At 46.7% G+C, this 209,857-nt stretch overlaps 3 protein-coding genes and 1 long non-coding RNA gene across 6 annotated transcripts; 3 read left to right on the forward strand and 1 right to left on the reverse strand.

Annotated features, from left to right (window-relative positions):
* Positions 1-840: 840 nt before the first annotated feature.
* Positions 841-5,707, reverse strand: LOC122922830 (G2/mitotic-specific cyclin-B1-like). Its single transcript, XM_044273582.1, has 9 exons — positions 5,577-5,707; positions 5,155-5,289; positions 4,985-5,080; positions 4,399-4,566; positions 3,871-4,029; positions 3,557-3,793; positions 3,297-3,437; positions 3,109-3,219; positions 841-1,003 (listed from the first exon to the last, which is right to left on the reverse strand). The coding sequence occupies exons 1-9, from the start codon at positions 5,595-5,597 to the stop codon at positions 899-901; spliced, it is 1,173 nt and encodes a 390-aa protein (XP_044129517.1). The 5' UTR covers positions 5,598-5,707; the 3' UTR covers positions 841-898.
* Positions 5,708-5,945: 238 nt separating this feature from the next.
* LOC122922831 (ATP synthase mitochondrial F1 complex assembly factor 1-like) lies at positions 5,946-31,727 on the forward strand. The gene is made up of 9 exons (XM_044273583.1): positions 5,946-6,300; positions 7,636-7,729; positions 7,828-7,869; positions 8,081-8,143; positions 8,265-8,315; positions 29,183-29,230; positions 29,348-29,443; positions 30,731-30,838; positions 31,224-31,727. Exons 1-9 carry the CDS (start codon positions 6,086-6,088, stop codon positions 31,374-31,376), a joined length of 870 nt encoding a protein of 289 aa, XP_044129518.1. The 5' UTR covers positions 5,946-6,085; the 3' UTR covers positions 31,377-31,727.
* A 37,874-nt stretch (positions 31,728-69,601) lies between these two features.
* Positions 69,602-198,138, forward strand: LOC122922834 (MOB kinase activator 3C). 3 transcript variants are annotated; one of them, XR_006387195.1, is made up of 5 exons: positions 69,602-69,713; positions 71,119-71,589; positions 145,410-145,617; positions 197,176-197,238; positions 197,338-198,138. XR_006387195.1 is itself a non-coding variant. In XM_044273585.1 (5 exons), exons 2-4 carry the CDS (start codon positions 71,172-71,174, stop codon positions 197,203-197,205), a joined length of 651 nt encoding a protein of 216 aa, XP_044129520.1. In that variant the 5' UTR covers positions 69,602-69,713; positions 71,119-71,171; the 3' UTR covers positions 197,206-197,238; positions 197,338-198,138. The 3 variants fall into 3 exon arrangements, 2 of the variants coding, with proteins under 2 accessions (XP_044129520.1, XP_044129521.1); XM_044273585.1 differs by having other exon boundaries at positions 145,410-145,612; XM_044273586.1 differs by having other exon boundaries at positions 69,674-69,788; positions 145,410-145,612.
* LOC122922835 lies at positions 150,480-151,034 on the forward strand. The gene is made up of 4 exons (XR_006387196.1): positions 150,480-150,537; positions 150,644-150,712; positions 150,787-150,903; positions 150,980-151,034. It is a non-coding gene; the product is annotated as an uncharacterized LOC122922835 (long non-coding RNA).
* Positions 198,139-209,857: the final 11,719 nt, after the last annotated feature.

The following is a 209,857-nucleotide window of genomic DNA, read 5'->3' on the forward strand; positions in this document are numbered from 1 at the left end:
AGGTACTGCCTGGCATGTGTGTGGGTGACTGGGGGCATGAGATTTGTCACTGGATAGTAGTGCAGGATGCTTCTCAGGGGGGTCTAGGCCTGACAGGCCTAGGGGTCTGTCACAAAGGTGAAGATGCAGAAGATCCACACAAATGTATGCATTTCTGCACCAACAGCCACAGTATTGTTAATTTCTAACAATAATTTGTTTTCCCTTAGTCCTAACAGCAGCACAGATGGGGTTAAGGGACATAAGGGAACCTGCTGGTAGGACATAAGGGAACCTGTGGTTTTGCCACAGAGGTCAACTTTGTATTGAAAAATGTGAAATCCCAGCAGGTCAAGTGTACATGGGATTTATGAAGCCATGCATTGCATTACCCTAACTAGAACCTGTAATGTGTGAAGACCACCTTAGGTTTCTCCTGGAATGTAGATGCACAAAACATTCAATCTCAAATTACCTGTTGAGATTTACACAAAATTGGAGTACTTGAAACCTGTATCCTAACTGCCCCCCCACCCCCCCCCCCCCCCCCCCCACAACTGATGCCATGGAATTTTTTTTTTCTAAAGACCCCCCTGTATTTTGGCACCTTATATTATAATGAGCCAATGAAAGGTCCTCTTTAAATACCCAAATCCCATTTCAGCAGGGGCATCTGGTACAAATGCAGTGATGCACGGGGAGCAGCCATGCTTCTGTGGACAGAGCTGCTCCTGGAGGGGCCTGCACAGCCAAATGCAGCACCCGACACTGCATCTACAGGCCAGCTGGGTGGGACAGATACTTTACCACTGACTTCATGATAGAGACAACCATTATAGCTAAAAACAAGACTTTATTAAAAGCAAAAACTATTTACAATAAGCACATAGTGCCAACGAGTAGAGACTTCTGTACAAGGTTAAGACACGAGCGGGTGCGCCAGCTGCACCAGCACCTCCGACCTCAGCTGCGGGACACTGCTGATCTTCATCTGCTTGCTGCTTGCATATTTATTCTTCACAGTCTGGTGGAAAACACATTCAGAAATAAGAAGCTACCGTTTCTATTAAGTCCTCCATTGTGCCGTCCTGACCCTGGACCATAGGACACTGAGGAACTTCACTGCCTCATTCCTTCTACACCCCTTGTGTAGAGACCACACTATGGCCGCCCCCAGAAGGGTCTAGGTAAAGGGGTTCTCCAGGAATTAAGAAAATGAAAGTTACTTTATGATAAGTTTTCCCAAATACCTTTCATTAGGGTTCCGTCCTGTTAGTACACACAAAATGTGCCCCAAATCATTCTGGAAGAGAAGTTACTTCACAACACTGAGGTAAACACGTGCCTCATCCTCATCGCTACTTGTCAGGGATTAGGATCCTGAATACAGGCGAATCCCTGGGAGAATGGAGGAGGATAATGAGAAGCAGCCTTCTGCCCTGTCCAGCCTCTGACTAAATGGCCCAGAGATTCGGCTAAAGTTCTTATCCACTGTATTCAGGATCATAATCCCTGACCAGTAGAGAGGAGGATGAGGCAGCTCTTTACCTCAGTGCTGAGAAGCAATTTGTCCTGTGTGGACAGGGTCTGTGTACTAATGGGACGGCAGCCATTTTGTTCCCCCCGATGGCTCATTTTGTCTGGGGAGCAATTATAAATAATGAAAGTTATTTGGAATATGCAGAATGTATTTTCTTAATTCCCGGCAACCCCCTTTAAGATAAGGGGGAAATTCTAGCACAAGGTCCATCAAGACCAGCAGATGCCAGTCTGGATAAACCAGGGCCCACATTTCTATAGACTCAAATATAATTAGTCCACACAAGGGCATTTTTAGATCACAACCCCCATCATCTCATACACTAGGTTGGAATCTGATAACCGCATGCCATGCTCACATATGCAGCTAAACTCAACCAGACATGGGAAAGCCTTACACACCTGCCAGAGTGTTACAGGGTTACCCAGGTCGTACCACAATCCTGAGCATTACCCACTTCCAGGATCACATGCCATACATGGGGCACGGCCTAGCCTGGCTTTAGAACCTCCAGTGCATGCCAAGTCTGAATCCCACTAGCGCTGTGGCAAGATATTAAAGGGGTTCTCCAGGCATTTAACATTGATAACCTATATCAGATTGGCAGGAAGCTGACACCCAGCACCCCACCGATCAGCTGTAGGAAGGGAAGCCACACGTGCCATCTCCCTCCCTGCTACTATGGCAAGCACAAAGATTAAAAGCCCGGAGAAGCCCTTTAAGACTGATGCAGATTCTAACCCCAGGCTACATCACATGGTCCTAGAAGTGGCTGCCAAACAGGACCCCATAACTGTTACCTCTTTATAGAGCATCTGTCAGCATGATCAACCCTACTAAACTAAGGGGGGGGGGGGGGGAAATACCCTCATCTCCACCAACAAATGAGTTGTTTGTTCCCAATACTCGCTTGGCACAATGTGTAAGGAAACCTTTACATCTGGTCTGAGTAAGGGTACATTCACACAGTGTGCTGTCCGCATTTGCGGAGCGCAGCCCCGATCTTTGGCTCTGCAAAAGATACAACATGTCCTATTCTTGTCCGCAGCTTGTGGACAATAGGCATTTCTATAGGGGTGCCGGGCAGGTGTGTTGCGGATCCGCAATGCACCACAGTTGTGTGAATGTACCCTTAAAAGGGTTGAGTAGAGGGTTAGGGTTAACCCTGACTGGTACTGCAGACAATTTTAACAGGATGGTCCAACCAGTGATGGGCAGTGCTCCTGGTGAAGAAAACACTTACCTGTTCCTGGACACACTTCAACTTGGGCCTCATGCACATGACCACAAGGAATAGAGCCACCAAGCACAATACCAGCTGCATCACTGCAACATACAGACCCACTGAAGTCCATGGGTCCACAGCTGCCATCTGTGGTTTGCAGACTGCAAAACATTCATGGTCATTTGCATGAGGCCTTAGTCTAGAAAGATAAGAAAAGATTTCATGCAACTGAATTTTCACAGAACAGAATGTACCAGAAACCCAGATGACCAGGGGAAATATCTCTAAAACTGAGGCGACAGGACAGAGCTCTGCTCTTCCACAAGCCTTTCAAGGTTTGGCTTCTCATGGCAGTGGAACTTACCATATGCTTGGTGAGGCCTCTGTTGACCTTTACTACGTTCTTGGCCATATGCTGCATGACAGGAAGCAGAGCTTCCTCGGAATACGCTGTGTAGTGCTGTAGTGTCGGGGTCTGAGGAGGAGAACAAGTCACATCTTAGAACAGTAGTCAGGTGTTCCGCTGCAAACTTCAAATCTCAAATTACTTACCCATTCTCCAGCATTGAAGACTTTAAGGGACAGACAGGAGGCTGCCGCAGCCATCTGTGAGGGTGGGTAGTGCACCATCTCATAGTCAACCATAACCAGCTCCATCAAATACTTAGCTAAACTGTGCTGCTCAGCAGTGACCTGGAGGGGGCAAGGAACCTATCAGAAAGTACAGAAGGACATGGACTCCCTCAGCCCGTCCAGCAACTAGAACAGGACCTGGCAGTCAATCTGCCCACAACATGGCCAGCATGTCTTACCTCTCCTATCTTAGAGGTTCTCCTGAGGAAATGAAGGGGAAGGGGTCTCCCAATAGCAAACTTCAGCGTGCGGAGAATGTTCATTTCCATCTCCCTGATCTGAGCCTTTGTGTAAGTGTGGTCTGTTACAAAAGTGAAGTCTCCAATCTCCGGAGGGTACATCTCTTCATACTTGGCAGCAAGAAACATAGCCGTCACCCCAACAAGCTGCAGCTGATTTTTGGGAACTGGATTCTCCTGCAGAAATTGTTTAAGATGTGAAACCCTTTACAGACTCAATTGGTGTTTAGGGTTAGGGTTCTACAATAAGGCACCTGCAAGAATCTGTCGATTATCCCAACAGTCATGAATATAGTTTCCTGCAGCAGACGGAACTTCATCTGGACCTGGACCAGCCAGTCAACCAGTATTGCACGCATGTTACCAGTCACCTCCTGTCCTTGGAGAAATTTCGGCCTCACCGATTGAGCATCCTACAGAAGAAACCAGACACTGAACATCTAGGAAATCCAGGTACCTCCAGGTACCTACCAACCCAAGATGAAGGCAGTGAATCTGCTCCCAGAACATTCATGTAGAAGGTAGCAGCCATGTTAAACCTGCCCCATGATTAAGGAGAATCATGTGAACCCATGTACACATTCTAGCTAAAGGGACACAAGTTCATGTAGCTGTGATCTGTTACTCCTCTATAGATATCCCTTTTCTGTACATCCATGTATTCCGTTCTCAAACTGTACTAAACTAAGGACACCCTGCTTCACATAGCTTAAGGGGTGAAGCTTCCAGTTCTCTGCTGATAGTGTAGGATTTGTTCCAGAACAGATGAGTCCAGTCCTTACCTCCAGGCTCCGGAGATAAGAGTAGATGTCCTTCACATATTCACTGCACAGCATGGGGTTCCCATCATCATCTGCATCCACGTCCTTCACTTGTATAAGGACGTCAGAGAAGGCCTGGCACAGCTCGTCTGGGAGGCACCCCGATGTCTCCATGGGACTGGGCTCCATCTACATGACAGATTTAGCAGAAGTAAAGTAACCCATGTCCCAGCATTGAAGCTGCAGTGTCTGAATATGGCAACAGAATGTGGCTCCTCTCCTCCACCATATAAGATGGTGTCAGGGGCTATCCATAGTATATTGGGCAGACTAGATGGGCCAAATGGTTCTTATCTGCCGACACATTCTATGTTACTATATACATCCCAGATCAAGCCCCCCCCCCATATATAACATGGCTCCTCTCCTCCACCATATATATATCCCAGACCAGACCCCCATATATAACATGACTCTTCCATATATCCCAAGATCAAGCCACCCCATATATACCATGGCTCATCACCATATAACCCTATAAATCCCATATTGAAGAGGCAGTCTGCTCAGGGGCCCGACCATTGTGGGGTCAGGCTGGGGCCCTTACCTCTGGGACTGGGGGGCAGACATGTTCCACCTTCTGCTCCGTCTCCTTCTCCACGGCCTTGCTTTTCTTCAACACTTTGACGACTGGTTTCAGATCCTGAGAATCAGGAGAGACGTATTAGCCGAGCGTCCCAGGGCGCGGTCCACACAGGCTGCAGCTGCGGCTCTTACCTTCTTTGCTGGGGCCTTTGTTTCGGCCCTGTTCCCGATGTCCCCAAGGGCGGTGCGGGGTCGGAGGCCGGGTTTTACAGCCCGCTTTCCCACCACAGCGCCCTTCACGTTGTTCTCAGCATTAGACAGCATGTTCTGGAAGAGAAGAGTCAGGACTGAGCGAGAGGCCACCCCACAATGTGCAGGGCAGGGCGATCCGAGGCTCCCACATCTACCAGGCGACGGGCCCCACAATATGGAGGGCAGGGAGATCCGAGGGAGGGTGGAGGCTCCCACATCTACCAGGCGACGGGCCCCACAATAGGGAGGGCAGGCAGATCCGATCGGGAGACACCTACTACCACTGTTCTCTGCGCCGGTACCAGATAAGCGGAGCTCTTCCACTACACGCACGGTGACGGCGCTGTGTACCGGACACTCACCCGTGTGATCCGCAGAGACATGGCGCACGGCTCTCGGTAGGCTCTGCTTAGCGTCTGGATCTCTCGGGAACCTTCCACCACCGCTCGCTTCAGGCTTGTAAGGAGGCAGCTGCCTAACACCAGTTTAAATCCCCCACTCGCCGCTTGTTATTGGGCAGTTGAAAAATGTTCTGCCTTCTGATTGGATAACGGTTTTCCTATCGAATGCGTTGCCAAGGAAACAGGCGGCGGGGAGGAGACCATGCGTCCTGACAACGGAGCGCTGCGTGCATAGAGCGTGAGGCGGTTGGGAGGAGGAAAGGGCAGAGGAGTGGGCGGGGGAAAGGGCGGGGTTATCGTTATGTGAATTATATTATGTTATAATTAGACGAGTATTTTCTGAGGACTGTATTTATAGGTAAAGACTAAACTCCGTTCTCGGGAAGGACTTACTGACGTCACGTTATCACGTGACATTCTTAGGTCATGTGAGTCGGAAGCGCCACAGGCCAGATAACGAGTGTACCCGGATGTGTCCGGAAGGTGACGGGGTGATGGCGGCAGCTGTGGTGCAGATGAGGCTGGGATACCGAGGTCTGCTGGCGGTGCGTAGCCGGGTGGCTGGCCCTGTGGCCCTAGGACTTGTGTCCTCTCAGCTCCGCACGTTCTCGGTTAGGAAGGAGCGGGAAATGGAGGAGAATCCGTTCTATGGAAAGTACAAGGAGAAGATTGAAGAACTGCGCCGGTGCGACCCCTAGTGGTGGCTTGCGGCACAGCAGGCTGGATTCTCCGGCTGCTCCCGCATATGAATGGGGTATTGGGGTTCACTGGACCTCAGCCGTGTTAGCCCCCCCATATCAAATGTTTTGAACAAAACATATGCAGTTGGTTAGATCTTTGTTAGATCAATTGTTGTTTGCGTTAGATCTCACACAGAAGTAGAGATATTAACAGTTATTTGCAGGGGGGGCTAACCCGTCATCAGCCCCCCCTTATCAAAAAATTGACCAAATTAGCTATTTTGGAAGATATTTGTTAGATCAGGTATGATCAACTAGTTGTTTTGTTAGATCTCACATAATTACAGACTTATTAAGTGATTAATGAGGGGGGGCTAGCCCCCCCCACATGCAATTTTCTGGTAAAATTTGATGCAGACTAATAGGCCTTCGTTAGATCCGGTAAGATCAAGTGGTGTCAACGTTAGATCTCATTTAATTACAGAGATATTACGGATATTTGGTATTACATAAGGGTGGGGGCTAGCCCCTCCACATGCAATTTTCTGGTAAAATTAGATTCAGACTAATAGATCTGCATTAGATCCGGTAAGATCAAGTGGTTTCAACGTTAGATCTCATAATTGCAGAGATTTTTCAAATGAAAACACAGATATTAGGTAGTATTAAATAGGGGGGCTAGCTCCCCCTTATGTAATTCCTAATATCCATAATATCTCTGTAATTATATGAGATCTAACATTAAAACCACTTGATCTTGCCGGATCTAACGAAGGCCTATTAGCCTGAATCAAATTTTACCAGAAAATTGCATGTGGGGGGGCTAGCCCCCCTATTTAATACTACCTAATATCTGTATTTTTATGTGAAATATCTCTGTAATTAAATGAGATCTAACGTTGAAACCACTTGATCTTACCGGATCTAACGAAGGCCTATTACTCTGCATCAAATTTTACCTGAAAATTGCATGTGGGGGGCGGGGGGCGGGGGGGGGCTAGCCCCCCCTCATTAATCACTTAAGTCTGCAATTATGTGAGATCTAACAAAACAACTAGTTGATCATACCTGATCTAACAAATATCTTCCAAAATAGCTAATTGTTTGGTCAATTTTTTGATAAGGGGGGGCTGATGACGGGTTAGCCCCCCCTGCAAATAACTGTTAATATCTCTACTTCTGTATGAGATCTAACGCAAACAACAATTGATCTAACAAAGATCTAACCAACTGCATATGTTTTGTTCAAAAATTTTGATATAGGGGGGGCTAACGCGGCTGAGGTTTCACTGGTCCCCTGTGGGCGGCCTGGGCCTTCACGTCTCACGTTTCCCCTGCAGGTCGGACCCTGGAGCGTTTGACGCTCGGATGGAAAAGAGGAAGGAGGTGAGAAAACAGCCGCTGGGATCCAGTGATCGGCCGGCAGGGGCTGAGGTAAGTAATGGGGGGCATACAGCACCCCACAATCCAGTCCATGAGGGGCATCAGCTTGTGGAAGTGCCGGCTCTGTCCTGATTTTCATTCTCTTCCAGGTGAATTGGGGTTCAGTGAAGGAAGGTCCCCCAAAGAACAAGGTGAGGCCTGAACGTACTGCCCCCCAGTCCCAGAGGGGGCGCCGCGCCTGCAGAAACCATTTATCCCTTTAGGCAGAGTTCACACTTCAGTTACTGGCAGCAGTGAAGCGGCCGAGAGATGAGGTGTAATGGAGGCACCGCTCCCTGAAGTGTGAACTCGGCCTTATGTAGTGACGGTGTGGTAAATGTGGACGCTCGATTTTCTCTTCAGACCTTGAACTCTCTGCTGAACATGGAGATGGTGAAGGACAAGAGCGCTGAAGACATTGCCCAGGTGCGTGATGTGAAGGGCTGCGCAACCCTAACCCGGCTGCGCACTGTGGGGATGGCCTCTGCGCGCCCCCGCCCCTCTGTCAGGAGGCGTCTAACCTGTTGTCTGCTTCATGTTCTTCTAGATATGGACGCAGTACTTTGCCAAGCAAGATACCGTGTTTGCAGTTATACCGGTGAGTGGCAGGACATCAGATATAATGTATGAGCGGAGCCGCCTGTACCATTCCTAACAATCTATGGGGGGTGGAGCATAATGGGTGTGCCCAGCACCTCTTCACTCCCTTCAGTGGTACAGCGGTTCCGGTGGGTTGGACTGGTCGGCAACCCTCTGGACCTGTCTTGTGGGCCCAATCACCGGAGTAGCTCTGCTCCATCCACACCACAGGCAGCAGCTACTTCTTGATGCCAGTGTGAGCACAGCATAAGGTGTTTCAGCCAAGGGCTAAATTCTTATGACACTGATGATGGAACAGCTTGGCTTGAATGAGTGTTTGTGAGTTGTCACGAGATCGGAGGTAAGGGCTACAAATGCAGCCATTGGAGCAGCAACCTTAAAAGCTATGTACATCTCTGGGGACTTTTTCTTTTTTCATTGCATTGATTTTTGAGCTAGAAATAATTTTTTTAATTAGTCTTTATTAAAAATGTTGAGCCCTTTTCCCTTCACAGCCTTGAGTTTCTCTGCAGGATCTGTGGTTTCACTCTGTTCCGTCAGGCAGCTCAGCTGATGGCTCCTTGTCTCTGACCTTATAAACACTGTTAAGACTGTGGTAAATAAGTGTTTATGAGAAGGGTTATTAGTGAAAGTACCAGTCGGCTAGAAAAACAGTTAACCCTTTGACAGAGCAGCTCAATATGTTTAATAAAGACTAACTTAAAAACATATTTTTAGTCCAAAATAAGTAAAATGCAATCACCCAAAAATTTGATACTGAAAGTGCCCATAGCCTTTAACCCTGCAGGACAAAAACTGTTGACAATCTTTCTTTTTTTTTATTTAGTCTCCTCTCACACTGGCGTTTTGGTTTCAGTTTGTGAGATCCGTTCAGGGCTCAGCGGGCCAAAACGGATCAGTTTTGCCCTAATGCATTCTGAATGGAAAATGTTCCGTCTCCATTCCGCTCTGGAGGCGGCCTGCAGTGTTTTGGTGTCCGTCTGACGAAACTGAGCCAAACGGATCCTTCCTGGCACACAATGTAAGTCAATGGGGACGGATCCGTTTTCTATGACACAATCTGGCACAGACAATGGTGTTCAAGACCGATCCGTTTTGGCTGTTACAGATAATAGAAACGGATCTGTTCTGAACGGATGCATGCGGTTGTATTATCTGAACGGATCCGTTTTCTATGACACAATATGGCACAGACAATGGTGTTCAAGACCGATCCGTTTTGGCTGTTACAGATAATAGAAACGGATCTGTTCTGAACGGATGCATGCGGTTGTATTATCTGAACGGATGCGTTTGTGCAGATCCATGACGGATCCGCCCCAAACGTGAGTGTGAAAGTAGCCTAATTTATTCATTTTCAAATACAACATAAAAACATCTCCACAGTATATTAGATATTTTTCCAACCCATAGCCCATGGAGAGAGAGGGAGGAGGTACAAAGACCCCACTTATGTTATTGAGCCACTGATTCCATATTTGTATGGTACAATCCTTCATCCACCTGTTATCAGATTATCATTTTTATCAGATATATATTATTTTCAATCCATTTTTTCAGAATAAACAATCTTGCCTGGAACAGCAGCTTAAAAAGTACTTGTTTCACAGCCTTCCGCTAGCTGAAATGAATTGTACCCCCCAATATACAAGCTGCAGGACCCTCATGTCTGTTCTCCCAGAGCTTTATCAATAATAGCTGCTATTTCAAACCAGTCCCTAAACTGTTTGGGGCATCTCCAGATGACATGCACTAGACCTGCTTCACAACATCTCGGACATTCATCTGTGGCTCTTAAAGGGAACCTGTCACCGGGATTTAGTGTATAGAGCTGAGGACATGGGTTGCTAGATGGCCGCTAGCACATCCGCAATACCCCGTCCCCATAGCTCTGTGTGCTTTTATTGTGTAAAAAAACTATTTGATACATATGCAAATTAACATAAGAGTCATATCATACTTGTGTGACCAGAGAAGAGTCATATTTTCAAGCTCTGACTCATCTCAGGGTAATTTGCATATGTATCAAATCATTCTGTTTACACAATAAAAGCACACAGAGCTATGGGGACGGGGTATTGCGGATGTGCTAGCGGCCATCTAGCAACCCATGTCCTCAGCTCTATACCCAAAGTCCGGTGACAGGTTCCCTTTAAACCTATTGTTTTAATATTAGGGGTGTACGATGGAGACCACGTGTGGGGCACTCAGTGAGACCAGAGGCCTAGTACTCAAAGCATCTTCCCATTTCTCATCTGACAAACCTACAATATCTTTTTTTCCATTTCTCTTTAACAAATATTTTAATCTTTATTTGTGATTGCTTCATTAACCCCTTAGTGACCAGTGACCACTAATACGCCTTTTTACTGACGTAAACATAGGGGGTTTTAGCTAAACAGCTGGCTTTAATCAATCATTACAGGTACCCAAAATGGGGCATTAAAAACTAGAACTTGTCCTGCAAAAAATAAGACCTCATACAAGTACATTGATGAAAAAATAAAAAAGTTATAGCTCTTGGAATGCAATAAAAAAGAAAGTGCGTGGTCACTACAGGGTTAATATTTTATCTCCTTGAAATATTCCTTTTAACCTTTCCATCCCTGAGAAATTGATTAATATTTTCCGAGGAGGCTTTTTTTTTATATATCTCTGAATCAGCTGATGACCTAATTGCATCCCTTATTTGTAATAGATTTAAAGAGGCCCCAGGGATCTCCCTGCACTTACTATTATCCCTGGGCGCCTCTCCGTTCTCCCGGTATCTTCAGATTTTTGGCTCAACTGGGAGGAGCCTGCTCCATTTTAAATAACCCTTTATACCCATTTTTTTTTTTTTTTTTTATTCCTCTCAAAGTGTGATCTATTAAATGTAACATTTGATTAGAAGTGCTTGTGTTCCCCAATATACAGTTGCAAGAAAAAGTAAGTGAACCCTTTGGAATGATATGGATTTCTGCACAAATTGGTCATAAAATGTGATCTGATCTTCATCTCAGTCACAACAATAGACAATCACAGTCGGCTTAACTAATAACACACAAAGAGTTAAATGTCACCATGTTTTTATTGGACACACCATGTAACCATTCACAGTGCAGGTGGAGAAAGTATGTGAACCCTTGGATGTAATAACTGGTTGAACCTCCTTTGGCAGCAATAACTTCCACCAAACGTTCCCTGTAGTTGCAGATCAGACGTGCACAACGGTCAGGAGTAATTCTTCACCATTCCTCTTTACAGAACTGTCTCAGTTCAGCGATATTCTTGGGATGTCTGGTGGGAATCGCTTTCTTGAGGTCCTGCCACAGCATCTCCATCGGGTTGAGGTCAGGACTCTGACTGGGCCGCTCCAGAAGGCAGATTTTCTTCTGTTTAGGCCATTCTGTTGTTGATTTACTTCTATGCTTTGGGTCGTTGTCCTGTTGCAGCACCCATCTTCTGTTGAGCTTCAGATGGTGGACAGATGGCCTTAAGTTCTCCTGCAAAATGTCTTGATAAACTTGGGAATTCATTTCTCCTTCGATGATGGTAATCCGTCCAGGCCCTGACGCAGCAAAGCAGCCCCAAACCATGATGCCCCCGCCACCATACCTCACAGTTGGGATGAGGTTTTGAGGTTGGTGTGCTGTGCCTCTTTTTCTCCACACATAGTGTTGTGTGTTTCTTCCAAACAACTCCACTTTGGTCTCATCTGTCCACAGAATATTTTGCCAGTGCTGCTGTGGAACATCCAGGTTCTTGTGCAAACTGTAGACGTGCAGCAATGTTTTTTGGACAGCAGTGGCTTCCTCTGTGGTGTCCTCCCATGAAATCCATTCTTGTTTAGTGTTTTACGTATCGTAGATTCGCTAACAGGGATGTCAGCATATGCCAGAGACTTCTGTAAGTCTTTAGCTGACACTCTAGGACTCTTCTTCACCTCATTGAGCAGTCTGCGCTGTGCTCTTACAGTCATCTTTACTGCACGGACACTCCTTAGGGAGAGTAGCAGCAGTGCTGAACCTTCTCCATTTATAGACAATTTGTCTTACCGTGGACTGATGAACAGCAAGGCTTTTGGAGATACATTTATAACCCTTTCCAGCTTTATGCAAGTCAACAATTCTTAATCGTAGGTCTTCTGAGAGCTCTTTGTGCGAGGCATCATTCACATCAGGCAATGCTTCTTGTGAAAAGCAAACCCAGAACTGGTGTGTGTTTATTATAGGGCAGGGCAGCTGTAACCAACACCTCCAATCTCATCTCATTGACTGGACTCCAATTGGCCGACACCTCACTCCAATTAGCTCTTGGAGATGTCAATAGTCTAGGAGTTCACATACTTTTTCCACCTGCCCTGTGAATGGTTACATGGTGTGTTCAATAAAAACATGGTAACATTTAACTCTTTGTGTGTTATTAGGTTAAGCAGACGGTGATTGTCTATTGTTGTGACTTAGATGAAGATCAGATCACATTTTATGACCAATTTGTGCAGAAATCCAGATCATTCCAAAGGGTTCACATACTTTTTCTTGCAGCTGTACCTGATTCTAAAACCTCCATTAATCTAAACTGCTTAATCTTAAATCCCGTTTTCACTAAATTCCATCTCAACGATGGACTCTCTCCTTCATTCGTCCAAATTATGCCACCCAAAAATATAGATACCAATTCGGAAGAGGCAACCCGTTCAATCTTTAACGGGTAACTGAAGTATTATTATTATTTTTTTACCTAGATGTTCCTCCTTTCCAGATAAACGCTCCCATTAACCTATCTTTCCTCCTAAAAGCATTATTTGGCAACCAAACTGGAGCATTTGGCAACATTAACAATACCTTAGGGAGAAAAACCATCTTTATCAAATTAATTCAACCCATTGTTGATAATGGTAATCTCTTCCAAATATGGGTTCCCTTTAGTGTTGGGCGAGCATGCTCGGCCGAACACAAATTTAACTCGAGCATCTCGATACTCGGTACATCACTGTGTTCGGCTGAATACCGTGTGCGCTCGAGCGCAATGCTCCAGTATCCTCCCTGCCACGTTTGTTGGCTGCCACACAGCCAATAAACGTGCAGGTAAGTACTGCCCTCACTGTAATGCCGTAGCTATGTTGGTTACTGGCACTACAGTGATTGGCTGGCCGGAACGCATCATCGGGTTCTATATAGCACCCGATGACGCGTGTTCGGCTAAGTTTTATGTGAGGAAGAGCTGGAGAACAAAAGGGAGAGAGTTTAGGGAGTGAAATAGGAATATTTTAGGGTTAGGGTCTCTGCTTTATGATTCAGAGTTTCCCTACTTGTAAGCACATCATCCTGGGTCAGAACAGCAGACCTCTCATCAATACCCAGCAGCGGCCACACATCCCCCTCTGAACTAACACAGGTAGGAGTGTGGATAGGATAAGACGGGAGCGCTGGTGTCGCTGCATTAGAGTTTTATAACCACGCAGCACACCGTTTATATTCATCTATTGCTGGCTTTTCAGCATTTGAATTACATCCACGCCATACAATCATCAGCCTCCACAATGAGTACACTATGGCAGGGGTGGCCAACCTCACAGACACAAAGTGTGACTACAAGGAGCCACAAGCTATACATTTACTCTCGAGTCACCGTATTTTTCGCCCTACAAGATGCACCTAGGTTTTAACAAAAAAAAATTAGAGAAAAAAAAGATTTTTCATCTGATCTGAGGTCTGATAAAAAAAAAAAATCTTATTTTTCATTAGCAGAGAAAAAGGAAAAAAAATATTTTTCATCAGACCTCAGATCAGACTTCTAAATCAGATACCCAATCCTCATCTGACCTAAAATAAGATTCCTAAATCTCAGACCCCCAATGCTGGGATCGGGCAACTCAAATCAGACTCCCAGTGTCAGACCCAGACTAACTGCACCTTAGATAACATCTCTGTATCTGAGGAAAGTGTAAACGAAGGGATAATGGAAGGGTACTAAGAGACGATACTCGCCATATCCCATTATTACCAGAAATACAAATACAGAAAAATACTATATATAATCCCAGAAAAAATGGCTCTGTACTAATAACAAAAAAAGGTGTGACATGTTAGAACAAGCAACGGAGGAGGAATCTATGGGAGATTCTATTCACCATAAAAACACATGACTAGTACTACCAATAGCGATATCGCCCAACAGACTCGTTACAGTGCGGCAGTAAGAAGAACTCCAAAGAAACATAAAGGGATCTGTGGCTGGTACTATTATGGGGGATCTGTGAAGGACACTGTTACAGGGGGGATCTGTGGATGACGCACTGTTACAGGGGGGATCTGTGGATGACGCACTGTTACAGGGGGGATCTGTGGATGACGCACTGTTACAGGGGGGATCTGTGGATGACGCACTGTTACAGGGGGGATCTGTGGATGACGCACTGTTACAGGGGGGATCTGTGGAGGACGCACTGTTACAGGGGGGATCTGTGGAGGACGCACTGTTACATAGGGGGGGATCTGTGGAGGACGCACTGTTACATAGGGGGGGATCTGTGGAGGACGCACTGTTACATAGGGGGGGATCTGTGGAGGACGCACTGTTACATAGGGGGGGATCTGTGGAGGACGCACTGTTACATAGGGGGGGATCTGTGGAGGACGCACTGTTACATAGGGGGGGATCTGTGGAGGACGCACTGTTACATAGGGGGGGATCTGTGGAGGACGCACTGTTACATAGGGGGGGATCTGTGGAGGACGCACTGTTACATAGGGGGGGATCTGTGGAGGACGCACTGTTACATAGGGGGGGATCTGTGGAGGACGCACTGTTACATAGGGGGGGATCTGTGGAGGACGCACTGTTACATAGGGGGGGATCTGTGGAGGACGCACTGTTACATAGGGGGGGATCTGTGGAGGACGCACTGTTACATAGGGGGGGATCTGTGGAGGACGCACTGTTACATAGGGGGGGATCTGTGGAGGACGCACTGTTACATAGGGGGGGATCTGTGGAGGACGCACTGTTACATAGGGGGGGATCTGTGGAGGACGCACTGTTACATAGGGGGGGATCTGTGGAGGACGCACTGTTACATAGGGGGGGATCTGTGGAGGACGCACTGTTACATAGGGGGGGATCTGTGGAGGACGCACTGTTACATAGGGGGGGATCTGTGGAGGACGCACTGTTACATAGGGGGGGATCTGTGGAGGACGCACTGTTACATAGGGGGGGATCTGTGGAGGACGCACTGTTACATAGGGGGGGATCTGTGGAGGACGCACTGTTACATAGGGGGGGATCTGTGGAGGACGCACTGTTACATAGGGGGGGATCTGTGGAGGACGCACTGTTACATAGGGGGGGATCTGTGGAGGACGCACTGTTACATAGGGGGGGATCTGTGGAGGACGCACTGTTACATAGGGGGGATCTGTGGAGGACGCACTGTTACATAGGGGGGGATCTGTGGAGGACGCACTGTTACATAGGGGGGGATCTGTGGAGGACGCACTGTTACATAGGGGGGGATCTGTGGAGGACGCACTGTTACATAGGGGGGGATCTGTGGAGGACGCACTGTTACATAGGGGGGGATCCGTGGAGGACGCACTGTTACATAGGGGGGGATCCGTGGAGGACGCACTGTTACATAGGGGGGGGATCCGTGGAGGACGCACTGTTACATAGGGGGGGATCCGTGGAGGACGCACTGTTACATAGGGGGGGGATCCGTGGAGGACGCACTGTTACATAGGGGGGGATCCGTGGAGGACGCACTGTTACATAGGGGGGGATCCGTGGAGGACGCACTGTTACATAGGGGGGGATCCGTGGAGGACGCACTGTTACATAGGGGGGGATCCGTGGAGGACGCACTGTTACATAACAGTGCCATACACAGATTCCCCCCATCCCCCGCTCCAGTGCTGCAGTATACAGATATAAAATGTCTCATTCAATTGAAAGTGATTAAACATCCCCCTCACTCCTAATATTACCGTACACCCTAACAGCTTCTGTACAAGGCAGGCTGGGTGGCCGGCGCGTCACTCACTGACGTCATGTGCCTGCACTGCCTGCTTCATTCATAAAGTAGGCGGCGCAGGCACGTGACATCAGGGAGTTACGCTGCCGCCCGCCCTGCCTGCCTGCATTTTACAGAAGCTGTTAGGGTGTACGGTAATATTAAAAGTGGGGGGGGGGGGGCATGTTTAATCACTTTTGATTGAATGAGACCTTTTATATTTGTATATTGCAGCACTGGCGCGGGGGGGCCGGAGTGCAGTGACCGCCCCGCTGCTATTGCCGGCCCCCAGCTCGCTCATACATCGCAGCCTGCGATGTGAAAAATGTCAGCAATCGCCCCATAAGACGCAGGGGCATTTCCCCCCCATTTTAGAGGGGGGGGGGGGGAAAGAGTACGTCCTATGGGGCAAAAAATATGGTAGGCTGCAAGAAATACTTTATGAAAAAGCACAGGGTAAATAAACCTGAACAACTAGCCACTAAATTAAAAGAAAATTGCCCCAACATTGAGACTAGTGACCCTACTAATAGAACAAGGGAAACCACCAAGACACCAAAACAAGAAGATGTCACCTCTCTCCATACCGGACTGAAGCGAAAATCTAACTTCAAGAAAATGGCAATAAAAAATTTGCAGGATAACAACAATATTGTTCTCAGACCAGCGGAGAAGGGAGGGGGGATTGTGATCCTAGATAAGGAAGCATATCCCACAGAATCCTGACGGCTTCTCATGGATCATAAAACATACAGGAAACTCCCCGCCAACCCTACTACACTGAACAAAAAGAAACTCAATAGCTTGGTCAAAAAAGGGAAAGGGATGGGGATCCTTTCAACAGAAGAAGCTTCATACATGGACAACCAAAACCCTAAAATACCTGTTTTATTACTTACCAAAGGTCCATAAAAACAAAACCAATCCTCCAGGGGGACCTATAATTTCAGCAATAGACGGTCTTACAGAAACATGTACAAGACTTGCCAGCATACACTGGGGATACTAAACACGTTTTATCAATACTGAAGGAGGTAGAATGGCAGGACGGATATATACTGGGAACCTCGGACGTAACCTCCCTCTATACCATCATCGAAAACAAAAAAGGGAGATACGCTACGGAACATTTTATAAGGAAAGATACAAAGATGTCGGAAGAAAAAAATCTTGTTTGTATCACTTTAATTCTGACAACTATTTTAAATACAGAAATGACTTTTTCCTACAGACGGGGGGGGACCACGATGGGGACCAGATTCGCAACGAGCTTCGCTAACCTCTATATGGGCCTGTGGGAGGAGCTAATCATACACCCGCGGCTAGGGATCGGTGCGAGTCTGGCCCTCTGGAAGCGTTTTATTGATGACATTGTTTTTACATGGAAAGGAGGGGAAACATTGGTTGGGATAAACAACAAATGAATTTCCTGGATCTAACCATATTTATAGAAATGGACAGATGCAGACAAAAAAATTCCATAAACTCCAGCAGTTTCATCCCTCTGGACAGTTGCCACCTATCAACATGGCTGACAAACATTCCGCGGAGCCAGTACATCAGAGCCCGCAGAAACTGCACCCACGTAACACATTTTAATGAAGAAACGGATCTGCTAAACCAAAGATTTACCGAGAAAGGATATCGGAGGATATCACACTCCTAATAGACAGAAAGTAGCATGTACAAACAGGGCAGCTGACATGGGGAACTCTGACACCATTATAGATACAGTGAGGGTTCCCCTACCTTTAAAGGGAATATAAAGAAACATTGGGATATCCTAAAGCAGGATAAAACGATTGGTGACCAAATTCCCACATACCCCACCTTTATATTCAAGCGGGCCCCTAATTTATCAAACCTCATAGCCCCTACAGTAAAACCTAATAATAAGACAATCATTAAGGATGTCTTCAAGAAAGGCTTCTTCCCATGTAAAATGTGTGTAAATTGTCAACAAAACGGACAGCATACCAAAAACCCAGTATTGGAAATAAAGGCGAACCACTGCACGTATAAAATCAATCGGCATATTACATGAAACACAAAGGGAGTCATATACCGCATTATCTGCCCCTGCCAAAAAATGTATGTAGGAAGGACAAAGCGGGGGCTGAAAACCAGAATTAAGGAACACATCCAAAATATAAATAAAAAATTTGACGGCCACCCACTGTCACGCCACTACTTACAACATCACGCAGGAAAATTTCCAGGATCCTGTTTTGAAGGGCTAGAGAAAGTGGTCATGAACAAAAGGGGGGCGACTATCGAACAAATGGATCTTCAGACTCCATAGCCTTGCACCAAATGGTCTAAACCAGGAAATGTAACTCTTTGCTTTTCAGGATTAATATATGAAAAAGCAGCAATGAGGCACATAATATTTCCAAATGAATACATGAAAAAGGTTGACCAAGCGTGCTTGACAAACTGCATACCAGTATGCTCATTAAGCTTAATTGAAATAACTTCATCCCCTTCATTAGGAACCTGACATGCAGGGGTTAAAATCCAAAAGATCACACAAAGTAGATTGACCTAACAAACAGGCGTTGCCGTAGAAACCGGATGCCTATAAATACCTAAAGTTAGTGAGGAGACACTATCCCGGACGAAGGATCCCGCTAGGCTCAGAAACGCATTGGAGACTCTTTGTCCCTCTACAGCAGGGGTGCACAACGTTTCCTGGTTGGGGGCCACATTGCCAGACTGAACCAATGACGAGGGACGAAATAAAAATTTTAAGGTGCATTAACAACTGAAATATTGTACTTATGGCATATTGAACACACTTTATATATCATTAATGTCTAGTTACACTTCCAGGACTCCCATCTAATGGAAGAAATACATGAAAAATACATGTGAGCAGCCACAAGACATAGGCATACATGTCTGTTACCAGATGGTTGGGGGCCGCACAGAATAGTATCAAGGGCCGCATGTGGCCCCCGGGCCGCAGGTTGTGCACCCCTGCTCTACAGCATCAGTAGCAAGGGCTGTGACGTCACTAGCTGAAGTTACCTAGCACAAGAGCTGTAGCTCCCTCGCACAAGCGTCTGCTGCCGGCCGGAGCGACTCCACGCTTGAAGGTTAGAGCAAGAAGTAATTTGCACCCCGGACCTGCACTGCAGCCAAGCAGAGGAGGAAAGAAGATCTTTCCACCTACTGCCCCCTGTCCGGACAGGTAAATAAAGAAAACAACTATTGACCATTTATGAGCACCACAAAACGGACTGACTGACATCTTTTATTGACACTTTTTTTTACTGACCATTCCTATTATCTCACCAGTGCGGGTATTCCCTCTCTCTGATTTATGATTCATTGTAGTAAGGAATATTTTAGTTTTTATACTTGTTATAGACCCAAAAGTCCTTTTAAGGACTATGGTTGTGTCTGGTAGCAATAAACATTTTTAGCGCAGCCTGCACTGAATAGCTTGCAATTCCTTGGCCGCTGCAGACAGCGACATTACCTGCGCTACATCTCCTGTATAACGTTAGCCGCTGGTGACAGTGACATTACCTGCGCTACATCTCCTGTATAACGTTAGCCGCTGGTGACAGTGACATTACATGCGCTACATCTCCTGTATAACGTTAGCCGCTGGTGACAGTGACATTACCTGCGCTACATCTCCTGTATAACGTTAGCCGCTGGTGACAGTGATATTACATGCGCTACATCTCCTGTATAACGTTAGCCGCTGGTGACAGCGACATTACCTGCGCTACATCTCCTGTATAACGTTAGCCGCTGGTGACAGTGACATTACCTGCGCTACATCTCCTGTATAACGTTAGCCGCTGGTGACAGTGACATTACCTGCGCTACATCTCCTGTATAATGTTAGCCGCTGGTGACAGTGACATTACCTGCGCTACATCTCCTGTATAACGTTAGCCGCTGGTGACAGTGACATTACCTGCGCTACATCTCCTGTATAACGTTAGCTGCTGGTGACAGTGACATTACCTGCGCTACATCTCCTGTATAACGTTAGCCGCTGGTGACAGTGACATTACCTGTGCTACATCTCCTGTATAACGTTAGCCGCTGGTGACAGTGACATTACCTGCGCTACATCTCCTGTATAACGTTAGCCGCTGGTGACAGTGACATTACCTGCGCTACATCTCCTGTATAACGTTAGCCGCTGGTGACAGCGACATTACCTGCGCTACATCTCCTGTATAACGTTAGCCGCTGGTGACAGCGACATTACCTGCGCTACATCTCCTGTATAACGTTAGCCGCTGGTGACAGTGACATTACCTGCGCTACATTTCCTGTATAACGTTAGCCGCTGGTGACAGCGACATTACCTGCGCTACATCTCCTGTATAACGTTAGCCGCTGGTGACATCGACATTACCTGCGCTACATCTCCTGTATAACGTTAGCCGCTGGTGACAGTGACATTACCTGCGCTACATCTCCTGTATAACGTTAGCCGCTGGTGACAGTGACATTACATGCGCTACATCTCCTGTATAACGTTAGCCGCTGGTGACATTACCTGCGCTACATCTCCTGTATAACGTTAGCTGCTGGTGACAGTGACATTACCTGTGCTACATCTCCTGTATAACGTTAGCCGCTGGTGACAGTGACATTACCTGCGCTACATCTCCTGTATAACGTTAGCCGCTGGTGACAGTGACATTACCTGCGCTACATCTCCTGTATAACGTTAGCCGCTGGTGACAGTGACATTACCTGCGCTACATCTCCTGTATAACGTTAGCCGCTGGTGACAGTGACATTACCTGCGCTACATCTCCTGTATAACGTTAGCCGCTGGTGACAGTGACATTACCTGCGCTACATCTCCTGTATAACGTTAGCCGCTGGTGACAGCGACATTACCTGCGCTACATCTCCTGTATAACGTTAGCCGGTGGTGACAGTGACATTACCTGCGCTACATCTCCTGTATAACGTTAGCCGCTGGTGACAGTGACATTACCTGCGCTACATCTCCTGTATAACGTTAGCCGCTGGTGACAGTGACATTACCTGCGCTACATCTCCTGTATAACGTTAGCCGCTGGTGACAGCGACATTACCTGCGCTACATCTCCTGTATAACGTTAGCCGCTGGTGACAGTGACATTACCTGCGCTACATCTCCTGTATAACGTTAGCCGCTGGTGACAGCGACATTACCTGCGCTGCATCTCCTGTATAACGTTAGCCGCTGGTGACAGTGACATTACCTGCACTTCATCTCCTGTATAACGTTAGCCGCTGGTGACATCGACATTACCTGCGCTACCTCTCCTGTATAACCTTAGCCGCTGGTGACAGCGACATTACCTGCGCTACATCTCCTGTATAACGTGTGCGCATCCTAAATATCAGTGACATTCTGTGTACGTTATTTGTGCATACACTTACAAAACCTGTGCTACTGTACGTGTGACATACTTGCAAGCATATATACCATTTAATATGCAGAAGGCGAGCAGTAAGAGACGGGGAAGTGGCTGTGATGCTGATGGTGCACGCAGAGGCCGTGGCCCTGGGCGCGGTGAAACTGCCTGCTGCCAGACCACAAGAAACGCACTCATCACGATACCGAGCTTCATGTCTGTTTGCAGGGCGGCGCAGGACACCACTCTCAAAGTCAGACCAGTGCGACCAGGTGGACGGTTGGACTGCAGCAGATAATGCTTCCAGTTGGTTAAGCCGAGTGAGGACAGCAGCACAGAGGGGGAGGGATCCGCAGCACCGCAACAGGCTGGAAGAGGCAGTGGGGTGGCAAAAGGGAGAAGGCGGGCCACACCAAACAGGCCCGCAACTGTTATCCGACACATTCCCTTGCCAAGGGGTAGGTGTTCCGCAGCCTGGTACTTTTTTGAGGAAAGTGCAGGCAATAAAAGAATTGTGATTTGCAACCTGTGCCATACCAAAATGTGCCAGAACACTAGCAACCTCACCACCAGCATGATCCCCCACATGGCATCAAAGCACCCTAATATGTGGGCCAAACACCTGGGTCCACAACCAGTGTCTGCGGGTCACACCACTGCCTCCTCTTCTCCTGTGTTACTTGCTGGCCAATCCCCTGTCCGAGAAGCAGGCCCAGATGCCTCCCGCCCTGCACCTGGACCTTCGCAAGCACCATCAGCGACCACATCCACTTCTGTGTCCCAGCGCAGCGTGCAGATGTCCATGATGTCCATACCCTAGGCCTTTGAACGAAAGCCAAAATACCCAGCCACCAACCCACAGGCCATAGCACTAAATGCGCAACTTTCCAAATTACTGGCCCTAATGTTGCCATTTAGGCTTGTGGACACAGAGGCCTTCTACAGCCTGATGGCGGCGGCTATCCCGTGGTAGTCTGTCGCCAGCCACCAATATTTTTCACGGTGTGCAGTCCCAGCCTTACACCAGCATGTCTCCCATAACATCACCCGTGCCCTGACCAATGCAGTTACTGGGAAGGTCCACTTAACCACTGACACATGGGCAAGTGCATTTGGCCAGGAATGCTACATTTCACTGATGGCACACTGGGTGAACGTTGTGGAGGCCGGGAGCGAGTCGTACCCTGGGATGGCACAGGTGCTACCCACTGCCAGGATTGCGGGCCCTGCTTCCATCAGGGTTTCTACGTTAGTGGCTGCAGCCTCCACTTCTCCACCTCTGAATTATAATCTTGCAGCACCAGTCAGCCGGTAGCTGGAAGCAGTGTAGCACTGCAGTGGGGAAGCGTCAAACAGCACACCACTGCAGAGCTCCGGCAGGGGCTAAGGGACCAGACGGAGCTGTGGCTCTCGCCACTCAACCTAGAACCAGGCATGGCTGTGTCTGATAATGGCTGTAATTTGGTGGCTGCTTTGGAGCTTCGCAAGCTCACACACCTCATGCCTAGCCCACGTGTTCAACCTAGTGGTTCAGCGGTTTCTCAAAACCTACCCCAATTTGCCTGAACTACTGCTGAAGGTGCGCCGCGTGTGCATATTTCCACAAGTCATTGACAGCTTCAGACGCTCTATCAACGCTGCAGCAGCGCTTGAAATTGCCAGCTCACTGGCTGTTGTGCGACATAAGCACGCGCTGGAACTGTATGTTTCACGTGTTGGCCAGGCTTTGTGAGCAGCAGAGGGCAGTAGTGGAATAGCAGCTGCAACATGGTCGTCGCCTTTCCAGTCAGCTTCCTCTCTTCACAAGTGAGGAGTGGGCATGGATGTCTGACCTCTGTGAGGTTTTAGGAAACTGAGGAATCAACACAGATGGTGAGCGGCGATAACACTATTATGAGCGGCACCATCCCACTGCTGTGTCTACTCAAACGATCACTGCTCACAATTAAGGCGGACGCTTTGTATTTGGAAGAGGTGGAAATGGGGCAAGAAAGTACACAGGGTGATAGCCAGACCACCCTCCGTTTGTCTTCTCAGTGCGAATTTGAGGAGGAGCAGAAGACTGTATACAGGAAAATCATGACGATTAACAAGGTTGCCCAAACTTTTGCATCCCACTGTATATGCAGTGATATCCACCCTCTATCCATATTTTCTCCACCCACCTCACAGGATCCCTATCCAAATGTGTTTCTTGCAGGCAGGTGACGGCTGGCATGTATCCCCTCATGCAGTAAAAAATAGCAAACCTTTAGGCCTCTTTTACACGGGCGTCGCGTGTGAGGGCCGGATAGGATGCGGGTGCATCGCGGGAAAATCGTGCGATTTTTGCCTGCGAGTGGGGTGAGTTTTGTTTGCGATTTGCGTTGCGTTCTCCCGTTTTTTCCACGCGAGTGCAATGCATTTTGCATACGCGTGAGAAAAAAAACTAAATGTGATACCCAAATCGGGACTTCTTCACTGAAGTTCGGGTTTGGGTTAGGTGTTATGTAGATTTTAATATTTTCCCTTAGGAATGCTATTATTTTCCCTTATAACCATGTTATAATACAGAATGCTTAGTAAATTAGGGATGGAGGGGTTACATTTTTTTTAAAATTAAACTCCCCTCATGCACTTGTTCGCGCAGCCCGGCTTCTCTTCTTTCTTTTTTTTTGAGGACCTGGGAGAAAAGGACCTTTAGTGACGTCACTGAGCTCATCAAGTCCATAGCCGGCCTGTTCACCTTTAGAGGGGCCCGAAAACATAAACAGTAAGTCACCTTTTCCCCAGGGTGTTAATTCACACCCTGTTAGAAGCTCAGCCTCATCAAGTCCATCGGCGGCCTGTTCGCCTTGAGAGGGGCCTGAGTCCTCAAGCCCGGCTCAAACCTCAAATCCCAGCACAGCCCTCAGTTCACAGCACATAGACTCCTGAGCTCCACTGTCAGAGGGAGGCAAATCCACCAAACCTGGCAGTGTTGGCTGGTTTTTATGCCTGGCAAAACCTGGCCTGGAACATGGGGAGTAGTCACACAACCAGCACTTTGACTATTCCCAGTAAGAGCCGTCCCAGATCAGCTATGACAGCCATGCTAAATCTCAAGGTGTCAATTAGCAATAACTGCTGCTGACACATAAAATACCGGCTCTTACTTCACCGAGGCCAGGAACCTCTGTGACACATACCTTCCATCCACGATGATTCCAGGGACCCTCTTACAATCCATATATGTTTTCCTGCACTCGTTAGTAACCGCTGAATAATCCTAGAATAGTCTTATTCTTGTCCCCTCAATCTGAAATTTATCAGAGTTTAGACTCTTGCAAAGTAGCATCCCGATCTTTAGAGAGAAGAAACTTAACCAGAATTGTTCTTGGATACTCCCCTGGTACTCTCTTTTTCTAGGTACCCTATGGGCTCTCTCTATAGCAAAAAAGTTAGAACGCATTCCAGGCTTACAGTTCTCGAGGAATTATTTCTCCATAAATTCAACACAATTGGATCCCTTTGTGCCCTCTGGTATTCCCACACATCTCAGATTTGTTTTAGAGACGCTACATCCTTCTCCAATTTATGTATAAAATCTTCCACTACCGATGTTCTATTCTCCATCTCTCATCTTTACTAAATCCTCTCTAATCAAGCTCACGTCTGCTTGTACCGTCCCAATCTGGGTTACTAATTTCCCCCATCACATTTTCAAGTCTAATCACGATATAAAGAGTCTTTTTAACCATTTTAACATTAATTTCATTTGTTTCATCATTCATTTCCTGTCCCCCTGAATCATCTAGCGTTTCTTTCAACTGAGGATCTAATTCCTCTATGGACTCTTTCCCAGAATCAGCGGACCTCAATGTGGGGGTTGTAGGGATCAAATACTTTTGTTTCTGCGGTTAATGATAGCAAACAAAAGTCTATAGAACCCTTTTTCTCAATCATTTGTGGGGGAGACCCCTTTGGGAAGAAAGTTAGTATACTTATGAGGGGGGGGGAGGCTCATGCTATTATAAAGAACACAGTCCATAACCCCCTTTTCCCTTAATCAATTATGGGGAGGACCCCTTTAATCTCCATCAACGACAAAGCTGCTTCTCCTCCTCCTTCCAAAGCCTAAGCACACGCCTCCACCGCCAGCCAACCACACTGACCTGCTCTCCGCAATCCGTTATCTCTCTCACCGCCCCCTCTACAGCCCCCTGTAAATTCGGCTCCCTGCCGCTTTGCTTCCAGACGCTCTGCTCAGGGTGTGATTTGAATCAGCTGAGCAACACTGGTCACCCTCACTCCCAGTCCTCACTGCATCCAGGCACCCGGCGTCTCCAACATCACTGCATGGCCTGCTAGCTCCACAACAGTTCTCAAGGGTGGAGCTTAGCATCTCGTGTCAGACACACCCATGCTCTCACTGTTGACAATCTTTAATAAAGACCAATTAAAAAAAAAAAGCCTTTACGGCACCTTCCCCAGTGGGAGGGTGCCTGAGCAATAGATTCTAGTATTGTAGTGTCCTGCAAAAGGTGCCATATAACTTGTCTTCTCATGTACCGACATCTGCTAGTTTACAGATTTTGAACCTTAAGTATCTGACCTGCCCGCCCTGACCTCTGCCTGTTTCTCTGTAATCATCCTGAGCTGCCCGTCCTGACCTCTGCCTGTTCTCCAGAATCAGCCTGACACTAAACTCTGCCAGATCCCTCAGTGTTCTGTGCCAGTGTCTCTTGACTCCTCCTTTGGGTCAGTACTCTACTGAACAGAGACTACTCCAAGAAGTGGTCTGGTGGCTCCCCTGCAGTAGAATGAAGATCCCTGTACAGGGGTGGGGCATAGTGTGTATGGAGGGCACTGTGTGTGGGGTGCAGTGTAGTGTGTGTGGGGGGTGGAGGGCACTGTGTGGGGTGGGGCGCGTAGTGCATGTGGAAGGCACTGTGTGTGGGGTGGTGTGTGGAGGGCACTGTGTGTGGGGTGCAGTGTAGTGTGTGTGGGGGGTGGAGGGCACTGTGTGGGGTGGGGCTCGTAGTGCATGTGGAAGGCACTGTGTGTGGGGTGGGGCGTAGTGTGTGTGGAGGGCACTGTGTGTGGGGTGCAGTGTAGTGTGTGGGGGGGGTGGAGGGCACTGTGTGGGGTGGGGCGCGTAGTGCATGTGGAAGGCACTGTGTGTGGGGTGGGGCGTAGTGTGTGTGGAGGGCACTGTGTGGGGGGTGGAGCATAGTGTATCTGGAGGGCACTGTGTGTGGCGAGGAGCGGTGTATCTGGAGTGCACTGTGTGTGGGGGGTGGAGGGCGCTGGGTGGGGCATAGTGTGTGTGGAGGGCACTGTGTGTGGTGTGCAGCGTAGTGTATCTGGAGGGCACTGTGTGGGGTGGAGCGTAGTGTATCTGGAGGGCACTGTGTGGGGGGGGGCACTGGGTGGGGTATAGTGTATATGGAGGGAACTGTGTGTGGGGTGGAGCGTAGTGTATATGGAGGGCACTGGGTGGGGGGGCACTGGGTGGGGTATAGTGTATATGGAGGGCACTGTGTGTGGGGTGTAGTGTATCTGGAGGGCACTGGGTGGAGTGTAGTGTATCTGGAGGGCACTGTGTGTGGGGGGCACTGGGTGGGGTATAGTGTATATGGAGGGCACTGTGTGTGGGGTGTAGTGTATCTGGAGGGCACTGGGTGGAGTGTAGTGTATATGGAGGGCACTGTGGGGGGGGGGGGGCGTAGTGTATGTGGAGGGCACTGTGTGTGGGGTGGAGTGTATGTGGAGGGCACTGTGTGTGGGGTGGAGTGTATATGGAGGGCACTGTGTGGGGGGGCGTAGTGTATGTGGAGGGCACTGTGTGTGGGGTGCAGTGTAGTGTGTGTGGGGGGTGGAGGGCACTGTGTGGGGTGGGGCGCGTAGTGCATGTGGAAGGCACTGTGTGTGGGGTGGGGCATAGTGTGTGTGGAGGGCACTGTGTGTGGGGGGTGGAGCATAGTGTATCTGGAGGGCACTGTGTGTGGCGAGGAGCGGTGTATCTGGAGTGCACTGTGTGTGGGGGGTGGAGGGCACTGGGTGGGGCATAGTGTGTGTGGAGGGCACTGTGTGTGGTGTGCAGCGTAGTGTATCTGGAGGGCACTGTGTGTGGGGTGGAGCGTAGTGTATCTGGAGGGCACTGTGTGTGGGGGGGGGCACTGGGTGGGGTATAGTGTATATGGAGGGAACTGTGTGTGGGGTGGAGCGTAGTGTATATGGAGGGCACTGGGTGGGGGGCACTGGGTGGGGTATAGTGTATATGGAGGGCACTGTGTGTGGGTGTAGTGTATCTGGAGGGCACTGGGTGGAGTGTAGTGTATCTGGAGGGCACTGTGTGTGGGGGGCACTGGGTGGGGTATAGTGTATATGGAGGGCACTGTGTGGGGGGGGGCGTAGTGTATGTGGAGGGCACTGTGTGTGGGGTGGAGTGTATATGGAGGGCACTGTGTGGGGGGGCGTAGTGTATGTGGAGGGCACTGTGTGTGGGGGGGGCACTGGGTGGGGTATAGTGTATATGGAGGGAACTGTGTGTGGGGTGGAGCGTAGTGTATATGGAGGGCACTGGGTGGGGTATAGTGTATATGGAGGGCACTGTGTGTGGGGTGTAGTGTATCTGGAGGGCACTGGGTGGAGTGTAGTGTATCTGGAGTGCACTGTGTGTGGGGGGGCACTGTGTGGGGTATAGTGTATATGGAGGGCACTGGGTGGGGTATAGTGTATATGGAGGGCACTGTGTGTGGGGTGTAGTGTATCTGGAGGGCACTGGGTGGAGTGTAGTGTATCTGGAGTGCACTGTGTGTGGGGTGGAGTGTATATGGAGGGCACTGTGTGTGGGGTGTAGTGTATGTGGAGGGCACTGTGTGTGGGGGGGGCACTGGGTGGGGTATAGTGTATATGGAGGGAACTGTGTGTGGGGTGGAGCGTAGTGTATATGGAGGGCACTGGGTGGGGTATAGTGTATATGGAGGGCACTGTGTGTGGGGTGTAGTGTATCTGGAGGGCACTGGGTGGAGTGTAGTGTATCTGGAGTGCACTGTGTGTGGGGGGGCACTGTCTGGGGTATAGTGTATATGGAGGGCACTGTGTGGGGGGGCGTAGTGTATGTGGAGGGCACTGTGTGTGGGGTGGAGTGTAGTGTATGTGGAGGGCACTGTGTGTGGGGTGGAGTGTATATGGAGGGCACTGGGTGGGGTATAGTGTATATGGAGGGCACTGGGTGGGGTATAGTGTATATGGAGGGCACTTTGTGAGAGGGGGGGGGGGCGTAGTGTGTGGAGTCACTGCCTGTTTTGTGGTTAACATTGCCCACTAACCTTTTTTATTTTTTTATTCCATTTGTCACCCAGGAGGCTGGAGTAGAATTTCCGGGAGGTGCGAGGACTACCAAATAGGCGCCTGTTTTCTGACTAGACGCACCCCCCCCCCCCCCTTTTCCCTTCTCAACCATAAATTAGGCTCCTTAATAAATGATCCCCGCTGAGTCTTCCTTTGTCTTCTTTTCAGGGAGAAGCCTTTGACCTGATCTGCAGACGTTCTCAGTGCTGCCCCTCTGTGAGTAGAGTCGCCATCCTGCGGGTGCAGCTGCTGTGTCATTGGGGGCATGTCCTTGTGCAGAGGCCTTGGTTATTTCCGCATCTCTCGCGTCTCATTCATTCACTTTTCTTGCAGTTTCTTTATGCGCTGCCCAGGAAGGAGGGATACGAGTTTTATGTCGGACAGTGGTCAGGGGCAGAGCTTCACTTCACTACACTGATAAACATCCAGGTAAGGTCACAGTGCGGCATTATATTGGGGCCGCTGCTCTGTATTTTAGGATCCGGGGGGGGGGGCACACCATTATATCGGGTCACCGCTCTGTATTTCAGGATCTGGGGTGGGGGGGCACACCATTATATCAGGTCACCGCTCTGTATTTCAGGATCTGGGGGTGCCATTATATCAGGTCAACTCTCTGTATTTCAGGATCTGGGGGGGGGGCACACCATTATATCAGGTCAACTCTCTGTATTTCAGGATCTGGGGGGGGCACACCATTATATTGGGTCACCTCTCTGTATTTCAGGATCTGGGGGGTGGAGGGCACACCATTATATCGGGTCACCGTTCTGTATTTCAGGATCTGGGTGAAGGGCACACCATTATATCAGGACACCGTTCTGTATTTTCGGGATCTGGGGGGAGGGCGGCACCATTATATCAGGACACCGCTATATTTAAGGATCTGGGGGCACCATTATATCAGGACACCGCTCTGTATTTCAGGATCTGAGGGGAGGGCACACCATTATATCAGGACACCGCTCTGTATTTTAGGATCTGAGGGGAGGGCACACCATTATATCAGGACACCGCTCTATTTCAGGATCTGGGGGGGGGGGGGGGGGGGCACACCATTATTTTAGGTCACCAGTCTATTTCAGGATCTGGGGGGGGGCACACCATTATATCAGGACACCGCTCTGTATTTCAGGATCTGGGGGGGGGCACACCATTATATCAGGACACCGCTCTGTATTTCAGGATCTGGGGGGTGGAGGGCACACCATTATATCAGGTCACCGGTTTGTATTTCAGGGTCTGGGGGGGACATACCATTATATCGGGTCACCGTACTGGTTTTCAGGATCTGGGGGGGGGGGGGGGGCACCATTATATCAGGACACCGCTCTGTATTTCAGGATCTGGGGGGAGGGCACACCATTTTATCAGGTCACCACTCTGTATTTCATGATCTGGGGGCGCCATTATATCAGGTCACCGTTCTGTATTTCAGGATCTGGAGGCACCATTATATCAGTACACCGCTCTGTATTTTAGGATCTGGGGGGTGGAGGGCACACCATTATATCAGGACACCGCTCTGTATTTCAGGATCTAGGGAGGGCACACCATAATATTGGGTCACCGCTCTGCATTTCAGGATCTGGAGGCGCCATTATATCAGGGCTGTATGTAACGATGGGCACTACTGCGTGTTTGTAGAGACTGATCATGTGACCAGATGCCCCTTTCCCAGGTAAACTATTTATTTTTAGGGGGTTTGTCTTGCAGACAAAGGGCGACTCTGCACCAAGTCATCTGATCCTGCATCACTACAGCGAGCTTCGAGCCGACAAAGGAATCGTATTAATGACGGCTGAGCGTGACCCCAAATACCTGGTAAAAACTCGACGCTACTGGCTGACAGAACACCTCCTATCGTCCCACCACTACTGGCTGACAGAATGCCCCCTCACCCCCTGCCACCTCCTACACCTGGCTGGGAAGAACAACCCTAACACCCCTCCATCTCCTACCTGTGGCTGTCAACGCCCTTGACAACCCTCGCTAGCTGACAGCATGCCCCCTAATATACCCTCCACTGGCTGACAGAAAGCCCCCTGACACCCGCTGGGCAACCCCTCTATTTCTAGGCAGCATGCCTGACTAACCCTAGGCTGAGGCTATTGGATCCTGAACAGGGACCCCCACATATCCTGTTTCAGGAGCCCTCTGCTGCATTCTCTCATTGGCAGAAGATGATGGGAGTTGTTTGTTCTTGCAGAATGTCCAAGAAACGCAGTGTCTGGCCAATCAGGTTCAACTTTTCTACGCCGGGGATCAGTTTCATCTGGTGGAGCTCTTCAACCACAGTCCCAGTGACTTCAAGTACATGGCAGTGGTGTCTGCCCTGGAGCAGAGCAGAGTGGACTTATAGCCGAGCAGACTGCCCACTTGGGGCGCCACTTTTTGTATGTAACTTGTCCCATGATGGCGTCTCTTCTCGGAGCTGCTGACCATGGTGGTTATTACATGGCTGATAGTAAGGTTATTACATGGTGTGTGTGATGTTCTTGTGCGCACAGCCTTCTCTCAGTGAGTAATAATCGCATTACACAACCCTCCCACCCATATAGGTGTAGCATTATACAACTCCTCAGGGTACATATGTGGCATGAGGAGGGGCAGCACCGATCATCGAATATACAAAATCTGGTGGGTTAACCATGGAGAAAGCTGCAATTTGTAATTTTTCTGTCTATCAAATTGAAATAAAATTAGTTTAAAACAAAAAGCAATATACAGAAGTACAAGTTATCTAACCCTAACTTAGGAATTGTCACGGATGAAGTTGCAGATTGCTGGAACGTATAAATAAACGACCGACTGGCTTGATCCCAAACTAAGGAGCATATAGTCGAGCTCTGTAAAACCCTAACCCTGGGTTCACACCTGAGCGTTCCTCAAACGCGCGTTTTAGTCGCGCGTTTTTATGCGCGTTTTTTGTAATAGTAAACGCGCGTTTGACGCGCGTTTGTGTCATTGACTGCAGTGTCCTATGGCCACAAACGCGCGTCAAAACGCCCCAAAGAAGCTCAAGTACTTGTTTGAGCGTCGGGCGTTTTACAGCGCGTTCGTGCGCGCTGTAAAACGCCCAGGTGTGAACCCTTCCCATAGGGAAGCATTGGTTTTCATGTCTTAAGCGTTTTACAGCGCGTTTGAACGCGCTGTAAAACGCTCAGGTGTGAACCCAGGGTAAGAGCTCTCCCTGACTGCTATGCACATGCAAGGGTCTCAATGGTAGACTATTGCATGCCCACGTACCTAAGATTGTGTGACACCTGAAAACCCTATAATAGTCTAAATAAGTGACACCTGGCAGAAGGAAAGGAGATGACAAAGTGAAACCAAAACAAAGAACGTCATACAAGAGGCAGAGAAGAACGTCTGCCAGACCTTCTCACAGAACTGGCGGTGACAGGAATGTCCTCATCCGGGCACCTCAAGAAACATGAGCACACGGTGTATAAACTTGTCCCATGCATGACAAGACACTGCCGCAAAGGGAGAGTGGAGGCTCTGGGGGGCCTAGAGGCCGAGGAAAGGTAGAGAGGAGGCTCTGAGCCCCTAGAGGCTGGGGAAAGGGAGAGGGGAGGCTCTGGGGGCCTAGAGGCCGAGGAAAGGTAGAGGGGAGGCTCTAGGGGCTGAGGAGAGGGAGACTAGAGCAGTGATGGCGAACCTTTTAGAGACCGAGTGCCCAAACTGCAACCTAAACCCACTTATTTATCACAAAGTGCTAACACAGCAATTTAACCTGAATACCAATATAGTGTATCTTTCATGTACTTTATCATTTAGCTATAATAACTGCCTACAACACTCTGAAAGAATAATCCTAAAACATAACATTTAATAGTTTATGCTAATAAATCCTAAATAATATGTGCGAAAAATATATATTGGGATGAACACGGTATCAAACCACTAATGGCAGTGGCCCATGGTCATTCCAGTATAATAAAGATAAATATTTAAAGTGCACGGCGGCACTGAGTGGGTAACCAGTGTGTCCTACCGGTACCAAGGGAAGGTCGTCGGGTGCTTCATCACACGATATTGTAGTAGTTGTTCGTCCTGTATGGATAGTCGGATGAATCACAGGGGAGATAACAACCAGCTGACAGTCAAACACATGTGTGCAGGGTCCCTAAGGAAATCCCTATAACTATCTATCCGGTAACCCTGAAACTAAGAGTATGGTAGCAGCCTGACCACAGGGCAGTCGTCCTTGAAAGGACGACCCTGTCTGGAACCTATCCCTGACTCTAAGATGCTGTATGTCCCTAAATATGCATGAGCAAAGTCCCTACACGCATGTTTCGCTGCCAGGACATTGGGCAGTTCATCAGGGGAGATGATGTAAAATCAAGCAAGTCGATCCTGGATGAAGAGGTCAAGCCTGCAGACCAAAAATGACACGATCAGTCATATGGTCGGAAGGTGCACGAAGATGGTCGGCTCCTGTGTGGGCCACCTCATAGGTGAGAGGTTAAGGATGATGCAGTGTGCAGATGAATGTAACTGCATATGGGACGCCAACTAACCTGGTGTTCCCTCCTTGTTTAAATATGCCTGGTTCCCGCTGCTGCTGCCGTCAGTAACAGAGGCCAATGAGCGCACCGCCTGCCCGCACGTAAGCGTGGCGCATGCGCCCATCACAGAGTAGGAACGAGGCCTGGGGCGCAGGAAAAGTGCCTGATACAGAACGCGCTCCTGCGCATGCGCGAACTCGCATCAGATATCGCGAGATCGCGAAAGCTATTCAAAACAGCAAGAGAAGTGGGAAGCAACTAAGGTATCGAATGCTTCACAATATACGGTGATGTACAGACGATCGGACATTCGAAAGTACAGCCGAACATATTGAACCTCAATCGGTTCTAATTTGAGGATATTTGGGGCTATTCATCCTGTGTTGGATAAATACAGCTAATGAATAATGATACAGGCAGAAGAACAGGTCATAAAGGGTGGTCATGAGAGATAAAATAATATCTCACACAAGGTCTTGGTCAGTGTTAGTAACTGACCTGCAAACTAATAGTGCAGAATTATGATACTATAAGATAATATCAGATAGATGTTCATACTACACATAGGTGTTCAAGGTAGGTTTCTCATAGGTGTTCAAAGCAACCTACTGGTGGCAAGTAAGTAAGTGATGGCTAGTACAAAACAGCTACTGCCAAAAGGCCGGTGATAACGGTGACAAAAACCTACAAAATGTCAGTCTACAAGAAACAGCTGTAATTCAGCTGTTCATTGAGACCATTAGGTGTGACTGTTTTTAAAAGAAATATCCACCGTGACTCGCGTTGCAAAAGGATCTTGTCCCAATCACCGCCTCTTTTCGGGGGACTAACGGCCTCAATGCCCATGACCTTGGGGTTGCCTTGATGTAGATCACAGACATGGCGTGCCACTGGAGTATCACGACGCTTATCGATATCCAGGAGATGCTCCCCTATGCGTCTGCGCAACTCACGCTTTGTTTTGCCGATATATTCCTTTTGGCAAATACATGTGATTTTATATATCACCCCCACAGTTCTGCATGAAATGAAATCTTTAATGTCAAAGCTGCGTTTGAGATTAGTGCTGTAGAAGGTTTTTCCTGGGTTAATATTGCCACAGGCCACACAGCCACTACATCTGAAGCAGCCCACAGGACGACGGCTAAGCCACGTATTAGGTTTGTCCGGCGGTGCAAGATGACTATGTACCAATAGGTCCTTGAGACTTTGTCCTCTTCTGAACGTCACCTGTGGGTATTCATGCAGGACTTCTCGGACATCTGGATCCATAAGTAAAATAGGCCAGTGTCGTGTCAAAATCTCTCTGGATTCTTTGGCAGAGCCGTCAAAAGTAGTAATAAACCTCACCTTCCTGTCACCCTCCTGTCTGGTCTTTGGAGTAAGTAGTGTCTCTCTAGGGGTGTTTTTTGCTCTCTGAAAAGCTCCTCTCAATACCTTATCGGGGTAACCCCTGGCCCTAAATCTTTGTCGAAGGTCGGCTGCCTGATGTAGGAACTCTTGTTCATCAGAGCAATTCCTGCGCAAGCGCAGGTACTGTCCGTAGGGTATACCTCTCTTTAATGGCAGGGGATGGCTACTCTGCCAATGCAGGATTGAGTTTGTGGCCGTTGTCTTACGGAAAACAGTTGTAGAGAGCTCACCACCAGGGTCTTTGGGGAGGGTGAACCGATGACCGGGCCCATCACCTTATGACATCCTCATTGTTTGGAATGCGGGCACCCAGGATTTCAAAAAGTTTGTGGACTTTCTTAATGTAAATAGTATTGGCCTCCGTTTTACCTATGAGGTTAACGATAGTTCCCTTCCTTTTCTGGATGTCCGCATCTCCAAGAATCCTGGTGGGGAGCTCTCTACAACTGTTTTCCGTAAGACAACGGCCACAAACTCAATCCTGCATTGGCAGAGTAGCCATCCCCTGCCATTAAAGAGAGGTATACCCTACGGACAGTACCTGCGCTTGCGCAGGAATTGCTCTGATGAACAAGAGTTCCTACATCAGGCAGCCGACCTTCGACAAAGATTTAGGGCCAGGGGTTACCCCGATAAGGTATTGAGAGGAGCTTTTCAGAGAGCAAAAAACACCCCTAGAGAGACACTACTTACTCCAAAGACCAGACAGGAGGGTGACAGGAAGGTGAGGTTTATTACTACTTTTGACGGCTCTGCCAAAGAATCCAGAGAGATTTTGACACGACACTGGCCTATTTTACTTATGGATCCAGATGTCCGAGAAGTCCTGCATGAATACCCACAGGTGACGTTCAGAAGAGGACAAAGTCTCAAGGACCTATTGGTACATAGTCATCTTGCACCGCCGGACAAACCTAATACGTGGCTTAGCCGTCGTCCTGTGGGCTGCTTCAGATGTAGTGGCTGTGTGGCCTGTGGCAATATTAACCCAGGAAAAACCTTCTACAGCACTAATCTCAAACGCAGCTTTGACATTAAAGATTTCATTTCATGCAGAACTGTGGGGGTGATATATAAAATCACATGTATTTGCCAAAAGGAATATATCGGCAAAACAAAGCGTGAGTTGCGCAGACGCATAGGGGAGCATCTCCTGGATATCGATAAGCGTCGTGATACTCCAGTGGCACGCCATGTCTGTGATCTACATCAAGGCAACCCCAAGGTCATGGGCATTGAGGCCGTTAGTCCCCCGAAAAGAGGCGGTGATTGGGACAAGATCCTTTTGCAACGCGAGTCACGGTGGATATTTCTTTTAAAAACAGTCACACCTAATGGTCTCAATGAACAGCTGAATTACAGCTGTTTCTTGTAGACTGACATTTTGTAGGTTTTTGTCACCGTTATCACCGGCCTTTTGGCAGTAGCTGTTTTGTACTAGCCATCACTTACTTACTTGCCACCAGTAGGTTGCTTTGAACACCTATGAGAAACCTACCTTGAACACCTATGTGTAGTATGAACATCTATCTGATATTATCTTATAGTATCATAATTCTGCACTATTAGTTTGCAGGTCAGTTACTAACACTGACCAAGACCTTGTGTGAGATATTATTTTATCTCTCATGACCACCCTTTATGACCTGTTCTTCTGCCTGTATCATTATTCATTAGCTGTATTTATCCAACACAGGATGAATAGCCCCAAATATCCTCAAATTAGAACCGATTGAGGTTCAATATGTTCGGCTGTACTTTCGAATGTCCGATCGTCTGTACATCACCGTATATTGTGAAGCATTCGATACCTTAGTTGCTTCCCACTTCTCTTGCTGTTTTGAATAGCTTTCGCGATCTCGCGATATCTGATGCGAGTTCGCGCATGCGCAGGAGCGCGTTCTGTATCAGGCACTTTTCCTGCGCCCCAGGCCTCGTTCCTACTCTGTGATGGGCGCATGCGCCACGCTTACGTGCGGGCAGGCGGTGCGCTCATTGGCCTCTGTTACTGACGGCAGCAGCAGCGGAAACCAGGCATATTTAAACAAGGAGGGAACACCAGGTTAGTTGGCGTCCCATATGCAGTTACATTCATCTGCACACTGCATCATCCTTAACCTCTCACCTATGAGGTGGCCCACACAGGAGCCGACCATCTTCGTGCACCTTCCGACCATATGACTGATCGTGTCATTTTTGGTCTGCAGGCTTGACCTCTTCATCCAGGATCGACTTGCTTGATTTTACATCATCTCCCCTGATGAACTGCCCAATGTCCTGGCAGCGAAACATGCGTGTAGGGACTTTGCTCATGCATATTTAGGGACATACAGCATCTTAGAGTCAGGGATAGGTTCCAGACAGGGTCGTCCTTTCAAGGACGACTGCCCTGTGGTCAGGCTGCTACCATACTCTTAGTTTCAGGGTTACCGGATAGATAGTTATAGGGATTTCCTTAGGGACCCTGCACACATGTGTTTGACTGTCAGCTGGTTGTTATCTCCCCTGTGATTCATCCGACTATCCATACAGGACGAACAACTACTACAATATCGTGTGATGAAGCACCCGACGACCTTCCCTTGGTACCGGTAGGACACACTGGTTACCCACTCAGTGCCGCCGTGCACTTTAAATATTTATCTTTATTATACTGGAATGACCATGGGCCACTGCCATTAGTGGTTTGATACCATGTTCATCCCAATATATATTTTTCGCACATATTATTTAGGATTTATTAGCATAAACTATTAAATGTTATGTTTTAGGATTATTCTTTCAGAGTGTTGCATGTATTCCGGATAATCTAGAGCGCAGATATACCCTGATCTGACCTCTTTGTTCCTCTCTATGATTTTGGACAATATAATAACTGCCTACATTCAGTGCGCTGCCTGTGCCGTTCATAGCGTGCCCTTCGCTGATGAATGGCAGGAAAAGTCTAATGCTTATTGGTACACCATAGACTTTTTCCAGAATGCCGGTGCCCACAGAGAGGGCTCCGAGTGCCGCCTTTGCACCCATGCCATAGGTTCACCATGAGCGGTGTGGTATGAGGTTCAGGGTCCTGTTACACCGAGACGCGTTTCGGGGCTTAAGGTTGCCCCTTCCTCAGTAGCAGCTGAGGACCAACAGATAGTGCCGGAACCTCGTACCACACCGCTCAACACCACAATAAGGTTAAAGTATAAGGAATCCGTGATGGCCTACAGCAGAGACCGGGCTGCACATGCCAAACTTTTACCTACGTGGGATTTCAACAACCTGACCGCTCAAAGAAGTCTGGAGGTAATTTATAAAACGCGACCCAGCAGAGCGACGGTGTGCAGCGAAGTGGTGAGGAGAACTTTTCCGGTAAGACTATCTTTTTCATCGAATATTTGCTGACAGGAGACTTAACAAGACTTGAATGCTATTCGCCCAGCGAGACGCTACTGGTTGAATCTATACCTGTTTGTTGTGGGACTATCACGCCACGGTGCCTTTAATGATTGTTACTTTGGAGCTTCAGAACTTTATCAGTGAGTTTGGGAATAACTCGCAACAGTGACATTTGGAGTTTTACCGATCGACTGTACCATTTTATTGCCATTTTATTTCAGGAATATGCCATACAAAGTTATTAGTACTTATCTAGATTCAGAGTGCTAGTAAGGCCTCATGCACACAACCATTGTGTGCATCCGTGGCCGTTTTCAGTTTTTTTTTCGTGGACCCATTGACTTTCAATGGGTCCGTGGAAAAATCTGAAAATGCACCGTTTTCCAGCCGAGACCATGATCCGTGTTTCCTGTCTGTCAAAAAAATAAGACCTGTCCTATTTTTTTGACGGACAACGGTTCACGGTACCATTCAAGTCAATGGGTCCGTGAAAGAACACGGATGCACACAAGATTGGCATCCGTGTCCGTGATCCGTGGCCGTAGGGTTAGGGCAGACCCCCCCCCCCTGTTTTTAACTCATTGGTGGCCAGTGCGGCCGCCCCCCCTCCCTTGTAGTTAACTCATTGGTGTCCAGTGGGCCCCCCTCCCTCCCCTGTATAGTTAACTGTGACGAAACCAACCTCGCCACAGTGTTTTGGAGGGGGCTGGTTGCTAGCCTCTTGCCTCAGGATTATGGCCCATACTAACTTTAAAGAAGACAGGCCGGCCGCACAGCTTAAATCTGTCTTTGGAATTGTCTTTTGTTATGTGAGGGTACCCAGATGGCTAGTTTAATTGTATTCGTGTGGTCTGAGTGCCATTCACCTAATGATATGCACTCAGACTTGAGCTATCTGGGAATATGTTAAATGTCTGTGGTTGCTGGGAGGGTGTGACATTGTGTGTTTGGGTGGTGATTTCTATCCTGTTGTCCCCACATGTGTATTGGCGATCTCCCCTTTGTCCTGAGAGATAATTGGATTATTCCTCGGTTGTCTGTGGGGCAGAGGAGGAAACCATGATGCATTGTGGGGATGTGTTATATCTGTTCGGTGTGTCGCAGTCTCCATTCTGGTCCCCTGGGGGTGTGGCCACCAGATGGGGTCCTGCATAAATACGGGCGGGTAGCCCTCAATAAAGTGTTCCTGTTTTATCCTTCATCATGTTGAGACTGGTGTTTGGATAACTGATCAAAACTGGGGGATTGCTATACGCTGACGATTTGCTATACTCCCCTGGCATAACTACTAGCTCTTGTAAGAGCTGTTCCTGCTCTCTGGCTGTAGGAGAGGTTCACCCACTGGAGCCTGGAGCCTTGTCGTAGGTCCAGCGTGGGTGGAGGACGGTGAGACCCCAACCAAGCTGCGGCGGTTCGTGGGGTCTGCAGGGCGTACAGTGTCAAGTGGAGTGCTTGGAGTCCTCGGAAAGCACTAGGAGCATCTATCGACGGAGGTACCCGGTCGGGGTGTTAGGCGTTCCGTTACATTAACTCATTGGTGTCCAGTGGGCCCCCCCTCCCTTCCCTTGTAGTTAACTCATTGGTGTCCAGTGGGCCCCCCTCCCTCCGCTGTAGATAACTCATTGGTGTCCAGTGGGCCCCACCTCCCTCCGCTGTAGATAACTCATTGTTGGCCAGTGGGCCCTCTCCCCTCCCTCCCCCTCCTAATTAAAATCGCCCCCCCTTTCATTGGTGGCAGTGGAGAGTACCGATTGGAGTCCCAGTGTAATCGCTGGGGCTCCGATCGGTAACCATGGCAACCGGGACGCTACTGCAGTCCCGGTTGCCATGGTTACTTAGCAATTTGTAGAAGCTTCATACTTACCTGCGAGCAGCGATGTCTGTGACCGTCCGGGAGCTCCTCCTACTGGTAAGTGACAGGTCTGTGCTATAGGCAATGCGCCGCACAGACCTGTCACTTACCAGTAGGAGGAGCTCCCGGCCGGTCACAGACATCGCTGCTCGCAGGTAAGTATGAAGCTTCTACAAATTGCTAAGCAACCATGGCAACCGGGACTGCAGTAGCGTCCCGGTTGCCATGGTTACCGATCGGAGCCCCAGCGATTACACTGGGACTCCGATCGGTACTCTCTACTGCCACCAATGAAAGGGGGGGCGATTTTAATTAGGAGGGGAGAGGGCCACTGGCCACCAACGAGTTATCTACAGCAGAGGGAGGGGGGGCCACTGGACACCAATGAGTTAACTACAGGGGAGGGAGGGGGGGCGGTCGCACTGGCCACCAATGAGTAAACTACAGGGGAGGGATGGGGGGGCGGCCGCACTGGCCACCAATGAGTTAAAAACAGGGGGGGGGGTCTGCCTCCTGCTGGGGGCAGCAAGGGGCAGTCATGTACACAGTTTTTCAGTATATTCTAACCTGAAGCGTCCCCATCACCATGGGAACGCCTCTGTGTTAGAATATACTGTCGGATCTGAGTCGCTTCAAGTTAAAATGTTCGGGTGTCCGCCTGTGTCATCTTCAATGGGGACGGATCCGTTTGAAGATGACACACTGTGGCTCAATTTTCAAACGGATCCGTCCCCCATTGACTTTCAATGTAAAGTCTGGACGGATCCGTCTGAGGCTACTTTCACACTTAGAAATGTTTTAACAATATAATGCAGACGGATCCGTTCTGAACAGAGCCACCGTCTGCATTATATGAACGCAAGTGTGAAAGTAAAGGGACTCCTGACTTTACATTGAAAGTCAATGGGGACGGATCCGTTTGCAATTGCACCATATTGTGTCAACGTCAAACGGATCCGTCCCCATTGACTTGCATTGTAATTCAGGACGGATCCGTTTGGCTCCGCACGGCCAGGCGGACACCAAAACGACTTTTTTTCATGTCCGTGGATCCTCCAAAAATCAAAGAAGACCCACGGACGAAAAAACGGTCACGGACCTACGGACCCCGATTTTGTGGACCGTGAAAAAAAACTGTCGTGTGCATGAGGCCTTATAGTGAGGAAGTGCTGTTTAGTATAATAGGAGGGCCATATTCTCTCTTTTTATTGTCTTATACATAATAAATATCTGTATGATCCCTATATCCTGAGAGTGCCCAGTTCATTTATCACAAGTTTTACTTCATTTTAGTGGACTGGGTGAGTCCACTTTACTGAGTGCACCTCTGGTTGGTCCTTGTATGTTCCTGTGCGCCTCATTTACTATTTTTATATAATAATATAAAGTTATATATACCGTACAGACCAAAAGTTTGGACACACCTAATTCAAAGAGTTTTCTTTATTTTCATGACTATGAAAATTGTAGATTCACACTGAAAGCATCAAAACTATGAATTATCACATGTGGAATTATATACATAACAAAAAAGTGTGAAACAGTTGAAAATATGTCATATTCTAGGTTCTTCAAAGTAGCCACCTTTTGCTTTGATTACTGCTTTGCACACTCTTGGCATTCTCTTGATGAGCTCCAAGAGGTAGTCACCTGAAATGGTCTTCACTTCACAGGTGTGCCCTGTCAGGTGTAATAAGTGGGATTTCTTGCCTTATAAATGGGGTTGGGACCATCATTTGCGTTGTTGAGAAGTCAGGTGGATACACAGCTGATAGTCCTACTGAATAGACTGGTAGAATTTGTATTATGGCAAGAAAAAAGCAGCTAAGTAAAGAAAAACGAGCGGCCATCATTATTTTAAGAAATGAAGGTCAGTCAGTCCGAAAAATTGGGAAAACTTTGAAAGTGTCCCCAAGTGCAGTCACAAAAACCATCAAGCGCTACAAAGAAACTGGTTCACATGCGGACCGCCCCAGGAAAGGAAGACCAAGAGTGACCTCTGCTGCGGAGGAGAAGTTCATCCGAGTCACCAGCCTCAGAAATCGCAGGTTAACAGCAGCTCAGATTAGAGACCAGGTCAATGCCACCCAGAGTTCTAGCAGCAGACACATCTCTAGAACAACTGTTAGGAGGAGACTGTGTGAATCAGGCCTTCATGGTAGAAGATCTGCTAGGAAACCACTGCTAAGGACAGGCAACAAGCAGAAGAGACTTGTTTGGGCTAAAGAACACAAGGAATGGACATTAGACCAGTGGAAATCTGTGCTTTGGTCTGATGAGTCCAAATTTGAGATCTTTGGTTCCAACCACCGTGTCTTTGTGCGACGCAGAAAAGGTGGACGGATGGACTCTACATGCCTGGTTCCCACCGTGAAGCATAGAGGAGGAGGTGTGATGGTGTGGGGGGGGCTTTGCTGGTGACACTGTTGGGGATTTATTCAAAATTGAAGGCATACTGAACCAGCATGGCTACCACAGCATCTTGCAGCGGCATGCTATTCCATCCGGTTTGCGTTTAGTTGGACCATCATTTATTTTTCAACAGGACAATGACCCCAAACACACCTCCAGGCTGTGTAAGGGCTATTTGACCATGAAGGAGAGTGATGGGGTGCTGTGCCAGATTACCTGGCCTCCACAGTCACCAGACCTGAACCCAATCGAGATGGGGCTTCAAGACTGTTGGAAGACCATTTCAGGTGACTACCTCTTGAAGCTCATCAAGAGAATGCCAAGAGTGTGCAAAGCAGTAATCAAAGCAAAAGGTGGCTACTTTGAAGAACTTAGGCCTCTTTCACACTTGCGTTGTCCGGATCCGGCGTGTACTCCACTTGCCGGAATTACACGCCGGATCCGGAAAAACGCAAGTGTACTGAAAGCATTTGAAGACGGATCCGTCTTCAAAATGCTTTCAGTGTTACTATGGCACCCAGGACGCTATTAAAGTCCTGGTTGCCATAGTAGTAGTGGGGAGCGGGGGAGCGGTATACTTACCATCCGTGCGGCTCCCGGGGCGCTCCAGAATGACGTCAGAGCGCCCCATGCGCATGGATGACGTGCCATGCGATCACGTCATCCATGTGCGTGGGGCGCCCTGACCTCACTCTGGAGCGCCCCGGGAGCCGCACGGATGGTAAGTATGCTGCTCCCCGCTCTCCACTACACTTTACCATGGCTGCCAGGACTTTAGCGTCCCGGCAGCCATGGTAACCATTGAGAAAAAGCTAAACGTCGCATCCGGCAATGCGCCGAAACGACGTTTAGCTTCAGGCCGGATCCGGATCAATGCCTTTCAATGGGCATTCATTCCGGATCTGGCCTTGCGGCAAGTGTTCCGGATTTTTGGCCGGAGCAAAAAGCGCAGCATGCTGCGCTATTTGCTGCGGCCAAAAAACGTTCCGTTCCGGAATGGAAGACATCCTGATGCATCCTGAAGGACGGACTGTCCATTCAGAATGCATTAGGATAATCCTGATCAGTATTCTTCCGGCATAGAGCCCCGACGACGGAACTCAGTGCCGGAAGACCATAACGCAGGTGTGAAAGAGCCCTTAGAATATGACATATTTTCAGTTGTTTCACACTTTTTTGTTATGTATATAATTCCACATGTGTTAATTCATAGTTTTGATGCCTTCAGTGCGAATCTACAATTGTCATAGTCATGAAAATAAAGAAAACTCTTTGAATGAGAAGGTGCGTCCAAACTTTGTGGTCTGTACTGTGTGTATATATATATAGATATATATGTCCTACTGCTTGTCATATGCTAAGGACTAAGGCTCATTAAATGAATACATGAATATTATATATTTTGCTTCATTAATAAACAGCTAATTGTATAGGTAATTATCACCAGCTGCATAGAGCTTATCTTTATCTCCCGTCATAAATGTATTTGTAGACAAGGAGAGGCCTCTTCTCAGACTGGTACATTAGGAAGGATAACACTGAGGAGTAGAAACCTTTGTGTGACCTTACTTCGGCCTACTCAAGACAGACAAAATTGTAACTATAGTCCAGCATGGCTCTTAAAGGCAATGAACATCCATCTTGACTAGAATAATTGGATATCAGTGCATTTACCTATGAAAAGGCACAACAGTATTAAATGTACAGATTATTCCTGTTATGTTCTTAGCGCACAGCCTGATCATATTGTGTGTACTGACATGCAGAATATAAAAACCGCCTAGCAAAATAATGCCTAACCCTAACTAAACAAATAACCGCAGCTGCTATCCAAAACCAGCAAACACTAACAATCCAAAAATTGGCACACTCAATCTCCCCTGAAGAAGCTGACCCGAAAGTTGTGTTGGGGTGTCCTGTTTAGGTGTTGTTTGCCTGGATCTGTTCCATGTCTTTCATCAGCGTGGGTTTACCACATTGTGGCTTTTCTTTTTTTTATTTGCACTCTTTATGTTCTGCTTTATTTATTTTTTACATGACCATGGCTTTGCATTTTCATGTGGTTTTGGGTGTCAATACCTTATATCTGTTGTTTTTATTATACGATGAATAATAATGTTTCTTTTCACAACGACCCTCCATGACAACACCACTGGAGGATGTCCTTATTGATCGCCAGTGTTCTTCATGTCCCTACAGGGATATCGAAGCAGAGAGAGTCCCTGCTTGGGATGAAGAATAAAAACCTAAAAGTACCCCATGGTGGGAAAAAGGGTTAGGGCCCGGGGGGGTCAGTACCTCAACTCTCAGCTCCCTAAATGGCCTAGCTAGCACCCCTCTGGGAAGTAGTCCCCTAGCTTTCCCCCGATACCTGGAGCTGGCGCTTCTTCTGGAGTAGGCCGCGGTATCGGGGAAGTCGATGCCACTTCTCCTGAGTGAGCTTTGGGCTTGACTGCGTCTGCTGTGCGGTGTGCTGGCACTTCAGGCGAGTCACATGGGACCGGAAGTGCGGGTTTGTGTGCCAGAAGAAGATGGCGGCACCCAGCAGTGCAATGCTGGAGGCCTTTGTTTGGAAGAGGCCTCGCATCGGTGGTCGACTCTTCCTTAGGGAATTGAGGAGGAGGAGCTGTGCGGTGACAGGGGGTGGACCCAGCTGGGTAAGTCCAATTTAAATGGCAGCAGCTGATGGGTGCAGGTACTCGGCAAGATGGAGGTCCAGGTGTGTAGTAAATACCCCATTGCCCAGGCCTATGTAAGTTTTTCTATATCCCTGTTCTGTCAGTCCTGGTAACAGTTTAGACTATAGGAGTCTCTCTCTCTCTCTCACCTATTTAGGTGGAGAAAGAGACAGGACATAAGTCCCTTTATGGAGACAAAAAGAAGGCCAAAAAATGTGCGACCTGTTAGAAAAGATTACTGGAATCTTAGAAAAACAGATATGCCCTGACTGAATTGCTTACGATAAAAACAGAAAAAATTCTGACCATTCTTGGTGGCGCTGGTGCAGGAAAAAGCTCAATACTCCAATGTTACCATTAAAGGTAATCTTTTATTCAAAAAGTCTACGCGTTTCAGGGGCACACAGCCCCCTTTATCAGGACAATAAAATTATTACATTCAAAACATACTTTTTCCATTGTTTTATGCACTCAGTTTGAGCGCAATGTGTGTGAGTCACATGGGCGGGAAGGGGGGGGCGTGGAGGCTTGAGCGGTTACGAGGATACAGTAACTCCCCTCAAGTTGAAACAGCCAGTTGCTACAAATTGTGGGAGGTGTAGATGCCCTATGCCGCTCCTCCCGGTGACGTGTTGTAGGCGGTGCTCTCTCTTGTTGGTCGGGCCTCTGGGTGACATCAGTGGGGCGGTCCCAAGATGACGTATTGTGGGCGGTGCTCTTTTCTCTATTCGCCTGGCCTCTGGATGACGTCTGTGGGGCGGTCACATGTTAATGGGGGCGTGTCTCGGATTGTGATGCAATGTGATCACATGATTTCGTTCTTGGTCAGGTGACCGACGTCACCTGATCTGTGTCTGGCTGTCACCCAGGGGAAAAACAAGAATGGTATGTATCATGCGTTCTCTATATGCTGACTGGGGAAGATAATTTTATTTATATCATGTGTTAGATAATAAGGGAGATGTAGAGGATGGATCATGATTTTTTTTTAAAAAGATCATGCATCCCTCATTCCAGTATCACCTGCATCGGGTTAAAGCGGAGGGGACAACATGTCATGTTTAGAGTGCCGCACTCTAGTGTAGTAGGTGGTACCCGGTATTAATAGAATCAGTAATGCACCCTAAGATATCAAATCTACTAAAACTAATAAAAGATGCACAAGAGGTCGATAAATAAATAAATGGATAAATGAATAATTAAAAGTTACGGGAAATTTAAAAAGTGGGGGGGGGGGGGGGGATGGAGGGAAGAAGAGTCTTATATGGGTCTCATGTTCAATCTAACCCACAATCAGTGTTTACGGTGTCATAGGTTATAGTACGGTCTCACTCATCTCATTGAGTCCGTGGGGGGTCAGAGTATCCAATTGATAGATCCAGTATACCTCTCTTCTCTGGAGGCTACTGAATCTATTATATGAATTGTCTGGTATGTAGTCAATAGGTGTAATTTTTTGTATATGTTTTTTTTTTTCTGGTGTAGTGGCACAGTGTCGTGAAATGCTATGTTTTGGGCATAGTTTCTGTATGTTGTGTCTATGTTGATTGACTCTACAGTGTAACTCTTGTGTCGTGCGGCCTACATACTGGAGCCCGCTTTCACACTCTATTAGATATATTACGTAGCTGCTTTTGCAGTTTAGGTGGTGTTTTATGGTAACGTGGCACAGTTTTTTGTTGAACTAAACGTCTTTCTGTTGTGTACAATCATATTGCAGCAAAGGCAGCGCTTTGCCCTACATTTAAAACTGCCTGCTGGCTCTTTTGTGGTTTCTTTCGGGGTTTTTGTGTTCTTCTTCAGCTTGCTGGGCGCTAAGGTGTTTCTTATTGTTGGTGCTCTTCTATATATAATCACGGGTTTCCCTGGCAGATATTTTTCAAGATAGGGTCACGTCTTACAATGTGCCAATGTTTTGCCAAAATATCGCGTATAGCTTTATTTGAAGTGTTATATTGTGTAATTAAGCTTAGATGTCTTTGGTATTTTTCTGTTAAATGTCTTGTCTTCTTTGGTTCTGCTTGTTAGGCATTCTCTTTGTGACTTTTTTTGGTCTTTTGGTATGCGCTTTTTATTAGTCCCTTTGGATAACCTTTGTCAGTGACCCTTTTTTGTATAATTTTTGCTTGTTCAACAAAGTCTATGTTCTCTGTGCAGTTCCGCCTTATACGTTTATATTGACTGTATGGGATATTTTTAAGCCATTTTTTATAATGAAAACTTTTATAATGTATGCAACTATTAGTGTCTACCTGTTTGAAATATGTTTTAGTTACGAGGGTATTGTTTTTGGTGGTGATGGAGATATCTAAGAAGTCTATTTGGGTTTTGTTGTAATTAGGGGTGAAAGTGATCCCCCAGTTTTTTTTTATTCAGTTCCTCACAGAATTTTAATGCTGAATGCTCATCCCCATCCCAAATAATGAAGATATTGTCTATATATCTCTTGTAGTAGACAATATGTTTATATGTATATGTGTTCCTATTGATATGCACATTTTCGAAGTGGCCCATAAAGGTATTTACATAGGCTGGTGCCACTTTCGTACCCATCATGGTCCCCCGGCATTGGTGATATGTAGTGCCGTTACAAATTAAAAAATTATTCTCTAGGACGAAGCGTAGGCTATCCACTAGGAATTGGATCTGAGGAGGTTTTAAAGTGGTGTCATTCTGTAGTGTGGTTTCTACGCACTTGATGCCTAAACTGTGTTGGATGCTTGAATACAAGGCAGTCACATCCATGGTCAATAATGCATATGTATATTTCCATGTTATTATCAATTTCCTGAATTAGTTGTCTGGAGTCGTACAGATAGCTTGGTAATTTTTGGACATATGGTTGGAGAAATAGATCAAGGTAGTGTGATAAATTACTTGTAGCTGAGTTTGTGTTTGACACGATGTGCCTTCCTGGTGGTTTATCTGTGTTTTTATGTATTTTTGGTAGGTGGTAGAAATACGGGTTAGATGGAGCTTTTGGTATGAGGAATTTTTTTTATTTTTTTATTTATGGAATGTTTTTCATAGGCATATTTTATTAGGTTTTTTAGCCTCTTGACTATATCTGGAAAAGGGTTCTCTGGTATTGCACGATAATATTCGGTGTTACTGAGAATATTTTGGGATTCGCTTTCATAGTCTTCCAAATTTAGTACTACTATACCCCCTCCCTTATCTGCTGGATGTATTATTATGTTCTCATTGTTTTTGAGACTTTTCATGGCACATACTTCGCGGTCAGTTAGGTTTCCACTGCTAGGGGATCTTTTTTGGTTATCTTTTTGGTTGATTTTTTTTCTTCAAATCTACTGCTATCAGATCAAAAAAGGTATGTATAAAGTGTCCTTCGCTATGTACCAGAATGGATTTTGGGTGCACTTCCTGATGTTTATATATTTGTGTTTCTTCCGTGCCTGTGTTTATAGTATTATCTTTTTTCTTTGTATTTTCGTGTTCGAAAAATCTTTTTATGGTCAGATTCTTTCTGAATTTCTGTATATCTAGATATAGTTGAAAAGGGTCGATGTTATTGTGTGGACAGAAGGACAATCCCTTTTGTAAAAGGTTATCCTCTTGTTGAGTGAGTTTGTATGATGACAAATTGAAGATTTTGACTGTTGGTATTAGATCTATATTATCTCTTTTTTTTTTTTTTTTTTTTTTTTTTTATACTGGTTTTATTTTTCTGGTGTTGTCCTCCCCTACACCCTCGGGTTCGAATTTTCTTTTCCCAGGGGTGGGTTTGAAAAATGCCGTTATGTGTGGGGTACTCATTCTGCAATGTACTGACTGCATTTTTAAAATTCTTAAAGAGGAACAGCCTTCTTTTTTTTGTCAGACTTGAGTAAAAATCTCCATCTTCCTCTTCACCACCCACCAAAAGACCAGAATTCAGATGGTTTCAGATTCTGAAGAAGATGGGAAGACAAAGAAGAACCTTTATTTACCACGTGAACTTAAAAGCAGACTCTAATTTAATCCGGAGGAAACAAAATTATGGGAGGAGATCCCTAAGGTATACATACAAGTGGCCAAGGTAGCAAAGAAACACACAATCTCCTTTGGAAGACTCATCTCAGATGAAAGATTGGAAAATAGATGGATTATTTGGGAATCCTCGGCGGTATCCATAAACACAAAAATCGCTGCCATGTCAGTAGCCAGAGCAATGAGTCTAGGCTAGATCAGTTAGAAGAAGAGATAATGGAATCATTACCGCTGTTGAAGATGGTCACGGCGTTAATGGCAGACGCTTCTGCTGAGTCTATACACTTTTCAGCAAGAATCGAGACACTAACAAATACGGCAAGGCGTGCTCTTCCGCTAAAATCCTGGTCCGGGGACATTGCATCCAAGAATAAACTATGTGTAATTCCCTTTTCTGGATATTATCTGTTTGGACCAGTTCTAGACTATTCTAGATAGAGCAGCGGACAAGGAAAAGGGTTTTCCGGAAGAGAGGCCTAGGAAGCCACAACCATTTCGGAAGCCCTCTAGACAATTTCAGAACACAGCACCCAGAGGTAAAGGAAAGACGGGGAGATGGAGTTACCCAAAGGAAGGAAGAGGGAGATGCTTCCTCCTCAATCCAAATTCCAATAGTAATCCAGGAAAACAATGACGTCAGACCGGTGGGGGGAAGACTTTGGTTCTTCTGGCAGAGGTGAATGCAGATTACACACAATCAATGGATTCTAGATACGATCCGCAAAGAGTTTAGACTAGAATTTCAATCCTCTCCCCCTCACAGATTTCAGATAAGTGTTTCAATCTACTATGCTACAGGAACAACTTTTAAGGGATATACAGAAATAATCCTGTTTCTTTCATCCCCAAGAATCCAGGGGTCGTTACGGGTGATCATAAACTTAAAATTCCTGAACAGATGGATCACATACCACAAATTCAAGATGGAGTCTATAAGATCAGCGACTCCTCTCATAACTTCGGGAGCATTCATCTGTACCATAGATCTAAAGAATGCATACTATCACATCTCCATTCATCAACAGTAGCAGCAATAGCTGAGATTTGCAATAAAGATAGGAGGGAAAATCTACCAGTTCTAATGCATTACGTTTGGAATATCTTCTACCCCTCGAATATTTACAAAATTAATTGCAGAAAAATGGCCTGAGACAGAATGACATAATGCTATTTCCTTATCTGGATGACTTTTTACTCACAGCAATATCAAAGGAGCTCCTGGAGAATCATCTTCAGCAGACCTTATCTCAACTAAAAGAATTGGGGTAGATAATACTTTTCAAAAAGTCAGATCTACAACCAGACACCAAGAAGGTTTTTCTACGGACTCTACTAGATTCATGGAAACAGAGATCCTACCTTCCTCTATTAAAAGAAGAAAAAAATAAGAAAACAAAATAGGATTTCCCCCTTTAGAAGAAGGGGAAGATGTATCTTAAGAGAATCCATGCAGGTGCTGGTTATAATGACATCTTGCATTCCATTTGTTCCATGGGCACAGTTTCACTCGAGGACTCTACAGGAGACCGTTTTATCAAGATGGGACAGAAACCACCACTCACTAAACTACAATATAATCCTTCCAAAAAGAGTGAGGAACTCCCTAACCTGGTGGATGAATCCAGAAAACCTTCATGGAATATTCCCTGGAATATGACTCCAGCTTCAGTGATCACCACAGACGCCAGTCAAAAATGTTGGGGTGCTCATTTACAGGATTCCTTTTTTCATGGAACATGGTCGTTCCAGGACAGTCTAAGATCATCAGATTTCAGGGAGCTGAAAGCAGTCCTGGAAACCTTGAGGGCAGCAGGACATTTATTGACGGGCCAGCACCTGAAGATTCTTTACATGGGCAGAGCAGAATGTGCGATCCTTATTGGCCAAGTGGAAAAGGTTCTGAGAGAGAACCGAAACGTTGCTGTATGACATGTGTGAATAAATAGCAAATTTTTTCACTTTTAAGGAGTGCCGTGGATTTTTACTACTTGTTCATCACCCTGAATCAAGGGGTCACCGCTGGCACCCATTTTTCAGTTGGCAAAGGAGTGCTGCCCTGCTTTTTATGTATGTGTGTGTGTGTGTGTGTGTATATATATATATATATATATATATACACTCACCTAAAGAATTATTAGGAACACCATACTAATACAGTGTTGGACCCCCTTTTGCCTTCAGAACTGCCTTAATTCTACATGGCATTGATTCCACAAGGTGCTGATAGCATTCTTTGGAAATGTTGGCCCATATTGATAGGATAGCATCTTGCAGTTGATGGAGATTTGAGGGATGCACAATCAGGGCACGAAGCTCCCATTCCACCACATCCCAAAGATGCTCTATTGGGTTGAGATCTGGTGACTGTGGGGGCCATTTTGGTACAGTGACCTCATTGTCATGTTCAAGAAACCAATTAGAAATGATTGGAGCTTTTTGACATGGTGCATTATCCTGCTGGAAGTAGCCATCAGAGGATGGGTACATAGTGGTCATGAAGGGATGGACATGGTCAGAAACAATGCTCAGGTAGCCCGTGGCATTTAAACGATGGCCAATTGGCACTAAGGGGCCTAAAGTGTGCCCAGAAAACATCCCCCACACCATTACACCAACACCACCAGCCTGCACAGTGGTAACAAGGCATGATGAATACATGTTCTCATTCTGTTTATGCCAAATTCGGACTCTACTATTTGAATGTCTCAACAGAAATCGAGACTCATCAGATCAGGCAACATTTTTCCAGCCTTCAACAGTCCAATTTTGGTGGAGCTCGTGCAAATTGTAGCCTCTTTTTCCTATTTGTAGTGGAGATGAGTGGTACCCGGTGGGGTCTTCTGCTGTTGTGTCCCATCCGCCTCAAGGTTGTGCGTGTTGTGGCTTTGCTGCAGACCTCGGTTGTAACGAGTGGTTATTTCAGTCAACGTTGCTCTTCTATCAGCTGGAATCAGTCGGCCCATTCTCCTCTGACCTCCAGCATCAACAAGGCATTCTCGCCCACAGGACGGCCGCATACTGGATGTTTTTCCCTTTTCACACCATTCTTTGTAAACCCTAGAAATGGTTGTGCGTGAAAATCCCAGTAACTGAGCAGACTGTGAAATACTCAGACCGGCCCGTCTGGCACCAACAACCATGCCACGCTCAAAATTGCTTAAATCACCTTTCTTTCCCATTCTGACATTCAGTTTGGAGTTCAGGAGATTGTCTTGACCAGGACCCCAACCCTACATGCATCGAAGCCACTGCCATGTGATTGGTTGACTAGATAATCGCACTAATGAGAAATAGAACAGGTGTTCCTAATAATTCTTTAGGTGAGTGTATGTATATATATAAATATATATATATATATATATATAATAGAAAAAATCGGACAGCACTCCAGACGGTTTCTTCGGTAAAACAAGTAAATTTAATCACCCATGTGGTGGCAGCAAAAAAGCAACGTTTCGGCTCTACATGAGCCTTTCTTAAGCAATGACAAAAAGTGCAGAGCAAACATATATCTGTGAACCAATTAAATCAATTGTACAATTGTATAATCGATACTTAATAGATAACAGTGCGATTGGTTCCGGATCTTGGAAAAGTGGGGACCCTCCCCTTGGCTGCGATTAGGTGGAATTTATCCACTGTGACCAATTATGGAACTCAGTGAATGGCCAGCAGCAAATATAGCAAATAAGATATATACTGGCTGCATTCCCTGAAGTAACATGGTGGCTAGAGACAATAAGATGGCACTGCGCATGCGCTCCCTCATCCTAGCGGCGGAACACATGACGCGGTGGAAGCTACTGCTATGCGCTTGTGACGCCACTTTAGAGCGACATCTCCAGCTGATGTGGTGCCGCTCTGACGTTACATATGCGACTGGGACATGCACACCGACACCAAGGAGACGCGCTGAACGGCGCGATAGTATATGTGGGCTGCATCACTTTTCTAGGTAATTTTTCATTAACACACCCCTGCTACATATGTGCACAATCAATGTTGTATGAATAAATTACGGACTAATTATGAACAGCGGACAATATTTATGGTTTTTCGACTGTAACATATGATTGCCAGCTCTATCATGCACTGTATACACTGTTAGCACTTGTCACTTTAATAATGATTACCATGATGTTCATTTTGTAATACTATTTTCAATTTTTTACACTGTTATCTATTAAGTATCGATTATACAATTGTACAATTGATTTAATTGGTTCACAGATATATGTTTGCTCTGCACTTTTTGTCATTGCTTGAGAAAGGCTCATGTAGAGCCGAAACGTTGCTTTTTTGCTGCCACCACATGGGTGATTAAATTTACTTGTTTTACCGAAGAAACCGTCTGGAGTGCTGTCCGATTTTTTCTATTGTCTATTGGTGGGTAAGCTCCAGTTACCGTACTCGGACCTTGCACCTGTTTTTATTTCAGTTGTGGTGCTGCCGGTAGATTTTTTTTGCTCTATATATATATATATACAGACGTGGACAAAATTGTTGGTACCCTTTGGTCAATGAAAGAAAAAGTCACAATGGTCACAGAAATAACTTTAATCTGACAAAAGTAATAATAAATTAAAATTCTATAAATGTTAACCAATGAAAGTCAGACATTGTTTTTCAACCATGCTTCAACAGAATTATGTAAAAAAATAAACTCATGAAACAGGCATGGACAAAAATGATGGTACCCCTAGAAAACACAGAACATAATGTGACCAAAGGGACATGTTAATTCAAGGTGTGTCCACTAATTAGCATCACAGGTGTCTACAACCTTGTAATCAGCCATTGGGCCTATATATATGGCTCCAGGTAATCACTGTGTTGTTTGGTGATATGGTGTGTACCACACTCGACATGGACCAGAGGAAGCAAAGGAAAGAGCTGTCTCAAGAGATCAGAAAGAAAATTATAGACAAGCATGTTAAAGGTAAAGGCTATAAGACCATCTCCAAGCAACTAGATGTTCCTGTGAGTACAGTTGCACATATTATTCATAAGTTTAAGATCCATGGGACTGTAGCCAACCTCCCTGGACGTGGCCGCAGGAGGAAAATTGATGACAAATCTAAGAGACGGATAATCCGAATGGTAACAAAAGAGCCTAGAAAGACTTCTAAAGAGATTCAAGGTGAACTTCATGCTCAAGGAACATCAGTGTCAGATCGCACCATCCGTCGTTGTTTGAGCCAAAGTGGACTACATGGGAGACGACCAAGGAGGACACCATTGTTGAAAACGAATCATAAAAAAGCAAGACTGGAATATGCCAAACTACATGTTGACAAGCCACAAAGCTTCTGGGAGAATGTCCTGTGGACAGATGAGACAAAAATCGAAGTTTTTGCCAAGGCACATCAGCTGTATGTTCACAGACGAAAAAATGAAGCATATCAAGAAAAGAACACTGTCCCTACTGTGAAACATGGAGGAGGCTCTGTTATGTTCTGGGGCTGCTTTGCTGCGTCTGGCACAGGGTGTCTTGAATCTGTGCAGGGTACAATGAAATCTCAAGACTATCAAGGAATTCTAGAGAGAAATGTACTAGCCAGTGTCAGAAAGCTTGGTCTCAGTCGCAGGTCATGGGTCTTGCAACAGGACAATGACCCAAAACACACCGCTAAAAACACCCAAGAATGGCTAAGAGGAAAAAATTGGACTATTCTAAAGTGGCCTTCTATGAGCCCTGACCTCAATCCTATTGAGCATCTTTGGAAGGAGCTGAAACATGCAGTCTGGAAAAGGCACCCTTCAAACCGGACACAACTGGAGCAGTTTGCTCATGAGGAGTGGGCCAAAATACCTGCTGAGAGGTGCAGATGTCTCATTGACAGTTACAGGAAGCGTTTGATTGCAGTGATTGCCTCAAAAGGTTGCGCAACAAAATATTAAGTTAGGGGTACCATCATTTTTGTCCATGCCTGTTTCATGAGTTTATTTTTTTACATAATTCTGTTGAAGCATGGTTGAAAAACAATGTCTGACTTTCATTGGTTAACATTTATAGAATTTTAATTTATTATTACTTTTGTCAGATTAAAGTTATTTCTGTGACCATTGTGACTTTTTCTTTCATTGACCAAAGGGTACCAACAATTTTGTCCACGTCTGTATATATATATATATATATATATATACACACGGTGGATATAAATAGTTTTTACTGTAAGAGCAGTGAAACTATTGACTCTACTGTAAGAGCAGCGAGACGATTGACTCTACTGTAAGAGCAGTGAGACTATGGACTCTTTACTGTAAGAGCAGTGAGACTATGGACTCTATACTGTAAGAGCAGTGAGACTATGGACTCTACTGTAAGAGCAGTGATACTATGGACTCTTTACTGTAAGAGCGGTGAGACTATGGACTCTTTACTGTAAGAGCGGTGAGACTATGGACTCTATACTGTAAGAGCAGTGAGACTATGGACTCTATACTGTAAGAGCAGTGAGACTATGGACTATTTACTGTAGGAGCAGTGAGACTATGGACTATTTACTGTAAGAGCAGTGAGACTATGGACTCTATACTGTAAGAGCAGTGAAACTATGGACTCTATACTGTAAGAGCAGTGAGACTATAGACTCTGTACTGTAAGAGCAGTGAGACTATAGACTCTGTACTGTAAGAGCAGTGAGACTATGGACTCTATACTGTAAGAGCAGTGAGACTATGGACTCTACTGTAAGAGCAGTGATACTATGGACTCTTTACTGTAAGAGCGGTGAGACTATGGACTCTATACAGTAAGAGCAGTGAGACTATGGACTCTATACTGTAAGAGCAGTGAGACTATAGACTCTGTACTGTAAGAGCAGTGAGACTATGGACTCTGTACTGTAAGAGCAGTGAGCTATGGACTCTATACTGTAAGAGCAGTGAGACTATGGACTCTATACTGTAAGTGCAGTGAGACTATGGACTCTATAACGGTAAGAGCAGTGAGACTATAGACTCTTTACTGTAGAGAGCAGTGAGACTATGGACTTTGTACTGTAAGAGCATGAGACTATGGACTCTGTACGTAAGAGCAGTGAAACTATAAGACTCTGTACTGTAAGAAGCAGTGAGACTATGGACTCTGTACTGTAAGAGCAGTGAGACTATGAGACTCTGTACTGTAAGAGCAGTGAGACTATGGACTCTATACTGTAAGAGCAGTGAGACTATAGGACTCTGTACTGTAAGAGCAGTGAGACTATGACTCTGTACTGTAAGAGCAGTGAGACTATAGGACTCTGTACTGTAAGAGCAGTGAGACTATAGACTCTATACTGTAAGAGCAGTGAAACTATGGACTCTATACTGTAAGAGCAGTGAGACTATGGACTCTATACTGTAAGAGCAGTGAGACTATGGACTCTGTACTGTAAGAGCAGTGAGACTATGGACTCTATACTGTAAGAGCGGTGAGACTATAGACTCTGTACTGTAAGAGCAGTGAGACTATGGACTCTGTACTGTAAGAGCAGTGAGACTATAGACTCTGTACTGTAAGAGCAGTGAGACTATGGACTCTGTACTGTAAGAGCAGTGAGACTATGGACTCTATACTGTAAGAGCAGTGAGACTATGGACTCTATACTGTAAGAGCAGTGAGACTATGGACTCTATACTGTAAGAGCAGTGAGACTATGGACTCTTTACTGTAAGAGCAGTGAGACTAATGGACTCTGTACTGTAAGAGCAGTGAGACTATAGACTCTATACTGTAAGAGCAGTGAGACTATGGACTCTGATACTGTAAGAGCAGTGAGACTATGGACTCTATACTGTAAGGAGCAGTGAGACTATGGACTTGTATCTGTAAGAGCAGTGAGACTATGGACTCTGTACTGTAAGAGCAGTGAGACTATAGGACTCTGTACTGTAAGAGCAGTGAGACTATGGACTCGTTACTGTAAGAGCAGTGAGACTATTAGACTCTATGGACTCTTACTGTAAGAGCAGTGAGACTATGGGACTCTATACGGTAAGAGCAGTGAGACTATGGACTCTATACTGTAAGAGCAGGTGAGACTAGGGACTCTATACTGTAAGAGCAGTGAGACTATGGACTCTATACTGTAAGTGCAGTGAGACTATGGACTCTATACTGTAAGAGCAGTGAGACTATGGACTCTATACTGTAAGAGCAGTGAGACTATGGACTCTATACTGTAAGAGCAGTGAGACTATGGACTCTATACTGTAAGAGCAGTGAGACTATGGACTCTATACTGTAAGAGCAGTGAGACTATGGACTCTTTACTGTAAGAGCAGTGAGACTATGGACTCTTTACTGTAAGAGCAGTGAGACTATGGACTCTTTACTGTAAGAGCAGTGAGACTATAGACTCTTTACTGTAAGAGCAGTGAGACTATGGACTCTTTACTGTAAGAGCAGTGAGACTATAGACTCTTTACTGTAAGAGCAGTGAGACTATGGACTCTGTACTGTAAGAGCAGAGAGACTATGGACTCTATACTGTAAGAGCAGTGAGACTATGGACTCTTTACTGTAAGAGCAGTGAGACTATGGACTCTATACTGTAAGAGCAGTGAGACTATGGACTCTATACTGTAAGAGCAGTGAGACTATGGACTCTTTACTGTAAGAGCAGTGAGACTATAGACTCTTTACTGTAAGAGCAGTGAGACTATGGACTCTGTACTGTAAGAGCAGTGAGACTATGGACTCTGTACTGTAAGAGCAGTGAGACTATGGACTCTATACTGTAAGAGCAGTGAGACTATGGACTCTTTACTGTAAGAGCAGTGAGACGATGGATTCTTTACTGTAAGAGCAGCGAGATGATGGATTCTTTACTGTAAGACCAGTGAGACTATGGAGCTCTCTGTCTGAGGAGGTGGTGATGGTGAATTTGTTAAAAAGAGTTCAAGAAGGGCCTGGATGTATTTCTGTAGGGTAATAATATTTATAGTTACTAGAGAGGGGTCGTTGATCCAGGGAGTTATTCTGATTGGAGTCGGAAAGGAATTTTAACCCCCTAAAATACTGAAAATTGGCTTCTACACACTTTTTTTTTTTTTTTTGCCTTCCTCTGGATAACAGGCTGAACTGGATGGATAGATGTATCTTGTCAGCCTTACAAACAATGTTACTATGCTTGCTCTTGTTCCCTGTTTTTCATACTTTAATCCCTATACAGGGATATGGCTACTACCTGTTGGTGTAGTCTGTGTGTTGGTTGGTTGTTGGCCCATGGGGATCAGAGACACCAGTGTGCAGCACCAAGTCAGTCAAAATCACAGGCAGACAGACCGAACAGCACATTCTACACTGGGACTAGTGAGCTAGAAACATCTGTTGATCAGGCACCCTTCCATAAAGGACGGTGTCTTAAGTATCACAGGGCAACCAGCCATTGTATGGTGATGGTTAGGGTGCATGCACACTGTCTCTTTAAGAGTCAGGATGCGGATGCCCTATGGGCAGAGTGGAGAGGACAGATTGGGAAGTGCAGGCTATATCCTTCAGAAGATGGTAGTTGGGACTCCAGCAGCTGGCATGCCAAAGGAGGGGCATCAGGGCTGGAGTGCCAGACCAGCGTCAGGGTTTAGAAGTACCCATGCCCGCCTGGAGAAGCTGGACAGCAGCAGGTACAAGCTGCCAACGTAACAGAGACTGTATACTGTGATTTGTGCCTTGTAATCATTGATTTCTAATATCAATCTGTTTTCCCATAGCAGTTGAGCCTATATGAAGCATCCAGGCCGCAGGGACATATGAGTGGGGCTAATGTTGTGGATATGGACCGAGGAAAAGTCTCTACTCACGGTTAGCAGCTTCCTGGGCCTATGTGCAGTTAGTGGAAGGATAGCACTGGATTTATTCAGGGCACTGTCAGGGTTACAAGGAATCTCCTACCAGATGGTGGGTAAGGTGCCCTTGATGGTCTGGGTTTTAGGTGCAGGGAAGGCAGGGTTAGGGTTAGGGGTTTGTGACGCCAGCACCCTTGGGTGCAAGTAGGTGATTAGTTTGCATAATAAGTAGACCAGTTCTTTTAACAAATTCCCAGCGCTTTACTGAAGCTGATCCAAAGGTCATCAATGTCCACAAAAGTCGTTTACAGCAAGGCAGCTTCTACAATGGCTCAGGTTAGTTCCCAGAAGTTGCATACGGGGTTGTTTTGCTATATAGCTATCAATCTTTCTGGTTTCTCCAGGCTGGAGCGATGGACTATCTCTGCTGTACTGTATAGTCACATACTTCTCTTCACAATAGCTGTGGTATACTCTCTAGGAATACTATCTCCTGATAGGTGGCCTTTCTGTCTCTGGTTATGGTAAGCAGCTGCTGGCAGCTTGTAATCTCTCCACCAAATGCAGAGGAGGCTAGAGCCTGATAAACGACAATTACCTTCCTTGCCAATATTCTTCCCCCTTCTCTAGGCTGCCTGGATCTTCTGTAATCTATCCCTTCTAGGGGCTGGTCCATGGAACTAGCTCTGGAGTTCAGATAACTCTCCACAATGGCTGCGGAGATGTTTCTTCTACCTCAGACAACACACTGCACTATATTGCACTGACTACCTTCCTCTTAGAGACAGCAGTGGGGTCCTACCAAACTTTGTGGGTACTCAGGCACAAGCACATCTTCATGAAACACAATTACAGCTTCTACCCGTGCGTTTCAGGACACTGCATACTGTATATAATAATACTCAGCCCCTGTGATGCTTCACAATCTCGGCAATACGAAGAAATCACGAATGCATCCGGTTTTAAAATCACAAGAGCCCTCTCCTACACACAAAGAGTTAAAATCTTTTTTCAACCTAGAAGTAATTCACCTTGCTACCACAGCTCAGAGATCAGAGTAAATTTACCACATCCGTGCCAAAAGAATCTTCCTGTCCCCATGCCAGGATTCATCCATCAATCAGATATCATCATGACAAAACCTCATAAAACGTGCATCTTCCCAGTCTGTGTGGCTCTGGCATCGCAGGAGGTCTCACACCTTTAGCCTGGGCAGTGAGCTTTAGAAGAAAAGGACAGATCCTTATCACATAGCTGGTTGGTACAGGAAGGAAGACTTCATATTTCATATTTTTCCCATATTTCCCTAATATTTCATGGGTTAGGGAAATATGAAAGGAACCATCTCTTCAGAGATTGTTTCGGTTCTTCTAACACACCTTCCTGGAAATCCGCAAACAAATCAGAAATACCCTCCCTGGGATATTGAGGTTCTCAGGCACTTTGTATTGCCTTCCAGTCATATTTGGTATCAGATGATGCGTAACATTTTCCTTATTATAAATATGGACTCTATTAATTTGAGATACGGGTACGGAGAAACTGGCAAAGCAAAGATTCTGCTAGATTTTCTCCCTCTCAGGGCGAGAACTGTCCCTCTTTCCAATTACACAAGGCTGGACTTGTACGTGTCACAGCCACTCCCAGCTCCAGAGTGGGTAAAACACAGTGACCCACTCAGTTCCTGGTCTTCTAACATCTGACGTCGACTAACATCAGGAGCGCCTGCTGGACATGGGCACCCGCCATCTTGGATTATTCCTTACAAAGACTTTATCTTTTACTTGACTCTACCACAGTAATTCTGAACTTACAGACATTCTATTCCCTTCCACCTCTTACCTATTTCTATCCAACCAATCTGTTCGACTGGCCGGTATATTTATCTGTCAGTTTTAATGTACAGTATATATTTTTTGTGTGTAGTTTTTAGAATAAAATAACAATTTAATCGTTCCAGTTTTGCCCTTGTTACCTGATTATCTTGTCTATGCTAAGAACTCTGTCCTCAGAAGAGACATACGCATTGTCTTATTTCTATAAATTGTTTATTGGTTAGCTGGCTTGCAAATAACCGTTTCTTCCCTTTAGAATTAGCTATCCCGGGTTAGGGTAACCCTCTTCGCCCGATTCAATACGAATAGTGGTGGCAGCAAATAATTAATTTTATTTTCAGCACAAAATCAATCATTTTATTTTATCAATTGTACATACAATCGCGATTGTATCCTGTATGGGCCCACCAACCAATCTTAAGTGTCTACTGTGCTCACAGTGGATTCGCCTCCAGAAGTTTCTAGGGGACGAGACCTGTATGGCAACTGTGGCATAGTAAGACAGGATTGGCGGGTGGTTGTCATAGCCCCTTTTACCCTGTGTTTATTAAAGTTGTAAATAAATAGAGAATGAAGATTCCCTTACGTCCTACCAGCAGCACAGATGGGGTTAACCACCCCCGTGGACTGATAGGACTGGCGGAATTTTAATAAGCCCAAGTAATAATTAAATACTTAAACCTCCCCTATAAAGGAGGGAATCACCTCCAGCCCATTGTGGTTTTTTTCTGTCCTCTGGACAGGTGGACTAGGCGGTGATTCCCCCTCTCTTAGTGGGGAATCTTTTTTTCATCTTATCTGCGGGCTTTGCCTCCGCTTTTACTAGATGGTTTGTCCGGCAGCTTACCTGCTGCCGGCGCTGCACAGCGGTGCTTCGCTGCGGTGCGTTTTTCGGCGTCCTCGGTCCTCTTCCTTGCGGCCGCTGTGAGCCGCCATCTTCCGGAAGAGATGTTGGAATCTCTGACGTCACTTCCGGAATTTTTCCTTGCGACACGATTTTTTTTTTAAATATATAATTTCGCGATTTTTCCCTCGGTTGGAGGATTTATTGTATTCCTTCCTTCACTTTCCGCCGGTCTGCCTTTCTTTTACCTTTCTCCTGAAAAATTTATTGGTTGTTTACTAATGTTTTACTTGTCCTTTTTTTCCCGCAGTGATGTCGTCTCCACGATTCGAATAACAGATGTGGGTTTCAGGCAGAAACATTTATTGTGCTATCGTGTAGCGTGTTTTTGGAGGATAGCTGTCCCTACTCCAAGTGTGACGGCTGCCGTCCGAGGGTCCAACCTTCCACTTAACCTATGATGCAGGATATGTATCAGTGGGTGAAGACCTATGTTGATGGATCCATCAAAGGGGTTATAAGCCTGCTGGATGAGAGGCTTCCTACTCAGACTCCTATGGAGTCTTCGGCTCCAATAGAGATACCTTCCGTAGTCTCCTTGGGTTCCTCCTTCGGATGAGGAGGAGCTTACTTCATGCTTCTTTCCTCCTGATAAGACGCAAAAGTTACTTAAGTCCATCAGGTCGGGGGACCTGGATGTTGATCTGGGGAGTCCTCTGATCCCGCTAGTCGGGCACTTCGTGTCTTTAAAGCGGATGAGACCCTCCTCTATGTCATGCGCACAGAGTGGTGAAAACCCGAAAAAGGTCAGATGCTAACTATAAAAGATTCAGAACCATGTTTCCGCGTCTAAACCCTTGGGGGAATCGTGGGGTTCCATTCCCAAGGTTGACATGGCTATTGCCAAACTGTCCAAGCGCATTCTGGTTCCTGCGGACGATGGATTGAGTCTGCAGGATCCCCTTGACAGGAGAGCAGAGAGCACACTCAGGAGAGGTTATATGGCAGATGCAGCTTCCGTGTCTATGGCTATCGCTGCTACAGAAGTTTCTACCTTCCTCCGGTCTCGATTAAACCAGATCCAGATGGATGTGGATCAGAAGGTGCCTCAGGACGACATTCTGGCGGCTTTCAGGGCTGTCAGCCTGGCGATAGATTTCCTGTCTGATACAGCGCAACAACAACTGAAGTTGGCGGCCAAAACCATGGCCCTGGTGTCAGCGGCTTGCAGGCCTTTGTGGCTTAAGCCTTGGGTCGCTGACAATTCCTCTAAATATAATTTATGTAGCCTTCCTTTTGAGCCCAACCGTTTGTTCGGCTCAGAGTTGGATAAGATTATGGAAGGCCTGTCAGATAAAAAGGGCAAGAGTCTTCCCCAATAGTCCTTTCGGGGGCGGGGCAGACAAAACCGTGGTGGTAGGTCTGACCGGCAGTCAAGAGCCCGGAGGGACTGGGGAGCGCAGCGAAGAGGTTCGAGGCGCTCTCGAGAAGGAACCAAGGAAAAAAAATCCACCTCCTGACTACGGGCCTCCTCGAGGCTCTTGGATGACTCCCGTTAATCCTGCCGTCCTGCCAGAAGACTTCCCCACTCCCCTGCCTCATCTTCCCGTCGGAGGTCGTCTTTCCCACTTCAAGGACCTCTGGATCCGAGAGATTTCGGATCCCTGGGTCCTGAATGTCATCTCAGAGGGGTACTCAATCAATCTTCTTTCTCTGCCTCCGGACAGGTTCATCAGAACCAAACTTCTACAGGCCGCAAGGCAGTCGGTTCTGGAGGCTTACATTCAGGATTACATCCACAAGGGGGCTCTGGAGGAGGTTCTGGCAGGGGAACGGGGCTTAGGGATTTACTCACCAGTGTTTCTGGTTCCCAAGGCGTCAGGGGATCTCCGGATGATTATCGATTTGAGATTCTTCAATCGATATGTAAGGAAAGTAAGGTTCCATATGGAAACCATCAGGTCAGTGGTTCACGTTCTCAATCCTGGAGATGTGATGGCAACCCTGGACCTCAAGGATGCATATTTGCATATCCCGATTCATCCTGCTTTCAGAAAATATCTCAGAATCGCAGTCCAGGTGTCGGGTGTCACCAGACACCTTCAGTTCATTGCCCTTCCCTTTGGCATTTCTTCTGCCCCTCACACTTTCACCAAGGTGGTAGTTTATGTGGTGGCGGCTCTAAGACTCCAAGGACTGACCATCATTCCTTATCTGGCTTATTGGCTTTTAAAAGCCTCTTCCTTTTGTGGTTCCTTTGAACGTGAGCCCGTCGACTTCAGTAAGATATTTAGGCTTCATAATCGACTCTGTTGGGATGTCTCTCCGGTTGACTCCAGAAAGAAGATCCCGAATACAGAACACAGCAGAATTCCTATCCGTGCCTCGGCGAGTTCCAATTCGGACTCTCATGAAGATGTTGGGGCTTATGTTAGCGTCTGCGGAAGCAGTCCCTTGGGCTTTATGGCACCTCCGGCCGCTGCAGTCGGAGGTCCTCTCTAAATGGAATAGCAGCCCCGCCGGGCTGAACTCCCTGTGTTCCCTGTCTTGGCAAACTCTGCATTCCCCCAGATGGTGGAGCCATCTTTTAGACGGAAAGTCTATGACCCAGCCAACCTGGGTCATATTGACAACAGATGCGTCCCAAGTAGGCTGGGGCGCTTATCTAGACGATTCTCCAGTTCACGGATCCTGGTCTCCTCAGGAGCGGCTCCTCTCATCCAATCTCCATGAGATTCAAGCTATCCGGCTAGCCCTCCTTCACTTCACCCCTCAGATCCGGGGCAAAGCGGTGAAAGTCCAGTCAGATAATATGACTGCGGTACTTTACATCAACAAGCAGGGAGGCACAAGATCACTTCCCCTCTTATCAGAGATCGGGGTGATTCTGGATTGGGCAGAGTTGAATCTTTCACACTTATCTGCGATCCATATTTGAGTCTCCCTCAATATGATAGAGGATCTGTTGAGCCGCGGTCTTCCAACAGTGGAGTGGTATTTATATCCGGAGATATTCAAGCAGATAGTCCTAAAGTGGGGAATGCCAGAGGTGGATCTTATGGCAACAAGGTTCAACGCAAAGGTGGAGAGGTTTTGCTCCCTTTACAGGGAGGACAACCCCCTGGCGATAGATGCTCTGTCAATATCATGGAGGTTCTGACTGGCTTACATCTTCCCTCCATTTTCCATTATTCCGAGGGGATTGATGAAAATCCGTCAGGATCAGGCCTCGGTGATAGCCATCATACCGTTTTGGCCGAAGAGAGCCTCGTTTACCCAGCTCACCCAAATGAGTCAAGGGCAATTTTGGAGACTCCCCCCTCAGCAGACCCTGGTGTCGTGGGACACTCACCTCTGATCAGATCTGCAAAGGTTCAACCTGACAGCCTGGAGGTTGATCAGTCCCTTCCCAAAATAGAAGGGCTTTCAGAGTCGGTCCTGAGAACGCTGTCTCATTCAAGAGCAGACTCTACTAAGAGAGCCTACTCACGGATTAAGAGGTTATTCTCTTCTTGGTGTTCCTCAAAGGAGGTGGCATCTGCAGATCCGCCCCTCCCCATCATCCTTCAGTTTCTGCAAGATGGCCTTGATAAAGGCCTTGCTCCATCTACCTTGAGGGTTCAAGTTTCAGCTTGTCTCAACAAGTCTTTTCCTCAGGACCCGCTCATAAAACGATTCCTTAAAGGAGCTGATAGATTAAAGCCTACAGTACTGAAACCCATTCCTCAGTGGGATTTATCAGTAGTTCTTAAGGGGTCAGCATCTCCCCCCTTTGAGCCTTTGGAGGAGGTAGATTTCAAGTTTGTCACATGGAAACTTATCTTTCTCCTTGCTGTGACTTCGGCCAAGAGGGTCTCTGAGCTTCAAGCTCTATCAGCGCACGAGCCCTATACAATTTTTTTGCAAAACCGGGTCCTTTTAAGATATCTCCCGTATTTTAGGCCTAAGGTTCCTTCTTTCCAGAATATCAACCAGGTGATATCCCTGGTTCTTTATAGACCTTCTACCTTCTCCGAGGAACCTGCTATACACCCTTTGGATGTCTTGAGATGCCTTCGGATCTATGTGGATAGAGCAAAGGAAAGGAAAGATGAAAATCTTCTAATCCTGTTTGCCGGTAAGTTTAAAGGCCATAAGGTGTCTAAACCATCCATCAGTCGATGGATTAAGGAGGCTATTAGGGAATCCTTTGTTTTTCAATCTCTAGACCCTCCAGGGTTTATAAAAGCCCATTCTACAAGGGCTGTAGCTACTTCTTTTGCAGAGAGGAGTCTTTTTCCGCTCGACATGATTTGCAAATCTGCCTCCTGGAGCTCTGAATCAACATTCATCTCCCATTATAGACTAGATACCAGATTAGCTGAGTACTCGGCCTTTCGGAAGACTATACTTAGTACAAAGTATTTGGTCAATAAAAAAAGTTAATCTCAATACTTTGTTATATACCCTTTGTTGGCAATGACAGAGGTCAAAAGTTTTCTGTTAGTCTTCACAAGGTTTTCACACATTGTTACTGGTATTTTGGCCCATTCCTTCATGCAGATCTATTCTAGAGAAGTGATGTTTTGGGGCTGTCGCTGGGCGACACAGACTTTCAACTCCCTCCAAAGGTTTTCTATGGGGTTGAGATCTGGAGACTCCAGGACCTTGAAATGCTTCTTACAAACCATTCCTTCGTTGCCCAGGAGGTGTGTTTGGGATCATTGTCATGCTGAAAGACCCAGCCACGTTTCATCTTCAATGCCATTGCTGATGGAAGGAGGTTTTCACAAAAAATCTCACGATACATGGCCCCATTCATTCTTTCCTTTACATGGATCATTCGTCCTGGTTCCTTTGCAGAAAAACAGCCCCAAAGCATGATCTTTCCACCCCCATGCTTCACAGTAGGTATGGTGTTCTTTGGATGCAACTTGGCATTCTTTCTCTTCCAAACACGGCTGTACTCATGGCTTTTCTGTCCAAAACCGGTTCTACACAGTCTTTAGTCCTGGAGACAATTGAGAAGTGATCCATTTATCTCCCAAGGACAGAGGCAAGACTCCATTAGCCACATAGTAGCAAAAGACAGCAAAATACATGAACTTATATATCTATGCAGCTATTGCATAAAACCGGTGCATTCAACATGGGACCGTAATCACATGGTAAGAGGCTGGAAAGTAGTCCTCTCCAAGTACTCGTGGCAAACTCAAAAGAGGGGAGTTTGTCACAACGACAAGTTGAGTTTTTACCAAAAAAAGCTCTTTGGCCATAATGGAGTTTGGAGTGTGACTGTTTGAGGTTGTGGACAGGTGTCTTTTATACTGATAAGTTCAAACTGGTGCCATTAATACAGGTAACGAGTGGAAGACAGAGGAGCCTTTTAAAGAAGCTACAGCTCTGTGAGAGCCAGAAATCTTGCTTGTTTGTAGGTGGCCAAATACTTATTTTACCGGGGAATTTACCAATTAATTCATTAGTAATCCTACAATGTGATTTCCTGTATTCTCCTCCGCCCCCCCCCCCCCCCCCATTCTGTCTCTCATAGTTGAAGTTTACCTATGATGAAAATTACAGGCCTCTCTCATTTTTTTTAAGTGGGAGAACTTGCACATTTGATGGCTGACTAAATACTTTTTTGCCCCACTGTATACACACCCCGAAACACTTCACCCACTGCATAGACTGTGACCACAACACACTAAACACTGCACCCACCGCATACAGTGTGACCACAACACGCATCAAACATAATATATCCCCCCTAAACACTGCACCCACTACATGCACTGTGACCACAGCACACACTAAACACAATACATCCCCCTAAACACTGCATACACTGTGACCACAGCACAGACTAAACACAATACATCCCCCTAAACACTGCATACACTGTGACCACAGCACACACTAAACACAATACATCCCCCTAAACACCACATACACTGTGACCACAGCACACACTAAACACAATACATTCCCCTAAACACTGCATACACTGTGACCACAGCACACACTAAACACAGTACATCCCCCTAAACACTGCATACACTGTGACCACAATACATCGCCTAAACACTGCATACACTGTGACCATAACACACACATCCCCCTAAACACTGGATACAGTGTGACCACAACACACATCAAACATAATACATTCCCCCTAAACACTGCACCCACTACATACACTGTGACCACAGCACACACTAAACACAATACATCCCCCTAAACACTGCATACACTGTGAACACAACACACACTAAATACAATACATCCCCCTAAACACTGCATACACTGTGAGCACAACACACACTAAATACAATACATCCTCCTAAACACTGCATACACTGTGAACACAACACACACTAAATACAATACATCCCCCTAAACACTGCATACACTGTGAACACAACACACATTAAACACAATACATCCCCCTAAACACTGCACCCACTACATACACTGTGACCACAGCACACACTAAACACAATACATCCCCCTAAACACTGCATACACTGTGACCACAATACATCCCCTAAACACTGCATACACTGTGACCATAACACACACATCCCCCTAAACACTGGATACAGTGTGACCACAACACACATCAAACATAATACATTCCCCCTAAACACTGCACCCACTACATACACTGTGACCACAGCACACACTAAACACAATACATCCCCCTAAACACTGCATACACTGTGACCACAGCACACACACAACACAATACATCCCCCTAAACACTGCATACACTGTGACCACAACACACACATCCCCCCTAAACACTGCATACAGTGTGACCACAACACACATCAAACATAATACATCCCCCCTAAACACTGCACCCACTACATACACTGTGACCACAGCACACACTAAACACAATACATCCCCCTAAACACTGCATACACTGTGACCACAACACACACATCCCCTAAACACTGCATACACTGTGACCACAACACACACTAAATACAATATATCCCCCTAAACACTGCATACACTGTGAACACAACACACACTAAATACAATACATCCCCCTAAACACTGCATACACTGTGACCACAACACACACATCCCTCTAAACAGAATACATCCCCCTAAACACTGCATACACTGTGACCACAGCACACACTAAACACAATACATCCCCTTAAACACTGCATACACTGTGACCACAGCACACACTAAACACAATACATCCCCTTAAACACTGCATACAGTGTGACCACAACACACACTAAACACAATACATCCCCTTAAACACTGCATACACTGTGACCACAACACACACTAAACACAATACATCCCCCTAAACACTGCATACACTGTGACCACAACACACACTAAACACAATACATCCCCTTAAACACTGCATACACTGTGACCACAACACACACTAAACACAGTACATCCCCTAAACACTGCATACACTGTGACCACAACACACACATCCCCCTAAACACTGGATACACTGTGACCACAACACACACATCCCCCTAAACACTGGATACAGTGTGACCACAACACACACATCCCCCTAAACACAGAATACACTGTGACCACAACACACAGTTGCGTACACCTTGTTATTATTTAGGTGCAGCCCCTGGTATTGCGCAGGGTCGCCATCTAAGATAAATTGGGGCCATAGTGTAGAACAGGGTTCAGCAACTTTTGGTTCTCTGGCTGTGAGAATACTGTACAACTCCCAGCATTCCAAGCAGCCTATATGCATGCTGAAAGATGTCGTTTCTGCTGTGCTGGAGGTTGCAGACCACAGGGGTAGAGTATGTGGTGGGTGCAGGGTGTTTGCAGTGCATTGTGTGTGCAGAGCGGATACGACTGAGTCACGCACACAAGTTATTACAAGAACAGTTGTGCTTTTGGACACAGAGTCAGGATGTGACATCACTGGAGGAGCTATGTCTACAGAACTCTCCAAACTGTTTGCTGACTAGAGCTGAAAGGATTCAGGAGCCATCACATTATCTGCCTACTAGGTACTCGGGCTGGGCGAGGGGAGACAGGCCACTGAAGGTCATAAGGGTCTGATCATTCACAGGAGGCTCTTGGAGGTAATGGTGACACATAGGTAACACTGGCTGAAGGGACTCCTCCTGTGATGTCACCTGCCCAGTCCACAGAGGCTGTTGTGTAATATCTGGGGGTAATGGTGACACAGGAGGGTAACACTGGCTGAAGGTACTCCTCCTGTGATGTCACCTGTCCAGTCCACAGAGGCTGTTGTGTAATATCTGGGGGTATCGGTGACACAGGAGGGTAACACTGGCTGAAGGGACTCCTCTTGTAATTTCATCTTCCCAGTCCACAGAGGCTGTTGTGTAATATCTGGGGGTAATGGTGACACAGGAGGGTAACACTGGCTGAAGGGACTCCTCCTGTGATGTCACCTGTCCAGTCCACAGAGGCTGTTGTGTAATATCTGGGGGTAATGGTGACACAGGAGGGTAACACTGGCTGAAGGGACTCCTCCTGTGATGTCACCTGTCCAGTCCACAGAGGCTGTTGTGTAATATCTGGGGGTATCGGTGACACAGGAGGGTAACACTGGCTGAAGGGACTCCTCTTGTAATTTCATCTTCCCAGTCCACAGAGGCTGCCGTGGTATATCTGGAGGTAATGGTGACACAAGGGGGTAACACTGGCTGAAGGTACTCCTCCTGTGATGTCACCTGCCCAGCCACAGAGGCTGCTGTGTAATATCTGGGGGTAATGGTAATATACGAGTGTAACACTGGCTGAAGGAACTCCTCCTGTGATGTTACCTGCCCAGTCCACATAGGCTGCTGTGTAATATCTGCGGGTAATGGTGACATAAGGAGGTAACACTTTTCCTGCTGCTGTTTCCTGGGTGACATGTGATTAAAGGTGTTGTGCTAGGATTATAGGTTATAGCCTATCCTCAGGATTGAAGATGACAAGCTATTGCTGGTAATTCAACTGCTGGAGTCCCCACCGATCGTGAGAACAGGGGTCCCGCTCCCCATTTTGATAGATCAGTATGTCATGCTTGTGCAATGCCGCTCCATTCATTTTGTATGTGAGCATCAGACATAAAGTACAGCACTTGGCTGTCTCTGGTGCTCACTTAGAGAATGAATGGAGCAGCAGTGCACACGTACGACCTGCTGCTCCATGAGAACGGGGAAGACGCCCATTCTCGTGATCGTGGGGGTTCCTGTGTTCAGATTCCCAAGGATCAGTTATTCACTATCCTGTTTATGGGGGATACTTAAAAACTTGGCACAACTCTTTAATAATAATGGGTTTTAGGGGTAAATTACTGATTCAATGCCCTGAATGTCACTTGGCAAGTTGCATGAGCCCTTATGATGATCTACTATCTAGGCCAAAATCTGACATTGCCCTTTATTCATCTTGTAGATAGTCTGCCGTCCTCCAGTCTGTGACTTGCATCGTAGTGTGGACTGGACATCATGGCATTGTGCCTCACCCAGGTCTTTAACAAAGACAGAACGTTCCGTCCCAGGAAGAGGTTTGAACCCGGAACCCAACGATTTGAGCTCTATAAAAAGGCTCAGGCCTCCCTGAAATCAGGTCTGGATCTTAGGAGTGTGGTGCAGCTTCCCGAGGCGGAGAACATTAATGACTGGATAGCTGTGCATGTTGTTGACTTCTTCAACAGGATCAATCTGATTTATGGAACAATGTCGGAGTTCTGCACAGAGAGGAGTTGTCCCATTATGTCTGGTGGCCTCAGGTATGAATACAGGTGGCAGGATGACCTCAAGTACAAGAAGCCCACAAAGGTGTCCGCTCCGCTCTATATGAACTTGCTAATGGACTGGATAGAGACACTGATTAACAACGAAGACATATTCCCAACTCGAACAGGTGAGTCAGGTCTACGCTTGTCTCTACAGGAGACAGGAGTAGTGGGGCAGTGTAAGAAAAGCAGATCTGGGGCTCCAGGTAAAATACAGTCATTTTGAGAGGTGCCCCCAAGAGCTATTTTCTTTGTTGTTATAAATCCAAACAGATAAAAAGTATTGGTGACAATGTGTGCCCCCTGTCCCCTCAGACATGCTCTCACTCATTCCCCAATGTAGACTAACATGAGACAAAAGAAGTAGAACTCTCCATGTACAAGAAGGTAGAGCCTGGAGTCCAGTAACATCTAGCGTCTGTGTGGCCATCACAATGATATCAGGAGTCAAGACAAGCTGCAAAATAAAACCGGTGATCGCAGATCTCTCCCCTCATCTACTGTGCACTCCTCTACTCTACAATTTAATGTTGATGGTGGAGGCAGAATTTTAGCTTCTCAAGAGGTTTCTTTACTGGAAGTCACCGATCTGTTGGTGCAGGGCAGGAAATCCCATCAGGCAGCAGCTCCTTGCACTGCTTTATGAAGAAAATATGCAGTTCCCCATCATAGTCCTATCTATGTGTGCGCTGCGCCCTGGAACGTCATATGTAGAGGCATAGCGTAATATTGGCCAGTAAGGAGTGTGTTCTACCCTCCACCCATAGGGAGTGCCACAGGTATAAGGCGGGACAAAGCACGTGGCCATCAATAGCCAGTCAGCAAAACCAGGTTGGTGGCTTTTTCTATTCCTTCCAACCAACACTTCCATTTGTTTCTGTGCATCGCTGCATGTCTTGTGCAATTAATGCTATAGAAGTAACACGAAAAAGTAAGTGAACCCTTTGAAATGGGTCTGATTAATCCAAGTCACAATTGTAGACAAATACAATCTAATAACGCCCTAAACATTTTTATGGGTCATGTCTTATTGCGCATAATGAGTAAATATTCAATGTGCAGGGAGAAAAATTAAGTGAACCCCCAAATTTGATAACTTGCAGATCTCCCTTCAGCAGCAATCACAACCACCAAGTATTTTCTAAGATTCAGATACAATTTTCCCAATGTTGAGGAATTTTGAACCATTCCTCCCTGCAAATGTATTTAGGTTCATCACTATTTCTGGGGTGCCTCGTGTACTCAGCTCTCTTCAGGTCGTGTCACAGCATCTTCAGAGGGTTAAGATCAGGACTCTTCAGGTCGTGTCACAGCATCTCCACAGGGTTAAGATCAGGACCTTTCAGGTCTGTCACAGCATCTCCACAGGGTTAAGATTAGGACCCTTCAGGTCTGTCACAGCATCTCCACAGGGTTAAGATCAGGACCCTTCAGACCACAGCATCTCCACAGGGTTAAGATCAGGACTCTTCAGACCACAGCATCTCCACGGGGTTAAGATCAGCTCTCTTCGGGTCTTGTCTCAGTATCTCCACAGGGTTAAGATCAGGACTCTTCAGGTCTGTCACAGCATCTCCACAGGGTTAAGATCAGGACCCTTCAGACCACAGCATCTCCACAGGGTTAAGATCAGGACTCTTCAGGTCGTGTCACAGCATCTCCACAGGCTTAAGATCAGGACTCTTCAGACCACAGCATCTCCACGGGGTTAAGATCAGCTCTCTTCGGGTCTTGTCTTAGTATCTCCACAGGGTTAAGATCAGGATTCTTCAGACCACAGCATCTCCACGGGGTTAAGGTCAGAACTCTTTGGGTCTTGTCACAGCATCTCCACAGGGTTAAGATCAGGACTCTTCAGACCACAGCATCTACACGAGGTTAAGATCAGAACTCTTCAGACCACTGCGTCTCCATAGGTGAAGGCCAGGACTGTGATCTGGGCATTTCAAAACACATCTTAATTCCCCCCCCCCCCACCACCACCACCACCACCAATATTTAGTTGATTTACTTCTGTGATCTGGGTCATTGTTTTGTTGCATTACCCAATGTCTCCTCAGCTTGGGGTCATGGACGCTGCCCTTACATTTTTCTGTAAAATGTTTTTTTTAAAATCTTATTATTTATTGTTTCCTTAATGATTACAAGGCATTCAGGCCCTGGGCCAGCAAAGCTGACAAGCCACGATGAGCCCTTCACCTTAACTCTATGGAGATGCTGTGGTATTACCTGACAAGTCCTGACCTTAAAGGGGTTGACCAGTTTGCATTACTAGCTGAACATGTACTGGGAACAGCTCATGCATGCTGCTGGTGACAAGCAGTACTAAGCCATCAGCGCCAATTTCTGATGGTTTAAAGGGGTTTTGTCATCAGTGAGTTTAGTCCCCCTTGCGTCTCCCTACATCCATCTCCTTTTCCTCAGATTTCTCTGGCTATGGGGACATGCCCTCTCTAGACGCACACTCTCAATTCATGTGAAGTTGATGTGGCTTCCTTGGTGTCCTCTCAGAGGTTTAGCTAGAAGTAAATCAGCTGCAGAAGAAATACTGTCAGGTTAGGGTTACCCTAACCCTAACCCAAATGTGACGTATCACTTTATGAGGTAATGACTTTGGAACGCTTTTACTTATCCAGGCCATTCTGAGACTGTTTTCTCGTGACACATTGTACTTCCTGTTAAATGTAAATTTAAGTCGATATGTTTTACCTTTATTTATAAAAAAAATCCCAAATTTATGGAAGATATGAGAAATTAGCTATTTTCTAAATCAGAATTTTTCTGCTTTTAAGGCGGATAGTGGCACCTCATAAAATATTTATTACTTAACGTTCCCCAGATGTCTACTTTATGTCGGCCTCATTTTGTAAATGGTGCTTTATTTTTTAGATCATTAGATGGCTTTGAATTTAAGAAGAAATCTTTAGGGTTAGGTCCTTAACCTTTTTTAAGGACCAATTCAGTTCTGAAGTGGGCCTTATGTACTAGAAACCACTGATCAAATACCCCATTTTACAAACTACACCCCTCAATTTATTCAAAACTGATTTGACTAACTTTGTGAACACTTTACAAGTTTCACAAGAGTCGAAATTAAAAAATGTGCAGATTTTCCATTATAATCCATTTATTCCTGAAAGACAGCAAGGGTTGACAGCAAAACAAACCTCAACATTTATTACCCTGTGTAACGAACCCCGTTAGTAGTAGCATCTGGTTTACCCAAACGGAAAAGCACGCAGTGAGTATAGCCCTCCGTTTGGTGCTGGTTCAGTAGATTCCCAAGGTGTAACCACCAGCAATCTCAGCGGTATCACTCCCACACACATCACCCAAACAACAGCCGAAACGTGATGAAGGGTGTAAGAAGACTCTCTTTTTATTGACCCGAATTTGTATTTATACTGTACCCCCTGAAAAGGGGGAGGGCCTTCCCCGGGGGTGGCAAGAAACAACCAATAGTACATGCGTTACAGTTTGGTTTCTCCCTTTGTTTGCCTGGAGACAATTATTCCAGACAATAAACCCACAAAAATTACCCAATAGACAAATTACATGGTACAATTACAGGCCACACAATACGCATACCTTCACAGGTCTCCCCCTTTGTCTGCCTGGAGATAATTAGTCCAGACACTGTATAATGGCGGCCATTACAGCGCCGATGTTATTGCACACTAGCACGCTACACCTCAACCTAGAGGTCTGTAGCTTTAGGCAGGACAGTTGTCTGTTGTTGAAAGCACCGTACCTCACACTAGAGGGACTCGGTGTCAGGCAGGGTACTTTACTGTTCCATGTCATCCACCGCCTCTGCTTAACACCATCGCAGAGGCTGTGGGCTTTGATACAACGGCAGGACAGTGGTCTGTTGTTATAAACACCGTACCTCACACTAGAGGGTTTCGGTGTTAGGCAGGTTACCTCACTGTCTTATGTCATCTACCGCCTCTGCTTAATATCACTGCAGAGGCTGTGGGCTTTGATATAGCATGGTGCATACAGCTCCTGATGAAGTGCAGCATTTATGCATGGAAACGCGTTGAGCTGATAACATATAGGTGTGTGTCAGTGCAATCCCCTCTCCATACACTACTTTGGAGGAAGGGTTAATGCTCTGCCACAATCCTGCACCGTTACTATCTTGGTGCAGTGAGTGCATGCGCACTTACACTCACTGTTAAGAGTGTCTCTGGGTGGTTTCACAGCACCACGGATCCTCCTAGATAGTTTTTCACCTGGGTTGCTTGTGTTAGACCCTTTGGTGAAATAAGCCCCCTTTTTGTTGGTGGGTTTAGTGTGTGACGCCTGCACACCTTCCGGGTTGACATCCTGGACTCAGATGCAGGTTTTTCACAGCTAATAACTTTAGTCAGTGCTGACCGTGGCACTGATAGGTGGACACCCTTTATTTTAATGCAGAATACCCAATAAAATTATTGTTATTTTGTTTTAGCGCCTATCTTCATAATATTTGGTTCAGACACTGTATAACCCTAATTATCTCCAGACACTAAACCCACGAAAAGTACCCAATAGACAAATTACATGGTACAATTACAGGCCACACAATACGCATAACTTCACACGGCTCCCCTAAGTCCATAGGTCAGCATATCCGCCTAGATCAGGCATCTCAAACTGCGGCCCTCCAGCTGTTGCAAAACTACAACTCCCACAATGCCCTGCTGTAGGCTGATACCTGTAGGCTGTCCGGGCATTGTGGGAGTTGTAGTTTTGCAACAGCTGGAGGGCCGCAGTTTGAGATCCCGGGCCTTGACCCTGTCGGGTTGGCTCAGAGATGTCAATCCATCCACATTCCTATGTTGTTTGCCTGGCCTGTACTGCATAGTAAAATTGTACGGTTGTAAGGCCAGGCTCCAGCGTAATAGTCTTGGATTGTCCCCTGAGACGCGGTTCAACCATACAAGCGGATTGTGGTCCGTCATCAACGTAAAGGGGCGACCATACAAATAGGGTTGGAGCCTCTTTAAGGCCCACACCAGAGCTAAGCATTCTTTTTCCGTAGCTAACCTCCTGGGGTAACAGTTTCCTGCTGAGTTACGCCACTGGGTGCTCCAACCCATCTTCCCCCATCTGGCTCAGCACAGCTCCCAGCCCATACATGGAGGCATCTGTGTGCACAAGAAAGGTTTTGTTATAGTCTGGTGCTGCCAGCACAGGTGCCTTGCTAAAGGGGTAACTTTAGTTGCTGGAACGCTTCTGCGCACTCCGGAGACCTGGTTACGAGCTTGGGAAGGGCTTTTTTTGTTAGATCGGTCAGGGGTTTGGCCAGGGCGCTATATTCTGGGACAAATTTCCGGTAATACCCCGCCCTCCCTAAGAACACTAATACTTGAGTCTTGGTAGTAGGACGGGGCCAATTAGCAATGGCCTCTACTTTGACCGGCTCGGGACGCTGCTTACCTGACCCCACTCTATGCCCTAAATATTGGACCTCCGCCATTCCTAGATGGCATTTGTCCAGTTTCAACGTTAGTCCGGCGGTCTGGAGGCGCTTTAAGACCCTGGCTATGTGTTCTAGATGGGATTCCCATGTGCGACTATAAATGGCAATGTCATCCAAGTACGCACATGCGAAGTCCTGAAACCCCTCCAGAAGTCTGTCAGCCATTTTCTGATAGGTAGCCGGCGCATTCTTCATTACAAAGGGCATAACCTTGAATTGGTATAGCCCGAATAGAGGGACGAATGCTGACTTGGGAATGGCTGCTGGCTCCAGAGGGATTTGCCAGTAGCCTTTACATAAATCTAGCGTGGTTAGGTAATGACCCCCAGCCATCTTATCCAGTAACTTGTCAATTCTAGGCATGGGGTATGCATCTGTTATAGTGCGGTCGTTGAGCTTCTGGTAGTCTACGCAAAACCGAGTCGTACCGTCTCGCTTTGGCACCAGTACTACCGGAGAGGCCCAAGGACTTCGGGATGGCTCTATCACCCCTAGCTGCAGCATCTCTTGTATCTCTGCTAACATATTATCTCGAACGGCTACAGGGATACGGTAAGGCTGCTGTCGCAGGGGGGTGTCTCCCTGAGTCTCTACTCAGTGGACTGCAGCAGAGGTATACCCCGGGACAGCAGAAAACATCTCCTTGTATCCCTGTAGTAATTAAGAGGCTGTCTGTTTCCCCTCAGGGTTTAACCACTTGCCTATTTGCACTTGATCTATAGAGATAGGGTCACTGGTGAGTAAATCTGGCAGGGGTAGGTTTTCACTATCTTCCCCTGCTGGCGCGCACACCGCCGCTATATCCTCTGCCTGTTCGTAATAGGGTTTTAACATGTTCACATGAAAGGCACGTCTGAACCTCTCATCTGAACTCTTGCACACTATGTACGTAGTGTCGCTTAGCTTCTCTACTACCTTAAAAGGGCCTTGCCAAGATGCCTGTAATTTGTCCTGCTTAACTGGCTTCAGAGCCCAGACTTGCTGACCTATGTCAAAGACCCTATCTCTGGCACCCCTATCGTACCATCTCTTTTGGCGTGTCTGAGCCGTCTGCAGGTGTTCCCGAACAGATTCGGTGAGCGCCCGCAGCCGGTCCCGAAAATCCAGTACATAGTGGATGATCGGTACCCCCTTCTCCCCGTATTGCCCTCCCAGGGCTCTCGTATGAGATCCAGGGGTCCTCGGACTCTTCTTCCGAAAAGGAGTTTAAAGGGGGAAAACCTTGTGGATGCCTGGGGCACTTCCCGGTAAGCAAACAGGAGGTGAGGTAGGAATCTTTCCCAGTGAGGATTGGACGCTGTGAAGGTTCGTAGCATCTGTTTCAGAGTGCCATTGAACCGTTCACAGAGTCCATTCGTCTTCGGGTGATAGGGTGTACTGAACAGGAGTTTCACTCCACAACTTTTCCATAATTGTTGGGTCAGATGGGACGTGAATTGCGTCCCTCTGTCCGATAGAATTTCCCTCGGGAATCCTACTCGGGTGAAGATCCTTACTAGGGCTTCTGCCACGGTTTCAGCCTCTATATTGGACAGAGCCACAGCCTCCGGATACCGAGTAGCAAAATCTACCACCGTGAGGATGTAGCTCTTTCCGGATGTGGCCGATCTGCGGAGCGGCCCTACTAAATCAATGGCTACCCTGCTAAAGGGTTCTTCAATAATAGGGAGGGGGTGAAGTTTAGCCCTCTGGCGATCCCCCCTCCTACCTGTCCGCTGACATATCTCACATGTCCTACAGTATAGTTTAATGTCTTGAGAAATTTTTGACCAAAAGAAGGTCTGCGTTAACCGATCCTTCGTTTTGGTCACTCCTAAATGCCCAGCCAACGGAATATCGTGGCTAAGCTTTAGCAGTTCTGCTCTAAACTTCCGGGGTACTACTAGTTGCCATTTAACTACTTGGGTATCTCCCTTCACGACTCCCCCCGTTATCCTATACAACAGCCCCTTTTCCCAACTAAACCGTTCTTCCCCTTGCTCTTCCATGGGTTTCTCTGCCTCCCTCCTGTAACCTGCTAAGGTGGAATACCCCTCTGAGCCTTCTCAAACCCTGCTGGGGTATCCCAAAAGAGAGTAGGGGTCAAGGGGGGCAATAGGGATGAATGTCCTACCTGAGGTTCCTCCGGGTGCGCAGGTTCTCCCCTCCGTGCTTGAGCCCTGGTAGTAACTGGTAACCCTTCCATTGGAGATTGGCCAGCCAAATGGGATGTAAGGCAACCCACATCATTCCCCAACAATACTTCGGCCGGCAAAGTTTGCATAATGCCCACATCCATCTGTTTACTGCCGGTGCCCCAATTCAAAAGCACCCTCGCTGTAAGAAGCTTGTGGATAGCTCCTCCTGCTACTCGAACTGCCACAGTGCGGTTGGTGCGGGCAGATGGCCGAATTTTGTGCAGCTGAATGAGGGTAATTGTGGCCCCAGTGTCTTGTAGAGCTTCGGCCTCCTCCCCATCTACAGTAACCCACTGTCGTTGATGATTCCGGTTGTCAGTTTCCGCCCGTGCCGTATTGGCCTTGTACAAAATGTTCCACTGTTCTTCACTGGACACAGGGTGGACATTAGGCTCCTGTTGGTAACAGTGAGCGATGGCCTTGTAAGGATGTGCAGCTGGTGAGCCCCCTCTGTTTCTGATTGGACAATGGGGCTTAATGTGCCCAGGTTGGTTGCACAGAAAACACACTTTGGGTTGATGCCTGGGGTTTGTAGTTGCTTGGTAGGGTATGGGCCTTTGTATTGGGGAAAAAGGGACAAACGGTTTGGAGCTGGCTCGTACCTCTTTGACTTCCGACCGTCTGGTGTCCTGATACTCATCCGCCAATTTTGCTGCTTCTTCTACTGTTTTGTTTTTTTATCTCTCACCCAATGTCTGAGATCCTTCTCCAGATCATCATGGAATTGTTCCAACGTGAGGAGCTGCAAAGCATCCTCCAATGTTGAAGCTTGGGATCCCTGCAACCAGTTCTGTGCTGCCCTCTTTAACCTGCAGGCCCATTCGGAGAAAGAGCCTCTCCCAGTCTTTTTTTAATTCTCTGAATTTCAGGCGATACGCCTCTGGGGTGACGGAAAAAATCGGGACAACAGTACCTACTTTATCTTTTGATAATTCCGAATGTCCTTGTCCGGTACTGCTCTATAAGCCTCTGCCACCCGCCCTGTTAACTTGCTGCTGAGTACTGAGACCCATCTTTCTTCCTCCATTCCCTCTAACATGCATTGGCGTTCAAAGTCTTTTAAAAAGCCGTCAATATCTCAATATCTGCTCCGCTGTCATCAAAATTTTTAAAAGCAGCATGTGACGGTAGTAGAAAATATCCCCGTCAAGCATTCCCTTCTTCCCATAAAAGAAAATCACCTAATATTCCACGAGTAGGAATATCCCTGGAATCGCCGAGTAATCCACACAGGAGTCAAAACTTATTGCTGGAAACACGAGACTGACTTTACTGGCGCACAGAACTCACACTTTATGCAGCATAAAACTCCTCCTCTGGGCCAGACTAGATAATTGAGTTTTAACAATACACACAGCTCAATTGTCTGCTGGCCAGAACATTTACAACTTTTAACACTTTCAGAATACACACAGCTCAATTGTCTGCTGGCCAGAACATTTACAACTTTTAACACTTTTCAGAAAAGTACTTTCCATCCCACATACAAACATAATTTCAACCTCCCTGTTCGGTACACTGAATACATTCATTCTTGACATTTGGAACCGAACAATATAGACCTTAAAATAGCAGGGAGAGAATTAAACTGAAGCATATAGGCAATTGCATCAAAGTCCTTCACAATGGCCCCCCTTTTTCTCCCTGCTCCGGCAACTCGGTTGGACCTTTCCTGGTCCAGTAGGGTTGACGGGTTCAGAGCTTTTAGTCCGAGGTTAAATCCGTTTGGCGTGACAATCCATCGGCATTCCCGTTTTGCTTGCCTGGGCGATAATGAATCGTAAAGTCATAGGGCTGTAAGGCCAAGCTCCAGCGTAGCAAACGGGCGTTGTCCCCTGAAACCCGGTTAAGCCACACCAAGGGGTTGTGATCGGTGATGAGAGTGAACGCCCGGCCATAAAGGTAAGGTGTGAGCTTTTTGAGTGCCCACACCAAGGCCAAACACTCTTTTTCAATGGTGGCATAGCTGACCTCCCTTGGCAACAGCTTCCGACTCAGGTATGCCACCGGGTGCTCACCTCCATCCTCCCCGATCTGGCTTAGTACTGCCCCCAGTCCAAACATTGAAGCGTCCTGTGTGGACAATAAATCTTTTGTTAGGATCTGGGGTAACCAACACCGGAGCATTAACCAGAGCAGTCTTTAGTGCTTGGAAAGCCACCTCGCATTCCGGGGACCACAGGACTTGTCGGGGTAGCTTCTTTTTGGTCAAGTCGGTCAGGGGTTTGGCCAGGGCGCTATAGTCGGGTACAAAGCGTCTGTAATAGCCGGCTGTGCCTAAGAAAGCCATGACTTGTGTCTTGGTGTGGGGAGTGGGCCAATTGGCAACGGCCTCGATCTTAGCCGGCTCCGGCCGTTGCTTACCACATCCTACTCGGTGGCCCAAATATTGTACCTCCGCCATACCCAAGTGACATTTGTCGGGTTTCAGGGTCAGCCCGGCCCCCCTGATCCTATCTAATACTACCCCTATGTGCTCTAGGTGCGCTTCCCAGGTATCGCTGTGGATGGCGATGTCATCCAGGTAAGCGCATGCAAAGCTCTGGAGACCCCCAAGTAACTGATCCACCATCCGTTGGAAGGTGGCCGGGGCGTTCTTCATCCCGAACGGCATAACCCGGAATTGGTATAGGCCGAACGGGGTGATGAAGGCCGACTTGGGTATGGCATCTTCTGCTAGGGGAATCTGCCAATATCCCTTGCATAGGTCTATTGTGGTCAGATACTTCCCTGCAGAGATACGGTCAAGCAGCTCGTCCATCCGTGGCATCGGATAGGCGTCCGTAACTGTCTTGTCGTTGAGGCGCCGGTAATCTACACAGAAGCGGGTTGTCCCATCCTTCTTTGGCACTAAGACTACCGGCGAGGCCCAAGGACTTTCTGAGGGCTCGATTACGCCTAGCCGAAGCATCTCATCTATTTCCTTCCGCATCCCTTCCCGGACTGCTTCGGGGATACGGTAAGGGGGCTGTCTCAGGGGTGCCTGTCCTGGAGTCTCTACCTTGTGTATGGCTAGGAGTGTGTATCCAGGCTCCTGAGAGAATGTGGCCTGTTTTGTTTCTAGTAAGCGGACAGCTTGAGCCCGCTCTTGCGGCTCCAGCTGTTCACCTAGCTGGACTTTCTTTATCTGGGTCATCCCTTCGTTACTGCCCAATAGGTCGGGAAGGGGTAGGGTCTCTGTGTCTTCTCCTGCTGGTGCACAGATAGCGGCTACCTCCTCTGCCCGTTCCTGATAGGCCTTGAGCATGTTGATGTGAAAGGTTCGTTTCACATCTTCATCCTCGCAGCTGGCTATCGTGTAGGTCGTGTCGCATATCTGTCCTATAACTTTATAGGGGCCCTGCCAGGCGGCCTGGAGCTTGTCTGTTCGGACCGGTCTTAATACCATGACCTTTTGGCCTATCTGAAAGCTCCGGTGCCTAGCCCGTCGGTCATACCATACCTTCTGGCGCTGCTGGGCCGCCCGGAGGTTCTCTCGCACTGTCTGGGCTAATTCCTCCATGCGGTCCCTCAGCTCCAGGACATAAGGTACAACCGGGGTCCCCTCAATCTCTGTCTGCCCCTCCCAGTGATCCTTGATGAGATCTAAGGGCCCCCTCACCCGCCTCCCATAGAGAAGTTCGAAGGGTGAGAATCCGGTCGATTCCTGCGGCACCTCTCGGTAGGCAAAGAGAAGGTGTGGCAGGAATCGCTCCCAATCCTTGTATGCCCCCGTGAACGACTTCAACATTTGCTTTAGCGTTCCGTTGAAGCGCTCGCACAGGCCGTTAGTCTGGGGATGGTATGGGGAGCTAGTCAGGGATTTAACTCCACAGGTTTTCCATATCTGCTGGGTTACCTCGGCCGTGAATTGGGTACCTTGGTCGGACAGAACCTCCTTGGGAAAGCCTACTCGGGAAAATACTTTAACTAGGGCCTCTGCTACGGTCTCAGCCTGTATGTTAGAGAGAGCTACCGCTTCGGGGTAACGGGTGGCGTAGTCTACTATGGTGAGTATATACCGCTTGCCGGAACGGCTAGGTTGGGCCAGGGGCCCTATAATGTCCACGGCTACCCTTGTGAACGGTTCTTCAATAATGGGCATGGAAACTAGTTTAGCCTTTGGGTGGTCTCCCTTTTTACCTATACGTTGGCATACCTCGCACGTTTGACAATACGCCCTGACGTCGTCGGATACCCCAGGCCAGAAGAAGTTCTGGGTTACCCGATACCCTGTCTTGCGTATTCCCAAATGGCCTGCCAAGGGTACGTCGTGCCCAATCCTCAATAACTCCTGCCGGTATTTCCGGGGAACTACCAGCTGGCGTTTTTGCTTAGGCCCTGGTGCATTACCCCGGGTCTCGGTGAGCCTGTACAAGCGGCCGTTCTCCCAGATAAATTGCTCCTTCTCTAATCCCCCTTGGCCCCTCCTGGCTTTCTCTCGATACTTTCTGAGGGAAGGGTCTCCGGTCACCTCCCGCCCAAAGTCCTCTGGGGTGTCCCAGGGTAGGGGTTCTACAGTCAAGGGTAGGTTGGGTTGGCTTACCTGGGTCTCAGTAGGAAGTGGATGGCTCTCGGCAGCGCGACTTTGTGCTCTGGTGGTTACTGCGTGGGCCTCCTGAGCGGGGGTAGAGGCGAACGCCGAAGTCAGGGGGCCAATGTCGTTGCCCAAGATGACTTCAGAAGGTAAGTCTTTCATGACGCCCACATGAACATTGCCAGCTCCCGCCCCCCAGTCTAGGTGTACCTGTGCAGTAGGGATACGGTATACTGCCCCCCCTGCCACTCTCACAGCAATTGATTTCCCCGGTTTCTCTGATGCCTTAATAAGGTGTCTTTGTACCAACGTGATGGTTGCCCCACTGTCTCTCAATCCCCGGGCGGTTTTTCCGTTAACCATGACCAGCTGACAATGGTGTTTCCTGTTGTCCGTAATAACAGATTGTACCATGAGGGCTTCGTAAAGGGTGCCCAATGGTTCTTCCTGACCCAGTTCCTGGGGATCCCAAGCCGAGTCTACACAATGGGCTGCTGCTGGGGGGCGGTACCCAGGTCGAGACCAATTTGACCTGGTGTTGTTGTCCATGGGGCAATTCTGCTTGTAGTGACCCAGCTGTTTGCACCGGAAGCAGCGTTGTTCATTGTCCTCCTGGCGTGGATAGCGAGGGCTAGATGTCACCGGTCTGTTAGGAGGTTGGTATCTAGCGGCGGGTGGGTATGAGGGCACCGTTGGTCGTGGAGGTTGTACCCGTGGTGTGACCGGGTTCGTCTTGCGAGTATCCGCATATTCATCCGCCAACTTAGCGGCCTCTGGTAGAGTCATGGGCCGGCGATCTCTCACCCAGTCTTTGACATCCGTCTGGATGTGATCGTAAAATTGTTCCAGGAGCATTAGTTGCAAAATGTCCTCTGCGGTGGTGGCCTGGCTGCTGTTGACCCAGTTAGAGGCCGACAGGGATAACTGGCATGCCCATTCCACGTAAGAGTCTTTCGTGGTTTTGCGTGAGTCCCTGAATTTTTGTCGGTAGGACTCCGGGGTTACTGCATAACGAGCCAGGAGCACTTCTTTAACCCTGGCGTAGCTATGGATCTCCTGCTCTGGCACGGTCCGGAAAGCATCAGAAGCTTTGCCTGACAGTTTGCCTGACAATATTGCGACCCACTCTCCTCTATCTATTCGGTGCAGGTTACATTGTCGCTCAAAATCTGCCAGGTAATTATCAATTTCACAGTCTTTTTCATCAAAAGCTTTAAAAGCGCTAAACGGAATCTTCCTTGTGTCTGCTGTACTGTACTCACTGTTTGGAGAATGTGCGGCTGCTTGTTGGACTGCTGCCAGTTTTAACTGTAGCTCTGCGTCTCTTATTTGTTTAGCCTCCTCCGCTAACAGGTTCATCACTTTCAGCACCACATCCGCCGTTGGGTTCGGACCGAACCATGCTAGCTTCTCTCTCATTGCCTTGTTGGCTGGTGATTCCTCCTCCGGAATCACTGGTGTCCCCATCTCTTGTACTGCTGGCGTTGCTGCAACCAAGTTCTCCTGGTCTAGCTCCATTAATTCTGCTATAATGACCCGCTTGGTTTTGTTGCTAGCAATCCTTCCACGGACTTCCAGTAGTTCTTTCAGTGTATTTCTTTTAAGCAGGGTGTACCAGCCTTCCATTCACTGTTCCCAGTGTCTGCTTGGAATCCTGGTGTAAAGGAAAGTAGAAGGGAAAATCCCGCTGCTGCCAACCAGTTGTGACGGTAGTAGAAAATATCCCCGTCAAGCATTCCCTTCTTCCCATGAAAGAAAATCACCCAATATTCCACGAGTAGGAATATCCCTGGAATCGCCGAGTAATCCACACATGAGTCAAAACTTAATGCTGGAAACACGAGACTAACTTTACTGGCGCACAGAACTCACAATTTATGCAGCATAAAACTCCTCCTCTGGGCCCGGCTAGATAATTGAGTTTTAACAATACACACAGCTCAATTGTCTGCTGGCCAGAACATTTACAACTTTTAACACTTTCAGAATACACACAGCTCAATTGTCTGCTGGCCAGAACATTTACAACTTTTAACACTTTTCAGAAAAGTACTTTCCATCCCACATACAAACATAATTTCAACCTCCCTGTTCGGTACCTGAATACATTCATTCTTGACATTGGGAACCGAACAATATAGACCTTAAAATAGCAGGGAGAGAATTAAACTGAAGCATATAGGCAATTGCATCAAAGTCCTTCACACAGCATGATTTACCTTTTTAGGATATCCATTTGTAAATCCAGGGGAATGTAGCGAGTCCCCTTGCATTGACCCGGTTCTGGATTGCTGCGCTACATGTGCACTGTGGGCGTCCGCAATCACCTGTACCACAGCCCCTTCCGAGGGATTTTGTCCTAGCAGCCGAATAAACATCTGCAGTTTCTTTTCCAGCTCATCTGGTTCCGTATTCCCTCTCTCCATATTGCTGGCTCCGTCACTCTGCATTAGTGCAGCAATTAGTGTAGCTTTCGACTTGTTACTTGCCGCAATGCCTCGAGCTTCCAGCAGGTCTTTTAATGTGGTTCTCTTTAGTAGCTCGTACTGCTGAGCCATTCACTTATTCTCCTGTCCGGGACGTCCCTTCGGGATACGACATCCCTCTGCTTGCCACCAATTGTAACGAACCCTGTTAGTAGTAGCGTCTGGTTTGTCTGGTTTACCCGAACGGAAAAGCACGCAGTGAGTATAGCCCTCCGTTCGGTGCTGGTTTGGTAGATTCCCAAGGTGTAACCACCAGCAATCTCAGCGGTATCACTCCCACACACATCACAGGTACCCAAACAACAGCCGAAACGTAATGAAGGGTGTAAGAAGACTCTCTTTTTATTGACCCAAACTTGTATTTATACTGTACCCCCTGAAAGGGGGGGCCTTCCCCGGGGGAGGCAAGAAACAACCAATAGTACATGCGTTAGTTTGGTTTCTCCCTTTGTTTGCCTGGAGACAATTAGTCCAGACACCGTATAACTTAATTATCTCCAGACACTAAACCCACGAAAAGTACCCAATAGACAAATTACATGGTACAATTACAGGCCACACAATACGCATATCTTCACACCCTGATTCTGTGGTTAACAGAAACACCCCATGTGTGGTCATAAACTGCAGCATGGGCACATGGCCGGGCTCAGAAGGGAAGAAGTACCCTATGGCTTTTGGAGGGCAGATTTTGCTGGAATGGTCTTCAGGCGCCATGTCACATTCAAAGAGACCCTGAGGTACGCCTAGAGAGGAAAACCCTAAAAGTGACCCCATTTTGGAAACTACAATCCTCAAGGAATGTATTGAAGGTTGTAGTGAGAACTTAGACACACTTGGCCGTTAAAATGAAAATGAAAAATGTCTTTTTTTCTAATAAACTGCTGCTTTAGCACTGGTTTTCATTTTCACGAGGGGTAACAGGAAAACCCCCCAAATTTGTTATTCATTTATTTTCTCCTGAATACGGCAGCACTCCATGTGTGGTGGTAAACTACTGTATGGGCATCACACAGGGCTCAGAAGGGAAGGAGCGCCATATGGCTTTTGGAGGGCACATTTTGGTGGAATGGTTTCCACACCATGTTGCATTTGAAGAGATCCTGAGGCACCTCTAAAGTAGAAATTCCCCAAAAGTTACTTCATTTTGGAAACTAAACCCCCCTCCCCCAATGAATTTTTCATGGGGTGCTGGAAGCACTGGCCAACAGCTGCAGAGGCTCTGAGGTGAAATAAAAAAAAATAAGTGACCCCATTTAGATCTAATTTTATAAATCCCCTACATGTGGCCCTAATTTTATAAACCCCCTACACATGGCCCTAATCTTATAAACCCCTACATGTGGCCCTAATCTTATAAACCCCCTACATGTGGCCCTAATCTTATAAACCCCCTATATGTGGTCCTAATCTTAAACCCACTACATGTGGCCCTAATATTATGAACCCCCTATATGTGGCCCTAATCTTATAAACCCCCTACATGTGGCCCGAATCTCATAAACCCCCTACATGTGGCCCTAATCTCATAAACCCCCTACATGTGGCCCTAATCTTCTAAACCCCCTACATGTGGCCCTAATCTTCTATACCCCCTACATGTGGCCCTAATCTTATAAACTCCCTACATGTGGCCCTAATCTTTTTAACCCCCACCCAAGCAGCAGACTATAAGGCGCAACAGACTATAAGGCGCGCCGGACTATAAGACATAACGGACTATAAGGCGCAACAGACTATAAGACGCACTGGACTATAAGACGCAGCAGACTATAAGGTGCACCCCAAGTTTAGACAACAGAAAATCTGGAAAAAAGTAACTATAGAAAGTAGTGGGGGGGGGGGGGGGCGTAGTTTTGGTCAGCTTCTGTAACCATTACTGTGTCCTCTGCTGACCATTGTGTGTGTGGTCCCCTATTTTTACTTGGACCTTCAAATAAATGTGTCTCCATTGCTCTGCTGTGTCCGGCCATGCTTCTTGTTCTGCTAAATTATTTGTGACACACACAGTTCTGGTACACACACATATAGCTCTGCTACTCACAGAACTCTACTATACACACAGCTCTGCTACACATACAGTTCTATTGCACACAGATATAGCTCTGCTATACACATACACAGCTCCATTACACACATACTGCACAGCTACACACAGATACAGCTTTACTACACACATACAGTACTACACACATATAGTTCTGTTGCATACAAACGGCTCTGCTACACCCATACAAATCTGTTACACCTATATAGCTTTTCTACACACATATAGTTCTGTTACACATGGATGCATAGAGTTCTCCTGCCTTAGAACAGTTCTCTGCCTGTAGGCCAGAATTACAGCTTCATTTATACTTCTAGTTACGTACCAACTCATTAAACTAGTCAAACTAGTATAAACCTCGGTTATAGTTATAGTGCATGAATACATCATAACTGTCACATTGGCATTGCCCAACCTGTGACCATATCTGAAACTTGAGGAACAGGACCTGGTAGAATGATCTCATCTAACCCTTGGAGAACAGGATCTGGTAGAATGATCTTACTTAAAGGTTGGAGAACAGGATCTAGTAGAATGATCTTATCTAACCCTTGGAGAACAGGGTCAATCGTATCTAACCTTTAGAGAACAGGATCTGGTAGAGTGACCTTATCTAACCCTTGGGGAATAGGACCTGGTAGAATGATTTTATCTAACCTTTGGAGAACAGGGCCTGGAAGCATGATCTTATCTAACCCTTGGAGGAGAGCAGGTAGAATGATCTTACCTAATCCTTGGAGAAAAGGATCTGGCAGAGTGATCCTATCTAACCCTTGGAGAACATGATCTGGCAGAGTGATCTTATCTAACCCTTGGCGAACAGGACCTGGTAGAATGATCGTATCTAACCCTTGGAGAACAGAGCCAGGTAGATTGATCTTATCTAACCCTTGGAGAACAGGATCTGGCAGAGTGATCTTATCTAACCCTTGGAGAACATGATCTGGCAGAATGATCTTATCTAACCCTTGGAGAACAGGACCTGGTAGAATGATCGTATCTAACCCTTGGAGAACAGAGCCAGGTAGAGTGATCCTATCTAACCCTTGGAGAACATGATCTGGCAGAGTGATCTTATCTAACCCTTGGAGAACAGGACCTGGTAGAATGATCGTATCTAACCCTTGGAGAACAGAGCCAGGTAGATTGATCTTATCTAACCCTTGGAGAACAGGATCTGGCAGAGCGAGTTTACCTAACCATTGGAAAGCTGGATTTTATTACCCAGACTCAACAGAAGAATCTTCTGTAACCCCTTAGTTACTCTCAAAATATATAGCACTGCTACACATACACACACATACAAAACTGCTACACACATACAGCCTGCTACACACATACAGCACTGCTACCCACATACATACATACAGCTCTGCTACACACATAGGGCACTGCTACACATATACAGATTTGCTACATACATACATATACAGCACTGTTACACATATACAGCACTGCTATACACATATAACACTGCTACACATACACAACACTGCTACACACACAGTTCTTCTATACACACAGAGCACTGTTACACACATACAGCTTTACTACACACATATAGCACTGCTAGTGTGCTACACACATACATACAGCTCTGCTATACACATACAGCTTTGCTACGCACATACATATATACATATAGAGCACTGCTACACATATACATACAGCTCTGCTACACACATACAGCCCTGCTACACACATACATATATACAGCACTGCTACACACATATATACAGCTCTGTTACATACAGCACTGATACACATACACACACATACAACACTTCTACATACATACAGCACTGCTATACACACAGTACTGTTACACACATACAGCTTTGCTACACACATACATATATACATATACAGCACTGCTACACATATTCATACAGCTCTGCTACACACATACAGTGCTGATACACATATACAGCTCTCCTACACACACATACAGCACTGCTGCACATACAGCACTGCTACACATATTCAACACTGCTACACACATACAGCTTTACCACACATACATACTGCACTGCTATACACATACAGCACTGCTATACACATAAATACAGCACTGCTATACACATACATACAGCTCTGCTACACACATACAGCTCTGCCCACACACATACAGCACTGCTACACACACATACAGCACTGCTGCACACACAGCACTGCTACACATATTCAACACTGCTACACATATACATACAGCTCTGCTAAACACATACAGCACTACCACACATATACAACACTGCTACACATACATACAACTCTACTATACACATACAGCACTGATATACACATATATCCAGCTCTGCTAAACACATACAGCACTACTACACATATACAACACTGCTACTCATACATACAGCTCTGCTATACACATACATCCAGCTCTGCTACACACATACAGCTCTGCCCACACGCATATACACACATACAGCTCTTATACACACACACATCCAGCACTGCTGCACAGATGCAGCTCTGCTATGCACATACACACACAGTCTGCTACACACATTAACACACAGCACTGTCACACACACACATACAGCTCTGCTATGCACATGCAGCCCTGCTTCACACATACAGCTCTGTTACACACATGCACACACATACAGCACTCCCACACATACATACAGCTCTGCTATACACATACAGCACTGCTAAAGTCATGTACATACACATACAGCTCTGCTACACACAAATATATACACACATACAGCACTGCTACACACATATACACACACATACAGCTCTGCTGCTACACACATACACACACATACAATATACAGCTCTGCTACACACATACAGCTCTTATACACACATATACACACACACAGCACTGCTACACACATATATACACACACATACAGCTCTGCTACACACATATACACACACGCAGCACTGCTACACACACTTATCTTTACAAAAAAAAAAAACTCAGATTTCCCTGAACCAGTGCAGACTATATAGCTCTTCTGGCTCCTCCTATTGATGACATCATCAAAGGTCCTTAAGCTGTACTTGGAGTCTTCCTTTCAGTACTTCCCCCTCATGCGCTCTCCTGCTGTGCTAAACACACAGATCTGCTGGGAGAGAACGGTGAGTGCATACCCTACAAGTGCGGGAATGTCACTGTGCCGTACTACCCTACAAGTGCGGGAATGTCACCGTGCCTCACTACCCTACAAGTGCGGGAATGTCACCATGCCGTACTACCCTACAAGTGCGGGAATGTCACCGTGCCGTACTACCCTACAAGTGCGGGAATGTCACCGCGCCTCACTACCCTACAAGTGCGGGAATGTCACCGTGCCGTACTACCTTACAAGTGCAGGAATGTCACCATGCCTCACTACCCTACAAGTGCGGGAATGTCACTGTGCCTCACTACCCTACAAGTGCGGGAATGTCACCGTGCCGTACTACCCTACAAGTGCGGGAATGTCACTGTGCCTCACTACCTTACAAGTGCCGGAATGTCACCGTGCCGTACTACCCTACAAGTGTGGGAATGTCACTGTGCCTCACTACCCTACAAGTGCGGGAATGTCACCGTGCCGTACTACCCTACAAGTGCGGGAATGTCACTGTGCCTCACTACCTTACAAGTGCGGGAATGTTACTGTGCCTCACTACCCTACAAGTGCGGGAATGTCACCGTGCCGTACTACCCTACAAGTGCGGGAATGTCACCGTGCCTCACTACCCTACAAGTGCAGGAATGTCACCGTGCCGTACTACCCTACAAGTGCGGGAATGTCACCGTGCCGTACTACCCTACAAGTGCGGGAATGTCACTGTGCCTCACTACCTTACAAGTGCCGGAATGTCACCGTGCCTCACTACCCTACAAGTGCGGGAATGTCACCGTGCCGTACTACCCTACAAGTGCGGGAATGTCACCGTGCCGTACTACCCTACAAGTGCGGGAATGTCACCGTGCCGTACTACCCTACAAGTGCGGGAATGTCACCGTGCCGTACTACCCTACAAGTGTGGGAATGTCACTGTGCCTCACTACCCTACAAGTGTGGGAATGTCACCGTGCCTCACTACCCTCCGAGTGCGAGAATGTCACCGTGCCGTACTACCTTACAAGTGCAGGAATGTCACCATGCCTCACTACCCTACAAGTGTGGGAATGTCACTGTGCCTCACTACCCTACAAGTGCGGGAATGTCACCATGCCTCACTACCCTACAAGTGTGGGAATGTCACTGTGCCTCACTACCCTACAAGTGCGGGAATGTCACCGTGCCGTACTACCCTACAAGTGCGGGAATGTCACTGTGCCTCACTACCTTACAAGTGCCGGAATGTCACCGTGCCTCACTACCCTACAAGTGCGGGAATGTCACCGTGCCGTACTACCCTACAAGTGCGGGAATGTCACCGTGCCGTACTACCCTACAAGTGCGGGAATGTCACCGTGCCGTACTACCCTACAAGTGCGGGAATGTCACCGTGCCGTACTACCCTACAAGTGTGGGAATGTCACTGTGCCTCACTACCCTACAAGTGTGGGAATGTCACCGTGCCTCACTACCCTCCGAGTGCGAGAATGCTGGCTTCATCAGGGGTATTGGGCAGCAATGAGGAAGATCGTTGCAAACAAAGTATAAATGACCTGATAATCCATATTGACATGTGTAATGTCCTATCAGCTCAATGAACATGCCATGTTGCACCTACCACAGAGCTTTTGTCTAATATTCTGGGGTATATGTAAAAAGTCCCTTGGGGTGAAAAAGGGTAATTTGGATAGAATCCTATTAGAAGAAAAAACTAAGTGGATCTATGGACTGGATAGTCTGAGTCCCAAAGGCCTTATAAGGGCTTCACCTATACATAATTTTTGTAAACACTGACGATTGTACTTGAACATGTAATCAGATCATTTCAAAAGTGAGCAATGCACGTTGCAAACAAGTAGTCTGCATACTTTCAAAGTGTCTCCCTTTGGGTGCCAAATTATACCATTTGTCTTTATTGTTATACTTACCTATGTTTTGTTGGTGTCCTTTTCTGCAGTTTGAGCCATTGTAGACTAACTAGCATATGTGATTTGGTGTTGTTATATTTGTTATATACTCATCTGGGGCCCTCGTAGGTCCTCCGCTCCGCAGTATTATCCCATTTTTTTTATTTTATTATAACACTGTGAAGTACTGCAGTGAAGACCATTGATAGCACTGCGCAGTGCTGCCGTACCGACCGGGGGGGGGGGAACGCAGGAGACGCGGACCGGACCTGCTCTAGACTGCAGGGAGAGAAGCGGGGGTGCGTCCGCACTGACAATAGGGCTCAGCTACCCAGCCGGGACCACTTACCGGAGGCGCCGCGGTCTGGATTCCACGAGTATTGAAACCGGAAGTGGCGTCACGGACGGGCGGAACTGCAACGAACGGGCGCCCTCCTGCTTGTAGCCGGGGGTTTAAAGGGAACCTGTCACCAGGATTTTGTGTAAAGAGCTGAGGACATAAGTTTCTAGATGGCCGCTAGCACATCCGCAATACCCAGTCCCCATAGCTCTGTGTGCTTTTATTGTATAAAAAGAATGATTTGATACATATGCAAATTAACCTGAGATGAGTCCTGTACATTAGATGAGTCAGGGACAGGACTCATTTCAGGTTAATTTGCATATGTATCAAATCGTTTTTTTTACACAATAAAAGCACACAGAGCTATGGGGACTAGGTATTGCGTATGTGCTAGCGGTCATCTAGCAACTTATTTCCTCAGCTCTATACACAAAATCCCGGTGACAGGCTCCCTTTAAATGTAGGAGGGCGCTCCGCCCACAATTACAGGCTGCAAGCAGCCTTAAATATTTGTAGCCTCTGAAAACGAAGGAGGCAGTGAACCTCGTTCCAGCGCATCCCTCAAAAGCTTCCCCATTCTAGTGACAAGATCTTTCGAAAATCGCTTATACCACTCAGCTGGAAATCCATCAGGGCCCGGTGTCTTTTTGGTTGCTAATGAGTTAATGGCAGCGTCAATTTCTACATCCGATATGTCTGCCGCCAGGGCATCCCTGTCTTCTCTATCAAGTGAGGGGATGTTAATACCTGCGATAAATTTGGTAATCTCTCCCGGGGAGTTTGTGGTGTTGGGGGCATACAAATTCGTATAGTAGGAGGCAAACTGACGGCACACGTGTTTAGGCTCCCTCACCATCACTCCCTGCTCATTTAGGATTCCCGCCACTATCCTTTGCTGGGATTCAGATCTCGCCAGATATGCCAAAGCTCTACCACATTTATCGCCATCAGAAAAAATGATTTGCCTCTGATTTAAGAGTTTCTTTTGAATATACTCCGTTAAGTGCAAATTAAACCTACGCTGTGAATCTAGCCAGACAGTCTGGTTCTCACTACAAGGATCTAGTATGTACAACCTCTCACTATCTATCAGCTCCCTCTCTAATTTCGTTTGTTTGATATTCAATTTTTTTCTGTGTGTCGCTATTGCAGAAATCAATGTTCCCCTCACCACTGATTTAAAGGCATCCCATTCCACAAGGGGATTTATAGATCCCTCATTTTCCATCCAATAGTTCCCCATGGTGTCTAGACATTCGCTCACCACTGGCAAATCATCCAACCACATGGGGTTCAACCGCCATTGTTTAACTGCTGAAGCCAATGGTTGGGACAAAATCAGAAGGAGGGGGCATGATCCGAGACTAGAGTTGAGCGGACACCTGGATGTTCGGGTTCGAGAAGTTCGGCCGAACTTCCCGAAAATTTTCGGGTTCGGGATCCGAACCCGATCCGAACTTCGTCCCGAACCCGAACCCCATTGAAGTCAATGGGGACCCGAACTTTTCGGCACTAAAAAGGCTGTAAAACAGCCCAGGAAAGGGCTAGAGGGCTGAAAAAGGCAGCAACATGTAGGTAAATCCCCTGCAAACAAATTTGGATAGGGAAATGAATAAAAATTAACCAAAATCAATTGGACAGAGGTCCCATAGCAGAGAATCTGGCTTCACGTCACCCACCACTGGAACAGTCCATTCTCAGATATTTAGGCCCCGGCACCCAGGCAGAGGAGAGAGGTCCCGTAACAGAGAATCTGTCTTCATGTCAGCAGAGAATCAGTCTGCATGTCATAGCAGAGAATCATGCTTCACGTCACCCAACACTGGAACAGTCCATTGTCATAAATTTAAGCCCAGCACCCAGGAAGAGGAGAGAGGTCCCGTAACAGAGAATCAGGCTTCACGTCAACCCAGAACAAAAAATGTGCTTTGACGGACACTAAATAACTTTCCCAGCCACAACAGGACAGCGGTAACGACAGATTTAGCGGGATATAAATTTGAGGCCTAGTATTTAGGCGCTGGGTGACCGGTATGGATTTAGTGACAGAATTAGACTGGGATATGGCCAAAAAATAACCACACTATTGCTGGTTAAATGCACTTGGTGTGACAGCTTCACCCTGATGTAGGCTTTAGCCAAAAAACAACCACACCATTGAGGGTTAAATGCACTTGGTGACAGGCGCAGCTTGCCCCTGATTTAGTATATGGCCAAAAAATGAACAGACTATTGCTGGTTAAATGCACTTGGTGTGACAGCTTCACCCTGATGTAGGCTTTAGCCAAAAAACAACCACACCATTGAGGGTTAAATGTACTTGGTCGCAGCTTGTGCTGGCGCACCACAAGACACAAAATGGCCGCCGATCACCCCAGAAAAAAGTGACTGACAAACGGTCTGGGCAGCCTAAAAACAGTGAGCAATTGAGTATCAGCAGCTCAATGATGCACAGCTGCAGATCGATCGATTAATCAAGTCCTTTGGAGGAGTTAATCTGCCTAATCTCGCCCTACTGTCGCAGCCGCAACCTCTCCCTACGCTAATCAGAGCAGAGTGACGGGCGGCGCTACGTGACTCCAGCTTAAATAGAGGCGGGGTCACATGCTGCACTGGCCAATCACAGCCATGCCAATAGTAGGCATGGCTGTGACGGCCTCTTGGGGCAAGTAGTATGACGCTTGTTGATTGGCTGCTTTGCAGCCTTTCAAAAAGCGCCAAGAAAGCGTCACAAAAGCGCCAAGAAAGCGACGAACACCGAACTCGAACCCGGACTTTTACGAAAATGTCCGGGTTCGGGTCCGTGTCACGGACACCCCAAAATTCGGTACAAACCCGAACTATACAGTTCGAGTTCGCTCATCCCTATCCGAGACACCTCTCGGCAGTTAGTCACTAGACCTGACATAGGGAGATAAATCTTTACTGATAAAGGCTAAGTCTATACGGGACAATGAACCAGTGAAAGCCGAGTAGCACGAGAATTGCGTATCTGCAGGATGCGATTTCCACCACGCCTCAATCAGATTATAGGTATCAGCCCAACATGAAAGTGCATTGTTGTGTGAGGCCTGAGGAATCAATCTGTCCCGTATTGGATTCAGAGTGGCATTATAGTCACCCATAATAATGCAGGGCAACACTGGAAACATTGCTATCTTACCTATAATCAGGTTAGGACTTCTCTGCGGAATGGCGGTGGGATATAAAGTCCTACAATTAAATATTGCAACCCTCTGACACTAGCATGCAAAATCACATATCTGCCCTGAGGATCTAATTGTACAGAGATTATCTGAAACGGAAGACTCTTAGCAATTAAAATTGAAACCCCCCTAGCATGGTTTGAGTACACTGCATGATACGTAGGACCTACCCAGGGACGTCGCAAAGCGAGTACTTTCCTCCCTTGAAGATGCGTTTCTTGCAGTAACACAATATCTGGATTATACTTCTTTAGATAGTTAAACACTAAAGATCTCTTGATCTTATTGTTGAGGCCCCTAATGTTCCAGGAAAGTAGTTTAACGCCATTTTGCCCACCAGAAAAAAAGCAACCAAAGCCTCTGGCTGATGAAGGAACAATCACTCACACATGCACACCCACTCAAAAACACTCTCGATATAGACAGCCCCACCAACCCCCCCGCCCAACCCTTCCCAACCGAACCCTCCCTGCCCAAACCTAACCAAACATGGTTGAGCCTGTGCCCCTAAACTAGCAAACTTTTTGGGTATGAAAGCCCTACCCTAACTCTTTAGAACATGTATAGCCTATAGGTATCTTAGTGATGAAAAGCAAGCAAACACTTCCTCTCAAAACAGTGCATGCCTATTCAGGGTCTTGCCACCCAGCATACATAGTTAGGGTTAAAATCCTACCAGTAGACAGCACTCAAGGTTGGAAAATGTAACAGGAATAACAGTAGTTTGATGGCATCTAACACTCTCACCCCCCCTTAACACTTCTTTCAGTAACGCAATCTGACATTTAATCAATTGTGGACTTATCAAGTTGTCCCCGCCAGGGTTTAGTCCATCAGCGATGAGGTCTAGGATTCAAATTCCTGTCGATCCACTATGTTGCTTCTTCAGGAGTATTAGAAAAACGGCCAGTTTCTCCATCCTGCACTCGCAACCGGGAAGGGTAGATCATTGTGTATTTCACATTTTTATCTCTCAGCCGTGCCCGGACCTCAGTAAATTGTTTCCTTTTCTTTTGGACTTCCACCGTAAAGTCCGAGTAGAATGACAAGCGGACATTTTCATAGGTGATGTTATCCTTCTGTCTGGCGGCCAACAAAATAGCGTCTCTATATCTGTGGTTCAGGATCTTCATAATAAAGGGCCTTGCCGGAGATCTCGGTGGTAGAGGCGTTTCAGGAGAAGACCCCTCCGCTCGCTCTGGTAGGCCCATGATACGGATATAGTTGCGTCTGTTGCGATTTTCTGCTTTGGCTTGTAGCATCTGAACCTGCTGCAATAACTGTCTGGTGTCATTTCCAACCACTCTGGACGCATCTTCCAAGTCACTTACTCTTTGCTCCACTGCCTACGTTCTTTCACGTATTTTATCAAAGTCATGTCGTAAACAGCTCAGATCAGACTGGAGATGATCTATTTTTGACGTAAGAGCACCTTGACAAGCCGCTATGGCTTTCATAATTTGTGACGCTTCAGCAGATGCCACTGGGTCATGAGACTCCTCGATGTCTTGCTCTGTTTGACTCATGGCATCCATATATATTTTAACAGATGATGGAGCCACAGAGGAGATTTTACGGCCCATAGAAACAGTCCACAGACTCTGAAATGGTTAATTCAAGTAAGGCACTTCTGCAGACTATCTGCGGCACTTCTGCAGGCTTATCCACTGAGAATGCATTAGGGCCAGACGGCTGCGTTCAGGGCCACTTGTGAGCCCCTTCAAACGGAGCTCACGAGCGGACACCTGAACGCAGGTGTGAAAGTAGCCTTAGCTGGTGAAACATGTCAGGGCAGTTAGTAGGTTTTTAGGTGTCTGGTTCTGGTCCTGTGTATCCATCAAGCAAATATGTAACCAATGTATGGTGTTAGGGTTACATTATTATCAGTGATATACCAATTGCTAGTGAATAAACTAGTAAACACCGTGATATATAGTACCATTTAATGACTGGCAACACTGATAAGGAAGCGCTACAGGGATAGTGCACGTCTCTGGTAGCTGTGATTCAAGTATTACACAAACACGCATGGTACACAGACTGGACACAGCTGTTTTTTAACCTCTTGTGTTTGCTCACAAAGCGGTTTTAATTGCGCCCAGTAAAAGTTATGTTTTATAGGGAGAAATTATCTGGGTCAAGTTTGGGTACTTAGCCTTACCGCTTTTTTTGTTGATTGTACTACCCTAGTATGCAGGACTGAATTTGTTTTATTCATTATTCGTCATGCGGTGACTGAACCAGAAAATGTTTTTCAAAATGAAACCTGCATGCTGAAGCACTTTATGGATTATACAGTATCTCACATAAGTAAGTGAACCCCTCACATTTATGTAAATATTTCATTCTATCTTTTCCTGGGACAACACTGAAGATCTGACACTTTGATACAATGTAAAGTAGTCAGTGTACGGCTTGTATAACAGTGTAAATTGGCCGTGTCCTTACATATAACTCAACACCCAGCCATTAATGTCTAATGTAGGCATTTGGCCACACATAGGTGCTCCTTGTGTGGAAAGGCTCGGTAGAAGATGGAATGAACGTTTGTCTTATTTCGTCTAGTAAAATGTACGCCGTTAGGGGAATAGGATCTGTTAGAGATATCCAGGGTTTTTACATCCGTGACTCTTTTAATGGATATAAGACATAATAAAACAGTTAGTTTGAGAGATAAAAGTTTTTGAGATAAAGAGTTATTATCTCCCCAAGATTATATAAGGTCCAGTTAACGTCCCAAGTCGATTGGTATTTTGGCAAGGGGGGTACGTTTGAAACGAATACCCTTAAGTAATCTACAGACGAGGGGGTGTTTCCCGATGGGTATTGAATAGGAACATGAGATGAGGATATAGCTGAACGGTAAAGGTTTATGGTGCGGTATGATTTAACGGCCTCAAAAGAGGCAGAAAGAAAATTTAAGATGTGGATGAGAGAGGCATGTACGGTATCCAAGTCCTGTTGACTGCACCAATCAGCCCAAATTTTCCAGGCTGATCTGTAAGCCTTTCTGGTACCCGGAGCCCAGGCTTCAGAAAGGAGATCTTTAGTTGATTGAGAAAGTTTTGGGACACTTTCGGAAGGCCGGAAATGAGCCAGGCTACTAGAGGCAGTTGGTGGGACAGTATTAGCAGGTGGTGTTCGCCGAAAGGGTTCAAAAGAAAGATTTGGAGAATAAGGGAGGATTCTCTGGAAATCTATAAGCATCTCTAGAATTTGGGGAAACCACGACTGGGTCGGCCACCAAGGGGTAATGAGAACAATTGTCGATTTTTTTAATAGAAACCTGCAGGAGAACTCTGGGAATCGGAGCGAAAGGAGGAAAAGCATAGTTTTTGTCTTGAGGCCAAATCTGGAGAAAAGCATCCACTCCCAAAGTTTTGGGTTCAGGACGCCAACTGAAGAACCTGGGTAATTGTCGGTTGAGGCGAGAAGCAAATAGATCTAGGTGAAGAGGCCCCCAAAGAGTATTGAGGATATGGAAAATAGCCGGATTCAATGCCAATCACTCGCATCTATGAGATACTGTGAATTCCAATCCACTATGGATTTGAATAAACCTGGAAGATACTCCGCCTTGAGGACAACATTCCTGATCAGACAAAAGTGCCAAAATTCATTTGCGATACTGGCCAGCATTTCTGTTCCCTTACGTCCTCACCAGCAACACAAGTGGGGTATTCGCCCCTGTGAAGCTGGTCAGGACAGGCAGAATTTTTGCTGAATAAAATTCTGCATCCTTAGTAATTAATTAATTAATTAATTAACTCCCCCCTCCTTATATAGCCCGCCCTCCATAGGGCTAGTTGCTTTTTTTTTTGTCCTGTGTGTTGGTCTGACAGGCATGACTCTATCCAGAGTCTCTCCCCCTGTATTTTGGGGAGAAATTTGCTAAATTTCTGCATTGTTTCATCACACTTATGTTTGTAATCTTCTCTTACAGGTTCAGGCAGAGGACGGCTGTCTCCTGCCTGTCAGCGGGCGTAAGTATGTGTATATCCTGGCTATAGGTAGCCGGTAAGTTAGACAGGGAAGTGTGTAAAGCGGAGTTGTGTAGCTCCCTTCCCCCTGTCCTCTCTCCGCTCCGCTCCCTCCCGCCCCCCCCCCCTTTCCCCTCACCTCCCTCTGTAGTCTTCAGCCGGCCCTGAGATCACGTCTCAGCTCCGGTGAGTCGGACGCGAAACCGGAAGTGCGTCACTGAAGCACTTCCGGTCCGCAACTTAATTCAGGGCTGCTACAAAATACAGTGATTTAGCTGTATTATTCCTGCTGGGGAAGGGGGAGGAGGGAATAGAATTAGCCTTTAGTGGTTACCTTCTATTTTTATAAGTTAGTCCCACAGTGGGGAGCCTGGGGATTGTTGGAGGAGGAGCTGTTGCTCCCTTCTCCCCCCTTCCTCCCCTTCCTGCTATATAAGGCCAGGCTGCTGGCTGGGTCAGTGTTGCACTCAGTTTCTGTGTGCAGCTGACCTTGACTGTTGGCTTATCCAGTGTAGTTCCTTACTCTGATCAGAAGGCTCAAGCTTGTGCTTAAGATTTTTAAAGTCATGACGTCACCTTCCCACGGTAAGATTGACGTCTGGGCTGGACCCTTTCTTTCTTTTGGACGTTGGATCCATTTAAAAGTGCTTACTTCTTTTCTTAGGAAAAGCCTCCCACAAGCAGAAGCACCTGTCTTGTTCCAGTTGTGGCACCTTGTTACCTGATGCCTATGAGTTTCATCGCTGTCCAGGCTGTCGCCCCAGGCCGGCCAACCCTGAGCCTACGGTCGTAGAAATGTTCTCTTGGATGAAAGAGTTCTTGGACACCTCCGTCGCGGAGATCAAGGGGGCGGTCTCCAACAAGAGACCTAGGCAGGCCTCGCCTGGGCCTGTTCCAATGGCGGAAGATGTGATCTCGCCTGGCGAGAATTCTTCCTCTGAGGAGGAGGAGTCGGTCTTTTCCTTTCCAGCGGAGAAGACACAGAGATTATTGCGCTCCATCAGGTCAAGGGACCAGGATGTTGATCATGGGGAAGCTCCACACTCCACCGCTAGGGGGCCAAGGGCCTTCAAAGTGGACGAGTCGCTCAAAAAATTGATGGCGACAGAATGGAAACATCCAGAGAAAGGAGCGGTCTTAACCAAGAGGTTCAAACTGATGTTCCCCCTACAGGACGGGGATTTCCTGGATTGGGTCCCACCACCCAAGGTGGATATGGCAATAGCCAAGCTTTCCAAAAGAACCTTGGTGCCTTCCGATGACGGGAGTAACCTGAAGGATCCCCTGGATAGACGCGCAGAATGCTCGCTTAGGCGTAACTATGCTGCGGCGTCCGCCTCTGCCTCTGTGGCCATAGCCTGTACCGAGGTGTCTGATTTAATTCGCGCCCGCACGCTGAAGATCCAAGCAGACATAGATTCGGGAGTCGCCAGAAATGTCATCCTGGATCAATTTAAATCCCTCCTATTAGGCATAGATTTTATGGCGGATGCGTCTCAGCAGCAGCTAAGGCTTGCTGCCAAGTCAATGGCGCTGTCTGCTGCCAGCAGACGGCCTTTATGTCTGAAGCCCTGGGTAGCGGACAATATATCAAAATTTAATTTGTGCTCCCTCCCTTACGAGCCTGGCAGGTTGTTCGGCTCCGAACTAGACCGCCTCATGGAAAACCTGGCAGACAAGAAGGGAAAATCTCTCCCTCAGCAATCCTTTCGAGGACGTGGGAGAGGCAGAGGAAGATTCCAGGGGAGAGAAGGGAACCAGAGACGTTCCGAAGGTAACAGGAGAGGTAGCGGTCGCGGGAACCGCAGGGCTGATCAATGACTCTCGGCAGCCCACCACCTCCCCATCTTCACTTCCCACACTTCCACACGAATCTCCCTGCCTGAATCCTCCAGTAGGTCGTCTTTTATTTTTGTTCAAAGATTTTTGGAAGCAAATAATTCCAGATCCTTGGGTGCTGCAGGTCATCAGCACCGGTTACAGGATCGATTTCAGTTCCCAACCTCAAGAGAGGTTCGTCCTTACAGGACGTCTAACACCCAGCAGACAACTGATCCTGGAACATTCTGTACTCCAGTACATTGTCAAAGGGGCCTTAGAGGAGGTTCCTCCTCGAGAGCTCGGTCAGGGAGTGTATTCTCCCATCTTTCTTGCTCCAAAGCCGTCAGGAGACTGGCGCATGATTATCGATCTGCGTTACCTAAATCGGTTCATCAGAAAGAAGCGTTTCCGGATGGAAAACATTCGCTCAGTCCTAAACATCCTGAACCCGGCAGACGTGATGGTGACGATAGATCTGAAGGACGCTTACCTTCATGTTCCGATCTGTCCGGCCCACAGGAAATATCTCAGAGTTGCTGTCTTCATAAAAGAGGTAGTGAAGCACTACCAGTTTGCTGTGTTGCCCTTTGGCATCTCCTCTGCACCACACACCTTCACAAAGGTTGTGGCTCCTGTGGTCGCCCACTTAAGGCTCCTCGGCTTAGAAGTCGTCCCTTATTTTGACGACTGGCTTTTAAAAGCCACGTCCACAGACATCTTACAAGTCCAGCTTCAACAAGCTCTCCACACGCTGCAGAACCTAGGGTGGCTCGTGAATTGGGACAAATCAGAGTTGGTCCCCTCTACCACAAGGCGGTTTCTGGGGTTTGTGATAGATTCACAACGGATGACCCTATATCTATCTCCACAGAGGACAAAGTAATAAAAGCTGCAGAGTTTCTCCTACCCCCCAGACGGGTGTCTATTCGGGTTCTCATGAGGATGTTAGGCCACATGTCAGCGTCTGCAGAGGCAGTACCTTGGGCCTTGTGGCATCTTCGCCCACTACAAGAAGAAGTCTTAGCGATTTGGAATCGCAAACCCAGAGACCTAGATCGGAATCACTCCCTGTCTGTAGAAGTCCGTTCCTCCCTCAGGTGGTGGAAGAACCTAGTGGATGGAATGCCTCTAGCCCAACCTACTTGGGTGATCCTGACCACGGACGCCTCCCTTCTAGGCTGGGGAGCCCATTTGGGACACAATACAGTTCAGAATACCTGGAATCCTCAGGAGAGACTCCTATCGTCCAATCTGAGGGAGCTGAGGGCGGTGAGATTAGCCCTCAATCACTTCTCACCTCTCATCCAAGGTCAAGCCGTGAGAGTACGGACCGACACCACGACTGTGGTTGCTTATCTAAACAGGCAGGGAGGAACGAGATCCCGGACCCTCCTGAGGGAGGTGGGATTAATTTTATCTTGGGCAGAGAGCAATCTAAGTGGCAGTTCACATCAGAGGGGATCTCAATATAGTAGCAGATCGTCTAAGTCGGGGCCTTCCGGTACCAGGAGAATGGTCCCTGAACGACAACATCTTCTCCAGGATAGTCCAACGCTGGGGGACTCCCGAGATCGATTTGATGGCAACCCGTCTGAACGCCAAAGTAAGCAAATTCTGCTCCTTGTACAAGGAGAACAATCCGGTAGCGATAGATGCTCTGTCCATAACATGGAGGTTCAGGCTGGCCTATGTATTCCCTCCAATTTCCATGATACCAAGGGTATTGATGAAAATCAAGCAAGACCAGACCTCAGTGATAGCCATCATCCCATTCTGGCCGAAGAGGTCTTGGTTCACCCAGCTCATGCAGATGAGTCAGGGCAATTATTGGAGACTTCCCCTAATACAGAACCTAGTGTACCAGAACACAGGTCCCTATCTAGATCTGAGGAGGCTCAGTCTGACAGCCTGGAGACTGACCAGTCCCTTCTAGAAGCTAGAGGGCTTTCGGTGGAGGTCCTGAGAACAATCTCTCACTCCAGAACGGATTCTACGAATCAGAAGTATTCACGCATATTCAAAATATTTAAGCGATGGTGCACGGATAGAGAGGTAGTTTCCTCAGATCCTCCTCTCTCTGATATTCTTCAATTCCTGCAAGATGGTCTAGACAAGGGTCTAAGCCCATCTACATTGAGAGCTCACGTTGCTGCCTTGTCAGCATGCCTTGGTAAACCAATTTCTCAGGACCCCCTAATCAAGAGGTTCCTTAAAGGTGCTCAGAGGCTTAGGCCCAGCATCCAGAGACCAGTCCCTGAGTGGGAACTACCAGTGGTCCTAAGGGGGTTGTGCTCCCCCCCTTCGAGCCTCTGGAACAGGTAGACTTAAAATACCTTTCCCTCAAAGTTGCCTTTCTCTTGGCCATAACCTCAGCCAAGAGAGTTGGGGAACTCCAGGCTCTGGGGGCAGCGGAACCATATTTAAGGTTTCTGCAGGACAAGGTCCTGTTAAGATTTCTGCCTACCTTTCTACCAAAGGTTCCTTCGTTTGTGAACACCAACCAGACAATAACACTGCCGGTGTTTTCTCCTACTTCTAACACTCCTGAGGAGGAGAGATTACTTTCTTTGGACATCCCAAGAGTCCTCAGAATATACTTGAACAGAACTGAAGAGTTCAGGAGATCAGAAAATCTGCTGATCTCTTATTCAGGGAACAACAGAGGGCTCAAGGTTTCCTAGTCCACCTTGAGCAGATGGATTAAAGAGGCTATTAAAGGGTTTCTACCACTTGAATATCACATATTTGGTGTTCAGACACTAGCGATTCGCTAGTGTCTGTTCTTGCCTACAAGCTAATTATCACATTAATCCGGGCTGCCGATACCTCAAAAAAAGCACTTATATCTTTATGCAAATGAGCCTCTAGGTGCTATGCAGCACGCCCATCTCTCACTGTAATCGATCCTCCCCCTGCTTCAGCCTTCCGAAATCCCGCGCCTGCGCCGTCCGTCGCGGCATTCGGAGGCATTCGGCGCAGGCGCAGTCAATGTCTGACCGCTTGCTGCTGGGCTTCGTCTGTCCCACGGAGCTCTGTGACGTCATCGGCGCAGGCGCAGTTGAAATGTCTGAGCAGGGAGCGGTCAGACATTGACTGCGCCGAATGCCTCCGAATGCCGCGACGGACGGCGCAGGCGCGGGATTTCGGAAGGCTGAAGCAGGGGGAGGATCGATTACAGTGAGAGATGGGCGTGCTGCATAGCACCTAGAGGCTCATTTGCATAAAGATATAAGTGCTTTTTTTGAGGTATCGGCAGCCCGGATTAATGTGATAATTAGCTTGTAGGCAAGAACAGACACTAGCGAATCGCTAGTGTCTGAACACCAAATATGTGATATTCAAGTGGTAGAAACCCTTTAAGCTGGCGTTTACGTCCCAAGTCTTACCACCGCCATCCTTTTTATCTGCCCATTCTACAAGGGCAGTTTCTACATCGTATGCGGAAAGGAAACTAATCCCTTTAGAGCAAATTTGTGCTGCTGCCTCATGGAGTACGCAAAACACCTTTATTTCCCATTACCGCCTGGAGAATAGGCGTTCAGAGGGAACAGCCTTTGGATGGTCTGTGTTAAATGCTGCTCGTCCATAGGTCAGCTCTCTATCTCCTGTGGGATAATTCAACTACTTAGTAGTAGTCCTTTAGCCCTCCCAATATTTGTGCGAGGTTCCTTGCTACTTCCCCACTTGTGCTGCTGGTTAGGACGTAAGGGAAGCGTCAATTTTGACGTAAATTTGTTTTCCCTTAGACCTAACAGCAGCACACAAATATCCCTCCCTCTATGCTGTTATGATTACTTGTTAAAAAAGCAACTAGCCCTATGGAGGGCGGCCTATATAAGGAGGGGGGAGTTAATTAATTAATTACTAAGGATGCAGAATTTTATTCAGCAAAAATTCCACCTGTCCTGACCAGCTTCACAGGGGCGAATACCCCACTTGTGCTGCTGTTAGGACTAAGGGAAAACAAATTTACGTCAAAATTGACGCATCTCGTGCCGCTCAGGCGGTTGATGTATTGAACGGCAGAATTGTTGTCCATCCGGAGGAGTATACAACAATGAGACCTGTTGGCTGCAAAGCTCTTGAAAGCAAAGAACCCAGCTAGAAGTTCTAAGCAGTTGATGTGTAAAAAAAGGTTCCGAAAGAGACCATTTGCCTCCTGTGGAATTGGATCCGCATCTGGCGCCCCAGGTAGAAAGACTGGCATCCGACTCTATGACAAGGTCTGGAACGGAGTTGAAGATCGTCTTCCCGTTCCACTCTTAACTTTTTGGAGCTACCAGAGAAGTTCTTCTCTGGCGTCTGACGAGAGGAGAACCTTGTCTGAATAACCCAGACCGTTACGAAAGTGCTGAATTTTCAGCCGCTGAAGCGCCCTTTAGTGTAAAGGGGCTGGAAATATGGCTTGTATGGAGGCCGATAGGAGGCCAACTATGCGAGCAATGGTCCGAAGGGAAATGATATGTTTGTTGAGAATTGAACGAATTTCTTTCTGGATTACCTTCAACTTCTTGGAAGGGAGGCTCAACATGGCCGATTGGGTATTGATCATAAAACCTAAAAATCCGACCTCTTGAGAGGGTGTTAATACTGATTTCTCGTAATTGATGAGAAATCCAAGGTCCGTCAGAAGAAATAAGGTCCAATTCATGTGAAGATGTGCCAGTGATATGGATTCTGCTAGAATCAGTATATCATCCAGGTATATAATGAGACACACTCCACAGTAACGTAGGGAGGCTACTACCGGTTTCATTAACTTGGTGAAGCACCAAGGGGCTGAAGAAAGGCAGAATGGGAGGCAGGTAAACTATCATCTCTGACCTTCCCAAACGAATTGGAGAAATGGCTGAGAAGAAGGATGGACTGGTACCGTCAGGTAGGCATCCCTTAGGTCTATTTTTACCAACCAATAGTTTTTTTTCATAAAAGGTCGCGAAGTAAGTGAATCCCTTCAATATTGAAGTGTCTGTATTGTATGAAATTGTTCAATAGACGTACGTTTATTACTGGGCGAAATCCGCCGTCTTTCTTCTTGACCAGAACCAGGTTGCTCAGAAACCCGGAAGAATTGGAGGGAACTTGAATTATTGCCTGTTTGAAACATAATTACTTGATTTCTAGGTCTATTAATAGTCGATCTTAGGTCGAAAATTGTATGGGATGAGGAAGGTGTTATTGTATTGGACAGGTCACGAAGTCTATTTGGAAGCCCTGGACCATATTGAGGATCCAGCAGTCTGCAGAAATCAAAGCCCAATGATGGGTAAAATGTCGGAGTCTGCCTCCTAGGGGTATGAGAGAAGAATCAAGGGAGTGTGGACTGACCGCCAGATTCTCTTGGACGTGTAAAACCACGTTGTCCTCGGCCACGTCAGGATCGTCCCCGATTGGTTGGTAGGAACCTCTGTTTCTATAATTTTGGTATGTCCAGCTCGGAAAGTGGCTCCTAATTCCTTTCCCGTCATGGGTAAAAACCTTGTTCTGAAATACTTCCTTTAAATTGGTCTGTGCCCGGTCCAGAGAGGAAAATAATCCCACATATTTATTTATTTATTTTATGAACGGTTTACCGAAGAGAGACGTCTGTGGGAAGATTCAGTTCTGAGGTAGCTAATTGAGACAGTTGGGGGTCTAAGTGAATTAGCACTGAATGGCGTCGTTCCGCACAGAGAGCGGCATTAGCGTTGCCTAATAGTACCATGTTTCTAGAGGCACGATCTTGCCCTTTTTTGATCGATAGGGAAATAAACAGTTGGACCTGTGGATTGGGGACCCACTCTCCGGAACAGGGATGCTTAATTAAGGAGGAGTTGAAGTAAGGAGTCCCTGTGCCATCTAAAATTAAGGACTCTGTCTGAAATATCGGACTGATCTAGAGAAGACCTATCCGAAGACTTCATATATGAGTCTGGTTTAAATCTTTTAACGGCGGTCCGAGCCCGTCTATTTGTATCGTCCTCACAGACGGAGGGTCTTGGATGCATAGCATAAGCATTAGTATGGGTACTGCGCGATAGCCGTGAGTCGTCATGAATTGCTTGACCTTTCCCGGTATGAGCAGACTTAGTTTGTGTGTTGACAGTATGGTCGTCATTCCTTAAATGCTGTTTGAGGGCAGGTTTATGTGATTTTTTTTTTTAAAACCTTTTGCCAAATTGGTTGTAGAGTCAGTCGCCGACCAAAACACCTCAGATGGAGTTTGTGGTGTAGCCTAAGGGGATTTAGGAGGCGCCGACTAGGCAATCGCCCTAGTGACCGACCTGGAAATTGTCTCTTGTACAGATGACATAGCTGAGCGCACACTGCCTCCTGTACAGAGCGTGACACAGACTGGTCAATTAAATTTTGGATTTGGTCCACTGACACAAAGTCTGTATCCTTGTCTTGATTTGGGGCAGACATGACCAAAAAATAATAATAATAACATATATATATATATATATATATATATATACACAATACAAAGAAAGAGCAGCAGCACTTATAGATGTAGTCGGGTGCAAAAATCCTCTGACCTTAGGCAGTTCAGTCAAGTATGGTTGTAGGAATTTGAAGAAGAGGCAGCAATCCGGAGTATCAGTAAAACGACCCGCTTTATTTCCCCTGTGCAACGTTTCAACTGCTCCTTGCAGTCTTTTTCAAGCATAACAATCAGTGTCACAGCATATATTTATACCCACAATCCTTAGTGGGTTTAATTGACAAAGTGATTAACAATAACATGATCAATACCATATAAAAGATATAAATGGCATACAAATTCTTTCCAAATTCATCTGTGAAATCCTGACTTCATCTCATACAATAAAACCACAATTTTGTACATAGTGAAACTTCATAGATCATATATAGATATATATAAACATTACCATGTTAATAAAGTGCCTCGTGCTTTCAATCAACGTGATCACCTGCATGTGCTAATTATGCGGTCAATAGGTCGCATGGGTTAAAAACTTACAGCAAGGAGTAAGATGATGGCGGCGGCCGTCTCCGCGTCCCCATACCTCCACTGCGCATGCTCCATATCTTGGCAACCAGTGTCCAAACTCTCAGGCCGCACTCCACAGTGACGTCAGCCGTGACGTTCGCACCAGCCGCCAAGCCCCGCCCCTGAAGCGTAATGATGCGGGAGGACGTCTCCATGTCCGGCCCCCGGGTCACATGACTGGTCATGGGAACCGTAGCCTGGCAACAGGAAAGCGCTCACGCTCATTACATCACAATCTCCAGAGTTGGAGAGAACCAGGCGGTGAGGTATACATAGGGGGAACGGAAGCCACATATAGGGAGTAATCGGGTTGTCAATCAATCCTAATTCGATTCTTCCTAGGTGATTATTATAAATACAGGGATATCAAGCCATAAATATCGGAGGATATGGTCCTAATATAGGATATACTTATCTTGGAGAATATCACTCTGTGAGATGTCCATGTCGGTCACACCCCTTATTCTCCAAGATAAGTATATCCTATATTAGGACCATATCTGGAGACCACAGAGTGACCCAGTGACAGAGTGGGGAGGTGGCAGCAGCATCAGGAGACCACAGAGTGGAAAAGTGACATAGTGTAGAGGTGACGGCAGCATCAGGAGACCACAGAGTAACCCGGTGACAGAGTGGGGAGGTGGGTGGCAATATGATACCAGCTGAAGATGGTGGGTGAAAGAAGGAGCACTTGGCATCAGATGTGTGGCATCAGGTGGGTGGCAGCATCAGAGTAGTAGCTGAGCCAGAAGAAACAGGTCTCTTTTGTCAAAGTGTTGGTGTGGCACCATGGATGATCTAGTTCAGGCATCCTCAAACTGCGGCCCTCCAGCTGTTGCGAAACTACAACTCCCAGCATGCTGGAACAGCCTACACGTATCGGCCTACAGCAGGGCATTGTGGGAGTTGTAGTTTTACAACAGCTGGAGGGCCGCAGTTTGAGGATGCCTGATCTAGTTTAATGCATCAGGCATTGGTGGGTGGAAATCCTGGCTGATCCACGCCTGATTCATCTTGACAAAGGTCAGTCTCTCCACATTTTGGGTGGACAGGTGAGTTCCTCTTGGGGTAACTATGGCCCCCGCCGCACTAAACACCCGCTCTGATACCACACTACTGGCCGGGCATGCCATCCTTTCTAGGGCAAACTCTGCTAGTTGCAGCCACAAATCTAGTTTGGCTGCTCAGTAGTAGTCCAGCGGATCTTCAATGTGGGGTGGCAGAGTGCTGTCCAAGTATGGCACCACCTGCTGGTTCATGTCCTGCTCCAGGTCTAGCTGCTGCTGGTGAGTAGTTTCTTCACTAGGCGGGTGAATAAAGCTGCTCATCAGTGACTCTAGACTTAAGTTGCTGCTGATGGAGCTGGTACTGCTTCTACCACCCCACCCTGACACAGCAGCCATGGAACGTGAGCGCAGAGGGCCCCCCCCGGTCAGACCTGCGAGAGGCTGGACGATGGAGCAGATAGGCAGCGGCCAACTAACTACATAGGATGTCTCTATAGTAGTTCAGTTTGCCCTCCCTCTCAGCGCGTGTAAAAAAAGGCCCCCAACAAGGTGGAGGGCCAGTAGTCATCCCTCTGCCGAATGGTGACAATTCGTCTGTCACTACGCAAGCAAGTGAGCATGCATTGGGCCATTTGTGCAAGTGAATCGGAGGGACTCCCTGCCTCCATCTCCACTGCATACTGCCACGGTGTGTCTGGGTCCTATGCCTTATCTTCCTCATCGCCCTGTAGCTCCTCTGGCTGCTCCTGCTCCTCCTCTCCTGTCACTTGTGTGTAAAAACCACCCCTTTCGCTACACATCGCTTGGTCTCCAATGTCCTTCTTCTCCAGTTCAGCCCCCACAGGGCTCATGTGGCCTTGAGATGTAGGCGCCACGTCTCCATCCCCTGACCAGCCAGATTAACCAGCATCTGTTCCAAGACATGAAGCAGTGGAATGACGTTGTTCATCCCATAGTCCTGGCTGCTAACAAATAATGTGGCCTCCTCAAAGGGCCTGAGCAAACAGCAGGTGTCACGCATGAGCTGCCACTGGCTGACATCGAAGTTGCACAGGGGAGTACTCTTATCCGCTTGGATCATCAAGAAATTGTTTATGGCCTTTCTCTGTTCGGATATTCGGTCCAACATATGGAGGGTGGAATTCCAATGGGTGGAAACTTTGCATATCAGCCTATGTTGAGGGATGCCGTTCTGCCGCTGCAGCTCAAGGATGGTGTGCTTTGTGGTTTACGAATGGCTGAAGTGCATGCAAAGTTTCCTGGCCATTTTCAGGATGTCTTGCAGATGGGTGGAAAACTTCAGGAACCGCTTGACAACCAGATTGAACAAGTGTACCATGCAGGACGCAGGGCTCAGCCCTCCTTGACGCAGCGCTGACACCATGTTCTTCCCGTTGTCGGTCACCACGGTTCAGATTTTGAGTTGTTGCGGAGAAAGCTAGGATTTGATTTCTTGATTAAAGACACGGAGCAGTTCCTCCCCTGTGTGACTACGTTCGCCCAGGCAAAAGAGGTGCAGAACAGCGTGACACTGCCGTGCCCTGCACATGTGGTATGCTGGAGGGGCACTGTGAATTGTCCCTGCAGTGGAGGCTGAGGACACAATGGAGGATGAGGACGCAGAGGAAAACATTGTCGCAGAAGCAAAGGCATCACAACGTGGAGGCGGAAGCGGCGTCACCTGGCCAAGTTCCTGCTGTGGCTGTGCAGGAACCACATTCACCCAGTGGGCCGTAAAGGACATGTATTGTCCCTGACCGTAGTTACAGCTCCACACGTCGGTGCTGCCGTGCACTTTGGCAGACACTGACCAGCTCAAGGACTGGCCCACCTTCTGTTCTACATGTGTGTGCAGGGCAGATACTGCCTTTTTGGCAAATAAATGACGACTTGGGACTCTCCACCTCGGCTCGGCACAAGCCATCAGTTCTCTGAAAGGTGCAGACTGCAGAGTCCACCACTTGGAAAGAGAGGGACTGCAGCACCAGCAACTTGGACAGGAGCACGTTCAGCTTCTGCTCCGTTGGATGAGTGCATGCATACTGTTGTCTCTTGGCAATCGCTTCGGTGATCGATTGCTCACGGAATGACTGACAAGGAGGAGCAGGAGCATCAGGACCAGCAGATGGGAAGGACAGACAGCTCCTTTCGGCTGAGGTGGTAGAGCCTTGACTGCCTGAAACCTGGTGTGTGCCACTGGGTGATGCAGCGGTTGCTTTGGCCAGCTGGACCACCACATTGGAGCCACGGTTCTCCCAGGCCACTTTTTGGTGACACTGGATATGTTGACGCATGGCCGTGGTGCCAACATTTGCACCATGGCCACGCTTCACCTTCTGCCCACAGATTCTACATATGGCCATGTTAACAAAAAACTGTCACACTGCCGAGTAGGCGATTTTACCCCCAACACTACGCACTGACCGACTGCTACCGCTACTGCTTCTGTTAACCCATGCACCACTACTTTCCGCGCAGGTAGGCTCCTGTGAAGTGTGTGGTCTACCCCGGGCACTTTTGGCTACCGACCTCACACTGCTGCCACCCTGCTGACTCCCCACCACTCTGGCGACTTGCTGGCTCTGCCGCTGCCTCACGGGTAAGCTGCCACCCTCTTCTGCAGATGATGATGAAGCCCCTTTGTCACCCGGCTCCCAATTGCGATTGGCTACAATATCATTATTGAGTAGTGTCTGCACGTCACTGATGTCTTTCTCAACCGTCTCTGGGTCAGGAGCCTGACCGCTCACAACACCAGCTCCCACGCCACTCTCCTCATCACTACTTACCTGCCTAGCGGAGGAAGCTGCGGATGTCTCCTCCACATCTTGGCTGGCCAGTAGCTGCTGACTGTCCTCTAGTAGCTCGTCCTCACTGTATATACAATACTTCTCTGGCTGAGGGAACAAAAAAAGGACAGAGGCAGGTTGAGGACAAGTGAGGGCACAGGGCCTGCTCCCGGGCCATGCCAAATAAGGGTTGTGTCTGGCGAACCCACTGACTCTTTGCTGGGGGTGTCTGATGTCACTTGCGACAAAGTCAAAAGATTGAGTCAACCATTCAAGAACCGCTGGGTTGCTGGTCACGACACGACCCCTGCTGCCACAGCCCCTTACTCTGCTGCGACCTGTGTCAGAAACATTTAGGCCTCTGTCACTCCTCTGTGCAGGGTCTGGCACTTCTCTGTCTGACATACTGTTAGATCAACTAAATAAAAAGAAAATTAAAAAACACCAAAAAAGTCAGCAATTTTCTCACTTCACCACACAACGGCTAATAAGCCCCTTTTTTCCACTAATATACGCCAAAAAGAGCTGCAATTTTCTCATTTCACCACACAACGGCAAATACTTTTTTTGTGCCACTAATACACGCAAAAAAGGGGCTTTAGAACATATAACTGCACCGCTTAACCACTTGCCGCACACGTAACGCTGATAGGCGTCCAGGCGGCGGCAGTCTCAGGCTCAGCGACGCCTATTGGCGTCATCTAGTGAGAGCCGAGATTTAGCGTGAAGGCGCACGCGTTCACAGCGACGCGCAGCTGAGAAGTAAAACTACAGCCTGCCAGCGATGATCATTCGCTGGCAGGCTGTAGATGCGATTTTTTTAACCCCTAACAGGTATATTAGACGCTGTTTTGTTAAGAGCATCTGATATACCTGCTACCTGCTCCTCTGGTGTCCCTTTTGCTTGGATCGACCACCAGAGGACACAGGCAGCTCTGTAATAAGTAGCACCAAGCACCACACTACACTACTCCCCCCTGTCACTTATTAACCCCTGATCACCCCCCTGTCATTGATCACCCCCCCTGTAAGGCTTTATTCAGACGTCTGTATGTGATTTGCGGATCCGATCCGCAAAACACAGACACCGGCAATGTGCTTTCCACATTTTGCGGATCTGCACATTGCCAAAACTATATAGAAAATGCATTTTCTTGTCCGCAATTGCGGACAAGAATAGGACATGTTCTATATTTTTGCGGAACGGAAGTGCGGACCCGGAAGTGTAGATCCGCAATTCCGGATCCGAGCGGGACAAAGTCTGTCCCCATAGAAATTAATGGGTCCGCAATTCCGTTCCGAAAAATGTGGAACAAAATTGCGGATGTGTGAATGGGGCCTAAGGGTCCCTTATCACCGCCAGTTAGTTAGCTACTTGTTAGGTAGTTAGCGCCCAGCCCACCGCACCGCAGTCGCTGATTAGCGTCATGGCTGTCGCTAATCAGCACTAGTACTATATAGTATCTGTAAGTGATCAAGACTGATCGCAATCAGATCTATATCAGTAAAACACATTGCCCTACTTCTCCTGAGTACGGCGATACCACATGTCTGACACTTTTTTGCAGCCTAGGTGCGCAAAGGGGCCCAAATTCCAATGAGTATCTTTAGGATTTCACAGGGCATTTTTACGCATTTGGATTCCAAAGTACTTCTCACGCTTTAGGGCCCCTAAAATGCCAGGGCAGTATAAATACCCCACAAGTGACCCCATTTTGGAAAGAAGACACCCCAAGGTATTCTGTGAGGGGCATGGCGAGTTCATGTCAGATTTTATTTTTTGTCACAAGTTAGTGGAATATGAGACTTTGTACTAAAAAAATTAAATAAAATCATTTTCCGAACACATAAATGCACTGCTGAACAGCAAAAAAAAAAATATTTTGCCACTAATACACAACAAAAAGGGCTTTAGAACATATAACTGCACCGCTGAACAGCAAATAGGCCCTTATTTTTTTCCACTTATACACTCCACAAAAGGCTTTAGAACATATAACTGCACCGCTGAACGGAAAATATTTTTTTATTTTGCCACTAATACACAACAAAAAGGGCTTTAGAACACATAAATGCACTGCTGAACAGCAAAAAAAATTCTTTTGCCACTAATACACGACAAAAAGGGCTTTAGAACATATAACTGCACAGCTGAACAGCAAATAGGCCCTTATTTTTTTCCACTTATACATCTCCATAAAAGGCTTTAGAACATATAACTGCACCGCTGAATGGCAAATATATTTTTCTTTTGCCACTTATACATCTCCATAAAAGGCTTTAGAACATATAACTGCACCGCTGAATGGCAAATATATTTTTCTTTTGCCACTAATACACGACAAAAAGGGCTTTAGAACATATAACTGCACTGCTGAACAGCAAATAAAAAAAAATTGTGCTACTAATATACGGCAAAAAGGGCTGTAATTTTCGCACTTCACCACACAACGGCTAATAAGCCCTTTTTCCCCCACTAATACAAGCCAAAAAATGCTTTAGAACATATAACTGCACCGCACAAGGGCAAATAAGACCTAGAAATACTTCCTTGTAATGAACCCTATTAATGCCGGTATCACACAGCACTTGCACCCTAATAACAAGAATGGTTTGCTGGAATTACAGATCTGTATAATGACAATTTGGATCCCCAGTCAGTGCAGCAAGGTGTAATAGGATTGCTCCTAATACCCAGGCTGTAACCTCCCCTACTGAACCCTGTTCTACATAAATGCTGTGGAATGATTCTTCCTTATCCTTTCCCTACACCTTGAATATCCTTTCCCTGCACTTGTAAATCTTTTTTTTTTTTTTAGCACAATGAAGTCTATTCTAGCACTGTCCCTAGCGCCTGCTGACGTCTCTCCCTGCACTAAGTACACTGGAAAATGGCAGAATCCAAGATGGCTGAGGCTATTAATAGGGCTGTGACATCACAGGGCTGGCTGCTGATTGGCTGCATGCATGGCATTATGGGTGATCCCGCCTTCCCAGAGTTCCTTGCTCCATGTCCTCACACATGCAGCAGCCATTGTAGGAAAAAATGCATTTCGTTACCACGATGCGTGAGGAAATTCGGATTAAGTGCAAATCAAATTTTTCCTGAAATTCAGATCGAATTCCACTTCAACAACTTCGCTCATCTCTAATTTAAAATTTTGTCATTCAGTGGTCAGTCATGTGGATTAGCCTTCTCGTTCTCCCCCCACCATTCTCTAGACACTTGCCTTGATTCTTTTGTTCCATCCTATTGACACTTGTAGCATCCAGTGGTCGCCTGTGTGGATTTAAAATTTTGCATTTTTCTTCTCTCACATCTGCTTCACACTTGTATTTGCTCCTCTGTAACACACTGAACAGTTAGAAGCTCAAAATGATATCAAAATCAGTGCTTTTAAAGGATGATTGCTTTGTCACCACCAGACATCTGAGAAGCTCTGTCAGACGTTCTTCAGAACCTCCTGCTTGAGGTTCCTTTTGTTTTGCTTTCGTTTTCTCATCTCGTTAGCCTCTCTCAGCTGTCATTTAGTTGCACTGATTGCATCCCTTTAAATCCCTTCCCATACTGCATCACTTTGCGGTTTATACAACTTCCTGGAGTGTGTGCATGCTGGATGCTACTACTGAGTCTTCTACAGATAAGTTTGTTCATTCATTTGTGTTTTCCTGTTTGCTGGATCCCAGGTGACCCTGACTCCCTCCGTATCAAGTGTAGGGAGCCGATGGTCGTGTCCCCTTACTATTATAGGGTGTTCAGGTGTCATACAGTCGAGGAACGAGGATATGCGATCATCTACCATTGAGATTTTTGCATAGGCTGAGCAGTTAGGGAGAGAGCCAGGTCTGTTACAGGGCTTACCCTCTGGTTCCTTAGTTTTGGATCCAGTCAGTCGGATCTTCATTTTGTGTCTTCTAGTTTTCTGTACACCTTCCGTGACATGCTTGCTATGTATTTTTCCTGAGATTTTGGCAACTTTCTGACCCAGGAAAGGACAATAAATGTCAAAAAGGAATATTTATTATATCCACATGTAATTGGACAAGTCGTATATGTATTTAAAAGAAACAAAAATTTCTAAAAATATATTTAAAAAAAATGGAGAATCACGCAGGTGATAGTGTGTCACTCGGTCTGGCCCAGAAATTGCGAGGTGCAGGTGGTAGGATCTGAGGCAGACAGAGACACACACCGTCAACTGTGTGTACACCAGACGCGATGACGTAGGCAGAGTACGTCACGCTCTCCGCCTCCCCCGTGGCTCAGCTGTCCTGCTGCTGCTCTGAGCTTCCGGCGTCGCATGGATCTCTCGGCGTCTCTGTGACGCTCCCCGGCCGTGTTTCCTCTATGTTGCCGCTCCGACGATTTCTCCGTCTGCTCTACCTGTGAGGAGTTCATCTCAGCTTATACTTCCCCGGTCTTCGTCGATCCTCTCCCCTCCTCTCCATCCCGCTGTGGAAACTTGGAGTCGGTACCGCCTGGATTTGCCTGGATCGCTGGATCGCTGGATCGCTGAACGGGTCTGGATCCTCACTCCTGTTGCCTGCATCACTGTATGTATCGGTCCTCAGACCTGCTGATTTCTGCTGATCTCCCGTCCCTCTCCCTGTGCCGTTCTGATTAAATTATGCTGTGTCGTTTTTGGCTGAAAAGAATCAGGCCGGGCTGTTGAAATATCTATGGGACTCTCTCTTACCTGATCGTCCGACTTACAGCCGACTTCTCCCCTCATTTGTTCTCACTGATTTGCTTCCCTGTCACTGCCGTGACTAACCTCCCTGTGACTGTGTCTTTGTAATACTGGGATCAACCCTATAAAACTTTATTTTTGATAGGCTGCTGGATATTCGGCTTCTCCGTTTTGGCTGCTGGTGTCTCTTAGGAGTCTCTGATCCTGGGGAAGGTTGAAACCCGGTGAGATTGTTCCTTTCTTTTGTTACCCCCCTTCCTTTTGTCTCCTATACGTCCTCTCCTGCGGATGATATTTACTAACTAAAATCTACTTCACCATCCTAAAAACACACTTGGTGCCTACAAATATTAAAAGTAGTAAACCATACAGTATCAGGTGGAAAGTGGAAGTGGAAGAGTGGAAAAAGTATAAAAAGAGTATAAAAAGGAAAAAAAAAAAAAAAAAAAGGGTTAAAAAAAAAAAAAAAAGAAGGGGGCGAAAGAGGGAGAAGGAGCAAAGAAAGAGAGAAGAAGAGATACAAATATAAAAGGAGAGTAAGAAAAAAAAAAGGTAAAAAAAAAAAAAAAACACACAGGGAAAGGGGGAGGAAAAGAAAAGGAGGAGAAGAAAAAGAGAATAAAGAAAAGGAGGGGAGACGGGAAGGGAGAAGGAGGAAAAGGGGAGAAAAAAAAATAAAAAAATAAAAAAAAAAATAAAAAAAATACCAAGGAGCCGACCATGGCTCCAAAAGCTCCCAGGCGATCGGCTGACCACTCAAGTCAGAAATCGGGGTCTAAAACTTATGAAACAACTAAAATAGACCAGTTCTTGAGATCTCCGAGGATTAATACGAGGGGCGGACAAAAGGAACTTGCCACAAAAAAAAATGATGATGATTCTGAGGTGATTGTAACAGAATTACAAAAAGCTTCTAGATACCCCGAAGAGGAAGACGGCATAATGGGGGAAGTCATCCCTAATGATAACTCCTCCCCGCTAGAAGAAATACTGTTAGCGGTAAAACAGAATGGGGATCTAATACAAGCTGTTACAACCCAACTTGGGTTTATTCAAGTCGACGTCGGATTAATAAAAGATGATGTGTCCAAAATGCGAGATAGAGTTAAACTCCTTGAGAGTTCCGTCACCCTTATACAGAAGGAATCCAAAAAAACAAATATGGAACTATCTACATTTAAATCAGAATATAATCTCTTGAAGAAAAAGCTAGTGGACCTTGAGGATAGGTCACGAAGATATAATGTGAGAATAATTGGGATTCCAGAGGGTGTGGAGGAGAGAAACCCAACCCAATTTATACAGAAGTTAATCCTTGAGAATTTCGGGAAGGAGTCATTTTCTTCCTTTTTTATGATTGAACGAGCCCATCGGGTCCCAGGGGGAAAACCAATTCCAGGGAGACAACCTCGGACATTCCTCGCCAAGCTACTGACTTCAGGGGACAGAGATATCCTCCTGAGAAGGGCAAGGGAATCCCCACCGGTTATATATAACGGGATTAGACTGGCTTTTTTTCCCGACTTCTCGAAAGATGTACAAGAAAAGAGACGCACATTTATGATCGTTAAAAAGAGGCTAAGAGAAAGGGATATTAAATATTCTCTCATATTCCCAGCCAAATTGCGGATTGTTTTTAATGATAAAACCTTTTTTTTTGACACCCCAGAAGAAGCTGCGGACTGGCTTGATCGAAATAATTGATAATTCAATTGGGTTATGTTTTGGTGGGAATAATTAGTATTACAAGGGGCTTATACCCCCAAAATGTATTTTTCCTTTGCTTCTTAATGAGGATGGCTGAGTGGGGGGGAAGGTGGGAGGGATGGTCATAGGAAAGAAATCTACTACAAATGTGGTGGATTGCTTGTAGGCGGGGGGTGGGGGGAGGGGGAGGTGGGGTTGGGCTGTGGTGCGTCAAAGTAGGTGTGGTTTCCCTTTTTTGGTTTTTGGTTCTTTCTTCTTCTTTCTTCTATTTCTCCATTTTGACCTTTCCTCATGACGCTGATTAGAATTTTTGCGTGGAATATACGTGGCTTGGGGGATAGAGGCAAGAGACAAGCGATTTTTGACTTGACACAGGCCCACTTACCAGCAATAGTATGCCTGCTAGAGACCCACCTTACTGAGGAGACCACTAGAGTGCTCGACAGGGGATGGGCTGCGCACACGTTCCATTCTACCCTCTCCAACTATTCGAGAGGTGTCACGGTGTTGATACACAGACTTATTGATTTCGTCTGTGAGGCATCCTCTGTCGACCAACAGGGGAGATTTATTTTCTTATACTGTAAGATAGGAGGGAAGATATGTATTTTGGCCTTTGTCTACATTCCACCGCCATTTTCTTTCTCGGTTCTTAATTCTCTTTTATTATTTATGGATAAATGGCCAGAATGTCCAACATTGATTATTGGCGACTTTAACTGTGTTATCGACCCTCTTCGTGATAGGATTTCTACGAGTGCTAGGAGTGACAGTCCGGTCCAGGGGTCCCCCCTGGCACGGTTCTGCCTGGAGGCTGGATTTGAGGACGCTTGGGAACATCTGGGACAGGGGAAAAGGGCTTTCTCATGCTTTAGTAAAGCAGGTAAATCGTTGTCCAGAATAGATCTTGTATTGATAAATAGTAAATATGTGAATCAGATAAAGCGAATGAAATACGAAACAAGGTCAGTATCTGATCACTCTCCGATACTATTTGAATTATGTTTATCTCAGGAAAGATATATACCAAAATCTCCTTTTAGATTAAATCCCTATTGGTTATCAGTTATAAAGACACATGAAACAATTCAAAACGAAATAGGTCGATTCTGGGAAATTAACTACGGTTCAGCAAAAACTCAAGTAGTATGGGATACTTTCAAGGCGTACATGAGGGGATTGATGGTTAGTAACATTGCGAACCTTAGACAGGAATATGGAAAGAAACAGAAAAATCTAAAAGAACACGCAGTGTTAGCAACAGAATCCTTCTATAGGAACAAGACCGAGAGGAATAGGCAAAATATGCAAAGAGCCACACAAATATATGCTAATTTTTTATTGGATAAGGCCCAACAGAACCTTTTTTTTAAAGGGCAAAAATACTTTACAGAATCAGGCCGACCTGGTAAACTCCTTTCCAGGGTAATCTCCAATCAACAACCCAAAAAACATATAGATAAACTTCGTTTGAGTGATGGTAGGATAGTCACTACACAGGGCCCGGTGGAGAAGGCCTTTCTTGATTATTTTACTGATTTGTATAAAGCTGATTCTAACATCACAGATGATAAGATAGATCTCTACTTAGATAGGATCAAGTTTCCAACTATTACTGAGTCGGAAAAGAAAGCACTAGAAATGGAGGTCTCAATGCAGGAACTTGAGGGAGCTACTAAACTATGCTCGGCTAACTCCACCCCTGGTTCAGATGGGCTTCCATATGAATTTTATAGCAAATATGGGGATTGCATTCTTCCCAGACTGTTGGAGGTCTTTGCTGAATCAGTGGAGGATGGGATGCTGCCAGATTCAATGATGGAGGCCATAATAATACTAATACCGAAAAAAAACAAGGACCCCTTAGAATTAGAATCATACAGACCAATTTCACTGCTCAATGCAGATGTAAAGCTCCTTGCGAGGGTCCTGGCAACAAGGCTTTCCAGGGTCATCTCCTCCATTGTCCATTCGGATCAGTGCGGCTTTATCCAAAATAAGGGTACACATCATAATTTACACCGGCTCTTCTCCAATATTCAGGCCCCGGGGGGGACTGCCCGCTCCATCCTGTCATTGGACGCCTCTAAGGCCTTTGACAGGGTGGAGTGGCGTTTCCTCTGGAAGGTTCTTGCAAGGATGGGCTTTGGAGAAAGATTTATACGCACTCTTAAGCTACTGTATAGATCTCCAAGGGCAAAACTGAGTCTTAATGGAATCCTGAGCGGCAGTATTGATTTAAAGAGAGGCACCCGCCAGGGCTGTCCACTATCTCCCCTGCTATTCGATATTTATATCGAACCCCTTGCGATGGCCATCAGGCAAGATGATCAGGTTAAAGGATTCGGTACGTTAGGAACACAAGACCGCATCTCATTATATGCAGATGATGTTCTGTTTTTTATAGATCATACGGAAACTACTCTTCCTAGGATCATTCATATGGTTAAATTATTTGGTGAGGTGTCTGGTCTTTGTATAAATTGGGCCAAGACCAGTCTGCTCCCAATAGACCCTCTGCCACAGAAGGAGGTTCCTGTTATACAGTTGGATATTGTTGATACTTTCCAATATTTGGGTCTGACTATATCGCCTCGGGTTGAAAATTTTCTACAACTTAATTTGATTCCCATAATAGTAAAGACCAGAGCTAAAATAGGAATCTGGCTGAAACTTCCCCTATCCAGAGCTGATCGAATCTCACTAGTTAAAATGGTGATATTACCACAATTTCTCTATGTGCTCAGGAATACACCTATTTGGATACATGACAAACACTTTAAACTTATTGAAAGAATAATTAATGATTTAATATGGGGAAGAAAGCGAGTTCGAATTAAGTTGGAATATTTGTATAAATCCGTGGAGTCTGGGGGTTTAAATCTCCCCTACTTTAAAGGGTACTTTATTGCAGCTCAGCTATTGTGGTGTTATGAATCAGAGAACAGCGCACTCTTGAGGAAGCTGGTAACTAGCCATGCTCATAATAATATTTTTACTTTGTTGGAATCCGGTTTATTGAAGAGTTATGAGCACGGCTATAGAGAAACTATTAATCTACTTTTGAAAATGTGGAATACAACTAGGACATGGTTGAAGGTTAAGGGTTCATTCACATTTACGCCTCTTTGGCATAATTTCTATTTACAAAGCTTAGATGATATTGCAGCTGACATATTTTGGCAGAAGAATAAAATCTTATATATTTCACAGGTAGTTAAAGATAGAGAAATTAAATCCTTTATAGAAATGACACATAATATAAGAAATCTTTCATGGTTTAGGTACCTTCAACTGCGATCTGTATTATCCAGTTTGGATGATAAGCGATTGTTGGATATAGATAATTTATCTTTTTTGAATGAGTGGGTAGGGGGTGCACTTGTTAAAATAAAGATTTCAAATATATATAAGTTATTACTTAAGGCACGGTTTAGTGATACACACTCACCAGGACAAAAAGCGTGGGAGGCGGATTGTCCGAATTTACAAGTAGAAGGTTGGGAGAATATTTTTGGGAATTTGGTTTCAGTATCCCAGAACTTCAACCATGTTTTAATACAATTCTGTATTTGTCACAGATTATATATTACTCCCTTATGGATGAATAAATGTGGGTTAAGAGATATGTCCAACTGCCCCAAATGTGACACTGTAGGAGCGGACTTCCTCCATATGATATGGACTTGTCCAGAACTCACAAACTACTGGAATAACATCAATAACTGTATTATCTACAAATTAAAAATTCGAATTCCTTTTGAACCACAAGTATTCGTGCTTAATGATCTTTCCAAATTAAAAAATCATAAGTATCAAAAGATCTTCCTGAGTAGAATATTGATGCTGGCTAGAGTACTGATCAGCCGGACCTGGTTTGCCCGTTCCACTCCAGACATCAACACATGGATAAACCTAACCGATAAGGTTAAAAACTACGAGAAAATTTTATATAAACGGAGGGAGGTTGAGGAACAGTGGAATAAGATATGGGATGGCTGGAAGATTGATTGATTAGTCGAGGTCAAGTTGGTTTATTTACGGGGGGCCTGCTTTGACGCACCACAGATTAGGGATTAGGGATTAGGGGGGAGGGAGGGGAGGGTTTTCTAAATGAAAGAAAAGATGAATTGAATAAATTATAATTATATATAATTAGTTGGGACACTAAGAATTGAGAGATTGTAAAAATGTCTGTAAAAAATGTTTTGTAGTGTTTTTCTAATAAATTTTTGTTGAAGAAAAAAAAAAAAAAAAAAAAAAAAAACTGTGTGTACACCAATACAACCCACAAGGGTCCTTGCTGAATACATAAAATAATTTTCTGTTGAAAAATAAATCCCCCCTAAAACAAATAAAACCCACAACTATAGATGCCACTCAAAAACCGTATCTTATAATTTCATTAGACCGTAATAATATATAAATATTTAATTCTTACATGTGATAATAATAATATGGCTACTCAAAGTTCATTCCTGGATCAGCAAACTTGATTAGATAGAAAAGTCATTGATTGTATAGATTAAACACGTGATTGTTGATAGGAATGTGCAATCTCATTCATAAAGCAGACTTGATAATGCTCAATGTATGATAATGCTCAATTAACTAATCAACGTTTGTAGTTCATATCAAATGCTCAATACAAAAAGCAGATTGGCTGGTAATTGCCTTTGTGAAATTCTCTATTAAAGGATAAATTGTTACCACATTGTTTCTCCAGAGTAGATTCTTGTTTGAGTAGTATCGTTCTCTGTGAACGAGCCTCCTGACACTCCGCGCTGCACCACGCGTCCCATGTGATCGGGCTCTCTCTTGGATGACCGAAGCAGCACACTTTGCTTGGCTTGGTGTGCTTAGGATCTTTGGCAGCAATTGTTCATATAATTCTCGTGTCAGCTTGGTCAGTGTGGCCGGCGCAGCGCTATCAAGTGCCTTTTGCGCTGTGACATTAGAAGAATTTTGATATCTCTGACTGTTAGTCTCACCAGACTGTCTGTTACTCTGTAATACCTCTAGCGCCGTTCTATGGAAGCAGTAGGTGTAAAGAGCACAACAAATGCTTGAAATAACTTCTTTATTAACTTCAACTTTTCTTCATATATAACACTGCCGCCTCCGCAGCAGATAGTCCATGCACAAAACACGTGTTATAAAGATATCACAAAATGGCGGTATGCATAAGATAGTGGTTCAACAGTTCAGTCATTCAACATAAAATGGTGGATATTTTTCTCTCTTCAGTTTCTGTACTCTCACTTTAAGTTATTTAACCCCTTAAGGACTCAGGGCGTACCGGTATGTCCTAACTTTAAATGCAGATTCCGGCGCCGCGGGGGTTAATGGAAACGGGATGCCGGCTGAAATCATTCAGCCGGTGACGCGTTATACTACCCTACCTCGTGAGATTTCCCTACCCTCTGACTTCCTGTCGCATGAGCGATGACGTCGGGGGGCGTGTCTCACTTTTCTCCATCTGCGCATGCCCAAAAGGACACTCTAGTGAAAATCTCAAGGCTGAACTTAGTAGCACACCGGGAACCTGCGCATGCGTCTGGGAGCCGAGGTAGGGAAAAATCACGGGTCAGTGCGCAAGCGCAGTTAACTCATTAAAATCCACCCGATATACGCGCCTGCGCAATGTGATGGTAGGGAAAAATTACGTCCCAGTGCGCAAGCGCCGAGGGTAAGCGTGAATATCCATGCCAAAAGCACTTTTAACCCTTTGCAGGAGCTATTCTCATATTGGTTCTTGACTGATTGTCCTCCTATATATAGGTTCTATTATATAGGGGGTCTGTCTGCACAGTATATGGGGGGGTCTGTCTGCACAGTATATGGGGGGGTCTGTCTGCACAGTATATTTGGGGGGCTGTCTGCACAGTATATTTGGGGGGCTGTCTGCGCAGTATATTTGGGAGTCTGTCTGCGCAGTATATAGGGGGCTGTCTGCACAGTTTATTTGGGGGGCTGTCTGCGCAGTATATTTGGGAGTCTGTCTGCGCAGTATATAGGGGGTCTGTCTGCACAGTATATGGGGGGGTCTGTCTGCACAGTATATGGGGGGGTCTGTCTGCACAGTATATTTGGGGGGCTATCTGCACAGTATATTTGGGGGGCTGTCTGCACAGTATATTTGGGGGGCTGTCTGCGCAGTATATTTGGGAGTCTGTCTGCGCAGTATATAGGGGGCTGTCTGCACATTAAATGGGGGGGCTGTCTGCGCATTAAATGGGGGGGCTGTCTGCGCATTAAATGGGGGGCTGTCTGCGCAGTATATGGGGGGCTGTCTGCGCAGTATATGGGGGGGCTGTGTGCGCAGTATATGGGGGGGCTGTCTGCGCAGTATATGGGGGGGCTGTGTGCGCAGTATATGGGGGGGCTGTCTGCGCAGTATATGGGGGGGCTGTCTGTGCATTATATGGGGGGGCTGTCTGCGCAGTATATGATGTGCTGTCTGCGAAGTATATGGGGGGGCTGTCTGCGCATTATATGGGGGGGCTGTCTGCGCAGTATATGGGAGGGCTGTCTGCGTAGTATATGGGGGGCTGTCTGCGCAGTATATGGGGGGGCTGTCTGCGAAGTATATGGGGGGGCTGTCTGCGCAGTATATGGGGGGGCTGTCTGCGCAGTATATGGGGGGCTGTCTGCGCATTAAATGGGGGGGCTGTCTGCGCATTATATGGGGGGGCTGTTTGCGCAGTATATGTGGTGCTGTCTGCGCATTATATGGGGGGGCTGTCTGCGCATTATATGGGGGGCTGTCTGAGTAGTATATGGGGGGGGCTGTCTGCGAAGTATATGGGGGGGCTGTCTGCGCAGTATATGGGGGGGCTGTCTGCGCAGTATATGTGGTGCTGTCTGCGCATTATATGGGGGGGCTGTCTGCGCATTATATGGGGGGCTGTCTGCGCAGTATATGTGGTGCTGTCTGCGCATTATATGGGGGGGCTGTCTGCGCATTATATGGGGGGCTGTCTGCGTAGTATATGGGGGGGCTGTCTGCGTAGTATATGGGGGGCTGTCTGCTCAGTATATGGGGGGCTGTCTGTGCAGTATATGGGGGGGTGTCTGCTCATTATATAGGGAGGTCTGTGCAGTATATGGGGGGGGGCTGTCTGCGCAGTATATGTGGTGCTGTCTGCGCATTATATGGGGGGGCTGTCTGCGCATTATATGGGGGGGCTGTCTGCGTAGTATATGGGGGGGCTGTCTGCGTAGTATATGGGGGGCTGTCTGCTCAGTATATGGGGGGCTGTCTGTGCAGTATATGGGGGGGTGTCTGCTCATTATATAGGGAGGTCTGTGCAGTATATGGGGGGGCTGTCTGTGCGGTACGGTATATTGGGGGATGTATGTGCAGCATATTTGGGGGGGGCAGTGTATTAAATTTGTGGCCTGTGTGTTAGATGTGTACAACCCTATTTTAACAAAAAAATAAATAAAAATTCCCTATATCTCCTATGCCATGGCATGTTTTTTGCTACGAAACTGCAGTCATCTCGTCACTTGGAGAAGGATGAGAAGCGGCCCCCATCCAGAGGGACACACCTGCCACCAGATCCGTCTCTCACTGGATTCTGTAATCCCCGTCTGCTGTGTATGTGCGCACCGTCCGTCTGCTGCACTGCGTCTGTTCTGCCATTTGCTCTAACCATTTTAATAAAAAAAAATTGTGTCACAACTCTGACCAGCATGTTCTCCTATGGAACACAAAGTACCTGAAGTGGTAAGAAGAAGCCCATGTGTGAGGCCCGCGCCCTGGCGGGAGCATTGAAGGGGCATCTGACAGGTGACGAGCTGCTCCTGTGTACTGTGATCACCGCGAGTTCAGAGGTCGGCAACCATAGGCCGTCCACATGCTGTGAATTACATCTCCCATCATGCTGGTAAAGTATTATGGGAGGTGTAGTCCAAAACATCTGGAATACCAAATGCGTATGAATGAAAAGCATGGTGTGTGACTGGTCAGTAACAAGGGTTGAAGCCTTGACGTGGCGTTACTGCTCACATGTGTATCCATGTGCCAATTCAACCAATGTGAGTGACTGTAATTAATACTGATTAGGTAACTATAAATACTGTGACAATGGAGAATTAAACGACTGTATCTCCTACACACCGCTTACACCGTGACTGTATCTCCTACACACCGCTTACACCGTGACCGTATCTCCTACACACTGCTTACACCATGACCGTATCTCCTACACACTGCTTACACCGTGACCGTATCTCCTACACACTGCTTACACCGTGACCGTATCTCCTACACACTGCTTACACTGTGACCGTATCTCCTACACACCGCTTACACCGTGACCGTATCTCCTACACACTGCTTACACCGTGACTGTATCTCCTACACACTGCTTACACCGTGACCGTATCTCCTACACACTGCTTTCACTGTGACCGTATCTCCTACACACTGCTTACACCGTGACCGTATCTCCTACACACTGCTTACACCGTGACCGTATCTCCTACACACCGCTTACACCGTGACCGTATCTCCTACACACTGCTTACACCGTGACCGTATCTCCTACACACTGCTTACACCGTGACTGTATCTCCTACACATTGCTTACACTGTGACCGTATCTCCTACACACCGCTTACACTGTGACCGTATCTCCTACACACCGCTTACACCGTGACCGTATCTCCTACACACCGCTTACACTGTGACCGTATCTCCTACACACCGCTTACACTGTGACCGTATCTCCTACACACCGCTTACACTGTGACCGTATCTCCTACACACCGCTTACACCGTGACCGTATCTCCTACACACTGCTTACACCGTGACCGTATCTCCTACACACCGCTTACACTGTGACCGTATCTCCTACACACCGCTTACACCGTGACCGTATCTCCTACACACCACTTACACTGTGACCGTATCTCCTACACACTGCTTACACCGTGACCGTATCTCCTACACACTGCTTACACCGTGACCGTATCTCCTACACACCGCTTACACCGTGACCGTATCTCCTACACACTGCTTACACCGTGACCGTATCTCCTACACACCGCTTACACCGTGACCGTATCTCCTACACACGGCTTACACTGTGACCGTATCTCCTACACACTGCTTACACCGTGACCGTATCACCTACACACCACTTACACCGTGACCGTATCACCTACACACTGCTTACACCGTGACCGTATCTCCTACACACCGCTTACACCGTGACCGTATCTCCTACACACTGCTTACACCGTGACCGTATCTCCTACACACTGCTTACACTGTGACCGTATCTCCTACACACTGCTTACACCGTGACCGTATCTCCTACACACCGCTTACACTGTGACCGTATCTCCTACACACTGCTTACACTGTGACCGTATCTCCTACACACCGCTTACACCGTGACTGTATCTCCTACACACTGCTTACACCGTGACCGTATCTCCTACACACTGCTTACACTGTGACCGTATCTCCTACACACCGCTTACACCGTGACCGTATCTCCTACACACTGCTTACACCGTGACCGTATCTCCTACACACCGCTTACACCGTGACCGTATCTCCTACACACAGCTTACACCGTGACCGTATCTCCTACACACCGCTTACACAGTGACCGTATCTCCTACACACTGCTTACACCGTGACCGTATCTCCTACACACCGCTTACACCGTGACCGTATCTCCTACACACCGCTTACACTGTGACCGTATCTCCTACACACTGCTTACACCGTGACCGTATCTCACCTTTTGGACTCTTGTACACGACTATATGCACTAAAACATGTATAGTGTTAGTTAACAGGCCATATTGATCGTGCGTACAGGAGCACATGGCATCTTGATGTTGTCCATGTTGTGCCTCACAATGGGCTATTGTCCCGCATTTATATGATCTATTCTCTATTCGTGCTAAACAATAGCCCCACCTGAAGCTCGACTTGCGCAGCATCAGTGTAATCTAGGATTGTGTGTACTCCTGTTGGCATGATCAATGCCAGTGCGGGACATATGGCCCTCTTGTAGGGTATACAGTCGTGTGAAAGAGGCCTTAAAATGAGTTTTCTCATCTCAGACAACAGGGGCGTATCGCTTGGATATGCCCCCATTGTCTTATAGCTGCTGTTCCCCGCACCTATATTGAGAACTGGTCCCCGAAATTGGAGTATGGCGCAATGCGCATGTTCTGCCGCCCTCCATTCTTCTCTATGTGAGAGTTGTGGATTAGCAAACAGTGGTCGACGGACCCCATTAAATCTGGTGTCCTCCAGCCACAGCGCTACCTGCTCCGTTCTCAATATAGGTGCGTGTCCCATCGGTGGTACCCACACCTATCAGACAATGGTTGCATATTCAAGCGATATGCCACCATTGATTGGGATACCCCTTTAACAGCAGTTAGTCCCTTGTGTGTCCATTGTGGTAATCACACTAGTTATGTCATAGCGTCATAGGGAAATCATTAATCAAACTGTTAAATTACAATTTATTAATGAATTCCTGATGATGCTGATGGACCGTGACTCCCACAAGGGCTCAAATGAAAAGGGGCAAGATTGAACAACGAACAAGCCTTTGCTGTTCATGTGCCAATCATAGGTCTACGATCAATAAAGAGCCAACAGATCGCTCATTACTGATTGTATTGTTCATGGTTCACCTTTGGCAATAATGTCGTTTAGGGAAAAAAAAAATACCAAGGGCTTTTCAATAAACGTACAGTAGTGACCCTATGGTAGTTGTAATGTCACCACAGCGGTAGTGCCAAAGGGTACTGTTACCCTGTACCGGCCAATGAAAACACAAATACATCGAAGTTAACTATACATTTTTTTATTTTTGTATAAATTACAATATATCCATAAAAAAAAAATATATATATATACATACTATACAAAAAATAAAAAATTTTAGTGGAGTAGGACTGTCGGGTAGATGGTTTGAGGTTGGCAATGGTAGCCCCCCTGTCCTCTTTATTCTCTGAGCTAAAAATACAGTCCACAAGAAAGGATGCAGGTTGAAATTGTGGGTTGTATAAGGGTCTGAGGAGGAGGGTACCCGAGCATGTGTAGAGGTGGTGGGGAAAATGGTGGGACGGAGAAGTAGAATAAGAGACAGAAGGGAACACATGCCCGGGGGCTGGGAATGGGAAGGTTGTCGGTAATGGTCACTGGTGTGGGATGGGGTTGTGGGGGCCGTGGCCAATTTCTGTGACCCATTCTCTAAGCATGATATTAAACTCATGCAACTGCTCGGGCGTCATTGAGTCCACCAAATTGATTATGCTTACCCCATAATGGTAGTTAGGGCTGCATTGGATCGCCGACTCTGCTCCCTCCCAGCGGCGAATCAAGGCAGCACTAAACTCCTTCTGATGTTCGTCCAAACCTTCTACAGTGTTGGAAACAACCTCTACACGGTCCACATAATCATTTTGCTTTGGCCTACCGGATCTCTGCATGCTCAGCAGGGCTCTTAAATTTGGATGTCAACCTAAGAGCCTCTGTTGAGCAGAGGGATCCGGTAGGGGACCCGGATTCTCCCGAGCAGATGCATGAGGGACAGGAGGTCTGGCGTTGGCGATCCATTCATTTTCCGCATCAGGAGGTTGTTCAGTCTCCAGAGCGCTGCTCTTAGTTCTGTATGAAAAAAATGAAATAAAAATTTACCTTTAAAAACACCATCCATGTCCGATGCTACGTCTACATTACACCATAAGTTGGCTGTCCAAAACAGGGTAGCCAAACGCTCTGCTGTTACAGACAGTCCCTTAAAGGGAACCTGTCACTGGGATTTTGTGTATAGAGCTGAGGACATGGGTTGTTAGATGGCCGCCAGCACATCCTCAATACCCAGTCCCCATAGCTCTGTGTGCTCTTATTGTGTAAGAAAACAGATTTGATACATATGCAAATTAACCTGAGATGAGTCCTGTACATGACTCCTCTCACATACAGGACTCATCTCAGGTTAATTTGCATATGTATCAAATTGATTTTTTTAAGCAATAAAAGCACACAGAGCTATGGGGACTGGGTATTACGGATGTGCTAGCGGCCATCTAGCAACCCATGTCCTCAGCGCTATACCCCAAATCCCGGTGACAGGTTCCCTTTAAATTACATTTCTTTTTACATTTCATTTACATTTCTTTAAAAAATATATATAATTTACCTTCTTTGTGCCATTGTGCGTCGTCGTAAACCAAGGCCGCTGTATATGTACTCCCTGAGGTTGCGCCGGACCCAATCGGGACTGAACCTCCTTCTTATAGTCCATCCTGAAGCCGTCCTGGATAGATCAGCGTTGTGTAACCTGTTTAAATGTTGGGAAAAAAAAACATAACATGATGTAAGGTTAAGAACAATATGAATGTTTAAAAAAAAAAAATTGCTGTTCTTACAACATATCTTCTGAGACACCGCATTTAAATCCCCCCAGGTCTCAGAAAGGTCAGAACATATGTCCCTCTATGGCCGTGTAAGCGGTGTGTAGGTGATACGGTCACGGTGTGTAGGAGATACGGTCACGGTGTAAGCGGTGTGTAGGTGATACAGTCACGGTGTAAGCAGTGTGTAGGAGATACGGTCACGGTGTAAGCAGTGTGTAGGAGATACGGTCACAGTGTAAGCAGTGTGTAGGAGATACGGTCACGGTGTAAGCGGTGTGTAGGAGATACGGTCACGTGTAAGCGGTGTAGGATACGGTCACGGTGTAAGCAGTGTGTAGGAGATACGGTCACGGTGTAAGCAGTGTGTAGGAGATACGGTCACGTGTGTAGGAGATACGGTCACGTGTAAGCAGTGTGTAGGAGATACGGTCACGGTGTAAGCAGTGTGTAGGAGATACGGTCACGGTGTAAGCAGTGTGTAGGAGATACGGTCACAGTGTAAGCAGTGTGTAGGAGATACGGTCGCAGTGTGTAGGAGATACGGTCACGTGTAAGCGTGTGTAGGAGATACGGTCACAGTGTAAGCGGTGTAGGAGATACGGTCACGGTAAGCAGTGTGTAGGAGATACGGTCACGGTGTAAGCAGTGTGTAGGAGATACGGTCACGTGTAAGCGTGTGTAGGAGATACGGTCACGTGTAAGCAGTGTGTAGGAGATACGGTCACGTGTAAGCAGTGTGTAGGAGATACGGTCACGGTGTAAGCAGTGTGTAGGAGATACGGTCACGGTGTAAGCAGTGTGTAGGAGATACGGTCACGGTGTAAGCAGTGTGTAGGAGATACGGTCACGGTGTAAGCAGTGTGTAGGAGATACGGTCACGGTGTAAGCAGTGTGTAGGAGATACAGTCACGGTGGTAAGCAGTGTGTAGGAGATACGGTCACGGTGTAAGCAGTGTGTAGGAGATACAGTCACGGTGTAAGCAGTGTGTAGGAGATACGGTCACAGGTGTAAGCGGTGTGTAGGAGATACGGTCACAGTGTAAGCAGGTGTGTAGGAGATACGGTCACGGTGTAAGCAGTGTGTAGGAGATACGGTCACGGTGTAAGCAGTGTGTAGGAGATACGGTCACGGTGTAAGCGGTGTGTAGGAGATACGGTCACGGTGTAAGCAGTGTGTAGGAGATACGGTCACGGTGTAAGCGGTGTGTAGGAGATACGGTCACAGTGTAAGCGGTGTGTAGGAGATACGGTCACGGTGTAAGCAGTGTGTAGGTGATACGGTCACGGTGTAGGAGATACGGTCCACGGTGTAAGGGGTGTAGGAAACGGTCACGGTGTAAGCAGTGTGTAGGAGATACGGTCACGGTGTAAGCAGTGTGTAGGAGATACGGTCACGGTGTAAGCAGTGTGTAGGCTGATACGGTCACGAGTGTTAAGCGGTGTGTAGGAGATACGGGTCACGGTGTAAGCAGTGGTGTAGGTGATACGGTCACGGTGTAAGCGTGTGTAGGAGATACGGTCACGGTGTAAGCAGTGTGTAGGAGATACGGTCACAGGTGTAAGCAGTGTGTAGGAGATACGGTCACGGTGGTAAGCAGTGTGTAGGAGATACGGTCACAGGTGTAAGCAGTGTGTAGGAGATACGGTCACGGTGTAAGCAGTGTGTAGGAGATACGGTCACAGGTGTAAGCAGGTGTGTAGGAGATACGGTCACGGTGTAAGCGTGTGTAGGAGATACGGTCACGTGTAAGCAGTTGTGTAGGAGATACGGTCACGGTGTAAGCGGTGTGTAGGAGATACGGTCACAGTGTAAGCAGTGTTAGGAGATACTGGTCACGGTGTAAGCTGGTGTGTAGGAGATACGGTCACAGTGTAAGCGGTGTGTAGGAGATATGGTCACAGGTGTAAGCGGTGTGTAGGAGATACAGTCACAGTGTAAGCAGTGTGTAGGAGATACGGTCACAGTGTAAGCGGTGTGTAGGAGATATGGTCACAGTGTAAGCGGTGTGTAGGAGATACGGTCACGGTGTAAGCAGTGTGTAGGTGATACGGTCACGGTGTAAGCAGTGTGTAGGAGATACGGTCACAGTGTAAGCGGTGTGTAGGAGATACGGTCACGGTGTAAGCAGTGTGTAGGAGATACGGTCACAGTGTAAGCAGTGTGTAGGTGATACGGTCACAGTGTAAGCGGTGTGTAGGAGATACGGTCACGGTGTAAGCAGTGTGTAGGTGATACGGTCACGGTGTAAGCGGTGTGTAGGAGATACGGTCACGGTGTAAGCGGTGTGTAGGAGATACGGTCACGGTGTAAGCAGTGTGTAGGTGATACGGTCACAGTGTAAGCAGTGTGTAGGAGATACGGTCACGGTGTAAGCGGTGTGTAGGAGATACGGTCACGGTGTAAGCGGTGTGTAGGAGATACGGTCACGGTGTAAGCAGTGTGTAGGAGATACGGTCACAGTGTAAGCGGTGTGTAGGAGATACGGTCACAGTGTAAGCAGTGTGTAGGAGATACGGTCACGGTGTAAGCAGTGTGTAGGAGATACGGTCACAGTGTAAGCAGTGTGTAGGAGATACGGTCACGGTGTAAGCAGTGTGTAGGAGATACGGTCACGGTGTAAGCGGTGTGTAGGAGATACGGTCACGGTGTAAGCAGTGTGTAGGAGATATGGTCACGGTGTAAGCAGTGTGTAGGAGATACGGTCATGGTGTAAGCGGTGTGTAGGAGATACGGTCACGGTGTAAGCAGTGTGTAGGAGATACGGTCACGGCGTAAGCAGTGTGTAGGAGATACGGTCACGGTGTAAGCGGTGTGTAGGAGATACGGTCACGGTGTAAGCAGTGTGTAGGAGATACAGTCACGGTGTAAGCAGTGTGTAGGTGATACGGTCACAGTGTAAGCAGTGTGTAGGAGATACGGTCACGGTGTAAGCAGTGTGTAGGAGATACGGTCACGGTGTAAGCGGTGTGTAGGAGATACGGTCACGGTGTAAGCAGTGTGTAGGAGATACGGTCACGGTGTAAGCGGTGTGTAGGAGATACGGTCACGGTGTAAGCAGTGTGTAGGAGATACAGTCACGGTGTAAGCAGTGTGTAGGAGATACGGTCACGGTGTAAGCGGTGTGTAGGAGATACGGTCACGGTGTAAGCGGTGTGTAGGTGATACGGTCACAGTGTAAGCGGTGTGTAGGAGATACGGTCACGGTGTAAGCGGTGTGTAGGAGGTACGGTCACAGTGTAAGCAGTGTGTAGGAGATACGGTCACGGTGTAAGCAGTGTGTAGGAGATACAGTCACGGTGTAAGCGGTGTGTAGGAGATACGGTCACGGTGTAAGCAGTGTGTAGGAGATACGGTCACGGTGTAAGCGGTGTGTAGGAGATACGGTCACGGTGTAAGCGGTGTGTAGGAGGTACGGTCACAGTGTAAGCAGTGTGTAGGAGATACGGTCACGGTGTAAGCAGTGTGTAGGAGATACGGTCACAGTGTAAGCAGTGTGTAGGAGATACGGTCACAGTGTAAGCAGTGTGTAGGAGATACGGTCACAGTGTAAGCGGTGTGTAGGAGATACGGTCACGGTGTAAGCAGTGTGTAGGAGATACGGTCACAGTGTAAGCAGTGTGTAGGAGATACGGTCACGGTGTAAGCGGTGTGTAGGAGATACGGTCACAGTGTAAGCGGTGTGTAGGAGATACGGTCACGGTGTAAGCAGTGTGTAGGAGATACAGTCACGGTGTAAGCGGTGTGTAGGAGATACGGTCACGGTGTAAGCGGTGTGTAGGAGATACAGTCACGGTGTAAGCAGTGTGTAGGAGATACGGTCACGGTGTAAGCGGTGTGTAGGAGATACGGTCACGGTGTAAGCGGTGTGTAGGAGATACGGTCACGGTGTAAGCGGTGTGTAGGAGATACGGTCACGGTGTAAGCGGTGTGTAGGAGATACGGTCACGGTGTAAGCAGTGTGTAGGAGATACAGTCACGGTGTAAGCGGTGTGTAGGAGATACGGTCACGGTGTAAGCGGTGTGTAGGAGATACGGTCACGGTGTAAGCGGTGTGTAGGAGATACGGTCACGGTGTAAGCAGTGTGTAGGAGATACGGTCACGGTGTAAGCGGTGTGTAGGAGATACGGTCACGGTGTAAGTGGTGTGTAGGAGATACAGTCGTTTAATTCTCCATTGTCACAGTATTTATAGTTACCTAATCAGTATTAATTACAGTCACTCACATTGGTTGAATTGGCACATGGATACACATGTGAGCAGTAACGCCACGTCAAGGCTTCAACCCTTGTTACTGACCAGTCACACACCATGCTTTTCATTCATACGCATTTGGTATTCCAGATGTTTTGGACTACACCTCCCATAATACTTTACCAGCATGATGGGAGATGTAATTCACAGCATGTGGACGGCCTATGGTTGCCGACCTCTGAACTCGCGGTGATCACAGTACACAGGAGCAGCTCGTCACCTGTCAGATGCCCCTTCAATGCTCCCGCCAGGGCGCGGGCCTCACACATGGGCTTCTTCTTACCACTTCAGGTACTTTGTGTTCCATAGGAGAACATGCTGGTCAGAGTTGTGACACAATTTTTTTTTATTAAAATGGTTAGAGCAAATGGCAGAACAGACGCAGTGCAGCAGACGGACGGTGCGCACATACACAGCAGACGGGGATTACAGAATCCAGTGAGAGACGGATCTGGTGGCAGGTGTGTCCCTCTGGATGGGGGCCGCTTCTCATCCTTCTCCAAGTGACGAGATGACTGCAGTTTCGTAGCAAAAAACATGCCATGGCATAGGAGATATAGGGAATTTTTATTTATTTTTTTGTTAAAATAGGGTTGTACACATCTAACACACAGGCCACAAATATAATACACTGCCCCCCCCAAATATGCTGCACATACATCCCCCAATATACCGTACCGCACAGACAGCCCCCCCATATACTGCACAGACAGCCCCCTCATATACTGCGCACACAGCCCCCTCATATACTGCGCACACAGCCCCCTCATATACTGCGCAGACAGCCCCCCCATTTAATGCGCAGACAGCCCCCCCATTTAATGTGCAGACAGCCCCCTATATACTGCGCAGACAGACTCCCAAATATACTGCGCAGACAGCCCCCCAAATATACTGTGCAGACAGCCCCCCAAATATACTGTGCAGACAGACCCCCCCATATACTGTGCAGACAGCCCCCCTATATAATAGAACCTATATATAGGAGGACAATCAGTCAAGAACCAATATGAGAATAGCTCCTGCAAAGGGTTAAAAGTGCTTTTGGCATGGATATTCATGCTTACCCTCGGCGCTTGCGCACTGGGACGTAATTTTTCCCTACCATCACATTGCGCAGGCGCGTATATCGGGTGGATTTTAATGAGTTAACTGCGCTTGCGCACTGACCCGTGATTTTTCCCTACCTCGGCTCCCAGACGCATGCGCAGGTTCCCGGCGTGCTACTAAGTTCAGCCTTGAGATTTTCACTAGAGTGTCCTTTTGGGCATGCGCAGATGGAGAAAAGTGAGACACGCCCCCCGACGTCATCGCTCATGCGACAGGAAGTCAGAGGGTAGGGAAATCTCACGAGGTAGGGTAGTATAACGCGTCACCGGCATCCTGTGACAACGCCAGGGGGGGTCATGTGACTCCCCCTATCGGCGATCGCCGCAAACCGCAGGTCAACTCAGACCTGCGGTTTGCTGCGCTTTTTGCAGTTTCTGATCCCCGCGGTCCCTGACCGCGAGGATCAAAAACTTTAGTGTACCTCAAATATAGATTTTACATCCCCCCTGCACCCCTGCATGATTTTTTGCCGGCGGGTGGTGCAGGGGGGGGGGGAGTTGTGGGCGGTGGGGGCGGTGCGCCTCCCCTTGAAAATTCGTTGGTGTAGAGTGGGTATACCAGGGTGCCAGCACATTGCTGGCACCCTGGTATAAACGGCTGACATCGGTGATGCGATGTCAGCAGTTTAACCCTTTCCATACAGCGGTCCGTACGGACCGCTGTATGGAAAAAGTTAACAGTAAGAAGTAGCTCCCTCCCTCTCCCATCGGGGGGCTGCAGTGCCTTTGCAGCCTCCCGAATGGAGAGGGAGAGAGCTCCCAGGAAGCCCCCGAAGCCCCGTCCTTACCCTTCCCCGTCTGCGCAGTTCTGACCATAACTGAGCAGACGGGGAAGGTTCCCATGGCAACAGGACGCCTTCTCAGGCGTCCTGCTGTCCATGGTGCTGAACAGATCTGTGCTGAAGGCAGAGATCTGTTCAGACAAAGTGTAAGTAAAATACAGTACTGTACAATATATATTGTACTGTACTGTATTATACAGACATCAGACCCACTGGATCTTCAAGAACCAAGTGGGTCTGGGTCAAAAAAAAAGTGAAAAAAAGTGAAAAAAAGTGAAAAAAAAGTAAAAATCAAAAAAACACATTTATCACTGAATAAAAATGAAAAAAATAAAATTCCCTACACATGTTTGGTATCGCCGCGTCCGTAATGACCTGATCTATAAAACGGTCATGTTACTTTCCCCGCACTGTGAACGCCATAAAAAAACAAACTATTAGGAAATTGAAATTTTGCCCACCTTACTTCCCAAAAAAAGGTAATAAAAGTGATCAAAAAAGTCGCATGTACGCCAAAATAGTACCAATCAAACCGTCATCTCATCCCGCAAAAATCATACCCTACCCAAAATAATTGCCAAAAAACTGAAAAAACTCTCAGACTATGGAAACACTAAAACATGATTTTTTTTGTTTCAAAAATAAAATCATTGTGTAAAACTTAAATAAATAAAACAAAGTATACATATTAGTATCGCCGCGTCCGTATCGACCGGCTCTATAAAAATATGACATGACCTAACCCCTCAGGTGACCACCGTAAAAAAATAAAAATAAAAACGGTGTAAAAAAAGCCATTTTGTCATCTTACGTCACAATAAAGTGTAATAGCAAGCGATTAAAAAGTCATGTGCACCCCAAAATAGGGCCAATCAAACCGTCATCTCATCCCGCAAAAAATGAGACCCTACTTAAAATAATCGCCCAAAAACTGAAAAAACTATGGTTCTTAGACTATGGAGACACAAACATTTTTTTTGTTTTAAAAATGAAATCATTGTGTAAAACTTACATAAATAAAAAAAAATTGTATACATATTAGGTATCGCCGCGTCCGTGACAACCTGCTCTATAAAATTACCACATGATCTAACCTGTCAGATGAATGTTGTAAATAACAAAAAAAACGTGCCAAAAAATCTATTTCTTGTTACCTTGCCACACAAAAAAGTGTAATATAGAGCAACCAAAAATCATATGTACCCTAAACTAGTACCAACAAAACTGCCACCCTATCCCCTAGTTTCTAAAATGGGGTCACTTTTTTGGAGTTTCTACTCTAGGGGAGCATCAGGGGGGCTTCAAATGGGACATGGTGTCAAAAAAAACAGTCCAGCAAAACCTGCCTTCCAAAAACCGTATGGTATTCCTTTCCTTCTGCGCCCTGCCGTGTGCCCGTACAGCGGTTTACAAACACATATGGGGTGTTTCTGTAAACTACAGAATCAGCGCCATAAATAATGAGTTTTGTTTGGCTGTTAACCCTTGCTTTGTAATTGGAAAAAAAATATTAAAATGGAAAATCTTCCCCAAAAAGTGAAATTTTGAAATTGTATCTCTATTTTCCATTAAATCTTGTGCAACACCTAAAGGGTTAACAAAGTTTGTAAAATCAGTTTTGAATACCTTGAGGGGTGTAGTTTCTTAGATGGGGTCACTTTTATGGAGTTTCTACTCATGGGGTGCATCAGGGGGGCTTCAAATGGGACTTGGTGTCAAAAAACCAGTCCAGTAAAATCTGACTTCCAAAAACCATACGGCGCACCTCTCACTCTGCGCCCTGCCGTGTGCTCGTACAGCAGTTTACGGCTACATATGGGGTGTTTCTGTAAACTACAGAATCCGGGCCATAAATTATGAGTTTTGTTTGGCTGTTAACCCTTGCTTTGTAACTGGAAAAAAAATATTAAAATAGAAAATCTGCCAAAAAAGTTAAATTTTGAAATTGTATCTCTATTTTCCATTAAATCTTGTGCAACATCTAAAGGGTTAACAAAGTTTTAAAATCAGTTTTAAATACCTTGAGGGGTGTACTTTCTTAGATGGGGTCACTTTTAGGGAGTTTCTGCTCTAGGGGTGCATCAGGGGGCTTCAAATGGGACATGGTGTCAAAAAAACAGTCCAGCAAAATCTGCCTTCCAAAAACCATACGGCGCACCTTTCACTCTACGCCCCGCTGTGTGGCCGTACAGCAGTTTACGGCCACATATGGGGTGTTTCTGTAAACGGCAGAGTCAGGGCAATAAAGATACAGTCTTGTTTGGCTGTTAACCCTTGCTTTGTTAGTGGAAAAAATGGGTTAAAATGGAAAATTAGGCAAAAAAATGAAATTCTCAAATTTCATCCCCATTTGCCAATAACTCTTGTGCAACACCTAAAGGGTTAACAAAGTTTGTAAAATCAGTTTTGAATACCTTGAGGGGTGTAGTTTATAGAATGGGGTCATTTTTGGGCGGTTTCTATTATGTAAGCCTCGCAAAGTGACTTCAGACCTGTAGTGGTCCCTAAAAATTGGGTTTTTGTAAATTTCAGAAAAATTTCAAGATTTGCTTCTAAACTTCTAAGCCTTGTAACATCCCCAAAAAATAAAATATCATTCCCAAAATGCTACAAACATGAAGTAGACATATGGGGAATGTAAAGTCATCACAATTTTTGGGGGTATTACTATGTATTACAGAAGTAGAGAAACTGAAACTTTGAAATTTGCTAATTTTTCTACATTTTTGGTAAATATGGTATTTTTTTATGCCAAAAAATTCACTTTTTTTACCCAATTTTAGCAGTGTCATGAAGTACAATATGTGACGAAAAAACAAAAAACAATCTCAGAACGGCCGGGATAAGTCAAAGCGTTTTAAAGTTATCAGCACTTAAAGTGACACTGGTCAGATTTGCAAAAAATGGCCAAGTCCTTAAGGTGAAATAGGGCTGAGTCCTTAAGGGGTTAAGCACTTTATGATCTCTCTGAGAGGTAGGTTTTAGGAGCACACCAAATGCTTGAAATAACCTTTTTACTAACTTTACAAACTTTTCTTCATATATGAGGCTACTTTCACACTGGTGTTTTGGCTTTCCGTTTGTGAGATCCGTTCAGGGCTCAGCGTCCAAAATGGATCAGTTTTGCCCTAATGCATTCTGAATGGAAAAGGATCCGCTCAGAATGCCTCAGTTTGCCTCAGTGTGCCTCCGTTCCATCTCCATTCCACTTTGGAGATGGACACGAAAACGCTGCTTGGAGCGTTTTGGTGTCCATCTGACGAAACTGTGCCAAACTATGACACAATCTGGCACAATAGAAAACTGATCCGTCCTTCATTGACTTTCAATGGTGTTCAAGACGGATCCGTCATGGTACACTGCCGCCTCCGCTCCGATAGTCCATGTACATCACACGTGTTTAAAAGATATTAAAAAAAAAAAAAAAATGGCGGTATGCATAAGATGGTGGTTCAACTGTTCAATCTTGTCATTCAACATAAAATGGTGGATATGTTTCTCTCTTCAGTTTCTGAACTCTCACTTATTTAAGCACTTTATGGTCTCTCTGAGAGGTATAGCTGAGGTCTAACTAATAGTTCACTTGCTGAATTTGCTCGCAATTTGCAGTATGCAGTTAGCAGTAACTATTTGCAGATTGGTTGAGTATGATCTGCTATGGTTGTATGCAATTTGGATTGCAATATGGAATTTGAATGTTTGCAATTGTATGGTATTTGTAGTTTGCAATTGGTGGAACTGTAAGTAAACACAGATATAACAGGTTCAGTATACAGTTCTAATCACTATATTAACAGTAGGAACATTATATAACTGCTTTAAATTCATATTTTGGCCTCTCTGCTTCCATAAAACATAGCTCTTAGTGGAGTGAATGTCTGTTCAGCTTCTCTCCTCTGGTGTATAATGATTCCAGCAGCACCTGCTAGGCGGGATTTCCCACACAGGCTGTGTGTGAGGCTGGCTGTGATTGGCCAAGACTCCTGCTGTTTGTGAGGCTGGCTGTGATTGGCCAAGACTCCTGCTGTGTGTGAGGCTGGCTGTGATTGGTCTAGACTCCTGCCCAAACACAACATTTTAATTCTATGCATTCTGTTGTTTCTGCTGTGTCATTGAGCTTACCTCACATTATATAATGAATCTTAAAGGCATATTATCTTTTCTGCTTCTGTGACCACAATATATATAACTGTTATATAACATCCAAACATGAAGTCACAGTAAATAACTCTGCTTTTGTCTTTAACACATAAACATAGGAACTGTATTAAGGTTATTGGCAGGTCTAGCTGTATAAACATATAAGCTGTATTAGCTACCTAGGACAGGTCTTAGCTACAGTCAGAGGTCTTTTTTGGATTGCTTAAGGTAACAAATGCGTTTCAGAGCAACAAGCTCCTTCCTCAGTGGTTTCTACTCACAATCCCCATATTCCTGTTATTTATACCCAAAGGATGTGGGTGGAACAAATTCCTCTCTTAGAGTTTACTAAAAGCTGGAATGGATTTTCATATAGATATATCAATCAACATACACATGAGCATATAGGTTACATTTGAAGTTCACATTTACTCCCTCATATTTTATGGCAATAAGGGGGAGAGATATACAAAACTCCAAACAGTTGAACAATATATGGTTGGCACAATTTTATTTCTCAACTGGCTGACCTTTACGGCTTATTTTGCTTTATGTTTTATATATGAAACAAATGTACTAGCCATATATTGGATGTTATAAACCCATTGGAGGACCTCTATTGAATGTCATATATCAAAAATGCATCTATACACAAAAAAAGCATCTACGTAAAAAACGCACATGTGTTTTTTTTGTGTGTTTTTGATGTGCTTCCTATGTGTCCACTATCTCTTTGATTTTTATCAATTTGACTTATTGTTTCTTCCAGAATCTGAGTTGTCCTTTTGATTATCATTTGTACTAATGTAGTAGACTGTTTATTTAGAAAGGTACTCCATTCTCTATTGAATTCTTCATTTATAAGGTCCTGTGCCGGATTGTTCACCAGCATTAGGCCCTTGGGTATCATTCCCATTTCCACATATTGGTTAAGTGATTTAATTTCCCAAGTTTGTTATGTAACAGGTTCTCTAGATCTTTGAATATATCAACCTTTGATGTAGATACATTCAACATATTAATCGGATCCATTTTTTTCAAATGTATAGATTTCCACTTTTTTACATTTGTCCTTGATGCAATTCTAGATGTCCATAATACCAAATCGTAGAGCAACACTATAGGGGGTTAATGAAATAAAACTATGTATATAGATATAGTGGCCCAGCCGCCTTGGTCTATAGACTTAGGTGCACTGTTATCAGACTGCCCCCCAGTCTGTGGTTGAGTGAATTGTATTCTGTTCTCTAGCTGTCACTTACCGAGATGGCTTATCAACATACCAACTAGGAGACAAAAGAAATTGCACGACAGAAGAACAATTTGAGAAGGAGGCACAATAATTGAGTGAACAATTCCTAGTAAAAGACTAACCCCCAAAAGTTATTAGTATATCTTTAAATAAGGTGAGATCCATGGAAAGGGAATCTTTCTTTATGGCAAAAATGAGGAGGACACCCTAAGAATAGTTCTACCTTTCTACAGTCAATATAAAGGGATTGAAACCTTGATACCATGTTTTAGATGACAAAACTATAGGACCTATATTAACCCCTATACCTAAGATATGCCCTTCATGGACGCCAGCACCCCGATCCCGCCTCCATTCCGAACCTAAGGTATTTGGGACATGGAAACGTCACACAGGATAAATACCGCAGATAATGTCAATGCTGTCACCAGCGGCTAATAAAAAATTACTGGGAATGTCACAGGTATTTGGGATGTGGAAACGTCACACAGGAGATGTACCCCAGGTAATGTCATTGTCTGCAGCGGACACCGTCTACGGAAAAAGTACACTGGATGTCACAGATATTTTTGGGATGTGCACACGTTACACAGGGGATGTAGCGCAGATAATGTCACTGTCTGCAGCAGCCTAACTATTGCACGCTATTTAGCTCAGGATGCGCTAAAAATAGATATTGCTGCTGTCACACACAATAGTCATTAATAGGACTTTTGGGTCTCTGACAAGTTTTTTAACTTAAAAAAATATATATTTCACTCCCTACACTATCTTTCCCTTCTTCAGCACAGCTCTCCCCGACTAACACTTTGCAGAACACGTGGCATTATCATACATTGAGCATTATCAAGTCTGCTTTATGAATGGAATTGCACATTCCTATCAACAATCACGTGTTTAATCTATACAATCATGCACAAGGACTTTTCTATCTAATCAAGTTTGCTGATCCAGGAATGAACTTTGAGTAGCCATATTATTATTATCACATGTAAGAATTGAATATTTATATATTATTAATAAGGTACGGTTTTTGAGTGGCATCTATAGTTGTGGGTTTTATTTGTTTTAGGGGGGATTTATTTTTTAACAGAAAATTATTTTATGTATTCAGCAAGGACCCTTGTGGATTGTATTGGTGTACACACAGTTGACGGTGTGTGTCTCTGTCTGCCTCAGATCCTACCACCTGCACCTCGCAATTTCTGGGCCAGACCGAGTGACACACTATCACCTGCGTGATTCTCCAATTTTTAAATATAATTTTAGAAATTTTAGTTTACTTTAATACATATATGACTTTAATTACATGTTGATTTAATAAATATTCCTTTTTGACATTTATTGTCCTTGGAACATTCTTGGATGAATGAGTGCATGTTAATATCTATTTACTACAATTCACTCAACCACAGACTGGGGGGCAGTCTGATAACAGTGCACATAAATCTATAGACCAAGGCGGCTGGGCCACTATATCTATATACATTTTGCGCCCAGCCTCGGTAGGGTAGGTAGCTCCAGTAGGGCGGAACTGCTATCTGGGACTACTTGCAGTGTCCAATGGATGGCGAAAGCAAGGGAGCCTAGGGTATTCTGAGACACGCCCCCTGTCTCATCATTGGCTCAGGCTGCAGCTTGTCCTCCTCTGATTGGCTGCTGTTTATAAAGTCTATCACAGGCTCCACAGTCAGTGCCTGCAGAGCTACTGTCCATTACAGCAAGAGCAGAAGGATGATACAGGACAGATTGCTGAACTACCAATATGTCTCCATATTGCAGGGATTCCTTTCCCAAAGAACTTCCAGCAAGTCTGCACCAAGATCCTGACACGGTTATTCCGGGTATTTGTCCACGTCTACATCCATCATTTTGATGGTATCATCAGTGTGGGGGCGGAAGCTCATGTCAACACCTGCTACAAACACTTCTACTACTTCATTGCAGAGTTCAGTCTGGTGGATCATCGAGAGCTGGAACCATTGGTAAGATATGGTGGCTGAGATACTGGGGTCTGCCCCATTCAAAGGGGAGGCTGAGATTCTGAGTATACCCTATTCAAAGGGGAGGCTGAGATACTGGGATGTGCCCCATTCAAAGGGTAGGCTGAGATACAGGGGTGTACCCCATTCAAAAGGGGAGGTTCAGATACCGGGGTGTGCGCCATTCAAAGGAAAGGCTGAGATATTGGGGTGTACCCCATTCAAAGGGGATGCTGAGCTCCTGGGGTGTACCTTATTCAATGTTGTAGTATTTCTCCAAATGTCAAATATTTATGTATGAAAAATATATCAACCTGATTTGGTAATCCTCTCCAAATCTAATGTATGCGTTATCTGGAGTAAGGACATCCGGAGGACTCATCACCAGGATTCAACAAGAGTTATATATAAAAAAAAATGAATAATGTGATTTATTTTCAGTCTTCATACGAGTTGATTACTTACAGAAATAGGTTAGGAAAAGTCTTAATGTCCTAGAAGTATCATTGTTGAAGGTTAGGAATCTTTAGGCTCCATATGTCTTCATCTCTAGCCAGCAAACAACAACCCCCAACAGACATGGGAGTGATAAACTCCCCCCCCCCCCCCCCCCGTCTGTCCCTGTCAGTCATTTATACCATAGATACAGGCATGTCTTACTAATGTATGGGCTTATACATGGTCATATATGGAGACTTCAAATATAGGTCTTGACGTCCCCATACAGACCTCCTATCGTCCTTGTGTATCGCTATAGATGGTGTCAGTGTGTAGTGTAATACATCCTTTATATTAATTACCAATTCATATTATATCACATATTATTTAACATTTCCCCTCTTGAGGGGGAGACAATCTCTTTGAACCCACAACATCAAATGTTACAATTATCTTGGACTCTTCATTCTTTTCTTCCTTATAAATTAATTGTCCATCAATTATTTATTTGACAACAACAATATTTTTATATAGTAAAAACAGGCACTCACCAAATGGCATAAATGGTATAATATGCTATTAGATATAATTATATGAAATGTAATTTAAAATATTTTGGATACAGTGAATATTTGTATAAATAGATGATACTCGTAATAAGAACAGAATGTATTCAGATTAAAATCAAGGTACCTTGTAGACCCCTAGCTAGTAATTATATAAAAGGGCAATTGATCATTTAACCTAGAGATGAAAACAGCTTCTAAATATGCTTAAAGGATGCCAGTTAATAAATATATATAAATTGATACAATAGTGCAAGTTAGTAAATGTATCGATATCAAAACCTGTGAAATATAAATTGATACAATGATAATATGATGAAATAAAACAATGTGGTCAAATATGAAAAGTCTTGATAAAACACGTATAATAGTGCTCAAAAAATGTGTTGTGCTCCCAAGAATATTGGTCAAAAAAGTATGTTGCTCCACCAACTATAGTTCAATTAATTAATCCCAAAAATGTGATCCAAGTACTCTCAAGGAATGTCCCGGAAAAAGAAAAAACGAAAAAAAAAAAAGATAAAAAGTGTCCCAAATCGTGTGATCACAAACTGGTATCAAAAGCGTAATGTCCGAGGTATCAATGCTAGGATAGAAAGTGCCACTTGTATTTCAGTTCAAAGGTATTTTTGTAATATGGCTGGCGTCTGGGGCGTCCCCCTGATGCACTGCCTTTACCTCCCCGAACGTTCTGTGGTCGGCTGATATGGCTCTGAGATGTCCAGTAGATTTCAGACTTCAGACTATGTTGTCTGCAAGCCTTGGCGTCCCACGTGATCCTCCGATATGATCGCTCACAGGTGCAGTGCACGGACTCTGGCATGGTTCCAGCCGTACGTGCTATCGTATAGTATTGCACGTGATACTATGGAGGTCAGGTGGTGGCGTTCTGATGATCTTATAGTATCTTTAAAAACTTGAATCTTTATCAACGAAGTCCGTAGTAAATACGATATTTAGATGTTGTATAACATTCAGGGTTTTAGGTGGGTAGTTCTCTTATTCTAGCCAGACGCGTTTCGAGGTAATGACCTCTTCCTCAGTGGCTTTAATATATAGTGAAACTACCCCCTTCTGTTATAGTATCCGGTCTTGAAACACCCACCTAAAACATGGACTGGATTTAGAATTTAGGATTTGTCCCACCATATATCCTGGAGGACATAGAATCTGTCTGACCAGGAATATAATATATGTGATAAAGATATTTTCAAAAATGTGCATCATTGAGCTTTACCTCTGGAGCTGTCTATGGACAGGTGTGCTTCAGGTGCTCTTCACCCTTGTCTTGGGTCACTCTAGCGCCCCCTATCTTCACACCTTTCCCAGAATAGAACACCGATTTCTTTACCTTCAAGGACTCTGTGCCCATCAGTCTTTATGTTTATAGACTTCATGATTATCACCGACTCTAGAAAACATTCCATTTCCTGTTGACTTTAGTCTTGATTGAAGATTTCTTCTTCTTCTTTCCTATTACTACACCAAAGCTGGTGATGATAGCTAACCTCTAGTACCATTCATCTATTACCCTACTATATCTCACCATAATATAGATGTTTATATATTACTGAAAGTATTATCCTTTATGTGAGTGTAACCTTTATCTCGTTATTCCTTCAGTCATGTATCTTTGTGTATGTTTGTAAAAATTTTATTAATACAAACTATATTAAATAATTTAATTGATCCCATGAAATATTTCTTTCTACAGTAAAATCAAATCTTTACCTTTTTAATACAGTAATATTCTGCATGAGATATGACATATTACTCTATTCAATATCACTGTATCCTTCTTTAAATATAACTAAGTATAGACCTCTACAATGTTAAAATGTCAGGTTTCTGTGATGTAAACAAATAAGAGAAAGATAAATCATTTCAGAACTTTTTCCGCCTTTAATGTGACGTATAAACTGTACAACTCACCTGAAAAACAAACTGAAATCTTTTAGGTGGAGGGAAGAAAATAATTTTAAAAAAATTATGTGGTTTATAACAAGTCCTGGCTGTGTGGTCCATGTGACAACAATCTCCCGTATTCTTCATACGTCTAGGCTATGGGGTAGAGCGGCAAGACGAAAGCCTCTTCTTGCCAAGAAAAACAGCCAGGATACATTTTGCAAAAACACATCTGAAGTCTCCCAAAAGCATGTGGGAAAAGGTGTTTTGGTCTGATGAAATCAAGTTTGGCCATAATTCCAAAAGATATGTTTGGGGCAAAAACAACACTGCCCATCACCAGAAGAACCCCATCCCCACAGTGAAGCATGGCAGTGGCAGCATCGTGGCCAAGGGGCTGTTCTTCAGCTGGAACTGGGGCCTTAGTTAAGCTGGAGGGAATTCTGACCAGTTCCAAATACCAGTCAATATTGGCCTAAAACCTTCAGGCTTCTTATGCCCTCGCAATCTGACAGATTTGGAGTGTTTTTGCCAAGAAGAGTAGGCAAATCTTGCCAAGTCAAAATGTTATGCTATGGCCATTTATGGCGTAGAAAGCACGACAAATAAATACAGCCGTCCCGCCGTTCTCTGATGCACCTGGTCACGACTTCAGGCTCGAGTCTGAGGCGTTGTTAATGATAGAACAGAATGGCATCACAAAAAATATTTGAATTACACCGATTAGGCTACTTTCACACTTGCGTTCGGGGCTCCGCTTGTGAGTTCCGTTCAAAGGCTCTCACAAGCGGCCCCGAACGGATCCGTACTGTCCCAATGCATTCTGAATGGATCAGGATCCGCTCAGAATGCATCAGTCTGGCAGCGTTTGGCCTCCGTTCCGCTCAGCAGGCAGACACCCGAACGCAGCTTGCAGCGTTTTGGTGTCCGCCTGGCCATGCGGAGGCGTACGGATCCGTTCATAGTTACAATGGAAGTCAATGGGGACGGATCCGTCTGTCCTGGCTCCGCTTTGACACGGATCCGTTCGAAAACGTTCATGTTTCTGCGCATGCCCAGTAACTTCCTGTCCCTCCCCCTCATCGTCGGCCATTTTGGATAATCGACTTGGTGAGACTGGTAAGTGTATGAAGTTTTGTCTGTTTGTCTATCTCTCTTTTTTTTACTATCCATCTATCTATCTATCTATGTCTCTATTTCTAGGGTGGGGGGCTGCTGGCACTTGGGAAGGGGTGTGTGTGTCTGGAACAATGGGAGCCGCTGGCACTGGTGGTGTGGGCTGCCTTTATGGGGGGCTTCTGGCACCGGGGGGGGGGGGAGGGCGCGTGTGGCTGGAACTGTGCGGTTTGCTGGCACTGCGGGGGTGTTTGTGGCTGGAACTGTGCGGTTTGCTGGCACTGCGGGGGTGTTTGTGGCTAGAACTTTGTTTGCTGCTGGCACTGCGGGGGTGTTTGTGGCTGGAACTGTGCGGTTTGCTGGCACTGCGGGGGTGTTTGTGGCTAGAACTTTGTTTGCTGCTGGCACTGCGGGGGTGTTTGTGGCTGGAACTGTGCGGTTTGCTGGCACTGCGGGGGTGTTTGTGGCTAGAACTTTGTTTGCTGCTGGCACTGCGGGGGTGTTTGTGGCTGGAACTGTGCGGTTTGCTGGAACTGCGGGGGTGTTTGTGGCTGGAACTGTGCGGTGCTTCTGGCAGTGCGGGGGTGTTTGTGGCTGGAACTGTGTATGCTGCTGGCACTGCGGGGGTGTTTGTGACTGGAACTGTGGGGGCTGCTGGCATTGGGGGGGGGGCTGAGGGCACTGTGGGAGAGTTGTTTGGAACTGGGGGCCTGATGTCATTGTGGGGGGCTGCTAGCACTATGCGGGGCTGCTGTCTCTCGGGGTGTTTATGTAACTTGGGGGGATTATGGCTTCTGTCGGATTAATTTTTTTAATCATTTTATTATTAGGGTCGTTCCAAAAAAAGAAAAAAAAAAAAGAAAGACATCTGCGGTGGGGAAGCCCATATCCATATTTTAAAAAGTAAGTATTAAAAAAAACTAAAAAAAATGTTGATATATGAGGAAATAGTGCTCTACAAGTTCCTTTAACGTTATCTGCATTTTGTCTGGTATTCTGTTGCGTACAGATGTCATCTAAGAAGACAACCATAGACTGGCGTAACCCACCCAGAAGGCGCCGCCGTATCCAGTGGCCCGTAAGTATAAAATCAACACTTGGACTTTTTACTGTTTGATTCGTTGCATTAATCAGTATGTGCTCTTATTATAGATGTCTTCATCATCTTCAGCGGAGGGCTCTCCGGAAGTGGCTGCCGGGGCCAGCTCACCTGCTGCATCGCCAGCGTCCAGGGGAGGTGGACCAAGCCCGGACCGGGGCTGTCAAGAAGTAAGTATATATATATATAGATTTCTTAAAAATTGGTTTAAGTATAGTCTTCTAAAAATTTTTTTATTTGTATTAGCAATCTGCACCTAGAGCCGCCAGCGAGGATCCCCCAGTCGCCTCCAGAGTCCGCGGGAATGATCGTGGCGGTCGTAGACGTGTAAGTATTGAATTTAGTAGTTTTAATTAGCATTTTGTATTAGGATTTACATTAAATTTTGTATTTCCTTTTTTTTCAGGGTTCCCTAGGCTCCACCAGGGAGGATGAGGAGTTCGGGGTTCCGAGCATCGATAACCTGCTCCTCATCTGACTGGTGGAGGCGCGTCCAGCGTTATGGGACCACTCCGACCGCCACCACGCCGATTATCGCCATACCCAGCGGCTCTGGAGGGACATCTCTGCAGAAGTTTTAGAGACCTGGGGGGATCTAGATGCGGCGGCTCAGGAGAAATATGGTAAGTAAAACAATATGCATTTTAATAAATTAAAATATTGTTGTTTTCCTTTCATCATGCTGATTTTAGTTTTTATTGTTTTTTTCCATAGTCAAACTGGTTATAACGCGTTGGCGATCTATCCGGGACCGCTTCAGGAGGGATTATAACAAGGAGGGTCAGGCCCCGGGTGGCTCCGGAGGAACCTCAGGGGCCACATACATCCATACGGCGGCCCTGGGGTTCCTACGAAAGGCTATGGCACCAAAAAGGTAAATATTTATAACAACTGTTTAAAAAATAAATTGTAAAGGGGCTGTCCGAGACAGGGGAGCGTTTGGCTCCCCTGTTTTGGACAGCCCCCCACAGTCAGATGGACCACTGTTCTCTCCATCTGAGTGTAAGGGGCTGTCTGAGACAGGGTAGCGTTTGGCTCCCCTGTTTTGGACAGCCCCCCACAGTCAGATGGACCACTGTTCTCTCCATCTGAGTGTAAGGGGCTGTCTGAGACAGGGTAGCGTTTGGCTCCCCTGTTTTGGACAGCCCCCCACAGTCAGATGGACCACTGTTCTCTCCATCTGAGTGTAAGGGGCTGTCTGAGACAGGGTAGCGTTTGGCTCCCCTGTTTTGGACAGCCCCCCACAGTCAGATGGACCACTGTTCTCTCCATCTGAGTGTAAGGGGCTGTCTGAGACAGGGTAGCGTTTGGCTCCCCTGTTTTGGACAGCCCCCCACAGTCAGATGGACCACTGTTCTCTCCGTCTGAGTGTAAGGGGCTGTCTGAGACAGGGGAGCGTTTGGCTCCCCTGTTTTGGACAGCCCCCCACAGTCAGATGGACCACTGTTCTCTCCGTCTGAGTGTAAGGGGCTTTCTGAGACAGGGTAGCGTTTGGCTCCCCTGTTTTGGGCAGCCCCCTATGCTATACGGTAGACATAGCATAGAACATGGATGTTTTATTTAAAGAACAATTCCTAACTTTCCTTTTTTTTTCTACAGAAGTGCCAGCAGCACTCGGGAGCCTGACCAACCTCCTGAGGCGGAACCAGTACAGATCGCCAGCGCCAGCCCTCCTGTCCCTGATGCATCGGCTCAGGATAATCTGGGTCCCCTACCGGGTCCCTCCGCTCAACAGAGGCTCTTAGGTTTCCGTCAAAATTTAAGAGCCCTGGTGAGCGGGCAGAGATCTGGTAGGCCAAGTCGAGCCGATTATGCAAACCTTGTAGAGGTCGTTTCCGACGCTCTAGAAGGTTTTGCCCGACATCAAATGGAGTTTGGTGCTGACTTGATTCGCCGCTGGGAAGGGGCGGAGTCGGCGCATCAACGCAGCCCAAACTACCATTATGGGCTAAACATGATCGGTTTGATGGACTCAATGACGCCCGAGCAGTTACATCAGTTTAAAATCATGGTAGAGAACGGGTCATGGGAAATCATGCACCGCCCCCAACCCCCACCCCCACCCCCATCCCACACCTACCCCCCATCCCACAGCAGTGGCCAGTACCGCCAACCTTTCCCTTCCCACCCCCCCGAGCATGTGTTTCCTTCTTCTTCTTTTTCTTCTCCTGCCCCTTTTCCTCCTACTTCTTTTCAAACTCCCTCCACCTCTACACATGCTCGGGTCCCCTCCTCCTCCTCAGACCCTTCCTTTCTCCACACCCCACAATCACGCCCTGCATCCTTTCCTATGGCCCGTAGTTTAACCTCAGTGGCTCGCCAGGACAGGGGGGCTACCATTGCCAGCCCCAGCGCATCGAGTCCACGAGAGTCCACCTCCCCACAAAGTTATTATGAACAGTTGTAAAAAAAAAAAAAAAGTTTCTATTTTATTTATTTATTTATTGACAGAAAAAAATAATAAAAAAAATTATAGTTTCCTGCACTGTGTCTGTCTTTTTATTGTCCTGTACAGGGAACATTGGCACTACAGCTGTGTTGAAATAAAAACTACCCCAGTCTCACTACTGTGCGTTTATTACAACACCCTTGGTAGTTTTTATATCAAAACAGCATTAGTGCCAATGTCGTAAGATCCATTAAAACCTGACCATCAGTAATGAGCGATATGTTGGCATTGATCGTAGAACCTATGATTGGCACATGAGCAAGCAAATGCTTGTTCATTGTTCAGTCTTGTGCCCTTTCATATGAGCCCTTGTGGGAGTCACGCTCCGTCAGCATCATCAGGAATTCATAAATTGTGATTTTACCGTTTAATGATTTCCCGATGACGCTAAAATAACTAGTGTGATTACCACAAGGGACACGCAAGGGACATAGAGTTTTTAAAGGGGTATTCACATAGACAATGGGGGGATTTCACTTGAATATGCCCCCATTGTCTGATGGGTGTGGGTAACATTGGTAGGACCCGCACCTATATTGAGAACGGAGCGGGGAGCACTGTTGCTGTAGGACACATTTCCCATGGTATGTCCACCGCCAAACGCTAATCCCCGCCTCAACTATAGAAATGGATGGAGGGCGGCAGCGCAGTGCGACCTCATCTACTTTCTTAGCTTCATTCTCAATATATGTGAGGGTACCAGCCGTGGGACCCGCGCCTATAACACAATGTAGGTATATCATTAAAGTGGTATGCCCCCATTGTATGAGATGAGAAAACCCCTTTAAGGCCTCTTGCACACGACTGTATGCCACAAGAGACATATGGTCCGTGAGCGGGCCATATGTCCCATAGTGGCATTGATCGTGCGCACGAGAGTACACAGCATCATAGTATACAATCATCCTGTGCTAGTTGAGCTGCCCGCGGGGATATAGTCTTGCACTAATAGATCATATGAGTGCGGGACAATAGCCCAGTTTGCGGCACAACATGGTCAGCATCATGATGCTCTGTAATACTCCTGTACGACGATCAGGGACATATGGCCCGCTAACGAACACTATACATCTTTATAAGTGCATGTAGTCGTGTACAAGAGTCCGAAAGGTGTGGTCCATTATCAAAGTCGGACCAGCTTTGGAACTTCAACAAGATAGCCATGGAGAAATATAGGAGCATTACAACCCTATAGATCTCAATACATGAAGATGGAACCTAGAGATGCTTTTCCTTTCAAAACGGATCCGCTAAACGGATGACAAAACGGAAACCAACGTGACAAACGGATCCGTAATACAGACGGATCCGTACAAACGGATCCGTCTGAATTGCTTCCGTTTGGCTCCGTTTAGTCAGTTTATTGACGGATCCGTTTGAAATGCCGTTCAAGCGGATCCGTGAAACGCTAGTGTGAAAGTAGCCTTAAAATAAGTTCCGGATGATACTGCCATCACCAAAGTCAACATTGACCAGAATAACAGCCAAGTTCCCTTGTATTGGAGTGACCTTGTATTCTACCCTCTCATTCCGATCGCACATCCGAACCCTTTCACCCACCTGTCGCCTCCTGTCGACTGAAAAACCTATCCAGCATCCGCACCTTACTCAACTTTTAATCTGCTTGTACATGTCCTCATCATCTCTTAGCTACACTAGCGCAACATTCTATTGTGTGGTCTTCCTTCTAGCACTCTTGGACCACAGAACTTTATTTCAGCTTAGTATCTATCCTTGTGATAGATCATGAGAATCTGATCAGCGGGGGACCACTGCCGATCGGATGCTGATGATCTATAACGAGGATAGATCTGCAGCTGTAAGAAAGTTCAGGTAACCCCTTTAAGAAGAAAAAAAAATGAATAAGATATAATATATGACATTACCTGTTCATGTCTTTGGCAGGTGGTGGTGCTTGTTGTTGCCCAACCGTGCGAAACACCACACTAACGGTATCTTCTCTTTGGCAGAAAATAGAAAAGAATTCATGTTTAGTGATGCAACCCGATTCCTCGATAAATTCTTGTGCATTTTCTACCTCTCTGCGACATATAGATTCGATGTTTGTTTTCATTATTGGACAGTTGTCACAAAGACACCAATCTCTTTTTCCTATATTTCCTATACGACAATTAGAGTTTGCCGGTTGAAACACGATATACTGGCTGTTTTCATCTCTAATAGGATTGCTGGGGAAACAGTATTTTATTCTTAACTGAGACATAAGTTCTTGTAACTGTAAAAAAAATATATTAATAAATAATTGTAATCAACATTCAAGTCGGTTAATTAGTATTAGTATGATATTTAGAAATATCTAATTACCTCCGGATCCTCAGAATCATTTGTTATTTTTGTATCTGCCGTCAACAATGTTTGTTGAGATACGGTTGTTGTTACTTCCTCCAACGGAAACACGTTCTCCGAACCATGCAAATCAGAGTTTTCAAATAACGCCTGAAATGAAATAAAAAATGTAATTAAAATATTTATTATGAAATATTAATCATTAAATACAAATATTATGTTTGATCTGTGCAATCAAATTTATCATGTTATTTGATACCAGTGTTTCCGCAACAACACATGTATCGAATAATCATAACATTTATATTGCATTGATCAACCAGAGTATAAGTAATCGACGATGAAAAAGGGGTGGCACTCTAGACCGTTTAGTGCTACAAGGAAATTTTGAAAAAATGAAAGTTTGATTACTCCATAATCAAGTTTACAAAATTAATAGAAAAATTAATTTGTATCATAATTAATCAGTTGATAAATGAATAATTATCTATAATGAAATATAAGTGAGGTGAGGCCAGCTAGATTGAACTAACTATTACATACTTCTAGATGAAGAGATTCATCCTCGACGTAGCATGCTAATATATTGTAATTTGTATTCAACAAAATACTTGAATCAGATTGTGTAGATAATATCACGTATAGATTGCTGCAATCATTTGCAGGGATGTTCTCTTCCGTCTAAAAAAATAAAAAACGGTTAATGTACATATGAAAAAAATTATATCTTTATAAAAAAAAAATTAAAGGAAGAATTAATACTCTTTATAATTCTATTTTTCAAAATTGTTATAGCTTGATTTAATTACATACATAGAGAATTTATACTATATAGAAAATAAAATTTTAGACAAAAAACAATTGAAACCATAGACGTATGGTCAACAACAGAAAAGGTGTGTACTGCATGTTAACTTTCAATTAAAAAGCTCAGTGTTACTGCCCTCCCTGTGAGAGGTCTGAGCAGATCAGAAATATTTGCAGCACTTGAGTCTATCGGACAGGTCTCTGTGTTGACATGTGACTCTCGATGTTTTTTGTCGTTTGAAAGATGTTCCTTCTATAAATTTTCTGCTCATTTGCAGTTTATTTGACATAATTAAACATGCTTCTCTCAGAAGACCTTGTGTTAGATATTTACTGCAGTAGTATTTTTAAGGTTTTTGGAAGATCTCCGGTTTCTAAATTGTCTCATGTTGACTCCTTTATTGACTTTAGACTATCATTTAAAAAAAGTAATATACCGTATTTTTCGCCCTATAAGACGCACCGGCCCATAAGACGCACCTAGATTTTTGAGGAGGAAAATAAGAAAAAAAATATTTTGAACCAAAAGGTGTGCTTTTGGTGGGTTTGGAACTAATTGTGGTTTGTGGCTGGCACGGTTATGGGGGATCTGTGGGTGACGCACTGTTATGGGGGATCTGTGGGTGACGCACTGTTATGGGGGATCTGTGGGTGACGCACTGTTATGGGGGATCTGGGGGTGACGCACGGTTATGGGGGATCTGTGGGTGACGCACTGTTATGGGGGATCTGGGGGTGACGCACTGTTATGGGGGATCTGGGGGTGACGCACTGTTATGGGGGATCTGGGGGTGACGCACTGTTATGGGGGATCTGGGGGTGACGCACTGTTATGGGGGATCTGGGGGTGACGCACTGTTATGGGGGATCTGCGGGTGACGCACTGTTATGGGGGATCTGCGGGTGACGCACTTATGGGGGATCTGCGGGTGACGCACTGTTATGGGGGGATCTGCGGGTGACACTTAGGGGGGGATCTGTGGGTGACTAGGGGGGATCTGTGGGTGACACTTGGGGGGGGATCTGCGGGTGACACTTAGGGGGGATCTGCGGGTGACACTTAGAGGGGGATCTGTGGGTGACTAGGGGGGATCTGTGGGTGACACTTAGGGGGGGGATCTGTGGGTGGCTCTTATTGGGCTCTCTGGATGGCTCTGTTATGGGTCTCTGTGTATGACAGTTATGGGGGGGATCTGTGGATGACACATATATAGCATCTTATGCTATGTGTCATCCACAGATCCCCTCCATAAGTGTCCCTGTAGTGAATGACCCTCAATACATGGGGTGGGGGTCGCATCTGCTTTTATAATGACAGCGGGGCCCGTGCAGTGACTGTATTCTACTACACGGGCCCCGCTCACTGTATAATCGTATCTCTAATAGTTAATTGTTATGTATATAATCGCATAATCAGCGCTGTGTATTACGGTACTTACAACTACAAGCGCTCGGTAGCAGAGAGGAGGGAGGCCGGGAGGACATGCGCTGGCAGCATGAGTCATACGTCATGCGCCCACGCCGCCTGCTTCATTCATAAAGTGGGCGGCGCAGGCGCGTGACGTAGTGACTCACGCTGCCAGCGCCCGTCCTCCCTGCTACCTACCGGAGCGGCGAGCGCTTGTAGTTGTAAGTAATACACAGCGCTGATTATGCGATTATATACATAACAATTAACTATTAGAGATACGATTATACAGTGAGCGGGGCCCGTGTAGTAGAACAGTCACTGCATGGGCCCCGCTGTCATTATAAAAGCAGATGCGACCCCCAGCCCCTCCTCCCTCACAGCTGATACACCCGCCGCACGGCATCGCGGCGGCTGTATCATTGAAAAATCAGCAGCATTCGCCCCATAAGACGCACTGCTATTTTCCCCCCACTTTTGGGGTGAAAAAAGTGAGTCTTATAGGGCGAAAAATACGGTAAGTAAATTTTTCACTACTATTTTTCGTTTAAAGTAAATAAGTAGTATAAAAAAAAAACTTACTTCATCTTGAGCAGTTACTTCCTCCGTTTTAATACCAACATCATTATGTGTTTTCATATCCTGAGCTTTATTCATAATTCACTGTTATCTTTACGGCTAAAATATAAATTTTCAAAAAATAAAATAAAAATGTTGCTAATAAAGTTCGTACTAGTCTCTCTGTGTTACAAAACACACATTAGACTTTCAATCTGTTGCCATATCTTTTAAAATTCCCCGGTAAGCACAGAGATTGAGCGTGTAGTTTGCCGCCAGGAGGTAATAGGTCCACTGGTACGAATACAGACACACAGACAAAAAGAGATTGGTCTCGTCGTTTGGTGCCATGATGTAGAAGGTCCACCGGTAAGCACAGAGAATCAGCGCGTAGTTTGCCGCCATGAGGTAGAAGGTCCCCCTATACACACACACATATTACACCCTGTTTATGCAGCCTGGCTGTTGAACGTCCACAGGTACACATGCCTTGTTTTTTGACAAGTAAAAATCCCATCCACCTGTGCACATAAGGCAGACCAAACACCTTTTTAAAAATTGAAATGAATGTGCTGCAAACACAGACGTTCTTAAAGTAATGCACAAGCGAACACAGTATATTTTTTAATTATTAGAGTGATTCACATTGTTGTATAGCTTTACTCAATTTAAAATGCTGATCCTCCAGCCCGTGCATACAGCATTACTAAGTACATTTGTTAAAGGCACAGATATAATAAAATCATCAACTTCTATACAAAGTTAAACCAACACGCAAATAACAAATCAATCCATCTTTATCATAACAAATAAAATGACATACATGATAAAAAACAATCGAGGAATGCAGATAAGTGAGGATAATACCTCCAGACCCAAGGATAATACAGCTATCAGTATAATTGGAAATAACACTGTTGTGTATGCAATACGCCAGAACAAGAAATATACCAAGTGGCATATGAAGGAAAATAAATCATCAAAACAGGGCGAGGGCCACCTAACCATAAATATCAATAAGAAATATAATACTGGCAAGAGCATAAACAGCAGTGGGCAGCATAGACAAATATAATAACAGACCTGACCGGAGGAACGGCTCAACGTTTTGCAGTCACGCTTTTTCAAAGGGCACAATACATCTGCTATTAAACCAGCCCTAAATACGCCCAACCCACCTTACAACTGCTTATCCCAGAGCCGATGCCAGATTGATTGTGCTGCATTCCACCTGTGGGACCCTCCCACCTCATTCTTCAGGGAACAGCCGGCGTACCGTTGAGCCGTTCCTCCAGCCAGGTCAGTTATTATATATGTCTATGCTGCCCACTGTTGTTTATGCTCTTGCCAGTATTATATTTGTTCTTGATATTTATGGTTAGGTGGCCCTCGCCCTGTTTTGATGATTTATTTTCCTTCATATGCCACTTGGTATATTTCTTGTTCTGGCGTATTGCATACACAACAGTGTTATTTCCAATTATACTGATAGCTGTATTATCCTTGGGTCTGGAGGTATTATCCTCACTTATCTGCATTCCTCGATTTTTTTTATCATGTATGTCATTTTATTTGTTATGATAAAGATGGATTGATTTGTTATTTGCGTGTTGGTTTAACTTTGTATAGGAATTGATGGTTGTATACCACGCGTTGTATTCTGCTGGTTTCAGCAAGTGTCGGTATTATAGATATAATAAAATGTAGATCACTAACACCAATAATTTCCAGTATTACAGCGTTATACAAGCAGTGGTGAGGAACCACTGTGTCAACCAACTGGCTTCACTTTGGGCTAAACCTAATGGCGTTATCCTGGTGGTCCCTTGGTTTTCACCCTTTAACCACCTATACAGGGAGCTTGACTTTGCTGCAGAGGAGCCACCAGGCCGCTACCTCTTGGAATAGTCCAGGTGCCACTGATGTAACAATACAGTTAACCCATTAAACATGTAACAGATCAATCAATCCAAAGCCACAGTTCGCAATAACTTTTCGGGTAGGGTTGGTGCAGTCACCTCCTCCTCCCCAAAACACACACACAGCTGAAAATGGAAAAGATGTGCAAGTTATTATGCAGTTCGTTCTTCAAATGTGTCACATTCCAGAAGAAAGGCAGACCTCTCGAAAACACAGTGAGAAAGATAACAGACCAGGAACATCAACTTAATACTTTAATACACATGCAATAAACCAACATGCAGGCAAGCATATAGTGGCAGATACTACGACTGGACCAAGCGCACCAGTTTGACTTGGGGTCAAACCCAGAGGGCAGAAGTAAGGGTGGCCCATTCTTCACAGGGTCCCTGGTGGTCGGGATGAACTTGGTTGAGGGCTCACCAGGCCGCACCTCCATGATGGTTTCAGTGCACTTGGCAACTCACCTACAGAGACAGATGCTGTTGCAAGCACCAGTGGTCCAGTAAACATGAGCCTAGACTGGAACCTAGGATCATGAACCCAACGAAAAGACAGGACATTGTACGGACAAAACGGGAACCAAACAAGACACAGACTGGCAGATGACTAGACCCTATGTAGAAACTGCTAGCCAGAGCTGCACATATGAACTAAGAAGTCCTGTTTCCGGAGAACCTACATGACCAGGCTACAAGACTAGGCAGACAAGGAATCTTCTATGCCAAAGGCAGAACATAAACAGGACAGGATTGGATAGCAGTTAAGCACTGCCAGGCTATCATGGACAAGACAGGTTCAGAAGAAGTTAAGCACTGCCAGGCTAACAGACAAGACAGGATCAGAAGCAGTTACGCACTGCCAGGCTAACAGACAAGACAGGATCAGAAGCAGTTACGCACTGCCAGGCTAACAGACAAGACAGGATCAGAAGCAGTTAAGCACTGCCAGGCTAACAGACAAGACAGGATCAGAAGCAGTTAAGCACTGCCAGGCTAACAGACAAGACAGGATCAGAAGCAGTTAAGCACTGCCAGGCTATCATAGACAAGACGGGATCAGAAGCAGTTACGCACTGCCAGGCTAACATAGACAAGACGGGATCAGAAGCAGTTACGCACTGCCAGGCTATCATAGACAAGACGGGATCAGAAGCAGTTACGCACTGCCAGGCTAACATAGACAAGACGGGATCAGAAGCAGTTACGCACTGCCAGGCTAACATAGACAAGACGGGATCAGAAGCAGTTACGCACTGCCAGGCTAACATAGACAAGACGGGATCAGAAGCAGTTACGCACTGCCAGGCTATCATAGACAAGACAAGATCAGAAGCAGTTAAGCACTGCCAGGCTAACATAGACAAGACGGGATCAGAAGCAGTTACGCACTGCCAGGCTATCATAGACAAGACAAGATCAGAAGCAGTTAAGCACTGCCAGGCTAACATAGACAAGACAAGATCAGAAGCAGTTAAGCACTGCCAGGCTATTAGACAAGACAGGATCAGAAGCAGTTAAGCACTGCCAGGCTATTAGACAAGACAGGATCAGAAGCAGTTAAGCACTGCCAGGCTATCAGACAAGACAAGATCAGAAGCAGTTAAGCACTGCCAGGCTAACAGACAAGACAGGATCAGAAGCAGTTAAGCACTGCCAGGCTATTAGACAAGACAGGATCAGAAGCAGTTAAGCACTGCCAGGCTATCAGACAAGACAAGATCAGAAGCAGTTAAGCACTGCCAGGCTAACAGACAAGACAAGATCAGAAGCAGTTAAGCACTGCCAGGCTAACATAGACAAGACGGGATCAGAAGCAGTTACGCACTGCCAGGCTAACATAGACAAGACGGGATCAGAAGCAGTTACGCACTGCCAGGCTAACATAGACAAGACGGGATCAGAAGCAGTTACGCACTGCCAGGCTAACATAGACAAGACGGGATCAGAAGCAGTTACGCACTGCCAGGCTAACATAGACAAGACGGGATCAGAAGCAGTTACGCACTGCCAGGCTATCATAGACAAGACAAGATCAGAAGCAGTTACGCACTGCCAGGCTATCAGACAAGACAGGATCAGAAGCAGTTAAGCACTGCCAGGCTATTAGACAAGACAGGATCAGAAGCAGTTAAGCACTGCCAGGCTATCAGACAAGACAAGATCAGAAGCAGTTAAGCACTGCCAGGCTAACAGACAAGACAAGATCAGAAGCAGTTAAGCACTGCCAGGCTAACAGACAAGACAGGATCAGAAGCAGTTAAGCACTGCCAGGCTAACATAGACAAGACGGGATCAGAAGCAGTTACGCACTGCCAGGCTAACATAGACAAGACGGGATCAGAAGCAGTTACGCACTGCCAGGCTAACATAGACAAGACGGGATCAGAAGCAGTTACGCACTGCCAGGCTAACATAGACAAGACGGGATCAGAAGCAGTTACGCACTGCCAGGCTAACATAGACAAGACGGGATCAGAAGCAGTTACGCACTGCCAGGCTAACATAGACAAGACGGGATCAGAAGCAGTTACGCACTGCCAGGCTATCATAGACAAGACAAGATCAGAAGCAGTTACGCACTGCCAGGCTATCAGACAAGACAGGATCAGAAGCAGTTAAGCACTGCCAGGCTATCAGACAAGACAAGATCAGAAGCAGTTAAGCACTGCCAGGCTAACAGACAAGACAAGATCAGAAGCAGTTAAGCACTGCCAGGCTAACAGACAAGACAGGATCAGAAGCAGTTAAGCACTGCCAGGCTAACATAGACAAGACAGGATCAGAAGCAGTTAAGCACTGCCAGGCTATCATAGACAAGACAGGATCAGAAGCAGTTAAGCACTGCCAGGCTAACAGACAAGACAGGATCAGAAGCAGTTAAGCACTGCCAGGCTAACATAGACAAGACAGGACCAGAAGCAGTTAAGCACTGCCAGGCTATCATAGACAAGACAGGATCAGAAGCAGTTACGCACTGCCAGGCTAACAGACAAGACAGGATCAGAAACAGTTAAGCACTGCCAGGCTATCATAGACAAGACAGGATCAGAAGCAGTTAAGCACTGCCAGGCTAACATAGACAAGACGGGATCAGAAGCAGTTACGCACTGCCAGGCTATCATAGACAAGACGGGATCAGAAGCAGTTACGCACTGCCAGGCTATCATAGACAAGACAGGATCAGAAGCAGTTAAGCACTGCCAGACTATCGTAGACAAGATAGGATCAGAAACAGTTAAGCACTGCCAGGGTATCATAGACAAGATAGGATCAGAAGTAGGGATGAGCGAACTCGAACTGTATAGTTCGGGTTCGTACCGAATTTTGGGGTGTCCGTGACACGGACCCGAACCCGGACATTTTCGTAAAAGTCCGGGTTCGGTGTTCGTCGCTTTCTTGGCGCTTTTGTGACGCTTTCTTGGCGCTTTTTGAAAGGCTGCAAAGCAGCCAATCAACAAGCGTCATACTACTTGCCCCAAGAGGCCATCACAGCCATGCCTACTATTGGCATGGCTGTGATTGGCCAGAGCACCATGTGACCCAGCCTCTATTTAAGCTGGAGTCACATAGCGCCGCCCGTCACTCTGCTCTGATTAGCGTAGGGAGAGGTTGCGGCTCCGACAGTAGGGCGAGATTAGGCAGATTAACTCCTCCAAAGGACTTGATTATTGATCGATCTGCAGCTGTGGATCATTGAGCTGCTGATACTCAATTGCTCACTGTTTTTAGGCTGCCCAGACCGTTTGTCAGTCACATTTTTCTGGGGTGATCGGCGGCCATTTTGTGTCTTGTGGTGCGCCAGCACAAGCTGCGACCAAGTGCATTTAACCCTCAATGGTGTGGTTGTTTTTTGGCTAAAGCCTACATCAGGGTGAAGCTGTCACACCAAGTGCATTTAACCAGCAATAGTCTGTTCATTTTTTGGCCATATACTACATCAGGGGCAAGCTGCGCCCGTCACCAAGTGCATTTAACCCTCAGTAGTGTGGTTGGTCAAGCTGTCACACCAAGTGCATTTAACCAGCAATAGTGTGGTTATTTTTTGGCCATATCCCAGTCTAATTCTGTCACTAAATCCATACCGGTCACCCAGCGCCTAAATACTAGGCCTCAAATTTATATCCCGCTAAATCTGTCGTTACCGCTGTCCTGTTGTGGCTGGGCAAGTTATTTAGTGTCCGTCAAAGCACATTTTTTGTTCTGGGTTGAAGTACAATTCCCAATTTAGCAATTTCATAATTTAGTGGTTTCTGCTGTATCAGAGCTATTTGAAATCTATCCCTAAAAGGGTATATAATATTCAAGGTGCACATAGGGTCATTCAGAATAACTTCACACACACGCTACTGTGCATTTCCAAGTCTAATTCTGTCAGTAAATCTATACCGGTCACCCAGCGCCTAAATACTAGGCCTCAAATTTATATCCCGCTGAATTTGAATACAATACATTGGGCCAAATAATATTTTTGTTGTTGTGGTGAACCATAACAATGAGGAAAACATCTAGTAAGGGACGCGGACATGGTCGTGGTGGTGTTAGTGGACCCTCTGGTGCTGGGAGAGGACGTGGCCGTTCTGCCACAGCCACACGTCCTAGTGTACCAACTACCTCAGGTCCCAGTAGCCGCCAGAATTTACAGCGATATATGGTGGGGCCCAATGCCGTTCTAAGGATGGTAAGGCCTGAGCAGGTACAGGCATTAGTCAATTGGGTGGCCGACAGTGGATCCAGCACGTTCACATTATCTCCCACCCAGTCTTCTGCAGAAAGCGCACAGATGGCGCCTGAAAACCAAGCCCATCAGTCTGTCACATCACCCCCATGCATACCAGGGAAACTGTCTGAGCCTCAAGTCATGCAGCAGTCTCTTATGCTGTTTGAAGACTCCGCTGGCAGGGTTTCCCAAGGGCATCCACCTAGCCCTTCCCCAGCGGTGGAAGACATAGAATGCACTGACGCTCAACCACTTATGTTTCCTGATGATGAGGACATGGGAATACCACCTCAGCATGTCTCTGATGATGACGAAACACAGGTGCCAACTGCTGCGTCTTTCTGCAGTGTGCAGACTGAACAGGAGGTCAGGGATCAAGACTGGGTGGAAGACGATGCAGGGGACGATGAGGTCCTAGACCCCACATGGAATGAAGGTCGTGCCACTGACTTTCACAGTTCGGAGGAAGAGGCTGTGGTGAGACCAAGCCAACAGCGTAGCAAAAGAGGGAGCAGTGGGCAAAAGCAGAACACCCGCCGCCAAGAGACTCCGCCTGCTACTGACCGCCGCCATCTGGGACCGAGCACCCCAAAGGCAGCTTCAAGGAGTTCCCTGGCATGGCACTTCTTCAAACAATGTGCTGACGACCAGACCCGAGTGGTTTGCACGCTGTGCCATCAGAGCCTTAAGCGAGGCATTAACGTTCTGAACCTGAGCACAACCTGCATGACCAGGCACCTGCATGCAAAGCATGAACTGCAGTGGAGTAAACACCTTAAAACCAAGGAAGTCACTCAGGCTCCCCCTGCTACCTCTTCTGCTGCTGCCACCTCGGCCTCTTCTGCTGCTCCCCCTGCTACCTCTTCTGCTGCTGCTGCCTCGGCCTCTTCTGCTGCTGCCGCCTCGGCCTCTTCTGCTGCTGCCGCCTCGGCCTCTTCTGCTGCTGCCGCCTCGGCCTCTTCTGCTGCTGCCGCCTCGGCCTCTTCCTCCGCCTCTGGAGGAACGTTGGCACCTGCCGCCCAGCAAACAGAGGATGTACCACCAACACCACCACCTCCTCCGTCACCAAGCATCTCAACCATGTCACACGGCAGCGTTCAGCTCTCCATCTCACAAACATTTGAGAGAAAGCGTAAATTCCCACCTAGCCGCCCTCGATCCCTGGCCCTGAATGCCAGCATTTCTAAACTACTGGCCTATGAAATGCTGTCATTTAGGCTGGTGGACACAGACAGCTTCAAACAGCTCATGTCGCTTGCTGTCCCACAGTATGTTGTTCCCAGCCGCCACTACTTCTCCAAGAGAGCCGTGCCTTCCCTGCACAACCAAGTATCCGATAAAATCAAGTGTGCACTGCGCAACGCCATCTGTAGCAAGGTCCACCTAACCACAGATACGTGGACCAGTAAGCACGGCCAGGGACGCTATATCTCCCTAACTGCACACTGGGTAAATGTAGTGGCAGCTGGGCCCCAGGCGGAGAGCTGTTTGGCGCACGTCCTTCCGCCGCCAAGGATCGCAGGGCAACATTCTTTGCCTCCTGTTGCCACCTCCTCCTTCTTCTCGGCTTCCTCCTCCTCTTCTTCCACCTGCTCATCCAGTCAGCCACACACCTTCACCACCAACTTCAGCACAGCCCGGGGTAAACGTCAGCAGGCCATTCTGAAACTCATATGTTTGGGGGACAGGCCCCACACCGCACAGGAGTTGTGGCGGGGTATAGAACAGCAGACCGACGAGTGGTTGCTGCCGGTGAGCCTCAAGCCCGGCCTGGTGGTGTGCGATAATGGGCGAAATCTCGTAGCAGCTCTGGGACTAGCCGGTTTGACGCACATCCCTTGCTTGGCGCATGTGCTGAATTTGGTGGTGCAGAAGTCCATTCACAACTACCCCGACATGTCAGAGCTGCTGCATAAAGTGCGGGCCGTCTGTTCGCGCTTCCGGCGTTCACATCCTGCTGCTGCTCGCCTGTCTGCGCTACAGCGTAACTTCGGCCTTCCCGCTCACCGCCTCATATGCGACGTGCCCACCAGGTGGAACTCCACCTTGCACATGCTGGACAGACTGTGCGAGCAGCAGCAGGCCATAGTGGAGTTTCAGCTGCAGCACGCACAGGTCAGTCGCACTGCGGAACAGCACCACTTCACCACCAGTGACTGGGCCTCCATGCGAGACCTGTGTGCCCTGTTGCGCTGTTTCGAGTACTCCACCAACATGGCCAGTGGCGATGACACCGTTATCAGCGTTACAATACCACTTCTATGTCTCCTTGAGAAAACACTTAGGGCGATGATGGAAGAGGAGGTGGCCCAGGAGGAGGAGGAGGAGGAGGAGGAAGAGGGGTCATTTTTAGCACTTTCAGGCCAGTCTCTTCGAAGTGACTCAGAGGGAGGTTTTTGGCAACAGCAGAGGCCAGGTACAAATGTGGCCAGCCAGGGCCCACTACTGGAGGACGAGGAGGACGAGGATGAGGAGGAGGTGGAGGAGGATGAGGATGAAGCATGGTCACAGCGGGGTGGCACCCAACGCAGCTCGGGCCCATCACTGGTGCGTGGCTGGGGGGAAAGGCAGGACGATGACGATACGCCTCCCACAGAGGACAGCTTGTCCTTACCCCTGGGCAGCCTGGCACACATGAGCGACTACATGCTGCAGTGCCTGCGCAACGACAGCAGAGTTGCCCACATTTTAACCTGTGCGGACTACTGGGTTGCCACCCTGCTGGATCCACGCTACAAAGACAATGTGCCCACCTTACTTCCTGCACTGGAGCGTGATAGGAAGATGCGCGAGTACAAGCGCACGCTGGTAGACGCGCTACTGAGAGCATTCCCAAATGTCACAGGGGAACAAGTGGAAGCCCAAGGCCAAGGCAGAGGAGGAGCAAGAGGTCGCCAAGGCAGCTGTGTCACGGCCAGCTCCTCTGAGGGCAGGGTTAGCATTGGCAGAGATGTGGAAAACTTTTGTCAACACGCCACAGCTAACTGCACCACCACCTGATACGCAACGTGTTAGCAGGAGGCAACATTTCACTAACATGGTGGAACAGTACGTGTGCACACCCCTCCACGTACTGACTGATGGTTCGGCCCCATTCAACTTCAGGGTCTCTAAATTGTCCACGTGGCCAGAGCTAGCCTTTTATGCCTTGGAGGTGCTGGCCTGCCCGGCGGCCAGCGTTTTGTCTGAACGTGTATTCAGCACGGCAGGGGGCGTCATTACAGACAAACGCAGCCGCCTGTCTACAGCCAATGTGGACGAGCTGACGTTCATAAAAATGAACCAGGCATGGATCCCACAGGACCTGTCCGTCCCTTGTCCAGATTAGACATTAACTACCTCCCCATAACCATATATTATTGGACTCCAGGGCACTTCCTCATTCAATCCTATTTTTATTTTCATTTTACCATTATATTGCGAGGCTACCCAAAGTTGAATGAACCTCTCCTCTGTCTGGGTGCCGGGGCCTAAATATATGCCAATGGACTGTTCCAATGTTGGGTGACGTGAAGCCTGATTCTCTGCTATGACATGAAGACTGATTTTCTGCTGACATGAAGCCAGATTCTCTGTTACGGGACCTCTCTCCTCTGCCTGGGTGCTGGGCCTAAATATCTGACAATGGACTGTTCCAGTGGTGGGTGACGTGAAGCCTGATTCTCTGCTATGACATGAAGACTGATTCTCTGCTGACATGAAGCCAGATTGTCTGTTACGGGACTTCTCTCCTCTGACTGGGTGCCTGGGCCTAAACTTATGAAAATGGACTGTTGCAGTGGTGGGTGACGTGAAGCCTGATTCTCTGCTATGACATGAAGACTGATTCTCTGCTGACATGAAGCCAGATTGTCTGTTACGGGACCTCTCTCCTCTGCCTGGGTGCTGGGCCTAAATATCTGACAATGGACTGTTACAGTGGTGGCTGACGTGAAGCCTCATTCTCTGCTATGACATGAAGACTGATTCTCTGCTGACATGAAGCCAGATTGTCTGTTACGGGACCTCTCTCCTCTGCCTGGGTGCTGGGCCTAAACTTATGAAAATGGACTGTTGCAGTGGTGGGTGACGTGAAGCCTGATTCTCTGCTCTGACATGAAGACTGATTCTCTGCTGACATGAAGCCAGATTGTCTGTTACGGGACCTCTCTCCTCTGCCTGGGTGCCTGGGCCTAAACTTATGAAAATGGACTGTTGCAGTGGTGGGTGACGTGAAGCCTGATTCTCTGCTATGACATGAAGACTGATTCTCTGCTGACATGAAGCCAGATTGTCTGTTACGGGACCTCTCTCCTCTGTCTGGGTGCCGGGGCCTAAATATATGCCAATGGACTGTTGCAGTGGTGGCTGACGTGAAGCCTCATTCTCTGCTATGACATGCAGACTAATTCTCTGCTGACATGAAGCCAGATTCTCTGTTACGGGACCTCTCTCCTCTGCCTGGGTGCCGGGGCCTAAATATATGACAATGGACTGTTCCAGTGGTGGGTGACGTGAAGCCTGATTCTCTGCTATGACATGCAGACTAATTCTCCGCTGACATGAAGCCAGATTGTCTGTTACGGGACCTCTCTCCTCTGCCTGGGTGCTTGGCCTAAACTTATGAAAATGGACTGTTGCAGTGGTGGGTGACGTGAAGCATGATTCTCTGCTATGACATGCAGACTGATTCTCTACTGACATGAAGCCAGATTGTCTGTTACGGGACCTCTCTCCTCTGCCTGGGTGCTTGGCCTAAACTTATGACAATGGACTGTTACAGTGTTGGGTGACGTGAAGCCTGATTCTCTGCTATGATATGAAGACTGATTCTCTGCTGACATGAAGCCAGATTGTCTGTTACGGGACCTCTCTCTTCTGCCTGGGTGCTTGGCCTAAATTTATGACAATGGACTCTTACAGTGGTGGGTGACGTGAAGCCTGACTCTCTGCTATGACATGCAGACTGATTCTCTGTTACGGGACCTCTCTCCTCTGCCTGGGTTCCGGGGCCTAAATATCTGAGAATGGACTGTTCCAGTGGTGGGTGACGGGAAGCCAGATTCTCTGCTATGTGACCTCTCTCCAATTGATTTTGGTTAATTTAGATTTATTTAATTTTTATTTTTATTCATTTCCCTATCCACATTTGTTTGCAGGGGATTTACCTACATGTTGCTGCCTTTTGCAGCCCTCTAGCCCTTTCCTGGGCTGTTTTACAGCCTTTTTAGTGCCGAAAAGTTCGGGTCCCCATTGACTTCAATGGGGTTCGGGTTCGGGACGAAGTTCGGATCGGGTTCGGATCCCGAACCCGAACATTTTCGGGAAGTTCAGCCGAACTTCTCGAACCCGAACATCCAGGTGTTCGCTCAACTCTAATCAAAAGCAGTTAAAGTGTAACTGTCATTCTTTTTTTAATTTTTGTTATGTGTAGGGGCAGCGATAGTAACCATTTTTGTAATATCGTTTAATTACTGAAATCGTACATTTATATTACAAAAACAGCTTTAAAGTGTCCCATTTTGAGCCTTAGCAACGCTCCTCTGTCTTCTGTTGACATAACACAGACAGTGTTAAGCAAGTCTTCACAGTTATGTAAACAGAAGACAGAGGAGCGTTGCTAAGGCTCAAAATGGGCCACTTTAGAGCTATTTTTCTAATAGAAATGTATGATTTAAGTAATTAAAGTATATTACAAAAATGGTCAGTATCACTGTCTCTAAACATTACACAAATAAATAAAAAATGACAGTTATACTTTAACTCCTTAACGACTTAGGAGGTACCGGTACGCCATGTTTGCCTAGTCCTTAAGGACCCAGGGCGTACCGGTACGTGCTAAGTTTAAAATTACATTGCGGCGCGGCGGGGGTTAATCGGAACAGGATGTCCGCTGAAATCATTCAGCGGGCATCCTGTCACAAAGCCTGGGGGGCCACGTGACCCCCCCGCATCGGCGATCGCCGCAAACCGCAGGTCAATTCAGACCCACCTTATCCGGCGGGCGGCGGTGCCATCGGGTCCCCATGCGGCTGTAGGGGGACCCGATGGCATGGAAGACAGCGCAATGCCTTCCTTAGGCATCTGCGCTGCCTTCCTGTGACGAGCCTGTGAGATCCAGCCCCCTGGATCTCACAGGCCGGAAGCTGTATGAGTAATACACACTGTATTACCCATAAAGCCAATGCATTACAATACAGAAGTATTGGAATGCATTGTAAAAGGGATTAGACCCCCAAAAGTTGAAGTCCCAAAGTGGGACAAAAAATTAAGTAAAAAAAAAGTTGAAAAAATAAAGTTCTCCCCCCCCAAAATTAAAAGTTTCAAGTAAAAATAAACAAAAACGTCATTTTCCCCAAATAAAGTTAAAAAAATGGGGGGAAAAAATAGGGAAAAAAAAGAAATATTAGGTATCGCCGCGTCCGTATCGACCGACTCTATAAACATATCACATGACCTAACCCCTCAGATGAACACAGTTAAAAATTAAAACTGTGCTAAATAAACCATTTTTTTGTCACCTTACATCACAAAAAGTACAACAGCAAGCGATCAAAAAAGGCGTTTGCCCACCAAAATAGTACCAATCTAACAATCACCTCATCCCGCAAAAAATGAGCCCCTACTTGAGACAATCGCCCAAAAAATAAAAAAAACTGACTCAGAATATGGAGACACTAAAACATCATTTTTTTTGTTTTAAAAAAGCTGTTATTGTCTAAAACTTACATAAATAAAAAAAAGTATTCATATTAGGTATCGCCGCATCCATATCGACCGGCTCTATAAAAATATCACATGACCTAACCCCTCAGATGAACACTGTAAAAAATAAAAACTGGTAATAAACAATTTTTTGTCACCATACACCACAAAAAGTGTAATAGCAAGCGATCAAAAAGTCATATGCACCCCAAAATAGTGGCAATCAAACCGACATATCATCCCACAAAAAATGAGACCTTACCTAAGATAATTGCACCAAAAACTGAAAAAACTATGGCTCTCAGAATATGGAGACACTAAAACAAGATTTTTTTTTTTGTTTCAAAAATGATATTGTGAAAAACTTACATAAATTTAAAAAAAGTAAACATATTAGGTATCGCCGCGTCCGTATCGACCGGCTCCATAAAAATATCACATCACCTAACCCCTCAGATGAAAATTTAAAATAAAAACGGTGTAAAAAAAGCAATTTTTGTTGTCACTTTGCATCACAAAAATTGTAATAGCAAGCGATCAAAATCATCTCATCCCGCAAAAATCATACCCTACCCAAGGTAATCGCACAAAAACTGAAAAAATTATGGCTCTCAGACTATGGAAACACTAAAACATGATTTTTTTTGTTTAAAAAAAGAAATCATTGTGTAAAACTTACATAAATAAAAATAAAGTATACATATTAGGTATCGCCGCATCCGTGACAACCTGGTCTATAAAAATATCACATGATCTAACCTGTCAGATGAATGTTGTAAATAACAAAAAATAAAAAAGGTGCCAAAACAGCTATTTCTTGTTACCTTGCCTCACAAAAAGTGTAAAATAGAGCAACCAAAAATTATATGTACCCTAAACTAGTACCAACAATACTGCCACCTTATCCCATAGTTTCTAAAATATGGGTAACTTTTTGGGAGTTTCTACTCTAGGGGTGCATCAGGGGGGCTTCAAATGGGACATGGGGGTAAAAAAAAAACAGTCCAGCAAAATCTGCTTTCCAAAAACCGCATTCAAAACTGATTTTACAAACGTTGTTAACGTCAGAATTTCAATTTTTTGGCAAATTTTCCATTTTAATACATTTTTCCCAGTAACAAAGCAAGGGTTAACAGCCAAACAAAACTCAATATTTATGGCCCTGATTCTGTAGTTTACAGAAACACCACATACAGGTCCTTCTCAAAAAATCTGCATATTGTGATAAAGTTCATTGTTTTCTGTAATGTGCTGATAAACATTAGACTTTCATATATTTTACATTCATTACACACAACTGAAGGAGTTCAAGCCTTTTATTGTTTTAATATTGATGATTTTGGTCACAGCTCATGAAAACCCCAAATTCCTATCTCAAAAAATGAGCATATCATGAAAAGGTTCTCTAAACGAGCTATTAACCTAATCATCTGAATCAACTAATTACCTCTAAACACCTGCAAAAGATTCCTGAGGCTTTTACAAACTCCCAGCCGGGTTCATTACTCCAAACTGCAATCATGGGTCAGACTGCCGACCTGACTGCTGTCCAGAAGGCCATCATTGACCCCTCAAGCAGGAGGGTCAGACACAGAAAGACATGTCTGAAGGAATAGGCTGTTCCCAGAGCGCTGTATCAAGGCCCCTCAGTGGGAAGTCTGTGGGAAGGAAAAAGTGTGGCAGAAAACGCTGCACAACGAGAAGAGGCGACCGGACCCTGAGGAAGATTGTGGAGAAGGAGCGATTCCAGACCTTGGGGGACCTGCGGAAGCAGTGGACTGAGTCTGGAGTAGAAACCTCCAGAGCCACCGTGTACAGGCGTGTGCAGGAAATGGGCTACAGGTGCCGCATTGCCCAGAAACAGCGGCAGAAGCGCCTGACCTGGGCTACAGAGGAGCAGCACTGGACTGTTGCATGTCATTCGGAAATCAAGGTGCCAGAGTCTGGAGGAAGACTGGGGAGAGGGAAATGCCAAAATGCCTGAAGTCCAGTGTCAAGTGCCCACAGTCAGTGATGGTCTGGGGGCCATGTCAGCTGCTGGTGTTGGTCCACTGTGTTTTATCAAGGGCAGGGGCAATGCAGCCGCTATCAGGAGATTGTGGAGCACTTCATGCTTCCATCTGATGAAAAGCTTTATGGAGATGAAGATGTCATTTTTCAGCACGACCTGGCACCTGCTCACAGCGCCAACACCACTGGTAACTGGTTTACTGACCATGGTATTACTGGGCTCAATTGGCCTGCCAACTCTTCTGACCTGAACCCCATAGAGAATCTGTGGGATATTGGGAAGAGAAAGTTGAGAGACGCAAGACCCAACACTCTGGATGAGCTTAAGGCCGCTATCGAAGCATCCTGGGCCTCCATAACACCTCAGCAATGCCACAGGCTGATTGCCTCCATGCCACGCCGCATTGAAGCATCCTGGGCCTCCATAACACCTCAGCAGTGCCACAGGCTGATTGCCTCTATGCCACGCCGCATTGAAGCCTCCTGGGCCTCCATAACACCTCAGCAGTGCCACAGGCTGATTGCCTCCATGCCACGCCGCATTGAAGCATCCTGGGCCTCCATAACACCTCAGCAGTGCCACAGGCTGATTGCCTCTATGCCACGCCGCATTGAAGCCTCCTGGGCCTCCATAACACCTCAGCAGTGCCACAGGCTGATTGCCTCCATGCCACGCCGCATTGAAGCAGTCATTTCTGCAAAAGGATTCCCGACCAAGTATTGAGTGCAGAACTGAACATAATTATTTGAAGGTTGACTTTTTTTGTATTAAAAACACTTTTCTTTTATTGGTCGGATGAAATATGCGAATTTTTTTAGATAGGAAATTTGGGTTTTCATGAGCTGTGGCCAAAATCATCAATATTAAAACAATAAAAGGCTTGAACTCCTTCAGTTGTGTGTAATGAATCTAAAATATATGAAAGTCTAATGTTTATTAGTACATTACAGAAAATAATGAACTTTATCACAAGATGCTAATTTTTTGAGAAGGACCTGTACAGGTCCTTCTAAAAAAATTAGCATATTGTGATAAATTTCATTATTTTCTGTAATGTGCTGATAAACATTAGACTTTCATATATTTTAGATTCATTACACACAACTGAAGGAGTTCAAGCCTTTTATTGTTTTAATATTGATGATTTTGGCCACAGCTCATGAAAACCCAAAATTCCTATCTCAAAAAATTATCATGAAAAGGTTCTGTGGCGAAACCAACCTCGCCCTGGGATTATGGTCCCTTAAGTTATTGGGTCTTAAGGCACTTGGGACGGAGCCCTCTGTCCCTGGATTGCATCCTCTGCCTTACTTGCTTGGATGAAGCACATGGTGAGAACAATATATAGCGGCCATTTTAGCTCACAGACACTGTTCTGACTTTCCCACACGGTGCTATCTTGCCTGTATTTGGTGCACAGAGACATCATTCAGTAGTTTGAAACTACCAAACAGGGGACACATTTATTAGTGACTATTTTCTGTATAACTTGTATATTTTCAGTGTAACTGTATCTTCCAAACTACTGAACGGATGTGGGTGAATTTTGGACATGTGGTTCACCCAGATCCCCCGGTTCCGAGGATATATTGGTTATGGGGTTATTGCATGTTTTGGGGTTCCTGTGATATGTTTTATAAAACTGTATTTCTCTGCCTTTGATAATTATATTCGCCCTTGTGTTCAATAATCATCATCGGCAGAGGGGAGGATTTTGTGTGGGTGTGTTTCTATTGTCCCATTGTGTGTTTAAATGGTGATGTCTGTCCTGTTGTCTCCACGTGTGTATTGGCGATCTCCCCTTTGTCCTGAGAGATAATTGGATTGCCCTCGGTTGTCTCCCAGGCAGAGAGGAGGAAAACCATGATGCATTGTGGGGATGTGTTGTATCTGTTCTGTATTTGCAAAACTGTAATAAAAACCAGGCTGGGTGTGCCAGCACATCAGACCACTGCTTGACCCTCAAGACGGAGCCTTGTCTCGTTATTGGGGGGATTCCCTGTATGCTGTTGGAGACTGATTGCCAGGAGTGTAAGCTGACGGATACGCTTTTCCTGTTCGTCTGCTGACAGCTATTTGCGAGGTTCCAGTTTGGAGTGCTATTTTGTATCCAGTTCGGGAGGTTGGTGTTCTGCAGTAGCTGTGCCTGTCTCTCAGGAAAGGGGCATATCGCCTAAACGGATTTTAACCCCTTGTCTGCTGAAACGGTCCGTTACATTGGTGGCAGCAGCGGGATCGTTCCTACAGCCAGAAGGACAGCTACAGGAGACACCATTTCTGTGGATTCTACAATTTAAGGGCAACGCATGTCTCAGTACAGTGACCCTAAAAGCACCAGGATGGAACCAGCAGTGGAGTACAGATACTCTGTGGAGGAATTTGACCGTATGATGTGGTTGCGGCTGAACTTCTTCGGACCCAATCCAGCTGAGAAATACGTGAAGTTCGTGAGGAGTCTAGTGTCTAAGACCCTACTATACCGGGCAGAAGGTGACGGTCAGCTGCCACGTTGGGTGGACCTCCATCAGGAAGTTACGGTTGCGGGACAGTGGGAGCCCAGTCTCCATTCCCCAGCGGCAGTGTGAAGTGCAGGGAGGGGAGAGCAGCGGCCTCCCTCCCCAGCGGCAGGCTGAGTTACAGGGGGCAGAGGTAGTTGTTCCTGCCCCCCAGCAGCAGCATGATTTTTTGGGAATTGGGAGCCTAGTCTCCATTCCCCAGCGGCAGTGTGAAGTGCAGGGAGGGGAGAGCAGCGGCCTCCCTCCCCAGCGGCAGGCTGAGTTACAGGGGGCAGAGGTAGTTGTTCCTGCCCCCCAGCAGCAGCATGATTTTTTGGGAATTGGGCAGCCCAGTCTCCATTCCCCAGCGGCAGGCGGAGTTACAGGGGGCAGAGACAGTCGGTCCTGTCCCCCAGCGGCAGAGTGTCCTACAGGGAATAGAGAGCCCAGTCTCCTTTCCCCAGCAGCAGGACACTGTATTGGGAGCGGAGGCGGTCGGTCGCCCATCCCCAGCGGCTGGAAGTATGTATGGGAGAGGAGCACGTTACCCCCTCTTCCCAGCGGCAGCTTAACGCACCAGGGGGAGACAGTAAGCCCCACAACAGTGCAGATGGGACCGTGGTCTCTGCACTTACAGCACAGGGGGTAGGGACAGTCGGTCCTGTCCCCCAGCAACAGGGCATGTTTAGCCAAAGGGGAGACAGTCGGTTTCCCCCTCCAACAACCAGACTCCAACCAGGCTTCTTCCGTGGTAACGCTGGCACCAGGGCAGAGTACCGCTGATCCCTGCCCACAAAGCAACCTCCACTCCAAGCCAGGGAGCAACTCAGAGACCGGGAGTACCAGCTACAAATATAATCTTGGTGGATTCACTGGACAGAGACAGGCTACGAAATTCAGCAGGTCCAGTATTGGGTTGTGGGTGGGCTGCCAGACTAACTCAGGTACCGACCGGCGTGAGGTCAGGTATCTGGTTAGTCTTCCCTGGGGGGGGGGGAGATGTGTGGCGAAACCAACCTCGCCACGGTGTTTTGGAGGGGGCTGTTTACCAGCCTCCTGCCCTGGGATTATGGTCCCTTAAGTTATTGGGTCTTAAGGCACTTGGGACGGAGCCCTCTGTCCCTGGATTGCATCCTCTGCCTTACTTGCTTGGATGAAGCACATGGTGAGAACAATAGATAGCGGCCATTTTAGCTCACAGACACTGTTCTGACTTTCAACACGGTGCTATCTTGCCTGTATTTGGTGCACAGAGACATCATTCAGTAGTTTGAAACTACCAAACAGGGGACACATTTATTAGTGACTATTTTCTGTATAACTTGTATATTTTCAGTGTAACTATCTTCCAAACTACTGAACGGATGTGGGTGAATTTTGGACATGTGGTTCACCCAGATCCCCGGTTCCGAGGATATATTGGTTATGGGGTTATTGCATGTTTTGGGGTTCCTGTGATATGTTTTATAAAACTGTATTTCTCTGCCTTTGATAATTATATTCGCCCTTTTGTTCAATAATCATCATCGGCAGAGGGGAGGATTTTGTGTGGGTGTGCTTCTATTGTCCCATTATGTGTTTAAATGGTGATATCTGTCCTGTTGTCTCCACATGTGTATTGGCGATCTCCCCTTTGTCCTGAGAGATAATTGGATTGCCCTCGATTGTCTCTGGGGCAGAGAGGAGGAAACCATGATGCATTGTGGGGATGTGTTGTATCTGTTCTGTATTTGCAAAACTGTAATAAAAACCAGGCTGGGTGTGCCAGCACATCAGACCACTGCTTGACCCTCAAGACGGAGCCTTGTCTCGTTATTGGGGGGATTCCCTGTATGCTGTTGGAGACTGATTGCCAGGAGTGTAAGCCGATTGGATGCTTTTCCTGTTCGTCTGCTGACAGCTATTTGCGAGGTTCCAGTTTGGAGTGCTATTTTGTATCCAGTTCGGGAGGTTGGTGTTCTGCAGTAGCTGTGCCTGTCTCTCAGAAAGGGGCATATCGCCTAAACGGATTTTAACCCCTTGTCTGCTGAAACGGTCCGTTACAGGTTCTCTAAACGAGCTATTAACCTAATCATCTGAATCAACTCATTAACTCTAAACACCTGCAAAAGATTCCTGAGGTTTTTAAAAACTCCCAGCCTGGTTCATTACTCAAAACCGCAATCATGGGTAAGACTGCCGACCTGACTGCTGTCCAGAAGGCCATCATTGACCCCTCAAGCAAGAGGGTAAGACACAGAAAGAAATTTCTGAAGGAATAGGCTGTTCCCAGAGTGCTGTATCAAGGAACCTCAGTGGGAAGTCTGTGGGAAGGAAAAAGTGTGGCAGAAAACGCTGCACAACGAGAAGAGGTGACCGGACCCTGAGGAAGATTGTGGAGAAGGACCGATTCCAGACCTTGGGGGACCTGCGGAAGCAGTGGACTGAGTCTGGAGTAGAAACATCCAGAGCCCCCGTGTACAGGCGTGTGCAGGAAATGGGCTACAGGGGCCGCATTCCCCAGAAACAGCGGCAGAAGCGCCTGACCTGGGCTACAGAGAAGCAGCACTGGACTGTTGCAGGTCATTCGGAAATCAAGGTGCCAGAGTCTGGAGGAAGACTGGGGAGAGGGAAATGCCAAAATGCCTGAAGTCCAGTGTCCAGTCCCCACAGTCAGTGATGGTCTGGGGTGCCATGTCAGCTGCTGGTGTTGGTCCACTGTGTTTTATCAAGGGCAGGGTCAATGCAGCCGCTATCAGGAGATTGTGGAGCACTTCATGCTTCCATCTGCTGAAAAGCTTTATGGAGATGAAGATGTCATTTTTCAGCACGACCTGGCACCTGCTCACAGCGCCAACACCACTGGTAAATGGTTTACTGACCATGGTCTTACTGGGCTCAACTGGCCTGCCAACTCTCCTGACCTGAACCCCATAGAGAATCTGTGGGATATTGGGAAGAGAAAGTTGAGACGCAAGACCCAACACTCTGGATGAGCTTAAGGCCGCTATCGAAGCATCCTGGGCCTCCATAACACCTCAGCAGTGCCACAGGCTGATTGCCTCCATGCCACGCCGCATTGAAGCAGTTATTTCTGCAAAAGGATTCCCGACCAAGTATTGAGGGCAGAACTGAACATAATTATTTGAAGGTTGACTTTTTTTGTATTAAAAACACTTTTCTTTTATTGGTCGGATGAAATATGCAAATTTTTTTAGATAGGAAATTTGGGTTTTCATGAGCTGTGGCCAAAATCATCAATATTAAAACAATAAAAGACCCAATAACTTAAGGGACCATAATCCCAGGGCAGGAGGCTGGTAAACAGCCCCCTCCAAAACACCGTGGCGAGGTTGGTTTCGCCACAGAACCTTTTCATGATAATTTTTTGAGATAGGAATTTTGGGTTTTCATGAGCTGTGGCCAAAATCATCAATATTGAAACAAAAGGCTTGAACTCCTTCAGTTGTGTGTAATGAATCTAAAATATATTAAAGTCTAATGTTTATCAGCACATTACAGAAAACAATGAACTTTATCACAATATGCTAATTTTTTTAGAAGGACCTGTATGTGGTCGTAAACTGCTGTACGGGAACATGGCAGTGCGCAGAAGGAAAGGAGCGCCATAGGGTTTTTGGAAGGCAAATTTTGCTGGACTGTTTTTTTTTTACACCATGTCCCATTTGAAGCCCCCTGATGCATCCCTAGAGTGGAAACTCCAAAAAAGTGGCCCCAATTTTAGAAAACTTCTAAAGGGACTTCATCGGAAAAAAAAAATGAAACGAAAATTTCTCATCGAAAAAATTTGATTGAAAATATTTATCAAAAGAATTCATTAAAAATATCCTTGGAGAATTTCCTCTTTCTCGAAAACTCGGAAGAATCATCCCGAAAGACTCTACTGAAGTTTCTCAAGTGGGTCTCCAATTTTTAACTACAGAATTACTCCTATATATAATTTGTCTCATTTCTTAAAGGTGGTTTCTACTAATGTATACTTGTTTCTTTACTCACGTCTGCTTGGGAACAAACATAAGTATTTCTCAGTCATTGTCCTTTACGACAAGTCTGCTTAACGTGTTAAACCATTGGCCACACCATAAGAGGAGATTTTTAAAATCATTCACATAGGTAAACTTGATGATCATTTTTATATGATTACATTTCCATCTTATTTCTAAAACCTAAGAATCTAAGATATAACATCTCACATTGTAATACATACGATTCTCTCTCTATCCATTTAAAGGAAAAACAATCACCTTTGCACATTTCCTTGCTTAAGTCTATGTATACTTTTCTGTGGAGCCTGCAAACAGTTTTATTACTCCTTTGTTTTGACCGAGGCTCGGATAATACCTTTTAAGCTCCCTTCTCTTAAGAGATATGCATCTGCAAACAGTCTTACAGAGATACCTAACTAGAATTAAGAATTTAGTTCAAGAGGCTTAAATTCACCTTCTCTCTTCTTTTGCAAACCTGGACAAAATGGCTGACATTCAGCATAGATATCAAAACAAAAAAGGTTATAATGAATTCTTTTATATTCAAAAGTTCTGACAACAGAAGGACTGGAACCCAAAGAAACATTGAACATAACAACAGGACATGGAACAGACAACAAACAGGAACCAGCACATAAGCAGATGCCTGGACCCCAAGCAGGACGGAAGCATGGCGGTCTCAGGCAGAGCTGCACACAGACTAGATGTCCTCCCTACGGAGAACCCAGGAGTAGAGTTGAGCGAACACCTGGATGTTCGGGTTCGAGAAGTTCGGCCGAACATCCCGGAAATGTTCGGGATCCGAACCCGATCCGAACTTCGTCCCGAACCCGAACCCCATTGAAGTCAATGGGGACCCGAACTTTTCGGCACTAAAAAGGCTGTAAAACAGCCCAGGAAAGAGCTAGAGGGCTGCAAAAGGCAGCAACATGTAGGTAAATCCCCTGCAAACAAATGTGGATAGGGAAATGAATTAAAATAAAAATTAAATAAATAAAAATTAACCAAAATCAATTGGAGAGAGGTTCCATAGCAGAGAATCTGGCTTCCCGTCACCCACCACTGGAACAGTCCATTCTCAGATATTTAGGCCCCGGCACCCAGGCAGAGGAGAGAGGTCCCGTAACAGAGAATCTGTCTTCATGTCAGCAGAGAATTAGTCTGCATGTCATAGCAGAGAATGAGGCTTCACGTCAGCCACCACTGCAACAGTCCATTGGCATATATTTAGGCCCAGCACACACACAGGCAGAGGAGAGAGGTCCCGTAACAGACAATCTGGCTTCATGTCAGCAGAGAATCAGTCTGCATGTCATAGCAGAGAATCAGGCTTCACGTCAGCCACCACTGCAACAGTCCATTGGCATATATTTAGGCCCAGCACACACACAGGCAGAGGAGAGAGGTCCCGTAACAGAGAATCTGGCTTCATGTCAGCAGAGAATCAGTCTGCATGTCATAGCAGAGAATGAGGCTTCACGTCACCCACCACTGCAACAGTCCATTGGCATATATTTAGGCCTAGCACACAGGCAGAGCAGAGAGGTCCCGTAACAGACAATCTGGCTTCATGTCAGCAGAGAATCAGTCTGCATGTCATAGCAGAGAATGAGGCTTCACGTCAGCCACCACTGCAACAGTCCATTGGCATATATTTAGGCCTAGCACACACACAGGCAGAGCAGAGAGGTCCCGTAACAGACAATCTGGCTTCATGTCAGCAGAGAATCAGTCTGCATGTCATAGCAGAGAATGAGGCTTCACGTCAGCCACCACTGCAACAGTCCATTGGCATATATTTAGGCCTAGCACACAGGCAGAGGAGGGAGGTCCCGTAACAGACAATCTGGCTTCATGTCAGCAGAGAATCAGTCTGCATGTCATAGCAGAGAATCAGGCTTCACGTCAGCCACCACTGCAACAGTCCATTGTCATAAATTTAGGCCCAGCACCCAGGCAGAGGAGAGAGGTCCCGTAACAGACAATCTGGCTTCATGTCAGCAGAGAATCAGTCTGCATGTCATAGCAGAGAATGAGGCTTCACGTCAGCCACCACTGCAACAGTCCATTGGCATATATTTAGGCCTAGCACCCAGGCAGAGGAGGGAGGTCCCGTAACAGACAATCTGGCTTCATGTCAGCAGAGAATTAGTCTGCATGTCATAGCAGAGAATCAGGCTTCATGTCAGCCACCACTGCAACAGTCCATTGGCATATATTTAGGCCCAGCACACACACAGGCAGAGGAGAGAGGTCCCGTAACAGACAATCTGGCTTCATGTCAGCAGAGAATCAGTCTGCATGTCATAGCAGAGAATGAGGCTTCACGTCACCCACCACTGCAACAGTCCATTGGCATATATTTAGGCCCAGCACCCAGGCAGAGGAGGGAGGTCCCGTAACAGAGAATCTGTCTTCATGTCAGCAGAGAATCAGTCTGCATGTCATAGCAGAGAATGAGGCTTCACGTCACCCACCACTGCAACAGTCCATTGGCATATATTTAGGCCTAGCACACAGGCAGAGCAGAGAGGTCCCGTAACAGACAATCTGGCTTCATGTCAGCAGAGAATCAGTCTGCATGTCATAGCAGAGAATCAGGCTTCACGTCAGCCACCACTGCAACAGTCCATTGGCATATATTTAGGCCTAGCACACAGGCAGAGCAGAGAGGTCCCGTAACAGACAATCTGGCTTCATGTCAGCAGAGAATCAGTCTGCATGTCATAGCAGAGAATGAGGCTTCACGTCAGCCACCACTGCAACAGTCCATTGGCATATATTTAGGCCTAGCACCCAGGCAGAGGAGAGAGGTCCCGTAACAGAGAATCTGTCTTCATGTCAGCAGAGAATTAGTCTGCATGTCATAGCAGAGAATGAGGCTTCACGTCAGCCACCACTGCAACAGTCCATTGGCATATATTTAGGCCCAGCACACAGGCAGAGCAGAGAGGTCCCGTAACAGAGAATCTGGCTTCATGTCAGCAGAGAATCAGTCTGCATGTCATAGCAGAGAATCAGGCTTCACGTCAGCCACCACTGCAACAGTCCATTGTCATAAATTTAGGCCCAGCACCCAGGCAGAGGAGAGAGGTCCCGTAACAGACAATCTGGCTTCATGTCAGCAGAGAATTAGTCTGCATGTCATAGCAGAGAATCAGGCTTCATGTCAGCCACCACTGCAACAGTCCATTGTCATATATTTAGGCCTAGCACACAGGCAGAGGAGAGGTTCATTCAACTTTGGGTAGCATCGCAATATAATGGTAAAATGAAAATAAAAATAGGATTGAATGAGGAAGTGCCCTGGAGTCCAATAATATATGGTTATGGGGAGGTAGTTAATGTCTAATCTGGACAAGGGACGGACAGGTCCTGTGGGATCCATGCCTGGTTCATTTTTATGAACGTCAGCTTGTCCACATTGGCTGTAGACAGGCGGCTGCGTTTGTCTGTAATGACGCCCCCTGCCGTGCTGAATACACGTTCAGACAAAACGCTGGCTGCCGGGCAGGCCAGCACCTCCAAGGCATAAAAGGCTAGCTCTGGCCACGTGGACAATTTAGAGACCCAGAAGTTGAATGGGGCCGAACCATCAGTCAGTACGTGGAGGGGTGTGCACACGTACTGTTCCACCATGTTAGTGAAATGTTGCCTCCTGCTAACACGTTGCGTATCAGGTGGTGGTGCAGTTAGCTGTGGCGTGTTGACAAAAGTTTTCCACATCTCTGCCATGCTAACCCTGCCCTCAGAGGAGCTGGCCGTGACACAGCTGCCTTGGCGACCTCTTGCTCCTCCTCTGCCTTGGCCTTGGGCTTCCACTTGTTCCCCTGTGACATTTAAGAATGCTCTCAGTAGCGCGTCTACCAACGTGCGCTTGTACTCGCGCATCTTCCTATCACGCTCCAGTGCAGGAAGTAAGGTGGGCACATTGTCTTTGTAGCGTGGATCCAGCAGGGTGGCAACCCAGTAGTCCGCACAGGTTAAAATGTGGGCAACTCTGCTGTCGTTGCGCAGGCACTGCAGCATGTAGTCGCTCATGTGTGCCAGGCTGCCCAGGGGTAAGGACAAGCTGTCCTCTGTGGGAGGCGTATCGTCATCGTCCTGCCTTTCCCCCCAGCCACGCACCAGTGATGGACCCGAGCTGCGTTGGGTGCCACCCCGCTGTGACCATGCTTCATTTTCATCCTCCTCCACCTCCTCGTCCTCCTCGTCCTCCAGTAGTGGGCCCTGGCTGGCCACATTTGTACCTGGCCTCTGCTGTTGCCAAAAACCTCCCTCTGAGTCACTTCGAAGAGACTGGCCTGAAAGTGCTAAAAATGACCCCTCTTCCTCCTCCTCCTCCTCCTCCTCCTGGGCCACCTCCTCTTCCATCATCGCCCTAAGTGTTTTCTCAAGGAGACATAGAAGTGGTATTGTAACGCTGATAACGGTGTCATCGCCACTGGCCATGTTGGTGGAGTACTCGAAACAGCGCAACAGGGCACACAGGTCTCGCATGGAGGCCCAGTCATTGGTGGTGAAGTGGTGCTGTTCTGCAGTGCGACTGACCCGTGCGTGCTGCAGCTGAAACTCCACTATGGCCTGCTGCTGCTCGCACAGTCTGTCCAGCATGTGCAAGGTGGAGTTCCACCTGGTGGGCACGTCGCATATGAGGCGGTGAGCGGGAAGGCCGAAGTTACGCTGTAGCGCAGACAGGCGAGCAGCAGCAGGATGTGAACGCCGGAAGCGCGAACAGACGGCCCGCACTTTATGCAGCAGCTCTGACATGTCGGGGTAGTTGTGAATGAACTTCTGCACCACCAAATTCAGCACATGCGCCAAGCAAGGGATGTGCGTCAAATTGGCTAGTCCCAGAGCTGCAACGAGATTTCGCCCATTATCACACACCACCAGGCCGGGCTTGAGGCTCACCGGCAGCAACCACTCGTCGGTCTGTTGTTCTATACCCCGCCACAACTCCTGTGCGGTGTGGGGCCTGTCCCCCAAACATATGAGTTTCAGAATGGCCTGCTGACGTTTACCCCGGGCTGTGCTGAAGTTGGTGGTGAAGGTGTGTGGCTGACTGGATGAGCAGGTGGAAGAAGAGGAGGAGGAAGCCGAGAAGGAGGAGGTGGCAACAGGATGCAAAGAATGTTGCCCTGCGATCCTTGGCGGCGGAAGGACGTGCGCCAAACAGCTCTCCGCCTGGGGCCCAGCTGCCACTACATTTACCCAGTGTGCAGTTAGGGAGATATAGCGTCCCTGGCCGTGCTTACTGGTCCACGTATCTGTGGTTACGTGGACCTTGCCACAGATGGCGTTGCGCAGTGCACACTTGATTTTATCGGATACTTGGTTGTGCAGGGAAGGCACGGCTCTCTTGGAGAAGTAGTGCCGGCTGGGAACAACATACTGTGGGACAGCAAGCGACATGAGCTGTTTGAAGCTGTCTGTGTCCACCAGCCTAAATGACAGCATTTCATAGGCCAGTAGTTTAGAAATGCTGGCATTCAGGGCCAGGGATCGAGGGTGGCTAGGTGGGAATTTACGCTTTCTATCAAATGTTTGTGAGATGGAGAGCTGAACGCTGGCGTGTGACATGGTTGAGACGCTTGGTGACGGAGGTGGTGGTGGTGGTGTTGGTGGTACATCCCCTGTTTGCTGGGCGGCAGGTGCCAACGTTCCTCCAGAGGCGGAGGAAGAGGCCGAGGCGGCAGCAGCAGAATAGGCCGAGGCGGCAGCAGCAGAAGAGGTAGCAGGGGGAGCCTGAGTGACTTCCTTGGTTTTAAGGTGTTTACTCCACTGCAGTTCATGCTTTGCATGCAGGTGCCTGGTCATGCAGGTTGTGCTCAGGTTCAGAACGTTAATGCCTCGCTTCAGGCTCTGATGGCACAGCGTGCAAACCACTCGGGTCTTGTCGTCAGCACATTGTTTGAAGAAGTGCCATGCCAGGGAACTCCTTGAAGCTGCCTTTGGGGTGCTCGGTCCCAGATGGCGGCGGTCAGTAGCAGGCGGAGTCTCTTGGCGGCGGGTGTTCTGCTTTTGCCCACTGCTCCCTCTTTTGCTACGCTGTTGGCTCGGTCTCACCACTGCCTCTTCCTCCGAACTGTGAAAGTCAGTGGCACGACCTTCATTCCATGTGGGGTCTAGGACCTCATCGTCCCCTGCATCGTCTTCCACCCAGTCTTGATCCCTGACCTCCTGTTCAGTCTGCACACTGCAGAAAGACGCAGCAGTTGGCACCTGTGTTTCGTCATCATCAGAGACATGCTGAGGTGGTATTCCCATGTCCTCATCATCAGGAAACATAAGTGGTTGTGCGTCAGTGCATTCTATGTCTTTCACCGCTGGGGAAGGGCTAGGTGGATGCCCTTGGGAAACCCTGCCAGCGGAGTCTTCAAACAGCATAAGAGACTGCTGCATAACTTGAGGCTGAGACAGTTTCCCTGGTATGCATGGGGGTGATGTGACAGACTGATGGGGTTGGTTTTCAGGCGCCATCTGTGCGCTTTCTGCAGAAGACTGGGTGGGAGATAATGTGAACGTGCTGGATCCACTGTCGGCCACCCAATTGACTAATGCCTGTACCTGCTCAGGCCTTACCATCCTTAGAACGGCATTGGGCCCCACCATATATCGCTGTAAATTCTGGCGGCTACTGGGACCTGAGGTAGTTGGTACACTAGGACGTGTGGATGTGGCAGAACGGCCACGTCCTCTCCCAGCACCAGAGGGTCCACTAACACCACCACGACCATGTCCACGTCCGCGTCCCTTACTAGATGTTTTTCTCATTGTTATGGTTCACCACAACAACAAATATATTATTTGGCCCAATGTATTGTATTCAAATTCAGCGGGATATAAATTTGAGGCCTAGTATTTAGGCGCTGGGTGACAGGTATGGGTTTAGTGCCAGAATTAGACTTGGAAATACACAGTAGCGGGTGTGTGTGAAGTTATTCTGAATGACCCAATGTGCACCTTGAATATTATATACCCTTTTAGGGATAGATTTCAAATAGCTCTGATATAGCAGAAACCACTAAATTATGAAATTGCTAAATTGGGAATTGTATTTCAACCCAGAACAAGAAATGTGCTTGAACGGACACTAAATAACTCGCCCAGCTACAGCACTAGGGACAGATTTAGCGGGATATAAATTTGAGGCCTAGTATTTAGGCGCTGGGTGACAGGTATGGGTTTAGTGCCAGAATTAGACTTGGAAATACACAGTAGCGGGTGTGTGTGAAGTTATTCTGAATGACCCAATGTGCACCTTGAATATTATATACCCTTTTAGGGATAGATTTCAAATAGCTCTGATATAGCAGAAACCACTAAATTATGAAATTGCTAAATTGGGAATTGTATTTCAACCCAGAACAAGAAATGTGCTTGAACGGACACTAAATAACTCGCCCAGCTACAGCACTAGGGACAGATTTAGCTGGATATAAATTTGAGGCCTAGTATTTAGGCGCTGGGTGACAGGTATGGGTTTAGTGACAGAATTAGACTTGGAAATACACAGTAGCGGGTGTGTGTGAAGTTATTCTGAATGACCCAATGTGCACCTTGAATATTATATACCCTTTTAGGGATAGATTTCAAATAGCTCTGATATAGCAGAAACCACTAAATTATGAAATTGCTAAATTGGGAATTGTATTTCAACCCAGAACAAGAAATGTGCTTGAACGGACACTAAATAACTCGCCCAGCTACAGCACTAGGGACAGATTTAGCGGGATATAAATTTGAGGCCTAGTATTTAGGCGCTGGGTGACAGGTATGGGTTTAGTGCCAGAATTAGACTTGGAAATACACAGTAGCGGGTGTGTGTGAAGTTATTCTGAATGACCCAATGTGCACCTTGAATATTATATACCCTTTTAGGGATAGATTTCAAATAGCTCTGATATAGCAGAAACCACTAAATTATGAAATTGCTAAATTGGGAATTGTATTTCAACCCAGAACAAGAAATGTGCTTGAACGGACACTAAATAACTCGCCCAGCTACAGCACTAGGGACAGATTTAGCGGGATATAAATTTGAGGCCTAGTATTTAGGCGCTGGGTGACAGGTATGGGTTTAGTGCCAGAATTAGACTTGGAAATACACAGTAGCGGGTGTGTGTGAAGTTATTCTGAATGACCCAATGTGCACCTTGAATATTATATACCCTTTTAGGGATAGATTTCAAATAGCTCTGATATAGCAGAAACCACTAAATTATGAAATTGCTAAATTGGGAATTGTATTTCAACCCAGAACAAAAAATGTGCTTGAACGGACACTAAATAACTCGCCCAGCTACAGCACTAGGGACAGATTTAGCGGGATATAAATTTGAGGCCTAGTATTTAGGCGCTGGGTGACAGGTATGGGTTTAGTGCCAGAATTAGACTTGGAAATACACAGTAGCGGGTGTGTGTGAAGTTATTCTGAATGACCCAATGTGCACCTTGAATATTATATACCCTTTTAGGGATAGATTTCAAATAGCTCTGATATAGCAGAAACCACTAAATTATGAAATTGCTAAATTGGGAATTGTATTTCAACCCAGAACAAGAAATGTGCTTGAACGGACACTAAATAACTCGCCCAGCTACAGCACTAGGGACAGATTTAGCGGGATATAAATTTGAGGCCTAGTATTTAGGCGCTGGGTGACAGGTATGGGTTTAGTGCCAGAATTAGACTTGGAAATACACAGTAGCGGGTGTGTGTGAAGTTATTCTGAATGACCCAATGTGCACCTTGAATATTATATACCCTTTTAGGGATAGATTTCAAATAGCTCTGATATAGCAGAAACCACTAAATTATGAAATTGCTAAATTGGGAATTGTATTTCAACCCAGAACAAAAATGTGCTTGAACGGACACTAAATAACTCGCCCAGCTACAGCACTAAGGACAGATTTAGCGGGATATAAATTTGAGGCCTAGTATTTAGGCGCTGGGTGACAGGTATGGGTTTAGTGCCAGAATTAGACTTGGAAATACACAGTAGCGGGTGTGTGTGAAGTTATTCTGAATGACCCAATGTGCACCTTGAATATTATATACCCTTTTAGGGATAGATTTCAAATAGCTCTGATATAGCAGAAACCACTAAATTATGAAATTGCTAAATTGGGAATTGTATTTCAACCCAGAACAAGAAATGTGCTTGAACGGACACTAAATAACTCGCCCAGCTACAGCACTAGGGACAGATTTAGCTGGATATAAATTTGAGGCCTAGTATTTAGGCGCTGGGTGACAGGTATGGGTTTAGTGCCAGAATTAGACTTGGAAATACACAGTAGCGGGTGTGTGTGAAGTTATTCTGAATGACCCAATGTGCACCTTGAATATTATATACCCTTTTAGGGATAGATTTCAAATAGCTCTGATATAGCAGAAACCACTAAATTATGAAATTGCTAAATTGGGAATTGTATTTCAACCCAGAACAAGAAATGTGCTTGAACGGACACTAAATAACTCGCCCAGCTACAGCACTAGGGACAGATTTAGCGGGATATAAATTTGAGGCCTAGTATTTAGGCGCTGGGTGACAGGTATGGGTTTAGTGCCAGAATTAGACTTGGAAATACACAGTAGCGGGTGTGTGTGAAGTTATTCTGAATGACCCAATGTGCACCTTGAATATTATATACCCTTTTAGGGATAGATTTCAAATAGCTCTGATATAGCAGAAACCACTAAATTATGAAATTGCTAAATTGGGAATTGTATTTCAACCCAGAACAAGAAATGTGCTTGAACGGACACTAAATAACTCGCCCAGCTACAGCACTAAGGACAGATTTAGCGGGATATAAATTTGAGGCCTAGTATTTAGGCGCTGGGTGACAGGTATGGGTTTAGTGCCAGAATTAGACTTGGAAATACACAGTAGCGGGTGTGTGTGAAGTTATTCTGAATGACCCAATGTGCACCTTGAATATTATATACCCTTTTAGGGATAGATTTCAAATAGCTCTGATATAGCAGAAACCACTAAATTATGAAATTGCTAAATTGGGAATTGTATTTCAACCCAGAACAAGAAATGTGCTTGAACGGACACTAAATAACTCGCCCAGCTACAGCACTAAGGACAGATTTAGCGGGATATAAATTTGAGGCCTAGTATTTAGGCGCTGGGTGACCGGTATGGATTTAGTGACAGAATTAGACTGGGATATGGCCAAAAAATAAACAGACTATTGCTGGTTAAATGCACTTGGTGTGACAGCTTCACCCTGATGTAGGCTTTAGCCAAAAAACAACCACACCATTGAGGGTTAAATGCACTTGGTGACAGGCGCAGCTTGCCCCTGATTTAGTATATGGCCAAAAAATGAACAGACTATTGCTGGTTAAATGCACTTGGTGTGACAGCTTCACCCTGATGTAGGCTTTAGCCAAAAAACAACCACACCATTGAGGGTTAAATGCACTTGGTGACAGGCGCAGCTTGCCCCTGATTTTGTATATGGCCAAAAAATGAACAGACTATTGCTGGTTAAATGCACTTGGTGTGACAGCTTCACCCTGATGTAGGCTTTAGCCAAAAAACAACCACACCATTGAGGGTTAAATGCACTTGGTCGCAGCTTGTGCTGGCGCACCACAAGACACAAAATGGCCGCCGATCACCCCAGAAAAATGTGACTGACAAACGGTCTGGGCAGCCTAAAAACAGTGAGCAATTGAGGATCAGCAGCTCAATGATCCACAGCTGCAGATCGATCAGTTAATCAAGTCCTTTGGAGGAGTTAATCTGCCTAATCTCGCCCTACTGTCGCAGCCGCAACCTCTCCCTACGCTAATCAGAGCAGAGTGACGGGCGGCGCTATGTGACTCCAGCTTAAATAGAGGCTGGGTCACATGGTGCTCTGGCCAATCACAGCCATGCCAATAGTAGGCATGGCTGTGATGGCCTCTTGGGGCAAGTAGTATGACGCTTGTTGATTGGCTGCTTTGCAGCCTTTCAAAAAGCGCCAAGAAAGCGTCACAAAAGCGCGAAGAAAGCGACGAACACCGAACCCGAACCCGGACTTTTACGAAAATGTCCGGGTTCGGGTCCGTGTCACGGACACCCCAAAATTCGGTACGAACCCGAACTATACAGTTCGAGTTCGCTCATCCCTACCCAGGAGCCCTCTCATGAAGGCAGGGCATACACAGGGCAGGAACAGAAAGAGTAAGGTACTGCAGGCAAGACATGGAACATACTTGATCAGAAGCAGTAGGCACTGCCAGGTTATACCTGGAACAGACTGGATCAGAAGTAGTTGGCACTATTCCGCAGGACCTTTGTCCAGGAGAACGTATATTATTAAATCATGCTTTAAGTAAACATTTATAAAGTTGAGAAATCGTAACCTTCTGTCCTGCATTCCCCATCAAATCATTCAAAAAAGTGAAAATGTCTATCTCAAGAAAAAGTTTTTCCTTTATAGTGCCGAACGTAACTGAAAATACCTAAACCAAGATAAATGAAGTATATTTTCTCTTTGTGCTTTGAGTATAACCCCATTCTTAACCACCTGTGCAGCATACAAAATATTATATTTCAATTAAAGCCTTACTCGCTTTCTCCCCCAGAGTAAATAGTTAATAATTCTCTCAATTAATTTAAAGAACTTATCTTCTATCCATACTGCGGAATTCCTAATGACAGAGTAATTGGGGCAAAATCACCATTTTCACCAAGGATAATCTGTCGGCTCTAGATAACGGAAGTTGGAGCCATATCGTTATCTTTGACCTCAATTTGCTTATCTGTAGATGTCTGTAGATTACTACTACTCCGCTCCATCTCAACAAGTGACTCTCCAGTGTTACTTCTCCTAGGACATATAATGTATGTAGATTATTAGTACCCGATACTTCTCTACAAGTGACTCTCCAGTGTTACTTCTCCTAGGACATATGATGTATGTAGATTATTAGTACCCGATACTTCTCTACAAGTGACTCTCCAGTGTTACTTCTCCTAGGACATATAATGTATGTAGATTATTAGTACCCGATACTTCTCTACAAGTGACTCTCCAGTGTTACTTCTCCTAGGACATATGATGTATGTAGATTATTAGTACCCGATACTTCTCTACAAGTGACTCTCCAGTGTTACTTCTCCTAGGACATATGATGTACAGTACAGACCAAAAGTTTGGACACCTTCTCATTCATAGAGTTTTCTTTATTTTCATGACTATGACAATTGTAGATTCGCACTGAAGGCATCAAAACTATGAATTATCACATGTGGAATTATATACATAACAAACAAGTGTGAAACAGCTGAAAATATGTCATATTCTAGGTTCTTCAAAGTAGGCACCTTTTGCTTTGATTACTGCTTTGTACACTCTTGGCATTCTCTTGATGAGCTTCAAGAGGTAGTCACCTGAAATGGTCTTCCAACAGTCTTGAAGGAGTTCCCAGAGATGCTTAGCACTTGTTGGTCCAGCTCACCCCAAACCATCTCGATTGGGTTCAGGTCCGGTGACTGTGGAGGCCAGGTCATCTGGCGCAGCACCCCATCACTCTCCTTCATGGTCACATAGCCCTTACACAGCCTGGAGGTGTGTTTGGGGTCATTGTCCTGTTGAAAAATAAATGATGGTCCAACTAAACGCAAACCGGATGGAATAGCATGCCGCTGCAAGATGCTGTGGTAGCCATGCTGGTTCAGTATGCCTTCAATGTTGAATAAATCCCCAACAGTGTCACCAGCAAAGCCCCCCACACCATCACACCTCCTCCTCCATGCTTCACGGTGGGAACCAGGCATGTAGAGTCCATCCGTTCACCTTTTCTGCATCGCACAAAGACACGGTGGTTGGAACCAAAGATCTCACATTTGGACTCATCAGACCAAAGCACAGATTTCCACTGGTCTAATGTCCATTCCTTGTGTTCTTTAGCCCAAACAAGTCTCTTCTGCTTGTTGCCTGTCCTTAGCAGTGGTTTCCTAGCAGATCTTCTACCATGAAGGCCTGATTCACACAGTCTCCTCTTAACAGTTGTTCTAGAGATGTGTCTGCTGCTAGAACTCTGGGTGGCATTGACCTGGTCTCTAATCTGAGCTGCTGTTAACCTGCGATTTCTGAGGCTGGTGACTCGGATGACCTTATCCTCCGCAGCAGAGGTGACTCTTGGTCTTCCTTTCCTGGGGCGGTCCTCATGTGAGTCAGTTTCTTTGTAGCGCTTGATGGTTTTTGTGACTGCACTTGGGGACACTTTCAAAGTTTTCCCAATTTTTCGGACTGACTGACCTTCATTTCTTAAAGTAATGATGGCCACTCGTTTTTCTTTACTTAGCTGCTTTTTTCTTGCCATAATACAAATTCTAACACTGGTACGTGCAGGAGGAGGAGCTTACCGGCGCAGTTCCTCCTTCCCAGGGGCGCAGTGAGAGACGGCTCCCTCCACATGCAGGCACCAGCGCTTTCATCCGGCACCTGCAGGTGGAGGGAGCTTTCTCCCGCAGCGCGCTCACAGGTCCCTCCTCCCCTGCAGCAGCAGCAGCACATAAGGGAGCTTCAAGCTCCAAAGGACACTTACCTGCTGCTGAGAGGGGAGGGACATCACCACTGCCACCAATGAAATAAATGTCCCATTTGGGAAGGAAGGGGGGGCGTGGAGAGGGCTACAGAGCGGCGGGAACATGTCACTGACTGCAGGAAAGGACTCAAGTCAGTGTCGTGTTCCCATCTCTCCTGGGCCATCTTCTTTATTTCACAAATTTTTTATTAGAAAATCATAGCATACATCATCTTCCACAATGTCAAATTACCGTACAGTACAGTATAATTTGCTCATCACATTGCAGGATAAAAGACACTGGATGTAAAGTTTTCATTTATATTAAAGAAAAAAACAAAAAAAAAAACAAGGCCGTAAGAGAACGACCAACAAACAAACAATAATAAACACTGCGCCACATTTAAAATCAAGCAGTAAAATTGAGGTATGTATCTTCTACACTTGTAGATCTGGCAAAGATGGATAGTGTTTGGACATATAAGACGCCCATTTTCGCCACCTTGCACTGACACATGATAATCGGCAAAGCTGTTTTGCAATCAGTAATCTTCTTTAAAATTAAAGGTAAACTGATTAAATGAAGTGATAAAGCCCCATCAAACCATGATAGTTTTGTTCTGCATCCAATTCCCATTATTGGGGCATTGGATGCGGACCCCTTAGTTTCAATGGAGCGGAAAAAGATGCAGGCAGCACACAGTGTGCTGTCTGCATCTCTTGTGGCCCCATTGTAATTAAGGGGTCCGCATCCAATGCCCCAATAATGGGAATTGGATGCGGAACAAACCTATCATATGTCTGTTCTGTGGCTTGGGTTGCCACCCGGCCAGTAGTTCACCAGCAAGGCTGCTATTTTAGTTCTCTTGCCGGTGCCAGAATTTTCCTGTAAGGACTGTTAGGCTACTTTCACACTTGCGGCAGGACGGAGCCGACAGGCTGTTCACCCTGTCAGATCCGTCCTGCCGCTATTTCGCCGGACTGCCACTCCCCTTTGACTATAGCGGGAGTGGAGCTACGGCGCAGCATGGCAGTGCACGGCGTGAGGCCGCCAGACAAAAAAGTCGGACATGTAGTACTTTTAGTCTGGCGGCCTCTCACCGTGCTGCGCCGTAGCTCTGCCCCCATCCCTATTATAGTCGATGGGCACAGAGCAGCGGCACGGCGAAGTAGTGGCAAGATGGATCTGACAGGGTGAGTAGCCTGTCGGATCCATCCTGCTGCAAGTGTGAAAGTACCCTTACTACCTCCACCGCTACTTGTGCTAGTAAAAATAAAATTGCGGTACCTCCACCCCCATTTGCTCACGCTGTGGAGAACACCCCCTGACTAGAAGCTCAGGACAGGACCTACAAGACGTCATCACGTTGTAGCACCGGTCCTGAGCTTGCAGTCAGCAGCGAATGTTCACCGCAGCCAGGTGAATGCAAATTATTTTTTTTTTTTTTGCAAAAGCAGAGAATGGGGGCACCAATGGGGGCATTACTCTTACTGGGTGCACTAATGGGGACATTATTCTTACTGGGGCACTAATGTGGCCATTACTAATTCTGGGACTTACCTGGGGCGCTCCACTGTAACGTCAGAGCGCCCCACGCGCATGGATCACATGGCATCTTTACTGTTGGCGTTCAGCTCGGACCTTCACCTGACTGCAGACCCAGGTCTGTGGACCTTTAAAAAAACTAGTTGAGTACCCCTGACCTAGAATATGACATATTTTCAGCTGTTTCACACCTTTTTGTTATGTATATAATTCCACATGTGATAATTCATAGTTTTGATGCCTTCAGTGTGAATCTACAATTGTCATAGTCATGAAAATAAAGAAAACTCTCTGAATGAGAAGAAGGTGTGTCCAGACTTTTGGTCTGTACTGTATGTAGATTATTAGTACCCGATACTTCTCTACAAGTGACTCTCCAGTGTTACTTCTCCTAGGACATATAATGTATGTAGATTATTAGTACCCGATACTTCTCTACAAGTGACTCTCCAGTGTTACTTCTCCTAGGACATATAATGTATGTAGATTATTAGTACCCAATCCTTCTCTACAAGTGACTCTCCAGTGTTACTCCTTCTAGGACCTATAATGTATGTATATTATTAGTACCTGGTGCTTCTCTACAAGTGACTCTCCAGTAATACTCCTCCTAGGACATATGATGTATGTAGATTATTAGTACCCAATCCTTCTCTACAAGTGACTCTCCAGTGTTACTCCTTCTAGGACCTATAATGTATGTATATTATTAGTACCTGGTGCTTCTCTACAAGTGACTCTCCAGTAATACTCCTCCTAGGACATATGATGTATGTAGATTATTAGTATCCAATCCTTCTCTACAAGTGACTCTCCAGTAATACTCCGCCTACAACATGTGATGTATGTAGATTAGAGGTATCCGATCCTTCTCTACAAGTGACTCTCCAGTCTTACTCCTCCTAGGACATATGATGTCTGTAGATTATTAGTACCTGATCCTTCTCTACAAGTGACTCTCCAGTGTTACTCCCCCTAGGACATATGATGTAGGTAAATTACTACTACTTGAACCTTCTCTACAAGTGACTCTCCAGTGTTACTCCCACTAGGACATATGATGTATGTAGATTATTAGTACCTGATCCTTCTCTAGACATGATCCTGCATGGCTGTGTACATGGTCTTCTTTCTAGAAATGATCCTGCATGGCTGTGTACATGGTCTTCTCCTCTTCTCTTTAGACATGATCCTGCATGGCTGTGTACATGCTCTTCTCTTCTCTGTAGGCATGATCTTGCATGGCTTTGTACATGGTCTTCTGGTCTTCTTTCTAGACACGATCCGGCATGGCTGTATACATGGTCTTCTCTCTAGAAATTATCCTGCATGACTGTGTACATGGTCTTCTCCTCTTCTCTCTAGACATGATATGCATGACTGTGTACATGGTCTTCTGGTCTTCTCTCTAGACATGATCTGCATGACTATGTACATGGTCTTCTCTCTAGAAATGGTCCTGCACGGCTGTGTACATGGTCTTCTCTCCAGACATGATCTGCATGACTATTTACATGGACTTCTGGTCTTCTCTCTAGAAATGGTCCTGCATGGCTGTGTACATGGTCTTCTGTCTAGACATGATCTGCATGACTGCGTGCATGGTTTTCCACTCTTCTCTCTAGACATGATCCTGCACGACTCTGTACATGGTCCTGCATGGCTGTGTACATGGTTTTCTGCTCTTCTCTGTAGACCTGATCCTGTGTGGATGTGTAGATGGTCTTCTCTCTAGAAATGGTCCTGCATGGCTGTGTACATGGTTTTCTGCTCTTCTCTGTAGACCTGATCCTGTGTGGATGTGTAGATGGTCTTCTCTCTAGACATGGTCCTGCATGGCTGTGTACATGGTTTTCTGCTCTTCTCTGTAGACCTGATCCTGTGTGGATGTGTAGATGGTATTGCCCTGCCTCCTCTGGTTTGTATTGCACTCCTTGTGTTAGTGATACTGTTGAATGTGACCCTTCGTACATTCAGTTCTTTGGGGCTTACTCTTGTTTCTTTAGAGAGAAATGACGGAGAGAATCTGCCACTGACATTGGGTACACCGGAAAACCTGCTGGATCCAGGTACTTACCCTAGATGATGAAACTAAACTACTACTAATATCCTTGGTGAATTGGACAGTTATAATATCAGAACCTTATTTGTTACTTTATTTATTACAGATTTTACAACATGGAAGTAGCTGACTGCAAATGGGCCAGGAATACGAGTTTCCCTATACCAATGAAAAGAAGGTGGTCTGACCGCCAAGCTCCAGCTTAGAAGGGGACTAGTGATGTTAACTGGTGTCCTACATTATACAGGCCAATTTGGTGAAGGTCTAGCTCCAAAAAACATTAATCTTCAGAACGTGGCATTGTGGTAAGGGCGAGTGCCATGGTGTAGAGTGAAGGCAGCCTGTAGCTTCCCTGGATCTTGTGCGGCTGCTGTCATTTCACTTAGAAAGCATTTGGTTTTCTGGATCTTCACACAGACGCGCTCCTCTTCCTGGCGCATGTAAAGAATATTTCTCACTAGTGAAGATATGAGCCATTCCAGATCCATTTAGATAATCAGTGATGATTATGAACTGCTCTTCTAGGAACTCATTGCTGTAGTACATGGGGAGCGGATGTCCAGCACCGAGGGGCCATCAGATGCGCACGCGCTGGAATAACGGTGGGGGATTGGAGGTGTTCTGCCGGGTCTAAAGGGTTCTTGCCATGGTGTGGAATACACTTTTTATATCACTGGTACCTATGGCCAGTCATCCATTTACTTCTGGTTACATCAGGGGGTGGGCGGCATAATCCTGTTCTGTGTTCTCATTTATTGTGATGGAAAAATCACTTTAAAACTCTGTATAAAAAAACTAAACTGTTCAGCATCAGTAGAATTAATCCAATGGATATTATGTATTATGGCCCCCCCCCCCTGCATACAATATTACACGGCACCCCATCTGCATACAATATTACACCGCACCCCCCACCCCCCCTCTGCATACAATATTACACCGCACCCCCCCCCCCCCTCTGCATACAATATTACACGGCACCCCCCCCCCTCTGCATACAATATTACACGGCACCCCCCCTCTGCATACATTACACGGAACCAACCCTCTGCATGCAATATTATAGGGCATCCCCCCTGCATACAATATTACTGGGCACCCCCCCTCTGCATGCAATATTACATGGCACCCCTCCTCTGCATACAATATTACACGGAACCCCCCCTGCATGCAATATTACAGGGCATCCCCCTGCATACAATATTACACGGAACCCGCCCTGCATGCAACATTACAGGGCATCCCCCTCTGCATGCAATATTACACGGCACCCCCCCTCTGCATACATTACACGGAACCAACCCTCTGCATCCAATATTACAGGGCACCCCCCTCTGCATGCAATATTACAGGGCACCCCCCTCTGCATGCAATATTACAGGGCACCCCCCTCTGCATGCAATATTACATGGCACCCCCCCCCCTCTGCATGCAATATTACACGGCACCCCCCCCTCTGCATACATTACACGGAACCAACCCTCTGCATCCAATATTACAGGGCACCCCCCTCTGCATGCAATATTACAGGGCACCCCCCTCTGCATGCAATATTACAGGGCACCCCCCTCTGCATGCAATATTACAGGGCACCCCCCTCTGCATGCAATATTACATGGCACCCCCCCCCCTCTGCATGCAATATTACACGGCACCCCCCCTCTGCATACATTACACGGAACCAACCCTCTGCATCCAATATTATAGGGCACCCCCCTCTGCATGCAATATTACAGGGCACCCCCCTCTGCATGCAATATTACAGGGCACCCCCCTCTGCATGCAATATTACATGGCACCCCCCCCCCCCTCTGCATGCAATATTACACGGCACCCCCCCTCTGCATGCAATATTACATGGCCCCCCCCCCCCCGCATACAATATTACACGGCAACCCCCTTCGCAATTAAATATTACACGGAACCCCCCCTGCATACAATATTACACGGCCCCCCTATTACACGGCACCCCCCCCCTCTGCATACAATATTACACACCCTCCCCCCCTGCATACAATATTACACGCCCCCCCCCCCCCCCCCGCATACAATATTACAGGGCATCCCCCTGCATACAATATTACACGGAACCCCCCCCCCTGCATACAATATTACACGGCCCCCCCTATTACACGGCACCCCCCCCCTGCATACAATATTACACGGCCCCCCATTACACGGCACCCCCCCCTCTGCATACAATATTACACCCCTCCCCCCCCGCATACAATATTACAGGGCATCCCCCTGCATACATTACACGGCCCCCCCTATTACACGGCACCCCCCCCGCATACAATATTACAGGGCATCCCCCTGCATACAATATTAAACGGAACCCCCCGTCTGCATACAATATTACACGGCCCCCCCTATTACACGGCACCCCCCCCCTGCATACAATATTACACGGCACCCCCCCCCCCCCCTCTGTATACAATATTACACGCCCCCCCCTGCATACAATATTACACGGCCCCCCCTATTACACGGCACCCCCCCCCCCCCCGCATACAATATTACAGGGCATCCCCCTGCATACAATATTACACGGAACCCCCCGTCTGCATACAATATTACACGGCCCCCCCTATTACACGGCACCCCCCCCTGCATACAATATTACACGGCACCCCCCCCCCCCTGCATACAATATTACACGCCCCCCCCTGCATACAATATTACACCCCCCCCCCCCCGCATACAATATTACACGCCCCCCCCCTGCATACAATATTACACGCCCCCCCCCCCCCCCCCCGCATACAATATTACAGGGCATCCCCCTCCCCCTTTTTTTTTTATTAGATTATTTTTGTTTTGTTTTCCAAAGGTAAAAACATGGATACCATTACACATACAAAATACAGCAAGAGATATACAAAATCTCAGTTGAATGATACACATTATCAAAGCAGCACCAAACATTGTGCATATTATCCTGAAACATAATCTCTATTGGTGGATAATGGTAACGAACATAGCCACCAACATATAAATCCTCATCATCTTTTTGCAGCGGATATAAGAATTTCACGCCTTTACGGTCCCAGGGCGAAAAACAGACAGCAGTACACGACAACTCTGCCAGACTTCATGTATCATACTGAGTGTGGGGTATCCCGCTATCTTATCAGAGAGACCACTATGTTCCAGCAAAGCTACCGGTGGGTCATGGCCTATTATATACGCTATCAGGCGGGCAGACGCAACGTCCCCAGGAGTCCTTCCCCACTCCCTCAGCTGCTGCAGCTGTGAAGTTTTATTGCACCAAATCAGACTTCTAAATAGTCTATGTATTCTAAGGAAGATCCGGCGGGGTATCCCTACAGGGGAATTATCCAGGACAGAGATGAGTTTTGGCATAAGAACCATTTTAAGGAGATTACTCCTGCCTATTTCTGACAGTTTGTTCAGACATGATGCCCAGGAGCGGCTCTATAGTATTTTTCACATAGTGCCCCCGGTTCGTTGAGACCACTATTCACAGATATTTGAATTGATGAGCAATCTGCAGCTGAGTGGGCCGAAGGAAGAAACTATCGGAGGACACATCTAGCGGCAACAGAATAGATTTATCCCAATTCATACGAAGACCAGACCTGTCACCAAAATCCTTGACGGGGGTATTGGTTAACTCACCCCTTCCACCCTTACCTATTCCCTCAGTGCTTTACCCCCTCCTCAAACCAATACACCCAACCACCCAAAAAAAAACTCAGACAACTGATTGGAATGTATTGGCCACAGCAGCCGTTTTATTAAATATAAATACATAAATAACCGTAATACAATATTAACTCTAACAGGGGAGGTCCTTGAAGCACCAAAAAAACACTGAGCTGTCGCACCGGGGGTGAGCCATTTTTGCCTCCAGCCGTAACACCCCAGCTCGGAAGCACCACGGAATGGTCCCGCCCCTCCATCCACCACAACAGCTCAAGTTCCACCGTAACCAACTCCAAGGACCCCCCACCGCCAACAACGCAGAGATTTGATCCCTCAATTCTGTGCGTTCCTCCACATCCTCAGAGCCACCTCAATCCCTTCCTGCAGAACCAAGCGCCACATATCCAGCCCTACCACTTTCAGATGCACCCCATCCGACCTCCAAAAAGGCACCAACTCCATTTTCCAACTCCATATGTCTGACCACCACCACCACCCCATTCCTAGCCATAAAACGTCCCACTGCCCGATTAACCTTCACCCGGACCTTGTTCACCGCCTCCACTGACCGTGCTTCTCTATAAACTCGCCTCGGGACTATATCCAACTACACAGTCACCAAACCGGGGAACAACGATCACAACCAAAGCATATCCCACTTGATATCCTTTACCAATTCCCTGAGAGGCCTTGCCGCGAAGTCATTACCCCCCACATGGACCACCAGCACATCTGGCGCTCTATCCATCCGTACAAAACGATGCACCTCTGGCAGCACCCCCCTCCAAATCATGCCCCTACGCCCCATCCATCTCACCACTACTGACTCCCGGGTAAACCCCAACTGTTGTCCGTCCGGCCGAACTGCTGCTTGGGCGGCCCCCAAAAAGACATACGAATGCCCCAATATCCACACCAGGGCGGTTGCTGCACCTGTAATGAGAAAAGAATGCAATAAAAACACTGCCATAACCCAAAAAAAATTCTTCCATACCTCAAACCCCTGGCTACAGACTAAAAACGCCTACAATCTATTCAGCCGCACATAAGACCTAAAACGCGCTGATTCCGAACGCCCAATCTGCTTTATGTTCTCCTCCCCCAAATCCAACCTTGTCGCTTCAGTTGCTGCCCCAATCCTAAACGAATGGCTGGAGCAAACCTCACGATCCCATCCCAACCACTCTAAACGCTTGTAAAACACCGCCGAAAATTGGAAGCGGGACAAGAAAGATCCATCCGCATGCGTTAAAAGTGGAGACAACCCCACCCCAACCCATAGTCCCGAAGACATCGAACTGGGCACATAACGCACTCCGCAATTTGAAACAAAACAACTCTACGTCCCCTACCCTCTACATCCGTCTTTGAACATCGAATAACAAACTCCACCCTATTGTGAAACAAATCCACATCATCTCTCATAAGCCCTCCCAACCTGCGCGCCGACGGACACACCAGCTCACCCACGCGAAGAGCCCCAAAAAACGCCAACGAAAAAGCCAAACAAAATAACCTAACCTCCCACTCCGAAGTACACACCCCCCTCAGCTGGCCACCCAAATCCAACAGTAAAGCGAACGAAACCGGCCTTCTGGTATCTTCGCTCGTCCACAACCTATGCCAACCCTTCAATGCCTGTGAAACCAGAAATTACTTAGTGAAGTCGTACATCAGTCTCAATTTAAAACCAAATGCCAGCCCCGCCATGTAACTGTTAATCTTACTCACAGACCATCCCTCCTCCTTACAATGACCCAAAAACATCAATAATGAAAACTCCCAATCCTCCGGCCCCATGCCCAGATCCCTACACCAAGCCTCCCAACAATGCCAAGCCCTCAAATACATAGCCCACGTACCCTAACCCAATGATGCTTGAATGAGTTACGGTTCCTCCAATAGCTCCCACAGGCAAGCCGGACATGGCAGTCCCACTGCTTCCGCCTCTGGGGTCAATCGCCGAAAATGATCCCACTGCGAACGAGAAAGGGCGTCAGCAATACAATTCCTAACCCCTGGCACATGCCTCGCCACCACCCAAGCGTTGCACTCCAAGCACTCCAACACCAAACGCTGAAGGAGTCGTACCACTAAAGGCGACAAAGCCGACAACCCTTTTATTGCTTGAACCACCCCCAGGTTATCACAGTGAAACTGTATCTTCCTATTCCGAAAACGATCCCCCCCAGCAAAACCGCCAAAACACTAGGGAACATCTATAATAACGCCAAATTCCTCACCCAGGCGCGCTCGAACCACAAGACCGACGAACAACCAGCACACCACTGACCTCCACAGAACGCCCCAAAACCGGCACCACCCGCAGCATCTGTAAACAGTTCAAACGAGTTTACAACCTCCCCCATGAATAACGAGCGACTGTTGTATCGTTCTAGAAAAGAACTCCAGACTTTCAAGTCGCTCGTAATTCTTTCCCCAGCCTGACGAAATGTGGAGCAACCACCCCCGCAGTTGCCCTAGCCAACCGCCTGCAAAAAACCCTACCCATGGGCACAATACGGCAAGCGAAATTGAGTTTCCCAAGCAGTGACTGAAGCTCTCGTAACTGCAACTTCTTCCTCACCTGAGCTTTTTTCACTTGCCCCTGTAAATCTACCAATTTATCCAACGGCAATCTACACTCCATCTTTTTGGAATCAATCACAATCCCTAAGAAACTCAAACCCGTAGCCGGACCCACAGTCTTCTCTGCCGGTAATGGAACCCCAAAAGCGAACGTAATGTTTCCAATAACAACGAACAAATCTACGACCCCGGGGGGCCAATGCACAAAAAATCATCCAAGTAATGAATCAGAGATGCACAACCTGATGAGTCCACGACAGCCCACTCCAAAAACGAACTGAACGTTTCGAAATAGACGCACGACAAGAAACACTCCACGGGCAGGCAACGATCAACGAAAAAAACAACAACATTCCAGTAATAACCTGAACGCCGCTTCGATGTCAGTGCACCTTTCCCAAAACGCTTCACACAGGAAACCGCTGCATCAAATGAAGTATACACCACCGAACATAATTCGGGGTCAATACAGTCATTGACTGAAGAGCCCTTCGGAAATGACAAGTGATGTATAAAGCGAAACTTATTCGCCTCCTTCTTGGGGACCACCTGTAGCTCAGTAAACGGTGGGTGGGTCTTGAAACGGAGCCGCCATCCGCCCCAGCAAAACTTCCTTAATTTCTTTGTCCGGATGTTCCCTAGCCGACTGCAAGTTTTTCTTCATCAACACGGCCCCCCCCGGCACAAACGGAATCCTAAAACCCTCAGAACCCCCCCAAATCAAGGCCGCCGCCTCCCTATCAGGAAACCTAGCGAGATAAGGTTCCATCTTTTTCAACCGCACCGGTGTCACCCCCTTTACTATTAGCATCCCCCCCTTTTTGCCTCCCGCCTCTAAAGCATCTCGCCGCACTATGGCTCCCCCCACATCCTGAGCATTCGTGCTTAAATTTGCATTTAACCCCGAAACGACAACTTCCTTCGTTAAAAGCAAAGCACAAGCCCTTTGCTGATGCCGTTGCTGTGTTAAAAGACCCCCCACTGCCGACCTCATCCCGAAAGGGCTGCCCCGATCGAACAGGTGCCGTCATTTTTAACCACAAGGCTATGTCCTTGTGGTCCCACCTCATTTCCGGGCGCACCGCCTTCCGCTGCCGGAACTGTTCGTCATACCGCAGCCATGCCACTCCTCCGAATACCCAATACGCCTCCCCTATAGTGTTCAAGTAACAAAACAGCGCCGAGCAATTCTCTGGTGCCCTCTTCCCAATGACACTTGCTAATATAGCGAACGCCTGCACCCAATTGACGAACATCCACGGTATTAATCTAAAAAGGCGTTTCTCCTCGTCTTCTTTTTTCCCCTCGTCCTTTCGCACTCTATCCAATTGGAACCTCTCACGGTGAAGCAGAGAGAATATCTCCACGTACTCCCCTCTCCAAATCCGCTCCCTAACCTCCGACTTCAAATGTGCCCCCAACGGTCCCTCAAAACAAATGTAAACCTCCCCTTTTGCCTTATCATCCAACCGCCCACTATCCACTTTCGCCTATCCCCCCGCCTGTGTCTGCACAGACACCCCAACACCTGGTAACCCCCGCCGAGGCTCCCCCACTGACCCAGAGCTTCCTGGCAAACCCTGCACCCCCCCACGCTTGTAATGGTGATCCTCCTCCCATTCCCCAGCTAGCCACCAACCCCGCCAAACCACCCAAAAACTGCCCCAGACCCCTGCCTAAATCCAACTGGGACCCACTGCCCCCACGCCTTGCACTACCTGAGCTAAAGGTCCCCACAAAAGCTCATCTGGCTGCTGTGTTCCAAACGCTACTCCTGAATCCGGATGTCCTCTCCTCTGGGGTAACCCGTCGAATCCCGCAGCCGCCAACACTTCACTCTGTCCCCTGGAAGTACTGGGACCAGGGACGCTGAAGTCGAACTGCTCCCCAGCCGGATCCCGGGAGCGGAGCTTCTATCTTCACTCTGCCTTCTAGCAGAGCTGGGACCGGATGACAGGTAAGACTCCCCTTCAGTATTAGGCTCCCGGCTGCAGCGACTGTCCTCTTCACCCTGTCCCCTGACCCCATGCAGGCCAGGCACGCCCAGGTTAACCATCTAACTGCCGCTCGAATAGGGGGCAGAACTTCCCCTCGCATCCACCGCTGAGGGCCTGCTGCTTTTCACCACTCCACAGACAGCAGCCCCGTACCGCAGAGCATTCTTCCCTCGCCGAGAGGCCGCCCCCCCCCCCCGGCCAGGGATTGAGGGGGCACCTTCCGAACTGGGTCCCGATCCCACGCCGCCTCAGATAGTTGAAAGGAATGGCCGGGCCTAGCCACCCCTCGGGCTCCGCCTAGTGGTTGGATTCCTTCCACGTCGGGGCCTGCTTGAGGGAGCTGGGACTGGTGGCACCCGACGTGAAGGGTCCTGAGAAATGCTCCTGAAACGGCACTGAGCCCCCCAGGGGTTCCTTAAACCAAACCCCCTGTCATATTGGCCTCCCCTTAAGGGCTCCGCCCCAGTGCAGCCATTGCCTTATGAGGGACATCATAGGGCCTAGCGACTTCTCTATATTCCCCACATATATGCACATGTCGTCAGCATAAAGAGACACCCGCTCTTTCCCAGCTTCCATAGCAAATCCTACAATTTTGTCTGAAGAACGGAGTAAACATGCCAGCGGCTCAATTACAATGGCAAATGAGAGAGGATAGAGGGCACCCCTGGCGCTTCCCCCTGCCCAGTTTAAATGCCTCCGATATCCATTCGTTAGCTCTAATCCTAGCTGTGGGGCCCTGGTATAATAACTGAACCCAAGATAAAGGTTTCCCCAAAGCCCATGACTAGAGTTGAGCGAACACCTGGATGTTCGGGTTCGAGAAGTTCGGCCGAACATCCCGGAAATGTTCGGGTTCGGGATCCGAACCCGATCCGAACTTCGTCCCGAACCCGAACCCCATTGAAGTCAATGGGGACCCGAACTTTTCGGCACTAAAAAGGCTGTAAAACAGCCCAGGAAAGAGCTAGAGGGCTGCAAAAGGCAGCAACATGTAGGTAAATCCCCTGCAAACAAATGTGGATAGGGAAATGAATTAAAATAAAAATTAAATAAATAAAAATTAACCAAAATCAATTGGAGAGAGGTTCCATAGCAGAGAATCTGGCTTCCCGTCACCCACCACTGGAACAGTCCATTCTCAGATATTTAGGCCCCGGCACCCAGGCAGAGGAGAGAGGTCCCGTAACAGAGAATCTGTCTTCATGTCAGCAGAGAATTAGTCTGCATGTCATAGCAGAGAATGAGGCTTCACGTCAGCCACCACTGCAACAGTCCATTGGCATATATTTAGGCCCAGCACCCAGGCAGAGGAGGGAGGTCCCGTAACAGAGAATCTGTCTTCATGTCAGCAGAGAATTAGTCTGCATGTCATAGCAGAGAATGAGGCTTCACGTCAGCCACCACTGCAACAGTCCATTGGCATATATTTAGGCCCAGCACACACACAGGCAGAGGAGAGAGGTCCCGTAACAGAGAATCTGGCTTCATGTCAGCAGAGAATCAGTCTGCATGTCATAGCAGAGAATGAGGCTTCACGTCAGCCACCACTGCAACAGTCCATTGGCATATATTTAGGCCCAGCACACACACAGGCAGAGGAGAGAGGTCCCGTAACAGAGGATCTGGCTTCATGTCAGCAGAGAATCAGTCTGCATGTCATAGCAGAGAATCAGGCTTCACGTCAGCCACCACTGCAACAGTCCATTGTCATAAATTTAGGCCCAGCACCCAGGCAGAGGAGAGAGGTCCCGTAACAGACAATCTGGCTTCATGTCAGCAGAGAATTAGTCTGCATGTCATAGCAGAGAATGAGGCTTCACGTCAGCCACCACTGCAACAGTCCATTGGCATATATTTAGGCCTAGCACACAGGCAGAGGAGAGAGGTCCCGTAACAGACAATCTGGCTTCATGTCAGCAGAGAATCAGTCTGCATGTCATAGCAGAGAATGAGGCTTCACGTCACCCACCACTGCAACAGTCCATTGGCATATATTTAGGCCTAGCACACAGGCAGAGCAGAGAGGTCCCGTAACAGACAATCTGGCTTCATGACAGCAGAGAATCAGTCTGCATGTCATAGCAGAGAATGAGGCTTCACGTCACCCACCACTGCAACAGTCCATTGGCATATATTTAGGCCTAGCACACAGGCAGAGCAGAGAGGTCCCGTAACAGACGATCTGGCTTCATGTCAGCAGAGAATCAGTCTGCATGTCATAGCAGAGAATGAGGCTTCACGTCAGCCACCACTGCAACAGTCCATTGGCATATATTTAGGCCTAGCACACAGGCAGAGGAGAGAGGTCCCGTAACAGACAATCTGGCTTCATGTCAGCAGAGAATCAGTCTGCATGTCATAGCAGAGAATGAGGCTTCACGTCAGCCACCACTGCAACAGTCCATTGGCATATATTTAGGCCCAGCACCCAGGCAGAGGAGGGAGGTCCCGTAACAGAGAATCTGGCTTCATGTCAGCAGAGAATCAGTCTGCATGTCATAGCAGAGAATGAGGCTTCACGTCAGCCACCACTGCAACAGTCCATTGGCATATATTTAGGCCCAGCACCCAGGCAGAGGAGGGAGGTCCCGTAACAGAGAATCTGTCTTCATGTCAGCAGAGAATTAGTCTGCATGTCATAGCAGAGAATGAGGCTTCACGTCAGCCACCACTGCAACAGTCCATTGGCATATATTTAGGCCCAGCACCCAGGCAGAGGAGAGAGGTCCCGTAACAGAGAATCTGTCTTCATGTCAGCAGAGAATTAGTCTGCATGTCATAGCAGAGAATGAGGCTTCACGTCAGCCCACCACTGCAACAGTCCATTGGCATATATTTAGGCCCAGCACCCAGGCAGAGGAGGGAGGTCCCGTAACAGAGAATCTGTCTTCATGTCAGCAGAGAATTAGTCTGCATGTCATAGCAGAGAATGAGGCTTCACGTCACCCACCACTGCAACAGTCCATTGGCATATATTTAGGCCCAGCACCCAGGCAGAGGAGAGAGGTCCCGTAACAGACAATCTGGCTTCATGTCAGCAGAGAATTAGTCTGCATGTCATAGCAGAGAATGAGGCTTCACGTCAGCCACCACTGCAACAGTCCATTGGCATATATTTAGGCCCAGCACCCAGGCAGAGGAGAGAGGTCCCGTAACAGAGAATCTGTCTTCATGTCAGCAGAGAATTAGTCTGCATGTCATAGCAGAGAATGAGGCTTCACGTCAGCCACCACTGCAACAGTCCATTGGCATATATTTAGGCCCAGCACCCAGGCAGAGGAGAGAGGTCCCGTAACAGAGAATCTGTCTTCATGTCAGCAGAGAATTAGTCTGCATGTCATAGCAGAGAATGAGGCTTCACGTCAGCCACCACTGCAACAGTCCATTGGCATATATTTAGGCCCAGCACACACAGGCAGAGGAGAGAGGTCCCGTAACAGACAATCTGGCTTCATGTCAGCAGAGAATTAGTCTGCATGTCATAGCAGAGAATGAGGCTTCACGTCAGCCACCACTGCAACAGTCCATTGGCATATATTTAGGCCCAGCACACACAGGCAGAGGAGAGAGGTCCCGTAACAGAGAATCTGTCTTCATGTCAGCAGAGAATTAGTCTGCATGTCATAGCAGAGAATCAGGCTTCACGTCACCCACCACTGCAACAGTCCATTGGCATATATTTAGGCCCAGCACCCAGGCAGAGGAGGGAGGTCCCGTAACAGAGAATCTGTCTTCATGTCAGCAGAGAATTAGTCTGCATGTCATAGCAGAGAATGAGGCTTCACGTCACCCACACTGCAACAGTCCATTGGCATATATTTAGGCCCAGCACCCAGGCAGAGGAGGGAGGTCCCGTAACAGAGAATCTGTCTTCATGTCAGCAGAGAATTAGTCTGCATGTCATAGCAGAGAATCAGGCTTCACGTCACCCACCACTGCAACAGTCCATTGGCATATATTTAGGCCCAGCACCCAGGCAGAGGAGGGAGGTCCCGTAACAGACAATCTGGCTTCATGTCAGCAGAGAATTAGTCTGCATGTCATAGCAGAGAATGAGGCTTCACGTCAGCCACCACTGCAACAGTCCATTGGCATATATTTAGGCCCAGCACCCAGGCAGAGGAGGGAGGTCCCGTAACAGAGAATCTGTCTTCATGTCAGCAGAGAATTAGTCTGCATGTCATAGCAGAGGAATGAGGCTTCACGTCAGCCACCACTGCAACAGTCCATTGGCATATATTTAGGCCCACACACACAGGCAGAGGAGAGAGGTCCCGTAACAGACAATCTGGCTTCATGTCAGCAGAGAATCAGTCTGCATGTCATAGCAGAGAATGGATGGCTTCACGTCAGCCACCACTGCAACAG

The sequence above is a fragment of the Bufo gargarizans genome, unplaced genomic scaffold (genome assembly GCF_014858855.1).
Source record: "Bufo gargarizans isolate SCDJY-AF-19 unplaced genomic scaffold, ASM1485885v1 fragScaff_scaffold_773_pilon, whole genome shotgun sequence".
NCBI classification, from domain to species: domain Eukaryota; kingdom Metazoa; phylum Chordata; class Amphibia; order Anura; family Bufonidae; genus Bufo; species Bufo gargarizans.

Bases quoted from the DNA above. Each gene is read 5' to 3' on its own strand.
- LOC122922830 (XM_044273582.1), bottom strand. From the start codon at position 5,597: ATGTCTCTGCGGATCACACGG. The intron at 5,290-5,576 runs GTGAGTGTCCGG...CTTCTCTTCCAG, and splicing joins TGTCTCTGCGGATCACACGG to AACATGCTGTCTAATGCTGA. The intron at 4,030-4,398 runs GTAAGGACTGGA...TTTCTTCTGTAG, and splicing joins CTTATCTCCGGAGCCTGGAG to GATGCTCAATCGGTGAGGCC.
- LOC122922831 (XM_044273583.1), top strand. From the start codon at position 6,086: ATGTGTCCGGAAGGTGACGGGGTGATGGCGGCAGCTGTGGTGCAGATG. The intron at 8,316-29,182 runs GTGAGTGGCAGG...TCTTCTTTTCAG, and splicing joins CCGTGTTTGCAGTTATACCG to GGAGAAGCCTTTGACCTGAT. The intron at 30,839-31,223 runs GTAAAAACTCGA...TTGTTCTTGCAG, and splicing joins AGCGTGACCCCAAATACCTG to AATGTCCAAGAAACGCAGTG.
- LOC122922834 (XM_044273585.1), top strand. From the start codon at position 71,172: ATGGCATTGTGCCTCACCCAGGTCTTTAACAAAGACAGAACGTTCCGT. The intron at 71,590-145,409 runs GTGAGTCAGGTC...TCCATATTGCAG, and splicing joins CATATTCCCAACTCGAACAG to GGATTCCTTTCCCAAAGAAC. The intron at 145,613-197,175 runs GTAAGATATGGT...TTGTTTCTTTAG, and splicing joins ATCGAGAGCTGGAACCATTG to AGAGAAATGACGGAGAGAAT.